The sequence below is a fragment of the Anopheles stephensi genome, chromosome 2, assembly GCF_013141755.1.
Source record: "Anopheles stephensi strain Indian chromosome 2, UCI_ANSTEP_V1.0, whole genome shotgun sequence".
NCBI classification, from domain to species: Eukaryota; Metazoa; Arthropoda; class Insecta; order Diptera; family Culicidae; genus Anopheles; species Anopheles stephensi.
In genome coordinates, this window is record NC_050202.1 from 69949982 (window position 1) to 70190434 (window position 240453).

General features: G+C 44.1%; 16 protein-coding genes and 2 long non-coding RNA genes across 53 annotated transcripts; 13 read left to right on the top strand and 5 right to left on the bottom strand.

Annotated features, from left to right (window-relative positions):
• The first annotated feature begins 11777 nt into the window (after positions 1-11777).
• Positions 11778-19921, top strand: LOC118504569. Of its 4 annotated transcripts, none has more exons than XM_036039186.1 (4): positions 11778-11932; positions 15229-15629; positions 18098-18381; positions 18464-19921. In XM_036039186.1, exons 2-4 carry the CDS (start codon positions 15380-15382, stop codon positions 19295-19297), a joined length of 1368 nt encoding a protein of 455 aa, XP_035895079.1. In that variant the 5' UTR covers positions 11778-11932; positions 15229-15379; the 3' UTR covers positions 19298-19921. The 4 variants fall into 4 exon arrangements, with proteins under 4 accessions (XP_035895079.1, XP_035895078.1, XP_035895080.1 ...); XM_036039185.1 differs by having other exon boundaries at positions 11778-11881; XM_036039187.1 differs by lacking the exon at positions 11778-11932 and adding an exon at positions 14261-14480.
• Positions 19922-20158: 237 nt separating this feature from the next.
• On the bottom strand, positions 20159-22937 carry LOC118504568 (ATP-binding cassette sub-family E member 1-like). Its single transcript, XM_036039183.1, has 4 exons — positions 22801-22937; positions 20956-22502; positions 20650-20884; positions 20159-20586 (listed from the first exon to the last, which is right to left on the bottom strand). Exons 2-4 carry the CDS (start codon positions 22497-22499, stop codon positions 20536-20538), a joined length of 1830 nt encoding a protein of 609 aa, XP_035895076.1. The 5' UTR covers positions 22500-22502; positions 22801-22937; the 3' UTR covers positions 20159-20535.
• Positions 22938-23142: 205 nt separating this feature from the next.
• LOC118504567 (signal recognition particle subunit SRP68-like) lies at positions 23143-25427 on the top strand. The gene is made up of 2 exons (XM_036039182.1): positions 23143-23383; positions 23481-25427. The coding sequence occupies exons 1-2, from the start codon at positions 23275-23277 to the stop codon at positions 25217-25219; spliced, it is 1848 nt and encodes a 615-aa protein (XP_035895075.1). The 5' UTR covers positions 23143-23274; the 3' UTR covers positions 25220-25427.
• Positions 25428-25559: 132 nt separating this feature from the next.
• Positions 25560-32773, top strand: LOC118504566. The gene is made up of 6 exons (XM_036039181.1): positions 25560-26956; positions 28205-29611; positions 29704-30374; positions 30435-30603; positions 30670-30867; positions 30948-32773. Exons 1-6 carry the CDS (start codon positions 26605-26607, stop codon positions 31565-31567), a joined length of 3417 nt encoding a protein of 1138 aa, XP_035895074.1. The 5' UTR covers positions 25560-26604; the 3' UTR covers positions 31568-32773.
• Positions 32774-32837: 64 nt separating this feature from the next.
• On the bottom strand, positions 32838-38406 carry LOC118504571 (developmentally-regulated GTP-binding protein 2-like). The gene is made up of 3 exons (XM_036039188.1): positions 34229-38406; positions 33289-34154; positions 32838-33194 (listed from the first exon to the last, which is right to left on the bottom strand). Exons 1-3 carry the CDS (start codon positions 34290-34292, stop codon positions 33033-33035), a joined length of 1092 nt encoding a protein of 363 aa, XP_035895081.1. The 5' UTR covers positions 34293-38406; the 3' UTR covers positions 32838-33032.
• A 3207-nt stretch (positions 38407-41613) lies between these two features.
• LOC118504572 (low-density lipoprotein receptor) lies at positions 41614-201020 on the bottom strand. 25 transcript variants are annotated; one of them, XR_004905317.1, is made up of 19 exons: positions 199489-199807; positions 198519-199249; positions 164125-164262; positions 104853-104972; positions 99725-99847; positions 73016-73242; positions 72642-72915; positions 72290-72512; positions 71888-72220; positions 71606-71824; positions 71368-71512; positions 71062-71271; positions 70712-70910; positions 69461-69541; positions 64354-64773; positions 52341-52462; positions 51836-51985; positions 46183-46834; positions 41614-44780 (listed from the first exon to the last, which is right to left on the bottom strand). XR_004905317.1 is itself a non-coding variant. In XM_036039215.1 (19 exons), the coding sequence occupies exons 2-19, from the start codon at positions 198847-198849 to the stop codon at positions 44736-44738; spliced, it is 3480 nt and encodes a 1159-aa protein (XP_035895108.1). In that variant the 5' UTR covers positions 198850-199249; positions 199489-199807; the 3' UTR covers positions 42716-44735. The 25 variants fall into 25 exon arrangements, 24 of the variants coding, with proteins under 24 accessions (XP_035895108.1, XP_035895086.1, XP_035895087.1 ...); XM_036039215.1 differs by lacking the exon at positions 46183-46834 and adding an exon at positions 104376-104495 and having other exon boundaries at positions 42716-44780; XM_036039193.1 differs by lacking the exons at positions 46183-46834; positions 199489-199807 and adding an exon at positions 200933-201020 and having other exon boundaries at positions 42716-44780.
• LOC118504582 lies at positions 135709-146834 on the top strand. 2 transcript variants are annotated; one of them, XM_036039230.1, is made up of 3 exons: positions 135709-136002; positions 146076-146198; positions 146296-146834. In XM_036039230.1, exons 1-3 carry the CDS (start codon positions 135978-135980, stop codon positions 146631-146633), a joined length of 486 nt encoding a protein of 161 aa, XP_035895123.1. In that variant the 5' UTR covers positions 135709-135977; the 3' UTR covers positions 146634-146834. The 2 variants fall into 2 exon arrangements, with proteins under 2 accessions (XP_035895123.1, XP_035895124.1); XM_036039231.1 differs by having other exon boundaries at positions 146085-146198.
• LOC118504578 (general odorant-binding protein 45-like) lies at positions 152020-153044 on the top strand. Its single transcript, XM_036039225.1, has one exon. The coding sequence runs from the start codon at positions 152151-152153 to the stop codon at positions 152988-152990; it is 840 nt and encodes a 279-aa protein (XP_035895118.1). The 5' UTR covers positions 152020-152150; the 3' UTR covers positions 152991-153044.
• LOC118504577 (general odorant-binding protein 45-like) lies at positions 153139-158767 on the top strand. The gene has a single exon (XM_036039224.1). The coding sequence runs from the start codon at positions 153298-153300 to the stop codon at positions 154297-154299; it is 1002 nt and encodes a 333-aa protein (XP_035895117.1). The 5' UTR covers positions 153139-153297; the 3' UTR covers positions 154300-158767.
• Positions 164889-165623, top strand: LOC118504580. Its single transcript, XM_036039227.1, has 2 exons — positions 164889-165013; positions 165087-165623. The coding sequence occupies exons 1-2, from the start codon at positions 164933-164935 to the stop codon at positions 165588-165590; spliced, it is 585 nt and encodes a 194-aa protein (XP_035895120.1). The 5' UTR covers positions 164889-164932; the 3' UTR covers positions 165591-165623.
• Positions 165843-167519, top strand: LOC118504579. The gene is made up of 2 exons (XM_036039226.1): positions 165843-166140; positions 166206-167519. The coding sequence occupies exons 1-2, from the start codon at positions 166063-166065 to the stop codon at positions 166719-166721; spliced, it is 594 nt and encodes a 197-aa protein (XP_035895119.1). The 5' UTR covers positions 165843-166062; the 3' UTR covers positions 166722-167519.
• On the top strand, positions 167417-168210 carry LOC118504581. Its single transcript, XM_036039228.1, has 2 exons — positions 167417-167480; positions 167552-168210. The coding sequence occupies exons 1-2, from the start codon at positions 167418-167420 to the stop codon at positions 168020-168022; spliced, it is 534 nt and encodes a 177-aa protein (XP_035895121.1). The 5' UTR covers position 167417; the 3' UTR covers positions 168023-168210.
• On the top strand, positions 200348-201495 carry LOC118504583. Its single transcript, XR_004905319.1, has 3 exons — positions 200348-200479; positions 200574-200659; positions 200742-201495. It is a non-coding gene; the product is annotated as an uncharacterized LOC118504583 (long non-coding RNA).
• Positions 201496-201972: 477 nt separating this feature from the next.
• Positions 201973-207295, bottom strand: LOC118504576 (isocitrate dehydrogenase [NAD] subunit gamma, mitochondrial). 7 transcript variants are annotated; one of them, XR_004905318.1, is made up of 6 exons: positions 207110-207286; positions 206048-206881; positions 205787-205973; positions 205643-205718; positions 204182-204309; positions 201973-203749 (listed from the first exon to the last, which is right to left on the bottom strand). XR_004905318.1 is itself a non-coding variant. In XM_036039219.1 (6 exons), the coding sequence occupies exons 1-5, from the start codon at positions 207164-207166 to the stop codon at positions 205097-205099; spliced, it is 1182 nt and encodes a 393-aa protein (XP_035895112.1). In that variant the 5' UTR covers positions 207167-207286; the 3' UTR covers positions 201973-203749; positions 205061-205096. The 7 variants fall into 7 exon arrangements, 6 of the variants coding, with proteins under 6 accessions (XP_035895112.1, XP_035895111.1, XP_035895116.1 ...); XM_036039219.1 differs by lacking the exon at positions 204182-204309 and adding an exon at positions 205061-205124; XM_036039218.1 differs by adding an exon at positions 205061-205124 and having other exon boundaries at positions 201973-204309.
• Positions 207296-207679: 384 nt separating this feature from the next.
• Positions 207680-212979, top strand: LOC118504574 (nuclear RNA export factor 1-like). The gene is made up of 7 exons (XM_036039216.1): positions 207680-207924; positions 208030-208913; positions 209003-209112; positions 210890-210926; positions 211000-211238; positions 211309-211477; positions 211563-212979. The coding sequence occupies exons 1-7, from the start codon at positions 207849-207851 to the stop codon at positions 212013-212015; spliced, it is 1968 nt and encodes a 655-aa protein (XP_035895109.1). The 5' UTR covers positions 207680-207848; the 3' UTR covers positions 212016-212979.
• A 2961-nt stretch (positions 212980-215940) lies between these two features.
• On the top strand, positions 215941-227229 carry LOC118504584 (transient receptor potential cation channel protein painless). The gene is made up of 6 exons (XM_036039232.1): positions 215941-216523; positions 216616-216801; positions 223808-225677; positions 225900-226030; positions 226117-226217; positions 226292-227229. The coding sequence occupies exons 1-6, from the start codon at positions 216479-216481 to the stop codon at positions 226719-226721; spliced, it is 2763 nt and encodes a 920-aa protein (XP_035895125.1). The 5' UTR covers positions 215941-216478; the 3' UTR covers positions 226722-227229.
• A 585-nt stretch (positions 227230-227814) lies between these two features.
• Positions 227815-239586, top strand: LOC118504585. 2 transcript variants are annotated; one of them, XM_036039234.1, is made up of 3 exons: positions 227982-228056; positions 228497-228615; positions 237055-239586. In XM_036039234.1, exon 3 carries the CDS (start codon positions 237323-237325, stop codon positions 239396-239398), a length of 2076 nt encoding a protein of 691 aa, XP_035895127.1. In that variant the 5' UTR covers positions 227982-228056; positions 228497-228615; positions 237055-237322; the 3' UTR covers positions 239399-239586. The 2 variants fall into 2 exon arrangements, with proteins under 2 accessions (XP_035895126.1, XP_035895127.1); XM_036039233.1 differs by having other exon boundaries at positions 227815-228615.
• On the bottom strand, positions 234483-237109 carry LOC118504588. Its single transcript, XR_004905320.1, has 2 exons — positions 237010-237109; positions 234483-236338 (listed from the first exon to the last, which is right to left on the bottom strand). It is a non-coding gene; the product is annotated as an uncharacterized LOC118504588 (long non-coding RNA).
• Positions 239587-240453: the final 867 nt, after the last annotated feature.

Consider the following 240453-nt stretch of genomic DNA (forward strand, 5'->3'; position numbering starts at 1 on the left):
CAGTCTTGTTGCAGTAGGTTTTTTTTTGTCTGCGCACCGTGTGTCCTTCCTTCAGGATCTCAACGGACAACAACATCACCCAGGACGGTTTTGTGGTGTCCGTCAGACCATCGGTTTATGCTTTTTTTTGTTGGCGAATTCTGCTTTCGATCCCATCAGTTTGCAAGAAAGAGCCGCGGGGACTCTCGAGCGAACTTCGAGGGAAGTAACCAAGCCGGACCAAAACTACACAACAAAAAAACAACCTCCCGACAAACACATACACACACACACGTATAATAAGAATGCAGTAATATCTCATCTCGCTAAATCTTTTGCGCATTTCGGATCGCATCTTTTCAATCGAATCCGTTTCGCGCAAAAGATCGCGATCGGCCGGGCGCAGGAAGGGCAACCAATTCCTGGGACACACAGCACCCAGCACCCAGCAGCAGCCCAGAACGAGATCTCATCAGCCGCCTCGCCAGGACGGGAGGACGCGAAAAGGGCATCGAATTGCAAGGGGGGGAGGGGGGGGCGCGGATTATCGACTGTCGAGCGTCAAGCACCAACGATGCATCCTTGGCCGTGTATGCAGATGCCGAAGACTGGCAACTTCTGATGGAGCGGGCCGGAATGGGCGGTGCATCGGTAAAGCGGCGTTGGTAATTTTTATTTTATCCATTCCCTTTATGAAAACCGTTTAGGCTCGTTCGCTATCCCCCGCTTGAATACCTCGGGACTGCCATCGTGTTGCGAGATCGGTTTTTGGCATCCTTGCGGCCCATCGAAGATCTCGCAGGCATATCTGTGCCTGTGCCGCCGCCACCACGGCAATAAGTTTGCATTTGCATTTTCTCCCGCCGTTTTTGGGGGGGGGGGGGGAGCGCAGCCGTTTTTTTTACCATGCCAGTGCCGAGCGACGAAGGCACAAATGAGCGGCAGCAGCATCGATGAACGTCATCATCATTACCATCATCATCGTCGTCAGCGCCGATGTCCCGCTTCTTTGGTGCAAGCCAGCCTCCTGGCGGCGAATCATCGTCTCCGCGGTATCACATCTCCGCGGGAATTTGTTTTTATTTTTGTTTTTTTTTCAACGTTCGCGTACCTTTACCCGCTGGGTGCCTCCGATCCTTTTTGGCCGGTGGTTGCGTGTTTGATGGCGCAGCAACCCGTTGCGTTAAGTTGCGTATAAATCGTTTCGCACACGGATCGACCGCCATTGATTGGTGCCCGGTGCGCTGCACTTTAGCCGATGCGAATTGCCCGAGACTTGGCAACCTTTCGCTATTTCTCGTTTCGCTCGCTGTCCGTTCCGATGCGTGCCTGTGTGTGTGTGTGTGGATTGTTGCTTTCCCAGCCCATCATCATCCCCGGTGCACTTCTTGAGGGCTTCAAGCGCTTCATCAGCCTTATCTCAAGGGCAGCAGCGAACGACGGGGGTTTCTTAACATTGCTCAAGTCCATCTTGTGATGGGTTTTTCTTTTTCGCTTCATTATGTCTTGCCAGTCTTTTTTTTTTTTTGCTTAAGGTGCATCTCGGCGGTAAATCGAAAATGGTGTAGAAAACAGTTTTGCGAAACAACATTCCAACAGTCTTTTTTTTGTTTGTGTAGAGCCCATTTCGTGTTGACCCATCCATCTATGCATCGATTGGTTGAACCCGAACGCACGAACGCCATCATTGGATTTTCGCACCACCACAACCACCACTTGTTAGAGTTTTCCACCCGGTCTTCCATTTTGAAAAGTGAAGTGGCAAATCATCATCAGCATCACCTAGCGCGGTTCATCTCCGCGCCGTTTCTCCTGTTTAGCGACATCATCAGCCGACGCAAGGACGCAATTCGCAATCGTCACATCGTGCCGTGCTTGCTGGAAAACTCATGGCCACAACCCCTATCGAGAACATTCCAGCGCTTCCCGCCGTGCGGGACGGGAAAAGCGAACGACGAGAGCTCGAAAGAACATTAACGAACGATGCTGGATTATAAATTTCGCCTTTGGCCATCCAACCGGGGTATCCCATATATATATCGTACTCATCCCGCTATTGAGAGTCACACCACCACCTTCCCATGTCCCGTCGCGAAAATGCCGGATTAAAAGAGTGAGCAATTAGCATTTAAAACATAAATTTCTGGATAATAAAGCCGGACGATGTGTGAACGTGGGGTGCGATTCAAGGAGGGCAGGCGCAGGTGGATGAGGGATGGAGTCGGGCAGCCAAGGGCAGCGAGTTGCCTCGTTCGGAAAGATAGTGGTGGCTCATGTGTCGACTTTTTTTTAATTTTATTTTTTTGTCCCATTCGAACGGATTTGCTGACAATTCGTGCGTTTTCGATTTGGCGCTCGCTGGCGATTGAAGTGTGGGATAATACTTTGATAGGTCTGGATGGGTGGAAAAGCTTCCAACGTTCGGGTGGTTGTTCATCCATTATGCTCTGCTGATGGATGATCATATTCGAAGTGCCAATAGTGTAACACAAATGGAATTGTAAAGGTGGTAAAAATAATAAAATACTCAATAAAACTTGTAGATTCAATGACTTTAACGGCGTTTAATACACAGGCAGAGACATATTTGACTAATAATTAAATTTAAAAATAAAGTTGTTAAAACTCAACTGCAAAAAAGCGCTTCTTTTTTAAATGTATGAACCTTTTGTAATATCTTTTATACTATTTTTACTAACTCTAGTGATTGGTATCAATAAAATATGCAGATAACGAGTTAACGCGCCTAAGTCTTAATAACACACTATACTTCCCCCTGTGCCGGTCAAGGTATTAGTCGTAGTGTATAATTTTCTATTGTGATTCACAGTGCCAACCACATTCTCGATGTATACGATGAAGACAGATAAATTATAAATGGATGATTGTAAATAATTAAAGAGCACAAGCTAACACTTAAGGACTTGTCTAATAGGAAGAGCGAAGCTAGGAATACTCGTAACACCTGATGTGTAATTTGTTAAATACTATAACAAATAATGAGAGTGCATTCCAAACGATCTTTGGGAAAAAAATGATTAAATTTTGAAATAAAGTAGTTAGTTAGTAAAATTAGTAAGTTAGTAAAATTATACTGTTTTAATGAAGAATTTACTGTTGGATTACCACCGATAAAGAGTATAATTGAACAACCCAAAGTAAGTAAAATTATAACAAGTTAACGATTGGTTTGCGATTTATATCACATACTAACGATACAACATAATGTTAATCATAGTAATTGTCATCAAAATAAAAATACAAAAATTAAATAACGTACTCACCGCACGCTGCACAATGTTGCTTGCAAGCTGCTTAACCGTCACTCGCCGCACGCACAAGCAGTTGCGTTTATTGCACACAAAACGTTGCAGGGTTGAGTTGAGACTGGATCGGACACTGAAACGCTTAAAATATTTATTTAAATAATGGGGTCTATGATGACTTAAGTTAGAAAATCTGTAAATTTTAAGTCAGCTGCAGTATCAATAACTCGTCGTAAACCGACCTTAAAGTTAAAAGTGTGAATTAAAAAAACGAAACATTTTTTTCTGAAATAGCATCCATAATAATATCTTATTAAATAAAAAATAGACCTCACTGAACGATTGCTTTCCAACGAACCAATAATTGAATATTAGTATCATCCTGATCCTGATCCTGACCTGATTACTTCTATGCCGAGCAGATATTTTAGTTCAAAAAGATCTCAGGCTTAGGTCAGACTCATGGCTCCTGATTTCTCTGGGCGTACAGCGAGATGTGTGATCAAAGACAGTACAGTTATCGGTCTTCCACACGACCGAACAAGATACTAAATACATTTTATACCAATCTGCCGATTGATAGAGGTTTCGCAGGATAACCGATACAGCTCCGGGTATAATTAAGAGTCAAGGAAGTTAGAAATAGCAGACAAAGCTTTCTCGAAAATGAAGCGCAAGAGAAGAAGTAACTTAGTCTTAAAAAACATATTATTCTTATTTCATGATGAATGTTCAACTATAACCAACACATCTTAATGACGCTCTTTAAACAGACTGTGTTAGGGAATAAAATAAGGCAACAAATGATACATATTTCTAAAGCGTCTCGCTCCCAATCGCAAACAACATTCAGTACAACCCTGCGTGAAACTGTGTGCAATTTAATAAACAACTTGCATGCGACACACGTCGTGAATGGCCGATCGATTGGTTGCGTTCAAAATGCGAACACCGTCCATAATGAGGTATAATTTATTCTCCTCTAAATTAACGACATTCCCCCCGTTTAATGAACTATTACTTGCGTTTATCACGCACCTTACATTATCTTTCAAAATCTTATCTGAACGCGAGGAAAATGTGTTAAACGGTTGGTTGTATTTTTGAGAGGGCAATTTTTCCGTACTCCAGCCCAAAGCCACGCCCTTTAGCTCGATCGTGCTTGAAATTCTCGGCCCGCGATTGGTTGCCCGCTCACTGCATGGCGATAAATGCACCTTGCACAAATGCACTCACGGGGATGCATTCAAATGTATCCAAATTGCAGTTGTGAAAATTAAGTTCTCTTCTCTGCGCTTGTCCGCTTGCCCTTCTTCCCTCTAGCATGGCGGCTGCTAGTATTATTATGCTTCGGTCGTTTCGTGGCGTTCTTTGATCGTCGCTTTCCGATCGTCGTTTGCTGTCGCCATCCTAGGTCAGGATCGACCAGGGCTTGCAGTAATCGCAATAATGATAGAGCTTGCGTGTAATCCATCCACCACAAACCTGCCTTCCTCCTGCTTCTCCCAAATTCCACCCCCCTGTAGGGGTCTTGTTTGACACAATAACAAAAATGTGCCGCAAAATAACAACAAAGCCACACACACAACTGGCTAACAATCTAATTCCGGTCTCAATTTCTAAGCAAATTAGTTTGCATCAAATCACCGGGTGAATAATCGTTCCTCCTTCACAGGCGCCCAATCTCTTTCCATCACGTCTCCCCTATCTCCCCCTTCTTCCAACAAGATTCCTTAGCCTCCTTGGGTTCGTGATTACCCTTCCGCTGGGTCTGGCTTCATTCGTACGGTGCGCAATCAATCAAACCGGGGGGCTTGCAAATGCACATCCGCACATCACGGTCTCGCATTCATGAAACGAACGACAGGGGTGGTTCACATTTCCCTTGGCAATCCCCCTTTCCCCCACTCCATTTTTTGTTTCTTCTTAATGCGAACAATTTTCCATCAGAATTACTTTAATGCATAAAATTAGCCGGCAGCCATCGCGAACGTGTTTGTTGTCGTGCGCGGTGGTTTCATTATTTGTGAGTAATTTCAATGATAAGTTCCTGATTGACATCCGACAACCACCGCAAGCATTCAACGGCCGCTCTCGCTCACTGCACTGGTAGCACACCGGAGAAGATGAAAATCGCAAAATGGCTGTACGTGTCCTGCCCTCCTCTCCGCGTATCACCTTCCGCGCACCCCCTTTATGATAGCGATGCATTTTTGCAGTTAGTTGCATGAATGGTACACGAGTCGAGCGAGCAACGTGCAAAATTATTCTTCCAACTTGCAGCAATGATTATAATCCAGTCAAGCGTAATAACATGGGTCAACAATACCGCTGACTGTGAATGTTTAAATTGTCACTTGTGTCGCTTTTTTTGATTTTCCTACAGCAATTTAATCGTCTCATATTAATAGCTTGTCCGTGCTTTTTTCTTTTATTGCGTAACGGATACTGAGATCGATCTATAGTCGGATTCCAGTTTGTTGTATGGTATCCTTACAAGAATATTTAGAAGTAATATAAACGAAGCTCTCTCGTTTCATCCTGAGCAACACCTTCATCGGTTACTGCTAGGAACAGTTGAATCTATTTTTATTGCCAAATTGCTTAAAATGAAGTAGATTCTTCAGATGCGTTAACTGGGTAAAGTTTTAACTTTATCCCGAAGTTCACAAAGTTGGGAGTATTAAAGTATTGGCTTCCGGAGAACGCATCATAGCTCTAATGAGCCTCCTTTTTTATCAATGGCTTCCTGCTTCAACAAGACCTACTCGAATTTGACGTCGCTCTACTTTTATCCTTAATTAATCGATCCGCAGCAAATGTTACAATGGCTTATTAATTTTCTGATCACATGATTTATATGTTTAACAAATGTTGTTAAAATTAAAGATTTCTGAAAGCACTACGACTAGGACTATGGACTATGGTCCGGAGAATAAATTGAATTTTGTAGGTAGGGTCTCGAGCTCTAGAATTGCAGCATTGAGGAAGAGTGTTGTATTGCAAGTTTCCAGCCGCAACCAACGAGTCCTTTCCCGCCTCCGCATCGAACACACCCGCCTGACGCACTCCTACCTCCACGAAAGATCCTGTCCTCCACTCTGCAGCTTCTGTGGTGTCGACATCACCGTCCGCCATATCCTTGCCGATTACCATAGAAACGCACCACATCAAAACACCTGCCAACCAGATACCGACTTTGCCATCATTCTTTTACCCGGCAAACAGCAACAGAACCGTCTTATACGGTTTCTACACATCGCATCATCACATAAAATTAATAGAGAAGTTAAATTTTGCACTGCAATAGTTTTTTTCACTAGCCACTTAGTAATAGTTTTTAATACGCACTTTACTACGCAAGACGTAACCTCAATAGCCATATAACTTTAACACCGGGAAGAGGCGAAAGACTCAAAGCCTCTATAAATAAATGAAAAATAGTCTTGTAAGAATATTCGCGGGGCGTCCGGTGGCCGAGGCGACAGCGGCGCCTGTCTTCACTCGCCAGGACCGGGGTTCAATCCCATTACGCAGGGCTGACAACTTTGCTACGGGTAAAATTTAGTCACAGAAAGCCAGAAATGGCAGGCCGAGACCTTTCGAGGTTGTAGTGTCAAGGAAGAAGAAACCTTGGCACTAAGTTTTAAAGTCTCAAGCTGACAAAAGGAATTGATTTTACATAAATGATTCTTATCAGAAGTTGGAAGAAGTTGGAAGGACTCTTTTGTCCTTGCCATTTCCCATTATGGATGGAAATAGTTAGACGATAAATACTTCCAAATACAGCTCTTCGCCGTGGTTATCACCGAGATTTATTGTTCTTTTTGGGTATCACCAAGATCTGCGAGTTATTGAAGTCGCATAAAGTCGTTCAATAAACAAGACATGCCAAAATCAGAAAATTATCGTTGAGATGATAAATAAATAAATAAATAAATAAATAAAATCTCTTAGATAATTCTTCACAACGGTTCAAGAGATAATTGAAGATCGAGAAGAGGTCATTTGACTAAAAGTGGAAATAAACGATAAACGTAACTTATACAATAGATGCAATATATGATGAGTAGTTTTGTTATAACTAATCCCAAATACCGCATATTGCATTTCTGATTTTCGGAGAGGAAACCCAAAACTAGCTTTTTCCAAACCTTTCCAAAAAAAATAATTAATAACTGTACCACGATTGTCTATTTTTCTTTAACCATTTAAAGTTTATAACATTTTTTCATTTCTTATCACAAGATGTTTGTTCTAAGGATGGCTCAACTTACAAAAGTATCTCAAACGCACATTAAAGCAAACTTCAACATTTAAAATTCGCTAGAACCTCTTCAGATCTTATCATATTTCGTAGAGAAATAGTTTCCCAAAAAAAAGCAACAACCCACCTGAGGATCACCATACTCCTACGACGCAGTTTTTAACCCCCGCTAACCGATCGAAAGACGCGAACAAAGGAGGAAATGGAAAGAAAAACATTTTAATTTTCACTTTGTCGGCATCGAAATCTATTGTTCCGCAACAAAAGCTACGGCGCGGCGATAAAAGCGATTGGGACCAGGAACTCTCATCGGTTCTGGCACGCAGCCCTGACAAAGGAAGATTATCGGCTTTGTCATGGGTTTTCAATCTTCCGCTACGCTTTCCACGCGGATCGGGGGGAGGGGGGTGAGGAACTAGGAGCGAGTTCCAGTTTTTCCCCCGCGTAGTTCGGTTCGGCGGTAATGTGATGCGTGAATTTACCACGGATCGCACATTTCGCCCAATGTCAAACCGCATATCGTCGGGGTCTGGATGGGTGTAACGAATTTCTGGAACGTCTCCGAAGCAAACGGGCGACTGAATTTTGATGAATGTTATAACTGGGCAGCTTTGAATTTTAATTCGAAATCCTTCTCTGTGCTCGGCACAGTGTTGTGGTAACCGGCTGCCACAGAGTTTGCGTTGTTTTAATGGCTAACCGATCGCCCAACAGGGGGAGAAAGAGGGGTAAACTTATAAGGGTAGTTGCCTGCTCTAATCGGTTGTGGTGGATCTATGATAGGAATCTACTAACTTCTTCTCGAAACCTGAAGCGTCTTTTACGTGCCTGCTTACCTTCTCTTCCCATAGGTTCTCACCGCAGCCATTGTGTTTGCTAATGAGAACTTTTGCTGTTTGTTTTCACAATTAGCTAGCTTATTAGACTAAGTTCACAGTGAAGGTCCGATTCATAGATAAAGGTATCTTATCAGCAACAGCCGATAGTTCTTTTGCTTTTAATGTGGAAACCATCCCTAATGAATACCATCAACTTTGTGATGGAAATATAGTTGGGTCTTTACATAAATAACGACTAATTAAACCCAGCTTAAATTTGCTTGCCTCTTGGAAGTTTGAGAACATTTTATGCATTGAAATATTTGCTAAAATGCTTCAATCAACAGTCCTCACAAGATTGTGGTAAGGTACCTTACATCGCAAGACATATCCAATATATTCTAAGCTCCATTTTAGTCCTTCACTTTTTACACCGGGAGGGACTAAAATTGAAATGTACTAGGACATTTCATCATGATCATTATGATGAATGCCGTGTTTTTTTTTTAACATAAGCATGTGAGCAGGTGCTTCTCAATGTGTGCAAGATTGTATTCGATAATGTTTTTTTTTTCTCTCTCTCTTCGCTGTTTTTATTGTCGTAGAGGAACTCGATTCGATTCCTCTGTTCTGTGTCTTGTAATTTGTAGTGAATTTAATGAGGTGTGTAATCGTTACGAACCTTCCTTAGCGTGTGTTGCATTTCCGAAAAGCATCCTTTCCGTGCGTCCTTAATATCCCTATCTTAACGAGCTCCTTCCGTATGGACTTTAATTTAATTATAAGACGCTTCAAAGAGGCCTAGTAATCCGGTAGAATTTGGATTGGGATTTGGACAAATAACAATGAAGCTTCGCTTAAATTGGTAACATCTTTTTTACACACTAACATCTTCAGAATTAGCAGCTAATGTTTGCGACATTTAATAAGGCTCACATATCAACGACCTCTTAGGTCATGCCTGCCATTTTCGGCTTACTAGACTTAATGATACCACGTAGTTGGATAGTCAGTCCTCACTACGGGGGATCGATCTGGATGGGATTTGAACCCCGGTCCGGCCAACGCCGTTATCGTCTCGGCCAAGTCACAGAAAGCCAGAAATGGCAGGCCGAGACCTTTCCAGGTTGTAGTGCCAGCCAAGGAAGAGGAAGAACCTCTCTTTTTAAATTATGAACAAGTGCGCGTGGTCCTATTGATTCAGCGTGTCGACAACTTTTTTTTATATGAATGCTAAATCATGGATCTGGAAAGTTTTGTAATAAACGCTTGTAATAAACTGCTTAATTAACAAAAATGTATTTTTCATGTTCATGTTCATGTTTTTCAAGTTCATGAAAGCTTCAGATACACTTAAGAAACACTGACCGGTCGCACGCTAGGGGCTGGTATTGCGTTCAAGTTTTTCATGCAACATTTAAGCACTGGATATTGTGTACGAGTTGTGTGCCCGTCATGATTCTCGGTCGCGAAGAGCAAGCAAAGGGATTATCACAGGACTACAAAGCGAAGATTATTTGATCAAAGCTTTAGGTAGAAAATGTAGCTTAAAGTTAAAAACGAAATATTATAACGTAGATACAACAATCATAAATAGTAAGTCGAATTACCTTGCATCCCGTGTGATCTACCGGTCGAGTTGTTGCGAGGTATTTAACTCTAACTGTTTCCTATATCTAGTTCTCATAGTCGTCGTCTAAGGGACAATTTCCTTGGTTGCGGTGATTTAAGCTGAGTTAGTCATCATTTTTTACCATTTTTTAACATAATTTCTTTTCAGTTTCTGACCTTCAGTTTTCTTACCGTTACAGGTCAAGGTTAGGTTCTGTTGATTCTGCTGACGTGTTCTTGTTATGCATTTGTAATATTAATTGAATTAAACATGAAATCATCATGCAATCCGCAGGTTTAGTGTTTGCAGTTTCCAACACGATAAGATCCCATCTCGATCGTACCCCTGCTGCTGCTGTTATATAAACTGCAAGGAAACTAGAAATCGCATGCGTAGATTGCTCGATGTATTGACGCCAGGCAGAACTTATAATTCCGAGGCATAAAAAGTTTGCACTAAATGTGATACATTAGATCTAACCATACCTACATTTTTGAAGAACGATCTTCTTTCTGTTATAAAACATAATAAGATCGCGATTATGGAAATCCTGCAAAATACTTTTCGAACTAAAATACTAGAAATGTTTGAAGTGTTCCAATGCCCTGTCAGGAAGGATGTTCAACAGGATCAAAAAGAAAAAGTTAAAAGGGTACAACGCGCTTGTCCAGGGATGAGTCAACGAACCAGACAGTCAGCTAGTTACAAACAACCAGGTAGAAACAATAGCTTTCGATTTACCCGTAAAATGAAGTATTGCCAGAAATTCCACTACTAACAGGTACCAGGTATTGCCAGTATTGCACCACTTTCTAACAGGTACCATGACACTAGGCACGTCAAACTGACAAACCTGTTGGGCCAGTTAGCACATGAATGGAGCACCTGACAGAGTAAGAGATCATTGTGCCATACAAACAACTACCTGATGACAAGTCATTGAACCTGATTGGTCTAGTACGTCAATCTGAAGCTCCAGAATTGTCTAGATTTTTTCCTCATTAACAAATGACCGGCCATGAACTGTCCTGGCGGGACTTCTAACACGGAGTTTAAACCCGGAAAAGGGGTTGTTATTATGGGCAATCCCAGTAGCGAGGTAGTAAGTGAGTACATCCAAAAGTCAATAGTTCACTTTTACGTACAACATTTACGTCTCGACGATCGGTAGGTCGTTGAACCGTCGGTAGGTTTTGAAAAACATATTGCAATTAAAAACGGTTGCTTTCAAACAACATTAGAGCGTGTTGTTCCGACTGAAGCAAATCAATTACATTGTAAGCTTTATTATGTAAACCTACTATTAGACACACTACCGACCGACATCGTAGAACGTCAGCGTAGAACTCACCGATGGCAAATGGAAAGGTAATGTCTCATAAACGGGCAAGGATTATTTGCCTATTCTAACACATTTTAAGGGATTAATTAGCTTCTTTTTTAAATGTCGCATTAAAAGACACTAAAAACCCCGGTTAATCTTTACATCTGTCATATGTTTCTCGACGCTTTTACTGATGAGTCATGCAACTTTTAATATTTGGATATCTCAAAATGGCTTCCACGTGGTAACACGAGGATACTAAAAAAGCAACTTTAATGATTTAGTTAAAACTTTCAATCCTTTCGCGGATTTTTTTTTTTGTTCAGATAAATATCAATCTACTGCCCACTAAAGGTAAGAAAGGTAACACACTTTTGCCAATTACTGCAACAAGTAATGTTTTGAAAATAACTACTCGAAAACACCGGATTAGCGTAAACAATTTCAAACTAGCCTGTTTGTCACGCTAGACCGTTAGAATATTTATTCCTCGGTCCTACAAGGGGGCCCTATATTTGCAGTCGCAGTAGCGCACCGCTCAGTCATTCTTGTTTGTGCGTTTGTTAGTGTCGGACGGTGTTTTGTGACCTGGCCCTATCTGGAGCCAACATCTCGGTATTCTAAACACAGCCCAGCTACTACTAAAGCCTACTACTGCCACAAACCGTAAATCTGAGTTTCCTTTGTGTGTGAAGTTCCGCTTGGTTATGTCCTGACAGTTCGGAAAGCAAATAGCAACAAGTGATAAGAAGTACCTCAGGCGAATCTTGTAGACGTTCTAATTAAAGACTGTATTGTCTTGGAGGGTTTTGTTTTTGCCCCATGTGCTGTTAAGTATACTAAGCAAAAGAATTGGCATACTCATTGTGCATACAGGACGATACAGTTCGCCATGTTGTAATACGCCGAAGGCTCAGTTGCTCAGCGAACCATTTATTACCGTCCGGGGCACATTAAACATGGGTGCCGCATATGTGGTGCGCGTGTGCGCTATTGGATTTTCAAAAATTTATTCAAAATAATTCTTCTCTCTGCTGACGACCCGCTTGCCAATAGCGAACCCCACAGCAACATTGCCAAACATTCCATTTATGCAATCGATCGTCTGTTATCGGCGCGCGGTACAAGTACCGGACCGGCCCATGGCGCGGGCGTGACATAATTGAGATTCCAATTGTGCGTGTCGCGGGCACGCAAATTATGATGTCACGTAAACTTTCTTTCCAGCCCAATCCATCCTGACACACTGATTGCATCATGTGCGCCAACACTGCACAATATGAATAATAATCCACAACATTCGCGTCCAGTTGACAGCGCGGTTCGCTTACAGTGAAAATTTGCCGGCGCAAGCTTTGCCTGCGCGTTGCATTAAAAGCTTCATGACACCAATTCCTTCAAGGTCCTTCGGTCCGACTCGTTTTGCGTTTTGGGCAAAAGTGTCGGTGAAACGTCCTCTTTCAGTGAAACGGGAATCGAATGCAGCATTGCAACAGACCGGACCCAGACCGGGTGAAGTGAGGTCGTCAGCGGCAGGTTGCGGTTCGGTGGCGGCGAATACAGGATTTATTGCAGCATGGTACTTGGTAAGCTTAATGAGCTTAACGATTCAGAAGTGCTCTAAGTGGCGGTGCTTAAGTAATGGAGTTAATATTTCAATACTTTTTCTTCGGCCGGTTGGTAGCGGTACGTTTCTGGACGGGTCTATAAATTCCACGGAATCGTCGAATTCTTCGTCGTTTTAAAAGCCCCATTCGACACCCATTGTCGGTCAAGGTTTGACTTCTGGCTTTCTACAATATTTTGATTACCACTGTCCTCCAACCGGTTAGAGCTTCGGGTTTGCGCAGGGAGACGAGGAGTAGTAGGGAGATATCAATCCCGCTATGGTTAGAATCAAATGGTAGGTGTTTTGTTAAACAAGTACAATGACCGATCGGTTTATGGAAAATACCCCGCCTTGTAAAACTGGAAAATTTGGGCGTCTGTGCTATTTATAGCAACTGATTGACATTCACATTTTTGTGGATTCTTTTTACTTTGGAAGTTGGAGCTTCTAAAACATCCAGTTGAGCTTTAGCAAGTTTTGTAAATAAACTGAAAATGGTTAACTAAAATTGAGCCTAACCAGTTCAGCAGACACTCAACCATAAGCCTATTTGTGCCATACACCACAAACCGAACGGAAAGCATCGTGCAGCATCCAAAACCTTTCGCGCCGCATGTGATCGGCTTAGGCGTGACATTCAAAGCTTCAATGTCAAGGCGAGTTACGGTCTGACATTCCAAAAGGAAGTAAAGGGGTTGTGTGCTCAAGTGCCGCTTTCTAGCGACTGTCCTTTGGTGCACACTTTCCACGCATCTCAGCTCGGTGCGTAATAAAAAGCTTTGCAGCGAGAGAGAGCAAAAAACGAGGGAGAAGCTATTGCCGCCGCACGGCTGGTACGCGGCAGAGGTCACGAAAGCAAGCCAAGACAAGACGGACGGGACAAAGCACCAGTCATCAGTGATGATCGTCAACGCCGCCGCGTGCTTTGCAAACCTAAGATGACACCTACACACACCGTTTTCTCGCACACACAAACGCGCGAGCATCTAACTTGGACGGATTGACGTGCGTGTCGTCGACACGATGAAGGTGAACCGATCGCGCCGCCCCGATCGATGATGCAGCCCGAAGAATGTGGCTTATTGAAGTCAAGTGCATTTGATGCACACACTAACGCTCGGTACCACACGGCGCTGCCTAACGGCGCCACTGCGCGACAGGCGCGCACCAACCAAACGGGTGGGAGTGCGAGAGAGAGAGAGAGAGAGGGCGAGAGAAGGCGCGCTGCTGCTGTCCAGCGTACGATGGTGGCAACGCACCGTGCGCGCACCGTTTCGTTCGATGCCCTCCGCATTTTCAAGGACGCACGTGGTTTCGGTTGTCATGATTCACGCACACACCGACACACCGCGACTCGCCCGCCATCGTACAAACAGGCCCGGTGTGTGGTTTCCAATCATTTTCGGCACTGGCCGCAGCAGCGGCGGCGATCGAGAGCCCTGGTAGTAGTGCGTGATCGTTTACTAATTGAACGCCGATCGTACGGTTTGCAAGTTGCCGATCCGTCGCAATACACACGAGCGATCGACGGATGGATCGGGATTTACGTGTGAGACGCGTGAATGTCACGCTACGCACTTGTCGCACCGACCGTTCAGGCTTTCGGTAACAAACAAAACGCGAAATTGTGTCCCTTCTGCTGTGACACGGCAAGCAAAACAAAACAAAAAGTGGGTTACTCGAACAGTACGCGCGATTCTACACGTTCGTTTGCGTTCGTTCGCGGGCTGGTGTGGTTCGCAGCACCACGATAAAGCACACACTACTAAATACGCGCTCTAAGTACACTCGGACGGCCGCGCGCCATCACTACGAACGTGCCCGTGTACGCTGCGTATAGCTGCCGGTGCACGAGTGTGCGTGCAGGCCGTTATGAACGCCAAAGCTTCTTTTGCCTTCGGCCGTCGTCGGTAGATGCAATAATAAACACTTCGTTGTCAGCCGCCGTAGCGTACTGTACTTACCGTTCGTCGTCGTCGTCGTCGTCGTCGTCGTCGTACGGTCGTACGACAGTGTGCCCGTCCTGACCTGCACCAGAGTGTTCGGGTTCACTTTCACACGCGTCGCAGCTGCAAAAGCTACAACAAGCTGCCCGAGCCGCTCGAGAGCTTGGTTTTTGGCGGTGAAATGATGTCCCACTCCGTGACGTATTGTCGTTGGTCAAGGACGTAGTTTCTCGTGGTCGTGGTTCGGTGCGCTCGCTGCAGGTACCTTTCTCGCGCGGTCTGCTTTCTGGTTGCGGCGGCATTGGTTTAAGCTTTCGGTGTCTGTGAAAAGCTGCGGAAAACCCGAAAACATAAACAGCAATATGTCCCACCCGTACGGGGACTCACCAATCTTCTCTCTCCTCCAGCCAACCAGCAGTGAGTGGTGATTGTGTGTTGTGTTTACGTGTACAAAAGAATAAAAAGCGGCAACTAGTTAAAACATCCCCCGGCTGGGAGAAACAAAAAAAAACAAAGCAATATTGTTGAAAGTTAGTGTTAGACGGTGTAAACAACGCAATGAAGCAGGAGGTAGCGGTCGGCATCGTCGGTGGGTTCGTGGATGATGATCGGGATGTTTACATGATCGAGCGAAAAGACACGATCGTTGACATTATCCGGATGCAGCAGAAGGCCGATCTGTGGCAGACGCTTTCGGTCGATCTGGTCGACTGTGGGCCGGGCAGCCGCGAAGGTGACAATTACATGTCGATCATCAAACGAGTGGTGGCCCACTGCAAAGCGAAATCATCCGACGGGCGCAATCATGGTAAGTGCTAGTGAGTGTGTATAAAGCTTAAGAAGAAGAGTCTAACGATTTTATGTAGTTTTCTAATAGAATTATTCGCTTAAAACACACGACCGCTAACAATACACCTGCATTCTATGTTCTTTTTTCATTAACATCGATGCATTTCACATCAAACACCCACATGTGGTGCTAGTGAAGCGGTGTTGGAGAACGCGTCTGCCCGCACGTACAGAGCGCCAAACACTGTTCTAAGTTGAGCAATGACCGACCTTCACCGAGCTTTTCCGTCTTACTCTATCCGCTTGGGCCCCACTGTTGGTGCTGTTTGGTGTTTGTCGGGTACGGGCACGAGTTCAAACCAGGTGCAACATAGCAAACACAGCTGAACTTTCCTCCCCGGCCGGGTGGGTGATAGCATGCACCATTAAGAATGCATCCACCCCCTGAGGCGGTAAGGTGTTGCTGTTGTTGTTGCGGAAGAAAGCTAAACCCTTTCGTTGCATTTTTCCGTTAATGGGTAGAGAAAGAGCGAAAGAGAAAAACCCCGTGGGGGGGAAAACGCGATATACTCTCGTAGATTAAAAAAAAGTTTCGAGCGTGTATGTGAAAGTTCGCGCTGCAATGATGGGGCCGATGGAGACGCCCAGTAACTTTCAAGCCAGGCAGGGAAAAAATACAAAACTCGTCCCCCGAGCATGCGGTACGGTACGAGTAGAAGAATCGTAATCGCAAAACGTGAAATGGAATGGTCCCGTGATGCATGTTTGCTGTGCAATGCTTAAAATCGATTATTCTCGTGCCAAAGAAATTTCGTTTCAATGTCAAGTTCGGGAAGGGAACGGAAGCAAGAAATAACAATGGAAACACACATGCACATACACACCCGAACACGCGAAACCGTTGCATTCAATGTCAGCGTGGAATGCAATGACCTCGAGCTGGCGCCAGTAGCTGCATTCCCAGTGGCACAGACACAGGCTATTTTACGATCCATTCGATACCGTGCTGATGATGACTCACGTTGTAGATAGGAAAACTATTTTAAACTAAACAAAAAAGAACCGGAACTCGTAAAATCAATTCATTTTACAATAATCTATTATGCGGACGCTTGGTAAAAAAAAATAGGGGAAAAATAGCACAATACTGGACCATTTCCAACTTCCCATTGACCCTTGACCTAAGCACTCGTTTTTTCCCCCTACTCAGTGCTCAGGAAAAGGAAACCCCCCTTTGCTGTAGATTATTGATCCACCTGCTCGGGTGCATCTCACCCGATGGAGATGGATGTGAGTATATGCACAGCTTCTAGAAGACTTCTATTTTGATGCATTGCTTTGAAATAGATTAGTGTTTGCATATTTAAAAAGCGGACAACCCCTTTGATTGTCGAGAGGCTTGTCCCTCCCCACCCCAGGCTCACCTCGCTCTCTCTCTCTCGCTCTCCCACCCTCTTCCACCATCACCAAGCGTCGAATTTATTTCAAGGTTTCTAAGCTAACCCACTTTGACCGAGGTGGTATCAGCGAGCAAACGGAGTAAAATAGGTTAAAGCGCAGCGACGCGAAACAATCGCGCTGACGTCGTGGTCAGGCTGGTGGTGGTGTTGGGCCTAGCCGCTATGATGCCAGATGATGACGAGCGAATACTATTGCCGTATTGATTCGTTTGATTGCTTCCTTTGTGGTGCGCAGGGGAATTGATTCCATTCAAGCTGCAGTGTGGGTAGAAATGCTTTCCAAAGCGCATCAATTGCGCGTCATTAAGTAAATGATGTGTGTTTGCACTACACAAACATTACGCTGCGTAGTATACTACGCACATTGGCCGGGCTTCTGGGTGGGCGCGCAGTTTGGAACTAGAATTCACTTCTCAAGACACAGGATTTGCCTTCGATTAACGGTCAACTCTTCCTGTATGCTAGGAGAAGATATACAGCATCAAGGGATGCACAACGGTCTCTTGAAGTGATCCTTAAGTCACCAGCTCATCAGACTTTGCAGACTTCTTCTGCTTTGGCACTACAACTTCAGGAGGTATTACTTTGCCATGCCTGTTAGAAGTCTGCCATGCAAGCTAGAGCAGCTCTAAGTGGCAATAAGCAAGCTGTATTCTCTGCAATATAGAATCAAGATCTTCAAAGAATCTTAAGATCACCTCCATGGCATCCAACGTTCATTTGATTCGATAATTCGTCACAAGTTTGGCTTTTTTGTTGTAGTTGAGAAGATTAAAATCTAGGAACTAGCTAGACATACATTGGTCAATGTTACGCCACTCATATACTGAAGAGATCCCGCAAAACTTGTGCTTGGATCATCCTTTAATATTTAAAGCAAGGTTGAGAAATAGCACGATGTATAGTTTTACCCAAGTTCTTAGCCATATTGCTAATAGTCTTATCCTTTTCTCTCTCTCTCTCTCTCTCTCTCTCTCTCTCTCTCTCTCTCTCTCTCTCTCTCCCTCTCCCTCTCTTCCCCTATTAGTATTTACGATTTCGTTGATTTTCAAACGTCAAATCACAAACCCTAACCGACGGATGCTGTTCCGGTGCGATGCCGCATTCGAGAACGAAATCACCGCCTACGCAAGCATCATTCCCGTCCTGCAGCGGATATCGCCGTACGATCTACCGTACCCGAAGTGTGTGACGGCGGGCAGCGACGATCATGGTGACCGGATCGTGCTGGAGGATCTTACCACCAGCGGGTACGCGATGGAAGACCGACGGATCGGTCTTAGCTTCGAACACTGTATGGCCGTCATGAAGGTAAGTTTCCACCAGTCCCATACGCCCATTCGCCCCGTAATGCAAGTAGGCTGATGGAGGACTTTCGTGTACTTTGTCGCAGGAACTGGCCAAACTGCACGCAGTCTCGCTGGCATTGAAACACACGCAACCGCGCGAGTTTGCCGACGTCTGTGCGAAAGTGCGCGAGATCGTGTACTGTCCGGAGGCGGCCGATTTTTACACACATTCCCTCGAGTCGTCGCTGCGCGGTGCGCTGGACAGTTTGCGGTACAGCAACAGTAGCGAGGGCGATCTGGACGAGCCGATCCGGGCGGTGGAAGGTTTGACCGGCCGGCTCTATCGCATCATGTCCGGGCTCGTGTGCAACGGCGTGGACGACGCGTGGCGTGTCATCAGCCACGGTGACACCTGGGTCAACAATCTGATGTTCAGTGCCGATCGGCAGCACGTCAAGCTGATCGATCTACAAACGATGCGCTGCACCACACCGGTGCTCGACATACTGCATCTGCTGTACACGAGTACGGAGCGCGCGATGCGCGAACAGCACGTTACCGACCTGCTGCTCCAGTACCGCCGGACACTGTTGGAAGCGCTGAAGGAACACTTTTGCTCGTACGACGATCCAGCTGCGGCAGCGTCCACGATGCGCCATTTCGCAGAAATGTTTTCGTACCAGCGGCTGCGGGCCCAGTACGATCGCTGCCTGCCGTACGGGTTGGGCATTGCGATGTGGTTGCTGCCGGCCGTTACCTTCAACCCGGACCAAATACCCGACCTGGATGCGGTTACGATCAATGATTTCAAAACGAAGAAACACGACAAACGGATCGCACAGATGGTCTCGGTCAACTACCACACGCGAATGCGCGACATTGCCCTGGAAATGTACGACCAGGGCGTGCTGCAGCGGCTCAACACGGAGATCATCTAAGGTGCAGAACCGTCGTATTATCTTAAAGGGGGCGTGAGTGTGTCGGTGAGAGTTCAACCGTTGCGCGTGTGCCAGAAAGCTGCGAATTCAAGGGCTTAGTTGAGAGATCCGCACGGGCCTCAACGGGTTAGTCAGTCCGCAACGTTCATTGTACAGTGTGTTTGTGTTATGCTTTAGTCAGCTTAGAAAGAACAACAAAAACCGTAGCGATAGTTTGTACTTGTATAGTGCGCATTTGAGGCGTGTGTGTGGTCGACAGCCGGATTACGAAAGTGCAAAACAGAAAAAAAACATATTTAACTGCGATAGGGATCGTTTGAAAAGCTGAGACTTGCTTATTGTGCGATTGCGCAATCGGAAAACAACCGGTCGTAAGGTGCGCGCGATTAGCGTACCCGAGAGACGCGAGGGTTAGGAGACGGTCTCCGTGAAATTTGCCTACGTTGCGATTGCTAAGACGGCGAACTGCAAACGCCGCTCGTGTGCCACGTGTGCCCTTCTTCAGCCTTAAACGATCGATGGAAGAAGCAGGCTGCTAAGATGTTACCAATTAAACCTGTTGATGCGATAAGCCGCTAGTGTAAGATGACCTGTTTTTGTTGGATTCAATAAACAGCTGTTACTACAGATCGCGTTTAGTTGAGCTTCCGCGTTGCCACACCGTCCCTGCCGTAGTCCCTTAAAAAGGGTCCACCCCATTCCCTGACCTTCGTCTGCTAATCTGCTGCAGCACCGTTTGTTTTGGTTGAATTATCTTCCGCGGCGGATTGAATCAGACCGAAGCAAAAGGATTACCATGTTGATACGGCAGTTTCCCATGGCAGTCCCCAAGGCAGCAAATGAACGGGTAACAAGGTGTGATAATTTCGGTCTTCTTCCTCATAATTACAATCCGTGTTTATTTGTATGAAAAGAGTCAAACGAAAAACTGTATAAGATTTAAAAAAAAACAAAAGCCACCTTTCGTCGTCACACCCGGGAGGGCGAGCGCGTTATTGCAAACGAAACAAGCCGCTCAGCAAGAGAGAGATGGACGCCCTTGTCTTAAGTTTTTGTTGCTGTTATTGTTGTTGTTTGGCGCCTAGAAAATCACTATTATCGCCGGATGCGTTGTTTTCCCCCTCACGGCACGTACATCGAACGTGCCCGGAAAGGGCAGGCAAAACAAAGAAAACTAAAAATCGGTCCTGCATCGCGCCGTGCACATACTGATCGTTGCTAAAATTGTCGTCGCCGGCTTAAGATTCCTCGTAGAAGAAGTACTGACCGGCACGCTTTTGCTCCACATCCTGAAATGTTACCATATAATCAAGTACAAGCCGTACGGCATAAGCAGCAACACACCGACTTACCTTCACCGAGTTTAGCTTGTTGATTCTTGGCCGGAAGTTGTTCGGATCGCGTCGGAATGTGATCTCCAGCAGCTCCAGGAACCGATTCATACCGTTCAGCAGTGATTGAGGCGTGTGTGCGGTCGTGTCCACCGACGGTTGACCCTCGAAAACGATCACCCGGTCCGCCAGATAAGTTGCCATAATAAAATCGTGCTCCACGACGAACCCGGTCTTTTTGGCGTGTAGAATATATCTGCAAAATAAATAAAAAAGAATCGTTTCAGTAATTCTTCCGTCGCATCTTTCTTAACAAAGCTTTCTTACCTCTTGATGACCTTGGCCGCAATAAGACGTTGCTCGGAATCCAGATAGGCAGACGGTTCGTCGATCAAATATACGTCGGCCGGTTTGCCGAGACAAAGCACCAGTGCCACACGCTGCAACTCACCACCGGACAAGTTCTGCACCTCCTGATCCATAATTTCCTCGATCTTCAGCGGCTTCATCACGTCCGCCACGAATTGCGGATGGATGTAGGCATCGCGAATCTTCTCATGCAACAGGTACCGCACGGTCGACTGGCTCTTGGGCGAGATTTTCTGCGGTTTGTAGGAAATGTTCAGCACTGGTAGCGGTTCCGACTCCTCGTCCGGTTCCAGATTACCGGCCAACATACGGATGAACGTCGTTTTGCCCGTTCCGTTCTCTCCCAGCAGCACGATAATCTCCGAATCACTGAACTGCCCATCGTTTATCGTGAGCGTGAAGGATCCGAGCTTCTTCTTCATCCTCGGATACACGTAGTGACAGGTGCGCTTGATCTCTTCCTCGGACGCCGACTCCGACACCTTGAACGTCAACGATTCCGTTCGGAAGCGCATGTTTTCCGTGTGCACGTAACCGTCGAGGAAGATGTTGATACCTTCACGAACCGAGAACGGCATCGTTACGACACCGTAACAACCGGGCACACCGTACAGGCAGCAGATAAAATCGGACAGGTAGTCCAGCACGGACAGATCGTGCTCCACCACGATGATAAACTTGTCCGGATGGATCAACGAACGGATCGTCATGGCGCAGTTCAAACGTTGCTTCACGTCCAAATACGACGACGGTTCGTCGAACATGAAAATGTCACCGTCCTGGATGCACACCATCGCGCACGCAAACCGCTGCAATTCTCCACCGGACAGGGCCTGGATTTCACGGTCCCGAATGTGGGTCAGATCGAGCAAATCACAGATTTCCATCTGATTCTTACGCTCGTCCTTTTTGTCCAGCAGTGCCCCTACCGTACCCTTGATGGCCTTCGGAATTTGGTCCACGTACTGTGGCTTAATTAGCGCACGCAGACTATCCTCCAGAATCTTGGTAAAGTAGTTCTGCAGCTCGTTACCGCGGAAGTACCCCAAAATGTCCGTCCAATCCGGTGGGTCGGAATAGCGACCAAGATTCGGCTTTAGCTTGCCGGCCAAAATTTTCAGTGCCGTCGACTTTCCGATACCGTTCTGGCCCACCAGTCCCAACACCTCACCCGGACGCGGGATCGGCAAACGATGCAGCTTGAACGAGTTCTTCGAGTAGCGATGGGTCGTGTGTTTGTCCAGGTTGCTCGGGATGTTGATGATGGTGATCGCCTCAAAAGGACACTTTTTCACACAAATACCACAACCGATGCACAGCTCCTCCGAGAGTGTGGCGATCTTCGAGTCCATCGCCACCTCGATACAGAGCTTGCCCATACGCACGACCGGGCATGATTTCTTGCACTCCTGCCGACATCGCTTCGGTTTACACTTGTCCGAGCTGACGATCGCAATACGCGTCTGTTTGTCCGTCTCTTCGGCCGCACGGTTTCGAGACATTTTCTGTAACAAAGATAAACAACCAGCACATTAGAAACGTGTCACTTGCATGCTGCACTCACAGCCCAGGTGAAAGGCAATGCGAACGCGTAAGCACAGTGCGTGTACGGCCTCCTGCCCGCTGTCGGTAACAACTTGGTATGGGAATTCCCTTTCCCCATCCGAATAACCTCAAATCCTACCAACCAATCTAGGGCACTTGTTTACCTATGGCCGGGAGACTTTGTGTGTCTTTTCAAACATTGCCTATCTGCAAATATAGTTGAAATGCATCGAGTAGATCGTGAAAAAGCTAGCTTACCTGTCGAAATTTGTGATTCCGGACAGAAACGAAAAGAAAGTTCGTGCGTGTCAGACGGGTTTGGTCTTGCGGAAAGGCAGCACACTTGACAGCTGACACCGAGCTCGAGGTGCATTTTTTTGACACACACAGTGGGTATGCTGCTGGTACAATTCCGATACCTGATGGTTTGATAAATTAGTTTTAAATAATATTACAGCAGAAAATAATGTTAAGTTATTGTGAAAAATATAGGATAATTATTATCGCTAATATGTTGTGCACTTAATTAATTTCCTTCCTTATGTCGATGAGTCGACATTCGGAGCGCCGTTGTCGACATGGCTGTCAGGAGATTTTGTCAACACGACAACAATCTGTCAAACAGGAAAGCACGGGCCGAATTGACTTCGTGTCCACACAAAAATTGTCGGTGTAATTATTGTGTGTTCAATTAAAACATTGTTTAATTCCGGGTCCAGCATCAATTAAAGCATGGTTGAATCAAAGGCAGAAAAGGCCGAGGTTGGCCGGGAAGATGCGGACGAAGGCAAGGAGGAAATGGAGCCAGTCGATGTGCCGATGAAAGTGTTTACGGTGGAAAGTAAGGCTGGGTCCGAGTGGAAACATATCATCGTGGGACGATTCCTTGGGTGTGCGTGTGCTAACGATTGTTCCCTTTCACTTTGATTTACCTGTAGTCCTCCGTCTCATCAAGGACATGCAGCTGCAGCATGGTCTTCGCCATGGAGACTTTCAGCGCTACCGTGGGTACTGTTCCCGGCGCGTTAAGCGGCTCCGGAAAACTCTCAACCTACCTCAGGGTGACCGGCGACATTACAAGAAACGCAACGTAACGCTCGCCAACCTAGAGAAACCGGACTCGGACGAACGGTTCCTGCACATCCCGCTCATGCTGGCCGAACGTACGTGGTCGTACGCGATGCAGCTACGCCAGGAGTCGAACACGGAGCCGCGCAAACGGTTCCATCTAATTGAGAAGCTGCGTAAATCGTGCGTGTACGCACTGCAGCTGCAGGATCTGTGTAGCTCGGAGCGTTGCGATGCTCGTACGAAGCTGGAAGCGGAGGCATATTCCGCCTGGATCCATGGTTCGTTGCATTTCGAGCTGGCGCTGTGGAAATCGGCTGCCGAAAACTTGAAGAAGGCTCAGGTGATTTACGAAAATCTTGCCCAAGCCATGCCCGAGGAAGAGCAAACCATTTACCGGGCCAAGGTGGAAGAGCTGAAACCCAGTCTACGTTACTGTGCGTACAATGTTGGCGAGAACGCGTCGGTGAACGATTTGCTGGAGATGCGTGGCCAGGCTGGTTTGCTGGGCAATTTGAGCCATCTGGTGGCTCAAACGAAGGCCGAAAGCATGGAAGCGTTCCAGATGACGGAATGGCGCGGTCGTAGCGTCACAGTCCGACCGGAGAAGGTTCGACTGTTTTTGCTCAGCATACAGGAGCTGAACAAGAGCATTGAGAAGGCGAAAGATTTCCCGGCCAAGATAGAAATGCTGGAGAATGTGTTGCTCGATTGCAAGGATGCCATAGCGGCCATCAAGGATGAGATAAAGCAGGACCCGAAGTTGCGCCAAACGACGACCGACGGCGGATCGGCAGGATTGATCGGAATTCAGTATCTGTTGGCGTACATGTCGTACACCAGGCTAAAGCTAACGCTGGAACGTAATCTGCTGCTCGTCGCGCAGGCCAAGTTGACGCTGGACGATCCAAACGTAGCGGAAAAGACTCAACTTGCCGGTGGAGGTAAGAAAACAAAGCCGCAGGATCTGTCGCGGCTGTACGAGATCATTCTGCAGAACGTGACCGAAATGCAGCAGCTAAGCGGGCTGGAAAATGAAGCGTCGTATCAGGCCGAAATGGAAACGCTGTCGCTTTCATTCCGTGCCTTCCGTTGCTACTACATCGCCATCACGCTGGTCGCCATGAAACGCTGGCGGGAAGCGGTGGCAATGTACGAGCGATCGAAGAAGTATGCCAACGAGGCGACCAACTCCAAAACGCCCTGTAAGGATTTCGATTTGCGCACCGAGCTGAAGCAGCTGATCGCCACGATTGAGGGATGCAAATTCTCGGCCCATGCGTACAGCGTCCTCGAGGATGACACCGCGGACGATACGGTGCTGTTTGGCAAGAGTCAAAAATCGTCCAAACCACTGTACGAACGGCTAGCCCACTACAAGGAGGACGCGTCACTGAACTCGCGCAACCCGAACGTGTTCAAGCTGATCCCGGAGATGGAACCGATACCCGCCAAACCGCTGTTCTTCGATCTGGCCCTCAACTTTGTCGATTTCCCGTCGCTAGAGGATAAGATCGAGCAAAAGGCGGCCGGCAAGGGTGCGACCGCCGGAATGTCCGGCTTTGTGAAGGGTTTGTTCGGCTGGGGCGGTGGTGGCGCTAACAAGTAAATGCAATCCTTGCAGAGGAAATGCAGCCTATCGTACCGGAAACAAAAAATCTGTGTAGAGGGATATTTTGCATCTGCTTTTGTTTTTGATTACTGTATTGTTTTTTTCGCTTTTTTAATCACTATCACCGACTTGGAACTGGGATGGAAATCGGTGACTAGCATGTCAACACTACCAATAAATAACAATCCATATGTTACAAGCCCAACCTCTCGTCAGTGGAAACCCATACGAACGGTCCGAACAGAACAGCAGTTCAAGCGGTTACGGCGGTTGAAAAAAAACCCCTCCCGTTGCCAACACCATCCACAAATACCGGCCACTCGAAGGATGATGCTATGGTAGATGCGCTTTTTACCCTCCATCGGAATGGTGGGTGTTTCGGGTGGTCACATGCGCAGTGCGCGCCTGCTCGCCGGAGAAGAGGCAGAATGTGTCATCTGCCCGGAAACAATCGTGCTCCCCCGCTTTTCCAGCGGAAAACCCGCACGAAAACGGGAACGCTTCGCTGTTTACGCGGAGAAGCGCGCGTGGCCAACCGAAAGGTGTGCGTGTATATCAATATCAACAGAGCGCTCTTTTTCACCACGATGTTTTCCCGTTTTTTTCTACTCACCCCAACCCAAAACGGCCGTGTGGAAAAACGTCGTGACGTGAAGCTTTCGTGGTGATTTTCCTCCAACGGGGAGCAATCGGTCGTGGACAGTGCACTGGCGCGGACCGATTTTTCCCGTGCGAGCTTGCTCGAGAAAAACCTTTGGAATAAAACTTGGTTGCTGCACATATTTCATTCATGTGCTACGAAGAACGCAACGCCTTAGAGTACACGGACGAAGTACAAAAGTTTGTGGCGCATTTCGTAACGGTGTGTGGATAACGCTTCGTTTGGGAAGTGAGTGAGTTTTTTGGAGTGCAAAGCTAAAGAACAAACCCATCCATACGCACATTCCGTCACATATGGTTGGCGAAAAACGGTGCCATCGGTGCGGCAACAGTGGTATCGCGATAGTTGTGTGGCTTAAGGACGGCGTTCTTCCAGCGGCCCGAGCATAACATCCTGGCATCGGGTGGCATTGTGGCAACAAAAGGTCACAACAATAGGCAACAGATTACCCCGTTCCGGGCCGGGGGGTGGCTGTATTTTCTTTTTCATTGTTTGCTCGAACTGGAGCGGAAAATTCAGTCCCGAGCGCACACAACGCTACGTCTCGCTCGCGCTCTCCCGTGTGTGTGTGTGTGTGTGTGTGTGTGTGGTGCGTCGACCGCAGTTGCAATCGTCGTTTCGGTAAAGGACATTCCCAGCACGTCGGTTCACGGTGGTGCACCGTTTGCTGAAAACCCTCGCAGCGGGACGGACCGGGGGGCGAGTGGTGCAGGCGGCCACCATGGAGCTGATACGGAAGAAGATGAAACCCTACCAACCGTCGGAACAGCTGGTGGTGCGCGACAGCGTCAGCCTCAGCATGGACGAGGACCTGAGCGATGACGTGGAGGACGAGGTGTTCATACGGGACGGGCGCACCTGTCGCACGTACGAGGACCGGGGTGCGAAACGGCCCCTGATGGCACCGCGCCGCAAGTACGGCAAAGCAACAAGTGGCAATGGGAGCGCGGGTGGCAATGGGGTTGGCGGCGTGCGGTCGTCGAGCCCCATCCTGAAGAAGTATCGCCGCCGGAAGTGCTGGAAGTGTTGCGAACCGTTCTGCTACGGGCTGGCTGCGGTGACCGTGCTTATCGGTAAGTTGGTAGCAGCCACTGGCCAGTGGCGATATGCGGCGACAACTTACGACGCAAAAGAGTATGGCGTAGGATCAAAAAAGTAAAAAAAAAAATGGAAGCGAAACTTGAAGGGATAAACCGCAGCGGTGAACCTCGCGTGCGAAAGTAAAGGTGTCCATCGTGCGTGCCTGCTCTTTGGCGCAGTCGATGTGCCACCATATTCCACACACCGGTTGTTAGTTTTAATGAGTTTATGAATTATAGACACCCGCCGAGCGCACGAGGCGGACGATGATGACCTTTCTGTGCTGGCTTGTGGTCGGTTTGCGAATTTTTTGGATGAATTGATAAAGAAATGGCAAGTATCGGGTGGTCGGTGGCTGGCGAAGCAATAATTTGGCCGTCTTGTACGTTATGCCAGACGCAGTTGAACAGTACAAGAAGGTTTCTTTTTTCATTTAGTTTACTTTACCTTAATTATTTAAGTAGCGAGTATATATGTTTCACACGTGGTTCACAGCGGCTCAAGCTTTTGCTACTGATACGTGGTAATGCTTTGCAATGCCCTACTAACGTATGCATTAAAAATGGGCTTATTAAAAATAAGCTTATCTTGGCAATGAACTGCTACTCCGATTTGACCGCAGACTGATTGGATGATGGATGGTAGACTCCTAATTAAGGACTGCCCAACATATCTAGTATGGAGGTCCACTGTAGTGGGACGTTAGGAGTGAAGATAGGAAACATCACATCCCTTTTTCTTCTGATGCTTGTACATGGTACGGGGATCCGGCCGAGACATTGAGGTGAAAAACAAATATGACGTCAATATATCTGAGTGAGGGGTGAAATGAAGAACCCTTTTCGTTATCATCAAATACTAAGTAATGGTTCATGGTTGATCAAAAACGACAAACTGTATCAGAAAGATGTTGCCGCTAGGTTGCTCAGAATTAGCCCAACCTCGACTGATGCTGCCTCCATTGCTTCACGGTTTGGGCACTTTAGTCGAAGCACTCTCAAAATAGAGAGAGAGGCTCGGTTGTAAAGTCTAAATCAATTAATGTCACAAAGAGCTGGAACTCCTTCGTCGAAAGTAGAAGGTGGTTGTGCGAAAAATTCGTCGAACGTAGTTCGTTGAATCTAATAATGCAGTTGACGATGCATAGCGGAAGTACCTGGAGGGAGCGTCATCGCTTGAAAAGTTTTTAATTTCGTATGCAAACGATGAAGTTTAACACCACCTTAACGTATTCTTCGCAGGTCTTATAGTGTTGGCTGCACTGCTGCTGACGGCTTTCCCACAGCCACTGCAAAAGATCAAGATATGGTTTCACAAGGAGTCCGCCTTTAGCAGCGCCGTCATACGGGACAAGTTCAGCAGTTTAATGTACACCGCCGATGGTACAACGTACGGAGGTCCTGACGGACGCAACGGCACGCTTGAGGTGGTCCCCTGCACCCAGATAACGGTTCAAAACGTGTGGACACGTGTGATTGCTCGCGTAAACACTGAGAGTCCTCTGCGGAAGCTGGACGTGAATGGGGACGGTGTGGATGACATCATTGTTGGGTATGGGATCGACGAGATGGTCGACGAAGGAGTGCGAGATTACATCCCCCAGTGTACGTCGCGCAAGACGGGCATCACCGATCTGTGCGGTGGTGGCCTGTTGGCGTTGAACGGAATCGATGGTGAAACACTGTGGCAACGGTGGACATCGTTTACGATCTTCTCGCTAAAGTGTAACATCGACATCAACTCGGACGGTGGGAATGACTGTGTGGCAGCCGGGCGGGGCGGACTTATATTGGCGCTGGATGGACACAACGGCCGCATACTGTGGGAGCTGAAGGATTATTCGGACTTGGAAAGCTACGCAGAAATAAACATCGATCTGTACACGATCAATGTGGTGCGGGACTTGAACGGGGACGGTATATCGGACCTTATCGCGGTACACGTGGAAGAAACGCAACGAGCGCACGGTGGACACATCAAGCTAATTTCCGGCGCTACCGGAACCATCTTACGCAGCATTCCCACCCCGTACCGGGAGGAAATGTTTGTACCGATCCAGGAGTTACCGAGGGCGGATGGTTCGGATGTGTTTCTGGTGGTCACCGGTGGGCAGAATTCGCCCGGTGGCGTTTACGTACTGAAGCAGGAGAACCTCATGAAGTACCCGGGCGAAAGTGCATTCGAGCCGATCGTACGGCTAGAGTCGTCCGGATTTATGGTACCGGCCGTACTGTCCGACCTGAACGGAGACGGTACGGAGGACATTGTGGTCAGCTCGTTCAACTCGACCGTGTACGCGTTCGATGGGGTGAATCGTACGCAGCTGTGGTCCTACACGATCGCCGACTCGGAGAGCGTTAGCTCGATCGTCCCCGGACACTTCGACCATGACAATGTGACGGACTTTATGGTGAAGTACAATACGGGGCCAGGATTTCCGATTTACTACTACTCGCAAACGATGATCATCAACGGCACGAATGGGAAACCATTTTTGGACAGTTCGATCAAAGATTCTGGTGGTCCTAACGGGTTGCTCGGAGGCATAACTATCTCCCAAACCGGCGGAGGTGATCTGTTTCTACATTGGCAAACACAGTGCCGGAATCGTACGACAGACACAACGGAGGAGTATCAGTTCATACCCGGTAAGTACGATTGGTAGGAAAAAAACCGGCTGACGAGCGAGAGAAAAACTTACTTAAACTCCTCTTGTTTTTCCTGATGCAACTGCTTGCAGAAAGCGACGTTATCCAACAATCACGTGCGGACACGTGCGCGTTGCGTTACAACCAATCGTCAGTGCTTAAGCTGTACGCCATAACGCGTCACGTGGAGCCACCGGGTGCGGTCATATTTTCGTCCGATGACTTAACAATCCGGCTAAACGAAACGGGCACATCGGAGCAAGCGCAACCGAACTATGTGGCACCGATGAAACATCCGAAGATGAAGCTAAAGGGACGCAACGATGGTCAGAGCAGTGCAACGATGCGCAAAACTTCCGTCGAGGCGGCAGCCGTAGGACAACAGGCAACGAACCAGGCCGACGTCCGTATGGATAAAAAGTTATCGCCATCGCAACAGCCCAACCCGGTCCCGGTGGGAGTTGTAGTGGATAGTCCGGGTCAGGCGGCGGTTCTCGGCAACCGGCGCAAGGATCCCTTCCGCGGGCAGCAGCAATCCGCAGCAGCGGCACAATCGATCGACACCCTTGCGGAGGAAGAAGCGAAGCGGCAGGAGAAGATGGCGCTGAACAATGTGTACAAAAAGTACATCTACAATGCGAACGACCAGGAAGCGGTCGGGGATCTTGCCGGTCCGCTAGGTGCGATGGGTGACGAGGGTAGAGGTGGTGATGAACGAAAGCCGTACATCTATCTTCCCTACGATCAAATGGAGCAGGATGGCGTGAGTAATCAGATAATTGTGGGCAACATTAACATGGCGATTAATTCCAAACACTTCCAGCGCAATCCTTACTTGACGAATCAAATCCCACAGGGTCCGGTCGGTGGTTTGGACTATGACTATGGAACGTCACCGCTTGAGGAGGACGGACGACCAATTCCCGTACCGTACAAGCGTCCGCGCTATCGCTCCAACGGACGAGACGTTCGCAGCAAGTTTGGCGTTTTCGGTAAGTGTATATCAAAATCGTGTACTTGAAGACAAACTCACCTGCTTGGTTGTTGTTGTCCTCCAGACGACATAGAACTTCACGATCGTTCACTGGAGGAGCAGGTGTTCAACGAGTCCAATCCGAACTCGCAGATCGTGAAGAAAGTGTTGCTCAACGATGAGATAATGGACGATTTGAAGAACGCCGACCTGGGCACCAAGGGTTCTAAGGAGACACTATGGGATTTGGAGATGGAAAAGGAGGCTAAGGAAGCTATGAACGGTAAGGATTGGTGATAGGTTTGATAGAAGAAGAGAGTAACCGTAAAGTTGGCCTCCGGTTTTTGTGTTACGCTTTTTTAGATGTCAACGCTATGAACTATGAGTATAATAATAAGGCCCGACGTCAGGCAGGAACTACTGTCCCGGTCAAAACGACGACAAGCGCAACTCCATCAACCACCATCCCGGCATTGCTGCAGAAGCAGCCCTTGGTACTTCCAAACGAAAACATTCTTCCCTCGATCGCTTCGACCGGTGTATTGCTGAAATCGGTCACCAGCACGGGCGGCGGTACTACCACACCGACCACTTCCACCACACCAGCCACCCTTACCCCGTCAACGATCGACTACGTATTTGTGATGAACATCCGCGAATCGGAACAGTATCCACCACTGTTTCTCGATTCCGACCTCAGCTGCATACAGGAAAAGATGCAAGCCTACCGGACGTACCGTAACGAGGATATGGTTCAGCTGGAGAAAAAGTTCTTTGCCCAGTGTTTGAAGGCACGGTTGCCCAACTTCCTCACACCACAGTACCCTCGGTTCGAGACACAAATCATCGTCACGCGGGTGGAGATCGGATGTGGCTGCAGTGCCGATTTGAACCCGGCACGTGAAGTTTGCTCCAAGCTGCACAGCTACGAGCAGCAACGGTGGACCCAGTACATGGGCAATGATGGGCACGGTCGCTACTGAAACTGTGCCGGGGAGAAAGAACAGATTTTTTAAATGACTCTCTGTGACTCTCTCTCTCTATCTTTCTCTTCTCAACAAATGGAAGGCTGTTCCTGCTGTATTCTTCTTGTTGGAAGTATTATTGTGCCATTTTTTTACTTTACCAGTTTGTAATAATCTGTTGCGCAAAATTGTGGGCTGGGACACAGTTTTTTTTTTAATGCTGTTCATTGGTGACACAACTGACAAATTCAAAACCGTCGTACAAAAAAGAGGTGAATTGAGGTATAGTGTGCTGGGCGTAGATGAACGGACGGACAGTAAGCAGGATTTGAGCACACATTGGAAAGCTTCAAACATACTATTTTATCATCCTTTCCTCGGTGTAAAGTAGTGATGGGAATAACTACTCAGTAACGCGAATTAAATCAGAGCGAATGAGTTAGAATAGTGAGTCAAATCTTAAACTCACTCTGTAAGAGTTAAATCTCGAGGAATGATTTAACGCTCCGTGCCGATTAATCACTCGCTCACTGTGTTGTAAACTCTTATCTATCGAAGCGATATTTAACTCACGAGTGAGTAAAACGAAGTGAGTGAGTTAATACGAAGTGAATGAGTTAAAAAGCATTAAGTGAGTGGTTGGACGGCACGGAGAGTTCAATCATAAATGAGTTGAAATTTCTCTGAAGTGATGATTCAAATCATCTCATTCATTGCTGACTCAGTTTGCACATCACTAGTGTAAAGTAGGCTAGGCAAAAAGGGGTTTTTGCATGGTGTTTGAACCGAACTACCAACCATCATCACCATTAACTACTACTACTTGAGTGAACCGCAGATAGGACAATCCCCTTACGCAAAGTGAAGTGTTGATAAATCAGAGAAGAAAATTATATTAATGTACATTTAGAATAGCAACAGATTGAGGGAAGCCAACGGTAAGAGGGCCACTCCGATGAAGCTACTGTTTGGTGATTAGTGGCCAGCGCATACTTATGCATACTGATATCATACAATATCGATCAAAAGTATTATCAGATTAGATAAGATCAGCCAGAAGCATCAGTATGGAAGTGGAGGTTTGAAAAACGGAATATTTACAAGAATGGTATCGAGCAAATGGAAGCTACTAAACTATGTAACGAGAAAACAAGTGATTACCGATTGCAGGGGCATGTAGAGAACTTGAAGATATGTAAATATAGTGTGGAATGGAAAAGAGAATGGACTGCTCAAAATATTGGCCAAGCAAGGACCGCTTCTAATTGTAGGTAAGTACTATTTAAAATTAATTTTACGTTATTGTTTGTGTTTATTTAAACGAGTAACCAAAAAGAAAATCGGCAAACCACGGAAAAGAATCGGTTTCAGTTCATTCTTTACGGGGGTCTGGCCTTATTTTATCTTGCAAAGAAGAAACCTCCCTATCATGGGGACAACTCTATACCAGGAGGACGCAGAAAGTGTTGCTTGTGGAAGAGGGTTACTTTTTAACGACCTGAATAACGTCCTCATCGTTCATGATGTGCGAAATACCCACCCGTTGGGGAGAATATTTCGTCGAGGTGCCCCAAACGAGCGCATACTTGAACTGGGCCGCAAGCGTACGATGAATTGCGTGACACACGTGTTCCACCGTAACACCCTGCAATTAAAAAAACCACAAATTATTAATTCATCGCTTTGGAAACCCACCTTCTGGGCCGCTTCGGTTAAAACAACCGTTGAAATGTACTTACCCTTCGTAGAATTAGACCGTCGTCAAAGTCTGGCGGTGCACCCGGCTTTTTGGTGTACACCCGGATCAGCTGTAAATGTTCCCACAGCACCTCCAGCAGATAGTCCAGATTGAGATGCATGTTACAGCTGACCACGACCGAGTACGGTTGCCGGGCAAGCCGGTCCACCTCTTCGATCGAGATCTGATCGATCTTGTTGTACACGTAGATGCACGGCAAATAGATCCGATTCCCGGACACCACGTCGATGAACTCGTCCTCGGTACAATCCTCTCGGAACAGCACTTCCGCGTTAAAGATCTTGAACGAGTGCAGTATCGTTTGCACCATCTTTTCGTTGCAGCGCGTCAGTGGGCACGTCGCGTTAAAGCTTACGCCGCCACCCTTCTTAATCTTGAAGTAGATGTTCGGCTTTCGTTTGTTCAACCGCAACCCGACTGACTCCAGCTCGTACTCAAGCAGATCGCGGTGCACGTTCGGTTTCGTAGCGTCCAGCATCATCAGCACCAGATCGGCCGTGCGCGCCACGGCAATAACCTGCCGACCACGACCCTTGCCCTGCGCAGCACCTTCAATAATACCGGGCAAATCGAGCAGCTGTATGTTGGCCCCCTTGTACTCGATCACACCCGGGATGCAGGTGAGCGTGGTGAATTCGTAGTTCGCTGCCTCGCTCTCCGTTTTGGTCAGCGTCGACAGTAGCGTAGATTTACCGACCGATGGGAACCCGATCAGGGCAATGCGAGCGTCGCCCGACTTCAGTACATCGAACCCATCACCCTTTTCGCCCTTCTTCGACGGTTCCAGCAGCTGTGACCGGTACTTGGCTAGTTTCGCCTTCAGCAAACCCAGATGGTACTCGGTTGCTGGCGTAACAGAAACAACGGAGGATAGGGGTTACGGTTTTACCCAATAGCGTACGTAAACAGGCGTTGCTTACCTTTATTTTTCTGTGTTTTCGCAATCTCCTTCTCGATGTCCGAGATTTTTTCCAAGATACCCATGGTGAGGACGACGATGCTGCCGGGACCGGACGGGTTTTCTATCGAACCACAGATGCTATCGCAAAGCAGGCAGCGTTAGGCTGTAAGTTTCTACGGCACTTATTGCAAATAGGCCTAAATTTCAGCAAGGAAATGGTTTGATAAACGGGACAAATTATTTAGGTTCCTGCGTGGTTTTGCGTGGTGAAGGCTTCTTCTTCTTCTTTTTGTCGAGGTATTACCACGGTACCACATAGGAATCCAAACTTAGGCTTTCCTTAGTTACTCCGTGGTTGAGGCTTATTACCACTACCCCTAGTGATTTATGGACCGGCTGCTGAGGCCATATGTCCTGATGTTCTATGGTTGTTACAATTGTTCTGTTCTGTTTTTCCGTCTCTCGGTTGTGGGAAGGTTCGTGTTTTGCTTTATGACGTTCTTGTGTGCGTGACTGTTCTTTGCATTTATATCACAGGATTGAGCGGTTGTGATTTCGATTTATGTTTCATGTAGCTATGTAATTCAGAACTTTATCCTATTGTCTTTTATGAATTTGATTATTTTAATCAATCCTAATGAGTCTTTTCTTTTCCATGTTTTTTTGAACGCTACTTCGTTGATGTGGGTTGTTTTTCTTCGTTCTAAGGCATATCTTTCGCAATGGAAGACCCTATGCTTGGCCGTGTCCGGCACATTACATGTACCGCATAGGCCGTTGTCCACTACCCTCATTTTGTGTAACCAGTAGTTACTGTGATCGTGTCCCGATATTAATCTGTTGATCATTTTTATGCCATGAGCTGGTAGTTTTAGTCGGTGATGCCACATTCTTTTCTCCATTCGAGTTTGATACTCCGCAAAAGTTTTGCCTTTGTGCTGGCTTATTTCTTTATACCACGTGTTAGCTTCCTCCTTTGCCTTGTTTTCGAAAATTGTTAGCGCGTCTTTGAGCGGTATTTTATTGTTTATGGTGTTGTTGCTTGTAATCCCTTCCTTAGCAAGCCTGTCCGCTACCTCGTTTCCCTCAATACCAACGTGGCTGGGGATCCACTGTATTCTGAGGTTCACTTTTATGCCATTGTTCAAGATTTCCGACACTATATCGTCCGTGTAAAATTCCTCCAAGGCTCCTTTGATAATGAGGCATGCCGCGCGACTATCAGTGAAAATAATTGGGCCATCTAATCGTTCCTTGATCACAAAGTCTAGAGCAAGTTTTATAGCGTACAGTTCTGTTGAGCATATGGACATAGGATTTTTCAGTCTATAGGATTGGTTTAGTAGTACTTGGCTGCCACTGATGATGTATATTCCTATACCGCAGTTTTCGTCTATCTTACTCCCATCTGTGTAGACTTGTATGGATGTGGGGGTGGTAATTGTGGTGTTAATCAAGTCAAGACTTAGCTGACGTGCTGTTGTGGGGTTATAGCGTTGTTTGCAGTTTTCTAAACCGGGTATTGAGGTGGATATCTTTATGGTACTACTACTTTGGATAGTATTATTGAATTGGTATGTGACTATGGATTGTAGAGTTTCATTGAAGTTTAGGTAGTTTTTTTCTATTTCTGATAGTCTGACGGTTCGACGATGATTTAGCTTGGAAAATAGGGCTTTGTTAGGTGCGGAATATGCTATTGTTTTTGCTATTTGTTTGCATACGAGATATTTGGCTCGAATGTGGAAAGGTCTTTCTGCTGCTATGGCATGGAGCGTGTTGAGCGGCGTTGATCTAGTGCATCCGGTTATTCTTCTTAAGGATTGATTTAATGTGATGTTAACCCTGCGAAGTTTGTTCTTGTTTGCATTGAGGCTAAATCCTATCCCATATTCTATAGTACCTCGTACTATGGCTCGATGTACTTGCATGGCCTTTTCTGGGTTGACGTGGTTAGAATTGTTGCAAATAGTTTTAATCGGGTTTAGTCTGTTTGTTGTTTTGGCGATTTGATTGTCAAGATGCTTGTTGAATTTTAATTTGTCGTCAATCGTTAAGCCCAGGAATTTGTGTTCTTTCGTTTGCTCTATCACTTCGCCATCTACATTTACTCTGATACTGAACTTGCTGTTAGGGAAGGTCATTACTTTTGATTTGGCACTGTTGATTTCTAGATTGAGCTGGCTGAGGCGCTCTTTTAGCCATGTGATGCTTCTTTGCAACGCTGTTTCAACTGCTTTTGGTGTTATTCCGGTTTCAATAATTGCAAAGTCATCCGCATACTGCAATAATCTGATCTTACTGTTGTTTAGTTCATGGCAGCTGCTCGTGTAGATGTTAAAGAGAGTTGGTGAAAGCACATCACCTTGTGGAAGACCGTTACTAACAATCCGTTTGATTGTTTCTTTTCCCACTGTTACTTCTAGGCTTCTGTTATTCAGAAAACTTGCAACCCATGCAATATCCTCTTCAGATATCATGTCAAGTCTGAGAATTTCAAGAAGTTCCTGGGTGAGTACGCTGTTGTAAGCGTTTTTAACATCTATAAAGACTACTCCCGTGTATTTTCTTTTTGCATTGTTGTGAAGAATTTTATGAACCAGGAGGTTTACAACAGTCATCGTGGATCTATGTCTTCGGAAGCCAAATGTGGTTTCCGGAAGGATATTAAATTGCTCCAGGTGCTGTGTTATATTTTGCAGGACTGCTGAATTGACTATTTTAACCAATGTACACAGAAGTGCTATAGGCCTATAATTTTCTACACAGTTTGTGTCTTTTCCAATTTTGCCAATTGCTACTATCTTGATTTTTTTCAGTTTTTTCGGTACCCTTCCATTTTGGTACATGTTATTCAGTTCTTTGATCAGTACCAGAACCACTTCATCATTCAGCAATTTCAGGGCTTTGTATGATATACCATCAGTACCAGGTGTTGTGTTTTTTTTATTGGCTAATATTTTTTTCCATTTCTCCAAATTCAAGATTTCGATGTCTGAAATGAATTGTGGAGCGTACTGCCATCTTGGCCTTTTCGGGCTGCTGAAGTTTAACTTTAGGAATTTTTTCGCATTTTCCGTACTTTCGGCTATTATATTAATGCCGTTATTGTTGATTGGTTTTCCATGACATTTGTTCACAAGGTCCCACAGTTCTTTGCTAGTGCTGTCCGAGTTGACCTTATCTAACCATTTTTCAAAGTTTTTCTTCTTCTCCACTTTTTTTAGGAACTTGAATTTAGCTAGGTCCTTTTTGGATTGAATCAAGTTTTCTATACTACGGTTGCGATTAAAATTTCTTCGAGCTTCGTTCTTTTTTTCCCAAGCCCTTTGGAGCTCTTTACTCCACCAGCTTTTTGGTGTGTATTCAATGGATTTGGTGTTTTGTTTCATGATTTTCTGGAGGGTATTTTTAAGGCTATCTATGGTGGTATTTTCGGTACTACTTATATCACAGATTTGTTGTTCTACTCTTACCATATTTATCACAGATCTTGTTTGTACTTTGGTAGGCTTTTTTAAGGCTATGTGAATTATTCTGTGTCCGCTGTTGCCAATGTGTTGGTTTGTGACCTTACGTTCGACATCTAGAACCATATTAGGTGTAACGATGGTTAGGTCAATGGCAGTATTTTTTTTATTTACATCAGGGTTTATAAAGGTATGTTCCTTACTATGCACCAGTACCAAATCGCTGCTATTAACTTCTTCCAGCGTGATTCTTCCCCTCATGTCACAGAAGTGGTTGCCCCACGCTGTGTGATGGGCGTTGAAATCACCCGTTATTATGGCTTTTGTGTTGTTGACCGTACGAAGTAGCAGCTTGAAATATTTGGCGAATATGTGTTTAGGTGTGGTGGGTTTCACATAGGTGCTGATTACCATTATATTCAGCCCTTTTAGTTTGATACCAGTAGATTGCATGTGTTCGTTCTTAGGGTGTACCTGTACGCTTTCTACTCGATATTTTTTATGTACAAAGATGCTACAACCACCATAGCCATCTTCTCTGTTTTGGTAAAAATGATTGTAATTATTTATTCTTGTTTTGCTTGCAGTGTGATCCACTAGCCAAGTTTCTTGCAGGCAGATCACATCAATGTTTTCGTTGCTTAAGATGTGCTTCAGCTCGTCTATGTTGTTTAGTAGTCCTTGTATGTTTGTTTGTGTTACTTTGATGTTGGTTTGTGCAGCCATTTTAATAGTAGAGTGTATCTTATACTATTTCTCTGAATCGTTTGGCTGCATACTCCTTTCTTTGTTCTTTTGTCATTGCTTTGAATGGTATATTTTCTTCATTATTTTGTGTGTTATTAATGTTATTCATAACTCCTGAGTTGGTCGAGGGGGCTATGTTTGTGGATGAGATGTTATCTTCGTCATCTGATGTGTTGATGATGATCGTTTTCGTCATGGGTGGTGTATTAATTGTTTCCTTTTCTGTGTTGTTTTTTTCTGTACTTTCTGTGCTATTTTTAGTTTTTGTATTATTATTTTCTGTTATTTTATTATTATTTTCATTATTGTTTGCTGTAATTTCTTTGTTTTCTTCGTTGTTGTGATCATTAGGTGCGGTTTGGGTGTTTTTCTTATTGGCTGTGTATGTGGCGTAGTCTACGGTGGTATACTTCCTAGGGATGACAGGAGCAATGTTCCTGCGGATGACTCTTGCTTCGCGCATTGTTACTCTCTTTTCTACCTGTATTTTCTTGATTTCACACTCATCCTTATATATGGGGCATTCTTTGTCAAGCGTGCCATGAGCATCTCCACACTCTGCGCACTTTGCTAGGTTTTCACACTTTTCGTGGAATGGTTGGCTACATTTCGCACATTTTTTCTCTCTATAGCAGACTTTTTTTGTGTGCCCAATGCGCATACAATTCATACAACGAGTGGGTTTGGGAATGTATAATTCCACTCTTTCAGTAAAGTATCCGATATCGATCTTCCTGGGCAACACTGTGCTGTTGAAGGTGAGTATTGCCGACCTTGTATTTACTATTTTACCAACAGCATTTTTCCTCTTCATAATTTCCACCTTGGTAACTTTCTGGTCCTTTAAACCATCCAGGAGTTCTTCCTCGGTTAGAAACAAACATGCATCACACCTAACAATGCCCTTTGTGAGGTTAAGCGATTCGTGCTCGTATACTTTTACGTTCAACGTGCCGCCCGGGTGATTGAGGTTAAGTTTTGACAGCTTTCTGGCGTCGCTTCTGTTCTTCATCTTCATGAGGATTTTGCCATCCCTCAGCAGCGTCGTTTGTACCGGTTTGCCATTAATGGCAGTCTCGACTGACTTTCGGAATAGAAACGGGTTAAATGTTGCTAACGTTTTCCCCTCTGTGATACTCTCTACCACCATAAATATTTCTTCGTTGTCACACATTTCTTCCAATGCTACTTTCTCCCCTCTCATCTTCCTTTTCCTCTTCCCCATCACTCTATGATCCTCCCCGAGGATCTCATAATATGACCCGGGGGAGCCTCCCCCAGGGTCCACCACCCCCATCCTTAATTACTTATCCTATCCGTATGTCCTTAGCTCGTTTGTCCAAAATCAAGGCGGTTGCTTTTAAATCAATAGCTTTTTGCTTTTTTGTGAATTTAAGGAACTGTCACTTCAGAACGTGCGGGCCACTTGTTCACTTGTCAGAGGTTCACAGTCGAATGTGCGTGGTGAAGGAACCTGCCGCAGCTCACGAAACGTCAGTCAAAACAAACGCTAGACACGGTTGGCCCATGTGCGAGTTGCGTATTAAAGTGTCATTCATCCGAGCGCCATGTTGAATTTTCGACTTGACAGTTACGGTAAAGCTTTGGGATTTTGAAATTTACAGTGCTGTACAAAGGAGCCTGTTATTTGCATAAATGTGATGACCGGTATGCAATAAATTTAAAGATTTAAAAAATATTAAGACTTAAAACGAAATAAAATGCATTCCTAAACAACCTCATTTCCTCCAAAATGTAATACAACGAAAATATCTCGTAATTAGTCATTGCATCCCAACTCAGTACAGGATATTATTGTTATGTAGTGAATTGAATACTTTTTTAATAAGAGAAAAGGCTATTCATTTGCATTTTGTACTTGAATAATTCGATCTTTAGAACACGGTTAATCTAGAAAAAGGTGAAAGAACAGCTCTTCTTAAGATTTATCATACAGCAGATCTGGCAAACGTTCTCTTGATTAATATTAGCTTCAAATTTGGTATATTTAGTTACTTGCTTACCTATCAGGCTCCGCATCCGATCTGCAGTGTTGCCTATTGACGTCATCACTTTATCTCAATTCATCCGCACCGTCTTTATCAATGTGGACAGTCTGAAAAGATTCTATGACCTGGTTCGTCCGGTGCCATTCTCATGACATGACAAAACCACCGAGCCTGGGTAATCTAAATCAGAGCAGTTTCCTCAGGCCATCAGCCAGTTTCCTCCAGTTCGATGTTTTGTGTCATCGGTTTGATCCATTTTGGTAAGCAGCTTCTACGTAGGAGAATCTCAGAACTAATGAATACCAAACCAGACAAACTACCACAAATCTTCCGGTTTGTTTGTTTGTCTTTGTTTTTTATTTTATTTATTATAGTACATAGTTTCAATCTCTTTACCACATCATTTTGAGCTTGCAGTTTCGCTTGCCAAAACTTTTCCCAAGCACAAACTTTCCACCATCCATCCCGCCTTTTGCACCTTCTTGAACGACCGTCGAACCCTTAAGCGTTAAGATGTATATATAACTAAGATTAAATCCTTTTTCCTTCTTTGTTTTTGCTATATTAATCTGTATATCTGTATGTACAAAACCGATAATTAACTTTGTTTCCTTGCTTGTTTGCTCGCTTGCTCGCTTGCTTATCTCTACCGTTGTGTCTTTCTGCCCTATGCTGTGTTGCCCGTTGATGACCGTGTGCCATGCTGCTTTGAGCAGCTGCAAGCATTCACGGCCTTTGCTTACTGATTGAGTTAAAGAAATGTGTATATGCTGAAGTATGTGAGTGACAAAAAAAAATCTCCCCTTGCTGACTCCGTATTTCGAAAAGGATTGTGTTAGTTCCATCGAAACATCGAATACACTGAATTCATCGCCCAATCGCGTTTACCACCATCAATTCAACTTTTGTCACTTGTTTGTTTGTTTTATTTAATTTTTACATCGAACAAAAGGCTCCATCCCCTCAAAAATAAAATCGAAATATTTACCAGGACACAAGGTTCTTCCATCCGTCACACGTGGACTGATGTTTGAACCCTTACGCTTAGATGGTTTGGTGGACATTTTTGAAGTGTTCTTGATTGAACTGGTTTTGTAGTGTGGTTCCGTGGTACCGCCATTATCATGCTCTTGCAAACGTATTATATTTACAGTTTTTTTTGTTTGTTTTGTATCTAGTTTTTTTTTTGTTTTTACTTTTCGTTCGTCTTTTGTTTTACTTTAATTGCCAATGTTGAGCCTTGCTTTTTGTTATCATGGTTTAATCGTTTTGTTGTTTGTTTAAACCACCTCTATTTATATCTTACGTATTACATTAAATCTGTGAAGTGGGTGTAAATTTAGTTATATTGAATTTGTATGGTTTTTGTTCGCTTCCGTTGACTTGGTTGATTTGGAGTGAATGAAGGTGGAAAAAACTTTTACTACATTTATGCATTGACCAGTACAGTAGTTTTGCAGTAGTAGTTCGCGTAGCCTTCGGTATTTTTAAATGTTCTCAAGGGTTCACGCTGTCGGTTTGCTTAATGTTTGAGCGTTTTCAGTAAAGTTAGTAACTCCCAAATTTTGGCTGCATCTTTTCGCTTCACTCCATTTTGTTCCCTTGCGCTTGAGTTTTTTTTTTTGTAGGTAGGGTGTCTAGAAAAATGGGATCTAAAATTAGCATAAATTAGTTATTAGTTAACTATAAACGATGGTTCTCGTTCATTTTTTCTGCTTCTATGTAATTAAAAATCTCTCATTTTCTATAACACTTCTTTTTCGCTCTACCTCGCATACTGGGTTTTGCTCTGCCGCCCTCCATAACGAACCTCACCGAACGGACTGCAATGTAATCACAAAAAGCCGATAATAGGAGACAGAGTGTAGTGTTACCAGGCCACCACTGTGGGGTTTGTTGGATGGATTATTGGTTTTGTGTTTTGGCTAACCGTTGCGCTAGGAATTCGAATTAAATCACCATTTGTGTAAGCTGTCGGTGTTAGCTTCTGTAAGTGTAAAAAGTATTTGGCCTTATTTAGTACCAGAGCAGAGTCTCTCTCTTGTTGTTTGGCGAACGTTCTTTGCTCTGTTGTTTGGGGCAATTTTTTGTTGCTTTACTTTATGCTATGCTTATGCTAGTGTAAGATGCACCACATTGGAACCCTCCTTCTGTGCAATCTGCTTTCCACCGCATCCAAAAATGTCACTACGTTTTCAGTTTGAGCAAATGTCTATGCAACCCGGACACACGCTTCGGTGCCGTTGGGTTAAGAATGGGAAATATCTGAGCAAAAAACCGAACGCCTAATAATCCTAATTCCTCTCCTAGCTCGCTAATTGATTTCTTACAAATTTTCCACATCCACTAGCACTTTCCTCTTTGTCTCAATATTTTCTAACGATCTGCATAGGAAGAACTTAGTTGGTAGTAGAAGTAGTAGTTGCGGAAACATTTTGTTACACTTGTTGTGTGCAAAAGCTAATAAACGTTACATATTGCTAGAATGGGATTAGGACGCAACAAAGATTGGCTGGAACAAGTACAAACTGGGGACAAACGGCCAGATTGCTACTCTTTTCTGCGTTTGCTCGCAGTTTGCTCGCAGTTTTGTTTAAATTCTATCGCAACGAGGCGCTAACAGGGGTTTGGCTCGATTTGCAAACACCACCAAAACAGGAACATCATCACCCCGATAGGAGTTTTACAATGTGATTCGGTTTAATTTTATGGAAGGAAAATTTCACTATCTACGCTGCAAATTGTGCTACATTGGTTGGTTGTGTGAAGTGTGAGGAAAAATGTGGAAAGAACGAAACAAAAGGAAAACAAAGGACTATGAATGCGGAGAAAATGATGTCATCCAAACTAAAGTATTTAAAAAGGGGGAAAAGGATTCAAATGAGTGAGAGAAAAAACAAACAAAATTAAACTACATAACGAAACTTGGGCTTGGTGTATTTACAATTAGATATTTAATTTTCCCGCCGTGAATATCGCCTGCCATTCACGGTTCGCAAAAATTGTTCCGTTTCCGATGGTTTTCGATGACACAGCATGGCCAATGTTGCATGTGCATCATGACGCACTGTTTACCCACTTTTCAGTCTACCATAGTACTAGGAGTCCCTTAAATCCTATCCATTTTTTCCGTATGTGTGTAATTTTGGGAAACATAACATTAAACAATCGTCACACGTCTTTTTTCTTCTCTAATTTGCCCTAAACCAACAGTGAAGAAGCCAAAAAACCTGCCGTTAACCGTAATTTTGTTTTGAATTACAATAAACGAAGCAGCTTAACAGTGGTTACCTAATAAACTCTGCCCTATCCGTGTATCCCACAGTAGCACAACTGGATCTGGGTTGACACTTTCCACTACTTAAAGCTACAAAACAAATTTAGGACATTAAGCAATTCGAAAAAATGATTTACATCTATCCCTTTCATTCGTATCATTTCACCGATTCGCATTTTTCCCCGATGTGTAGTATGCAATCGTTTAAAAAAGAACAGGTTTGCATAAATTTAGGCGCTGTGTTTAGGATGAGCTTTTGGATGGTTTTCAGTTCCAGCAAACAATTAGTTATCATGTACACATACACACACACACGATGGAGTATTATACAAAAACAAACAGGAAAAGTGTAACGGCTTGTTTTCCCTTTTAAATTTTCCCGCGTACAATCATACTAATAGCAGTCATTTTCCACCATCACTGAAGCGTATTGCATACATCTGTATGTATGTGGGGGGGATTCATCTGAAGACTACCTAAATGTGTTTGCAGGGAAAGTTTAAATTTTGCTGATGTTATCCCACCTGAATCCTCTGGGGATCTTCCGGAAAGAAGAAAATGAAATGAAGCTTTTTTTGCTATACTCGATGAGTATTTACCGGCGGGCTGTGGTTCATTCCCTGACCTTCTATAGTTATCTCTGTGAGTGTCTGTAGTTTGTTGTGCCTGTATCTAAGTTTAACTGTTAAGAATCTGCTCAAATTTGAATTATGATCCACTGAACTTTGTCTACTACCTATTAAATAATATATTGCACATGCACGACACTTTGACTTCGAATGACAAATGTCGCCAGCTCGTTTCCACCCAGACGGGCGTTGTTTTCCGGCTGGTGCGTTCGACTGCTTTTGCTGTAATGATTATGCTGCTGCTGCACCGGTAATATCTATTCTGCTGTAGTGACCCATCCATGTAGCGCCATTGGTTTTGATGTTGTTGTAAAATCACTTCTTGAGCGTGTTGGTTGGCTTGCTTTGCGTGTGGTACGTGGACCAACGAGTCTTTTGTTTTTTTTGGTATCTATTAGACATAATCGTTGGTGGCCGGTCGGGTGAGCGGTTCCTGTGCCTGTGGAGTGGAATGGTGGAGAAGATAAAAAGGGGAGATTAATACATTATTAAAAACAATTCCTTGCAATGAACGCTTAATAAATAATCTAAATAAATTGGAGAGCAAAAATATAATCAATAATAAATACAATTCTTAACATACATGCGGAACATTCAAAAATAAACTGTAAATAGCTAGAAGAACAACTCCTAGGAACGGAATGGAACACTTGGAAACAACAAACCGAAAGTGGTTTAACTGGTACGCCATGTGTTGCAGGACGACAGTTATAGTTTTTATACAGTTGCCTGAGCTTTTTTTTACGGCCGTTGCATGCAGTTTCGGTTTTAACCGTTTTAACCTTCAGAATGTTCGTTTGAAGGACGCGTGGCTTTTAGCAGGGTTTTACAAATTTTGTAAGCTGTCGTGACCTGCTTTTATTAAATATTTAACAGAATTTAAACAGAATACTCCCAAGAAAAATCTGACGAGATTAGCATTTAAAATTTAGGAACAAAAATTCATCCCGTCTTGGTAACTATATGATTTTGAATCACCCAGTAAATTTTGACTATACATCAAGACTCCTCGAAACAGATAACTTCAAGCAGTTACTTAAATGTCTCCAATGAAGTGATTGAAGTGGTGCAATAGTAGATACAGTTGTGGTGCCGGTCTTCACAAGGCAGGACCTATTGCAGTTAGTTCAACCGCAGAAAGCGTCTGCTGGCGTCCAGTCCATCAACTACTAATTTCTAGAGAATGCATAACGTTTTATAGAATACTTCGAAATTATTTTTCTGGGATGTCCCAAGATGTCTCCTTGGACTCCGATTTTAATTTAACTCTGACGCATTGGTCGAACTTTTATGTCGATGTAACATAATAGCTCATCAATAAAAATAGCTTCAACAAACCCATACATCAGTACAAAATTTTCCATACTAGGGTTCGGGAAATTCCTTCTATTCCATCTAATATTAATCAGAATTCGGAAAATCTTGTATCAAAATCTACCATATGGTAACCCTGGCTTGGAGCTTGAAATTACAGAGACAGAAAGAGAAAGTTAAACACACTAACTTTCGAGGACAAAACATGGAACCGAACTAGTACGCGTATCTAAACCTAAAAACTGAAGCGTTATAAATGGTCCACCGTAAATGGAACCGAGAGAGAGAGGCATAGAAAAAAAAATACATTTGCAAAAGTAACATGCAAAACATATAATAATACAAAAAAAGTAATAAATACATCAACCTAACTAAACGTACTACACACCGACACCGGTGCATGCATTTTCTGAACCGAAACATGCCGACGATAAAAAGAAAAACTAGCAAGACAATGCTATACTGCAGTTTTTCCAACGAACGACAACGAACAGAACCAGGCTTCGATTGTACCCCGGCGGCCTTACCTTCCGCGTGTGCGGGTCGTAAACGTTCAAACAACCATCTCGCATTCTCGCGCGTTGTTTTCGTTTGTACATTTTATGATTCGAAAGTTGCGTTGGTCTGTCGGTCGGTTGGGGTTTTCCTCAGTGGCCCACGGTGACGATGGCCATTTGATGATGGGTGGTGCACAGTTATGACGCTTCGTGGCGTGTGAGTGTAGAACTAATGTGCTTCATTGCGCGCGCTTTTGAGTGTGTGTGTGTGTGGACGGTGAAAAGCGTTGATGAAGGACACGTTTGCTGCGGTTTTTAGTACAAGTACGTAGTGCGCTCTTTGGAGGGTGGATGGATGGGATGTTCGAAACCACGTCCGGTGGATGCACCGCCACGCTGATGAGATGCGCTGACGATACGATTTTTGCAGAGCTTCTGAAGCTTGAAGGTGTGTTGCATTTTCCTTCACTCTCTCTCTTTTCACACGCTTTTCCGATGGCCCTTTGTATGGCTGCCGGTTGCTTATCTTTGCATTATCTCCCTACTCCGTGTGTCAGACACAGACGCACACGCACACACATAATACAAAACACCACCACCACCTCCACCCTACGACAGAACTTTAATTTTCAGCTAAGCTACTTTGGCAAACACTTCAAGTGCGGTAGTGAAATGTATTTATCTAGGGTTTTTTTGAATTTTTTGTTGTATTGTAACCCAACGGGGACACGGTTAGATAATGTTAATCGAATTCGGGTTGGAAGGTTTTTTTGGCAAAAGGATCGTTAATCGAATCAGTTTTTGGTTTTGGTTTTTGGCAAATCATTTCGGGGAAGGATATGGAAGGCAATCACGATGTAAACGACCATGAGATTACATACATTAGCGTAGTAGTGCGCGCGCGAGAGAGAGAGAGAGCAAGAGTGTGGAAGAAAGAAGTTTGGAGAAAGAGAAGAAAGAGAGCAAATGTTGTTGAATCAAAACCCGGAATATGTAGTAGTGTACAGGGAGTCCGTCACGTTTTAGCATTTTAGACCACGAAGAAAAGGGGGTTAGGGCATGCTTCAAGATGCTGACCGGCGTTCACCTTCATGTCCCTTTTTGCTTTTGATGTTAAGTAATTCCTGCTCGTTGGATGCCTTTATATCTGCGTCGGGCGAAGGAATATGAATTTCTGATTGAAATGAACAATTTTATATAAAATTCTGCTCATCTTGATTTCTTTTTGGGTGGATGAATTGGATGCTAAGATGTACCGAGATTAATATCCAGCTCTGGATGCAGTCAGGATCTCTCATGAGTTTAAACGAAATCTGCAGCACGTCCTCTAGTCTTTTGCTCTTCCCTGATGGACATAAGTGCAAGGACTTTGAAAATAACTTATTTACTATGGACGTTGTTCAAAAACCTTGCTTAATTTCTGGATTAAAATCTGATTGACAAACACTGCTTTTTGAGGTGATAATTTCAATAATTCGAATTTATCTTCATTTAAGTTCACAAACCATAAAGTCTTCAGCTAAAAGTTAAGCCTTTTGATCTGGAAATGCTATTTGCAACCTATTCATATTCATTAAAAAAAAAAACAATTTTGAAGTCATCATAACACCGGGCATTGTCATATTAAAACAAATCCTTTTCCAACCCCCGGACATTCTCGGAAAATTGTGTAAACGTATCATTTAGCGGATTCCCCGGTAAAATGTATCAACTGTAAGTTCTCGCAGCTGAGCACCGGTACCTGTTGCACATGGTAATGGTATTTGGTGCTTAAAGTAACACCTCTATTGTGCTGGTTTCAATCAGAAAGTTTAATCTGCCATTGACATTCGACCATGTCCTATTTTAAAATTGAGCTTTTTCTTGTAATCTCATGCGAACTTTGTTGTGGTGTTTAGGGGAGCGAGGCTAAGTTCCACGAATGAAAGTTATTAGCCTGCCTTAAATGCCATGCAATGTCATGCATGACTTTTGCGTTCCTCCATGCTAGTTTTTTGGAGTTATAAAGGAACGAATGGAATTCCGATGAGTTTATTATAGGATTTAGGCCCGTTTCTGAAACAGTTAGGGTCCTTTCGAAGCTCTTCATGACGGCCACCTCAGCACCACGTAAAGATCCGCTCCTGGAGCGCCAAGGTCAGAATCACACTTATCGCCCTAGAAATGTTCAAATAATTATGCTTGACCTGTAAGCAAACTATTGCACAGATTAGTCCCAAAAAGAGGGCTCAGTGTTTATACCAATATCTACCAGCAGTGTACTTTTGTTTGTAATTTGTTCCTCAACCCACGCTGCCTAATCTACAGTTAAATCTGATGCTGCACCAAAAAAAAAAGAATGGCTGAGCTTTCACATCACGCTCGACTTTTGTTGCTCAGAATCGTATCTGTTCGAAGGTCTGTTGTGTGAAGGGAATCGCCCTTTTTTCCATCTCAATTCCATGAGCATTCGCTCTCTCTCTCTCTTTTCCTCTATTTTCCAGCATCAGAAATAAGCGTAGAAAGCACTGAAAAATGGATGTCGGGACGGGTAGATAGTTTTTAATCCTTTCTTAGTGCCCAGCTCCCACCATCACAAACAGTCTGCCACCCCCCCCCCCCCCCCCCCCATCCCTCTCCGGTTTTGAGTGCATTTTGTGCGAATAAGGAAATAAAACCGTACAATGCACAAAAACACAGCCAGCCCAGCCAGATTCCCGTGGGGCTGGCCGGGCGTCTTTTGCCAGCAAAATCAGCTTAGCTCACTCACAGCTGCTCTTGCTGCCTGAATCCTGGCAAAAGGCGCATTAGAAGCCACTTTAGACGTCCGAATAGCGGGACTCACAGCAGTGCAGAAATCCTTCAGCACATAAAGAAGCACACACAAATGCATTCTGAAGTCAAGCTTTCCGTTTTCATGCTTCTAATTTTCTTCTCCCCTCCCGCATTCGGTATCCGGTCCGATTTGAGTGGAAGGGCGTGAAGAATTCTGGACGAGGCCAACATGCGAATTCGCTGCCAGCAAGTCATGCAAGTCAAGTCCCTGGTGCCTTCGCCGCTGTTTGCCATCCGGATATAAATAGAAAGTGGAAAAGCGTTTCGTGAATCGCGAGACCTGTCCACATTTGTACATGTACTGGCCGGGAGGTGCAACGGACAGATTTTTAGCCCAGACTCAACATTACCTCCGGGTGACACTATTCGGATCCGCGGAAAAACACAAAAGAAAACTGTAGAAAAAAATTTACGAGGAGATACTGAAGCTTCCAGACGAAAACACTCCAACAGAGTGTGAGGGTGAGGTTTTCTGTTTTGCAAATCACAAATCAGGCTCCAACACCTGCCGGTCGCCTTCTTTTTTCCATGTGTTTCTTCCTTCATTATTTACCTGTTTTGTTGCACACGTTTCGCTGCAACTTTTTTCACAGAAAGATGGCTCACGTTATAGTACTTTGGAGCGGACTGAATCGTGGGACGACGTAATGGGAAGTGTGTCAATTTATACTTGATGCCACCTAACGATAGCTACTGTGCTTCAAATGCAAAGTTTCCCACCTAATTGACCGAAGTGCGAAGCATAGTTCTAATCATGTTCGCAAAACAAGAAAAAAAAAAACAATCCAAACAGCAACACCCTCCGAAAACAAAACCCAAAATAAATGAAAGCGTCCAAAAAGTTGGTCCGTAGAATGCTCGGAGTGACTGTTTGCTTAAAACTTATATCTCGTCGGTTAGCTTATTTTATTATCCATCTGTGCGCCTCCACGGCTGTGAATAATTCATGTCGGTCCAGCAGGGCGAGGACAGCATCTAGGATGCGGAACACACACACACACACACGCACAGGAACGAACGGAATAAAAAAGAACTAATACCATGCTCCACAACACCACACACTGTCACAACTTAAACTCAAACACAGTGAGGGCAGAATCGGTAAGAGTTGGGGATATAAAAGTTTGGAGTCCATAGCCTGAAACGTTGTACCGCATACAACGTATACGGATGGTCTTTTTTTAACTATGTTATTGTTGTTGTTGTTGTTGTTGTTCGATGGACTTTTCCCTGTGAACCCAGGAAGCTGGAATACTGGAAGGTGGGGGTGGGCACTTTCGACACGACACTGACCCCAAACACTTATTCACCCCCAAGTGGTTCCTTACGGTGTCGCTTTTCACACAAAGCAGATTCTAGACTCTAAATCGAATGAATGAGTGTGTGTGTGTGCGGGTTGTTGGGTTGGGTACCGGTATGGCCCGACCGTATGGTTTGCGGGACACACCACACGTTAGGAAAAAGCCCGGCGAAAACCCGTGACTGCCCCTAATGTTTACTCTAGGTATGACGGTTGATCAAAAAAAACGTGGCAAATGAATATACAGCAGCGAGGCAAAAGCTTTGTGCAAACAAAAAACTTTTAGTTAGTGTTTTAGTTATGTCCTTCTGTGTACCTCCTCATCACAACGACCTAGTACCACGTGGTTCTGCACGACCGAACCAAGCACCAAGGATTTAATCAGGTTAATATCTGCTCATATTCACCCATATGCTTGGATCCAGCAGCAGTAGATGCCCTGCCATTTTTTTGTTTTGCCCATCCCAGCTACAACAACTCTTTTGGGGACGAATGAAATGAAATTTTAAAGTGGGTTTTTTGCACCCTTTTCCTGCTCACTTTACAGAAAGAGTTTATGAGCCGTATGAGCCGCACATGCGAGCTCACCCTGAAGACTCGCCGCCGACGAGACAAATGTGACCGGGCGAACCGGAGGATTTAATTAGAGCAGTTTTTTTTTGGGGCGTTTCTAGCATATTAACCGTTCCTTAGCAAACACTTCACTTATCTCTGAGCCAATGGAAAAAAGATTAACCCCCGAACCCGTGAGGACACGCAGCAGACACGTTATGATTTATGATAACGCTTTTTTCTTTGTGTGTATGTGTGGATAAAATGTTGAATGACCGATCTTGAATGATACTTTACATAAATATCTGAACCGTTACTAAGCATCTTCCGAAGAGTGTGGGGCGTCGTTAAAGGACCATGACTCGACTAACACTCATCGTCATCGTGGCGCTTGGTACGAGATCGAAACATCGAGATCGATCCAAGCCTGTTCATAAATCGTTTCTACCTTTAATACTTGTTCCTTCTAGCAAGATTACTAGAATTGTCTAGCCTTGTGCTGTCCACTTCTAACAGTCCACTGTACCTTTGCCCAATAATAAATGTCCCGGACGGCTTCCTTCTGGCCAGTCGGAACGCTTTCCATTTATCCTATTCCATTATCCACCACCACACTAATTTGCTCGATTTGTAATCCTTCTTCGTTAGGTGTTCCCATTTCCATCTTCTCCATTCTCGCTCTACATCGGCGCACACAGCACACGGACCACAGCGCCGGACTCCACCGATCCATTCCCTCGAAGTGTTTTGCTTTTACAAAAATTACGACCCACTCGCTACTCGTGACACCGGTGAGATAGTTTGCGCTAACGTTTAACCTAATGCCTTGTGCTGTGTTGTCCCTTTTTTTCTCTCGATCCCCCTCTCACCGACGATCGAGGATATCCGTTTTATTAAATCGCAGGTGATTTGCACAGACGGGGACACGGCTCACCTTTCGCCACCATTTTCCCGCCAGTAGCCGAACGGATCACCTTATCTAATGCAGACGGTGTAGTCGCGGGCTAGCGCTCTTACCTCTTCGCCAACGGTGCTCGGGTACATGCGGCTCTGCATGTTCTTCTCCAGGCTGAACTGGTCCTCGGTAGTTTTTCGGTACACCGGATTGTCGAAGTTCATCGTGGTCGAGCGTGCGTGATTGTAGTAGCGATATAAACAGAGCACAATCTAGCCAAAACAGAACGAAGAAAATGGGTAAGAAAATAAATAGTTATCCAGTAGCCTTATCTGATTATTGAAAGAAAATTTCTAAGGTTTGATTTTTGAAAGCATTGCTGCGGAGGGGCCGGTAGAAAATAATTAAATGGAATTTTAAACGAACGGTTGCAAAAGAGGGGATGCGAAACAGATAACTAAGAAAATTGAACTCATTACATTGAAATTGAAAATTTTCCATCAACGAGAAAAAGTTGAGAAAATAGTTTTACAAAAGATATAAAAAGAAAAAAAAACTCAGGAATAAAACGTCCGGTAATGGGTACTAGCCGCTTGAAGCTTTGTTAGGGAAACCAAATTCACTTACCGATCCGACGAGGAAGGCCAACGCAAACAGGATGCATATAGCGATTACGCCGACCTTACCGGAGTCATCCTCGACCACGCCCGGATGGATGAGCGTTCCGTCGGTGCCATTTCGCATCGTCGCTGGTTATAAATATCCATTTATTAGCGGGCCAGGTGGGCAGCAGTGGGAAGAAATGTCCAAGAGAAGAGAAAAGAAAATGGAAAATGTTAGAAATGTCTTGATTAAAACCGCGCGAGTGCACAGCGTTTGGGACGGAATGGTATCGGTAGGGTCGATGGTGTGATAAACCCAACGTGGACCCACAAGCGTCCTGATGGACGGTCGGTTGTTAGAACAATTACAGACAACACTACCCGCACTACCCATCATCCCCGGCAGCTGGGAACGCCCATTCGCTTTGAGGGGACGTCAGCTAGCGAGCGTCAAGCTAACCAAGGTCCGGGTTCGGTACGATATAATAATAACTACAAAAGGACCCAGGTTACGGAACGCGTATCACATGAAGGACAACAACAGGAAGCAACCAACACCAGGAAGTTAGTGAAGTCGGTGGAATCTTATACCCCGTCCACGAAAGGACCACGGGAACAGCACACAAAAAGGGCGAACGAGCGACAGGCTGGCAAAGAATGTGGGAATGCATTTGGCCACGTTTGGAGCGCGGCGAACGTGGTAATGAATTGCGTGAGGAACAGCGTAATGGTCGTGAGATGGTTGTGTGGGGTATGATTATTGGACGGTTTCGCCTGGCGAGAATTCTTAAGTGTCTTCTAAGAACACATCTGCCCCCATTCGGTGAACGGACGGACGAAGCGGAAGAAAAACCCGGTGTGTTGTTCGCCACCGTCGTTTCGCGTTCCGGGCGCACGGTTGCATTATATCCCTGTCGGCGCGACGTGCGGCAATCCAAAAGGAAACATATTAAAAAGTGGCATAAATAACGACACAGTAATGGAAACCATTAGCGCCACGGGTCAGAGTGTAAAAATACGGGGCAGACCAAAACTCGACGATAGCGGTGGCATAGAGCTCCTTTAAGACCGCAAGGGAAGTAATAGTGCCGGTGGTTAGGATAAAATGTTAATAACTAAAAGACGGAGCACCGTGCTATAGAGCAACATTGGCTACACGGTGGTTTTGTTTTAGCCGGGAGCAGGAATAGCAGTAGGAAGGAAATGCGTTGCGTTTGCCCTACCGACGTCTATATAGATCATAATTAGGTTCAATTAGTGGAGAGAAATATTTTTTAATTTTAATCCAACTTTTTCCCATCCCATTTTGTTGGAGTGAGAGAAGTGCTGATGGTGGACTGGTGGTTGTCTGGCTGGACTACCCAATGGTACACATTAATCATTGTCTTATTAATTCCGGTACGATGAGTTCTGGTTCGGTGGGACGAGAAAAGAGAGTTGTATTTCTTACACTAATTTTAATGAAACTTTTATGATACCATTTGTGGTTAATGGAGAATAGGTGGAGAATTTCAATCAGGTACAACAGTGGAGAGGCTCGAAGAAGCGACAAGACGCCATGTTGTCTGGAATTTTTGGCGCGGCGAATTGTTTAAATAATGCGAAATGGTACTGTAATTTGCTTAATTAGGTCCTGTCATCTGTTATATATGCAATGACGAAGGAGGATATAGGCAGACTGCTTGTGCCGACTCCTGTCTAGCCGTACTTTGACGTTTCACCGCGCCAGTTACAAGAAAATGTGCAACTTTCTCTGCAACACCGAAACACACCAATATAAAGATCGTCCAAACTTCTACGATGAAAGATATGCCAACTATTTAAAGCATTTGTAAACATTTTTGCCCTTAAATGCTTGCCTCCATGGTTTTCGATCGTTCTTCTCCGATTCTGTGAACGGAATGAAATATCAGCTGATAGGCTGCCATGCTGATGGCGGAGAGGAATGAAATTCAAACCAAACTGACAAAGTGATAGATGAATTGGTATTTCCTGGCGGCTTTACAACCACCACGATTCACATCAAAAGCCGTACAGGCGGTACAGGCGCACCAATGCCACCGACCGGCAACACACGCCGTATGTTATTTGAGGAATTTTAATTAAAATCGAAATGGGACCCAATCCTAATGCGCCGAGGGGAGAGTGTGCACTTCCTCGAAGTTCTTTGCCAGGCACCTCAGGGTATCCATCTCTCCGATTTTGTCGTATCTTACTTTGGTAAAAATCATTAGTGGATAAGTGTAACAGAGATCATTGTTGGTGAAGGGAATCGTTTCTCTCGCCGCACGACGATGTCACAAAGAACGAAGCACACAATGAATTATTATTGCCACACAGTAGGAAATTTGGGAATGATTTTGGCGTCCAATTTTCATGAAAAGAAACACACTCTGAAGATCTAGGTAAGGATCATTATTATGTTCTTCCACGCTGGTACAGCGATAAGCAGAAGGTCACCAGGATACACCCCGGTGACGGGCATATTTAGTGGTCCGGGCTTACTCCAAACACAGGCCAACCAACGTCAGTGGACTGTGGTAAAAATTAAAAATTGGAAAACCGGACATTCACCGCACACAGCGAGAGGTGAAGCGCTGTGAAACTTCGCCACGTTAACCGGCACGAGACATCAACCAAAAATTGGATGTCTCATTCTGCAACCATCAATAATGGCGAAATGATTCCGTTTAAGCTCGTCTTCGGCTTTTTCCATGCGCCAAACTACTGCTCGCTTGCAGGAAAAAGCAAGCGAGCTACAAAAAAGATTCAAAAATCCAAAAGCAATTCTACGCATGAAAAACTTTCACGGCATTATTTTGGAGAATTGACCTACGGCGGTGGATATTACCGTCACCACCGGCATCAACGCTTTTCCGAAGCGTTTCGATACGCCTGATCGGTTCCTTTTGGGCGAAAATATAGCCCGTGCCCGGGCAGCAAAATGTGCCAATTTCAGCCATTTAGTTGCCGTTGGTTGCGTATTTATTCGCTCACCGTTTTGGGGTGGGCAGCGGACCTCGCGGCAACCGCTGAATTCATTCACACCGACGGTTGAGGCCGGGTGTAATGTTTCTTGGGAAAAGTAAACTTGACTAACAAATTATTTCGTTCAACCGTAAGCTTGACGAAAATCGTGAGATGAGGAGAAAAAAAAACAAAGAAAAAGCACACCAAAAAAACACACACAGCAACTCGATGAGCGAATGCTAAAGCACTGCCGTGGGACTTTGCCCTGTTGTTGCCGCCATCAATCTTGCGCGTGGCTAATGTACGCCACCGCACAGTAGTAAATAGCAATATCCATAATGAGATTACAACTCTTGGCCATATTTGCGACATAATTTCCTGGTTGTCGTGGCGTAAAATAAGCTTGGCAATTAGGTGTGTACAAGGGAGCTGCTACTCGGCGCTCTGTTTATTCTCTTTCGGTGGAAAAGCTTGATGGCAAAGCTCCTTTCACGGGAAAGCGTACTTTTCACGCGGTGGCGATCCTAGATAATATCTTATTGGGTAACTCCCATTTAGAGCAAGCAAGAGGGGTACAGCAACGATGTACCAAGTAGATGTGGAAAGCTCATCTCCATCGGGCCAGAAAAGAGCTTCTCGTCGAGAGCATTGAACATGCAGCAGGGCAACAACATTATACATTCTTTTCAATGAGTATGCTTCCGGTAGCTATTGCACCAGCTTTGTAACGTTTTTTTTTTGCTCCACCCCGTCAGACGATGCAGTTGAACCAAACAGATTCACTTCCGCCGGTTGTTAAGGAAGGATGCAACAGCAAACTGAATGGAAAAATGATCCTTCGGGAATGCTTCTGAGGTTGCATTCCGTTTGGGTGGAAGTTGGAGATGGATGTAGAAAGCGCACTGTGAAACTACCGATAGAGAAGGGAATGAAATGAGATTGCTTTAAAAAATATATGTTCAACATACAGTGACGGATAAAATAATAAGACCACCGAATATTATAAAAATTAAAAATTATGCTTATGGAGCAAAATTCAACGAGTCGAGCGGTTTTTTTAAAGATAGTTAAATATCTCTAAAAACCGGAGATAGTATTAAGTAAATTAGAAAATTGAATCTAAATACCATTTTGTCAATTTTATGAAAAGATTGCAAAAAAAATCTTAAGCAATAGGGTCTCATTTAGTTTTATGATCTCCTCCCCTAATTCCGGTTATTTCCTCTTCAAAGTTCTGAAATGAAACAGAGGCTAGTTTCTTTTTCTTTTTAATTCTAGAGCTTTGAGAGGTCTTAGCTTGCTTTTTTGGGCTTCCTTAACATGATACATGATACGTAACTGAATCCTAAAAATTAACGATCGGGACGGGATTCATTACCCAATCCTGTCGTGTGAGGAATATCGACCGTATTTTGTTGGTTATTTTGTAGTTATGTAGTTGTTTTACGATAAAAATTGTTTAATCGTAAGTTTAATTTTGTTTTGTTTTTTCTTACTCAATTATTCGGTAAAATCTAAACAAAACATAAAATTAACACGGTCCAGATGTTGCTGGAGCTTTTCCTATACTTTGCAAGCGATATAGCTAATAGAAGTATTGAAAATAGTAGTTTAAAAAAAATCATAAGTATGATCTTACTGTTTTGTCCATCACTGTAGCGCACACACCGCACTCGGGCGCTTCTTGAAACATAAACAAACAAAAAGGGCTATTTTAAGGAACGTTTAACGTTTAGGGCGGCAGCGTTCCCTTCACATAAATGGTGAGAGATTTACACCATAGTTTTCCACCGAAACACTCTCAAAACAAGATGCCTTCCTAACGCCCAAAACTCGGTGGGTTTGCCTCTTAAAGATGTATCAACACGTTTTCATTGCTGTGATGGAGGAAATAAATCACGAGAGCGGAAAACTAAATAAAAAACCTCCTCAACACACACACACACACACACACAAAACACACATTCATTTCAACGATCGGAAAAAGGGCCCTTCGATTATAAAAGTTTTTCCCCGAGTGATCGGTTCTACCTTTGCCCCGGCCAGGTAGATGGATGCCTGCATTATGTATGCAAAAGGCGCACATCGTTCCTGGTCGCTCGCCCTTACAGGTTTCGCCAAATCGTTGCCGTAAAAGTTACATCAAAAAGTTATGCTTCCCTCGTACCTCGATCAAATTTCCTCCCCTCGAACGAAGCGAAAAACGAAAAAAAAACTGCGGGCTGAACGATTTTAACGATGGGCCGTAGATCAAATTCGTCGTCGGCACAATCACGGCAATCATCGCGGCAAATCGGTAGCCCGGTTGCCATTTTATTTTAACCCGACCGGGTGGTGGTGGTGGTGGTTCAACATTTTTGCCAATTGGCCTCCTTTCAAAAAGTTGCATTCAACAGAGACAAGATTACCGGCTAGAGGGAAAAGCGAAAAAAAAAAAAAAACACACAAGGCGGCGCATACTGGGGGTGGCTAGTTTTCTCGCCCCATTTTGTAGGTAGTAAAATTGCTCTCGCTTAAAAAGTCAAACTTCCGTTCAAACCGGAAAAGGTAAAAATGCTCCAACAGTAGGGTTGGAAAAGTAGTTACTAGAAGGGAGAGAGGGAGGGAAAAAGAAGGGAAGCAAACTGCTTTTTCGGTATTATTTTTACCGCCTAACAGGATGCACCACAACCATGGCACACACGTCCGCCGATAGATTGGCTCAGGAAAATTCGGACGAACTGAATTGTGTTGCTTCCGATTTCGGCACTGTTTCGGGTTGCTGCTTCTTTAACTCTCCGCTGATGCAGTTTGAAAAGATGGTAGTGGTAGCCCGAAATGCGTTAAGCAAATTTTAGGAACGAACACTTTGAGAAAGGAAACGATGCAAAAACACAACAAACCACCATTGTGCAGCAACATGCTGCTGCTGCTGCTGCTGTTGGGTCCCGGATGTGTATACCGTTGTGCAGTACTGCGTGGCATCAACAATGGGAACACATTTCCGCGAACTGCAGCAGGGTAGAAAGGTTGCGGTTACGGATTCGCATTTGCACATTTGCATTCGTTGGCCGATTTCTGCCCCAGTCCCAGGCAAACCTCGTTCGTCCAGAGCCATCCCAAAACTATGCAAGTTGCAAGTTGAGACTCCTCGCTAGTTTGAAGCGTGTTCAGCTCCAAAACGGGGCGCGAGTTTTTTTTGTTGCTTCTTCTTCTTCTTCTTGGCTATTTAATATTCAAGAAATGGTGCTCCGGTCCGCTTTAAACCCGATGGTGGTAGTGGTTTTCCGGCGATGAAGTAAACTTTCGGGTAGATTTCGCCACCCTATACCACCCGTCCGACCGACCATCATCTCATCATTGCAATCGACCGATATCGTCGCGGCTTCCGTGGCGTTTTCCCGAGGCCGGTGTGCCCGTCTTCCCGAGTTCCGGTACTCGTTAGTCACCGTCGATTTCACCCGAATACGACCGGAAATTAAAGCCAGCGGGATAGCGGCGTGGAAAATTGGGCAACCATTGCACTCCCTGGCAATGGTGGGTGGGTGGACAGCCACGCAGATTCCGCACTGTCGCGACTTTTCCACGAAGAAACCACGCCGTCGCACGCACGGTCGCTGCTCCCGTTGGGAGGCGCGAGTGTTTTTTTTTTCTTCCTTCTGTTGGTTAAATATGTTTTTAACTCGATTTTTGCCATTCTACTGTAAGGCTGTGGGACAGCAAAAGAGGTGGAAGGGGATGAAAGGGGGAATGGCACGGCGGTACGATTTGATAGCAAAGATGGAAGTTTTGTGAAGCACTGGAGTGCGTCTGCGTGCTTTGGCTTCTGACTGGCAGTGCTTGTGTTTGAGGTTTTTGCGCCAACCAGCATCTCCGTTTCCTGGTGTAACGCTTCCAGCCCGGGAATGTTGCAGATAGATTGTGTGTGTGCGAGTGTCTGTGTGTTAGTTTTTTTTAATTCTTTTTCTTCACTTTCACTCTGCGATAAAGAGGGTAGGAGCGAAGACGCAGCATTCGTTGTGAAGGATTTGCATTTTTGTGCGCTTCCCAACGGAACAAAGTCAAAACTGAACGCGGCAAACTATAAAGCGTTCGGTGAATTATGTTATTCCCAGCATTGCTTTGTTCAAAGGGGGGTAGAAATACTTTTTTTCACTACCAAAACAGGGACAAATGGGGAAAAAACTATCTCAGAGCCATCCTGACAATTGGAATATAAAACCAAACTAGCGGATTCGCGGATAAATATGGCGGGTTCTAGGTTAAAAGGAAATTTGCCATAATGCTTTCAAGGAAGACATTTAAAAGAATGGGCAAATAAATGGATGATGCATATGCATTATTCAAAAGTGGCATAGCACCGTTTGATGCATCTGTTAAGCATTTTTTAAGCTTTAAAGCAACACTAAATATGATCAAAAATATATTGCTCCAGAGATACAGGGTCCTGCAAGACTTCAGAGAACTTCATACTCTAAGTCTCCTAGATCTGTACTGCTAGAGGGGCCATTGTAGAGTCCGATTTGACGTGGAGCATGAAGCTTAAATCTGTTGCAGAAACAAAGTTTTGAATTTCACCAAAGTCGGCCTGAAGGCCAACACAGGGAAGCAAATCATCCTTCAATATCCGTACATCGGGATATTTTCACACCGGCATCAGCGTCAATGAAAACAGACGACAAAACCACCATTTGATTCCACCAGGCCAAACATCGGAATACGAGCCGGAAGCTTGGTTTGAAACTTAAACTTCACCTACTCAAAAATCCTCAAGCCTTGTCTGGTGAAATGATTCGATGTTTTTGGCTATTGGAGACAGCATCGACACTGAACAGATTTTTGAATTTCGCTGTTCTGAAAGCAAGACTTCTTTCATGATTCCTCGCATACATTTTTTTCCGAACAGACATATTGGCTTTCTTGGCAAGCTGCTTGATGGAATGTATCCGTACGCGTGATCCTTGGAAGTTTTATCATTTATCGCATATACATCCTTATGCACCTCGTAACACACAAAAGCTGCTCAAGCACATTTCACTGCAGACGATGGAAACAGTCATGAACAGGCACACTTGCTGCTACCAAACACTTGTCGACCCACGAACCTTTTTTTTTTGCAAGGCGGAAATGAGCTGACCGAAACAGTCGCGATTTCCACCTCCCATCTTAAACTAGCCCAGCATGTGTATTGTTTCCGATTGCTGCAGCGCGAACGAAGGAAGTCACCAATGCATTGTCTCACTTGGCGCGTTCTTTGTCTTCCAGGTTCCCAACGGGATCCGGTTCGGTCTGATAACGACAGAACAAAAAGTCAATCTCTTGTAAGTGCAGTGTGTGAAAATATCAAGTATAACAACAACAAAAATCGTGAGCAGAAAACATTGAACGCGAGCGAATGGAAAAAATAAGTGAGATCGGAAAACCCCCGCTCAGAAAATTCATCCGCTTTGCGGGAAGCTTGGTGTGTGTGTGTGTGTGTATTAGAATAGTTGCTAAAAGAATGTACCCCCGTCGGTGTGGTTGGGTGACGGGAAATCATTTCATCTTTGGTCACATCTTTGTGGCATCCCAGCAGTACAACCATTCACCGGGAAGGGGGAAAAAAGAACCTCCCTCAGAACAGAAGAGATTATGCTGTGGAAGAGTGCGGCAATCGGAATGCAGTTCGGTGGCACAATGCGCACTTGCCTTTTGTGTGTGTGTGTGTCTGTTTGGCGTGAATTGCAATGCAGTTCACAGTGCCAGCTGCAACAAATAGAACTGTCCTTCCGAATGATATATGAAGTGTTCCATTGGCTGGCCGATGGTGCATCCCACCACCCCCAACATTTTCACCCACAAGCACGTGAAAGCTGTCCGGTTTTGCCCAGCAGTTCCCATGCAGCAGTATCTTTTCTGCCCTGATCCGTGCAATAATTGCTCAATGTGCTTACACTGTGTCTGTACTTGTGAGTGACGGACGAAGGTGCGGTGGTGCGGTGTTTCGGACGTAAAAAGCAAAACATGTACACCGGTATCCGGTACGAGAGCGAGAAGGAGAGGAAAAAACGATGATTTGGGGCGAGTGAGGTTTTGCACCTATTTTGTAGGTAATTGGATTTTTCGGTTTGGTTATTGATCGACTGCACATATATGATGCGGGCCGAACCGACTGGAGAATGGCATCGCCTGGGAATGCAATAGCTAACATCCACTCCCGTTTCAAGGATCATGTGGTATTGCCCGATGCCGGATACGGTACTACGGTATTGTATCGGCCGGGGGTGCAGCAATCCTGGCGGTCCAGAGGATCCGATCGGGGTGCAAAGTTTTAATTAATAAATGGTTGAGGAATGATAAATATTTCAAAGCCAGCCACCAGCAATGCGGTTGCCCCGTTGGTTGCCTTCATTTGAACCAATTTAAACTTGACTTATGTGGGTGTGTGTGTGCGTGTGCATTCTTCATTGTTCGTGGGCTTTACGTTTTGTAAACGAATCTATGTATTCGCTTCCAATTACTGTACCGAATTGTTTCTCCATTCAGCCTGGCTCCATTGTAGTGTGGTTCGCGTCATCGACAGTCTAGACAATCAACACGTGTGAATTATAGCATTTTTATTAATAAAAAAGGGGTTTGTTTGTGTTATGAATCTCATTAACAGTGAATAAATCATATCAGCGCTTGATAAAAAAAAGTCAAAGTCAATATAAAAGTACCCAAAGAAGGAGAACTATCGAATAAAATTTGTTAATTTTTTTAACATGCATTAAGTTTCACTCAACGCAAAAAAGAGAGAGGCAATCCTTTACAAGAACGAAAGCTGATGAAGTAATAAATGGACAACAACTTCGAACCAAAATTGGTTGTATAAGGGGGGACGGCAAAAACCCTTGCTCTGGACGACGCTTCTGGATTATACCGATAATTTGTGGATTTATGAGATCACTTCGGTCGTTGTTCCTTTTTTTTTGTAACTTCGTTTGCTAATTGAATATTATTCATTGCGTTCCACAATGCAACCAATAAAAGTGTAAAAAAGTAGTAAGACACACGGAAACATACGCACGCAATGCTGTTCTACAGAGCATTGCACCAAACATTTTTACACCACATTCTTTTCATCACTTTCATCACTTGTATTTTTGTTTTTGCGCCTCCCGGAAACCGTTGAAAGGTATCTGGGATAAGCTTCGGGCATTGACAGCGTCGTCCAGCCTTGGTAAAGGTCCCCTTCATGTGTGCCTGCCTGTGTCTGTGAGCTGGCTTTTAATCTTTTAATTAATATTCTGTTCATACCGAGGCGCGGGTCATTCAATTGGTGGCCAAAGCCAAAACCCTATCACCAACCCGTTTTTTTTGCTGTTGGCTTAATTCCAGCCCTCCGAAATCGTGTACCTGTGTGCGCCGGTTTCCCTGGAGCAATCCCCGTTTGTTGGTCGGGAAATTCATGGTAATTTCGTTGTTCATTCAATTAAAAACGGCGGCAGGCTTTGTAGCGCGGGCCCTCGGGTGGAAAATCACGATTAATTTATTAACATGTCACACTACTTCAGCGTGCCCGTTTTCTGGTACACAGGAGGGGTTTTGTGCTTTTTTTTATTTGGTTTTGCCATTACACACTCACAAAAAAAACAACAGGCTACCACATTTCCTCACACACATGAGGAAAGAGCGAGAGAGAGGCTTTAGTTTGAGTTTTATTTTCATAAATAAAAATTCACCAGTTTTTTTTTCGCCGAACCCCTTCGTGCATCACCGGTCGGGTTGGCGTGTGCCAACATCGGTGAAGTGGTTTTTGCGCGTTGCTATAACCTATGAACCGGAAAAACTTCACTCACGGATTACGTGCTTGGCTTCGTAATCGATTGGAGTGGGGAGAGATGCCAGCAAAAAACAAAGCAAATCACCCTCGAGAGCAAACGGCTTGCTGCTGCTACTGCAGAGGGGTTGGCTGGTTGACTTTTTTTCCCGGTGAAGGACTGATAACTGATCGAAATGTGTTTCCACAACGCAATGTCGCGTTCGGTTTGTTTCGCTGATAGATACCAACCATGCAAAGGTGCATTAATTTGGTTAAAAGCCGTACAGCACTAGCAAAAATGTCACACACATTCGTTTTAAGCAAATCTTTATCCTGTGAGTGCACACTGAAGCGAACGTATTGTTTGAATACCTTTTCGGTCGTGATTGTGCCGCAGCATAACCCACGTAACGTTGGTAAGACGCATTATGATGCACTACTACCGTGGACTTCTGGTTTCGAATCGACCAAAGTGGAGAAGGGCTGTGGTAAAAAAAGGCCGCAAATAAAGCGGATTGAATCAACAAACCGTTAAACTGTTCACGCGTCACACCAACGCACGGACTAATGCGCTAACACGCCGAGTGGCTAAAAATAGATAATGCGATTTGGCTTTGTCCATGGAGGCGCCCGGTACTTCACTCGGTAACACTGGATGGATGGATGGATGGATGCCGCGATATGCCGAAATCGCGCGAACCGTGTGCCTGATCGACACGCCGAACCTTGACTGACCGGTGTAGAAGTGGCACTACACTTAGCAAGCATCATCCATCGTGCGGGAGATGTTCTGCTCTCGTTAAGCAATCGCATATAAAAACAACCAATCGATTTGAGCTCGAATGGTTTCATTTGCGTGTGTGCGTGTGCGTGCATGAGTGTCTGTCTGAGTAGGCAGAAGCGAAAACCCTGCTTTATTTTGTGTTGATATTGCTAGTTGGAATTAGCACTAGCGCTCAGATAAATTTCAAATTATGAATAAATTAATGTATTTCTGTTATTTGAATCAAAAAATCTACTACAACTTGAACCAAAATAATAAATTAATAACAAGTACACATATCAAAAGGCTTACCTTTTCTGTTTGTTTTACTCAATACTACAGACGATCGGACGTAAATGACACAAAAAGAAATCGATCAAAAGGCACACAAAACACATGACGTGAACGTGGCATAGAGAAAGTTAAAAGAAGACAAGAACAGTCCTACAACAAAACAGCAAAACCACGAATCCCGTAACTACAGAACGTAGAACGTAGATGGACAGAGAGAAAAACGCCAACACACACACACACACGAGTTACCTCGATACTTTTCACAAATCCACCTCACATACTCAATGGAGGCGAACAGCTCGTTATCGTAGAGTCCCCGGTGTTGGGCCGCGGCCGCCTCGTTCGTCCGCTCGATCGCATCGACCGGGGCCCGCGGGAAAAGATTCTCGAGCAGATTGAATCGCTTGCGCTGCTCCCAGTACGAGTACCGTACCGGGCGCACTTCCGTCTGGTTCTGCACGACCCGGTTCATGTAGGAATGGTACAGGGCGGCCCGATCCCGCACCGTACCGGTGTACGATTTCAAACTTTCCATAATTGCCACCGAGCGCGTAAGGTTGGTACAGATGACGGCAAGATGTAAGCTGTTTGCGATGCCGCTGGTGGTGGTGGAGGTTGGAGCAGGGCCCGGCGTACTAAGCCCAGGCTGCTGGGCAATAGTCGATTGCCCTTTTTTTTTTGGTGTGCAAAATCCATCCGTTCGAAGAGCAGGTATTCCCGGGTGGTGCCAATAAATCCCCGGCAGGTGAGGACGAAGGTTTGAGGGGACGGGTGGTGGTGGGGGTGGGGAGGTGCAAGACAAATTCCCAACGAGATGGCCCAAGGCAGAAGACGCGGAAGAAGCAGTTGATGACGATGATGGTGATGGTGATGATGACGAAGCAAAAGCGGTGGATGCAGTTTGGAGGGATGAAAAAGCAGGATATCAGGATATTTATGTTTGGTTCGTGACTGTTGCTTTTTTTTTTGCACCGACGATGCACTTAGTGCACACACCCAACCGGGAGGGAAATGTTTTTTTTTTTCCGGGGATGGTTTACCATGCATGGTTGTTTGGCTTTCTCAAACGGATGGCGGTGGATATCGTTGTGTGGACTTGGAGCTGCCACTTCTGCTGCTCGTTACTACGCCACACGCTGTGGCCAACGTGGGGGAGGATTTTTGCCTGTTCGTGACTTCATGTTCGTTGCATCAGCAAACTGGTGCAGTAATTGATTTGCTCCGGCTGTCTCCGTCCGCAGAGCTTCAACCGGGATGGAAGGCTAAGGGCAAAAAAGTGAAACCCCACGTCTAGTTGCGTAAGCAAATCTACCGAGGAAGTTCTACCAAACAAGCTGGGCTTTAGGACTGCTCGATTAGCTCTGATTAAACTGGGAGACAGACGTAACGGATGGACACGGATGGTGGGAGCGTAAAGGCAATTATTTATGATCTAAACTTTTCGAGGTTTAGAATCTATCGGTTTTGCCCCTTCGGTGATCAGACATAAATCACGGTGACCGGAAATGGATTCTACCGACCCTCTTCTTCTTTAACTAAAAAATCCACCTCATTCGATTAGGCTTCGGGTCAAAGCGGAACGGCACGAGGCGGATGCTGAACCAAGGGGTGCGTGAGCACCGAGGTGGCTGTGGAAGGTACCCGAACCAATCTATAAAGTTAATTTTGCGCTATAATTCACAAATTGCTTTGACACCGGAACCGAGCTTGACCACCAGAACCAATACCACCAGGCTCCCGTTGATAGCGCCACCGGTCAAGCGTAACGAACAAGGCAGAAAATAGCCTACGGGATGGGAAAATTCCCGCCGTACTGGCAAGCGCAGCCTATTGGCAGCCGATTGGTGTACTCGGGCCATTTCTCGGTAGTGGGGTGCCCGGTGTAAAGCGAATAACCCCAACCCAACGCCAGCCCTCGGGAGCGGTTCAATGAATGACACAAATTATATGCACCGTTTTCCAGCCAACATGAATCGGGCGTGGAGCCTGAGCGTTGCTGCCTGCCTGCCCGGATCGAGATTAAAGAGCACCAGTTCAGGAAGTTAATTCAACAAACACACACACACACATACACACTGCCCGGGCGCACATTTTCGTCGCGGCCATAATGGTTTACGAGGGTTTACCCGGGAAAACCGGCACAAAACCAGAGTTGTATAATTAGCCATGCAATATGTCCGATCACGTATCAATGGTGTGTAGTCGTTACGTTGGTGACATAAATTATACTTTCGCTATGCCTGTTGAGCCTGGACAAACATTCGGGCTACGGGCTCCGGTGGTGTGGGTGTGTGTTTGTGTGCCCGCTTAGATGGATGAGCTCGAATAAATCAACCATATTTTTCAATGCTTCGCTGGACACGCTAGGATGGTGTGCTGGAGGGTGGGGATGTATGTTTGGTTTGGTGTTATTTTTTTTGTTATGGAAAACACTAGTTGGAAAGATAAATTTTTGTACCACAAGCCAGTCACGGGAAGGGCAGACAGCAGCCCGAAATTAAACAAATGCATATCACCCCAGCAGCCGACTGCTAAACTGACCGCAGTGCATGTAATGGTGATTGGCGTTGATCGTTTTTTGATCGATCGCTTGCAGTTTTCAATTCTAGCGACCGATTCCAAATCACCATTTATATCTGACCATTGTCGAGCGCAAGTAATTACCCATTTGTTCGGTGTTCGGTGTCCGGTTGGAAACGTTCTCAGGTGTGCATAATTTGTTACCCACCCCTCAACAAACGGCCCACAGCCATCGAAATGCAATAAACCGAATGAAACCAATTCCACGGTTAAACGGTAAATCAAATTGTTTTAAATAAACATTCATAGCTCACCGCGACCCGATCCGTTTGACCGCATCACCCACCCATCCCATACAAAAACAACCGGAGAAAAACCCCGTTCAATGTTAAAAGCTCATTTCGGTGCGTGTAAATGAGCGCAGGCCGACTATTTTAAACTATAAATAAAACAATCCACACACGCATGAGCTGGCACCTGATAAGTGCTGTGCAAATTGAATTGTAACGTTTGTCAACGCTTGTGCACGTGTGTTTGCTGGTGTGGCGGTCACTTGATCACTTTTCCAGCAAATTTACCCCGCGCTAATATGAATATGGGCGTGCATTTGCGGTCGCTAGCCATCGGTCAAAAGTCCGGTCCGGTGTGTGTATAAACCACGTGGACAAAAAAAAAAACAAGAGCCTCTCGATCCATCACAAAAGATACGCAATCAACCTGCCGCTTGGCCGGTGCGTGCAGCAGGAGTTATCGGTCGGCCGAATTTATATATTTGTTCTAGCTAATCAACCACAATTGTGCAAACTGATCCTTGAAACCGAAAACGGGGCAACTTTTTGCTTTCCCAGCAGCCACGAAAAGCCGACACTCGGTGTAAACACACTCCACGTCGAAGTGTAAATATTTGTACGAAATTCAATTGTACCGTGCCCGAGTTGCGGGTCGACCAGTACGTTGAAAAACAATTCCATAATTTACCTTGCCCATTTTTGGCCAGCTTCGTTCTGCACGATGAACCCTTCGCCTTCGTAGAAACGAATACTACACTAAAAGGATGATTAATCATTCAGCTCGAAAGCATGAAAACCAATTCCCCGCAATGGTAGGGCAATGGGGACCCCCGTCGGATTCGCAAACCTGGGCATACTGGGCAGGATCAGACAAAACCCATCCCGTACTCTCGGCCGAAAGCCGGAGGAAGTTTTGCTGTTCCATTCTTTGCACTAAAATAACTTCAACTCACGGGCACGGCATTTCTTAGCCGCCTTAGTCTTCTCGGGTGGCAGTCATTTCGAGGGCGGTTCAAACCCAAGTCTGAAGCAATTAAGTGAAGTTGAGCATTTTTCGCATGTTCGTTTCATTCTCGGGAATTATGATTCAATTTCTGCTCTTTTCCCTTTTTTGGTTCCCGAAACAAATCTTCCACCCGCTTCCAAATTGGCTCCGCGGCAAGGTGGGGTTGTTGGGTTGGGTGACCATCATGCTGCTTCAACTTTATTTGCCTTTTGGCAAACGATGCTACGGCCGCATCTACACCCGAGCACGGACATGTACGGGCACTAGGAATCTTTGTTGGCAGTACCCCGTTCAAAAGGTATGGCGGCTCTCCGGGGTAACGGAGTGGGAACACCACGAGAAGCAGTTGGTGGTTTCGCGTGCACTGCTTGTACAGCGTAATCTGTAACAAGTCCCGGGAGGAAAATTAGCGTAGGAAAATTGCACCAAAGCCTGGACGATGTTAGAGCTCCTTCAGAGCGGAGCGAGTGGTGCGCACAGGGGTTTTGGATGCTCCACTAGGCACGTCGTGAGCGGACGGGCATTATTAATTACTATTAAGATTCTAGGTACCGTGTCTGCTCGTGTGCCGGAAGGAGCAAGTTTTATCCCCCTACCACTTCCTTCTTCTTCCGCCCCTCCCCCTTGCCCCCACGATGCACAAAAGAAGGTAACGAACGTAAAAAGACGTCAGCATCACGTGCTTCGATCAGGCTCGTAGCTGGAAACAGCTTTGAGCAGGGAAAGATCAAATGATTAGCTAGTTTCTTTTGTGGAATCAGTTCTTTTTCTGCTTCCTCTCCATCGATTATAAGTGCTCCATGAACAGGGTAATTACAGTGTTCGAATATGAATTGTGCAGCGGCGTGTACTTTCGTTTGAAGGCCTTTGCCAACAAGCAGGTGTTAATGGTGTTATTCAGCGTCATATCCTGCCCCCAAACATAAACCCCCCGATGTACCAGATTCTCTTGCTTGGTTCGATGAAGGGCGAACAAATTACAGGTAAAGTTTTCACGCTGGTTTGGTTCCAGTATGCATCCGAACATGAAGTACGTTAGGCATCCTTGCTATCTTCTACGAGAGATAGCGTTCCGATGAGTTTTTTTTCCAATTGCTATGATTTGGTATGAATATTTAAGATTGTTTTCTACCATTGTTAGTTTTTTTACTACCAAGATTGTTAGTGTGAGTTTAGCAATTTGCACTCTATTTTAACGCTCACCCTGCATCGATGGTACTTTAGACTCCGTTTGTTATATCGATCGGCATACAACATTGTATGCCGGTCGCAGCTTGCCATTGTTGCCACGCACACCAATCGAATGCATACGCGGACAGACAACAGGTGAACAAACACACTGTACTCACAGTTATTCTTTACCTCGTGGATCAAGTAACAGGTACAGAACCAAAAAGAAGATGGTGAGAAGGAGGCGAAGGAATTGGCGAATGGGAAGCGGATGCATTGGTGGATGAAGCGATGATGTACTTATAGCTATCGTAAACGTTACTCGAGTGGTACTCGCAATGTTTGTTGGCATCACTACTACTATTCATACCATTGTTATTATCGATGTTATCGGTGCCTTCACCAGCTTCAGTACCCTCGACAGTGCCCGCCGGTTCCGCTGGACTTGTTTCTATACCGGTCCCACAACACACACAAATACAACAAGCAATTTCACCCGGAATGGCATTGTTTGCATTGTTTTTCACACGGTGCAGCGACGAACAAAAAGGTTCGGCGGTAACACAATATAATGGCGTTAAATGGGCGGATTTTGTTTTGTTTAACGGCAGTGCAGCAAACGAATTCCGTTGACGGCAGCGATTCGATTTCGGGAAGAAAAATGTGATTATCACACGTACGTGCGGACGCATTCGCGCATATCAATTCAATCGGGATGTGAATTGAGAGCCCACAGCCAGCCAGCCAGCCAGTCAGCGAGTGCCCGCCCAGAAAACACGATGATGACATTCCAGATGGTGTCGGTAAATGGGAACACAAAACCCGGGAAAGAAAAAAAAGGAAAAAAAGGACAAAAAGAAAGAAGAAGAAGAAAAAATTAACAAAAATGAGCAAAATCAACAGCACAAACAAAATGAATTTATAAATAAATCAACAAACATATAGTACATACACACACGCAAAAACAAAGAGAAAACAAACAAACACACACACACACACTCGTGTACAGTACAAAAGACATAAAAACAAATTAAAAAACGCTATAAAACCACCCGGCCCGACCGAAGCAACAACACTATTGACCAAATCCATTTATTGTACGATTCCCACGCGTGTACTCAATGGTTGGGCGGAAGTGGTAAACGTCCTGGGCCAGGGACAGGCGAATGAAAAACATTTAAAATTCATTAAAAACGAACATACAAAAAAAAGAAAACAAAAAAGCGCAGTAAAAACAGCAAACAACTGAAGATGAATAAATAAAACTCGTTGCAACGAGACGACCACGCGGATAGACATCCCGACGGTAGAAGTACTGCTGCGAAGAAGGGACCGCTCGGCGAGATGCGAATTTTCAAGTGTGGGAGTGATTTTTTTTGTTTGGTTTTTTGTAATGCCAGAGTATAGTGACTTTCGTTGACCCTGCACATTAAAAGAGCAAAGCGACGAAGGATCGAAACTCGACCATCTTGCTATTGCTAAATATTTGCTGTGCGTATTACCGTATACTAGATACATTCAAGCTTTAGTGTGAGCTCTTTTTATGAGAATACCCAGTAACAATACCCGAATGTAAAAAAAAGCCACGCAAAATAAGAACTAACGCATACTGTCCACTTACCGTCTTCTACACACATTAAGCTGTCGCTCATGAGCTTCAGCCCGGTTGGGCACGCGCAGGAAATCTTCGGGCTGTTGGAGTTAATTTGGGGTGCCGGCAGGCACAGATGCGAACAGTGGCCGTTCACCGCCTGACAGTGGTTTACACCGTCCGGCTGACGGTACGGATGGTACACGTGGATCGTCATCGGGTGTTGCAACTAAACAGGGGTGGACAGCAACAAATTGAGAATGAATTAGAGATTGCGAGGTGATGCGAGGTCCGTTTTGCTTTAACGCGAGCGTAACTAAGCAGTTGCGGTAGTAAAAACGTAGCAATCGACCGCGCCGTAAAGCGGGCAATATTATTACCATGTGCATTGCTGTCACCGGTTCGATGTCTTTGCCGGTGAATTTGTTCGCCTTGAACACGGCTTCCTTGTCCCAGTCGGTCCAGTACACCCAATCCTCGAACGTGGTAATCGAAAACGGATGTCGCAAGTAGTCCGCCGAGTAAAGTATTACCGAGCGTTTGGAACCATCATAGTTACAGGACGAGATAACGTTCAGCTTCGCATCGACCTAACAAATGAGAAAAAAAAACCCCGAAAACCGTAGCGAGAGTTGTGATGTGACTACCAAACTGCGGTAAAGCAAATAGTGACAAAGGAACCTTACCCAGTACACACGCTTTCGCACCAAATCCAACGTGATGCCGTTGGGCCACTTTACTTCGTAGCTTACGATCACTTGTCGGTGTGTACCGTCCATACCGGCACGTTCGATTCTTGGGTTAGTGCCCCAATCCGTCCAGTACATCCATCTAGCGTGTGGTAATAAAGAAAAAACAAACGAAATTGATTGTGCTTTGCCCCTCTGGTGTAGCTTAATGCTGATGAGTCACGACACTACATACCCGTCAATTGGATCCAGTGCGATAGCGCGCGGAATTTCCAAATCATCCTGTATTAAAACCTTGCCCATGTTACCATCGAAGTTGGCAAGCTCGATCGATGATTGTTTTATGTCCGTGAAGTAGATGTGATTGTAGATCCAATCCACCGCCAAACCGTCCGACGTGACGAGCTGATCTTTAACAACGACCGTCTTGTCTGAACCTTCGTCAATGGGGGCCCTGAGGAATGGTGGAAGAAATTATTAGCCATTTAATATGAAAAAATATATACCTTTCACCTACTTGTAGATTCGCTTCTCCGAGACATCGCTCCAGTAGATCATTCCGGTGCGGAACACGAAATCCAGTGCGGTGGCCGATTTCGTATCGTTCACAATCGACGTCATTTCGCGGTGATCGAGCGAAATCTTGCGGATATCGTGACGTCGGGCAAAGAGCAGCGAGGCGTGCCCTTCCGTCGCCTTACACCGTGTGTGGTCGCGTGGATCGCGTAGATAATTGTCCATACATTCACACTTGAAGGTGCCAATTTCGTTGATGCAGTTTTGGGAACATGATCCCGGCTCTTCACACTCGTCGATGTCTACACAGGTTCGATTGTCGGCTAATTTGAAGCTAGAATGAAAGCGCGAAGCAATTACAAAATTGTCCGCCCGCTTGATGAACACTAAACCACCAACGTACCCCGGTTTACAATCACAGTAAAACCCAGCAGGTGTATCCACACACAGCTGCGAGCATCCACCGTTGCCCTGCAGACACTCGTTCTTGCCACACCGGTCGGCTGGTTCATCCTGGAACTCGGGACAGTCGGGTTTCTTGTCGCAAACCTTCGACAACGGTATACACATTCCTCCACCGCAATCAAACTCTGTCTTGGGATTACACTTCTCACTCGGACTTTTAACTGTAGAGGGGGAAAAAATTGAATGCAAAATGCATGCATTGTAAGGATCGGGATGTAAACATTCTTTGCAGGCGGTCCTATAGAAATGCCCCCGGGAAAGCATTGCAGAAAAATGAGGCATTTACTTACTTCCACAGTTCTGCTCGTCACTACCGTCGGAACAATCGTTTTTGCCATTGCAGTAGAAATGTCCATTGATGCAGGTTTTATCCTTTTTGCACTGGAATTGATCTGACCGGCAGGTTACATTCTGACATATCGGTGGCATTTCATCGTCACCCTTCGGACAATCCTTCTCGCCGTCGCAAATCCAACTCCGGTGGATACAGGTGATACGATCATTGCATTGATACTCCAGCGGCAGGCAGGTGGAGAAGGTCGGTGGTGGTGGGTTGGCACAGCCCTACAATTATAAACGAACACATATGCCCACATGCGAGCAGATTGAGCAAATCAGGTCACCATCATATACAGCTCTCCCACTCTATTAAAGCGACATTTACCCTTTCGTCGGAACCGTCCGGACAGTCGGGCTCGCCATCGCACCGCCATTTGCTGGTGATGCAGTAGTTTTCCGCGCAGGCAAACTGCTTCAGTGGATCGCACGTGCTGGGTTGACAATTTTTCTCGTCCGATCTATCACCACAGTCATCATCAAGATCGCAGGCCCAACGTTTCTGTATGCAACGCCCGTTCGCACAGGTGAACTCATCCGAGCGGCATGTTTCATCTGAGGACACATTGTAAAAGGGTTAATAGGGAGCTGAATATAATGCTTTAAAGCTAGATTGGACATGGGAAATGTGTGGGAAGAGTCTACAATCGTTTCGGTGTTGGTATTTCGTGTACGTGTTGTGCTGAAAGGAAAAGCAGACAAACATATCCGATAGCATGTATAATTTATATTCAGTCACGCCAAGTCAAACACTGCTGCATCCGTGGATGCTGGTCGCAAGGTAAATACAGTTAATGTACTCGTCTCGTATTCCCTCGACAGCAGCACGGTAATGTGAGCTAAACAGTTGAAAGACCTTTTCGCACACACATCCACACGCCATTATGCCTGACGGTGAGTTCCTGCCGGTTGCACAACGCCTTACCGTGCAACATGAGATCATTTCTAGTGTGGAGAAATTGCAGGCGGCGGCCATCATAACGCTATCCCAAGTCAACCGTGCCCGTGGTAGTTAAGCTCGTGACTCGGACACTAGTGACTCGCAACCTAAGAAAGCTACCCAAAGCACACGCGCATGGCAAAGCATAAATGGAAAATGATAACATTTTATTAAAGTTGGTCCGAAAGTTTGCCCTCCTCCCGTTGTGATTTCCCTCGCAAACGAGTTTATCTCTCGAATGTGTCATCTCTTCTCAGATTCTACCGAGCAATACACATCGCAAGCGCACGGTTGTTGTGAAGATTTACAAGCGTTTTTCATCCGAACGCGAGCGAACGGACAGCGTGTGTCCTGTAGGGTTGTTTATGGCGGCGCAAGCAAACGAGCAAGCAAGAAGAGAGTGCATCGGGTTGAAAGGGTGCCCCCGATAAGAAAATTTGTCCTTTCCTTATGGCTTTTGGGGGAAAAGTTGTTCGTAATGTTGGTCGTCGTTTTTTCTGCCGTGTTTCGTTCATTGTTGTTCCCTCCGGTACCGTGTCGCAAGGAAGTAGTTTTTCGTTCCTGGTGCAGAAATGCCGGGAAGTACGAAGTTTGCGTTACAAGTCGTGTAAAATATTGTGCACCGTTGCGACGGAAGTTTGTACCGTGTCCGCAGGATCGTTCACCATCACCATTACACGAACGATGCACAAGTTTTCCGCTTCTTCGCCGAAGCGATGTCAAATGATTGACACAATCGAATTGTTTGATAACTTTGTTAGGTGCAACAGTGTGCCTGGGTGCAACATTTTCACCGGGCGAGCTTTGACAGACGGTGCGGATTTTGTGTTACAATCTTGCCGAGCAAACTCTTGCATACGCTTATACTTTGGTTCCAATTTATTTGGGTTCTAATATCCTGTTGTTTTGAAAATTTCCACAAAGTACCATTACGGCAGCTTCATTTTCTACCCATTTGAATGGACAACAAATGTTTATCTGCAAACAGCACAAGGTAAGGCACGTTTCTCGCACAGCTCGAAATTCAATTAAAAAGATGAAAATCCACCAAAAGAAAAGTGATGCACGGTGGGATAACGCACCCGAGAATAAGTATCATTGAAAACGGATAAACTTAACCCTTAACGGACCTCGGCCGGTCCGTGTGTGTGTGTTTTTTCTTCGACAACTTCTCTTTCCGACTTGTGCTGCTGTAAGGTGGAAGGAGTTTTTTGTTGCTCTTTAGGACGCTAACCAAAAAGAAGGTCGTGTGAAGTGTGGAGTAGATGATAAAAACACAAAAAATCCGGTTAAAATGGGCACTCACACCGAGCGAGAGGATGGCGAGCTTGCCATCAGGGTTTTGCGTGAAGTGGTTAGCCGTTCACATGGCGATAACTTGAACGCGTTTTCAACAACGGTCGCAAAACATGTGAGCATATGCTGCGAATGAAGAATTGCCCGTACGCGTCCATACATTGTGCGGGATTTGCTCAGTTGAAAACAAAATGGAATGCAGCACAGCAAAACATCAACCAACCAAACACACACAGGGAGGAAAAAAAATCATAAATGGATTAGAACTCGCCAAGTGTTGACCACTTTTCATCTAACCCTCTTGTTGTTTGTTGATCCTTTTGAAGCTATCCCGAAACATTCTCGTCTGAATGTGCTTTGGGGGGAAAGGTTTTGTTAGATTGGACGTTGGACAGCAGGCAACCAAATCAATTTGATCCTGTATAGCCAGTATAATACAAGAAGCGTTGGTTTTGGACAAGGAAGAAACATCTTGAACTTCAAGCCATTGCCAAAAGGCGCTAGGGTAGTTGGAATTTTACAGGTTATCCTTAAATGGTATTGGTGGCCTGATGTGCGCCTGTTTTCATATTTGCGGGAGCTATAAAATGGGATACATTATATCTGCGTCCTATTTATCGCACCATTTGAGCAGTAAACCTTTCTATAAATGTTTTGCTAAGAGAGTTGCTTTTTTAGCAACGTATCCAATTAAGTTTTGTGTGTATAGTGGCATGTACAATAAATTATGTTACGTATGAGGAGGTTTTTACTCCTATTTAACACATATATACCTTACACATGTGCTTTAAGCTCGACCCATTTGTGAGCATTTATCAAATGACGCATCAATATATCAGCAACGAGCGTTGTGGAATCGGCCACCGTTGCAGTGTGGTTGGCAAACGCGAATAAACGCTGCCAGATGGTGCCCCCCCGATCGCCTGGAGCAGCATATCTTTACGATAGCTTTTTATGATCCATCTGTCGCCCGTCGGCGCCATTGTTGTTGTGCCATTGTTAAATGATGTGTACAATCGCCGCCAGCCATTCGAACGGCTTCGCGATCATGTGTGCCTCCGCATGTGCGTGTGTGTGTGATGGCAAAAGATGCAGTACAGTCGCGCCACTATGGCGGCCCAGCCATTTTTTAGAACCTGCTCTCAACCGGCGGCTTCCCATAGTTTTATGATAAATGTCTAATAAAATTCCAACTGTCTCAACCCATCCACGGCGGCACGTTGTGGCTGTGGCGGGTGGGGCATGATGCGAAAGGCGTAAGTTTGTGTACTTTGTTCCGGTTGTTCCGGAGGATGTTCTGACCTTGCGTCTACCATGGTGAAGGTGATGGTGGCGGTAGAACACATTCTGCAAAACATTCCGGGCCCCAAAACATGATGGGTATGCGCTTTTAAGCGTGCCGTGTAAGACAGCAGGCGTGCAAGGCTTCGGGCGGACCGTGTACGTTGCCCGTACATCTTACCAAGAAGTTCGTTTTATTTTGAAAGTTTGCCTTAGCCTTAGCTTTCGGCACTTGGATGGCCGTACACCGGAAGGGCGTAAGCGACCGTCACGCAGTGCAAGAAAAAGCAGCATCGGGGTAAGCAATTTATTTTTCACTCGAAAATTCCGTTTGAAGATGACAAAAAGTCCGCTGCAGAAAGTGTGACAGGGTCAGAGAACGGCGGCAGACTACTTATGACAGGCGTAGAATGCCTCCGTACGTCAGAGCGATAGCCAGGCACCAGCACAGGTAGGCAGTGTGGGCTAGGTCTCCTCACACGTCCACGAGGACAATGTCTTATAACAGGTTCGGTCTACCGTGGCGGGTGTGTTAAGAAGTGCTAAGACTTTATTCGGAATCCTTTACCGAATAGCTTCATAAGATGCTCCTGTGCTATGGACCACTGACAAGCAGCAGGCCAATCTCGACGACGATGATGATAATGCCGACACGAACGGCAAGAATGTGCAACAGAATGCTGGAAATGTCTTGGTACATCCTTACTGCTACCATTCTTCATCCGGTGTGTTTATAAAGGTCAGCCTCATGAACGTACTGACATAAATCGTGTTGGCTTTGCACTGTTGGCAAAGCTTTGGTTTTTCTTTTTGGGAGTTCACAACGCCCTTCAGCCAACAGATGAACTAGTCCAAAAATTGTTTTCCGATGCACATCCGGGCACCAGTAGCTGGCTGTGCTGATAACATCCTCTCCCCCACACCAAGCGTGACATTATTGTGTCCAGGCGCGTCCATAAGCGTCAGGAAGGCTCTATAAATTGAGATGCTTATCGTGCTCACCGTGTTCGGGGTACGGACACAACCCCCAATATAGCCGAAAGGCATAAATTTAAACGCCTCACATCGAATCGGAACAATTGGTGGGAGGCAAGAATCGGTGCCGCTTGGTGCGTAAATCGTTCGCACCAAATTCGACGTGGACAATCATCGACATGTACCCCGTCGTAGTCATCGTCACAAATATTCGTTCGCTAGCTGTCGAATTTCGATCGGTGGTTTTAGGTGGAGTTTGCGTTTTCTTTCTTTCATTTGTATTCCTGATGTGACTATCCTCCTAGGCAGGGAGGAAAAAAAACGCTCTCGAATTTTCAAAAACATGTGCCACCATATTCCAGCCATTGGCAATCGACAGCATCGGCTTTTTCTTTTGGGTTTTTGAGCGTCCGGTTAGCTTGTGTCATGTGACAGATCGGATAGATAGGTAAGACCTACCGCACTACCGCTACACGTGGAGCTTTGGTGTGTACTGTCAGACACGCTACGCGCTTCCAAAACGACACCATCGTTGTGCAACATTCCCCCCCCCCCTCCGGTTTCCTCGAGGGGGTCTCAATCCCGACTGACAGCTCCAGTAAGGGAACATATTTGAACGCTTCCACATCATCGTGGATGGCTTCGTGGAGAAGACTGATCCATTTAAGGCCATGTCTGGCGGCGGCGGTGGCGGTGGGCTCTCGTTTTCGGTGTTCTGCGCTCGGACGTTCTTTGCCGGTCTTAACTTTGATGGACGTGTGGGGTTTCGAGGCGTACGTGTGTGCGTGCGTGCGTGCTTCATTCGTCCCACACCGGTAGTGAATCCAATTGGATCCATGCTCCCACGTACCCCACAGCAACCCCAGCAAAGGATGGTGGCGGTGTGTTGCCTCCGCTACCGGATGCCTACAGCACAACACCTAGGTTGGTTATGGGCCTGAGTGGAACAATATTTTGCCTAGGTATGTGTGTGTGGATATGCATGTGCTTCCCGAAACCCCGATGCTCGGCCGGGTTCCAAAGGTACCGGTGCTTGCGGTATCGTAAAATAATAAATTGATTGTTAATGCATCGTCAAGCTTGATAGGATTTTGACGCCTGGACGCTTCGATGGATGACAGAAAATGTGTGTTCGTGGAACCGTACGCTGGAGCGAGTGCGCTCACTCACTCGAGAATCATTTAGCACCGTCCGCTGTAGGGTACATGTCGTGAACGGGGTGAACGAAAATAAATTCTACTAGCAGAATTTTCAATCCCCGCAAAAACATGTTCAAGTACCCAAGCACCTTCCGCCAGCGAGTCCGTCGTACAGTTCGGGGAAACCCAGCTGTGGTGAGTTCAGCAAGCAGCTGCTAGTATATTTGATTTATGGCCAGTTCTTCATTGATCGCTGTCACAGGCGTCAAACATGATTTATTCTTGTTGAGAGTGAGAGAGCGAGTGTATTATACTTTCACAAATTTATTCATTCTAGTCGCGATTGCTACCCCAAATATAGAAACGTTATGTGAGACTCATGCTTAAAGATTACTTTTTTCAACTAATTTCCACCTACATTGAGCAAGCTTTCTATATGAGCTTTCTGCTTATTTTTTTCTCTTTTTCCACCTAGTTTCTGTAAGTTTTCAGTGGGGATGCAGCCAATGGAGTTATAAGCCAATGAGTGGACATATAGACAGTGCAACCAAGAAGCGAACTACATCACGTAAATAGGCGGTACGCCACTTTTCAGTGGATGTTTGCATGTAACTCCCACATGTAAAGAACGTTTGGAAGTGACCTTTAATCGTCAGAAACTCTCTTTTGTTGTGCGAACTTTCATCGAATAAACAACTTATCGATCTTCGACTCATCATTGCAGTTTTATATAAAAAAAATATTTTAGCTCACTTTGAAGCATTAGGTCGAATGCAGTACCTTAAGTTCTGAGGAAAGGTACAGCTCTAAACAAATCATCAATCAGGCATCCGTTCAACAGAAAGCGGTTAAAATATTTTCTAATAAAATGTCAAAGTCGTACAGTTCTTGAAACATGTCTATAATTTCGGACGCACAGTGATAAGTGAGAGACGAGAGGCTAAACCATGTTTCAGAATATGCAGATATTTTTAGAAAATTGATGAACTTGAAGAGTACTGCGTCCTTAATTCGTCTGGAACAATTGACACGGTCTTGAAGACTCGGACAGTCCAACACATAGCGCCATAGCACGAGTCGGTTCAACATCGTCGTAAAATATATTTCGTCGATGGATAAGTTTAGATATTTCAACTTTTTATGAAATGATTTTCAACCTGGATGATTTAGATAATTGGCAACACTTATGACAATATCTACGCGAAGAATCCGGTTCTGATATGAGTTAGAACATCTATTGGCAGGAATATGAACGAGACTGCAGTTGGAAAGTATCTGAATGTTATAAATAGTCTTACTCGACCATAGCAAGTCATGTTTATTTAGATTTTATGACCATTTTAAACTAAAAATAGATTTTTTTAATAAATTAAAAAAATGCCATTTATATTTCGCTCCTTGTATACCAGAGTAAGTTCTTCAAGAAGATATGAAGTAAACATCCAATTCCTGGTAGTAGTAATCGATCGAGAGGATTACTTAAAAGGCACAACAATGACTGTAACATTGCCGTTGCAAACATAACCTCACCAGCTGGTTATTGTGAAACGATACGTGATGTCGATCGACACACACCCGACTTAAAATTGGTATGCAGCATCAAAAGCACACACCTCTTATGCGTCATTTTTCCACAGAAAGGATGACAAATTCGGATCGGTGGTGTAGTCGTGCGAAGAAGTTGTTTCTCGAAGCAATTTCAGTGTGTTGGAAAGAAAAACACAACACACTCCAACGGTTTGCCAACGCCACCAGCTTTGTAGATCAATTTCACGGTGTTCGCACTGTCATTAGTATGCAGCATCTTGGTGTGGCTATAATTCCCGGCCAGTGGAACGGTTGCGTTCACACGTCATGGAAAACAAATAATCATAAGGGGAGCTGCGGTGGGCGCTGTGCCCTGCCCACGTTCATCATCATTAGCAGACGGTAATTATGAGCATAGAAATGATACGAAACGAAGCCAACCACGGCACGGCCAGTCATCCATAAAAGTGGAGCTTTTCGTGTGTGTGTGGTGCTGAATCGTTAAAATTACCTTCACGTTTGTTTCGGTAAAGAGGCTGAAGGTCTGAATAAAACATACAGTGGGGCAACCCGCCACACATTCCTGCCCTGGTGGCATTATATTGGAAAAGTTTTACAGATATTTTAAGCGTTTCGAATTGCGCGCCTATTGCAGAAAAACATAAGAAAACAAAAAAGTTTCCCCCCCTACACGTTTCCCCTTTAGCTCTTTTTTTGGTGTTTGTTCTTTTAGTAAAGAAAATGGGATCACACAAATTTCGTATTCCACGGGTGAGCATAAAACATACCAGACACAGCTCAGAGTACATATACACACACACACACACACACACACACACACACAGACGCATACTTCTAGGAATAGGACGGTTTTATTTCAAACCCGATTTTCACTTTGCACCATTCGCTCGATCGTGAAATTGGTTTTGGTGCTTTAAATTATGGCAACATTTTTCACGAAACGAACAGTGTGGCGAACTCCCGGAGCTCTCGGTTGGCGGTTTGGCGGGCTCAAACTGCAGTCAAATATGTATTGCCAGGTGTTTCTAATCGTGGTGCGTTTAGTGCACAGAATGGTGGCCATTTTTTTTTCTCAATCGGCCATTGGTAACGAATCGTTTAAATCAGGGGCTCGCGTAATCGATTTCCAGACGTTACGGAAGCGTGCATACGCCTGGGACCAGGTGACAGATCCTTTTCTCGGACAGATATTTGGTTATTTTTCTGGGGTTTATGGCTTTCCAGAGAGAGAGAGAGGGGAAAAAGGATTCGATTTGCCATTTTTCGTTTTATTTTATGGCTATGAGGTATCTAATTCATGTCGATGGTAGGTTCAGTACAGGCAAGAGTACTGTGCAAAGACATCTTTGGATGGTCTTGGTCTTTTGCTTTGCTCGATTTTAATCACACAATGTACCCCCTCGACTTAACCCCATTTACAGCCCGTAACAATGACTTTGATAAGTAATTCCTTAAACTCATATGCCAATCCTGTGCTGCCACTGCTTCCCATCCCATCTGACACCGAAAAAAGGGGTTGCAAATGCTTGCAAATCCAGAAGTGCATCTACCGCCCCGGTTTTCGATTCACTCAATCACTTTGTTGGAATAAATTGCATTATGTTCCCATCTTTCTGCTGCCATCTGACCGTAACGGGGATGTGTATGCGGCAGCACGGAACGAATTGCTTCTGTTCTAACGGGGGAGAGGGAAAAACAAATTGCAAATGCAAATATTGAATCTGTCCGTTCCGGTGATGCAAAAGGCAATGCGCGCTATGCTCCAACATCCAAACCCAGTTTTCCCCGTCCGTTCAGGTGTGTGTGTTTGTACCTGTACCGGAGTTTTGAAAGCAGGTGTTGGTGTCGTGTTTTGCAACCCGACACAGCCTTATGCTGTTGGGAAAGCGATGAATATTTTCTTTAGCATTGTTTGTTGTCCCTTTACCATTATCTGGGCCTTGTGTGTGAGGTCCGCCCGTGCAAGCTAATCCTCGTCGACACAACGAACTCAGGCATGAATATTTTATTTATGGAAAGGTAAACACATTGTAAAAAAGCAAATTCATCGACTGCATAAACATCATCATTCATTTTTCTTCGGCTCTCTCACGCTCTTTCTCTCTCTCTCTAGCTGCTTCGTTGTGCAGTTGCGTTGATGCAGCGATCTTTTTTGAGTGTTTGTTTTTAGATGCATCGCTGTCGGAAACTTTATGCGACGGGGAGCAACGGTTCGAGGAAGAGAATGCAGACGGTGTCTTTCTGATGTAGTGGCGAGGGACGTCGTAGCATACATTTTCGTCAATAAGTTGTTTACCGATCGGGGAGCATTCTTAACGTTTGTCCTACTCGAAATGACAAACAAGCGGTATGATCTTTCGCTCGAGATGTATTATGGCAATCGTGAAGGATTCGTTAGGATACAGAAGGAATTCAATATTGTATGGTGATTTGTAGCAGTCTGTGATGCTTGACGTTGGTGAAGGAAGTGGGAAGAAATCTTTTGAAATGGAAACTTCACTATTATGGAAATTTAAAAATAAGGCAGATACAAAGTTGGTCTTTCACTTTAGGCTATCTTGACTACATTTAAATGTTGTTGAATATTTGAAGTCCAGAGTTCTGGCAGGACACAGGACTGACTATTCAACTCCAAGAAAATTAAGTCAAGGAAGTTAAAACTGGTTACAACTTCTCCGGATTCTAGGTGAAAAAAAAATTGAATAGCGTTTTCTCCTTGCTAACCCGTTAATATACGTTAAATGAAATCTTTTACTAACCTCAGTAAAAATTGCTTTTAAAATGAAGATTTAGTTATGAGAATGAAAACGTTTCATTGCTGAAACAGTTCATTAGTTTTTGATTTTTCAAAGCTTTGAATTTTCCAGTCCAGCGTACCTACTGGAGTGGATAGGATGCAATAAGAGCAATTCTTTCGAACTACATCGGATGGTTCATCCGAAAATGTGTTTTGTTTTTTTAGCAGTAAAATATGCATAGTTTCCTTCTGTGTTCAAACCACACACACACAGACAGTCTGAAGTCAAGACAGCTTCGACTTTGTGCTGATAGTTTGTTATGAAAGTTGAATACCTTTCTGGAAATTGATATTGTGCGGCATTTTGTGAGCCATATCTATCTGGCACACGCTGGGCAGATTGTGGAGCTGATGCAATCGTTTTAGAATCTACTTTGTGTGGTTGATTTTAGGATGAAAACCTTAGATCCAGGTTTGTTTTGATGCATCACGGTTGCCCTTAGCGTCGTACATCCGAATGCTCAGCTCAATCATTACGAATACGGATACGGGAAAAAAAAACATAAAACTAATTCGTTGGGAGTGCTTTCGCTTTAATTGCTAGATAATGGAACATCTACTTCTACTGTACATACATTTGCTACATCGTTTTGCATGACGACTTAGTTTAGTTTTGAGACCGTTTTTGATCATCAAATTGAGCTACAAATTATGAGTTACGGATGTTTAAAACGTGCTTGAACTATTTAAGTTATTTACGCTCCTACGGAAACTGAACTTGAATTGCTTGAATAAGTTAAACATACTACAACGATAATAATTCGTGGAAACTGTCTATTGTACCTCACTGCGGAAAATTATGCAATTGTCGACCAGTGCCACCTAACGGTAAGCGCTTTCAATGGCAAGTGTTTTCCCCGTATCGTCTACATAACCGTCACCATGATGTCTTAGTTAAATCGTTGTTATTTTTCCAGAACTACCAGACAGTACAGACATATGGTTTGATAAAATAGAGGAAAAAACCCCTCCACTTCATAAGGTTCGATGGAAAAGAGGATTAAATCGTAGCTGAATCGAACCGTAACACACACACGCCGGATAGTAGAAAAACGGAAGGCTGGTTGGGTGGTGGTTACTTGTTACTGCATCCTCGTGAGCAGTTTGTATCGGAAACCAAACACCCATTCAATTGATATCAAACAAACGTTAAATAACCGGGAAAACGTACATATGTTTCACAGCCCCTGGTTACTGGTTCAGAAACAGTAGCAGGCAGTTACCAATCGATGATGGTCACGATTTAAACCCGAGCACGTGTGTAACTTCCTTTGACACGCCGTCATACACAGTTAAAGCGCAAACTTCAAACAATCAACAACAACACTATCGACGGGCAAGTTGTTTGGCTGTGAATCATCAAATCCTTATATGGGTCGATGCTGTTTTTGTGTGTGTGTGCTGGTCCAACATACAAACGAACAACATGTTTGTGTGTTCATTTTGGAAAATAACGTCCGTACTGCACTGCACTACACCATCTCGTTCATCAGAGTTAGTTTGTAGTTTTCCGCACTGGCACCGTTTTGCTGGAGGATCACTGTTTCAGCATTGCAGTATAGGTCGAAATAGCCGGCATTCAATTTAACAGGCAGGTGGTTGGAAAACAAAACCCAAAAAAAAAAGGAACAAACTTTCCTTCCACTGCACACGGTAGCAAACACACATCCATTTTCGAATTGTATTGCTAGATTTGTTTATACCGATTGGAGCAATAACGTTCGTACTGGTCGTGTTTGTGGAATGGAAAATTCTGTACATGTAGAGAATGCAAGGATAGGTAAAAAAGCTTAACAAATAACAAGAAACAAACTAGAGGAAATATTTCAACAATTTTTATATGTAAAGTTTGATCAACCGTTTATCGCTTTATTGCTAAGAAAATATGTTCTTTTAAATTATTTTTTCCGAAAACAAAGAGAATAAACAGCAATTCGCTGAACAGACGCTCTTATCTAAAAATAAAATTAAAAGAAATGTAAAAAAGAAACACGCCACAATGTCGAAGAAATGTCAAAAATAGCTTCTGGTACTTACATCACACAAAAGGAATTCATTTGAATCATTCAAAACGTTCGCTCAATCGAACCAAATTCTCAGTATCAGCGCTTCCCAATCGATTAGTTGCTTAATTCGATGTCGATGAAAGCGGAAAATATTTAGAGTGTAAATGGGAGCATTCGCCTCGTCTCGTCAGAAACTTTTGACCATTTCAAGGTTCAACATTCTTCCAACGCTGCGTGAATGTGGATTGCACGTTTGAGTGGTGGTGCATGAACCTCACGAGTCCCTTTACGGTGCTAAATTCTTTTTATGATGCTCGAGCGTCTCTTTCGCAAGCCCACCCCCCCGGTAAAACCCATTCCTTTCATTGACCCATCTTTCTTTCGTCACTGAAAAAACCTGCACCATAACTGATACGGTGGAGGCTAGCCACTCCCTCCTACCCCTCCCACAACGCTTCCCCAGAACGATGATTTCTTCGATGATGTTTTTCTACCTTTTGCTTTCTTTCTTCGACAGAAATATCTCAATTCAATGACCAGCTTTGCTATCCTGGCCCCTTGCGGCAGTGATACATGAGTGCCGAACGGGTTCCCGGGTTTGTTGTTCGGGAAGCCCGTGATTCTACCCACACGCCCGCACTTTCAACCATGCCTTTTACTGCGGGGTGTAGTAAAAAATGGGCGAAACCCTTCATTGAGACCCATTAAACCCATTTCTATTGAGACTCCGCACGCTAGAAGGCGATGTAATCAGGGAGCGCATTTAGTTGACTGTTGGTTATTTTTCTCGCCAGCTCGTGCCCAGCGTCAGCCTCAGGTTTACACTCTGGTGCAGGAGCAAAATGAGAAAAGCCCCACCGGATGGTGGGGTCGTTGTGCTTGCGTCTAGCTTGCGTTGCCTAACAGCAGCGTCAAGGCGAGCAAAGGCGGTTGATGGACCAATTTGTGGTCAATTTAATCTTCTTTTCTACTTGGCCGCCCGTTCCCTGCTGAGAGTGGTTGTCGCTACAAGACGGGGGCTGCTGACCACTAACGAGGAAGCGGGACCGTTATTTTTCATCGTTCGTTTTTATCGCCACCGTCCAAACACACATCATACAGAACAGTTCCATCTTCCAGCTAGCGTTGTTGTTACACGAAAAAGCGGGTACCGGACAGGTACTGCGCCACGAAATTGTATTCACCTACCCCATTTAGTGCAACGACTTAAATGGTCTCGATTCATCGAGCGCATCGTGCGGTTTATCGCTCGAAACGGGATGCATCGACCGGTGTCGCCGGTTTGTGAGAATCAATACGGCAAAGAAAAGATCACTTCAAGAGCTGTTATTGCTGGTGAGAGTAGCTCAAGAATGTCATGTTTCCACACACACACACACACACAGGTCCACAACAAAACTGGTCACAAGCGGTCACATAGGCGAACAAAGCGGGGAGAGCGAAGAAACAGATACGAACGAATTGTGTAATCGTAAGTAATCGAGTTTGTCATTGAACGAATTGAATTGGATCTCTCATATACTCAATCCAACAAATAAGCGTTCGTTCATCAGCTGGGTACGTGTTTTTTTCTATTGCACAACATCGATGGAGACGCCTGGTATTTCTTGAAAAAGTTCGATGGAGACGCCTGGTATTTTTCAACAAAAAAATCAATGGAGGCGCCTGGTACTTGGTGAAACAAAGCATGATTTTTGCTATTGCTAACCTAATTTGGGACAGTACGGCTAAAGCCGTAATTTTGGATCAAAGCTAAATAGACGTTTTTTCGCTTAAGAACTGGATGCCTTAGATCGAAGAGACGAAAAAAATAATTGAATTTTCCAAAAACTTTATTAAAAATAACATTTCGAATGTATCTAGGATACACTCCATTTGACTGAATTAAAACTCATCAAAAGCTTCACTCGTATATTAACCGCGCTTCTGCTCGAATTGGCGGTATAATCCTTCAACAATCAGGAGATTTCCCACCGTTTTTGCCTACCGTCACACCAAAGATCTACAAAACTAAAGCGGAGTGCTACAAAAGCAGCTTGCTTCCCCCGTATCGAAGGATTTAATTGTTTCCAGAGGAAGAAGAAAATTAACTCCCAAGTTCTTACGGCGCTACTGCGCTAGAGGCACGGCTGCTGGGGAATGAGTTACCGAGGTGGAACGAACAATCACCAGAGAGCATGGGTTCGTCCGTTTCGCCACAAGCGCGAAGCAAAGGTAGCGCGCAAAAGCAGCGAAACTGAGTAAACCGAGTTTACGGGCATTTAGGTAAAGAAAACAGCGAGCAAGCTGATATCGAAGGGGCAGAGAGAGAGAGAGATAGAGAGCGAGAGACAGTACAACCCAGCATAAAGCGAGCGAGTGAGAGAGAAAGGTCACTTGGCTTCCAGCCACTGAAAATATGCACTTATGTGTAATTATCGTTACAAATTATTAATTCAATTTTCCACTTCATCTCAACACAAACCGCCGTACCGACCACCACGGTACGGCACGTGGAGGAAGTTCGTTTACTTTGGATGGCACCCTGGGCCTTACTTAAAGCGCAACTTATAACGCCTTCAGCGGAGCCATTGCTCACCCGAACGACGTTTGGCAAAATTATGTTTCATGTTCACTGACGCATGGCGCTTGGAATTAGATAATTAACTTTTTGCTCCCGTCCAACAACGTTGCACTGTGGGCCAATCTTTTACAGCGTGAAAATAAAATGTGAAGATTAATTTGTTGAAGAATAAAACTTTCATGCACCCCTCAGGTAATATGGCAGACACACGCTGTGTTAGCTGGTGTTAGGGTGGAAATGGTTATTTTTTCCATTCCGTTCACCAGCACTCACAAGAGGGTCATGCAGCATTTCTTCTTTTCTCTCTGCACCACACTAAAACGATAGTAAATATTTCCCTTGCGAACATCGTTTAATCGGCCCATAAGTGGAAGTAATTGAATTTTTACCCAACACACAATGTCCCAAGTGTGGGTGTTGCTTTTTTGCTGCTTCCTTCTTTCTCCATTCTTTGTAATGGGTATTTTCGTTCTGGCCAGAGAAGCGGCAGCGACTTCGATACGCCGGCCAAGACCAGCATTACCAGTTCTGTAAACCATTTTTATACTAATATGCACAAAACGGCAAATGGTTCCAGCAATCAGCATCCCGAACTTCGAACGTGCTAGTGTGTGTATGTGTCGGTAGCAGCAACTTTTTTTCCGGCTTTCACGCTCGTACGCAGCAGTTTGTGCAGGGGCGACCGTTTTTGCGATCGAGAGCAAATCGAATTCCGGATCATAATGTTCGCCATAAATACAATAAAAATTAATAGGCAATCGTTGGGGTTGCCGAACACGTGCGGACTCTGTGCACACAGTGGTCGGGAAGTTTCGGTATTGTTTCGGTGCACACACACGTCCAACGGACGTTGTTGTTTCGACTGAACCGGGAGCAGATGCTTGTCTGGGGCCTGGTTGGCCGCAGGTGAAGAAAATGACTACCGTAGTCTCAAAAGCTCACGTATGGCACTCGGTTGAATAAAGCCGCCCACAAGGTCCGCATTAACATCGAATACCCGGTGGTGACCGGTGGTATTCCCACCGGGAGACTCTCGCTCAACCCAATGACTCACTCCGTACGAGTGTCCACGACCGGAAGAGGGGGCGAAGAAGCGGTCCTTAAACATTGCCTGGCAGAGCCAACAAACCATCACTTTCTTATGCGTGTTTCTTCCAATTGATAAGAAGATAAGAGTCGCCCGAGCTCATAAAGGAACGTTGGGCGAGTGAAAAGTTTAGTGTCGGGTTTAGCTATTCGAAAGTTCTAATTTGATTTTGTTGTTGCTCCGCAAGCAGCAGTACAAGCAGCCACAACCCCGGTCCGGCGGTCGGTTAAGGTTGTGTCGTCCGGTTCGAAGATGTCTTAATCGAATCGAGCTGTGTGCAGGGTCCGCTCCACGAACGACGTGCACGTAAGAAACGTTTCCGAAAGGCCACCTTAAGCACAATAAGCCAACCCCATAAGGGGCCGAGACGACCCGTAGTCGTAGTCATTAATCGGAAAGCTCACACGAGAGCCCGTTTTGACTTTAATTGATGATTTTCCATTATGACCCGTAATCCCCGGTGCAGAACCCCCGGGATGGAATCTCCACGTTTTCGCACGCCGAACGAAAGCGTTTCACTGGCGCAAACACAGTCCTGGTGTGTCCTCTTCGTGTTGATTCAAAATATTTTTGTACCGATCCCGGTACTGTGATTTGATTATTGAAATCTTCCACCGGTTTCCACCGGGAAAGCTATTTTAGTCGAGCTCGAGTCGATCCAGCTAAATGGATCAGGATAAGGTGCGACGAGCAATTAACTAAAATGTTCGCACCGAAGTCATATGGGATGAGTGTGGGCAAAGGTCGGACAGCCATTTTCCCCCCCCGGTGGTCAGCAGCTAAACGCGAAACCACAGCAAGTGTGTCTGTGTGTGTGTGTGAGCGTCTAATGGATTAACAAGTGCCCGGCTATACATTGCCACGCGCTCGCGTTGCCCGACCAACAATGACCCGTTTGCATACGTACCGACGACCACTACAAGCGTGGGCAGGGGAACACTAGCCGTGGCTTGGAGATTGAGATTGATCCGGGGCGATTCGGGTATATGCAACATGATAACGCCATCGGTTGCGCTTCCCGGGTGGTCAACGCTGCTGCTGCTGCTGCCATCATACGCTAATGTGACACAATGGCAACGCATCGCAAATGGATATGCCGAATTTCCATTATCGTAAAATAAGGTTAATCTTGACGGATTTCAAATTTTCCATGCTGTAGCTTTTGTGGCAATGTTTTCCCCCGGCGGTGGCGGCTATCGAGAGCTATTGTATGCTGTACTGTGCGCTGTGGTAGCGGAACAAAGGCTATTTAGCGGATCGTTGGCGCCCGCGCTCGTGCATATTGAGTGTAGTACTGAAGAACGCCGCCGCTACTTATCGGCTGCTCTACCGAAGGGAGGGTTATCCCTTGAACAACCGCTCTCGAAGCAAATGGTTGCAGAAAATACATTTTCATTTGATGGAAAGCATTCAGCAAGTAGCCATTAGTTAGGCTTGTTAATCCCGATGCGATTGCGTTCCTTTCGCCAAATTGCCTGATGAACCTAGAATAACCACTTACGGCGAAGAAAACGGACCTGGCGCAGCTTCCACGAGGGCTCGCAAGATGCGACACAGAGCGATAAATCTAACCACCCTGTGTACATGGGTTGATTCGTCCGCAATAAAACCGTTTCTTTCGCGCGGTTTTCCCTACGCCTGGTGAACCTGCCAGGAAGAGGCGTTCCCACTTTTAGCCTGGCATACACACACTACTACTGCTACGCAGACTACCTCGACTCGACTCGGCCGCAATCCAAAAGTCATCATAAATTGTTTCAATTCACCGGAATTTATGGAGATTTCTTATGCCCGTAGACGCTGGCCCTGGCTCGTCTAACGCGAAGGCGGTTTTCATGAAGATTTACTTCCGGCTGCCATACTGCGGTTCACCATGGGTTACTTGAATAAGGCTCGCCCGCACGGGTATCTGAAAGCCGCGAAAGGATCTCCCAAAGATAAGCGGAGATGCCACTTGTTTGCCCGGTCCAGGGTACACAGAGATGGATATGGGGGCCAGCACCAGCTTTGATTGGTTGGTTGGTTTTTTAACGGGGAACGCAGTTGGCAGTCCCGTGTCCCGGGGATGGATCTGACCATCTTTCTCGGCAAGGTGTGGTGCAGGGAAATGAGAACCCATAAATCACTATGTTCGAACCATTTTTCATACCTGTGCACCCATACAACCGGCCCGGTACCAGCGCGGGAAGATATCGTCCCTGTTTGGAGCGATCCAGCAAGAAATGGGTCCGCTTCACACAATCGTTTCAGAAATCTGTTCCTGAAAGCTAAATTAGCATGTTTGGGTGGAAGCAAAATTTAAGGAATTTTGGTACCCGGAACACCAACCAAAGGAATGCTGGACAAGAGCGAGAGAGAGAAAGAGTGCGAGCGTATGATGCCAAGTCAATTAGACAGTGCGAAATATTCCGTCAGCGAGACGGGAAGTTAGAGCAGGTGCGCGACGCAAGAAATCACCGACCAGCGCCTTACCGGTCCGATTGAATCTTCCAAATATCGGATTTCTTTGGTGCTTCGGGAGATTGATGGCCACAGTAACGAAAGGCATCCCCCGGCCCTAGCCATCCCAACCCTCCAGGCACACCGATTCGATGAAAGTTCGTTTATGTCCCGGTTTGTGTAGTTCTAGGAGAGAGCGCGCGTGAAGTGACAAAGGGGCCGTTTTTCTTTCTCGGGGCGTGTGCTACGGTTGGCCAGTAGGCTTTACCTCGAAGTCAACACAACATCGTGCACGCCAGGCCGGGTAATGCCGAGAAAGTCTTCCGTCTTGACCTCAGGTGCCAGGCACCGGAAGCGAGAACGCAATATCGATGATTGATGATTAGGAATCAGGCGGGATGCTAGAAGGCGGGATTGTGACGGCCAGGTGGTTTATTTTTCGCGATAGAATTGCCTGGCTTTGGCGCGAAGATTTGCTCAGTTGGTGCCATTGTTGTAAGCTAAATGAAGCCTGTGAAATGTTATAAATCAGTTTGATACGCTCTATTTGTCAGTTGGTGAGTCGCGAAATGTTGCCATTGCTGGAGCAGCCTGTTAGAGACAGTTCCGGCGCGCGCATTACCACACTACGGTCGGCGGTAAAATATTAAATCATTTGTTTCATTTGCTATGGAGATAGCCAACAGTCCGACGGAGCATTTTTGTTTGGATGTAACGATAATCTTCCATAATGAGTTTTCGTTTGAGGCGTTGGTGGAGCGTATTGTCCGGACAATGTAACAACTTTTACTGCTAATGCCTGTTAATTTGAGATGTAAACGATTTATTTCAAGTGAATGTTTCAATTCTTTCACCTGACTGACTGTCATTAAAGAGATTTTAGTTTAAAAGATATTAGGTTCGTAAAGAACCTTGAAAAGAAGGCCGTTTTTTATTTTAATTTTTTTTTCTTGATTTTGCATTAATTGAAATATTGCCCTTCGGTCCTTAGTAGTTGATACCATCTTTAAGTTAAATTAATAAATTTTTTATAGAAGGATTCGTTCTTCGATCTAAACTATGGTTTGGCCGCTTTTCCCTTGAAGTTTGGTTCGATTTCATCTACTAAATTCGATATCGTTCTTTTGTGAAGTTTATCCTGGTTAGATTGCTAAGTAATACAAAAACAACGGTCTAATCCAGACCAGATAATCAGCACAACCTTTGAGCTGTGGATGTTTGGCCGTAATGAAGTTGTGGTATGACTAAAACGTCTACACGTCTTATCTTCTGTGACCAGGAGGAAGAATCTCTTTCGATTTCGCGAATTACTAACCAATAGAATTCTGAGGCGTACTTAAGGCTGACTACTTTTCTACGGGTAAAATTAAGTCACAGAAAGCCAGAAATGGTAGGCCGAGACCTTTCGAGGTTGTAGTGCCAAAGAAGAAGAAGAAGAAGAGGATTCTGAGGCTTCAGAGTTTATGGAGAATACATTAGCCTTCCTTCTGAATTTCTTCAAACGAATGTTATCGTGAGGATGTTATATCTCCAATATTATAATATTCCTATTTATGAAATAAAATAAAATAACCGGAAATAACCGAATAAAATATTCATCATGTAAACTTAAAACATCTGGAACATAAAATGAAGACCACAATAAACTTGAACCGTGGACAAACGATGTCGGAATCCCGACGTTGTTAAAACTTATAATGTTTTCACCCAAGGAAATTAGAAAACTTGCTTTGATTAGCCGTTGCACAATTTTCCTATTATCTGGCGTTTCAACTTTGATGTTGTACTGTTAAAGTTACAAGCTTACAGCCAACGTAACAGCGCCAACAACAACAACGAGAAGTTTCTGTCCGCAGTCTGCTATTCAGTTTTTGTATACCGTGGGCCGGGTCAAGTACCCAACCCAACCCAAGATCAAGTTTCTTTTGATTTTAAAGTAACCGCTGGGAAAAAGTGGTACAACAGCAGCAGCAGCAGCAAAAAACAACATTCTTCCTTTATTAGCTTGTAGCTTTCGGCTAGGTCAAGCCCACGCCCCGGTAAGACGGTGTCGTACTTCACCGTACAATTCCCACAGACAAAAACCAACAAGTTGAACCAAATTGAGCAAAAAAATAAAACCCAATTCCCCCTAAAACGGCACGCCACCTCTCGAAAGCGACTGGACAGTGTGAAACATAATTTGAATTTTCCTACCACAATCAACACCACTGGAAAGCCAGTTGCTTGTCACGCAGCAGGTCGACCTTAGACGGAATTGATATCGGAACGGTACACATCCGGCCGGGTACTTGAAGCCGACACATCTTCAAATGGGCTACCATGGGCAGCTTAAAAATGTTCAAACCATCACGGTCATCAGGCCCGCTCCAACGAGCGGCGAGTAATTCAAAAGTTAAATAGATGACGCATAGTAACGTAGCGTGTGTCCGGGGGGGTTCGCTGCATCGTCCGAACGATCGGTTCCACTTGGAAACTTTTAATTTGATGCCAAACTTTGTCCTATTTTTGGTAACTGTTGGGTTGCACAAATATCAAAACGAAAACTTTTCCTCCGGTGTCCGGTGTCCGGTAGGTTAACGAATAGGATGGACGTAATTTAGAGAGGGGGGGGGGGGGGGAGAAAAGCCGATCCTGCACACATTTGCAAATGAAAAATGGTCCACTCGTGACGCTCAATTGCCGGACGGACCTGCTTTGCCTCATGGTAGCGCCGGTGATCGATTTCGAGTGATTGGAGTTCGATTTTCCGTTCGGTCAGTGCATAAATTCGTCCCGACGGTCGTCGGTTCTGGAACGAAAGTTCTGAAGCGGCCTCCGCAATCAACTACATGAAGCCTTGGTACGAGAGCGAGAGTGAACGCTTCGGAAAATGCATTTGACAGCTGCTTGCAAATGCGTGGCTTTTTCGCTTGGCCTCTAGCTGACTTCTGGCCCCCGCATGGCGTCTGCACTCCCACTCTCTCTCTCTCTCTCCCTAAAGGACTCAATTGACCGCTCGACTCTTTGATGAAGTTAGTCCTACATTTAATTTCACTCGGCTCGTACATGCACCGTACCCATAAATTCTGTCGGTGTGATGTGTTTCGGGGCGAAAGTTTTCACGTCCCGGGTGAAGTCACCTGTCCATAGTTTGGCATGCATGGAACGATGCTTCTCACCACTCGGTGGATTCTGTAAGTTCTGCAACCCGGTACACCCCTCGGTCGAGGTCCTACTACGGCACACGTCAGTGCGGCAAGGCAGTTGGGTAATCTTGTTTGCTCATTACATTCTCGACACGAGACCACACAGTTCATCATTATTCTTACCGGGGATCATGGAAACCTGGGACCGTACTACCTGTGCCGTAGCGTAGCGTGGGGATGGAAAGAGTTGTACGAACGGACCGAACCATGGGGAGATTGCTGTGTGTTATGTGGAGTCGAGCCGGCAAATGGGTCTTACACCTTTTTTGCCAACTTTCCCACTGGTACCGGCGCACCGTCGGAGCGATTATCTGCATACGAGAGCAAACGGGAAAAGCAAACCGTAGCTCACACACACACACACACAACAAACTTTTACTGCCCTCAAATGTATAGGCAAACGTGCGGCGAAAGGTTTGTGCCGAGCTGGGAGGTGAATGTTTGTGTAGGGATAATTTTGACGGATCATGGCGCCGGGCCAAAAGATATTGAGATTCTTTTGCAAGACCAATGGGGATATCGTCCGTACGAGGTTACATACACGTGCGGCTATAGTTCACGATTCCAAACACGTCGTTCTGGACTGGTGCAAATCTTTTGAGGTAATACCCGAAAAAGTATTTGATCCGACCAATGGTAATGAGTTGCTTTTGGGGGGTTGCAAGAAAAGGCCCGGATGGGATACGGTTTACCTTCACTTTGGTTATGAGATCATCAAACGGAGGGGGAGAAAAATAATCGGAAGATTCCAAAATTGGATTGGATGGATGCGAAATAATTACATAAAACATGAACTTCAGAAGATTTCGTATAATCAGGTTTTGGAGCTCGGTTCTCTTCCTTAGTTTCAAAGTACTACAAAGTTATTGGATTCAGTTTCCCGTTTCCCAATGTTTTATAAACATTAGCAGACCAAAACTAACATACATGTTGCGCTGCCAATTACACTGACACGTGTACGCTCACCGATGCACCGATTTCAATTGTTTCGCGATTTGCAAAAGCATATTTATGTACCGACCCGGGGTTTCTTTTGCCCTAAAAACAGCCAGGTGAAAAGCACATCGCCAAAGGCCAGCGAAGGGCGTGAAATGTACAACCGGCGGTGGGAAGCAACTTGAACATGGGTTCAATTAGGTAAATGAAAAATCACTCATGAGATTCGGCTCGATTGCAAAATGGGGAGGGAAGGAAGGTTCTGCAGGACTGCTGATACCGTGCAACAGGTAGTGAGCGACAGTATGCAGCATAATGGCTGGCCCGTCTGGGAGCAGCCGTTTGAAGGTTTGAAGCCCTATACGGGGAAGCGCATTTGATGGTCGGTTCTGTTGGTTCTGTACACTACAGGAACCAATTTGCTGATTTTCCCAACAGGCAGAATTCAACGAAAGCTCTCCATTGCACTGGTATGGAAGATGGAAGTGCGGTAGTGACTTTGACCGCTACCGCTAGAATTTGGAGAAGTAGGCACGAGGGTAGATTTGAGATACGGAGACGATAAGATTGATTTGGGTTCTTGCTGGACGGTGGAATTATATCCATACTCTGGCGCAGCTTATAGCCGAAGCATTCTTTAGACAGATGTTGATTGAGATTTAAGGTTAGTATGGTTGATTGCGGTAGCTAGAATAGGTGAGCACACTTTAGGAGGATTTTATTCTCATCCTAAAACAGTTTATGGGGTTTGCGCCGGTGGCAGAGTCGATAACGGCGCTGGTCTTCACACGGCAGGACCGGAGTTCAAATCCCATCCAGACCGCCTCCCCGTGCGCAGGACTGACTATCCAGCTACGGGTAAAATCAATACACTGGAAGCCAGAAATGACTGGCCGAGCTCTTTCCAGGTTGTATACGACCATACGACATGTGGAATTGTCGATAAGTGTGGTTTATGGCTAAGTGATTTTTTAATATGCAAGTCATTTATTACGTCTAGTTTTATTTTCTTAATACCAAGTATTGGACGCGCAAAAACTCCTTCACTGCTTGACAGATATTGTGATACTTTTCCAAGAAAAATAGAACCTTCCAAAATGTAGGACACCACAATCTCAGTGCTTGAGTTGGAAGCCAAACACATTAATAACTCCGATAGAGGTGTGCATGTGCCGAAAAAAGTTCTCTTTGCGCCTTCCAGAGACTAACCAAGAAAGTGTCAAATGGCGTAGCTGAGGTTGAGGGGTTCAAACCTATTTTTTTGCTACCCACCAACTATCCACATATGGATTGAAAATCTTATGCATGTGCACATCATTTATATAAATGTGTATGTGTGTACGTCTACCCAGCAGGAAACGCTTGCCTAGGGTACAGCTGTCTCCTTGCACCACACACACACGCCATCTTGAGAAATATTTTCGGGGTGGCTTACAATCCGATCCAGCACTGCCGGGTGAACCCGTTTCAGGTGGCTGACCCGGGCGAAACCCCTGCAGGACCGCCGGCGACAGAAGCGTGTGTGATATGAATGATATATTAATACGGGACCAGCACGCCTGCAACTGGCCTGCACATGCCAACCGAACCGGTCCACCAATCGGTTCTAGGCAGCGCGCGAACGTTGTGAATTCGTCGGTGCCATCTGGTGGGTAGGTTTTCTCGAAACCACCTTCGCCCACCCAACTCTCGGCGTAGGTGTGACACTGTGGGACCGAAAATTGCACAACCCAATATTCGTGCAGCTTTCATATTCTGCATTCAACTTCATCGCTTCCATCGGTTGCCCCGGTTGCAAAACGGGGTTTCATCTTTCCGCCGGCATGTTCTGCTGCTTTCGCGTACGGAATACGAAATACTGTCTACGGTAGCGTGCCACTTGCCAGCCCAAAACCATCTCGAACGGTGAATGCGAGTCACCTGCAACCGGGTTCGTTCGGGTGGGTTCCTACGGCAGAGCTCGTAGGAGACGCCACCTTTTTTCGGAGGTGGATTCCTGGTTGCTGCGCATATATTTTTCATAACCAGCCAGATAGCCAGCCCCAGAATCTCCAGAATCACCGCTGTGCAACTTGTGCAGGTTTGGTCACCCGGTTTTCTGGGCATGCGAAAACAATTTGCGCCGTTTATAGGACTGTTATATCATCTTCACGATTCTCGCTATCTTCGGTCGTGAGAGGCCCGGAAACGGTTCCGCCACCTGAAGCCGACGTGAGCAGAGAATTGTTTTTGAACGTTTCACCTGTCAGGTGGCTTCAACAAATCAACCCAACTCACCGAACGACACCTCGCTTGGTGGGTGAAGCCGTCGGTTTCGCACTTTGGGCGGCCACGCGAACGGCCCCGGGATGCGGTACGAAGAAGATAGCATTTTTATGGGGTCATTAATATGAAAATTTTAAAATTTATGACTTTTCATTACTTTTATGGCTGGAAAGCAATTCCACGGAGACGGCGCATTCAAGGCCGACCCGTGTGCCGTTTGACGTGCGATCCACGGACGGCCGCCAGCCTTGACAGTTACGATTTTCGGGGCTCATCTTACGCTAAGCCCACCAGCTGATTCCAGCTTCATGCCACCGTGCAATGCCACTCGCCGTTTTGATGGCCAAAAGATTACGATCCTCATTTTCATGCCCGGGCGCTCACTTCATGGCCCGACAGCTCCACACGCTGCTCGCGCTGACACACGGCCGAACGATGGGCCGTCCCACTGGAACACTTTATCGCGAATGTCGTTTCGTGCGCCGGTGACTATTTTTCTTCTGACGGCAACATCCAAACCAGAGTGGGTGAGAGTGGGACAAGAAAAAAAAACCCTCCCTGCTCGACTGTGAGACAAAACGACACCCGTCCCTATCAGAATGGGAGCACGTCCTTAATCTCTCAAGAAGGCGCGACACCATGAAAGAGCCATGCCACGGCCAGCTTCCATCGGTCAGTTTCCATAAATCATGCTCCACTTCCGGGATGGGGAGGTGGGCAAGTTAATTAGCATGACAAAGGATTTATGCCTCCTCAAAACGAATTGGATGTGCAATGGGGAAGGGAGACAGCACGTTGTACATGACGATAAAAAAAACGAAGTAAAATTAAACTCAATCAACTCGTTGGACAGGCAAAAAAAAGGACACGCGGAATGGTTTAACGTGTTGCCTCCCAGATCATAAGGATTACGGTTCACAAATTGAATCAGACCTTTTTGTTGGTAGTTAGTTCGATGTTGAAAATTATTTAAACCGCCGTTTGATTTCTTCATTATGATGTCTCAGACAGACTGATGCTCATCAGTAAATAAGTCTAAGTCTTTAGTTCAACTAGGTCAATAAGTTCTCTCTACACATCATGAAGCTCAGACCAAACAAAGATTCTGTTTAGCTTTCAAAGTCCCGCCTATTGCCTTTTTTGGGCAGTTTTCTCATGCGTGCTCAAAGCACCCAGACGATGATGTTTGTCCATTGTTAACACTTTCACCATGATTATCGAAGCCGCATTACATCCATACTGGAGTCCCTGCTGAAAGTAATTCGGTCAGCATCTCTACAGCAATTTGGTCGAGCAAATAAAAAAAAAAAAACACCCCAGTAGGCGTTGTTCCGACCTGATTAATTTGCCATCCCAAATCCACCGTCACTCGCAACGGCATCGTCAGGAAAATTATACCTTCACCCGAGCGACAATTCTGGTAATGAGCTTGGCTAACGAGCCTCGCAAAACTGAGACCAATGGCGGATTTCGGTCGCTCGCCAGCCAGGGCGACCTCTAGCCGCAGATATATCAAACCCAGAACCGAGAGAATACCCGCACGAGTTCTACTTCATCAACGGAACGATCTCAATCAGTTGCAATCAAAACCGGTCCTCCCCATCCTTGCGATCACGGTGAGATCCACGGACAGCCAGAACACGAATCAAGGATGCAGGTGTTGTTTTCGATGTCGTTTCGACTAATACGCGCACCGTTTCGCCGAAGGTTCGCACCGATACGCAGAAGCCTTTGCTGTAAGTGGCGGCAATTGGTAAATGAGATGTTTAGTTTCCAATCACGTACACGGTTTTGGGCCTGCTGCTGTTACCGCGCTCGGTTGTCCTTTTCGTTTGCGTTGGCGTTCTATTAATCTTGGTTTGGGCGATCGGTGACCTCACCGGAAACTTCACTTCACTAGTACGGATGACCAGAACAGCCAGGTTGGTCAGAGGAACAAAGTAATGGTTGAAAGAGTTCATTGGCATACGAAGGTAACTGGCGGTACCGTGGTGAGCCGGCAACTTATGCTGTTCAATTAAATTATCTTGCTCATCAGGATAAATACGGATTCTCTTGCCGTTTCCCTGTTATCTACCTACTTCTTTTTGTTCTCCCAATGATTGACGACCAGCTTTCATTACACGAAAAGGGCACAACAATTTCAAAAGCAATTGAAAAGACCACATGCACCACCGTGGTGATGCCGGATAAAACTTTACGCTGTTACGCTGTTTGCGTGATTGAGGTTGAGCATCGGGGATAAAATTAACTCACTTTTAATTGATTAATACGAGCTACGAAATGTGTACGGAAAACTGGCCCCTGTCGGTGAAGTTAATGCGATGGACCATAATGTTACTGGAGGATGTGTATACCGAAAAGTTCGCGACTGAGGTTGCCACTGCTGCGCTACTAAATAAATTCATTTGACGGGCACAACACAGACACAGAAATACCACAAATTTCGCTCCGGTCACACCGAGAGCGACTTGTTAGTTGATTGTATGCGTATGGTGGTATATGGTATAAATACACAACTGGATTGGAAGGGTGCAAAAAAAAAAACAGGGGCGATGGGGGAGGGTTGATACTCACTGCAGGACATCTCATCGGATCCGTCGGCACAGTCGCGGTTCTGGTCACACATCCAGCCCAGCGGGATGCAGTTGCCGGTTCCACTGCGACATGTAAATTCCTCTGATGAGCACACTTTGCTCTCTGTGGCGGTCCGGTTGCGGTTGCACCAGTGACACGTCCATCGGGTCATTCGTTTGCGTACGGTGCGTGGCAGTACAGTCAATCCAAGTCAGATTCGTCAGTCAAGACCGGTCGGTTGTTGAACGGACGCGCACGTGATGTTGTTTTGGGGTTTGGCATGGGAAGGAAACGGTCGGTGGCGATGAAAAATGAAACACCCCATTAGTATTTTATTTCATGATACCCCATTAATGTAATTAAACGCACGCATTACGTGCTTAAAAATGAGCAGATGAGACAGGGTAAAGCTAGGCATACGATATACAATGGGAGTATTACACAGGGATACAAAATGGACGCAGGGTGTTAATTTTTGTTAAGCATGCACAATGGATGTGATACAATTTTAGAACAAATGTAAGTTACATGACAAAAGAGTTAATTATTAGACGTAGGATTACTTATGAACTAACAGATAATTAATCAGTGAACTAAAAAAGGAAACCATTTACAACACAAAACCTATACACAAAAACGTCTAAGGACTGGAACTAAAATTTATTAACTTTGGAAAACTAGAAAGCAAAGCACATAAAAAGCTTAATACAACTACAACTGACATTCGCTAAAACAAAAGAACAAAAACGATCAAAAGTACAAGTAAAAACAAAATTGCACTAACGATTATCCTAGTGCATAGTTTAACACATACCTTCTCACATCTTTCAGTTTATATTTGAGACTTTCGCACAAGACGATTACATATTTAATTATTGGTAACCTGAACAGATTTGTATCTTAACTTCAGGATAAACTTACGAATACTACGGAAAGTTTAGAGTGTTTACCCATTAATTGATTTTTAATGAGTTACATTTTATCAAACATTTAGTATACAATTTTATTTCTAAACCTATATCAGTTGAGGACCTATTTCTCTATTAAAAATGTATTCCATCGGCAAAAAGGGGTGTCAAATTGTCTATGTATGATTTTAAAATGATGAGAATAAAAATGGAATGGTTTTTATCAAGAATGTATCAAATTAAAAAAACAAAAAGACATCCTTCTCTACATCTTGCCATGTGCAACTTCAAACGAACCTCTGGTGTGTGTGCCGTTACCCAGGTAATGTAAACCTCATCTGAATGGAATTCCGATGCAAAGCCTTAACCACAGACGGTTGAATAATTGAGGTGATTGAATAAATGATACGGTGCCGATCCTTGTGTACAGCCGCAATATGCATTTGTTGTCGGTGCTTTTGTTTAGGACTAGCTAGAATAGGATAGGGTGGATAGAAAAAGGTAAATACATTGCCAGTTCAAAGCAAAGGTTGTGGATAAGCATCTTTCCTACGACAAGGATTAGTTTTGAAAATATCTTAACTGGTTGACCAGGCAAAGGATTTCTTTCTGCACAAGCTAAGGTAATTAAATACTGCAAACTGGATATCGAATCTTCTTCGTAATGTCGTCCAGTTTGTAGAACTAAATTTCCAGCTACAGGTTACCTAAGGCAAGAAAGCCAGTAATGGTAGAACCTCTAGAGTCACCTTGAAGCCGTAGAGCAAAAGAAAAAAAACTGAAGAAGAACCTCAAAGCTTCCTTCATTGTAGTTCGATTTTGGTTAACTTTTCTAACTACATATTTTTGAACAGTAAGCAATGATTTACACCACTGAAATTTTGTATCAGTGAATCAAGTCTTACAAGAAGGTGTTTGCCATACATACAACATCTTGCATCTCAAAAATGAACCTTCTTCTCCAACAGCAGGATGATTTTCATTGTACGCGTTCAACCATGATTGTATCTAATTTTATTAAATACAACCAAACCGCTTAACATGTATTTTATAGTTAATCCTTACAGCGCGTTTCTAACGCATCGCTGCGAAGCTGAACAGAGCTCCTGAACAAGCTGTTTCGTTATTAAACAAAACCAAAACCAAAACAAAAAAAATCGGCCAACCCCACTTAGCTCTTTCTCGGTCAGTCGCCTTCGGCGCGATTGTTGCTCGAAACTTTAATTACAAACCATAAAAATGTCGACCCATCAACAAATACCATCCCCGTAAAGTACAGCGAACCAGGATGAAACCGAACGCGAGCCCGGAGCCATTGTTGGGGCAGGACGACAAAAAATAAGACTAGCGCGACCCTTTATTACTGACCGTCTGTTGCCACCCTGGTTGGGATGGGTTGGTGGAGAAGGCACGGGTTGCAAGGGTAGCCAGGGGCTGTGTACGACTTCTTACAGGCTGGCTTCGGCCGCTCCAAACACCACCCTGGCCCCCCAAAAACCATTGTTCACCGGATGAATTAACCCAACAGAACTTTTTAAATGTTCTTTCACGGCGGTCGGTCGCGTTCCTCGACCGGCTATTACGAACAAAGCGACGCAATCCGAACGGTGGAAAACCCGGAAGGAATTCTATCATCCCAAATCCTTCAGCGGGACACTTCGCGCAGCTCTGTGCGTGTGTGTGTGACAACAGCTTGCCGACTGGCAACCACTATGTCATTGATTGTGTGAGGTGTGTGTGTGCGTAGGATTTTTAGCGATACGCAAAACCTTTGTTCCATTCCAGCGGAAAACGGATCGTCATTTAGATGACCCTGTTTTACAACTAGCTTCGAGGGGTTTTAACACCACCAGTACCGGACACGGCAGGTCAGCAGCCCTGGTGGACGGACCCTGGGGTATGTACGGGTTCGGTGCTTCCTACCATTATCGCATCATGTCTCTCGCTCCAGTATTAGCGCCTTTAAAGCAAGATGGAGAGTAAACAGGGCAAGACTGGACACTGTTTTGTAGCTGTTGGCAGTTTTTACGACTTTACAATATGGCTCTCTTTACCCACCGGGCACCAGGCAAGTTACCAACCATGGTCCACAAGACGATGCGGTACTTGGCAGGCAGGAGTGCAAGATTAAAGGGATTCTTTTGCATTTGCCGTTTTGGTGGACGGCAAAATGTTTCATTTAGTGGACGTACCATGCAGTTAATGCCCCGGTTGGCATCCTCACCAGACGATTTGACCGTATGCCAACAAATCACGTCCTAACCGTTACAGAGGTTTGAAAGGTTAGAAATGAATGCAGGGCCCATGTTGTATGTGTGTGTGTGTAAATATTATAAGGATAATAAGGAAGCACACAGTCATTAAAAGTTATTTTCCTTTCCCTGTCCGCCTACGGCAGGAAATGATGCAGCAAGGAACGTAGCCATTGCTATGTAGAGTACCGGATCTTGGCTGCTGGATGTCCGTACACATACCTCACCATGGTCAGGAATTGTGGGTCATGGTAGCCATCAGACAAAAAATAAAACCAAACTTTTACCATTTTGGCATGAGAAAGTATTACACATCACGGAAAAAGCTTCTCCTCCAGTGAAGGATCTTGTCTGTGTGCGGGTGTAAGCCTGGTTACGAGAATGTCCCACAGTACATCCGGTGTTAATTCCGTTACGGAAATGGTAGAAAGGTGTGAACATTCCAGCCGGATTATCTCGGCAGGTCCGAAACCGCTCAAGACGACCACCTAGATTGAGTAAACACACACACACACCCGAACGGGGGATTGTAGTAAAGTGTTCCATACCTCCGAAATCCGTCCGGAATCCCAAACCGACCAAATTAGGGCACGCAGTAGTAGGAGGGACCGGTGTGGTGAAGTTGAAAGGATAGTTGAAGGGGCAACGGAAAAGGTCATCCGGTAAATTGGTGATCCTTACACCGTTCCGTCGTGCTTCAGACCCAAGTTCGACAGGAGAAGTGACGAGAACATTGCCGCTTAAGAAGGGGGTTTTCCTTACGAGGAAGCGAGAAAGTTGCGATTTTTGCAAATAGCTGGGTGGTAATTTTCAACCAGCTTTGGTAGCACCCGAACGGGAGGGGGGAGTGTAGGTTGTTATCGGGTTCCGAAGCGGTTCCGGATATCGCAGGTAGCCATGCGTGCGTCGTACGCCACACGAAACGGCTGTACGGAAAAGCACGAAGCAAAGGTACAAGATTTATTTCCTGAAAGATACGGGAACGCTCCTGCGGAGCTTTTCGAGCAAATCTCCTTCGTTCCGCATGAGAGTTGTTTTCTCCGATGTTGTCGAAATTTTGAGGACGGTCCGATCGTGATTTAAGCTAAGAGCTAAGGTGGATGAGTTTATGTACTCGGACACGGTTCGATGGGAGATGGCTGAGGGCCGCGTCTCGACATTGCGAAGGGACATTGGAGTTGGGGTCGACGGAGGATATTGATCTCCATCAATTTGTTGCCCCCAAAATGCGTGTGCGTGTATCTTCGATTATGTGGGATAAGAAGTTAAGGAAAATGGGGATCTTTTTGTGTGTGAGTGCACTGTAGGCCGAAAACCCTTGGGACATGTAGGCTTAGCATTGCGTAGGCAATAGAGGCACATCGTTCGGGGTAGTGGCTTCGGTGGAGCCCACGAATTCCTGCCGATTGATTGACGAGATGATACAGACCAACATCGAAACGATTTGTAGATTTTTCCTAGAACTCGAACCGGCTTTCATGCTTAACTTACCACAATTTTGCTCGTCTGAACCGTCGGGACAGTCCTGTTCCCGATCGCACAGCCAAGATTTGGGAATGCAGCGATCGGCGCTCTTACACAGTACCTCATTGGTTGGGCAGGTTTTGACCACTGCATTGAACGTTGGACGCGAGGTGCAAAACGGTGCAAACACATAAACACAAAACCATGCCATAAAGGTGACGAATTAACGTATAAAGGTAACGAAAGAGATAGAAATAGCATTACAAGCGATCCACAACCGAAGCTACTAAAACAAGCAAAAACTATCTACGCTCGCGTCAGGCGTGTTACATACAGGGCATAGTAAACATGCGCTAAGTGTGGAAGCAGAAATTATAAGAAGGGACGAAGATTTCATAGACGAACCGTCACCACAAACTGATGCGGAGGCAGTAAATATAGAAGAGCGAAACACAAAAAAAAACATGGTGGAAGACATGGCGACACTGATGGATTTCTACTTACGGCATTTTTCGACGTCTTCGTCCGAACCGTCGGCACAGTCACGCTCGCCATCGCACTGCCAGCGCTTCAGGATACACCTACCATTCTTGCAGCGGAATTTGTCACCAGGACAAGCGGTCTCTGGGGGCGGTAGAGAAAAAAAAGAAAGGTGAGCAAATTGCGACGAGAGTATTAGGAAATGCTTTTCGGTACAGGCAAGAATGTTGCCAGCAAAACTTCCGGTGAAACTCGGGGCGAAGATTTAAAGCGAGTCGCGGAGACGTGAATGTAGGTCACCAGATTTAACATCAAATCGGATGAGAGGGTTTTTTTTTGCAAATCCGCCAGTAAAAATAATCTTTAAAAAGTGTTTGTTGTCAGATTTTTAGTTACTTTTTTTAAATAATAACTATCGAGAAATTATACACTAGGTAAGCTCGATCCTTGATTCTAAAAACTAATAACTAATCACCGAACGAGATTCGTTCATATCTCAACAGCTACATTGTTTCGCAAAGTACCGAAACAAACGAATTCAATCGAAAGCCGTGTGCGTACATCAAAAGCCTCCACTGCAAACGACACAGTTGGAGGGCACACGCTGATAAGTGGTACAGGAGACGCAAAATTAATTAGGAACAAATGCAGCGGTACCAGGGGGCCCAGACATCAAACGAACCTCTTACAGCCCGTTGGTATTGATTCGCACAGCGTTCCACAAATTGATACTGACGCCACAGAAAATCCTTTGATAGTGGAAACCACATCACGGGGGCAGATTAAAGGGGTTACCCCTGCTTAAAACCGCAAGCAGCGGAACAGCGTGCAGCAGCACGAGCAAGGTTCACACGCCATCCGGCGTCAGGCATGGCTCAGCACGGCAGCAATAATGGTGGCAAATTGTCACTTTCAGCTGACAAATTGGCGCGAGTTATTAACGGGCTTACAGCGGCAAGTACGCGACAGCGCACATTTCGCACGACGCCCGTAAAAACGGACACATCAGTGTCGCGAGTGCGCTAAATGACGCCAAAGCGAACGAAGCCGTTTGATATTGCACTGGTCTGGCATGAAGATTGGAGTTGGTTTTTCATGATAAAAACAATGAAACATTTCATTCGTTTCACTTGTTTAAGGAACGTAAGCAATACGTGTAACAAAAGGATGAAATTTGTCTTCCACTCACTTATGGCCACAAAAGGAATGGTTTGTTTAATGAGTGTTTTATTACGACCTTAATTAAAATTGACGTGTTTCACACACGCACCGAAAAAAACCCCCCACTAGTTAAGCTTTTAACAACCTTCAAATTTACTAGCGTGCAATAAAAGCAACCCGAAAGAGAGAACAAAAAATTCTACCGAAAACCCATCCCAAGTTCGGAAAGGATATTTTTTGGTAAGATTCCTAGAAAACGGGTTTTTGTTTGGCTCAGCATCCCACCCATCACGCGGAAAGGACGCGGCTTGCCGCTAACATGTGGTTAAATAGTGTGTCTGTGTGTGTTCGTCATCCGAAATGATGCGGAACATGGCGGACGCGAGCAATTTTTGTCCTTTCGGTATCGTGTTTCTTGTCGTGTTTTGTGGTGCCATGATACCTTCGATGATATTCGCGCCGTGCCCTGTTGTGGCTGTCCGGCCTGCCTGTCTCGTGCCCGAACAAAGCTTTTGACGGCAGCCCGACAACCCGACTAACACCGTATTTAATTAAAAACTGTGATGTTTCGCACAGCCACAACTTACACGATGATGCCCGTACGTCATGTTTTACCAAACGCGAACACTGTGTTGCAGAGCTGCATCTGCTTTTTTTTTCATTTGCATCCCTTTCAACGCTAGGAGGAGAGAGCGTGGTGGTGGTGGTGGCTGGTTTGATTAAAATTTATCATAAAATTAGGTATTGCGTTCCGGGCGCGATATTTGACTGCACGAAACTTTCGTGGTCCGCAGTTTTCGGTAGCCAATTTAATTTAACGGCTACGGGGTAAGACATTTTCGCAAGCATAGCATTTTTAGCGCTACCATGAAATTATAATGTTTTTTTCGGTGGTGATTGCAATTTTCCACCACAAAGTATAGTAGTGTGATAACTATCAAGGTCATAGAACGATGTAGTATATGCAGATAGTCTCTGGGTTTAATGTAATGTAATGCCAGCTGATAATTATTAAATTAGGTAGATGAAATTAAAGCACCTTCGTCTAAAATTTTACAGACAAGCACTTCCTGAAAATCGATTGTGGAACTGCTTCGAGTTTTGCAAGATCTATTTACGTGGAAATCACAAGTCACACAAGTCTAATACTCGAGACAGATTCCGGTTATCGTACAGTGTTTCTAGGACCTCTGCATTGCCTTCAAGGGGTCAGAAGAATTAACTGAAATAGAGAAATTCGTCAAAGATAAAATGGACATTGATGTTCAAAATTCGCCGAACATTTCTGAGATGAAGTCGTCGATGTGACAATTGCTTAAGATGAGGTGTTGACCGCATGAGGTGAATTTTTTAATGTTTTTAATATTGTATCGAAGACTTATATAAAATAATTACATTGGAGATAAAAGCAACAAATCGCTGAGGCTCAGAAGCAATAAAATCGATAGGGACAATTATTCTTAAGATAGCGATGACCAAGATGACTGCCAAGAGGCCATCCTTTTATTTGAAAATGTAGATGCTTCCGATTTTTTCCATTTTTTTGGAACGCTTAGTCCATCTGTTCATTAATCGAACTCCTCCAGAATTTGAACTCAATACTTTGAATTTACAAGATGTATTGTAGAAAATATAGAAGTCTCTGAAATTCCTTCCTCATATCACTCCATGCTAGATGTTCTAACAAATATTGTTACCAGTGTCTCTTGTAAGACTTCATTTCCAGCACCATTGTCATTGTGATTAGCTTTCAGATTGAGGCCAGCACACCAGCAACACTATCACACCCATAAACGTGGCTCCTGGACCAACGTGTTCCTAAGACCACCTCACAGATAAACTGAGCCCCACCGTATCATGCCCGGGAGGTTATCTTTTCGTTGTCACAGGTCGCTGAAGCCGAATGCTGAGCCGAAGCGTACCGGAGCAAGACACAAAAGTTAGCCAATCATACTTGCCATTCCGGTTGCGGTCACATCATGTGTTCGTAATAATCAAGCATTCGTTCACTGCTGCCCGTTATCTTGCCATTTTTACTACCAGGTACCAGATCAGCTACCATTTGAGCTATCGATTGAGGGTAACAACTAACAGAGCATACGAAACCGAACCAACAACAAAAAAAAACCTCCCAAGATGCCGATTGCCGATGGCAAAATAAGACGCGCCGAGATAACAAAGAAAAAACATGCTGCTTCTGTTTGGGCTATGATTGATTGCATTTCCGGTGGCTTCCGGCGGTCGGCTTTGACGGCTTGCTCCAGGAAGCCAATGAATGGAAGCCATGTTTCCGCACGCACGTTTCTGCAGCGCCGGTATAAGATGGCGTCTGCTGCTACGTGCCCGGGTACGGGAAAGTGGCCACGTAGGCACGTCAGTTTGCCACATAAATCTGCTACAAATTGGGTTTTTTTTTCGGGCAGGGCAAGCATCGTTACGGAGGAAGACGGTTTCGTGATTTCCTAATCATAAACGGATAGCGTACCAATGCCAATCAATGATGCACCGGGACGGGTGCATCTCGTACGCCCGATTGGTCTCTGATTTGTTTGGCAACGCTGTCAGTTTTGTGAGCGGAATAAAAACAAACTTTGATTTCAGGCCGCCTGATCTGGCGTACGGCGGGCCGAAGATAACGCACAGGTCAGCTACATTACGGAGCCATAATACCGAATCATGCATTGGAAGCATTGTTTGACCTAAGAGGGCACACAATGGCTTGTGTATCTATTTTTAGCAAGGTGAATCGTTCACAGTACAGTTGCTAACGATGGATTATGAAATTTTGATGCACAACTTTGTGGACTTTATCTGCTCTTTGCTAGGGGAACAACCTAACATCATGAGCAGTGTGGGCAAAACTGATATGCTTCTTGTTATATTTGTAACTTTGGGGAATTAAGATTGAAAATGCATTATCTTATTCTGGCACATCGGTAGCTAATGTCGACGAAGAAGAAATAAAGCGTAATTACATTTTATAAATTGTAAGTTACAAAATTAGAGCTTCCCGGTTCGAGAACTCGTGTTCCAGAACATCAACTTCCATCCACATCCTTCCATGTGTGAAATTGTAATACCTTCATTTCTTATTACGAAGACTAATTTTCATTAAACCTCACACCGCCCAGCCTCTCGTCTCCCCTCCCCGACACCTAACCTCAAACCATGCGTCCATTTACCATAAAGCTTATCATGTGCTTGAACCACACCCTTGTTAACCCACAATCTGTCTTCAATGAACTTACAGCCGCACCGTGGTTACCACACGCCGAGCACCGAGACACCGCCATAAAGTATATGGTTCACGAGAATTCCGACGAGGAGAAAAAGCAAAAACAGGCACGTCACGGGGGAAAAGCAACGCGTTTGCGCTGGTCGTCACCGTACTGGTTGCATTATTAAATACTTATTTTCAAGATGTCAGCGGGATTAAAACTTCACCGTAAATTCTCCGCACCGTGCGAACCTTTTTCGCTCTCCATCGCACCAGCGTCCAGCTTCGCCGGGGACGGCACTGTATTCATTACGCAAAACAAGTAAACCCGCCCGGTACGACATGTTGACGGGGTTTTGTGGAAGAAATGTTAAAGCTTCCTAGAAATACTGGCGTAAATTAAGAGGTATCTTTCAGGGCGATGGTACGTTAGGCGGCGATGGAGGCGCCTAATGATTTTTAAGCCCAGCCCTGTCGGTCGGTGCCGATGCGGAAGAGGTGTGTGTGTGTGTTTAAAATGACATTCTCGAGTCGCACGTCACGCATACACTAAGAATGGGGCCGCTTTTGCTTCACTCTTATACCTGTTTAAAAGCTTTGTCACTAGAGGCTGATTGTGTTTAAAGTCTTTCCTGGGGGGAGGTTCAGTTCAGTTCACAGTTCCGACAAGCTACAATTCTAGGCAAATGACTTCAGAACAGTGAGAAAAGGATAGCAACAACAACACACACAAAAAAATCCGAAAGTTTAAATTAACCCTTCAAACATCCAGTTTTCCGGCAACTACATGGGGCTTTTGCGCTCACGTGCCAGACCGTACTTCAGAGCGCGCGATTCGGTTACAATAAAACCGAAACACACCTTCGCCGATGGGTGGTGCACGCTGTAAATTTGCTAACCAGGTTCACAGTCAATTATTTGACTGGTTTCGCACCAGTCCAGACCGGTGAATGTCTGCCCGTGTGCGACAAATTTGTGCTAACAATTTCGTTTCGGTCGAAAACTGAATAACCCTGTTAGGGACCGTTGATGGTTACCTCAGCGTGGTGGGCTGCGTCCTTGAATTACTTACACCGCCCCACGAGAACCTTCGGAATGTTCCCAGAAGAAGAGCTTGCGTTCGGTGTGTTTTTGTTGGTAGATTTTGGCCATTGTTGCTTTTACCACGAACGAGCCCCGAAGTCTCCCATGAGGCGATGCAGCTACCCCCCCCCCTGCCCAACTCATCGTAAGTTTGGTAGGTAGAATGGCACAATAATAAAATCATTAGATTCCATGCTCCATTCCAGTCACGTAACGTTTCTACCGACAACCGGGGAACGACACTGTGGAGGAACCATTTTACAGCGCGAACGCTTTCAACGATAGCGTTTTGAAGTCTTTCCCTAACATTACGCACACTGTGTCGCATAACCGTCTGAAAGGTGTAGGAATATGTGTGTGTGTGTGTGTGTGCGTGTCATAAACGAAGCAAATGAAAAAAGAAAGAAAATCACTTATGACCTACGGCGACCGAAGTCAGGGGGAATCTTACGAAACTAGTTCACTATTCCTATGGGAAGGAAAATTCTTTTATTGGTTTCATTTTGACGCTTTTCCAAATGCTACTCCACTCGACCTGCGTTTTTTCTTTTTTTTTTTTTTTGGTCAACCCTGACAGTGGGCAGCTTAGCCGTAAGCAATGTAGGCGAGAATTTCTTTCGCTCTCTTCCTCTCGTTTCTTCCCCACACTTCGACCGTCATCCTCAAAAAGCGAAGTTAACTGACAACCGTTTTCGGCCCTTGGAGGGAATCAATTTTGTGCCACTTCTCAGATTTGATTCTTCTCCCTTTCTAATCCTTGCCAATCTTTGGGCACCACCGGACAACAATAACAGGGCAACGGACGGGAAAGGCAGAGAATTTCTCTGCCTTAAGTGTCGTTGAAAAGTTTTCATCACAAATGCCAAAGAAATGGAGGTTTGGCTGCAATTTTACACAACATCAGCCTCTCGTCGTCCTCTAAGCCACGGACAGAACAACGTGCCACTATGGGAGCTGAGGTTCTTCGCAGAACCTTTGTGCCTCGCTGGTGGTGTTTCAATTTTCTCCGTCACAATACAAACACACTTACACCCAGTGGGAAACACACATCCACAACATGAGCAAACAGAAACTAAAGTGTGCCTGTGTGCGCCGAGTGGCAAAAAAAACTTATTTCGTTGTGGAGCAAATTTAAACACTCAATAATCGAATCAAAAACCGTACTACAACAAGGTCTTCCAAAAACACGGTAATAATACGATTGTGTTTACACAGTTACATATCACGAATGGCTTTCTTGCAGCTTTCTTAAGAGCTTTTCACTATAGGTTATGTGGGCGATTGACATTGTGAGTTGAATTAGGGCTTTAACAATCAAAGTCAATAAGATTAGGGAGCGATAAAGTGGTTTACGGAGTCGTAGATGATTTCTTGCCCGTTCTCTGTCAGGATAAATATTTTCTCCTCACTCGACGGTTGATGAGCCACCCACCACCGCCGGAGTTCAATACCACCAGATGACTAATGAAGGTGTTAGCAGTTGCAAACGAGCTGCAAGAAAAATTAACAGTGCACGAGCAATAATTGCATCACGCCCGGTGCAATCGTGCAGCAATGCGCTGAGACATGACTATACGGCGGAAATGTCGTGCGATCGCTCAACCTGTACCGGATGTCCCATATTGCAAAGCATCGGCAAGTTTTGCGACCAGAAGGAGTGGAGTGGCTAGAGATGTCCTCTCCGCTGTTGTGCATAATGATTGACCAATGTGTCGTACTTCCGGTGCCGAACTCCGGAGCTTGGGTACAGTTTTGTCACACGGTTTGTTTGCGTGACTCAGCCTTGCCTTACCTGTGCACGGGTTTTGCACACTGGCGGATGTGTGAAGTTTTCCAACCGAGAGAAGAAGAAAAAAAAGCACACACACACATACCAAGCACAATAAAATCAACGTACACTTGTGGACAACAACAACGTTGCACATTCGTTTCCGAGGCTCCGGTAGTACCGCCTGTGGACTGGCGTAGAACACGTAGAACACAGCGTACCGTCGTATCGCTCGTTTTAATTTGCATTCACAAATGTACAACTCGTTCGTTTGACCCGCATAGCATCGGTGGATAGGTGATTTTATGATTATTTGTTTATCGTTAATTGCATTCGGCACGGCCTGGATCCGGCGGCGAAACGGGGGGCGGAGTGTACGCATCGGAACCGTTTCTTTCGAGCGCAATTGGCAGGTTTTCCTCTTTTTTTTTTTGAGGGGGTAGAAAGAACAAACACCGACAACAACGGCCGAATCGACTGTCAGAAAATACAAATTCAAACAGAAAGCAGAAACTGAAGCACGCTACGTCACACAGACTAATTCAATGGGCAATTTTGAAAAGTGAATTATTTCAACCAGCCAGTCGATGCATCCTTACCGGGGGAGGGGGAGGGGTGGTGGAAAAAGGGCGGGTGGGGGGTAAACGAGAAGGCGGTGGAGGAAAATACGATACCCGAACGGATGACACGACAAAGTACAAGCATCGTGTTGCGGATTCGCTCGTGCGGATGACAGATAGTCGCCGTCCGCAAGAAGTCTGCACCGTACCATCGTCGGATAGGAAATTGTAGAATGCCGAAGTTCGCTGCGAGGACGGTACGAGATGGTGTACCGCCGGCTTATGGGTTGTTTACGAAACATTTCACTCGCAACGTGAGCCCTGGAGCTTGGCGCAACGCTGAACGCAAGCGGAGATGGCTAAATCATTTGTGAATGATTTATCTTTCGTATAAATATAAATTAATTCATTTCGATTCAAAATCATAGAGAGCGTCCCGTGTGCGTTACTCTACGGGCCAAGTTTACCGATAACATATGGAAATGAGTGTCAGCTTTGTTAGACGGGAAAATGGGCGGTGCGATACTGAAGCTGTAGAAATCATAATCGAATATTTGTAATTAATTTTGTGGAATACTATTGCGAGATAGATTCTCAGTGTTAAAGCCTAGCTCACTGTTAAAGTAAGAGTTTGCAAATGGAGAATTGGGACTTCAGAAAACACGCCAAAGGTTATCAGAAAAAGGTTAGAATTGCCAGGCTCCGATGGGATGGTCATGTCATGAGAATGGCACCGGGCGACCCAGACTGTGTAGGTCGTCCACATGGACAGCACGTCATTGGAGCATTTGACGTGATAGGCCCGAATTGAGATACAGTTGTTATGGCGGTCAGATACTACAAGTCCTCATCGTCATCTTACCTATAACTTCTTCTAACCTATTCATCGCTTCTAACCTATAACTTATTTGCCTCATTGGTTTGTCCTGCTCTGTCCTTTATAGAACCCATTTGATCCTAGCTCTGTTGCGCCACCTCTCGGACATTAACCCAAGGATGTGATCTTCCGGAGGCTTGGCTTCGACGCATCCACTGAAGTGATTTTGACGGCTTCTAACTAAGTAAGTGAGTAAAGGTAAGTAATTAGAAATGAAGACTTTACGAATTGAACCGTTCATCGTGAAAGGTAAGCCATAAATTCATCCTATAATACAAATTAGACTGTATTACTTCCCAACTACTGAAACACCTGTAACGAAGCCTGACAAGTTTAATATGTTTAACACTTTCGACACGACCCTTTGCTTCGCGGCATGCGCTGTCACAATAATGGTGCATTGGTTGGTATTTTAACATTTTTTATTCACATAAATTTACATACTTTTCCGGTCGACTTGCGGTACTCACGCAAGATGCGCGCAAATGGCGTTTCTTGACGTGTGCTTCTTCACAACGCTCGAACGAACGCGTTGAGACAATGTTTTAATTAAAACTCATTTACATACTGGCCCGTCTTCGCGGGCTGAAGGTTCCCCGGACGGAGAGCCAGGAAGATGAGGGACCCCCCCCCCCCCCCGGTTTTCTTCCAGCCAGAGAAAGGAAGCAACCCAGAAGCCAGCAACTGGTGGTTAAGTTCTCCAGCGCCCCAGACGTCAGATGCAGATCGGTTGCCAGAGAAAACAATTCAACGTGCCAACACAACGGTGTCCCAGTCCACTTTTTTTCGTTGTACGAACGTGTATGGTGGACGTGTTAAAATGGAGCAAAAAAAAAACCCGCAAAAGAACAACGAAACTAGTTGCCCTTGTAAGTTTTGCCAAGCCAAGTTTGGGGTGGTGATCCCATTTCCTAGCTAAGGGGTACAATGGAAGCCCGAGGAAGGAAGAAAATCGCTGCATAATGGCGCAACATACTACTCCCGCTCTGCACACGGTTCAACGAGCAATTAGCTAGTTGGTAAATGATAGTCCATTATCGTTTCGTGCCCTCGGTCAATCGGTGCAACGGGAGGGCCCTCTCACTCGAACCGGTATGGAGCGGTTTCGATAGTCGATCGATCCCGATCAACCAATATATGAGGTGATGCCGAACGGGGGGATAATGTGATGATGGTGCCAAGACATCAGCAGCAAAAACTAGAAAAGCAATGGCTAAGAAGAGTCGCCAGGAGAGGGTCTATAAATGGGCCTACTTTATGGAGAGAACTCATGCTGGATGGGGTCCACTTGGAAAAGAACGGCACCGTAAATGGACCGCTGATGGAACGGATATCTTGCGGTCAAGCTTGTTCTTTCCCGCCCTTGTGACAGGGGCCACAAAGGGTGAAAAGTCATTGATGCCTGTTAATAGGATCAATTTCGGACACGGATACATCGGTTCGAAGTTCGAAGTGTGGGATAAATGAGAGAAAATGGTGCCGCGTCGAGTGCGTTGACTACCATGTCGCCAAAGCTGATAATGATAATGAGGAAACACACACATACGCACACACGCACGCACGCACACATATGTGGGCACACTCGTGCAGTCACCGTTGAAAGAACGAACACGAGAGCACGTATCGTGCGCGTTCTTGCGAGGTTTTATCGTTTCATCTATCGAAGCTCAACTCACTTCCAATACACGTGAGCTGAGCGAAGAAAATGGATACTAACAAGAAGTAAAATATTCCCGTTTCCTTTTAAATGAAACCGAAACATTGCGTGACGGTATGGGAAAGGCGAAACCCTATGGTCGGAAACGCTCTATCCCGTCTGCTACCACAAATACTACTAGAGCGTGGATGGTTTTTGATGGTGGGGATCAGTTACACCTTGCGCAACCCGGCAAACGACCGAATGAAGTTTCATTTTTCCACTCAACGGGTACGTTGCGCTCCCTGGCCCACAAGAAGGAAGTGTTGCGTACGCAAGATGAAGACACCATGTAAAAGTGTCACTTATGAATTAATTTACTACAAACGGTGTTCCGCAACACTGGCGGGCGACGGTGAAGCCGTGACGTGGAGTGGATATCATCTTAAAGCGGCAAAATTACGGTAGCTTATAATGCGAGTCTGTGCGTGTGTCTGCAAGTAATGTAAACAGATCACTGCCAAAGCTAACGGCTTCACGGTCGGGTAAGACGATAGAACATAAGCCGAAATTTCTAAAAGATGATGACCTTCGGTAGTGGAAGGATATGTGATGTGGAAGTGGAAGTGATGTGTTAGTGGAAGGATACGCAATGAGGATGGTACATTTAAAAAGGCACACACACACACACCCACACACGGAGCTAAAGCAGATGAGCTACCAGGCAGCTCCATCGTTCAGCTTTTTGACGTACAACATCGGCATCGTTCGGCTGAGTATGTGTGCGCTGGTGATTAGAAAATGTTTTGAAGCATCAGGAGACACACCGGAAACGGTTCGATGTAATCGACAATACACAATCTGCCAGCGGTAATGCATATTTAAACACCCATTGTTTGCACGGCTGGTGGCGATGGTGGTGTTGTCACCAGCAAAATGAGCGTAGCGCCAAATTGGACGATTAAAAATATCAAACATGATTGCGTTTGCCATCTAATCGCGCGCGTACGGGACTGATTTGCTACGCCGTACGCTACCGTACGCTGTGCTGCAAACAACTTTTATCGAGTTGTTTGTTTAGGTTCAGCGAGTTTGTTTTTTTTCCTTCTTCTGTTGGTTGGAAGAGTTTTGAAAAGTTCCCCGAAAAATTGCACACATCATTCAAACTGGATGGATTAATTTTAAAGTTAAGCACCCGACTGATCCTCGATCCGAAATTACGGACCAACCAACTAACAAGTCAAAATAATCATACCGCTTTACCGGATTCCCGTGTATGCTCTATCTCCGTTAAATGGAAACAATAATTCCATCCAGCTCAGCGTGCGTAAACATGGACAGCATTATTGTGCAAAAGATTGGGACGATTTGCTAGACGCTAGACTCGAGCCCGAACTCCCATTTCATTGCGTTCATTGTCTTCGCAGGCGGGCGGCGGCACCACAAGTTTCCTATCACTAGATCCCACTAGATAAAGTTTATAAACCAAAACAAACACCAGTTAAGACGGGCGAAAGAGGGTTGGCGTTTAAAAAAAGGACAAAAAAAAAGCAAGAAGTAAATACAAATAATAGAAAAACATAAACTCCAAACAACGCTAAGCCCAAAGCGGTGCCTCAAAAATCTGCTTGGAAGCTGCTGCTCCCGGGTACCCCGAAATAGATTGTGTCGTGCCGTGGCGTTACTACATCAAAGAGATTTGTGGGAGATTATTTGGTATTTTCTTTCGCATACGCAGTGTAGTGCAGCGAGCCGGGGGAGTTTGTGCTTCGTCGAAAGTATTTGACTAGTATTTTGTGCTGATAAGGTTTTTCGGGGCATGCGAAGTTGGGTTTGCTGTTGTTGTTCAAGAAATTGCCAAGGATTTTGAAGAACTTTGAATTTGCTTTTGCTTTTGCTTCTCTCTACCGAACATTACCTACACATATGGTTTGTTTACTAGTGAGCCAGGAGGGATAATCCAAGCGATTTCAAGGAATTCAAACATAGGTTAGACATTTAAATTGCTCTAGTTTTACCGACGGTCGGTCCGGTGGCCGAGGCGACAGCGGCGCCGGTCTTCACACGGCAGGGCCGGGGTTCCAATCCCATCCAGACCGCCTCCCCGTACGAAAGGCTGACTACTTTTCTACGGGTAAAATTAAGTCACAGAAAGCCAGAAATGGCAGGCCGAGACCTCTCGAGGTTGTAGTGCCACAGAAGAAGAAGAAGAAGTTTTACCGACAACAAATTACTTCCCCAACCTTTACCGAACCGACGATCCTTTACCGGACGAAGTTCCGCCAGCCACACAACAATGGGATTGATTTGCTCACCTGCAATGAAAGAGAAACATAAACATTCGGTTAGAAACTTTGTCTTCTGGTTAAGGAGTGCGCTACAGCTGTCGGACAGCAGCTAGGACACGCACGTCACAGATAATTGTTTTGTCACTTCACCAAATCGATGTTGCGCGCCGGTTTAAATGAAAACACATCTGCTTCGGTCGTATTTGGCCGTGCAAAGTTGTTGCGGGTGTGTGTTTTCGGTCTGTTTTGGGAAAAACGAAATTTTCAACCAGAAAGCACCGTCCCCGTCAAGGAATGCATTCAACAACGTGATCGATAAATCACTCGGAAGCAATACGCCGTTCGACGTACCCACATACGTTTGTTGGGTTAGGTTGATCACGCTCACACACACACACACATGTGCGGCCGGCATGTTTTTGCTAGTTTAGCGGAAAACCCAGTGAAACCAACCGCCGTCAAACGCTTGGTGAAACCACCGCCACCACCAACTCCGAATGTGTACCGAAATACCGAGAGAAGGTAAACGGGATTGGTCTGGCTGGAAGGATTGCTTGTTTTCCTTTCGTTCTTGCCTTCCGGGTTTCGGATCAAATATTTATCAAATTCACCACCGCCTTCACACACTGGGCCAAAAAAAGAAGAAACGGCAAGCACCGAACTGGCCCCCTAGATCCTGGAGGTTTCGAGCGGGCTTGAGTGAAAATTCTCCAGTTAAAGAATGAGAAGAATGTCGTCCAACTTTCGACGACCGGCGACGAGGTACGATTGGCAGGCGTAGATGCGTAGCCTAACGGAACCGAACCGAGGGGTGGTTTGCAAACAATCACTCTTCCTCCTTAACTAGTGTACTGTGCTGTGGCAGCGCACACTCACTCGCTAACCCCTCGGATATCCGCGCTCTGCCGTAGGGGAAGTTTTTGAACAAGACGTACGACGGAGCGATGCTATTTGGTGAAATGCATTCCACCCTCAGCGGAAAGACTGTCGTATTCAGCATTCGATGCCGGTGCGTCGAACCAGTCCGGCTGGGAACCGACTGGAAGCATCGGATCGCTTAAGTGATCAAAACCCATCTACAGTGACGATGCAAAGTGTATCTCGTCATTCTATCCTGCTGAAAGTTTTCTCGCCTCCGGTCCGCCGATCTGCTTCGCGTCGGCGTGCGGGTGTCGTCGGCCTTTAAATGTATCTAGTTTCTTCGTGCGACAGCTTGGATTTTTACACGTTTTTTTGCTTTAGCATTACACTCACTCACCTACCACCACACGTAGCAGTGGAAATTGATGTGCCCATTTCCTTGGAGAGCACTTTTTCAGGCACACCACCGGAAGTTGAATGGTGGCGCTTTCGGTAGGGTGTTTAGTGTATATCTTCGCATTATACTCGCTATTCTCGGTTTTGGTAGAGATGTTGGTCGATTTAAATGTTGGTAAGCATTTTAAAGTATGAAAATATTGTAGTCGAAGACAAATTTAAAATTGAATGTTACAAAAATGAAGGATTATCCCTAACAAAAATTTGTTTGATCGATGTCCCTGACTTCAGCCGCTGAGAAAGTCACAGGGCAAGTCTTCAAATGGCAGGACATCAAGTCTCGTCTGGACCGTCTACTCGATGTCGATCCAGCTATTGATATAATCAACTTCAAGAAAGACAAAAATGGCAGGCAGAGATCTCTCTAGGATGCGAAGCCAAAGAAGAAGACGAAGCCGTCCTGGAACTCTTAAAAATGGTTTCTAAAAGCTTCAATATAATTTCTTAAAATTCAACTCTCGTGATTGAATGCCAAATGATGGCTTCCATCTCGACGAGATATTCAAAGAAATAATAATAAAAAAGCGATTCCTCTTTTAGTAGCTGGATTTATTTCGTAAAATCGTAGCATCATGAATTCAAGCGAAAGCGACAATAAACCAACTTTTATCTACGAAAAAACTCCATCCCACCTCGGCACACTATTTCTCAAGCACTAAACTAGCGAAGCGTAATAGGCAAGCAAAACCCAACGGCAAGCAAACACACACCCAAACCCACGGAAAAAACCGTTCGGGAGCAGCATTCCGAAGTTCACCAATCACTGCTGCCAAGCTGCCAAACGAGCGGACGTAACGTTCGATCACCGGGGTTTGAGAAATCCGGGGGCGCCCCCTTGCAGACACTTCCAGGGAGATGTCTCCGCTTTTCAGAAGCTGAGCAGTTTCTTACGATTTCAATTAGACGCCAAACGGGTAGGATGGTGGGCAAAAGGGGTCGAGCGAACCGTACGGGGAGTGAGATTGATGGTGGGAGTGAGTTTTCCCTTTTCCAGCCGGAATACGAAACACCCAATGTGTGCGCCCTTTAGCTGTTCCGATGAAGCCAAATTGATGGAATCGATCGGTTCCGAAGCTGACACGATACGCTCCAGTGACAGTTTGGTGGATTGTTACCATTGCCGAAACTTCCCGACCCCGGGGTTTTTGGTTGGAAAAAGTTTGCCCGAAACGCGACTTTACGATAGTTAGATAAGTTGGTGTGCATTATCCTAAATGATACGTAAAAGAGAATCACCGAATATCGCTCTCCCTGGCATGCGCCAGGACATTCGGAGTGAAATAGGAATGAAGTTGTGTATATGAATATACATGTATGCGCATTTATTTTACATTAGTACACGCATCGTTAGGCTGTGCTAAGTTGCCTTGCGCAACTTCCTACTTTAATAGCCGTCGTCACTTTTCGGTACGATCCGATTATGCATCGCTTCCGCAGACTCGTAATCTCGTTGCTGCGCATCTTTTGCCAACTGTGATGCTGTGAGTATCACAGAACCTCCCCAAGACACACACACATGCACGCAAGTAAATGGCCACTGTCATAGGTATCGATGGCTTTCGTTCGATGTAATCTACGATTCATTATCTGATAACTGTCATTAGGATTACGACCAAAATCCAAATTTGACCCCAGTGACCCACCAATTCACTGCCCGCTTCGCTTTCAAAGGGACATTAGAATAGCCGTCCAATTTACCTCTGGCAAGGCAGCATGGCACCACAAAGCGAACTGTACTTGGCAAATATTCCGGCCATTGTGGGCACTCTGTCTGAATTCGGCCATCATAACTATCTCCTTATCGATGCTCCACCAACATCACGGTGTCCTGCACAAGGACATCGATTTGCAGTAATCCACTAATAATAGTTTCCCCTGCCTATTATCCGTTTCCGCCCCCCCTCCGGAATACGGTACTCTTCCATTTTGAGAAAGTTACTCACTCGTACGATGCACTACTCATTTCCCCTGGTCGTCGGTTACGGAGACTGCCAACTAGCGCAAAACTTTCAATCCGTTGCTACAGGCAAAGCACAAACCGGGCAGCCTTTCCCGCAGCATCTTATACGGTTCAGGTGTACCCGAAAGGTGCGGTGCAGAGGAAGACGGTCCCGGACCGGCATCGGATGCGAACCGTTGGTTCCTCTTTTCATGCAGAAAATTAACAATTTCTACACTGCAGGACACAAGCGCACCGGGTAAAATGAGGTTGACTCTAAGCGAAGCACCTCCGGACGAAGCCTTGGAAGAACCGGTGACAATCCCAAATAATCTTGCCCACAATAACCCTTTCCCTGTTACTCGTTCCCGTCCGTTAAGCGGCAGCTGGCGGTTCATCCGGATGTTGACACAGCGCAAGAAAACCGGATCAGAGGCTAACACCGTTCATTCTATCGCTGCCGTTGCAGATCGGATGATGACAGGCAGGCGAAGGTGAGTTCCACTTGTTTCACGGCACGCACTCACTCGGCACTTCGCTAGTGACCAGCTTCAGGTGCTTCATTTTCTAGACCACCGTCCTGCAGCGAAGCGTAATGATGAAGATGATGGTTGACTGATTGACTAGGGTGACCGGTGACCACCGTCGCTAGAAGGCGCTCGGTCTTGCTGCTGCGGTAGTTCATTTGTCTTATCAGGCTATCAGGTCTGGCTCTCTAGTGAAGGAGAGCATGAAAAGTTATCACATTTCACACCCAGGATATGAGAATGCTGGTTGATAACCATCGTGGAACGGCGATGCATTTCAGCGGTCAGATAAGTCCGGCGCATTATCATCACATTCCGCTTTGCTGTGCATCGCCCGCCGTTGGTATTTATCTGCTTACCTGTAATGTCATTCTTAATGGGAATTTAATTAATCAAGATGGAAAAGCGGATAAAGTTGTTTCCAGAAGAATGATAATGATTCCATCGATAAAGTGCAACGCATCTTGGGAGAGGAATTGTAGTGCATTCTTACGCGGCCAGATAATACTTGCCCTTGCACAGTTTCGTTTTCGCCACTTACTACCCAAGGGAGACAGTTTAATTTCAGCCGAACGTGACACTGGTTAATGAGATCTGTATTTGTTATACAAAAATAAAACAGCAATCCTGCCCAACACACACACACCATCGTCTAAAATGATTGTTCCCTTGGGGCGCAGTTTTATTGACCGATTTTATAACCCTCGGAATGGTGTGCTTATGGAGTAAAAATAAGGTTGGCGCGTTATCAATTGGATCGGTGAACGTAAATGTTCGGTGAGGGTTTGGTTAATGAGCCCTGACACAGACGGTTCACGCGGTACGGGTGTCATCAATGTTTTGAGTGTCTCGTTGTGGTCGTTTTGTGCCATCGATTCTAAAGAACTTTTCAAACCAAATCAATAAACACTCGCAAACACTCAAACCGCGCTTTCCATAAAAAAAGTCGAAGGACCATAAACATCAAGTTCTACGTTTGGTTACTCTTGAGAAAGTAGTAAAATCCGGAAAATGAAAATGTAATGGAAGACATTCCACGCATTGGGACACGGATGATACGAAGATGGAACGCGGTTTTCGTTCGTGTTCGATTGAAGGATCTGGTGACGATAAAATTGGTGTTGTTGTGACATCGATTCTTGTGCTGCTTGGTAATCTCTGTGATCCTTGATAGTTCCTGTGTTTCTTGGTAAAGCTCTCGTTTTCGATAGGAGTTTAGTTGAACATGTTTAACATTACATCCACAAGCGAGTAGTGACAGGTTCGTGAATTTGCGTCGTACTCATGCGACATCGTGCCCATAATTACATACAATGTATTGGTTACATTGGTTTACTCCTCGCAGTGGGATAGTTACCTGTGGGCAACATAATGATAAACTTGCTCCCCCGCGCAAGCACTTGCGTTATTAAAACAATGTGCCTCCATCAACGAACAAGCGCAACCGAACCTGCGCTAATCTATGTAATCAATGGCACAGCCTGGACCAGTCCTGCTTGACGGGTTCAGCGATTGCGCAAAGGCAGCAACCATTACGCGCCCTATTCGCTCAATACCGATCGGCTCTGATGCTGTCGCGACCACTTTCTTACGCTTTAGAGCGCAGTCCACGACAATGGACGCATCGCTGCACCACAGCATACCGTGTAACAATGGGGAACCGGTAGTGCCTGGTTGCGCTACTGACCTTCAGCACACCTGAACGGGTAACTGATACGACATTCATCATGCTAGCCGAAGAATCGATGAGTCCTGCTACCGGCCACCAGGAATGTTCCATTTCGGGAGCACGACAGGTTCATCTCTCCAGCATATGCGAACCACAGATGGTTCGAGCAGCTTTTCGATCCTTGGTACAGCAAACTTAATGCGAAGCGGTCGAAGCGAATGCTGGGAACTGGGTGGTCTCGGTCATGGAACATCACTAAGGTCATCGCGCGGCAGTTGATGAACTCTTTCCCGCGTTGGATTCTGTACTTCGCGGAAGTCAAACCAGTAATACCTCGCGCAACCAGAAGCGCTAAACGGGTCAAGATGAAGGTTCTCGAGTGAAGCGTGACTTCGGTAGTTGCTGCTGGCGATTTTTGCGATGTATCTTACAAGTTGTACAGTACCGCTCAAGCTCATCGAACTGGTTCGAAACAAAGGCAACAGCTTCATGCAATCGCAGGTGCTCACTCAATCGCACCTCGCACGCAATGTGGTGTTGAATGGTGCGTTTTTGGGGCTAGGTTTTAAATGTCACACCACACCGCCGACGATAAAGTTTTAGTTGCTGCTGCTACACCTCGTCCACGTCCCACACTTTCACTAGCCGAGATAGTGTGGCGGTGATAAAATCAACACACCACTGGCGTGGCGGCGGAGCACACGAAAATACCGTGCTTCGTAATGGAAGCCCGGTCCCGAGAGCAAAGCATCCATTTTATGGCCCCGGCTGCCATGGAGTCGGTCGTCCTCGGTTTTGCCAGTTTCGCCGGGCAACATACATACATGACTCACTCTTGCCGTTGGCCAAAAAACCGGGAGAGATAACCGCAGCAAAGCGGTACATGAAACTGAAAACCCCGGAATCTACGCGTTCGTTCCCACGGGGATCACTAACTTTCGGCGTGAAAGTCCAAGTTCGACTTGAGCACATACACCACGGGCAAGGTAAGGTGTGCGCGCGCGTGTGTGTGTGTACAGATTTTGGCGTGTATGACTGTGTTTGGTTAGCATCCAAAAACCCGGGGACGAGAACGCACCACCACCACCACCACCACTACCGGTGTAGACATCGGAGGGTATTAACTGCTCTCCACTATCAGCACAATGAACGCCGGGCGACCATAAAGCCCGAACCATAATACCCGCAGTCATCTAATAATTTATAGCAACTCATCTCTCCTCCCTGGAGGGGAGGCCTGCGAAACGTAGAAGCGCTGGGATGCGCTTCACGCGCTTAGCACGATTACTTTAGGCAATGCTGCTCGGTTAGTGCATGCTGCTTACCGGTGTCGCCGTCCCAGAACGCTGCATCCTTTTCCGTGTTCTTCTTATCCGCCAGCGCCCGGAAACGAACGGTCAAAAATCTTCCCGTTCCTACACGCGGGGATTGTGTTTCGCCACAATGGAAACGACATCGTCAGTGTACGGTCTGCCCTGGCAAGGGGCAGCTATATTGGCCAAGCCCGAGCCCGGTAGGACCGAACGTCCGCCGATCGTTATTCATTTGCGACGATTCCCGGGTTATCAAAGACATGGGGCCTCGAAAATAGACCGAGTCTACAAACGGTAACAATAGGTCCCATGTCCACAGGACGATGACGGCGATGATGAGCAAAAATTGGAGTCCGGCTGACCGGTTCAACATCGTCATCCCGATTCATCTCAGGCCCGGACCATTTAGCGTAATGTTGGGGTACTGATGAACTGTGCACAACACCAGCACAGCCCAGTATCTGTAGGGTATTGCGAGTTTGAGGAGGTGCGCGGTTGGGAATCGGTGCGAGGCAGCATGTTTATTTGTCGAGACTGAGTTTGGGACATTGTTCGCCTCAGCATCCATCTATTATGTTCTTGTTTGAGCTGTTGTTTGGTTAGGTGCAGTTTTTTGTTGGTCGTCTACTTTGTGTCCCTGCTGCCCATTCCTCCAAACAACGCTAGTAACGCAACAGAAAATATTACAAACCACATTACAGTTAAATTCTGGCAGTTGCAGTTCTCCTTCACTTCCGTTCAACTGCAGCAGCATGCAAGGCTACGGCTTTTTTGTGTTCTGCCAAAACGTCCAACTTGCCGCAAACACTGGAGCAAAGCTTGGAGATGCTCCAATTCAATGGGCTTCTAGCGGAGATCCCGTGCATACCATGCTCCGGGAAATGGTCCGGACCATTCCTCGTCGTTCCGGGGCACACTGGAATGACCGTTTGCCAATTGTGTTTGCGCGGCTTGTTTAACCCCTGGCCACACACACACACACTGTTTGGTCCGCACTGTGTTGGGAGCAATGTTTATTGAGTGCGGAACTTTCACTGACTTTGATTTATTTCCGGACGCCAGCTTCCCGCAAACGCAGCTGTTGCTGTCCGGTAAGCGGTGAGATCTCGTTGGTCAATTTCTTCCCCTGCTTACTTGCTTCCCGAGCGTACGCCACAGCGCGCGGGAAAGCCCACAATGAAAGGTGGGTATGTGCCTTTGAAGAAAGAATGTTAAAAAAAGGCAAACCTTCCAGAGCTTTTGATAAACGAAGCCTTGCGAGTGCCGGTGGAGATTTTTTTCCCCGTACCATGCATCACCGAAGTTCGGGGATGAAAGCCGTTCCAAGAAATATGATATTCTCGAGCACAGTTTCGGTACCTTGCAGCGACAGGCTCTCCGAGAAGCACGTGCCTGATGTGATGTGCGCTCGGTGTACGGTTGACGGCCATCGGCGGAAATCTAATTTGGCATTTGCTTTTTCGCACTGGACGTGTCCGTTGCGTCCGTGTCTAGTTTGACCATCCGATATTTTCTCACATCATACGATCAACCGTTAACGCTCACATCACTGTCCATATTTAGGACTTTTTCGCCTGGCGCGTTACACCTTGTTTTTTTCTTCATTCAATTGTTTACTGCCCATCATCTTAACTTTTGTTTTTATTGGCAGTTTTTTTTTTCGCCCTAAATTCCCATGTTGCGCTTTTTCCGGGAATGATTCATTTTACGCATCGTATAGAATGGTTATGGTGTCGGTAAACAATTGAATGAGGAAACTCCATTCGAAAACATTGTTTGAGTGAAAAGCCCCCTTATTTGCTAACCACCACGGTTTGATGAAATCTTGACTCGAGCTTAGAAATTTAACAAATAAAATGCGCAAATTTCATACTAGGTGTCATTTATCTTGAAACATGCAGCATAACTTCCATCTCCACTCAACCTTGCACAGATATATTTCCCGAATGTTTCATGGCCCGTGTTTTTTTGGTCCAATAATGGAGGACCACCATTTGCTATTGTTTTCCTACCGCATGGAAAAACGAGACATCCCACAAACAGGGTTTGTTTGTTTTTCCGGGGGTTGTGGGGGGGGGGAACACTGTTGTTTTTTGCACCCATTTCCCAGAAAAGCATTTTCTAGCCTTTCCCTACATTTTCCCTCTCTATGCCTAGCGGATGTTTTCTGAATCCTTGCTCCGAGCCCGATGCAATTCGTAGCCTCATTCGTTGCCTTTAGTCGTGAATCTAATGGAGCGAGTTGGTAAGAGAGTTTTATACAGGGGGTGGGGGGGGGTGCGGAAAAAAGAGCTCGGAATGGATACTTTCGGACTCGTGAAATATGCTTTCCCGCATAATGGGTATCCAAAAAATGATAATGCAATTTATGGCCATGATTGTCAGGATTAAGACCGGCACGTTTGCTTATGGTCGTATCTGGCTGGGCGAAGAAATAACCAATCTTGAAGAATTACTAATTTAATCAATCTCACGCAAAACTGACAACAATAATCTTACAGACTGTGGAGAATCCAGGAATATGAGACATGGTTTTGAAGATTTGCAAACTGAAGAATCCTGGGAATCTGGGCCTTGGATAACTAAACTAAAACATAATTCAAAGAGGTCCAGCTTCTACTTATTGTGAGACTCAACAACCTCCAGAGATCTTGGCCTGCTAATTCCATTTCGCCTATAACTGGATAGTCCGCCTGAGCACGAGTTGTTGGTACGGATAAGATTTGATACTAGCACCGCAATCGCCTCGGTCGTAGCTAGGATCGAGAAACTTGCAGTAAAACTAATCTTAAAGATATATCGGGCTAATCAACGAAAAGATAATACCTAACCTGAGCGAAACAAAAGGCTTGTTATCTCCAACTAGAAAAAGATACAACCGAAACCATATACCATGTTATCAACCCTGAAACAATTATTTATGCTACGTATTTTTTCCAACACGTCGCCTTCATTTTTCCATCAAAAGATAGCATTTGCTGCTGCGTGTGACATATGAAGCGTCAAGATGGGACCTGTGGTTTGAGCCCAAGGTGTGCCTTCAGTCCTCCTCTTCAGACGCAGCAAAATGTTGATATAAACACAGTAACGCTGCACCGGAGACGGACGTCCAAAGGCATTAAATTGTTGACTCTTGTACGCATGGCACTACCCCACACTCCCATCCCGTACATTGTATCCATTGTGACTCCTTCTGCAAGAAGACGTTTTTCAATGGCCGAAGCTACGCTTACAATCCTTCTCCAATAGCAGGACAACCAGTTTTGTCTGTGTGAGCCACAGGGCATTACTGGCAGGACAATGGACGCGATAGAAAAGATGCATCAGTTTGCAGACTGCAGATTCAACACCGATGTAGCAACACGAGTGCACTGATAGTACTGCTTTAAGCACTGATTTATGCATTCAGCCAATGGCTTTGTGCAAATTAAAAGCTTAATCCTCACAGTATGTGTGTGTGTGAGTGTACGCCACGGTGAAACCGTAGCAGTCCACTCGAAGCCAATCTCTCTCGCTCCTGTCGGTCGTGACCCGATCCTGTTGCGGATTAATGGTGCCATTGCCGGGCTGGCGATAGTTTGTTTTATGACACACATCTTTCTATACTGGCTCTCTTATCGGGTTGCATAGAAAGTGACCATGATGTAAGGCTGCATTGTCTATGCTACATTCAGTGTGAATCAGTTGTACGCTGTTTTCTTGGAGATGCTTGCATCGGTGATCGATATTGGTAGCATGTCTTGATGCAGACGTGTGGTTAGAATGGCAACAATTATGTCGAATCTATAAACATATTTACGACCCGTGTTCTCCTTTTAACGATTATTGACTAAATATTTGAACGATGCAACCAATCCGCAAGCTCTTCGCATGGGGTTACGCTTACGGAAGGCAATATTTGTGAAAAAAGCTGCACTGAAAAAGGGACGACTTCTACATGTCCTTCTTGGCAAAATGTTATATTATTAACATTTTCCGGAACAAATGCCAAAAAGCCATATAAAATGAAAAATTCTAGTTCCATACAAAGAGTAAAACGACGTGTATATAATTCAAATTGCAAACGTATTGTACCGTAGTAACGCCAAACTGGGTGGAAAATAATTTCAAACGACAAATCGGGTATATGGGTCCCGATTTATGGATTCGTAAAAAAAGACAATAAAAGAAACCCTTATTGTTCGCAGATAACAATACCAATAAAACACACACACACACACACACCGGAATTGTTCCACTGCGTTGCCATGTTGATTGAATGGAATTAATAAAATATTTTCATTGTATGGAAATTGATTTCTTCCGAACCGATCGATCTAACACACAGTTTGCGTTAGCTCCGTGGGCCGTTTAGCTACCGAAAGGTTAATAAATAAAGCATTTTAATTCCGGAAACAGGAAGCCCAAGCTAAACCCCCTATTTCTGTGGTACTTATTACTGAAAAAGTTTCCTGAAACTGTAATCCATTTAAAGCGCTTTTCATCGTCATCGTCCTAGATTGCAAGTCACGCCCAACCAATAAACGACGGCACAGTGACCTTCATAGTTTTCCACCCATCAAGCACCTCCGTGGACCTCGGTGGTGTAGCTTGCGTGCCGCAGTAAGGAGGGAACTGCGCGCAACTGAATTCTTCCACAATCAAATCACTCTTCGGTTCGGGAAGCAATTGATGGATCAACAGCGCAAAAAGTAAGGGAGGAACAAATGAATCCATTACCACTAAATGGTTGTCATTGACTGAATGATGCAAAGAAGAAAAAAAAAGCGACAAGAAGGATTCGAATTCACCGGCCATCTTTTTTTCGTTCCACTATCAGACAAGGTCGAGAAAGAGAAGCTGAGAAGATGCCGGAATGGGAGAACTTTGTCAGTCCGACACTTTGCAGCACCGTCAACGGCATTCATAACGTTTGCGGCACTCCGTCTATGTCAACCAGTTCATTACTTCGACTGAATCGTAGTTTCCAAATTAAGTTCCGTATTGATTGCTTCAAGGTGTTGAGCACTTCAAGTCTTGCGCTGGGCTTTATCTCCAACTGACAATAGATTTTCGAAAGGATATTAATATGCTTGGTAAGAATAATCTCAAACGTATAGAAATGCGAAGTTCAATGAAGGAGCCCAACCCTGTCAACCGACTCAACTGGTGGTAAGAATTACATCAGTTTCTGCCCAAGTGTTGGAAGGAGTTATACAGGCTCATTACACCATTCACTATTCCTTGTGTCGCGTCTCCTTGCCCACTCATTGCCCCCGCTTACGTCCACCCGATTACGTGCATGCGAATGTGTGCCTACCGTAGTGCAAAACCCCGTCTTTCAATATTCGGCCCATCATAGCCCGAGCCACGCGGTGCAACCCCGTCGTTACACACGGCCGGCTTTCATCCGGCGCACTATAAAATGCAATTAAGTTCAATGAATTTACACTAACGACTGGTGTACGGCAGGAGACGCCAATTGTGTCCACAGCAGAAATAAGGGTGCCCCCATGCACAAGGGACAGCTGCGGCACGACGTCAGCTCAACCATTGTTCCGACTGCAGCCAGATCGCCCATTCGCAACGCATTTCCTTTCGTCGTTTCTTTGGAAACGTTTTTAATCGAATGTGATTAAGTGCTGCAAGGTGAGCGACAACTGTCATTCTTCAGTATTCTTGTAAAGCTAGCAAGTGCCGGGTGTAGAGAGCTGCAAAGGTGCGAAGTGCGTCGTTTAGCTGATGCAATCCGACGGCCGATCTGTACAATGCCGATTGTCAGTGCCTTTGAACGGAAACACTGTTGAAGTACAAATTCGTTTATCGCTATACACACGTACGTTCGTGCAGTGGATTGTAGGTGTTGGGATGACTCAAACATCATTCAAGTGGATAGACGTGTTCCAGCAAATATGCACCCTGGGCACATCGGTACTTTGGCACTCTGGCTGTTTCTAATATTTTCTTCCGATGTCTCTCGGAGCCGAGTGTCGTTCCCACTGGTCAGAAATTCGAGTGACGATATTCGTCAACCAAAGGTCGTTCAGATAACGATGGACTAGCGTAAACAAATTGATCTCTGGAGATCTGTGTTGCTACTGTCCATCGGAACACAGCGAGACTGCACCGATTGTTCAACAGCAACTGTTTAACTGTTGACGGCATGATGCGATTTATTAGCCTAGCTTTCGGTGCGCTTCCGAATCGAAAACGGACATCACTGCCCTCAGTCAACTTCAGAGCTGGTTGTTTATTTTAGCCATCGTTGCCAAACGTACACATTCCATTGCTCGACATTTATTGCCCAATACAGCTGGAAACTCGGCCACTGCACAGTAGAACGGATTTTCTGTAACAACTTTTTCATTCACCCACCATTGCAGGTGCATGCTGGCGATTCAGGCGAACTCCCTCATTAACCCTAACGTAAGCGCTAAACTTTACTCGTTACCTTCTGCAATCAAATTAGACAGCTGTGCGAAATGAGAAAACTTTTTATTTTGCCGATACACAATTAACGGTGACTACGGTGCTAGAAGAACGGCTTCACTTAAAACTCTAATTCAAATGAGACGGGATTTACACGACGGTATGCTATTTATTTGTAAATTTTATTTGCTGCTTCTGGCCAGCAAACGCATTAGCAAAATATTTAATCGGCTTAGAGTTTTTGAATGTTATTGGTTTGGCAAATCCAAAAGTTCGTTTAAGAAATAGATAAGTACATGGATTGGTTTGGGGCATTACGCGCTGGGCGGCCACCGTTGCCAAACGGTAATACGGAGTTCTTGCTGTTCTCGGATTCGCCAGCATAGATTATCCTGCTTGTAATAAATGCTGCCGCGCGCAAGATTCTTGCTTGATTTGTTTGTTCTTCTCCGTACACAAGCTTCCAGTAGCAAAACCGCGATCTGATATCGACAAAGGAACGCACCCTTATTACATCTAGGTACCATCAGCGCCCTCTGACGTTTAGGTAAGATCTTGCCAGACGGAAGGAAATTTACACCAGCGGAGCTTGCGGAGAGGGCACCTTATTACGGGCGAGTTTATGGAAAAATCAGCAGCAAAAAAGAAAAGAAAATCAACATCCCACAAGCTTCCCAAAGTTGACCAAGTTTTGTAACAAAATTGCTCTAAGTTTCCTCCTGCTCGGACTGGACCACGACCCGATCGCCACGCTAGACACGCGGCAAACATGGATTCGTCCCGCTTCTTCCATTTACTAGGTACGTGTGTACTCGTGTACTGACGGTGGTCGTTTATTTTGAGTTGGCTGAGAAAAGCCAAATCATGCATTATGTTTAATATTGAAGTTTTTCGCTTACCACAAACCAAAGCCCCCGTTTCCGTTCGCCCTAGATCCGCTCCTTTATGTGGCTTGCCCGAGGGCTAACGCGCGACGTGCAGGAATGGGAAGAATGCTATCGACGAGGCATTAAAGCGAAGTGTGATTATGGTTGGAGCGCACTGGAAGGGCATACCAAGAACTCCGCGTCCACATCGGACCAAGATGGCTCGACCCTTGATGAAGATTGCGCCATCGAGATATGCATTTCGCACTGGGGTTGGGAGATGCCTTCTATGCAAGAATCAACTTTCGTGAGCACACGGGTAACGTCGTGCAAAGGCACACCGAAACGATGACTAATCACTTTTGATGAAGTGATTTGTTGGTAAATGTCATCGAGTTGAGGAGCACCCCAAATGGCCTCCATCTTTCGCCGACCGGCCAAAGGCGAAAGTCAACCGGAACACATGCTCCGCAGGGATATTCCGGAAACAACTTTTCAATCACCCCTAGCGTGGGTCAACCGGTCTCGATGGAAGATTGATCACAGCCGAACGCTAAACTTCTTTGCCAACAAATCAACCTCCCCGAACAGGCCGCCCGATCCAATCCGGCCGCGACATCGACACGAAACATCCGTCCCCAGTGAGTAGCGTGCCTATCGCATTCCTTCGTGCCCTACCGATACAGCGCCAGGATACATATCGAGGGGGCAGGGGGGGATAGAATCCTCCAAGAAGAGCGGAGCAACAAAAAGCAAAACTTGTCCGAATCTGCCCATGCGACGCCGGCATGGCGTGTTTGTTTTAATAAAAAAGTTTTTCGATTTTGACGAATTAATTCATTGCCGAAGTTTGACGGCTCGTTGGCCGGTAACACGGACGATCCGGGCTGATCCGGGAGTGGAAATATTGGAGTGATTTTTTTGCCTGAGCCGCATGCTGCCGCTTGTTGTGTTGAAATTTGGCGTTAGTGTATATGCCGTGTAAACCAAAAAAAAAAAACCCGAACACGGACTATTAGGCGACAACGATCCATGCAAGGATGTGGCTCCTTGTTGTCATGTGAGATACCAACGACCAACACCAGAGAGCGAAGGATAAACATACGACGAAGAAAAAAAAAAATGGTGCCATCCACAACACAAAACCGAACCGAGCGCGAAATGGATGGTTTAGTTGAGCGTGTGTGTGTGTGTGTTCACGTGCGCCATTTATTTTTTGTATCCCATTTGCTTTCCCAAAGCACACTGTTGGGCAGCTCCGATAAAGAGATTGAGGAGCTACTAGAGAGCAAGCGAAAAACGGGGGGATGGAAAGCATAAAGCAACAACAACAACGCCGTCCTCCGAGGCAGCCGAAATTTCACCCCACTAAACCAGTACGGACTGTAGGCGCTGGGCCTGGACCGGAGAGACAAAGGACTAGGAATAGCTGGACCGGATCGGTATGGAGCAAACCCTAGGCTGGTATGGCGGGCAAAGTTTTGCCTTTTGCTTGCTTGCTTGTTTGTTTGCCTTCTTCGGTATTAATTCGTAACGTTTTGTTTGTAGTTTACCGACGCAGGACCAGTGGACAGACGCAGATAAGAAACTTTGCACCAGTCGACGGCTCTTTCTAGACTTGGCTCGATTTTGAAATATTTTTGCCGGCTTTTGGTTTAGTTTTAGAAGTTAGAACTTTTTATAAACAAAACAGAGTCTTATCAGAACCGTGCTTAGACGCAGTTAGAAACAACACATTGAGAGACATATTTATATTCCCCCTAAAGAAGGATCAAACTGGGGAGCATCTAAGATACGCATTGCATCGGTGATGCCAAATCGAACATTTACCTTCACTCGATGACGCCGGCTTTCCGAAAATTCTTAAAGATGGCACTGCAGACGTGGTCGATAAAATGCTCTTTACGGTGGTGCTGGTCGTAGTTGTAGTGGGCGCAACAGGGATGGCCGACTGGACGTAGTTCACAAGGATAACACTGATCAGTCCAAGTACGATGGCTACGCGTAACTTCATCATGGCTACCAGATTCGTGGCCACCTTTGCTGGAAAAATCAAATCGCTTCTCGCTGACTGGGAGAACGAATCCACTGGCTAGCTGCACACTTCTGGCAAGAATTATCTGCACCGCTCGGTGTTCACCTCAACGACCTTGTTTTGGTTACGCGTGCCAGTTACACTTCACGCTGCGGTGTCTAAATGTTTCCTATCCTCAATCGCACCACGGACGCTTCCCTTAATCTTGCACTTGCGTTGGACCGGTGATGATGTAAAGTAAGTGCTATCAATTCATGTTTTACTTTTCTCACATGGGCTTATCGGTTGGCAAGCCGCTGCAGAAACTACCGTCGTATTCACCGATGGTCACACTCACTCATGGAAATACATAGACTTTTCTTTTCATGCCACAAGCCACGTGCCCGTGCAACGGAAGAGACAGGCTGTAGTGAAACTGCTTGGCGCGAATGTCACGTTGTTACGGGCTAACAACTTTCACAAAATTAATCAATCTTTCGCAATGGCGCGGCTTGCTGGTAGGCTTCACCGAATGATGCAATTACATCTCATAGCACCTTTGCTAGGTAATGCACACTCACACCGCACTCACGGCAAAACCTGACGTCGGGAACAGCTTTTCTATTTATTAGAAGATTAAAAAATTAACATCCATTAAGTGTGTGAAGGAAGATGGCTCTCCTAATCCATTCGGCGAAGCATTCAGTGGAATGACAAAGAAAGTCATCAAAACAACAAATCCAGCAGCTGTTGAGGACCAATCGGAGCGGCACACCGTTAAATAATGCACTCAACCGGACACATGCACGTTAATCGCCCGAGTCTTCTGATGCTTTCCTAATCCTGATTAACAGCCAAATCTATTTCTCAAAATCAAAACAGTACACTCACTCACACACACTAAACACCGCATGCACCTGATTTTTTTTTTGTTTGCTTCAGGCGCAACGACACAGTGCACAAGCACGACTAAGAATCTCACAGTGCGTAGCTACCGATCAGACTTTTCGTCATTGCGCCACGAGATGCACTAACAAACTGAACCTGTCCTCGACAAACTGGCAGACGCCGTCCATACCATTGCCTAGGGTTGGCCTGTCGAAGGGCTGGGCGACTTTCAGGGACGTCGCTTATCATCGATTTTTTCCCCTTTATCCCAGCCGACACGAGCAGGCTCTCTGGGCTCTCTCCGGACTGTGCCAACGCAACCTATGCTGGATGCTGTGGCAACAACATCCTGCTCGCTCTGCTCTCGAGCTTGCAGACTGCGGGAGAGCATCGCATGTTCTCTAGGCTTATCGATGTGGGCTCGCAGGGCATCCGTCCTACGTACTTCGATGAGTGAGAGAGAACTTGGCGTGTTATCACTGCTTCCAAGCATCGCACCGCCTAGGAGCGGTTTAGGGCGAATGAGTGCCTTCCAGCTTCCAGTGGCAGAGGCCTCAGGAGAGTCGAAGCGATGTGAGATGAAGTGTGAACTACTGAGCGTTTCACGTTGAGCGCCTAGGCTAGATAGATAAGAAATGGTCTAGTTTATGTGGAGAAATGTGACGAGAGGTTACTTTCGCTCGAGTCTTCCATCCCACAGCTTCATGCCGTTGTTGTCCCAAGATAAGCGACACGTGTACATAAACACAATGCTTTTATGCAATATCGGTTAGGATAGTTTCACTGATATGCGAACGCCCGGATGAACTATGAATCTGTGTTCCCCAGGAAATTCCAAAGTAATTTATTTAAAATATAATTTAATCGCAACAAGGGCTATATTTTTATCAAAAAGAAAAACATATCCGTTAGAGAGATGTTAGGGAAAACCTGGCGCTCACAACCAGCACTAAATGAAATAGAAAGCATTGCACCAGAAACAGGCAACAACAAGCAAAGCACATGTCTAACAAGCTGTTGAATCTGATTATTTATTCATAAACGCATCACCGAGACACCCATTTCACGTTCGCCCGATAAATGCGACCACCTTCCGCGAAAAGTGTGTCCCTCGCCAAACGAGTCTTCAGAGCCCAATCCCGAATTGGAAACCTGACGACCCGGTTTTCCCTGGTGCCACCACATTCACCGCTGCGATGTTTTGTTTCTACCAGACAAAAAGTTTCGAATTAGCCGTACCGCCGTGTGGTGTATTGAAGCAATCAGGTAATGGGTAATTTTTACACTCAGCAAGCTTTTCACGCGCCAAGGTAAACAGTAGCCCAGCTGGTATGGTGCACGGTGCCAACCGTACTGTGTTTTCCCCCAGGTGAAACAACACAACGACGGTACAACACAAAAGTCACTCACGTTCCAGTGAGCGAATTTCGCACCACTTTGCGATGCTATAAAAGAGTGCTCCATAATAGGGAGACGTGGCGTGTAATGGAGGAGATTCGCGTTTTCTGTGCTCCCGTTGCGATAGCAACCTCACAAGAAGAACAAACAAAAAAACAAGGTGCCCCCCAAAAATTATCCTGCTTCTGTTGGGTATTTTGGAAAATTCGTGTCAACTCAGATGGAATTGGGAGAGGACAGTGCAGGTGAGTGCTCCAGACTCCGGCGAAGCGCGTTTTCCCCGCGTGCACACAGACTCGGCGTAGTGTAATTTTCTTTGCACTCTTTAGTCCGCTCTCCATACAGCGAAATGCTTCTCTTTTATTCCAGCTAATGGCCCTTGAATTAGGAAGATTCTTTATCACTGAACAGCGTTTTGACATGTTGCTTCAGTTTTTTGTTTATATTATTGTGTTGTGTTCTTTTTTGTGTTGGTGCTAGATTTTTTTTTTCAATTATCGATACATCTCTCTTCTTCTTTCTTGGCACTACAACCTCGAGAGGTCTCTGCCTTCCAGGCTTTCTGTGACTTAATTTTACCCTTAGCAAAGAAGTCAGCCCTGCTTACGGGGAGGCGGTCTGGATGGGATTTGACCCCCGGTCCTGCCATGTGAAGACTGGCGCCATTATCGTCTCGGCCACAGGACCGCCCCTAAATTATCGATACATTAATCGGGATAAATATTCAAAAAGGCAACGATCGGTGAGATGCTTAAGCTCAATGTAAAATGAAGATTGTGAATAGTAATCATGAAAAATGATGTCCCATTCGACAATTAGATGACATTCATTGGATCGCAATCGCGCGTTCAGAAAAGGTAATCAAGTTGTTCTAAGTACCCTTGAATAAGTTTTCCATTTTTTACCTATCGGCGCGAGTACAGTGCAAGAACAGGCAAGCAATGATGAAAGACAAACATAATACATTGAAAACTCAACGGTGGAAAAGTTCTGCCGGGTGAAAAGAAAGAAGCAACAAGGCGGTGATGGTGGAAATCGGATCAGGTCCTTGAAACACGCTGACATGTTAGGGCATCATTAGTACGAAAACTTTGTTTCCCGCTGGATGCGTTTGCCAGCTCACAGACGCACAGGACGCGGCAGATGATGAACACACTCGAGGAGGACGCGTGCGTAAGGAGTGTGCGTGTGATTCCAACTTCCTTTTTTTGTGTGTGTGTGTGCTCCTTTCGCTTCTCGATGTTGCTAATAAAACCGTAAAACAACTTCGGACTTTTCCCCGAGCATATTACGCCCATTTGAACCAACATCACCTCAAAACCGGGGACACACTTTCCACACTTTCTGCGAATGTTTGCCTTCCGACTTCGAACTACCGAAGGATATTCTTCATCCTTATCGTCCTGCCGTAGAGGCACGTGCTGAAGAGGGTACCGGGAGGTACGATTCATCTTTGGTCCCGGTTTTTTGTGTTTTCTTTGGAAAAGACCAAAACCATCCTAACAGAAGCCGTAGCTTCACACACAAAAAAAAAACACGATATTCGAGGACCCGAAGTTTGTACAGGCCGGCAGGCAACAGACGCGAGGATTATCTTTTACGGAACAAGAAATTCAATCAATGTCAACGATGCTTCCACAACGTGTTGTATGCCCCTGCCACTGTTGCCCACTTGCTTTGGCCGTGTTGTCTTCTCGGATGAATGTATTGGAACAATTTTTGCTTGCCTTCCTTTTTCCCTGCAGGTTACGCTATACTTTAACACTTCAGAACCGCTGTTTCGAGGAGTCAACGCAGAATGAACTTAACCACCACCTTACATGTGCTTCAGCACGCTCCTTCAGCAGCGTGTTGCTAAGCTTCGTAGGTGTCCTTTTTTGTGTCTTCGCGTGCTTCAAATGTCAAATATCATCAGGACACCTGTGAGTTCCCTGTGGTGGTGAAGCAAAATGGAAATGTATTACCAAAAAGAAGGCACCGATAATGTATGTTTCCCATATTGGAGGTATGCGTGTTTGCTAAACCGTACCTGAGTAGATAATGCTCTATGACAGGGAACGAGAATTAGATTTTTACTAAGTGCTTCTAATTTTTATTCGCAAGATGCATAAAAGGTGCCAAAGGAGCTTAAATAGAATCAAAATTCAGATCTAAGTTAGTAGAACTATTTGGACATTCAACTACTTGTTGGATGTTCTCATAAACTATAATGATAGGTTTTAGACAAACAAATTCTTTAATACTAAGACATTTTCCCTTCAGACCTCACTTCCAGAAGCAATTCATATCAGCTCTAGAAAAAAAAAAAACACACAAATCGTAAAAATATCAGCCCACTGTTCATTATGGCAAACCATCCCCCGGTGGTTGGTGATAAAGCATAAAATATTCACAACATGACGACACACCCGGTACATGTCCGTGCTCGCCTTAAAAATCGGCACGAGCTCATGTCCAACGAACCGTGCCCAATATGGCCATCCCGCGGCGGCTGGAATGTTTTCGATGGTCGCACCGTTTTCCATGCCTTCTTTTTCTCATTCTCCGAATCCATCAGCCATCAGGTGTGGATGTCACCTGTGCTGCGAGGAAACGGTTTTCCAACCAATGTGCTCGGGAAGGACTGCGTGACAATCTGCCCAGCAGAGAAGAGAGTAGAGTATTTTTTCCCGACGCGTATTCCATTCACTGCTCGTCTTAGAGTCTCGCTGCTTGTTGCTTATTAAATTTTCTATTCACTGGTAATTTATTCCAACATATGCTAATCATAGTCGCAGGAAATGGATCTCACCAGAGCAGAGTGTAGCCACCAACTCCCCCGTCATACTTATCCTAACAAAAGTGTTTTGTTGAAACTGTCAGCTTCTGCTAACCTAATAGATGTCCTGGGAAAGTATGGTTCCCCATTCACAAACCGGTCCCCAACGGTGTGGAGTGAACAAGAAATCATGCAAAAGATGAGTTTCACACAGCGCGAGATTGAGGACATTCTTCCCGAAAAAGTTACTACATTTCTTTTCCTCTCCTCTTCCTGCACGCTACTTTGACGTCATCCCCACCGGTACTCCGGTCCGGTTTTCAGCTTTTCAGCCAAAATGTTGAGCAAACGTGTAGGCTTCGTTCGTACAGTGAAAATACTTTTGGGACAATATCGAGATGCACGGTTCAAATCAGATTCTTTGTGAAGTTTGTTTTTTTTTTCGTCTCATTCTCTTCAACTGCAAGCTATTGGTAACCAACGAGCCTGCTCATTAACATAGAGTGGGTTTCAGAATCTGACGTTCAAATTTGTTCAGTGCGTGTGTTTCTGTGATCAGCATTATATCCGCCAGGCTTGTGGTTTTTTTGTGATGAGCCAAGTCAGCGCACCAAAGAACCCTTTCGCTCGCGTGATAGAATCTGATAACTCACGTGAGTCTCAAAATTTGACATTTCAATCCGCACGTTCGGTTAGCGTGCTATTAAGCCTTCCGTGGAAAAACGCCCGCAGTGCTGGAGCTTGTATGGGCTTCGGGCTCTTCGTGTAAACCTTTGTGTACGATCAGCGTTTTCAAATTCCTAGAACGCGGCTCATATTAGCTGCGATGCTGCTGGAATATCAAGACACACACTCTCTCTCTCTCTCTCTCTCTCTCTCTCTCTCTCTCTCTCTGTTGTGAAAGACAAGCACCGTATGTATACGCCATCATACAGGACTGATTAAAGTGCTGCAAAATGGCAGCACAGAGGCCCATTCCAAGATTGAGTTTTATACTACGGCTCAAATTTGAGTTGAGGTTCGTATAGTGGTGATGAGAAGGTATCAAAATACTTGTTAATAATTCCAAAGAATTTTACCATACATGTACAGTGACGGACAATAGATTAAGGCCTCTTTTATATTCCGTTTTCAGACCACTGCTTTAGATACTTCTATTAGCTATAATGAAACCAACATCTCTTTGATGTTCATTTTGATTTTGTTTGAAAATACACAAAGGATTGAGTAAGAAAATGAAGTTACCGAACACAATTGATGCGTTTAAGCTGAACACTGCGTGTAAAACGGCCACAGTACTCACCACGGCACAACAAAGTCATTCTGCTCCATGTCAACACGCACGGCCAGATGTTGCGTAGCCCGTAAAAAAAACTACCACATTACCCCCTCAGCTTAGATGCTCGATCGCACTCGCCCGTATTCACCATCAGATTTTCATCCATGCCGATCCAATCCGATTCTCGTCTCACCAACAGATCCAGGACGGGTTGAATATCTGGATTGTGTCAAAGGATGTAGCATTTTTCCGAAAAAAAATCAGCGATTTACCCCAAAAGTTAATTTATTTGTCTACCTAATATACATGGGCCATATTTTCATAAGAATTACAAACAGATACCAAGAACCGATTTATTGAATGATCCAACGATAAAATCGTTTTGAATATTTTTGCATAATTTTTAACAAAAATTTTATTCATAAATTTTTATTTCCGAACAGGCAAAATTAAATTCTGCATAACACAAAGCATTTATCGCAACAATAATGGAAATTTTAATCATACACATCGTAAATCTCGTTCGCGACTGTAATGAATCATGAAATTATACACTCTTGCGTACCGCACCGACGACTCATTCCACCCGCTGGAACATGACCTACCGTGTAATGATTGTTTTGCGCATCGTTTCTGTTGCTTGTTGTTTGCTGTTCTAGCGCAAAACAACATGTGCGTCTTTAAAATCATTCCGATTAGCGCTGGTGTCGGCAAACACCAAATACGGATGCTTCAATGTTTGTAAATATCAATTTCTCAACTAATCACGCATCACGCAAGCGTACTTTCCGTCTACTGTGACTGGGACTTTTCCTATCGCGTACAGTTGCGAATGGTCGTAAAACCTATATAATTTGAATGTTGTGGTTTTTTTTTTTGGTTTCGCTTTTACCCTAATCTAACCAGCTGCACTGACACTCATTCTGCTTCGTAATAGGCCACGCGGTGCTTCATTAAAATCACGTTTGAAGATAGTGCCAACCAACCAACATGCGAACACATTCCTGTTTAGCCGGCCGGGTCCTTGGCACTGGGCGATCCTTCGCTGATCGGATTCTTGGCTATCCTGCCCAGCGGTTGGGCCGCGTGCTCACTCGCAATAGAAAACTTTTCGCGAAACTCAATATCAATTACGCACCGACCGCACCGAGCCAAGACTGTGCCTTTTACCGCCGACCGCAACGCTACCATAGCCGGGGGCACTTTTTGTGGCGAACCCAGCCATTCTCTGCCGCCACACAAACCATTTTCCACTCCAGGATTCGCCCAGTGGTGGTGGTAGTATGGAGGGAAAAGTTTGCCTCGTGCCTGCCATCGCTCGTTTTGACGGTTGTCGTCGATCCTTGCGGGAAACCACCGATGGCTAAAACTGAACATTCGAGTGGTAGAAATTGATGGTGGTGGTGGCGGTGGTTTGATGATTTCGCGAAAGCGTCATTTAGGGAATTTGAATTGATGAAGCTTTCCAGCTGCATCAAGGAAAGTCACCGAACGGGAGTACCGGAAGAGGACGTCATGAAGAATGTCGTGCGGTTTTTGCCCCAAAGCGATTTGCTCGCTACACACACACACATATTGGAGCTTGGCTTTTGCAAGGCTATGATTATAATTCCTCCATCCCACATGGCTGCTTATGATTCTGCCAAATCAAAATTATAATTACAAGAATGTAGTATCATGATTCATTATGGGATTCAAGGACGAAAATTGGTACCAACTGTTAGGTAGCATCATGTCTTCTCGCAATATATGAGGACTCTTAGATCCCGATGTATATTTCACGATTAGGTACATTTTCACCTTACATTATGTTCAATTTGACACATCAACAAATCTTTTAATTAGCGCTTAATATTACAGTAAACAGCTCTCCAAACTACGCACTCCGTATTATCCAGATAACTCAGATATCACAAGCCGTATCCATCGCTCAACGTTCTAACATTACCAAACCCAATGTCCCCAAGACCCATCAACACTATCATGCACTGCATAATCTTTGTTGTCATCGACGCCCTCCGGAAAGCGCACCGATGACGAAGAGGTTGCTTAATTGTGAAGCCATTTGAAAGACTAACCACCAAAACACCGACTCACTCTCGAATGGTCGGTTTCCTATTATGACACATAATTATATGGCCCCCTGCCGCAGCTAGTTGTGACGGAAAGGGACGGGACAATTTTCCCACGGGAAACCAAGCGTCTGTGGCTTGCGCCACAAGTCTCGATGGACCGTTTTCATTTCATCAACAGCAGCATCATTCTCCGGGCTGGCCATCAACATTCGGCTGGTGACCCGAAGCCTTTCCAGCGTCATCGTTATGGTTTGGCAAACGATGGTTCCGGTATGGATCCGGCCACACTTTTGCACATCCCGGACGTACCGGTCCGGTGCAGTCCACCGAGCAACAGAGTACTCACCCTTCGCGACATTTAGTTTGTGCTTTTCATGCATTATCTATGCACCTCGAACACCGGACTAACAAGCATAAGTCGGTTAGACTCCGGTATGGGGTCTCTCGCCTGCTCTTCCCCATCCATCCATCCGTCGGACTTGGTTGCGGATGACCGCCAGCCATACGAAGATTTCTCCTTGGAGAAACACCGCACCGCCTCTCCTAGTTGTGCGCTATTTTAGGAAGATTGTGCTTCTGATGATGAGTCATTAGAAATTTAGATAGCGAAAGGATTGAATTGATGGACGAGGAGATGCACATCGGAATATGTTGTTCCGGCAGTGGCTAATTCCAATTAGCCGACGACATGTGACACACGACGTCACAGCGTTTGCATAAATCATCATATTATCCCATCGGATGCAGTGTATGAAACTAATCACATATCGGCTGCAAACCATACACGGCGTCGGCGTGGGTTCACTCAAAGTCGCATCATTCCTGCCTATTCACAGCCTCCGTCCGATGAGCCTCATTTTCATCCTCCCGCAAGGCACGCCAGTCAGGGAAAGCACCAGGGCACCTAAGCGACAAGGAGTGCTGCTAATTAATTTGCTGCACCATGGCCAACGTATTAGCCGACCTCCACCCGAAAAATCGCACCCCGATCGTGCAGATCATAATTATTTCAAAACCAAGGGCCAAAACGCGGTCAAACCATGCACCGACCGGGGCCAGTTTGATGCTTCCCTGCCGTGGCTTAAAGCGACCCACATATCGATCGCGTTTTGCGTGTTCCAAGCGCAAAATAAAACCAATCACCGGACAATCAGATCATCTTAGACGACAACTCCACACAACCGGCAACCGTCTTCACCGCGTGCTGCTGACGTGAAAAGTTCAGCTTGACCGAGAAGCCACCGGAAATTTCATTGCGATTTGTGCGCTCTGCGCTTTCCCCCACTAACCTAGAAAGATAACCAATTGCAATATGCGCACTTTGCTTCGGCCGTCCTAAAAAGGGCACGGATCGAGAATTGCGCAACAGCACGAACGGGCTACTGGTGCCGGTGGTAACACATTATGCGGAAGTTAACTGGAGTGTGTGGGGCCGACGACTAGACGACGCGAGATTGATTACCAGGGCCCGTGGCAGAAAGAAGCTAATCATAAGAGTGTCGGTTTAAATGGTCAGCGAAACGGTCGTTGCAGCGCGAACTTTCCATTACTATCTTGAGCCGCCTGCTGCTGATAAGTGATTAGCTTAAGCAGTCCGCTGTACTTGTCGGGCGGTTCGCTTGCCGCTGTGCATCAGCTGTGCTATTATTGAAAAAGAAAACGAAAACCAGTTGTTTTCCTCGCAAAAGAAATTATTTTTTGCCCAGAATTACGTGTCAGCAGGTTTAGCTTGAAAAGTATGTTCGCTTCTTAAGGGGGAATTTTTATATTTAAGAGAGATTGTTACAATCTTTGATACAATGTACGGGAAACCTGCGGTAGCTCAACGATGCATCAATACATGACGTGTGGGAACGTACTGTGCCACCAAAACTATTCTCCATTGAAGCTATGTTGAATTAGACTGAAATGTACTTTGGACGAGGTGGAAAATATAACTACAAAAAAAAACTACTCCATGGAGAAGCCTCCTAGAATTTTACGTCTAAGAAATTTCTACTTCTTCGTTAGCACTACACTTCGAGAGGTCTCGGTCTGCCATTTCTGGCTTTCTGTGACTTGATTTTACCCGCAGTAAAGCAGTCAGTCTAACCTTCGGGGAGGCAGTCTGGATGGGACTTGAACCTCGGTCCTGCCATGTGAAGACCGGCGGCGTTATCGCCTCTGCCACCGGACCGCCCACAACAACAACAAAAAAAAAACAACTCCATGGTAATAGCCAGTAGCCTCCTAGAATTTTATGCCCAAGAAACTCTCAACAAAAATATTGTCTTTTGGTCCGGAGCGGCCTCACGATAATAACTTGACATCTCAGCCATGACTATCTGCGACATGACTGTTTAAAAATATATCTACACGTTTTCCAGCACTTGTTTAGCTCAAACCATTGAGTCATCAATGTGCCTCCGTTATCTTCCTCTTTCTTGGCCTAACGACCTCGTAGGTCATGCCTGCCATTTCTGGCTTACTAGACTTATTGTTACCGTATAGTTGGATAGTCAGTCCTCACTATGGAGGAAAGGCCCAGATGAGACTTGAACACCGGTGCTGCCGTGTGAAGACCGGCGCCGCTGTCGCATCTACTACCGGGCGTGCCTCCATTATCGGTTTACCCAAACAAATTGTCTTGGTCGCTGCGGAGATGCGTGTGGAGTCTTTGTCAACGCTACTACCAACAATAAGATAAAGTTCACAAGCGCCATCGAATGCTCACTTTGAGTCACACGTCACAAGGATCGCTGAGACATGGCAGGAAGAGATGCTCCAATCCCTAGATTCAAGTTTTACAAGGATAGTACCACCAAAGGATTAAAAAAAAATAGGGTGGCCGATATATCTACACTATTAGAATGACTCTTCTTTCTATGCAATCGATTTTCAAGAATTTGATCACTGTTTAAAACATTTTCACTCAGGGATAATTTTAGTTGCTCTATCAGGTTTGTGGTAATCAGGTAATCAGGTTTGTGTCTGAAAATTTGTACTTGTATGGGTAATTTCATAAAATCAACAAATATTACTTCTCCATCCCGTCTAAAGCAAGTGTTCCAATAGGCAAAAATATCATTACCCGTACGTTAATGATAAACGTGCCACGAAACATCAACCGGAATGCAAAAAAAAAGGTACAAATGTCATCGCGATCGTTTACGCCTTATCTGTCGACCGTTTTTTAGGCTTCTGGTTTCTTTGCGGTACACCGCGGAAACGTATCCAAAAAAAAGGAACACTTCACATACACATATATACACAAAATACATCATTTCGCTTTTGTATATGCCCCGACACTCGAATCGCACGAATCAAATGGCCACACATTTGAATAAAAGAAAATCCATTTTCCTTTTCACCGCACTCGTTGTCCTTGTATGTGTGTGTATGTGTGTGGTTTTTTTCCTTATATCCCTAACCAACAAGAAGGTTTTGCTCCGCCAAAATTCTATCCTTTCAACCCGGACAGGAACCGCCGCCCTTTCAATGTTTACGGCTTAAACTGGGAGCCTATAACATTGGCAACTGATTCTCCAAACACTAAACCCACTCTGCCCACACACACACATGAGATATTTTTCTATGCTGCCCCAAAAAAAAAAGCGGATGCAGAAGGAGCATGGTTAAACGCAAATGAATTTTAATGATGTTCGATTCGATTTCGCCTTTTTCCCCGAATGCCGGCTCGTTTCGACAACGAGCACGCTAAACAGTCGTCGAATGCGAAATCGAAATGCGGAAAGAACGAGCTCCGTCGCGTCCCGTTTTCCTTCCTCCTGTGCCTTTTTGCCACCTCTCCTTGGTTTTGACGCGAATCGATTTACTCGCCAAGAAAGATGGCACACGGATCTGCATATGCGACCCAAAGTGTTCCAACAAGCTTTTGTTAGCTTTTACCACGACAAAGACATCGTCGAAGACGACAGCTACATCTTCGCTTCGTTTTTTTTGTGTTGCTGCTCTCGTGTAGAAACGAAGCATTCTTAGTATGTATCATTTACAATCGGAAACTCACACGGATTCTAGAAATCAACCACCAAGCGACTCCACCGATAAAGACACTATTGACCTTTGTCATGGAACAAAATCGCATGGAAAGCATATCCGTTACTTTAAGAAGCCACTGAACTTTGACACACTACAATTAAAAAATAACTTATTTATTCACACAAAGAAAAATCATAACAGTAAAACGAATAATTCAAACTTTGGCAGTGCTATCAGGATGGTTGGCAATGAAAATATTCATCGCTTTCGCGAAATGTCACGAGCTTCAACGCTTTTCGACACGAAATGATCCCACGATAAGGACGAACGGCAAAAGCCCGAGGAAAAAAGGTAAGCAAACTTTCACTTCACTTTGTTCCCACCGGGAAAAAAAATAACGAAGAAAGCAAAATAGAAAAGTATAGTCAAAAAGCCATTTTACTTTCAGCAACGATCGAGAAGAAAATGCTTTCGTCGCCTACGATGGCCCTTTTACAAGTGGCCTCCTTTAACGTGCCATTCGAAGCTCGAATTCAAAGCTTGTTTTACACCAGCGAACCGGTGGAGGTGGAAAGCGGTATAACTTTACGACTCCCAGCGAAGATTTTCGTGGTCTCGAATGCTAGGCCGTTCCGCACCGAATGGCTGCGAGAGAAGTCAAAAAGTACGATTTGCGATTCTTCCAGCGAACGGATTTTACTGCTGATGCTGTTTCGCTGGCATCCACCATTGGTAACGACGCGGCGGACGGTGCAGGGAATCGCTCCGTCATGGGAGGGATTGTGAAAAGAAATGATGAATTTAAATTTCCTTGAATCTTACTGTGAGGTCGAGGTAAAAATTGGAGAAAGGATTAAGTCCACTGTAGTGCTGCTTTACTCAAAGGGCGTTATACATTCCGCAGTTGTTTGAAAGCTTTGAAGCAAGCGAAACAAAGCTTAAAATTAAGTTTTACAGCATCCGATATGACTAAAACCTAATAGAAATTTTTTTTTTAATCTGGTAAAACTAATCACAAAAAACAAAAATAAATTCTGAAAAAAACATTTATGGGTTTTTTCAGTTAGAAATATGCACAACTTTGTTAAAACGCCTTGAGGCACCCTGTGTTTTCGTAGACGCAGGCTGTCCCTGAAGTTATGCTATTTACCATACATGGAGAAATCTTGCGAATCATTCCAATACATGAAACAAACATTTTGCAATAAAAATGGCGATTTTAGGTAAACGATTACAGTTCTGTTTCAACAATAATCTGGTAAGTGAATTAAATCATTCATAGAAAAATGGTTATCAAATTTTATATCATTTTATATCTCTCATGTACGCTTTTACATATTTTTTGTAAAATGAAATAGAGTAGAAAAAACACAGAACCATCAAAACTTGTGCTATTTATTTTATCATTTACGTGCTTCTTTTTCATAAAGATAACATTAGGGTTACAGTGCCATGTATACTCTAGTTCATTGAATCGACTTCCGTGCACATTGCATACTTCTTGGCGGTGTTGAATAACAGCGTAATGCAAGCATTTTAAACCTTCCTTTAGAATCGATATTAGATGCTTCGTTCACAATTTTAAAAGCCGCTAGTTATGTACATTTAAACTATCTTTAATGCATATTTTTCAATCACAGATTCTTAATGCGTTAATTTGTTGGTTTATAGTATTATCTATAGTATCTCCTTGACAATTTCTAATGATAAGATACGCCTTTTCACAAGCGTTCAACGTTCTGCCTCGCAGTACATTTCGTATACAGTTCCTAAGGCCACGCTTGTAGGTGTCCTCATCGATGCAGAGACTATCCTTCACACGTTCGTACTGTTTATCCACATCAAATCCGTTGATGTCGTCGTAGATTCCAAGCCGCATCCCAAGGCACCGAAACACACAGCACGTAAGTTGATCGTCGGGAAAAATATCCTCTTTGTAAAGTGCTATTAAATCCTCGGGAATTTCCAGATCACGGGCACAGCTGAACAGGACAAAGTATCGGCTGTCTAGCGTAACTTTGGAAAAGTCCAATGTTTGACAGTTACTATCGTTCGGCCCCACACCAATGCCAATGAGAAGCAATGGTAACAGCACAAAATTATGTTTTACAGAAACCATGTTGTTGTTTACAGGGCAAAAGAATCACTGCAATTGTTTGGTGAGGACACTATATGTTTTATGGTAAAAACAGCCCATTCCAGTCTGTACCGGTGTGATAAGTCACGGTGCTGTTTCATTCTTTGTGTGTTTGTGTTTTTATTGGGCGTTCAAACAACAAATGAATAGACCTATGGCACTATGCACTAACAATGCGCACTAGCCACCAAAGCAGCTACTTATGTTTGTGCAATTGTTTGCAAAGTTTTATCGAAAACGTGTTCCATATTAGGAATTGACAGCCTAAGTCCTTAAGTCGAAAACAAAGGCTATATTTGTAGCAATGGGTAAACCACATTAATAGTGCGTTGATTTATGTGCAGAATCCAGAAAACAGATTAGTTGCTATATAGGAAATTAATTTATCTAATTGTACAGTGTCCAAAGTGCACGTGGTGCAATACAGGCAACATCAAGCAGGTTTTAGAAGAGGTCTAAAAAAAACAGAGAAGTGGGTCGTAACGATCATATTTAGTAAAAAAAAAAGCGTTGCTTTATCAAAATCAATTTTATTTGCAATCATATGTAAAATAAACTCTAATTGCCAAGAAATTATTGAAAAAAAAATTGTATAATTGTGGAATATTTAAGTTCTACCATGGCCAGTGTTTACAAATATTTCGGCATGCTTCTTTTTTCCCCTGTCAGCTCCTTCCCGAATGACACCATTGCAGTAACACATCAGGCAGTATAAAAGGTATGAGTCAAACAAAAACTGACGACCGAAACGTTGGTCATTATTCAATCACATCTGTATGCATCGAGAAGTCAAAGTCTGCTTTATACTACATGGTTTCCTGTTCCGGGCCTTACATTAGTTGCAGCTTTTGTCACGAACATCCCCAAACTAGATGGCCCTATCATCTGACAAAAACTGGCAGTGCATGTGTGTTTGCACCAAGCTAGAGAGCGATGCCAATCTGATAGAGTTGCTTCCTGTGATACTGCGCGAAGAAACTGCAACCAAGCAGGAGGCAGATAGTTTATACTACGCTTTTGTACAAACCGAATCGAAAACCATCTTTTTCATGCTTCCGTGTCTTCTAAATAGCGCACTGATCTCGCATCCTCGTATTTCGTACTTTCCGGCCGAGCGTTACTGCGGGTGTTACGAGTGCCCCCTAACGATGGATGCTTTATCACTAAGCGATGGACGATTTTTCAAACGAGTATTTTCCAATAACCGTCAGTGCCAGACGGTTGCCCTTGAGTGCAAAGAGGAATGCTCGTTTCTTGCGCGTCCCGAACCTTTTTACGAAATTGGTCGTCTATCGGTGTACGATCATTCCCTGGTAGCCCTTTTCTTCCACACACACACTCGCAGTACTCGTACTACACACCATGGTACGACTGATGGTAAATAGTGCAATGTCACCATGGCAGCTACCCTAACGAGCTGGCTCTAGTTGGTTGCATGTTTCCCTTCGACCTCTTGGAGCCGAATCCTAACAAATGTGTTTGGGACGATAGCTTGTTAAGTGGCCATGTGTCGGGCTGGACCTAGGAACGGGGATGGATGAGCATTCATCAACTACGTTGCATTCCCGAATTCCATTTGGTGAAAAAAAGGATCATTTTTAATACGTCAACACACTGAGCTGCACATATTTGGATGATGTTTTCTTCCTGTGAAAAGCGGATCACTAGGATTTTGTAAACATGCCGTACGGTACAGAGTTTGATGATGATAGTCTATACAAGAAGCGTAGTAATTTAATTTCAAAGTTTAATGAAAGTTGTATATTTTACACATTTTTCAGCCATGCTAAATTGAGGGATCTAATGGTAACTTAACGGGACGATCGTTTAGCAATTTCTGTTCTTTGGCACTACAACCTCAAGAGGTCTTGGCCGGCCATTTGTGGATATGATAAGTCCTCGCTAAGAAAGACCGGCGCCGATATTTCCACGGTCACCGGACGATCCCAATTAACAACCGATACTTTACCTTTAAAGTTCAATATAATGTGAACCCTAATTAAGACTATATTTCAGTATAGGTTTAACGACAGCATTGCACCAGCATGTAAAAAAGGGACGATAACAAGGGACATCGTGACAAATTAAAATAAATAAAACTCTAAATAATAAATAACAATCTATAATTGTATAGGCTACATGACCTAATTGGGCCTTATGTGATATAACATAAGAAGAAGTATTCAACAATCGATTGGAATACATAATTAGAGCAGCATTATGGCACAACAAACTCTTAATGAGCTACCACCACATTAGCACAGCAGACAAAGAATTTCCACTCAGGAATTGCAACAATTTGTGCAACTGAAGCAAAACACTTACTCATAACCCAAAGTTCTTATACCTTCCTGGAGAATGCACATAATGCAAACCTACTTTAGAAAACACAGAATAAGTCTCCTACCGAATGCAAGTTCTAACCAAAGAGCTGTGCACCATGCACGGAACAACAGATTTCGCTACTAGCCCAACTTTTCCCGCGGAAAATTCTTTCGTGAAGAATTGTTCATCCAACCATGCACCGAAAATTGGTTCACCACCCATTGCTATAGGAGAACGAGGGCTGGTCTGGTGGAAGTGATACAACTGTTGGGAAAGTTGCGCAGCGACCGACTGCGTCTGGAAACTTGCTTAGACAACAGGTGCACCATCATTATTTTAGCGTTATAGTGATATCATACACACTGATTTTAAAGCAACACTATTAAACAACTATTCAGCAATATTGCTGTCTTTTTTTCTATTCGTAAGCAACAGTCTAGCCGTTTTGCTGATGTTCTCTTGAAATGCAGCAAATTCCCTACTCTGTTCAAAAACAGTTGTCATTAACCCAACAACTGAGCTTATCAATACAGCACATGGCGTTTTTTAAGGGTACATTCCATTTTTGTTTTCAACAACCCCTTCACGCCATTCTCTAGTCAAATTTCAACTTGGAGACAGAAACAAAAAGAACAACACAACTCAAACGAAGGTTTCGGTACACATTATCAAACTCGTGTGCGGCTTCCTGAACAGATTTCACGGTGCTTCCCGATAAGACGATCGCCACAGTACCACGTCTACTGGTATGAATGATACCGGCCAGTGCACAGTGCAACCTGAAATATGCAAAACATCAAATTTTACACTATAAATATCCTGCTGCCTCGTAACGAATCTAGCACCACACAAGCGGCAACCATTGGCAGTGAAACAACGCCAACCAAGCACAGGCTCATCAATCAATTAGGTGGCGCAAGCATGAAATCTTTTGGAATTGGAAGTTTGGTAGTTTTGTTGGTGGTAGTGGCCGCCAGCGAAGCTTCCAAAGCTGATTCGCACATCTTCGGCCCACAACCGATGCAATATCCGGTGCCCGCTACCTCCACCTTTATCGTGTCCGACTTTCTGCAGTTTCTGCAAACGGCCGTGACCTGCTTCAACAAGCTGCGCATCCCGGAGGAACGCTTCCCGCTGTACCTTGCCGGCGTGTTCCCGAACTGTCCGGAAACGCAATGCTTCGTCCGGTGTCTCGCCGCCAACCTGAACCTGTACTGTGACGAAACTGGTTCCGACATCGACCGGCACTACCTGCAGCTGGGACTCGGGCAGGACTACAATTGCTTCCGCCAGAAGGCTGAACAGTGCCTGGCGGCCAACACCTCGCCGTGCAACGATCCGTGTGAGGCCGCGTACAAGCAGGAGCTCTGCTTCCTCGAAGAGTTCCGCAAGTACGTCGATTCTAACATGAACTCGCTCATTGCGGCCGTCGCTGTGGAAAAAACCGAAAACAATCTCGTCTACTACAACATGAACGCTCGTAACTAGTAGCCCGCGCTTCTTCGTCCTACGCCCAGCAACACACAAACCGGGCCGGGTGTGTGAAGTGAATGAAAATAAAGTAAAATTCATTAACGTAAAACAAACCTTCAACGGGTGTAAATATTATTTCTGGACGTTTATTGTAGCTTCCGCTCCGGATGACATCCGTCTGGGGTTTGAGGGGCACAACTTTCTTTTTTTGTCTACAAGACTTTCGTTTGTTGTTCACGCTAAAGACACAGAACAACAGCAACTCGGAGTTGTCGATGACCATCAAACGGAATTGTGCCATTTATTATAAAAACTCTCCCATTGACACTGACAGCTTGCAGTTCAACTGTAGTGTCTAGCCAGTACATATGATGCAGAGCAGCGTGCAAATAATCACCGCGGGAGTCCTGCTGCTCACGGGACTAACTTCAATATCGGCATCTTTCGCAGCTCGTGATCCGCCTCCTCAACAGCTGCGAGAAGCACAGGCAGCTTGCGTGAAATATTTAGGCATCTGCGAGAATCGTCTGGTGCAGTACAACAACAGCATCTACCCGTTGGATCATGACACCATGTGTATGGTGCGCTGTGCCGGCATCATTGTTGGATTTTGGGACGATAACCAAGGATTCAAATTGGAAGGCCTACAAAAACTCTTCCCAGAGCTGGCTACAGATGAGCGAGTCCAGCAACAAATCCTGAGCTGCGCAGTGCAGCGCATTGCTGCCTGCCCACCGACAGATACCTGTGCGAAGGCGTACAATGGGTTCCGATGCTTTCTTGAATCGCAGAAAACTGGCTTTGTAGTGAAAGAAAACCTTCCGGAGCAGCCCCCATCCGTCTTCAACGTGCAGGAATTCATACGATCCTTATCGATTTGTGGGAAAATCTTGCGCATTCCTAAGAACCTGCAAGATCTCTACCATCAGGGTGTCTTTCCCAATGACGAGAAAACGCGCAGCCTCATTCGATGCGTTGGCATCCGCAACGAGCTGTACGATGATGTGCTGGGACCTAACATTCCGCAACTGCACAAGCTGTTCGGTGCCGGTCAATTGGAGACCGAGTTTCGCCGGAAAGCTGAAATTTGTATAAACGCCAACCAACCGCTGCTGGATCCGAAAGACAAAAACGCCCAAGCCTACGGCAAGCTGTATCGTTGCTTTAGTAAGCCTTTCAGTGCATTAATCCGGGCCAATGCCATGTAGCTGACTGTCGTTTGTGCGTAAACAATAAACAGGGCCCTTTTACCGGACGAAACCACGCTATCACTCGTTTTGGTTGCTTTATTTTTGTGAAGCCCTGTACGGTACTTCCTGCGGGTGCACCATGCCCACCTAAATGCTGCTCACACGCCACTGTCTGCACCGAAAAACGTGTCCTAGTCGCTATCTTTCAACCCGGGGCGTGTCTTATCGGGTGGCTGGCAGGTTTCGCATTTTATATAACATCCGTCTTTAAAACCGATCCTAGAAGGTTGTATGCGCTCCAGTACAGTACCGTCCACCACCAACCATGGAACGTGACCGTCGCACAAATGTAGTAGCTGCAGCAGCACTGCTGGTAGTGCTTTCGCTCGCCCTAACGCTACACGTTGCCGAGGCCAACATCTTCGGCGGTAAGCGCTTCCTGAAGGCGCAACAGGACTGTGTACACTTTCTCGGCATCAATCCACTCCGCATGGGCCAGTACAAAAAGTTCGTGTATCCGGGCGATCGGGAAACGATGTGCATGATCCGCTGCATCGGCATTACACTGGACTTCTGGGACGATATCCTAGGGTTCAACGTTAGTCTGGTGGAGGATCAGTTCAGCCCGCTGGTTAATGCCACCTTCAAAAAGCAGCTTGCCGACAACATTGCGCTTAAGCTGGAGCTGCTTGATCCGCTGGATAGTTGCTCGAGAGCGTTCTACGCTTTCCGTACGTTCCGTGCCATGCTGCGTCAGCAGCTGAACGGCACGGTTACACCGGTGCCAGACGTCAACTTTGTGCCGCTACAACCAGTGCAAATCTTAAACATCATCGTAGACTGTGCGCGTGAAGTGAAACTGCCTGACGCCTTCCTGACCAGCCTATCCAAGGGCATCATCGTTGACTGTCCGGAGATGCGTTGTCTGATACGCTGTGCCGCCATGCGCAGTAAACTGTATACCGATCAGGACGGAGCTTTGCTGGCCAATTTGCACCGCCAGTTTGAGCCTCCGGGAGAGGATCTGGCCAGTTTCGAGTTACGACAGAATATGTGCTTACAGCGGAACCAGCAACCAGCTACCGCGGACAACTGTACCCGTGCATTCCGGCAGTTCTTTGCCTGCCTGCGTCCAGATTTCGAGCAATATTTCATCCGAAACAAAGAGAGTGTCTTGCAGCATCCCATATTTAAGAGTGAACAGCTCTCGGAATGCCAAGCCTCGCTGTTAGCACAACAAACATCACAACAAACGCAAACAAATGCTGGAATGGATCCGTTAGGAGGAATGAGCGGAAATTTGGGGTTACTATTAAGCTCGTACTAATCTTAAGCTTGTGTTGTCGTACTTTATTCCATTAAGTTTTGTAAATATAAAAAATACTTTGTCTTGAACCATCCCAAGCGTCCATTTTGTTCATTTGTCAAGGCTTTTCGAGCATGACGATAGCTACTTCATGTTTTATTCCAGAACGAGATGGGTCCCTGCAGCTTCAGATGGGAATGCTAGGTATCAAGGGCAATGCAAATGGATTAACACTACGAAGACAAAACACGACAATTATCAACGTGTTTACACGGCCCGAAGCCCCCACACAACTGTCACAAATGTGTTATTTCTGCATATGATTTTAACCAAATAGACGAACTATCACACTATCAAACACACACACAAATACACGAGAGATAGGGAGAGGAAAACAAGGGCAACCGTCAAAGGAGCACATAAAATTTACATTTAATGCAAACAAAACTCTGAAATGTGGCTCCCTCTGTGTGGCTGCTATGTGCATTCGCCTCCGTTAGCGGTTTAAATCCGGAATTTTCGCCTCTTTCCCGGGCGCGCTCAGGCACCAGCACTTTGAATACATAATCGGAAACTCAGGAAGCTGCTCCACTAACCGACGGAAGCGGATAATGCACTTGTGCCCGGTGGTGCCAAGTGGTTGGTGTGAGCCAATGGTAAAAAGACTATGTAAGATATGCAAAGGCAGACACAGACACAAACGGGTGCGCCCGAGCTGCCCGCCAGGAAAACCTGCCCAAACGAGCTTTACAGGAGCGTACAATTGTGAGGTGGTTTTGCGAGAACAATGCTCGCAATGGTCCCACCAGCCGGAGTACCAGCGTGCCAGGGTAAGAAAATAAGCTCCAAACGAAAAGAAAGAGGGAAAAAAAGTGCTTACATTTACATTTCATTACACCGAGTGCTGCAAACCGATCGGTAGTGGTGTGTGTGTGCTGGAACGGTGAGCTCACTAACGAAAACTTTGCTACCTTTACCTTTGCAGCAACCAAAAAAAAAAGTGTATATATAAAACACGAGAATGCCCTTGAGCATGCTGGAGCATCTTCACAATAGGTATGAATCCGAATCGCTGCAAGGCTTGCGACATGAAGTATGTCACAATGTGCAAAAGTTTTCATTGCTGATAGAGGTTGATGTTACTGTGCCAATTTGTGCATGAACCGCCGTTTGTGCTCTATCCGACAGGTCAACGATCGCTAATAGGAAATATTGTACTCGTTTATTATGTCAATAGTTAACTGAAGCACTCATGGAGCTCAACAGCTTAGATTGAGCAATGGTGGTATGGATGAGCTAATGCATTTTTATATGACAGCTGTAAGCTGATGAAGTTAAGTTAAATTTTTTATTCCAGTCAACTACATCGTAGACTCAACAACCTCGAAATCAATCAATCAGTCAAGTCCTGAGTCCTGGATTCGATACTCGATCCTCAATTTAATCCTTCCTCTGATACAATCTCGAAAGGTCCCGGTCTGCCATTTCTAGCTTCCTGTAACTTTATTCTACCCTCAATTTATTATAACTAGTAACGGTACATGAAATGATATCTAATTTAGCCTTCAACAATGTTGACAATCATTATGTTTATACTTTAAATCCAGTATAGAAACAACAAAGAATATTTCAAATCGTAACTTCACTCATTTGCATAGGTAGTAGTATTGCAAGCAGCTCTGAATGTCTTTCTTACTTTCACATAATTTTTTCTAGTTTTATTTAAACTTGTACTTGCACAAGAATGTACTGGATTAGCTTAAACAACTTACAAGAAACACGGGTACCGATGGCAAAAACCAGGGTTGCAGCTGGTTTGCCATTTTCGCTTTTTATGTACATCGTAAATTGTGTTTTTATGGCACATACGGTCATACGTGACCTTTGCAATGCTCAAGCCATGGTAAAAAGCTGATTTGTGTGGAACAATGAAGAAACTTGAAACAAAAGCAATAGATTGTTTTGATTGTAGTAACATACCAGAAGATAAATGAATGTTATAAAATAATAAAAATGAAAATAGTTAATAGATATAGTTTCAAATTCATCTTCAAAGTGCACAGAAAAAATGAGATTCTTAAAGACGCCTGGAAGCATACCGTGTCCGTATAGCTTACCGAGCAGTTAGTCACTTTCTCCACTTTCTCACACCTCAGGACGAAACTTGTACTCAATTCAAAACGGCTCGTTAACCGAACAAAATGAAATTCGATTCATATTTCCCTACCCCGGTACGGCATAGGCTCTGGGGAATAGAATGGAACTCCTACTGCCCCAGACATCGCACATTTCCATCTGGTCAAATGCAACGTCCCGGACATGTTTCCGATGCCCAAGTCAGTCGCCCATATTTCGTTCGATTCGGTTTTCAATACGATAATATTTACTCGACCATATGTTGGAACTGCCGCACCGCATACACATGCCGACGGCATCAAACGCAACGGTCAACTCCGCACACACGGTGTAGACAAAGAGAGCATTGGCAAGCGTATAGCTGAAGGTCTTCGGACCAGCGTGCAGAGATGCAAAAGCACAGCAAACGAATGCTGGAAATTTGCTGCCAGAAGGATTCAAGCAATCTGGCTCGTCGGCGATATCTGAGCCCGGTAGCGAATAGGCCAAGTGATTGAGTGGGCTTTTTATCTGCACTAGACAGCACACGGGCCTGTCGGGCCGACCGAAGCCAAGAGCCCTTGTATTTATGCAAATTCCAAATAGGCACTAGCCAATTTTCGTTTTGCTACTGCTTTTCTGCCAATAATTCACCACATTTCCATCAGAATTCGAGTCGTGCATCCGGCAAACCTACGCTCCTCATAGGAAACGGGAAGGGAAGGACAACGGACAAGCTTTTCTGATTGAGAAATGGAAGCAAATATGTTATCTGCGCCCCTTTTGCCGGCGACAATGCACAGATGGGAGAATTTTGGAGATTGCATTCTTTCCGTGCAATGATAGTTGACCATTCGTTGGATTCGGGTTTTTAACTGAATGATTTAATGTATATTTTTATAAGCATCTTTTTCTATCAAGTTTGCTAAATTCAGTTTCAATAAAAGAATACCTGTATAACATCTATAAAAACAGGCAAAGCAAATCGAGAAACCAATAAAGTTATCAGCAGATTGAGTGTTTTTTTTTCAAGTAAAACTTTCTGCAAAAAAGCCATACAAACGTAGAAACTTTTTTTTTCACGAGGGACAAAAGAAAAAGTTATGAATCGTACTGCAAGGATGTTGAAGTTCGATAAGGGAAATAAAAAAAAAGACTAACCAATCAATACGATCCGTAAAATTAAAAGCCAACCTGAGTTAACCAAGGATAAAAACTATTGTTTTTTTATGCTTCGAATTTTATTTTTTCAATTCCAACCAAATAAAACAAAAACCGAATCGTTAAAAAGGTATACATATAGATAACAACGCAAACGCCTTTTTTCATTTCATTCAAAATTTTCATTCGACGCGAGACAATGAAGTCATGCGATATGAAACTTTGTTTCTAGACTTTTCTCATTGGAACAATTGGAGGATAATTGAATTAGCATTAAACGATGATTGGGTGACCACATCGACACATATAAAATTATTCAATAATTCGATTAGTTTTTCATGTCGGTTTATGGTGCAAGTAGCATTCGTGCCAGGTAAAAGCATTTGCATACGGGTATGTGTGTGTGTTTTCCTTTATTATTTTGACAAGAGCTTTCATTTGCATCCCAACATGTTTGAGAGACATGACTTAATTTAATTAACACAAACGTCAAACTTTACTGAATTATATATCTTGACGCCATCTGCATTTCGATTTTCACTGCAGCATTTTTCCCAATATATTTGGCAAACGTACACACAGAACTATAATAAGAGAAAAACCTATGCCATCCCCGTTAACAAAACATTATCCAATTTCCTAAAACCGATTGGCAACTCTTCCCCAACATCCATTTGATATCGGTTCAATTCGCGAGGGAAACACAACCCATGCCCGAAAATTCAAACCTCGCCCAGGTGCTCTTCATACTGGCCAATGTTTGACGATCCCGGTTGCAACATAAATCACACACCTTCTTTCACCCCTTTTACGCTTGTTCGATTCGTTCAGTGGCGTTCCTTCTGCCGGGCTCATGACGAAGGTACGCAGCAGTATCATTCGCGAGCACATAAATAATCATCACCAGTGTGTAATCGGTTCGGTCAACCCACTCTAGTTTGTGCTCACAAATTCCGTACCGTCCAAAAAACCGTCCAAATGTCACAATTATTTTGATTTCAGATTTTATCGCTCCGGTAATCAAACAACGCCCATCGGACCTGCTCACTCACCTCAGCTCAGCACCATCCACCGAGTCCGGTTCCGAGCTGGCTAGAGAACCGATGCTGGTCGCGTCGGTCACACCGTAAAGCTGTAATTGAGAACTTTTGCCTAATTACAGCGATACTCGAGAGCGGCGGTGCGATATCCTGCCGTGTTTGCGCTAACAAGTAGTACACATTGATCAGCGTTGAAAGCAATTGGGTGCTTTGATAACTAGGTTCGAATAAAGATTAAAAGCGATTTGCCCACCGGCACATCTGGGAACCGTTTTCTGCTAACCGATAGGTGTGCAGCAAACAGCAGATGATGATGAGTTTTAGCGAATGTTTTCACCGATCCCATTGGACGATAGAAACTCTGGGCTACTTTCGTCTGTTGGAGATGTTTCAGATAGGTTGTGCCATAGAATGGAAAATGGATTGATACATTTTCCCGATTGCATTCTGATTAATGCAAAAGCAAAGCAAATAGCTCTGCACTATTTTCCAGAAACACGTTGGATCGATACGACTGAACCGTGAGAGCAGCCTGCCTTTGCCTTTAGAATAAGTTTCTCCGTTCCTCAGAACTATTCCTGTACTCCATCTAAATACTTTCAAACTACCTCACCTGCGTTGGAGCCGGGCTTGAGCTTTAATGTGCAAAGTGTCGTTCCTACGTCCTTTTGATTTGATTTATGACGTACTTTCAGCTGTGTTTGCTATAAATATTTACGACCATAAAGGGTACCGCTTTGAAAGATTTAACATCACCTCGGACATGTATCACCTGTGTGCATCCCGCTGTGAGCTTCAGCTGTGTCTGGTACGCTTCTTGAGGTTGGACTCTGAACTATACATTACGTAACATAAAATATAAAAAACGGCTCGAAAAGGATAAGATCTGACGGGTTCAACCGGCGCCATTTTCGCGATCTGTGGTAAGTGCTGATTATGGTTCTCTAACAGACAAACTGTCAAACAAACCTTGTCTAATCACATCAGTGGGTGGATCGGTATTATAACTTTGAGTTAAAGAAGTGTAACTTTTGCCAAGCTTTTGTTTTCCCGTCTAATCCTTTCAGCAGATTCTTCTTATTCTTTTTTCTGGCCTTTACAGTTGGTACAATGTCGATCCAAATGTGGTTTTAAGTGAAGACTCAACTCATACTGAAAACAACTAGCAGCGCTAATGGACAAGATTTATTTGTGTGAGAGACAAATTTTACATAATTCATACGTTTTAGATTAAATGCGAACATTTACATAAAAATTGGTTGCTAGTTCATAGACTTACTATATGACCATCATTACCATAAACGACCAGAATTATTCTTAAATGCTTTAAAGTCATTAAAAAAATCTTTAAACACTTTAAATTTAACTTTGGGTTGGCGGAAGAAATTATGTCATAATCGAATTTGCATTCGTTAGAGTTAAAGCTTATGTTAAGTTTCAAGCTCTCTGCGTTGTCGAACGGATAGCAAATTTGACAAAACGGCTTTCTCGATCGAGAAAGCTTCCGTCAATCACTAGAGCACGGCCATAAGGGCTATATATGCAGGCTTTGCACTACGAATAACTCATAGATACATTAAATATACGACGCCTATGATGAGCACTTTTAATTCCAAAATAATTTCGCTTGCAGTTTTAATAAGCACCATTGCAGCACTCTTGTTCAATTTCAACGCAGAAAGTTCTTCTCAACCAAATCTACCACTGAGCAACATTCACCTGTTAGCGTGTTTCCGACACCGTCAGGATGATTTCATAAAAACCGGCTACTCCCCAAAAATGGTACGCTGACTGGCCTATTTTCGCTAAGTGTATAACATGATGGTGTCAGATGTTTGAACAGGCACTGCTAGCTGCTGACGGTATATGAAAAAGATGGCTGCGTGTAACCGAAAAGCAACGACCAAAAAAAAATCACACACACACACACAAACATGATATATAGGTATATTTTCCAACGGTTGCGCAAAATTTATGATACCATTCTTTTTTCGATTTCTAGCGTTACATTTCGCAACCCATGCTGAGACATGCGCGCGTAATCTTTATAAGCTTCCGGTTATGGTGGTACTAAATGTTTTTTCGTAATTTTTTTTTTGTTTGGTTTCTGTTCTGTTCGTCTATACGAAATGTTTACAAACCGCACGGTGAATATCATCAGGATGAACGTGAGTTTTGGTAAGTAATAAAAACAACCCCGAAATCATACTTTCGAAATGTGAAAGAAAAGCAAAAGCCGTACAACAGGCCAACACGAGCGTTTTGTTTTTTTTCTCTCTCTCTCACACAGCGTTGTTGCTAAAAGCCTTTGTGGTAACGGCACGGTCTCGAAAGGTAACGCATGTAGGGCTCGTGAAGAGGTGTTGAGTGAAATACGGCCCGCTTCCTAACAAAGCTGCCTCAGCATGTGGAAAGACACTTGCCAAATCCTTCATGGTTTGCTTGCTTCTTTCGCTTTCCGGACGCCACGCGAGAAACGGGCAAACTGCTCAATAAAATGTAATCGCCAGTGCAAACTTTTTCAGCCACATTGCGGCGGAAAAACCCCCAAATCCCATAACTACCGATTACGGACTGTTGCCGATGACAGGGAAACAAGTCCGCGGAGAGTTCTTTGCGTCAGCTGTGCATACAAACCCGCATTCCATCTCGCAATCGAGAGCCGTCATCCAGAATTTGAAAGCAATGCTCGAAAGGAAACTGTTGGTACGATGCTGGGCGAGGGAGCGAGAAGAAGCAGGACCATCGCCAAAATAAATAAGCGCCATGTTTATCCTGCTCGTTATCTCCGTGCGGTGTAGTATCGACGAAGCAAAACCACACGCATATTCGCCCGTCCGTCCAACGGCTGAAGACACCGTTCGTTCGTGCTGCTGGGGTGGACAAAAATCTGTTCCCCGATTCAACCGGGGAATTTTCTAAACCCCCTCGAGAGATTTTTCTCCCGGTTTGCGAATCGGGTAAAAAGGCAGAGAAACGCGAGGATGAAAGCACATAAACATGCGCCTAAAATTATACTAAAAATGATTACACTCATCATTCACAAAAACGAAACGGTATCGCGCACACACACACAGCATCAACCGCCGATCTTCGTTGGGTTTAGTTCATTTTCCTTCCGGTGGAAAAAAAAACTGTTCCACCTATTCGCCTAGGCACACACATTGCAGTCTGCTGTTTGTCTATTCAAGATCATCATTTGTGCGAACATTTTTTCCATCCTCTCCCCGTGTGCGCACAGTCGATTGACCGATAACTGTTTTTCTTAACGAATCGTTCTTCGATTTTGGGACGGCTTTTTTCCCCCTATACTTCTTTTGGTTGGTGTACCATTTTCTTTTTTGCGGTGGCATCACCATTCGTCGATTGTGGCAAGACAAGGGGAGATGGGCCGAAGAACAAATTGACGCAATTAGGCCACCACTTATTCGTTATCTGCACGCCTACTGGTAGTGTGGCACGGGTGTTGGTGAATATATTACACTTTTTTTTTGCTAAACACTACCCGCTGCCTTCGGGGGATTACTTGAGATTGAGGATGCTATCCAATATCGATTTGGGCCTGCTAAACCCATTAATTTGGTGCGTTGTGTGCGGGAAAACGAGGGTTTGACAGTACGGAGAGAGACCACTAAGTCAAGGTGTAAATACTATGATTAATTATAAACAGAGGCTTAAAATTGTTCGGTTCGTGTTATTGGAATATTATCTCTGCGTGGATGTGTGGCGAAAGATTGAAACGATGTAATAAGGGGTAGGATGAAATGGATATAAGGTTTAGTGTGTGAAGTGGTAAGGATGGTTCTTTGTTACTGTTAGGAGTTCTTTGCTTGAAATGTTAACTTGGAGCCTTGCGAATACCTCAAACAGTAGAAATAGTACCAAAGTTACAAAAACTAGTATTTTATGGATTTCTTTTTATTTCTTTTAAAATGCGTTGCATTTTCTCAAAGTAAATACTACAACAATATCTGACAGATAATAGTATCGAAGAAAGGAATATGAAATACGTCGTCGGGTTTCAGCTATGGTTTAGCTATTCACACCTGAAGAATATTAAATGGTGGATATGTTGATTGAAGATAAGTAACTGACTATGCTCTGGCGGCAGTGAAGCCAGCAAGATGCTAGTTGCAGTATAATGACATTACAAACCATAGAGTTTGGTTTCGGTTAAAATTGTGCGAATACGGATATAAACCATCTTGAAAACCTCAAAACTAGTTGTAAAAGATTGGTAACTGTTGGTAAAACACGAACATTTATAACTTGTTGAATAACCCTTCAGTAACCACAAAAAAGGAAACCATTTACTCCAGCTGAATCAGCACAAAATTTGGTAGAAGATTACTTCCTCAATTCCGAGAAGAGAGAGAGAGAGCATTCAATCGATAATGCAAAAGCCCTCAAATGTAAATAAAGCTACGCCATACGGTCAGCCCGTTCGTATCGAACAAAAAAAAAGGTGTATCGGTTTTCCTAGAAATCGTCTACTACCTAAGAGAAGTTAAAAGTAAAGCTCTGCATATTTTTGCTTGGTCTTACAAGTTACGATCCTCACTCGTTTTTAAAGTAAAACGCCATGATTGATTTTTTTTTCTGAAGATGATCGGCCCTTTAAAGCCTAGTTATTTGGATCTGGACGGGCATACAAGTGCTTGAAATTATCTTAGCGAAATTCGTCCTCTCAGCTTGCTCCGAAGTTCATCAAAGTCCATCAAATATTCCTAATTTTCCTAATTCCTTCACACAGTTGTTGAACTTCTGAGCAATCTGCCAATGTCAGTGTGCTTAAGACAAACTTTCGTCGGAATGTTCCGGCTCGGTTCAATAATTAACAGTAACGTTCCATTTTGCGAAATCAAAATAACCCAAAGTGTTGCCGGTGGGGAAGAACCGGCTCGAGTATGGACAAAGAAAATCGGGCGTCGGGTTAATAGCAAACTTTCGACAAGTTTGGCTATCTTCTTCAAGCAGAGAGCATACACCAATCATGCCCTTGGTCCGTTTTGAAAGTGACGTCATAGTTTACATTTTAAGTCTAGCGATTGAAAAAAAAACACACTATCTACTAGAAAGTTCAACGTCTAGGTCAAGAATGCATAGAGCTGTGGAGAGAAATTTGTTATTATTATTAGGAGCAGAAAATGGTAAATGGTTTGTGGCTTTACAACAGAGCCCAGCTAACTTTTCAATCAATAATGAATTTCGTGTAGACACCCCAAATCCTTCGATCGCTCCGGCAGAACATAGCTTAGCACACATACTTCCAGGCATGGTTTCTTGAACTTTGATAGAGGAATTTTCGATTTCAAAGTTCGCTATTCAAGTCGGTCCTGGTTTCGGTTGATAAACTTACTCGAATAGCTTAAAGCTTTCCAAGGTTTCTTGGAATTGGAAGCATTGGAATTCACATACCAATACCACTCTGCAATACGGATACTCTTCAATTAAATGTGTAATATTATGACATTTGAAAGAAAATAATCCCACAGATCTGTAATAAGGTTAGAGAACGCTTTCAACTTACCTGTTACTTTACACACAAGTAAATCCTCATCGCTACCATCGTTACAATCGTCTTCTCCATCGCACACGAAGCTTATGTGAATGCACTGTCCGTTGCCGCAGCGGAATTGACGTTCAGCGCACTGAAGTGTCATGTTAACTAAAAAAGAAAGAAGAGAGGCTGTATTTAAGATAGGTTTTGAAATAAAATCATAACTAGGTAACTCCTTGCATAGGATTTCTCTTAAATAAAAGGAGTAATATTTAAATCCTTACACCGTGCAAACTAAAAGGCTTTTAAATTATATAGAATGTTATATATCCAGTGCCCTTATTAAATGTTTGCAAAAGTCGATCAAAAGACAAACAGATTAGGTTTTCATCCTCAAACATCCTGAAGGTTCCCGTCGAATACGGGTCAAGCTGGTATGTATCAAACGGTTTATGTATCAAATATTTGTCATCAGTTCATGGAACTGCCTTTTCCCGCAAATTGTTACCCAACAGACCTTTTGCTTTGCGGAAAATAGACAATCAAGATTTTTTTGCGATAAAAAAGAACCAAACCAGCATGATACAGTGCTCGAAAGGAAAAAGAAACAGATGAATAGCCCTCATTAAAGTCTTGCTGTGTCTGACACCGTTCATCGGGACAACTTGTTGAAATTTATCTGCCTGAATATTATTCACTTGGAGCTGATAGGCTGATTCACAATCATAATTATATGGTGGAATTGTTAGTTATAATTGTAAGTGGTGCAAAGCTAACCCAAGTTTAAGCTTCTTTCATAGTTTGATCAAATTTTAAAGTATACAGTACTCCGCCCGTTATGGAACGGTTATGGTGTTACACGTGTTATCTTCTCCTTATTCTATCCTCATTTCCTGTCTTGTCAGTACTCATGAAAAAGGTATGTTTCTCGCTTCACCTAACTTTAACTCGTTGTAATACAGATTTTTTTTTTCTCGCTATACTCTCGTCAGGATTTACAAATCAAGCACTTCGAATGTTACGACCTTCCGTATTCGCAAACGAATTTGGAAAAATGCGTTATTCAAACACCTCGAACCGGTCCCCAACTGTTGACACTTGTGATGAGGACGCTAAATGTGATACAGCGGGTGTTTATCGATGTTGTGGTCTACTCACAGTATCAGCACACCCGGACGTACCTTTTCGGCACATCCTTTGATTACTGTGAATTTATAGCCGCATCCGACTCTTACACTAATCCCGTTGCCAAGCTGGTGTACGCCGTAGCTCTGCAAAAGTTTCCCCAAGCGCTACTAGAGTGTCCGGCCAGTGGAGTGGTCAACATTACCGATGTGAAAATTGATGAAAATTTAGTACCACCAATTATGCCGGCCGGAAGATATTACACCCATTTTCGAATGTACAACAAACGGAACCAAACGCTTCTTGCGTGGAAGGCCAAATCGATCGTCTCACAAGTGCGAACCAATCAAACGATGAGCTTTTATGGATGATTGTGGATAAGAATATAAGTGTATGAAAATTTCCATATGTGTTTTATTAATTCATTAATTGATTGCTCAATCGAACCTTTTAATGTTGTCTCACTAGTCGTCAAAAGACCTTATGATTCAAATTATGCGAATTGAATTCATTTAACGAAAAATTTCTTCCATGAATGTCAGATTCTTTTATGCTATATGACGAGCAGATGATAAAGAACATTTTAAATCCAACCTTTAACAAACCAATTAAAGTCTAGTTAAACAACTATTATACTTAAAATACTCTTATCAGTTTGAATATCATTGACGCAATAATCATGGCATTTACATCCACTTTTGCCATTCGAGCAATCGTCATTAGATTTTCATCTAGCTTTTAATGCATTAGTTAAGCCTCGCTGACCCGGTCAGTAACTGTAGATAATAATGTATCTCGCTAACGTTCCGCGCAGTTCATTTCAGGCTCTCAACATAAGCGACAATGCTACGTTACATTCCTCTGTGTTTGATTATTGTAGGCATGATTGCGTCCGAACATATCTTCCAGAGAAATGCCAAGGCAAGATTTTGCAGGAACTCCAACCGTGAATTCAACAACAATTCATTTATCTATCGTTTCTACAGCCCTTTTTTGTGCGCAGGTTCGAATGTGACAGTGAAACTAATGTGTACATGAAAGTGTTGCGGTGCAATTTGGAGAGTCCGCGTCATTCGCCCCAGTTAATCAACATCGTCGTCAATATTGAACAACCACTGCCCAAGATATATGTCAGCACTAACCTGTACGTAAAACAGCGTCAAAGTATGATGTTCGTGTACGGTACCACCTTCGAGTATTGCGAGTTTCTAATGCGCAACGAATCCCGGCAAACGAATCCCGTTGCGGTGCTCATCTACAACTATGCAAAGCACAACTTTCCTCAAATATTGCGGCCCTGTCCATTGGCGGGAATCTTTAACGTGACTGGTCTGCATGTTGATAGAAACCTGATACCACCGTTCGTCACACCCGGCGGATACTTTGCCGAGCAACGATTCTTTAGCAAACGGAACGAAACAGTGCTCCGGTATGAGTCGGAGTTTGCCGTGTCTGCACCTTCAATCTTTAACAAAACCATGACATTGTTTGCCTTTAAGTAAGTAATGCTACAGAAGGGAAGGCAATTACATGTAGCTACGGAACAGGATGATTGAAATAAAGCAAGCAGAACGAAATGAGAATTCATTTGAAGGAACTCCGGTCCGGTGACAGAGGCTATAACAGCGCCGATCTTCACACGGCAGGATCGAGGTTCAAATCCCATCAAGAACACCTCCTCGTACACAGAATTGACTATTCAGCCAGAAATAGCTGGTCAAAATCTTCCGAGGTTGTAGAGCAAAGTAAGAAGAAGAAGAAGATTGCCCAAGAAGAAATATATTTGACAGTAGACAGCGTTTTTATCATTCAAGAGCTTTCCCAAAACCCAATGAATGTTTTCCAGTTTTCATATCTTTTTACGAGTTGAACAGCAAATATTTACAACTTGTAACATTATCCATCGAAATTTCCATTTCCAACTCAACTTTACAAATGTCAGATACTTATTACTTAGTGATAACTGCTTGGCGGTCATGGTCGGCTGCATATGACATTTTCCGCAGACGACGCAACGCCATGATACCATCTGCACCTCATCTCATTCTATAATAACTTAATTGTATGTTCTAATTATGCTAAATCTACAACATCAGTAAAACTGTTTAATGAGGAACTTGTAACAGGCAGAATTTTACAACCAGTTTTATGAGGCACAACAAAAATAGAAACTAACAGTCAGAAAAGAGTCATCGGCGATGAAACGTCTTCGAATCCTGATTCTAGTGCTGGCCATAACAAACACAGCGTTTTCTACAAGGGTACCGATAGATTTTACAGCCAACCCCAAAAAAAAAAAACATACTAAAGGAGCATTATTTTTGCGCTCAAGATTATTTTGAAACGATTTCAGTGCATAGGCTACCCGTACGAGATCAGTAAACTGCGCTACTGTCAGTTGGAAACGCTACGCAACGGAACACAGGTGACCGGAGTTGTTGTAGAAATTTTACACAATTTGCAAAAGGTCTTCGTTACCGGTGGCCTTTACATACAGTACTTCCGGACACGCGCTCAACTGCTAACCACCACGATGGAGTACTGTCAGGAAAACCGGGACCCACTGTCGGTTGGAAATGCGGCAACAAAATTTACCCTAGATTATGCGCAGCAGCATTTTCCGCAGCTAATTACCGAGTGTCCTATCGAACGCGGTAAGTTGTTCAACGTTACCGGTGTGCGTGTTGAAGATGCGCTTATACCAGCATTTGTGATACCGGGATCGTACTACGTGGAGTTGCGCATCTACAACAAACGAAATCAAACCGTATTTAGTGGTTCGTTAGATGCAGAGATAAAATGAATAAAAAGAAAGGGAAATCTGTCAAAGGTGCATTGTAAAACTGCTGACATAGGAAAACAATGAGAAAACTATAAAATAATATAAAAATAAACAATAAACAATATAATCAGTACCAAGAAAGAATTAGCAATAAAAAGGCAACTGTACAACGAATCAAGCAAGAGCTCAATGCTCACGATACAAAACCAAAACAAATACTTTAAATTTGTATAAGTTTGTACCTAAAAAAAGCGTAAGTATTATGTTAGGACTTAAAGACCATTTTTTACATAAAATAAACTATGGTCGAAATCATTGTTGGCCTTAAAATATTAAAGTCATTATCATTATTGTAGTTATGCTTGGTTAGGAAGCATCGTTATTATCTCATTATTTCTTTAAGATACCATCTGTTAGATGGGTCTACACGATTGCCGCGTGATCGTACTTTGAAATATTATATATACTACTGCTCATATTAATCTTCCTACCAAACTAACGGAGGCTTATGAAGCATTCTGGGTCTTCGAAATTTCACAAATTTTACTTTATTATTTCTCTTTTAAACAAAAAAGTATAAAAGATGATGACGGCTGTCAAGGAACGTTTATTCTTCACTATTGTATACCTCGTCGTGGATGCACGCTGTGAGCAACGTAATGCTAATCGTGTAAGAAAATGATAAATTTTAACCTAAAGTACACATACATAAGAATTTGACTAAATTCTAGTTTAAAATCCCATCTTTTTAGCCTCTCCTTATAAAGCGTTTCGACTGCACGGACGAACATTCTAAGGCGAGTCTGCTGATACAAAGCCGTCTCCTTACCTGTCAAAACGAACCACAGGTGGTCGACGTGTTGCTGGATGTACTGGAGCCAACGTCGAAGCTTGTCGTTAGCTTCAATCTCTACACTCAATACTTTCAGACGAAAAACTTGCTGTACGGCACGAGCTTTGAATATTGCGAGCTGCTGAAAAATGCCAACACACACATTAACCCGGTCACTAGAATTGCTCTCGAGATGGCGAAAGAAAATTTCCCGCAAGTGCTCAAGTCGTGTCCCTTACACGGCCTGTTCAATGTGACCGGTCTAGCTGTGAGTGGCAAATTGGTACCACCCTATGCACCCCAGGGTTCGTACTATTTTAACCTTCGTGCGTCAAACAAACGAAATCAAACGATCATTGCTTGTACGACAGAGTTTCACATTCTACAAAAACCTTTGTTCACTCGCACCTTATCGATGCTTGGATGAGCCGATTGTTAGAGGTAGTGTAAAATTTTCATTATCACTTGTCTTTTGAATTATATTCCATCTGGTTCACGAACAAAGATATCCCATAATGAATTGATTACTTTATTTACTCAACACTAGCGTCCCGAAAGCCGAAAGCCACGTTCTCCGAGACAACAAGGCACAACGCTCAAAAATCCTTCAGATTCGACAGGAAGAAAAAAAAAAGCGATCACATCAGCAAACTTTACCAAAGTAAATTACATACCTTCCTCACATATCGCACCACATCGACCGGCATAAACTCAGGCGAATTAGTGTAACCACAAGCACATTTTCCCTGCTCAAATTGCCACCATAGTAGTGCCAGTAGTTCGATAAACAGAGAAAGGCCCCCGGGGGGGGGCGGGGGAGGGGAAGGTTGGGTTCGAAAAGTCGATAATAGTAAAGATGCACAATAAGGGACCGAGCAAAATAACCACATTGGGGTCGGGCCACATCCTTAAGTCACTCGCCGTACCAGGGCGAAAGCTCGTGTGTGCGGACTGCGCCGATTACTTGTGCTGCGTTCGGGAATCTGCTAGCCGAAAAGCCACACGATTTCCGTCGGCCGGTACACCATCATTAAAATCAAATTAAGTAAGCACACACTCGGGGTGCTCGGATCCAATGAACTTACCAACTTGTCTGCTTTTAGCTCAACTTTTCCCCTAAAATGCTACCCACCAGACGCAACCGGGTCTGAGACAATAGCGCCACTGTGCATTGGCTGAGATGGTCGGCGCTGGACGTCTTGCGGAATCATTGCGTAAGATGTTTGAGCCGTACACTTAGCAGTATAATGGCGTCAGTTTTTCCGTTACCAGCTTTTTCCCTGACGGATGATATAACTTTGTCCTGTGAGTGGTTGGCGTGGAATATCATTATTCCGGTCACGTCACAGTCATCCGGGAGGATAGTTCGGTTTCATCGATCCCACCCAGCACCGAAGGCAATGTGATAAAGAAGAAAAAAAAAACGACAAACTTCAGCAACTACGCGCGAACCAGCAGACACACACACACACAAAAACCACGCGAAAAATTATACGGTATTAGCAAAATGCAGTGGCAATTTTCCACTTAACTTCCTTCAACAACATTTCCACGTATTTCTAGTACAGTGTCTCTTATTACGTTCCGTCTTCTTTTGACATTGAGATGGAGCAAGTTTTGACGAGGATTTGCACTGCAGCTGGCCTGAATAAAGAACTGTAACTTGACACTCCTTTTCCATCGGACGGTGCGAGCTTGCTTTTGCACAAATTTCAATCCTATCTGATATTCTTACATTACACCGAAGGAGTGCAGTAGGATATGCAGTGCAGCTTTATAATTGAATGAGGAGAGTTTAGATTATACCCTAAGAACCTATTCCGCATCCATCTACCTGGCGGGAAACTTTTCGTGACTATAATTGATTTATTTTTTATACTGTACTTGAATGTCTTAAAGCTGATAATTGCTCCTATAACAAACCGGCCTTGATAATATATGTCAAATACAATATGAATGACATTTTCTCCTTCTTTTATTTCTAACGACCTCTTGTGCCGTGCTTGTCATTTCTGGCTTTCTGGACTTATTGATACCACACATAGTTGGAAAGTCAGTCCTCACTATGAGGGAGCAGTCCAGGTGAGAGTTGATCCCCAGTTCTGCCGTGGGAAGACCGGCGCCACTGTCGCATGAATAACGTACAAGAAGTAAAAAAGATATTATTGAAGAAGATTAAGCATGGACAATATGTTACTATTAGCAAGAAAGTGATAAAATAATGCTTTTGAAAATATACTACACACAGCACTGATCTAGGATCTTAGTATATCAGCATCCGACAGACTGCCGTTACCGTGGACGCCCACTTGACACATCCTAAAAAGACAAAAATATTCAACACGCGGCTGTTTTGCTCGTGTGTATTTAAGCGGCCTGCTCGCGACCAGCCCCACCACGTTTCACCGAGTCATTACGCCAGCTACAAAGTCAAACATTCTCCATTAACACGGCACTAAGAGGGCGCTTTGTGACACACGCTATTACTTCTCCCAAAACGATACTACCGCTCCGTTGTGCCGTTGCGTTGCTTTCGGTAGACAAAGCGAGATCCTTCGCCAGCTTCATTGAGGGTGCAAAAGATTACACAAAACGTATCAAATGTTCTTAACTCATTCAGAACAAGCCGACAAAACATACGAAGCTCAGTTGCCGTACCGAACCCCAGCCGAACTATCGTAGTTACGTACGCAGATATCTCGGTATGTATACTTCTGGAAGGTGCGCACCGTTCAAGAATCCGCACCCAGGGCAGAGCAATCGGTTCGGGAGAACAAATACAAACACAAACAAACTTCAACGCGTAACCCATCCAAACTGGTAGACAAACAAGAACGTTGTGTTATGGTGGAAACGGGCGAGTCCTGCTACAATCGTGCATATTCCATCTCATCCTGTTTGCCCGACCTACTACAGGCCATACCTTATCGACAATGTTGTTTTTGCTAGCTACGCCCAACGGACGAGGATGGAGCAGTGGAATGGTAGGGTGGTCTACACGTGTATGTGACCCCCCAGGATGCCAATACACCCCCAGTATCCTAGCTGCTGCTGGGAACTAAGGTCATGTGCCCTTTCAATTATTTCCATTATTTCAATGATTGCTCGTCCCGACCCCGAACCTCCGAACCCCAAGGACTGCTTAAGCATCACCACCTTTTCGAGCATACGAAACCGACGAGCTATTTCGTACGGGGAGATCCCACTCGACCACGCACTGCTGCAGTGCTCACGGGAAAGATGAGAGAAGTATCCTGTGTCTCAGGTGTCTCCGTGCCACGTTCCGTGCCCTGCTGCAAACGGCAAACCAAAACTCGTCCACTCGGCGAACTGTTGTCGGTCTACACTCATACCTTTCGCTCGGTACATAATGCCTCTCGATGTTTGTTCAACGAGCTATTCCATAATTAATGATGGAGCAAATTTGTTTGTCGAAGACGCGTAACAATAACACCGGGCTCCATCCTTTTCTGACCTTAGCTACCCCTTTTTGAAGCGGCCTTCTGCAGTGCACTCCGTTTCTTTCAAGCACTCGTTAAAATGAAAACATGCGGAAAACCGTCGGAAAACTGCTGGCAATATTTCGCCCCGCTTCCCACCCATCGCCCCATCCCTCCGGCCGGCCTATTATTCACGGACGCTCTCGGCATGGAGAGTTTTTCCCAGGCGCTGCTATTAGTGCGGCACAGTATTCATGTGTTTGTTGATTGAAGAAAGCATTGCGCTCACTTGATACAAAGAAATGCTCAGCGGAAAAGAATCATCTCACCGGTACGGTGGAGCAATAACATGCTTAAGGCAGCACACCAAAGCCACTCTGAGCAAAGGGAATTCCTCCACACTACACGACACTACTCTGCTAGTACGGTTGATGGGTGTAAGCGTGTGTTTGAAGAATGACAGCGGATGGAAAAGTACACTCATTTATCATGCTGTAACCCATGCCAAGTGGCAATCAAACATCGCCGCCGCCAATTTCGAACTAAGCCAGCTACCAAAAGGGTATTTTCAAGTTAAAGGAATATTTTCTATTCTGATGATTTTGAGCAGAAAAGATTATTCCTTGATACCGTTTTACAGCCGATCAGTTCAGGTGAATCGAATTTGGAATGTATTCATTTCACACGTGCATAGTTCCATTTAGAGCATCTTGACTTAAGCCTGTTCTTGAATTGAGTTCAGCATAGTTGCCTAATTACGGTACTCAACTGGCGCTCAGAACATCGCATGTCTGCTTACCATAATTTAGTAATGATCAGAGATTAAATCGAAATCCGATTTCATTAAGAAGGTATTCTATGGTATTTATCATTTTGGTAGGAAGAACAGAAACCTCATAGGACATGTATGATTCCCTGATATTCAAGTACCTTCAAGTGGCACAAGATCTATAATTAAAATATAGTCAAAATTCTTAGTTTACGAAACAAACGACGGAGGGTTTTGTGCTGGATGAGGACGCTACAAGATTGCTCAAACTGTTCACAGTAATTTTCAGTGCCTCTTTACAATCCATAATGAATAGTTCCAAAATGTTTTATGGCAATGAAATAGTATAAACTAGATAATGTTTGTTATTTTGTCTTTTTTGATGAATGATTCGTTATTTTCACATGTTTCAATTGCACAACCTACACTTCCATTATAGAGTAGGCCGCAATTAATGGTAGCAAATATAGAATGAAGGAATCATTTATAGAGAGGCAAATGTTGCCAGAAAACCAAAGCATCATTATGTTGAGAAATAACACTATTTTACACCCACGTCATTTGTAAATGCAAATGTAATTTTAAACGCTTTTGATTTTGAAGTTATTTACCTATGTGGACAAGCACCCGCGAGAAACTCCAGTAGAGTATGGAGTGTAGGTTGTTATGTTATTTATTTGTTATTGAATCCTGTTTGCGATGAGAGGGGATGATTTAATGGATCACTTCAACGTATAACACTTGCAACACTGCAACGAGCCTAAACTTGATTCCAAAGTTGGTTTGAATTGCAATTAAACGAATCTTAAATATTCGTTACTACTAGTAACATCATTTAAATTGATTACAACGTTAAAACTAAACTATTTTTCTTCTTTGGTAATTAAATGTTAAATATTTTAGCCCAAAAAATGTCCAATTTCATACCATTGTGCAATCTATGAAACATGCGTTGCAGTTTGCATACTATACGGCGTATTCCAAGCAGTGGAACAGACAATCAAAAATTGTCTAAGGAATGATTTTGCGGCAATTTTTAAGAAGCATTGCATTATTTTGATTTTACATTTAAAAAATACAACAAAAAGAATGCTCCTTTACTCGCTTCAACATTTCCGTCGAACACAATTTGTTAAAATTGGTTGACAGGCATTAGCCTGCTTTTGCTTTTTAATTAATTTTATTTCTTTGTTTTGTTCCAAAATCAGTTCGCACAGAGCACACATAATCTACGGCTCCATCAAACACGGTACGGCTGGCAGTACGAAACCGTGCGATTAAAAGAATGAGGCACAGCATAAACACCAAAATCCAACAACATCTGACTTAAACGATTTTGTGTGAAAACGCCTCTGCACATCAAACTTTTTTTTATCATCACCATTCTAAACAAATACAAACTTATTGCTAGAGCTATGCAAACAGCACGAGACTAGCCGTTGTTCAGCTTCTTGTCGAAATCATTCTTGCTGCACGGCATAGCACAATTCCTTGAAAACGCAACACATAAACCGACGAGCTACCGAGGAACATTTTGACACCAGCCCACGGTTAATTTGCTTCCTTAGCCACAACAACAAATTCGTTTCTTGCTTGCTTAAGCATACAAACACTGGGGTTCTCACGCTGCACGGAGACGCTGTGATAAATGAGAATGAATCGTGTACGAATAAATTTCATTCCCTCTGGCTTTTTCGCGGGCAAGATTTTCTACCGAGACAGTCACTTTTACTGCTCACGGATTTACGAGAGAAGTGAAAGTCTAAGTTAGTTTAATCAATCAGTTCCAGCAACTGCTCGCGACTGCGGTAGGTAAAACCGAGAAGGACTAAGTAGTTTGTAATAAGATTATTCAAACTTAATAAGGGTATGCATAGCTGTTGCCGCGCCTCGTTGAAGCTGTTGTTCAAGCAGGGAATAGAGTATTTCGGTGACTTTTAAATAACTGACACTTTGGCCGACGGATAAAAAGTATGTTTCTATTTATCCGATGAAGTGTTCACTAGCATTTAAACTTTTAAGTCCGGTGTGTAGCAGGAATGGTTAATCGGATTTTGAAATGCTAGCTGATGTAAGTTTTAACTTATTGTAAAGTTACTTAAATATAACGCCTAGACCAGGAGCATAGTGTTACTTCAATCACGGAACACCATTCAAAGACATTGAACATTTCGTTGTATTTTGCTCTTTTCCATCTCAGCTCTAGCACAGCTCTAGCGCTGAACCACAAAACTAACGACAGTAGAAAGTAAGGACATCTTTGAGGGGGAGCACAGCATGGGAATCGCATAAATTTTCATGATACTTTATCTCTATCAAGGTGCGTTGTAGTCGTGGCTCGAAGATAGAAATCCTGCGGAAAGCAAACGGGATGCTAAGCAACCGGCCTTCCGTTTTCTTAGCTTACATTTTCGCCTTCAGCGCGCCTGCCCGTCCAATGATGTCACTTAACAGATTACGTTTTTATCTCACCACGTTTTCCAACCACAGCAGCGCAGAAGCGGACAAAAAATCATGATAAAACTTCCATTTTGCGAGCGAAGCAATGCTCATCTGAAGCTCATCAGCAACGGGAAGGTGACCAACGTGGTTCGCGGTAGTATTTTCGTCAAGGATCAAGGATCAAGGATGGAAATAATGAGAAACACCACCAACTCAAAATGAAGCAATAACCAACGATGACCTTTCGATCTTTATTTTGCGCCGTTAAACTTAAACTTCACAATGAAAGCGAATAAAACCTCGGTCAGGTAATGCAAATTACATCAAATTGAACCGTTGTCGCTGGTCTGCAAGCAAAGCACAATTATACCTAAAAAAAAATACAAGTAGCGTTATTTCTTGTCCACAACATACTCTGATAAACTCACTGAAAATCAAGCAAACGGATCGATCGATGAGAGTCGCGTCGTCCTGCAGAGCTTACACAAATATAAGTGCCACCCACAGCAAAGCCGCAATGGAAGCAAAAGCACGAAGGAAAACGACGAAAAATGCTGATAAACGGGCCCAGCAAAATGGGCAATTTCTCGCCATTTTCGTCATTAGTGTCGATAGCCTTGCCAAACCAACGCAATACTACGTACGCATTAGTTAACAACGACATGGTGCGTGAAAAATTGGCTGCGAAAGCAACACCAGTGAATGTCAGTCAAAGTTTCTCCGTCTGTCAACGGAGACCGTGCCACAATTGCTTCGGCACGTGATGTCCCTTCCCATTAGCTAGCCTTCCGAATAATGCTCTTAAATAGTGCATTACCAAGGAAGCGAAACCTTATCAATTTGGCTATCATTAAAATGTCATCTTTCAAATGGTAACGAAACAAAACTAAAAAGCATACCGATTCTAGCCACGCATAATATTTGAAAGAATTAATCATCTTTACGCATACCACTGTCGTACAAGAATTTGAGAATTATTTGTGCCGCATCAAAAGCCTCATTCTCGTTCAATGTTGGGGGGACGCCTAAGCCATGCAAATTAAAATCTCAGCATCACAGATCATATTTATGAGTATCATTTATAAACGTGAATGCGGCGCGACCGTTGCCACCAAACTCACACAATACAATATTTTCGTCATGCGTTCATTTCATGCCCGTGTTAAGGCATTAATCAGTGGGTAAAAGGCATTATCATGTATCCTGGTGACATTTGTCAGTTCCCATTCTACTGACTAGGCAGAAGAACTACGTCTTGAAGCATCCATTATTACATAACGTAGGGGGTACGAATTGCTGTGCCAAACGAGTATGTGTGATGACGCCATTACCATTAACTTAGGTTTTTCATCTATTTTATATGTAGTTATATTTGGGTGTTTATATTTAATTAAATGAATTTTATTCTTTTTTTCTTTATTATTTACTTTTCTCTTAAAAACAATACGTAGAGATTTTTTGTATCTTTATTATTTTGCACAGTTTATTTCCTAATTCGCGTATACGCCAAAATGTAGGCAATTTGCATTTCATGCATTACATTAACATTTATTTTTCCATACTGTTTTAAATACTTGTTGTCTTAGACACTTGTTGCACGAACTGAAAAAAAAATTACGAAAAGGCTTGTGACTATAGATCCTTAAACCTATCATCCACAAATATTTGCTACAAAAAAGATCCATAAGCACTACTTCAACAATCATTTGCCCATTTTCGCCCCGAACGAATGGCTTATAATTCGACACCAATCTCGGACGATTTTTCAATCTGTACAAAACAGGCAGCTCGTTTGGATCAACATCATTCAATTAAGCGAAAAATCATTCATCACGTCAAAATATCGCTGGTTCGCACCAACGATCGATCAACCTACACCAGCTTGCCCCTGGAAACGGCACATTCCTACAGTTTTGCAACGTCATCGCGTTTAGGACCAGAACGCTGCCCGAGATATCGAGCGTAAATAAATCAGTGCGAAAAAGGATTCAATTTTGTGTTGGTCTTTATGCGTTTTTTTCCGTTATCGAAGCCATAGCCACTCAATGCAAAGTTGTTTGCAAAAAAGTGAGCAGCTTTTAATTTGTTTTCAATATCAAATTCTAATAGAAATATTGATATGAAGTACATGGTTGAAATTCTTGATTGAACCAAAATTTTATTCTTCGCTTTGTACAACTTTTAAAGGTTTCTTTCGTGTTTTTTTTTACTGCCTGCGATGACGTACATGAAAATGCAATGAAAAATGCCCAACCTCCGACACCTTTGATTCGTTGAAGACGAGAACAGAGATTGTACGTGCAGATATGATTGTGACATCAAACAACGGAAAGTCTTTGAAGTGTGTTTTTTTTTCTCTTTTGTTTTTGGCGAACCGTGCGTGCATCAAAAGTGAAAACTCAATAATTCAACATTCGTCCGAACATACTATTGTTCCACACGTGTGAATTAATAATACACACGTGCAGAACAGAGCCAGCCAGGTGTAGGTAACATTATTTAAAACAGACATTCGGTAATGTTCATACGTTTGATGAAGGTAAATTTGACAGGAAAGCAGAACAAAAAAAATGTTTTCCCATCTGTTACAACGGCAATACCACGCCGAAAAGGTGAGTCCAAATGCATTCCAAAAATCAATCTACAATATGATTTCTGTTCAGTGTGGTTCGCAAGGGTGAATGTTACCCTTTTTTTTTCTTCACAAGAATGCATTAATATTTTCATTCCTTATCAGCCAATGGAGAAAAAGCCCGAAATCGAAAAAAAAAACACATAGGGATGCAGTACAGGATTCTCAATTTTCATCGTGATTGATGCAAAACAAAGGAGAAAATGTTTGCTTTTCAGAATGCTAATCTGAGTATTTTTTATTTAAATAGTACCCTTGTCTATGCAGAACCAAATGCCGGCGATTGGTAATGAATTCTTTACAGAAATGACGTACCAAAAAAAAAAGTATCGCAAAAAAAGAAGGCATCGTTCCTAGCGTATTCACGCTATTCGGATTTCCACCGATAACATAACCGCAAAGTCGTCGGACACCATTAGTGCTTAGTTTTTAATTTTTCATGAACCGAATTGCTGGTCGTTGTGCCGCGTGCTGCAGTACCTTACCTTCCGCCAGCCGGAAATTACTTTTCATCAATCGAAGTTTCCGGTTCAACAATCAGTCCCGCGAACCTGATCGGACTAAAAATTCAGCGAGTTTGCTGTGGTGAAATTGCGATTCGCCGAGCATTATTGCCGTTGCTTTCGCTATCTCCGGTGCACGATGCCACCAATTCTAGTTCTTTGTTTTAGCAGCAGCAGCAGCATAAACATTTCAACTACACTCTGTTTTTTTCCTGCTGCTGTTGCACCTCCACACTCAACAGCAGACTGTTGTATTTTTAATGAAAGCGTACTGCGTACCACGAAGAACCGAATCAAGAAACATCATTTAAATTCAATATCGCTGAAGCCCCGGCTCGTGACAGAAAATCTCTTACCGGAAAGGCAGTAAATTATTTATCTTTCCGCGATCGTGATGATGGGCGAGGGTTATTTGAGCGCCATGAATTGACAAAGCGAGTTTCGCCTACCGGAAACCCGGTATACAACCCGGTACCGGAAGTTTTGCTTTCATCTCGATTTATCTTCTGGCTTCTGGCGAGTAGCATTGCACACAACAAAAAAAACCCCAACCAGGGAGGCTGGCGGGCACGACACACTGCCGGCAACCGGAAGTCCGATACCATGGTTTCGGAATTTCCGTTATCGTTGTTTTTCGTTGCCAATCCGTGGCACCGCCCGATCAGCAATAATTCTGCGTAAACTCACCCTACCACCGTCCGCATCCGCCTGCTTTACAAGCCGTATTTTGATACTCGACCAATTCCGATGCCCTTCTGTGCCCTTTTTCTGTGTGTTTTAGTTTCGTTTGAGGGTTTTTTTGTTGTTGTTCTGGTTCAAAGTAACCAGAAATCCGATACCGAAGTTCTTCACATCATTCGGCTTTGATGCTGCTGTTTCGCGTTACAAATTGAGTTAATTTTATGATCGTCATCGAATCAGCCGAATTAAGATTGATTGAACTGGACCCCGTAGGCAAATTTGGCCCACAGCTGCTTCTCCGTAAACGAACCCAATCATCAGCTTGCCCAGAAATGCTCCACTACCGGTGACAAGCTCGCTTTCCCATTGAAATCGCTCACGAATGTCTGGAGATCTCTTTTATGTTCGTCTAAAGCATGGCGCACACACCACTGCATTAACTACAACCGATCCGTTTCTGTGTTTCGCCCTGGTTTTTGTACTTGCACGGCGGTGTGTTGATCTGATTCAACCGCCATGCTGCTCGCACAAATGGAAAGCAAATCCTTCTTCAAAAGTTTACCGTGTACGGCGGAAACCTGGATGGGGAGGGTGGGGAAACAGAGAAAAACTCATAATCTCAGCCCACGACTTCTATTAAGCTTTTCCGGCGAAAGTCCCCTTTCGATTGAAATCTTTTGCTGGTACGCGCTCTCCTTCTTCATTGTGTTTTCAGTTTTAATTGGCTTAAGTGAGGCCAACGAATTTTGGAAACCATCTCGCCAGAATTCGAAATGAGATCCTTTTTGCACCCTCGGCCGAAAATAAACTTTTTCACATACCGCCCACCAGCCACCCTTTCTCCCCCATCATCCCCCACACGTACAGGAAGTTGAAAAGGCTCTAAAATAGTAAGTTTTTTTTTTTTGGCGAATGTTTGTTTGTCCTTATCGCTGCTATGAGACATATCCTCCATTCTTCACCATCCTAGTTTGAGATGTTGTTATCAATTGATTACCCAAGCCAGTCAAATTCGTTCCACGGGGACCCACTCCAGTGCCAGCTTTGTTATCTTCCTTTTCACTGTCCCACTGTTTTTTGCTTACCGAGAAGAAATCCCAGATAGCAATGAAAATCCCATTATTATAACAGAACTAAAATAGAAAGTTCGCACACTCATTCTGTGTGGTACTTTTGTCTCTCTCACTCGTTTCAGAACTTTTTAACCATTCCGACAAAAAAAACGCCAGGAAACCAAAAGAAAGGTGGCAAAAATACCGATCATGGTGTTAAAAGTGGCAACAGTATTCAAAAGAAGGGGGGGAGTCTTTTAATCTGATTAGAAGATTGAGTCGTCCAATCATTTTCACTGCCTATCACGAAACGCTGCCCGGAATGGTTACTCGAAACGGAAACCCTAAAGGACGGTGTACACGAGGATAAGAACAAATATTGAACAAGTTTGAAAGCAGACACAAACACACACACACACACAAAACGGCTGATTTTTCCTTCAAAATCCTTACCGTTGGCTTACCGACCAATGCTGGGGTGAGCGGGCGTGGGTCAGAGGAAAACTGTACTTGATTGATTTTCATTTCCGCTGCCGGGGTTTGAAGGATAAACAAAGAATCAAAGCGCTGAGCAGTTTCGGTGGGGCGGCTAGCAAATCAGCAGCAAAAAAAAAACGAAAGCAAACGCTACGAAGAAAGAACCAACACCGGTCGCGATCGAACGCTCGGCAAGAACGGCAGAGCAAAAGATTTAACGCCGGTGACTGACATGCCAGACAAACAGCGGTGGAGAGCTTCTAAGGTGTGGGAAATCCTCCGGTCGTTTCACCGTGGTTTTGGCTTGATCAATATTGACCATTGCGTCCCGCAAAAGCGCTGAGAGCCTTTTCAGGGGGGGGGGGAAACCTTTGCCGTTTCTCTGCAATCACGATGATAATTTATTTTCATTGAAATTTTATTACATTATCAAAAGCATAATTCTAAGCCTCGCGACGATAATCGGCTGCATCGACGCATTTTCGGAACTATACGGCGAATACGTTAAGCAACAGGTTTTAGCTAAAGACCGATGTAGCAAGAAAATAATAAAATAAATGCTTTGCATAACATGCATACAAAATTTACATTTAGAAACAGTTAATCTGATTACTTGGTTAAGAAATAACATGAATGATTTTTTTACATACAATTTCCACTTTATTATTTTTTGCATTTTTTTATTTATTAAAAATTATCTGGATCTTCTAACCTACAAAGTAAAAAAGCATATCTTTCAATGCTCAAACAAAATCACGTCAAAAGTTAACCAAAAACAGAAAATATAACCCTTCTGCCCGGAAAACTGTACCCTAATTTGCAGAGCTCGCTTAGGGTCTGGCCAACGATCCGGCCCTCTATAGCCGGGCTCCTTCTTTGCTGATGCCGAACTGAATCTCTGAGGCTGAGAAATGCCCAATAAGCGGGGAGCATGGTTTATTTTTTTACGCTACATCCGTTTACACACAGTTTTCCACACGCCATTATGCGTGGTAAACAAATTTTTCAAAACATAATCACGGTACTGGTGGAAGCAAATATTTACCATTATGCTCGCAAGACCACGACGACCGCAAAACGCTAGCGGGAGAAAGCTCGGGTCATGCGGAAGAAGTGCGCGGTTGGTTCGTGAGGTTTGCTCTAGACCGAAACCTGAACAACCGCTGACTCCTAGGACCAAAAACCCAACGTACCCAAACAAAGCAGGCAGCCAAGCAGTTGAAAGGAGATTTCTATTACGATTTCTTACTTGGTTTTGGTTTTTCTATCAGCAGCAGCAGCATGGTAAATATATAGTCCTTACAGGGTTTTCCACAGCCAATCAATCGTCGTTAAGCGCCGGTTTCGCTAAATTTCACATTGCCATCGCAAATGCTGTAAGCTGGCATCCTGAATTTCTAAATGGCGTAGTTAAGATTGAACCAGTCAGATCGGTGTACGATAGTTTGATTTAAAAAAGAACCGTTTTTATGTACATAATGTTTAACTTTTTCGATATGTTTTGAAGTTCCGAAAAAAAATAGAGAGAATCGAGAGAGAAATGAGAGAGAATCAAGGGAGAAGTGAGAAAAAACGTCGAACTGAACAGATCGTATCAGAGCCCAGCGGACAGGAGATGGTGGAGCGGATAGAAATAAATCGGAGCGGATAAAAATGAATCGGAGCGGATAGAAATTAATCGCAGCGGTTAAAATGAATAGGAGTGGTAGAATAGAATCGGAGCGGATAGAATCCAATCACTGGAGCAGATAGAATTGAATAATACTAATTTTTTGTTCAATTATCCAAATTTTCAATTGACAAAACAGATCGACAAAGTTTAACATTTTGTACATGGCAAGGGTCCTTTTTTAAATTAAACTAACGTATAGGTGTACCATGCCATTTAGAGATTCAGTATTCAGGATGGTGACGATGTGAAATTTAGTGAACACTTTCAGGCGCTTTGCGATGACTGATTGGCTGTGAAAACCCTGTAACGCTAACTTAGGACGGTTTTACCTTCGTTACAATTTTGGACAACAAACAAACTTGTTCATATTTTTTCGCTTCAACAGCAGTAATCAATATTTAATCGTAGTATAGGCATATGCTTACGAGTGTGCAAGAACCGGTGAAAGTGAAAGGTATAAATACAGTAACCTTACTTGTTGCTTTACGTCACTCATTTTTGAAGCATGAAAGCATCCTCTTGTTATAATATTGCATGACATTATTGCTCATACTTTATTGCACTACATTCTCAAAAGGTCTTAGTCTGCCATATTTGGCTTTGCTTTACTTGATTTTATCCTTAGCTGCATTGTAAGTCCTGCGTATGAAGACGACTACATCATGGCTTCAAGAGATGAATGTAACTTACATCTGTATAATACGCAGTAGCTCCTACCTTATAAACTTTTACGATAAACTATGATTAAATAAGCATAGTTGGCACGAAAATGACTATTGAGCTGTTTGAAACGAACGAAAGGACATGTGGATTGATCCACCTAATGATGATAATGCCATTAACGGGGACATACCAATCGAAACCTTAACCATTACACACATTATGCCACAACCGTCTGCACGAGCTCATAACTTAATTTAACGAAACGAACATGCGCACACTGTCGGAATATGCTAAAATGGTTGACCCTTCTACATAAGCCGGTGCACAGTTAGCACTGCCGGACCATCAATCAACTACATCCTACAAGTGGAAAAGGAAGTCTACTGTTCGAAATAATAACACGCACGCACACACACATACCCATTTTAATTTCACACACTACGGTGAGCTTTCCACAGTGCAGAAGCATCTATTCCCGACGGCGCTGTTTCACACGATCAGACTCATACTAAGTACCATAGTGTTGTTATAACTGAATTTTGTGGCACTTAGTCACAGCACCGGAAAATGCTATCGATTCCGAAGGAGTAAACAAGCTGACACAGGATGCGAACCATGCTCATGCAGGCAGACAGGCCAACCGAACCGGTGAACCACAGCGGTAAAAGACAGCGTTTGCGTTAGGGAGTAGCATATGTGCGTTCATTCATTCAAAAATATTTTGCTGCTCCATGCTTGCTACAATATCGTTGCGAATTTTGATGCGGAACAACTGCTCAGAAGTATGGAACGTGTAAGAGAAGTTTCATCAGCTAACTTTGTATTACAACGAGACACAAAATTGAGCACCATCCAATGGTGTACTGAGTTATGCATCATGTACCTAAATTAAAAGGTGACATTGTGCTACATGCAGGTGGGAGAGATGGTAGCGGCCCTGATCTTTCACACGGAAAGACCATTTATCGAATCACATCCGGACCGTTGCCTCGTAGCAAGGACCGGCTACGTGGTTAAGAACATGAAATTAAACTATAATGATGAATATAATAATCATTCACGAGTTTTCTGATTATCTTCCTATCACGTTCTACAATAACAATATCAAAAAACCTTGTCCAAGAAGAACGTGTTACTAAGCGATACAATCTATCATGTCCTTATGACCTACCTTCCCAGCAGAAAACGATCGACCAACGGTTCCAAAATATGAAGAAACAAAGCTCATACCGATCAACGGACGCATTTTCAATCGAAATGTTTCCTAACCAAAAAAAATAAATAAATCTGATTCATAGTAGGTGCCATCCGCACATTTTTCGACAGTTACCACCAACGCAAAATGTCCATCAGCCGTCAAATGGAAGACGGTAAAGAGCATGCCGGAACAAGTGACACACGCCACTCAATTTGTCACCTCGTTTCGGGCAACCGCTATCTAACGTAACCTACACACCTACGACAAAGATATTCACCGTATTCGAGCAGACGATAATATACACAGTCCAAAGAAAAATAATCACGTGTACAAAAACAATGTATCAGAAGAAAAAAAAGCGTATTAACTTCCCTTATGTATCATCAGTGCCGCTACTGTGACGATAGGTGAAATGTTGACAGAACAGAACAAATCGTTACAGAGAATCACAGCCTACTGCAACGCCTAGACAACGATTCGGGTAGGAAAGATTCTTCGCCGCGGGGACAACGCATGCCTTGCACAATAAACGAATCAGATGATGAATTGTGTAATTTACCAGGCATTGATTAATTTGTTGCGTTGTCAAGTTTAACACCAGCAATTCGGGTTCATAACCCCATTAATGGGTTGTCAATTAACCCACGTCAAAAATCAATTAATATCCCAAAATAAAAGCAAAACGGTCCTGCAAAGTTGATACGCTTTTGCATACAATTTTACCGACCGGCCTACGAAAACGATTCTTCAACATGCAGACCTTACCCCAAAAGACCCTTATTCTACGATGAAATTGCGTTAATAAACTTTGCTTATCTTTCCTCGTTGGACATTAATTCATTAATCATTCCTTGCAAAATGGAAAAGGAACACGAAATTAGTTTCCTTTAAAGAAAACTTTGAAAACTGACCTTTAAAAATAATGCCTGGATATTTAAACTCAGCAGACGTTAGAGAGTAAAATAAATTCCTTATTATTTAGAATTGAAATATTATTGCTCTCTGGTTAAGAGAAGACTGAAGTGTACTGCCTCAAGGTGTCTATAAAAATAACTTATCAGCCAACCAAATTCACACACTGCGTTATATTTACTGTACTGTGTATTGACCTACAATGCAAGCGTTTCAAATGAATGTTAAATAAAAATTTTGCTAACAAAACAATACCTCAATGCCCAGATTCTTTTATGAAATGAAAATTAAATAGCTCGCTATATTTCTCGCTTCAAAATGTTCGCTCCAATCAAGTGTATCATGCATGCTGCGTGCCATAACGAAGCGTAACGACCACCAACCAGCAAAAGAAACACCAGCGAAAGTCCAACAAAATTTTAGACCACACAATTGTACGCAGCTTTGCTCTCTTTGTGTATATACTTCCTACATTTGTTTTTTGTTTTTGCTCACAGAAAACAAGTATTTATGCGGTTCCGAAACCGCGCTCTGTATGTTTTAGACAAACAAGACACGAACAGTTGAACATGAAAAACTTCCCGGGAAACTGTGGACCACACAATGGAATCAAATATAAACATAATGCGAGGAATAGGAACATAAACCCAGCAAAAAAAGTCTCCATCTAGCTCCCTATATATTCCGACGATGCATTGTGGTTCGCCAGAACGTTAAATTTCTTGTATTATTAAAGTACAACAAAGCTTAATCAACATATATTTCATTTATGTACGTACACAATGGCGTGTATTGTTTGTCTTTAGGGTATGTTGCTGGTACCGGTTTAAGTTGGTTTTATTGGTTCTCATATTTTATGTTAAATTCAATCACTTGGCATACTCTACTTTCCAGATAGTTAAGTCTTGAACAGAATACCGAAATTTTTGTTCCCAATGTCGCTCCTTACACGCACAGAACAACAATACCAATACGCGTTTTACCTATTCTTTGCCCGTGTTGCGCGATATTACTACGTTACTAACTGCTTCACATCAACACTACGTTTGCTCTAGAGACCACTTATAGCTGTTTTCGAAAGCCGACCAACAGACGCCTTATGAATTTGCCCACCGAGGGCAAAAAAACAGCGGGTTTCGTTGTGATTCTGCCAGCGTTGTAGCGCTGGCGAAAGAAAAATCAGCACCATTTTCATCCGTTTCCGTTGATTAATCCTCAAGAGGATTCGCGTCGCGATCGCGATTGTCCGCATGGTTCAATGTCCATTCAACTCTACTGAGCATCATGCCGAGCCAGAGAGAGAGAGAGAGAGAGAGAGAGAGAGCGCGCGTGTGTTCAGCATCGAACAAACAAAAAGGGAAAAAGCTCACAGCGAATGTCACTGCTTCATTACGGCGGTCTTGATGGATGGTTGTATGGAGTCGTAAGGATTCAGTTGATTAGAATCAGAAATGCTACGTCTGTGCCGATTGACAATGCGAAACATAGTGTGCCACGGCTTCAGCACAGCGCGATCTGCAAAGGCGTTCGTAAAGCTCGGTGTATTAGTACAACAGGAATACGCCTAAATGTAGGCAATTCTCAAAACTAGAGAAATAATGAAGCAATGCCCAACAAACACTATGCGTTCTTCACAATCTGCCATGAAGCATCGTCGATTTGAGTTCTGCACCACCCTGTCAACGCTACCGTTTTAGTCTTCGTCATTCCAAGGAAAAGATTTGTTGTTTTCTTTTCATTCCTATCGTTGGTGCACGTGCCCGGACCTCATCTCAGCACATAATTTGGGCAGCGCGCACGTGTTGTTAAATTCGTTTGGCTTTAGTTGTACTGAGAGGGCAAAAGGGGCCATGCCAGGGTTGTACACAAAACCAGCAAAGTTGATTAAAGTTAGAACTCTTAGAAACACTCTTCCTTTTCAACGCAAGCATGAGATGTATTGCTCCAATTAGCAGTAACAGCTTAACGGCTCAACACTCTCTTGAATTATCGATAGTTATTTGGTTTTTTCTTTTCGAGTGAAAAGAAATTCGATTACCTGCTCACTACTTAATAGAAGCGTAAAAATAAATAATAAAATGACAAATTTTAAATCATTTCACATGTTCCACTTATAGGAATAAAAGCAAAACGATGCAAATGTTTAGTACAAAAATATTGCCTATCTGCTAGGCGCAAAAGTGTCTTCAATGTAGCATAACTCAACGATTATTGCACTGTATTGACTCGTTTTAAAAGATTTAATTTACCGCAGAAACGCTCGTAAACTATTTATTTGTTTGAGCACTTCTAACACAATTACACCACGAAAAATAAACAATCGTCAGCAACCGGCAATATACAAAAACCCTAACGCTACGCAAAACCCTAACGTGCGTAAATTTGGCCCAACCCAACACACAATCATAATTCCACTAGTGGAAGTACATCTGGCGATTATTTCCCAGGTGAGAAATAAAGTTCCAATCTTCAGCTATCCCATCAAAAATTCGATCTTGCTTCTGAAACGTTACCGTTCTTGAGCGTCGTGAAAAAACAGCAGCAACTGATGATGGTGAAATACCCATCCAAGCAAAAAACACAACCCATATTTTAAGTTATGCAAAATTCAACAACACCTATAAGAAAATAACCGAAAAGGTCTTTCATTTTTGTTTTGCTGTGTGTTAAGCGAAAAGAAAACGTAATATGATAAAGAAAATTTCGTTTTCTGTCCAACTTGGTACTGATTGTTTAAAAAGTTCAACGAACAGAGTTTTTCAACAAACATAGAAGTGGGAGAACGCCAATTCTTACACATACCTAGTTTGTTGGAATTTAAATTCTAAATCCTTTTTCTCTTTTCTTCACATGTTTAAATCAAAATGAATCAGCCAATCACATTCCAATGGGACGGCACAGACGAAAGCAATAGAACCCCATGCATCAACAGGTGAAGACTCTTGAAAGCATTTTGCACTTTCTATCTGTACACGAGGCAATGGATGACTTTCTTAAATCTAACGCTGAAGTATTATTTCAATACACATGCTATCGTAAATCCAACAAAGTTTACTCTAGACCAATAATGATCTGGACAGATTAAACACAGGTCAATTGTCTTTATTTCTCTGCGCTCTGCGCTGCGTCCGTCGTGATATACCCATTCGATCCAATTGAGCAACTAATACCAATTCAAAGTATACGTTCTTCAGAGTAAGATAAGCAATACCGCACAAGAGTGTGCTTCAGACCTCTTCTGTTTGTCTTAAAGCATCTTCAATCGCAAATATGCAGTAGTAAGGAATGAATATACTATAATGTTTTATTGGTGATAATCCATGAAGAAGGTTAAGTTTAGCAAAGAAGTCAACGGGACATGCAATAAAACTTAATAAAGCAACTTAACAATTTGAACAATGTAACCACAAAACCATCACAACAGTGACTGTTCTGTAAATTGATATAAAATAGCAAGCTTTTCCTATTCTTTCGTTACTAAGCACCGATTACAAATTGCACAACATTTGGCGAAGAGAAAGTTTTCCGTGCTTCAAGAACTTTTTTTTTTGAGCGCACAGTTCCCAACTCTTTCCACGTATATCGGACAATCAGCAGTAAACATCTCGAACTTAATTAAACTGAAGAACCACGAACGTTCCTAAAATGAAGTTAACAGCCACGTGAAACTCCAGTGTTGTGGAGGACGACCCTGTCGATGGTTGTGACGTTCATTCCGTAACACTTCCGTAATTAAAGTCAAACGATCAATTGAACCGATACAACAAAAAAAAAGCTAATGACTAACAAGCAATTGAGTTGGCGAAAAAACAGAACGACCATCGGGGAACGAAAAAAAAAAGCAGAACGCAATCACTGCTGCGCACTCTTTGCACCTTACAGTCAAAAGAGCTTCTTACAGGGTTTTTTTTGCACGCAAGCCGGACTTTGTCCTTCAATTTGTTAAACATTGAAATCTGAATATAATTTTACGCACGCTCTTTCTCAGCTCCAATTCGTGATCACGGATGACTCTATTCATTTGAAAATGTTTCCCATTAACTTATAGAATAAATATAAACTATTGTAATTAATTTTAGCAAAATAAAGTTAACTAAAAAGTTTGTCTTTAACATCAATCTCTGCTTGGTCTAACGACCTCTTAAGGTCATGCCTGTCATTTCTGGCTTACTAGACTTAATGATACCACGTAGTTGGATAGTCAGTCCTCACTACGGACGGAAAGGTCCGGATGAGATTTGAACGTCAGTCCTGTCATTTAAAGATCGGCGCCGTTGTCACCTCTACCACTGGGCCGCCCTTTATCATGGGAATCAATAAAGATGGATGCGGCTCTAGGATTTTCTGCAAACCTGCAATTGATTAGTCAGTAAATTAAAATTTATTACAACTGTTGCTAATGTTGTACCGTCTTTTATTGATCCTACACTTACCAGGAGAACGTCTTACATAGATAGAAATGCTCCGTGCTCCCTCACACTGCTAGAAAAGATCCCAGAATTATACGATTGTCTGTACAGCGCCAGCATCTTACGTTATAACAATGCCCCACAACAGTACGCATTTTATGAAGTACCTTTTTATGGTATCCTTAAAATGATCCCAATATCCACAATACGTTACACAACCCTCCGGTAATCCTTGATTTTGGGTCGCCTAAACGCACCGAGACATAAGCTGCTCATACGAATAAAACCTTCTGGACGATTGCAACAAATCCACGCGCGTAACAAACTTTCGCTCTAATGCCGATCATCGATACTTCCTTTTGCTGATCCCACTTTTATTACGTATGTAGGCCGTACCGGGTAAAAGTAACGCACCAACATGAAGGAATTCACTTTATCAAGACATTCCAAACACTCAACGGGAATGGTTATTAGCAGCTTTTGCCAAATATACCGTGGTTCATGTTTGTTTTCATGACTCTCAGGACCTTTCGACTAACTACGCCGCAATTGTTTAGTTTACTATCGCTATGCCCTATTGAAGCATAGATGCAGCATGGTGTAATGTATCACGTGCTCAATTCTCAATTCAAATCATGCGTCATTTGCCGATCAGTACAGAACGGCAGTTTGTTTATCAGCCTGACACAATAATCTCCTCTCAAAGGCAACGAAGCATGTGCACATTTAATTGATCGGCTTAATTAGTACCGAACGAGCCACATTAACATCAAAGGATAACACACCCATGATGACTTTTTGCTAAGAAACAATGTTGTTTTTTACTCCTCAAACATAACGATTAAGGATCCTAATTGCGTCTTACATTAGAACACTAGTTACCCATCGCAAGGATTACACGCTTCAATGCATTAAGCTTTTTAACTCCCAATTACCCGCACCGTACCTCGAGCGTTCCAGAAGTTTGTCGCCATCACTAATGTGTAGCAAATAAAAAAAAAGAAACAACACTTCCATATACAAGTAGTTACAGCTGACCTGGTCATTCCAATGTTTCCTGGAATTTTCGCAACATAACTGACAAACACGTTCGGCACGCACATACGCTCCAATATGGTTGTTATTGGCTCTGATTGACATTTTAATTAAATTGGCCCGATTGACAACCCAGGCAGGCACCTACTCATCATTCACACGCTCACACACTTTGCGTTTTGCGTACGTCAGGAATGCTTCAACACCTTCGTTCGTTGACCAATGCTCAAACATAGCGACTTGATGCATTGAAAAGGAAGCTTCAGGAACAATGGGCAAATTGAAGCAATGTGTGAATTTATTCAGCCCATGAGCTTTCAAACATCAGTTATGCGAGTTACACAATGCCCAACGTATTAAATGCAAGGGGAGCGATAGCATTTGTATAGCGATTCCATTGTATGATGTAGTTTGTCAGTCGCAAACAAAACAGATGAACAGATGAACGATGAACAATAGTGATTAAATTCAATTAAGATTTACTTTATCGTTATCATCTATCACACCTCAAATTAGTTTCCTATCAATCGTTAAGGAAGACAAGTCAAGCCGACAGACAATGCCCAACCCAATTGCAGGAATTCTAAGGAAATACTTATCGAAACAAAATAAACACAACGATGGTAGGCAAACTTTACTTAAAACATAAACAAGACTTGTTATTATTTCTCCCAAGTGAAAACTAACATAAACATCATTAAAGCATCAACTAGACGCTTACGCAGCAAATTCTATCGAAGAAGCGAAAAGTATATAAAAAATGCACATAAACAATCGAATCGCTTTTCAGGATGGAACTTTTCCACTCGCTGTATGAAGTGTGGTACGAAACCTCGCGAAACCCACAATGTCTACGAGTTGTTTCTGGTAACTTGAAGCTACTATGGGCAATCTTTGTCGACTATGCAAAAACACCTAGAATTGGAAACCGGACAGGAAAAACACGCTAACGGTAGACACATTTGTCGAGTCAGACGAAGAAAACGAACAAGACATTGTTTACAATCAGAGACACTTTCACACATCCACAAAATCCACAAACGTGCAAAAGACGTCACCAGACTCATTAAACACTTTAAACGATCTGACTTCTAAACCTAAGAAAAAAGGCCAAATAATTCCATTTGAAGAAATCATATTAAACTTCTCGTTTATAAATTCCTCGAATGAAACATTCTAGACATGGATGATGATCAATACGGTTCAACTCACATCAAACACAGTCGCTTTACTGTCTTGCTATTGCTACCCTGCGAGACACTCTTTGATGAAGATGAGATGGAAAATCATCGTGTACGGGTTTGGTACCATGTCTGAGTTATGATCAAAACGTCTTGAGCAATCTTAATCAAACGCACACACGCAGTACTAATGGAATCGTCAAACATCGAAATTAAATGGTCTCTGTTTTACTTCACAAGAACACAGTTCACCTACGAAAACGAAGAGTACGGTCTTCACTCGCACCAACGGTATATGATAACATTACATCAAAAAGTACCGATGAACAGATGAAACCAAAACGCCAAACGGAATCGTGGCGAAGAACATCCCCAAAACGACTTTACCGTGAAATGAAAATGTTTTTCCATCGTTGAGCTTCTTTTCTTGGTCCTGTACACATCAATTCTTTGGTGATATTGAAGATGGTAATCAACTTCGAGCGCTTCATCGGCAGCTCTCCAAGAATTTTCATTGAACCACAAAATTAATAAAAATATTACAGGCAGTAAAAGAGAGATATGAAGGTAAGGCGTGGTTCGGTGGCCGAGGCGATAACGGCGCCGGTCTTCACACGGCAGGACCGGGGTTCAAATCCCATCCAAACCGCCTCTCCGTACGTAAGGCTGACTACTTTTCTACGTACATGTTTAAAAAACATGTTTTTAAAGGTAAAGAAATAAAAAAGATTTCGATAGGTAAGCAATTCTTATCAGACTGCTATCTGGCAGTTGCATATCCGAACTAACAGATACTTCTTCACCGCGGATGTTAGACCCTTGTCAAGGATTTTTCACACTGTTAACCGTTCCCCGTATATCGCACGGGCGCTGCCGTAAGCAAATGTTTTCGTGCTAATCTGTCTCGATTAAGCCACGATTAAACGGTTTTAACCGGGTCCGCTTTTGATGATGCGCGGTTTGCGCTCGGTGAATCAGCAGGCTACAGAACTGATGTAGCGACGCAACTGTCACGCGGTGTCCTTCGCTCTGGAGCTTAAACACCCAGTTCTATCGTCCGCTGCTAAAAGTTGCATCAGTTTCCGAAGCATATAATCCTTCCGGTAGGCCTTAGGTTTGACCTCGATGAATTGGATTAACCGCCAAAGATCCACGGGACGGGATGGATTAGGTGTCGTGCAACCCGCGCACTTTCTTAGCACCACGCTCAATATCGTGGTTTCTTCGCTGTCTCCAGCTGAAGTCTTCGGCGGGTGGGATTCGGGATTAAAACCGTTGGAATGATTGACAGCTACCACGGCATAAACCGCAAGAGCGTGGTCAAGGCAGCAGACAGCAGCTCGATTGAAGCAAGCAGCGAAGGCGATAAAATGCTGACGACTACCGATTCTAAATTGATGTGTTTTTTTTCTGCCTCCCCAGTTGCGTACTGCGCAATTAATTGTCAATCGTCAAAGGGATGGACTGACCCTCATCAATTTCCAAACACTAGTTCTAATAGTTCATGTCAACATCATTCAAAGATATAAAACGAGTGATTTGATGTAAATTTTTATTATTTACTTTAGTATAAAAGTAAGATGAGATTAAATTTTTAATAAAAACAAAGAAGATAAATATAAATAAATATAAAGAAAAATTGTGGTAGTATATCATTATTACAGCAATTTTCATTCCAATGCCCATGCTATGCTTCTCGCTGTTGGCAAACATTCTTCCCATATCTCTTATCTTTCCCTCCTGCATCCATTGGTTAAGGCGTAAGCATTCCTACCGCCAACGATAATATCGAGAACCGGGTGGACAAGCAATTTGTGACCATTTTGCACATCACCTCCCCGATCCAGCCCGATAACAATACGGCGAGCATATTTTTTGCACACATCATCTTTTCGTGTCTGCCGCCACCATCACACCATAATCATCATCATCGTCGTCATCAATTAGTCGTAGCAGAAAGTTGACCTATTCCCACAGAAACTATTTCCCAAGCAGAGTGAGGAAATATGTCTTTGGCAAGAAAAGGAAATGGAGGGTGGACGACATACGAAAATAATAGCGGTCGCGCTGGAACGTGTAGAATAATACACATTTGTTGACGAAGCGTTATTCGTCAGCAGCATAGCCTCGGCATCACACATGCTTTATGATAAAATTCTTTGCTATAAAATTTGCTGTCGCGACCCATTAAACCACACTATACTGTGGATAGGAAATATGTTGTAATGTGACCTAGCTAGCACGACCACCTCCATACACACCCACGATCCGGACGAGTTCCTTGCCACCGCAAGGGTTACTCCCACCACCAAACCAACTGTGAACATTTGCCCATCTTATTTTACATCCGTCTCGGTACTTCACATTGGATTGTGTCCTGTTCCTGTTGTATTTGTGCTAAGAACACCACAAAACCCGTACGAGCTTCATCCAGCGTAACAGACCACCAAATTAAATCATGCTGCCGCTTGGTGCCCCATCTGCTAGCTGTACATTCTAGACGGAGGCTGCACTCTCCTATTACCCTTGGACGGAAAACTATACGCGAAGGGGGCGAAGAGAAAGTAATGAGACAACTAAAAATAACTTTCGAAACTTAACACAACAAATGTTGGTTCGATCGGGTAGTCGTCTCTCGTCCGGTTATCGGAAAACCGACACCCCCCGCCACAGCTATTGAACTCACCAAAAGCGGGTGATACTTTTCCCCCTGTTTTTCTTCCCATCTGTCTGTCTGAATTGCCGATTGTTTCCGCACACTTTGAACATTTCAATTGGCCTTGAAACTAGTACGGACGGTCGATTGCTTTTCGCGTATCGCTACAGTAGCCGAGCAGGGGTAATTCGGCTCATGCTCTGCACAACAGAGAGAGAGAGAGAGCGAGCCTGTTACTTTTGTTCAGCAAAACCCGTAACGTGTTTTTCAAAACTTTATTTGAATGATGTACGGAAAACCAGGAAAAGCAACAAAAGGATATGTGCGACACAACATATTCCAAGAATACTTAATTTTTTTTAATTACTCAATTAATGTCGCTGTACCGCACTTCAGGGAAACAGCACTTGTCGAGGTACCAATAAGCGCTTTACATGTACCTTTCACTCAACATTCAGGCAAACTATAGAAAACCCAAAATTAATTAAATAAAACAACGGTCGAAAAAACTTTCCGGGTTCCCGCTGATAGTGCGATCGAAGTAATTGGGTCAGCTCTTAGCGCTTACAGTACATCTCTCGCTGGAGGAAAACATTCAGAAAGAAAAATACATAAAATCAATCTAATGTGGAGAAAACCATACCATAACCATTACTAAGCGAAAGCCAAATCAGGATACATAACTGAAATTTAATTAATGCCGCAATGCATCAAGATTGCGCCAACGCTGCACTATCTCATACCAACAGCAAAAAAATAAAAACAAAATTCGCAGGAAATTTAATTCATTTCGCAAGCTGAATTCTCCGCCACGATTGAAATATATAAATCAAACTCTTTTTAATTTATTCCATCTCTTGCATAGTACAGCCGCACTACATGCCAGTGACGATGGGCGCTGCCAGATTATGCGATCAATAATGGATGCGAATGAATAAGAAATATGAAACCGAATCATACTTTAAAATGAGTGATAGCTCTCGAAATGCATCAATCATAAGCCGGTACACATTTTCCTTTACACGAGGCAGGGCCACGGCCGGCAAGGCATTAATTAGAGGCCAGGAATTTGATCAAACACAAATCAAAATTAAAAATTTGCTTCCATCCGGGTTGGGTTCCAAGACGAAACGAACATATTTTGGAGAATCTTGTCCAATTGTGAGAAGAGTCGAGGTTAAGGGATACATTTCCAGACGAATCTTACTTTAAATTTACCTGTAGATAGTTATGACAGTAAGCAACACTACGGATTAGTGTCTCGGTTATAACAAAGTTGCCTTAAACACATAGGTTTTTGTTTACTCAATTATCTTATACCCATACGAACGAATCATCCAAACACATAAACATTCATGGGAGCTACAATTTGAACCCGATGCCCTCAGTAGAAAATATTGCAGTTCACAGCTGGTGGTGGTATTAAGTTGAAATCAACTCCAAATTCAGATGTTATTAATGAGCCAACACTGCACCGAATAATACGTCCAGACGCGAACGATGCTCAACATAAAGGTTAACAGAAGGCAATATTCCACTCGCACTTTGCGCAGCGCACATAAACATGCATGCGGCGGGGTTCTAAACATGTGTTAACCGGTGCGTTCCCGGCATGATGGTCTCCCGCGTTCTTTCATGCTTGGAAAAGCAGGCCGAGTTATAAAACTCCGCTGCGATGCGTGCAACGCCCGGCTGAAGCTCGGAAATTATCGACAGTAAAAACGCAACTCGAAACTCTTGATGCATCCGTAAGCAAAACATTAATCAGCCATATGCTCGAGATGGACTTGTGCGGAACGTACATTCGAGGCTGAAAAATTCCAGACAGAACATGGCCAAACCACTTGCTTCGTGGATATTGGAAGGCATCGAATGTGATACTGGCAAGTGCAACGGAGAAAATGGGCGAGCAAGAGCAGCATTTATGGGTTGGTAGTGAAACAGAACGATCCTTTGATGTCGAGCTCGTTATGATTAATGATCGACTAATGAACTGAACTTTATCGAGAGTAAATGGAAGTTCAAATATATTAGTGTTTTTTTTTTTGTCGTAATCGAAAATATTGGCGTCAAATTTATGTATAGTTTTGTTATAAAAATTTGGCCTTAAAACCTCTTTTTGTACAGGGCTCGAACAAGTCTGTGGTACTGTGAAACTATTCAAAAGCATAAAGAGAGCGCACATTATCCAGCTTTAACGCGATCGATATTGCATCCTGCATCCTTGAACTCGGCAACCCGTCACGCACCGAAAGACGATAAAGAGAAAAGTGTAAGATTGTGGTGGGAAGCCAAGAAGATTGCTTTGGCTGAAATTCTGCAGCATGCAGCACAAAATTCGTTCTACTCGGTGAGCAGAACTAGCACATGTAGCCATTTCCGACCATTACATTTCTTAGTAAAGAAAATGAGAACGGTATAAGCAATTCGCTAGTTGAATACATGGTTATAGGTGGGTTTTTCTTATTATGCCAACAATTTATGTAACATTTGCACTCCACTCGCTGTATGCACCTCCACGGCTTATCACATCATCTTCGTGGCCAAAAGTTGGGGCAAGAAAAATAAAGAACCCTTAACGATATTTCTGCATCATGCATGTAGGGGAGGGCGTGTGCTCGTACTGCAGGAAAGAAAGTTTTGTTGTTGTTAATATGTGGCCACCGTGTATATTACACTGGCTCTCTTTGCATTAAGAATAAACGTATCGTGGTTGAGGAACGAGTTAGAAATACCATAATGCAACAACAACCGTGAACTGTGTGTGGGGTACTGCTACCGTTGGAGGGAAAAACTTTCTGTACCTAATTCAAACTCATTAAAACCCTGCTGAGCAAAGGATGAATTTAATATTTCTGCTAATTATGTGCATCAGTGTGGCTGATTCAAGCGTCCGTCTTAAGTAAATATTTCTTTATTAAGCTTAATTTTTAAATATTTATCTTTTTTTTTGCTGTGAGGTTATATGGGTTCAAATCCCATCCAGACCGTCTCCCCGTACGCAGGGCTGACTACATTGTTTCGGGTAAAATCGAGTCACAGAAAGCCAGAAATGGCAGACCGAGGCCTCTCGAGATTGAAGTGCCACGGAAGAAGAAGAGGTTATATGTGACCTCCGACCTTCGAATTGGTGTCCGATAAGTGGTCCCGGCGCCGATCTCCACACGGGGCCATACCTGGGATCGAATCCCGTTCGAACCGCCTCTCCGTACTGACTATCTAGCTATGAGTAAAATCAAGTAAAATAATTCCAGAAATGGCAGGCCGAAATCTCTCGAGCTGTCAATGAAGAAAAAGAAGAAGTTCAACTCAAAAGGGAGCGTCTACGAAGGCCAAAATGGGGGAGCGCCTACGTTCTTTTAAACGGCGCGGCCGAGAATCGAATCCCGTACGGACTATTCCACCAACACAAGAGCTGGTTCTTGATGAGTTTGTGCTAATTCTCCATTTGATGCGGATGGCAAATGATTAGAACCATTTGGTCGAGATATGTTGGCCGAGGCGCAAATTTTCAAACGGCAGGACTGGATTTCGAAACCCATTCGGGCTATTCTCCCGTTACTAGGACTAGGAGTATACAACTACGAGTTAAATCAAATAATGTAAGCCAGAAATAGCAGGCTAAGATAAACTTCTTGAGCTTTTAGTGCCAGCAAATAAGAACAAGATATCCAAAGTAGAACTGTAGTATATTTTTTACGATAAAATAAACTGAGGTTGGTATGTTTCATGTAGATTTCATATTAACAAAAATAGCATGGAGGACGTTATACAAGATAAACTGAGAAGTTACTCAATAACCACGGCAATAATAGTCATTACAACGATTCTGGTTTTCATAATTAATTATAACAGATTCATTAGAACTCCGGTCTACAGATACTTTCCCTTATATTCACAAGCTAAAATATACAAAAAAGTATTCCCATAAAAGTATGAGAATATTGTTATCCAAATACTCACATTCGCTGGGTAATCCGGTGGTAGTTTTGCCCGTACGTGGCACTGTACCATTGTTGATAGATACATCGGTAGCGTGCGATTCCGTTGGTTTAGCCTTAGTCGGCGGTACTATCCTCGAGCCTGTCAGGTTTTTGCCGTCCACCGTAACCGCCGATGCCTGCTCCGGGATCATGTTGTTCATCAGCACATGTTCTTTCGCTTCGTACATTGCCAGCTTTTCCAGCTTGTCGGTGTTGGCCCCGGCTACGGCGACAATCACCGCTGGCGCAAGGACGAGCAATGTCAGGAGCCATGTTCTGTAAACCTTTCCGATCTTCTGATTTTGCCCCATTTTGCTGGTCGTAAGTACCCCGACCGAGTGGTGCAAAGAAATTAGCTGTTTTAACGCTCTTTTAACTCACGATATTTCTATATAGACCCACGTTGGATGATGACTTTTTTTCTTTAGCTTCTTCTTCTTCTTACCGGTAACTCTTTTACAGTAGTGGATTGGGAACTAGAATTGGCACCAATAGCACGCACACACTTAGATTTCTTTCACGAAGCACATGTTCCATTTGCAATACAAATTACACGAACCAACCAAAATGGATACATAATTTCTTCGCCTCCCCCCCTTTCAAGCGGCTGACGACGATTCGCGACAACACATACACATCGGTTTACGAGGACGACGTATTCACAAATTAGACGTAACACAACCACCACGCACTAAAGCCGACTTTCACCTGCTAAAATGAAAAACAGAGAAACATTTTTTAACTTTACTTCATCTACGCGAAACGGACAGGAAAACAACGCACAACGAATTTTTACGGCTCAACCTCCGCTCTGTGTTGGGCGAGAGAATTGGAACAACGTGGCATCTTTTTCTTAAAGATTTTTTTCCGCTTTGCAAGACGGACTGCTACGATTTCTGATTTTTATCCTTCGCTGGATGCTTGGATCCACTCGTGCTGCGGCTACTCACAGGACGTTCACGTAAACACTTTCACGAGCACAATTCACAAGCCACTGGTGGTACGCGATACAGTACCGGGACCTTCTACCCGAACACACGACACGTTTTCACCCAACAGCGGAAGCACAGTCCATCCATCCCCAGGGATCCTGCGGCAGCTGTCCTCTGCTAACCAACACCACCGACATACACCGTAGTATGAGCAAGTTGCCCCCGTGCCGCTTATCACTTAGCCGTGATACCACCGATGGGAGTAAATGAGTGAACCACGCACACATACACGCACACACCTTCTCAATACGCGAAAAGGACATGCAGCTTCCGTGCGCTATAATGGAGGGGATGAACATGGCAGATGAACGATGAACACGCTTTCACTCTGTGAGAGATGCGTCGTTGCTTCCGCGCATTCAATTGCTTTTGCCAAACGTTGGTATATGTGAGCATATGAGTGGGTCGTTCGTTGAATGCCACCAGTTTCAGAGCGAATGATAAAATAACTACATTTATCGCTTTACGATAAATAAATCACATACACATACATTTTTTTCTTTTTTTTAAAATACAACACGAAACAATAATTAAACCACCGAAACTTACAGCAACATAACAAAAATTCTCATTCTGTTCGCATATCCAACCGGTTCCTGCATTGATACCACAGTGCACATTCGCACAAGCATTTTTATTGCTTTCTCACTCTCTCTCACACATTCCAAACAGTTGGTGGGGCTGAAATTGCAACAGCAACAAAAAAGTACACTCGCCGTACGCACTTTGGGAACATACTCCCGGGCACACATACGGAACTACAGTGAGAAAGTGCAGTACAAAAACAAAAGCCAAACGTGTGCGTGTGTTTTTTTATCCCTTTTGCTCTTTCGAACCACAGCGAGTGCGTACTTCACACACAGCCCTGAGTTTCTTATTCCATTTTTGACAGCTAACCACCAGGTAGCCTGAGGAGCACATTTGGGACCGTAATTTCACCTGCCGAAAGGTAACAGATAATTGTAAATTTACGGCCTCGCACCGAAACCGATGTTAAAGAATTTTATTTCTATGTTGTTACTCTGTAACAAAACACCGGCTAGAAACATTGGTTCGATTTCTTAATCATCTCCCAAAATCAACACGCTCCCGCACGCACTTAAACGCACACACACACCCACACGTACAGGTACGCACACACGTCTTGAACATCATACGATATGGATACACTTTTCCGCTAATATGCTCACGGTGGTCACGATCATTGCCAGAGATTCATCCCGAATGCGGAAGGATACAGCGAGGTGTTGGTGTGCAAATTATTATCACCTCCTAATGAACGCCACAAACACGGCAAAACAAGCTGATTTTATCACATGCACGAAAGGTGCGCATCGGCGCTTAGAAGGCCATCGAATTTGCCCGGCTAGTGTGGATCATATTGTTACGCAAACGAACATACGATTCGCGGACCGCAGTGGGGCGAGTTACACACACCCGCGACGAGTGACTGTACTAGAAAAACTGACGAAAAGAGAAAAAAGACCACAGGCATCAACCACAACAAGCAGCCCACTATGGGAAAGCGGTGGTCATAGGATTGTAGCCGTGCTGTGAAATTTTACACAATTATTTTCTTTTTATTTTAGATATCAAACTACGACTTTTTTTTTAGATCCGATGTTAAGTGGCTTTTAAAAATATCTGTTTTATTTTTTTTTAATCATTCTAAATCTTCTTCATGTTTGATCATGTCCATTATTTGAAGGTGTACTAAAAGGTATGGATGGGATCCGATACCCAGCCCTGCGAAAGATCGAAGCCTTTAACAATCATCATTTTTGTAGTTGAATTTTTATCTTGCGCTTGTTGAATCATAATCTTAAAGGAAAATCCCTAAAATTAAGTGTTTTACTAACCATGCACAGCCGCTTCTATTGATTCTATTGTTAACAGTTTAAACTGAACCTGGACTTTCCTACCCAAACGTATCCTAATAATGTGTGGGAATATATACTGCCGCTTTATTTTTATTTCATTACATATCTTTAATGCGCTGCTTCAGTAAAACCCCACTATTGTACCATAAGAAAATATTCATAACAAATTTATATTTTTATTACCTGTTTTAAGAAATAAATAGAGAAAATGTAAAAATCCACTGCATTTCAAACGTTTGGTTTTTGCTGTGAATCATATAGGGACAGCCTTAAAATATCGTACGATGTGCGTCTATTTGCATTGCCTTAAGTACACCTTGAGCATTGCGCAGCAGTTACGCCATTCCGCATCACCTCGTGGAAGGAAGCGTCACACGTTGCCCACACCTATGAAGCACAAGCGCCACGTGTAGGAATCGATGACGAACGTGGGTAGATGTGTACTAGGCGTAGGTCGTACGAACGAACAAATTTACTTTTGAAATGAAAACTCTTTAAAAGGTAAGGGTTAGGATTTTCTCAAGTTCTTTCCAGCCTAAACACAATTAAATTGCCGATCTGCTAAATGGTGTTTCATTCAACGTTGATCATATATTTTTAATGTCTTACTCACATATCTATTTGGTTTCGCTCCCTTGTCCGTGCCATTAGTTTCCGTTTCACTTTAAACAAATTTAAGAGCATTGAATTTGTTTCGCCTCCTTAGCAAACTTGGTCTTTCTTTCCTTCGTAATACTCTGTTAAACTGAACTTTTTTTAACGTTCTCTTGGCCCTTTTTTGGCCATGGAAAGCGCGATGATCAATTGTTTGTTTCGCAAAGTTAAATTAAATCGTAACCAAAATTCAAACAGAAGAATACCAACCGTCCCATTACAATAAATATGGCAACATATTGTTTCCACGTGCCGCAGAGAGTCCTCCCGAGCCCGATGAATTAAGGGTGGCGCACAGGATGATCACGAGTGCCGTAGTACTCGCTGTATCCTTCAAGTACATTATTGGAGATGGAGTGAAGACTGCCCGCTTGCTTTTAATCTGTACAATCGTAGACGTTGGTAGAGTGTTGGTGTTGGTGGGCAGATAAAATCATAATTGGTTTCATTACGTTAAATGTAAAAACAGAAAAGAAAAGAAAGTGTCAAACAAAAGATTGAACAAAAGGTTGGGCAGGTGTTGGTTTTTCTACCGTGAAAAGTGAGCTACTTCTCTGTGTTTGACGGGTGTGGCCAGGAATTGTTTCTTCTTCCAATATATTCCAATTTTGTATCAAATCATACAAGCTCACTTTTCGGTTGTAATATGAATTTTCCACACGTATAATTGCGTCACAAGAAGAAAAAAAACTCAAACACTGCAGATTGTCATAGATAGTCTGCAAACAGTCATGTTTTAGTACGCAACAAGAGGATCCCAGCCCCACACAACTACAAATCGTACGGGGACACAACGAAAGGTGATTGATTGTTACCCACACACCCCCTTCGAACAGCCAATGATCGTCAATCGCAGGAAGAATAATATTTCTTTCCAAAAAGCACTTTCAAACCGATTCTACTTTTTGTAAAGCTGCAAACATCTCCAAAATTGAGGAGCTAATATTTGGGAAGTGCAATTAGTTATTTTTTGTGTTTGCGATTTTACGGGCATTGTCATGGGCACGGGGCAAAACACGGGGATGAAAACCTTAAACTCACACAAAGGAAGGGATAAACAAAAAGGTAAATAAAAGTTACAGTTAACATTGGAAACCAGTGTACCGAACGATCTTGGAAAATTTGGAAAAATTCACACAACACTGTAGATGGTGTACAATTACGACCGCTGAACCCCTGCATGGACAATAATGGTGAAGGTGGACAAGATTTGGAAACAGTTGTTAAATTTTTAATCAATTTTGTTATCATGTAATTTTTCATTCATTTTCGCTGTGTTTGTCACTGGTAATGTTAACCTATATTTTTTGCCAACAGTTCCAAAAAACGCTCTGCTTCCTAACCTATACGTCCAATGGTTGCTCGCAATGCTTTTTCCCTCAATGGTCCTATGTTTTGAAGTTTGCTGATTTTGTGTCTATTTCCCGTCGTAGCGAAAGGAAAGAAATCCCATCCACCAAGAGAGAAATTGCTTCACAAATACCAATTTTGCCGATTAGCCGTTTGCCAAGTGTCAGAGATGTTATTAGACCGCAAAAGGAAATGTATTCCGGAAATCCCGTTGGTAGACACCGTTAGGAGGAAGAGTAACATGGATGAAGGGAGCATATGAATAAGGGTAGGTTAGGGGGAGTTTTTTTTTCGGTTCTAGCCTAACTTCTCACATATACGCATACGCCGGGAACCTGTTAGAGAAGAACAAACGATCAAGGAAAATGTTGGTAAGGGTGATAAAAACGGAAAAACCAAAATTATTTTAACGCGTACGACATGCGACAGCACTTTCTGGGTGCAACGGTGCTTCGCAGCATTAGCAGCAGTGAGAGAGAGACAGAGGAAAAAAAAGAAGCAAATAAAAAGCTGTTTGATAAGAACAATTATTAAGTAGCGTTGCTTCGATAGTGCAAGTGCAAGTACATCGTACGATGAAAAAATGCGTGGAAAGAAATTAGAAGGTGTGCACAACACGATTACCATTACTGCTCACTGGTCTGAGCTTCATTTTTCGACCATATCACCTTTGGGGAAAGCTTCCTAATTTCATCTACATTAGCATTTAACCTCTCGCACATTTAGAATATTGCGTTCGCTTTTAACATCAACTTGCGTGCTATTACGTTATCTTGTGCGGTAGCTTCCCAGCGATGCATCATGCCATGCCATACCGATCAGAAGCACGTCCCGGCACCATCGATCGTTCGTCGGTTGGTCGTGCAGACGCGTTCAATTTTCCTTAATAACGCTCCTGAGAGGATCATTATCGGAAACAGTGCAGAAAGGGAAATGGGAAGGTGTTTGGAAAGGTAAGAAAGTTAAGATTAGTGCCAATTTAGTTCATCTAACCAGTGGTAGTGGTGCATTCTACTCATCCGTATCGACCGATCGCTAATTGATCATCACTATCGAAAGCAAAACTTTATCACAATAATCTGTTGTTCTACGGGTACATATGAACTTTGGGGGTTTCTTTTTTTTTGCTAGATGATTGCTTTACACGACTGCTTGAAAAAAGGAAAACACTTGAACTGGTAGAAAAACAATATTTATACACACAAGCCTGAAAATGTATTATCGAACCTAATATGAAAAACAAACAAGCATTTATTAACACAATTTACACATCAATACTATTGAAAAGTGCTGAAATTCTGTTTGTGATGTCATATAAACAATTTATGAGGAAAACATGTAGAAAACAAAGATCTAATTTTACTAATTACACAACAAAAACTTTAACAGTCAAGTTTAAAACAATCTGTCTACGATATAGCTTTCGAAGGGGAAATTGATTAGCAAAGAAGAAGGATTTTAAACGCGTTTTTTTTTTGTCTATACTTTTATTCCACAGCAGAGTAAGAAATGAGCAGAAAACTCCCGTTTTTGGCCAGCGGAAAAAAGTGGAAAAATATTGTTAAGGAAAGGAAATAGCACCGCACGTAGTGAAACACCAATTGTTGTGAGCGTGCTATTGTTATTGAATTGAGATCGATGCGTACCATTTGGATTCCTCGGGGGAAGTGTAGTGTTAGCGATTAAATAGTGGACAATAATCCATGTTGCCTACATAGCAGGTTGATAAGCGGTCGAAACAGTGTTGCAGGTGATGGAAGAAAAAGAATGGAAACATACATTCACAACATGTTAGCAGAGAAACGTCCAACAAACGTCGTTAAGAATTCGTGTAACACACAACCCCCCTCCAAAAAAAATGCAACTAAACAGAAATAAAACACAAAATGGAATTGCACATGAAAGCTGGAGCTAGATGGAGCCTGAAACTGATCTGTTATGAGATATCTAGCATCTAAACTTATGGTGGATATTATGCGTACTGATGGATACTGGCGGGTTGGTTGGTATGAGCACGACTAAACAACGAATCCTACATTCTATACACAAAACGGAAGTCACACATTGAACGGGCGAGCGATGAACGTTTAACATAAAACTAAGACACACAAACACACATTGACGGCTAACATAATCGGGCAAATAATATCGTAACGGGCACACGAGTAGGGAAGGTAACGCGAAGACAAACAGCATACACACGGGGATTACTATACTTGACCACTTACCAGTACGTTCTCTTCTCGGCCAGATGCTTCAGAACGTTCTGGACGATATCGGTGCTCGTGTTGCTACCGCCAAGATCTAAAAAATAAATAAAAAATATTGCAATGGGTTAGCAGCCCATGCTGCAGCACAATTTCTATGTTTACCAGGCGTGTGAATTCCATCAATGTCGATCGTTTTGTGCAGGGCATCGGAGATGCAATCCGCATGGTAGCGATGTCCCAGATGGTACAACATATCCACCGCCGCATTAAGCATCGCCACCGGATTGGCTACATTCTTTCCAGCGATGGCCGTACCGGTGTTTCGGGTGCCCGGTTCAAACACGGCATACTAAAAACAAACATTACATTGCATTAGCCACGAGCATGTGTGTATGGTACGATTACGCCGGCAACGTTACGCACATGATCGCCATAGTTGCGCCCGGAAAAGAGGCCGGCACCACCGACCAAACCGCACAGCACGTTCGACGTAATACTGCCGTACAGATTGGTCGTGTTCATCACGTCAAACTGATGTGGGTTCGACACCAGCTGCATGCAGCAATTATCGATGATCATGTCATTGTGCTGAATGTCCGGATACTCTTTGGCAATGTCACGTGCCACCTTCAGGAACAGCCCGTCCGCCAACTTCATGATGTTGGCCTTGTGGATGGTGGTCACCTTCTTGCGGTTGTTGTTCTTCGCAAACTCGAACGCAAACCGTGCGACACGGGCCGCATTCTCGACCGTGACCACCTTCATGCTCTCCACCACACCCCGCACACTCTCGTGCTCCAGCATGGCATATTCACCCTCCGTGTTCTGACGGACGATCACCACATCGACGTTCTGGTGGTGGGCCGGGATCGCATTGAACGATTTGCAGTGCAGCACGTTCACGTACAGGTCCAGCTCGTTACGCAGCGCAACGTTGCGGGACAGAATGCCGGTTGCTTCCGATTTCGTCTCAATGTTACCCTTGATAGCAACACCGTTACGCTTAATGGACGTGATGGCGTACTCAAGATCATCGTTTCCCTCGCTGGCTGGATCGATGTCGACGATTTCGAAGTCCACCGGCACACCGGCAAACCGGAACACCTCCCTCACGTAGCCCATCAGCTCGGGACCGATTCCACCGCCCGGTAGCATCGTCACCGTGTGGCGGCCACCATACTGTGCTTTTGGGATTTGTTCCACCTTCCGTTGGACGGGAATCTTGTGCTGGAGCTCGAACGCCGAAACGGTACAGTTCTGCCGGGGACCAACGTGAAATGGGAAGAAGGTAGCAACGGGACTGCATTAGACACAAGCACAGTACAACCCACTTAAACCCACCCACGAACGATATCCAAATTATGTAACGATTCCTGTTCTGTTATGTCCGCTGAACGACCGTCAACACAAACATGGTGCATTTCGTATCAGCCGAATATTTGGATTCCGCGTGATATGGGCGATGCATTCTTTTTCCTGGCTTACCCGTTTGATTAGCGGCGTAACAACATCCTGGCTCAAACGAAACAATCGGAGCGCCATCGTGCTGATGCGGGGTACACTTTTCTTAGCTGATTTTCACGAAACAGTGTTACGATGGAAAGCTGCCTGCACGATGTTTTTCACGCCAGCGAAGGTGCGATACCAACGAAAATAAGAGCAGTGACAGCCACATGACAACTTGCACAGTGGAACGCCGCCATGAAAATAATGGAAAATTTAATTGAATCCTATATAATAACTTGGGAATAGATAAAACCCAAAACACGTGTAACACGAAATACATAAGTTTTGTTTATGAGTAATTCACTCGTTAGCATACAATTCTGAAGAAAGTATTTTCATTTCCAAAGACCTCCATTTTGGATGAAAGAAAATATAAGTGCGTTAAACTTATCACGAACTTTATAAAATTCATTATCAAGCAACATGACGATTTAAATTTTACCAACATCAATTAAATACTGTAGAATTTCCATTAAATTCAAATTGAGCAGAAAAAAACCCATTTATTTGACATTTCCGATCTCAAACGTCAAATTTTCGCCTGACAGCGTGTTTGACATCCGAAATGTGTTCACCTTTCCGCGCTGGAACTCACTGCGCCATAAAGAAAAAAATTGTGGCATGTGTCAATTCGTAATCAAAGTGTAGCGAGGAGCTGTAGCGTGATCGGAAATTCGTGAAATTGTGGTGTTGTTCTCGTTTCTAATTGATAATAAATATGCCTAAAAACTTTCGCAACGGCAATACCCGCGGCCGGGGTGGTCGCAACAACGGTGGAGATCGATTTTACGACGGTAATTAACAGCGAACCAATCTGCTGGTGCCGCCATTTTGACTCGCGTCGCCACAATGTGTGTGGCATGATGAAATGCAGGCAATAATGGGTTTGTTTATTTTAGCGTCGGAAGTGATCAATCGTGGACATGACGATCGAACGGAACGTGGTGGCGATTGGAATGATAGAAATAGGAACGACCGTAACATGACCAACGTGCAGCGGCGTGTTAGCTTCAAACCTTTCAACGGGGGCCGAGGCAAGGGCCGCATTACTGAGAACCAGATGCGAGCCCACTTTAACGACGACGACGAAGCCATGGGTGGCGATACCTTCGACAGTGGCAGCGCCCCCGGACGGCTGAACAATCGTTTCATCAATCGCCAAAGACGCAGCGGATCACCGATCCCACGCGGGGTGTCGAATGGGGGAAACTTGTCGAAAAAGCTGTTCAAACCCACGAACTCGAACTGGTTCGAGGTGAAAATACCGTACGGCCACAAGTACGAGAAGGATTTTATCCTTCGATCCATACAGCAAAAGCTCAGTCCGATGGTGTTCATTCCACTGTACTACAAAACGGGCGAATTTGCCGCAACGTTCTACGTAGAGGGGTTCCAGGTGGCCACAGCCATCCAGCAGGCCAGCCGTACCATTGAGTGTCCCGATGGTCGCCGGTTAACGCTGAATGTGCGCAATAACCAGCCGCCCACGCAGATGAATGAACAGCTGAAAAGTCGCATGAAGCAGGCAATGGTGAAACGGTACAATCCGCACACGAAGGCCTTAGACTTGGCAAAGTTCCACGCCGATCCTGACCTGAGCGACATATTCTGTGCGCTAGCCCGGCCGCAAATTATGCTGGCGGCCATAGACATTATCGCGGAACACATTCCCGAACTGCAGGCACTGAACCTGAACGAAAACAGGTTGTACATGCTGGACCATATGAAGTCGATGGCTAACAAGCTGCCGCATCTGAAAATTCTTCATTTGGCTAAAAATCGGGTAAGCATTCACGCATGATGCGGATCGGTACCGTTGGCCTTTCGGTGCTTAAAGGTTTGTGTTCCACGCTCGCTCGCTTTTCCCCGCAGATACCGTACCTCACCACACTGGACAGTTTGAAGAATCTGAAGCTGGTGGAGCTGAATCTGGAGGATAATCCGCTACGAAAACAGTTCGACGACAATACGTCCTACATCAGGTATATCAGCACGTGCGGGGTCACGTGAATAAGTGATGTTGTCTTATATTTGACAGAAATCGTGCGTCTGGATCTGAATTGCAAGTGTTCCTCCCTCCGTTCAACACATGCATCGTTTGGTGTTGTGTGTTGGTGTTACCCGTTCAAGACAAGTACCTGGACGGGATGATGCACCCATGTTCGTCTGGCGGGCGCAGACAGCAGAGCGACGAGCAGGAGACACACTGGTTTGGGCACAGAACGCAATTCTGTAGTGAATGTGTGGCGCATATCCGCCGAGCGCAGAGACAAAACATTAAGCTCGCCTTGTGCAAATGTGATCACTGAGGATTGGAATTTAAAGACACTCTAGCTAAGGGTTTTCTGTGCTTCCACACGTTTGAAAGAGTTTTAAAATAATCCTTAATTGGCGATTGGAAACCATTTAAAAAATTTGCAAACACGTTTAGTTATGTTGTGCGTTAAAGTTTGCTTTTCAATCAATTTCACCACTTTAAAGCATACCTTTTTACGCCAACTGTTTAACGGTTAAAATCAAATGTATGTGTTACCCGTTCGGTAGATTGCTAATGTCGGAGGTAATGGTCATATTGAAATCAATGCTTAAAAGCATTGTCCATTGTAGGATGTTGATTTCGATGGGATTGGGAGCAGTCGCGGTGGCGGTATCGTTTGTTTATATGATGTATCATTCGTCATGAGTCTTGTACACAATAGCGGAAAGTTAGATGGAAAGTGTATTTAAAACATTACATACTTAAGAGTGGGTTAAGCCACGGTACGACAGAAGTGTGGAGATTGATGCGATACGCTCTTGCCAACCATTATCAACACTTTATCATGCAAACGATTTGTCAGAATATGTAAGAGTTCCAATGCTTCACACAGAACCACAACAACGTCGACGGCGAGAATTTACGTCAAAAACGAAGCTCAACCAGCTAATGGGTCATCCTAGCGAAACAAGGATAAGCAAACACCATTCAACCGGATGGTAGCAAATCAGTCCTAGAGGATTCGTGTGGCGAATAGCCTTATCTTATCCTGGACTAGTGGATTATTATGATCCCACACTGTAAGCTGCTGGTGGCCGTAGCCATCGGACACAATTACACCCCAACCGAAACAATGACCCATGCCTGTATCAGCAACCGAAACGAATATCGGATATCAGTATCGAGAGATTCTCGATCAATTTCAACACTCTCTATCCACCAAACATATGCGCTTGCAGTGTATGTTGTGTAACTGCCGTCAGATCATAGCGTGGGGTGTAAAAAGGACACGGAATGTCTCTGGCGTATAGGAGATACGCAAATCATAACGGTTTCTGTATTACTCATAAATTGGAACCTGAATATTTTGGCAAATTGCAAATTAATCGAAATTATCCTGATAAAAATTCAAAAAGTGCAGAGCTCGCTTCCATCTCTCTCACGGTGCTAGATTCGCGATACGAATTTAAAAGATCTATTGGGGTTTTTTTTCGAAGGCTTTCCAACTAGCTATAAACCGTACCGTTCTAGTACAATGTCTCGCGATGATCGGGTTCGATCGGTTTAAAGGTCTTAAAAGACTGTCTTACTGCTTCCATCCTGTTGTGTCGCTCGTACAAAGACAATTTAGCTACAGCTTGTCCATCCCCCAAAATGCGGCACAAGAACCGCAATCAACCCAATACCGCACCGACATGGCAATGCATCGAACGCTAGTTTTGTGTGCTGTTGTTAACGTTCATTATAATGCATAACATTAACTTTGTACCGTTTATTTATAGTGAAGTGCGCAAACGATTCCCTAAAGTTATAAAACTGGTAAGTGTTGATGCTACCGACGGGGTCTGTACGGACCGTTTAAATAATTGATTTTTCTTTTTCTCTTTCTTAGGATAACATTGATTTACCGCCACCGATCAGCTTCGACATACCGGAAGACGACATGAAGCTTCCGGATGCCAAGGCATCGTTCCTATGCGATGCAGGTGGATCCGATATTGTCCGCCAGTTTCTGGAACAATATTTTGCCATCTACGATTCCGACAACAGACAACCGCTGCTCGAAGCTTACCACGAGCATGCAATGTTTTCGCACACCGTCAATACGTTCAATCAAAGCAATCAACAAAAGTAAGTCCTCAACTTAGGAAATTTGTTGTAATTTCTCACCTGATGTTTTTTATGGTATCCTTGCTCTTAGGATGAGTGTGTATTTGAGCGGAACGCGTAACATCAAGCACAAAACGGATCTGGATTCTCGTTGTCGGTTCCTCAAGCAAGGACGATTGCCGGTAGTTACACACCTATCGTCGCTACCACCAACCAAACACGATCTAATGTCATTCGCGGTCGATCTTACCCTGTTTACGGTAAGTAGCTAGATCAACGATTAACTCCTGTTCCAATCTAACGGTGTGCGTTTTTTTTTCCTTGCTTCTTTCTTTTTTGGTGTAGCCCCACATGCTGCAGCTGACCGTGAACGGCGTGTTTAAGGAGCGCAAAAGCAATGCAAACGCCGAGCCGATGCGAGCATTTCAACGCACGTTTGTCATAGTACCGGCGAACGGTGGCTTCTGCATACGGAACGAGATGCTGCACATTACCGTCGCTACACGCCTGCAAGAGGATAAGTGCTTCAAACCGGTCAACAGTGCGGTCATGACGCAACCGATAACACCGGCACCGCCATCAGCCATCAGCAGCACGATCACCTCACCCTCGATGGTGCCGGATGATAATACCAAGCTGCAAATGATACAGGCGCTGTCCGCCCAGACCAACATGACCACCGAATGGAGCAAGCTGTGCCTGCAGGAGAACAACTGGGACTATCAGCGAGCTGAGTTTGCTTTCGCGGAGTTGCACAAGCAGAACCGAATACCGCCCGGAGCGTTCATCACGAATTGAGCCAGGCAAGCGGCGCGGCATTAAGTTTACATTTAAATTAGTTTCTTCTTCTTCTTTTTTGTTCATAACAACTAACAAACCATGTTTATCGCGCATAGAAAACTAGTGAAGCTTTCAGGTAAGCTTACCATTTTTTTTTTTTTTTGGTTTTGCCTTTATTCATTTCACGAAATGAACACCCTTGAACAAACGCAAAATGGCCCGTTTAGCAAATGTTTGTTTAACACACTAACTGCAGAAAGAGATGCATTGTCTGTAGATGCAGACACAAATACACAATGCTATATGGAACAGTTTATAGTTTGCGCTTGTGATATATTACCTTTTTTTTAGCGAAATAATAGTTTAGTTAAGTTAAAAAAAACGGTTCCATAATTATTTTTAACGTTTTAGGCCATATCGCTTTGGTCTGTAAAATACGCTGTAAATTTACAAAGCAAAACATGGAAATGCAAAAAGGAAGAGAGTTTCTAAACATGCAAAACGCATCTGTATGAGAACATTTTCTAGCAAATAAAAAAAGAAACGGCAATGGTACTACTTATTAGCAAATCACGGTTAGGGATAGAAACAAGCAATGAACTGCAAACCATACTATTTTTAAATTGTTTTCACACAAGAAGTAAAATGTACGAATCTGGTAATTCAACACAAAACATCAGCTATGTGTCACATTTATATAATACATTACTGTACATAAGAAAGCTGACGATTGTTGGTAGGTTTTTACGTTCTTTACCATAAACAGTCAGGCAGTTCAACAACCCACTGATACATAGATTAGTAGTTTTGTACATGCATTTGTACGCCATCAGAACTACTAAGTGCATGATGGAAAATGATGAAGAGTTGGTTGTGAATTTAGGTACACTTTGACTTGCTTGGTAAAACAGTGTAATGCGTATTTTAGCTCAACGGAATAATTTTAGGGCTCCAATAAACATGAGAAGTGAGCGAAACTTAGTTTGTTTATTTGTTGTGACTAATTACTTTTGCTTGAAAACGAAATTTTTGTTTCTGTAATTTTGTAATATCATAAGGTCTCAATGGAACATGAAAGAATGATGAAAATAAAAAAAATGGTAGCTGTAATTTTTCTAGTAGTAACAAAAAAAATATGTCTTTTGTCTGTTCTTCAATCTAGTGCATTGTGGAAAGAAAGTATTTGTGGAAGCGACGGATAGAATTTAGAGTAAGAGGAGAGGGTACATTATTGTACAATAAATCCTTAATCGCTGATGTATTACAAGGGATTAAATTTTGATTCCATTTTAAGTTACTCCAAATAAATTTTCGTGTGATCCTAAAACAGTTTTCAAACGTATATGAACTGTGATCGGTACAAAATAATGAAAATGCGTCATTTGTGTTTTTCGGTGGTACAGCTAGTGCTCAATAGATGGCGCCACAGAAAATAGCAACACATGAGTTTAAAATAAAAACGGTTGTTTCCTTTAAGAACGAAAAACCGAAAAAAGGAAAACAAATTGATATTTTAAAGGACTACATAATCCTTCGTACTCTTCATAATGTTTCATTGTTGGCTCGAAACTTTGGTGGTTCGATATACTGATCCAACATTGTGAAGAGCACTATCGGTCCGTTTACGGGAATCATTGTTACTCCAAAATTTTATGAAACGGTATTATCGTGTCGATCACATGTGCAATAAAAGGTTTCCGAAAAGAACAATATGAGAGCCATTTCTGGACCACGGGCAGGATGAGGTGGACTATTGACAGGTAGAACTAGAACCAGAAGCTGAACTAGACTCTTGCTAGGATGAGGTGGAAGATGATCAAATAGAACTGGCCTGTCAAATTTCAAATGATTGGGCATTGGTAACGCTTGGCAAATATTTAAGATAATGACTGGTAAAAAAGTACAGTTTTTGTAATTACAAATTATTAAGCGATATCAAATGAAAGATAACACTAAAATTGTAACAGAGCGCGTTTTTAATATTGAAATGAATATGTGTTGCACTTCGAACATGGTTCAATGCACAACAACAAATATGTCAGCAGTTGTTTCGGGTTCTGTTGTTATGATTTCTGGGCTCCGCACTAACCCAGACCCAGACCTAAAGCTGTAAGAAACATCACATTGGTTGACGCAAACCGTTAATACACGGTAGTAGGGATGTTACTGATAAGCACTCGCAAATCAAAGCGAGAGCAGGAGTGTATTCGTCCTCGATGCAGGAAAAGGGCGTACCCTCAAGCGATTTCAATGCTATTGTGAGTTTCTACACCGCTTGCAGCTAAGGAGAATCAACCAATATTCGCATCGAAAATGGAGTGCCGTACGAATCGTAAACTTTATAAAATAGTGCAACGTGTATTGCAAATTTTACACCTACGTCGAACATAACTATTTGCAGCAGTTTATTATAAGTAAACCATATTATAAAACGCATAACGATCCAAACACGTGCGAACTAAACGTTGTAAAGAATTTAAAAACATTCATCCTCAACACATCAAGCTATTTCACCTTGTTAAACGTATTGCATACTGTTAGGCGTTCAAAAGATGCCATTGAATTATCGTTAGATTTTGCACCAAAACTCTTCCGTTTGAAAATCAAGAGTACCACCAAAGGATGACAACAAATCCAACAGGTTTGCATACGATTCAAAACACAAAAACAAATATTACAAAAATTAGAGTGCATACTTGCTTTTTATTCATAAAGGACGGCCTGGCCGTATTGATGACAAATCCTTTTAAAGCAATTGGAAAACAATAACTGAATTATTTAGCTTCGGATAAGACTAATGGGGCTGACTCGTCGATTAAGCTAGGTCTGTGTACATTGATCGCAGTGGGATCGCCATACGGCATGAGTGAGAAATGATGACGTAAACAGCGAGACGCACACACCGTTTATCCAGTGAAAGATCCCATCCGGTTAAACCCGAAAGCGGGATACCCGTATCGCGCATTGGAATGGAAGGCCTTTGAAAGGGGGAGACAAAAAAATGAAGGAACAAATTAAGACGGGGAAACAAAATGTGAACCGCGGTTCGTGGGCTGAAGATCGTATTGTTGGGATAGTTTTACAGGGTTTCTCAGGCCAGTTCAGAATTGTAACACTACATGTCAACAGCATAAAACGCTAATTCGGCATTGTAGATGCAGTTCCACAAGGCCCTTCTCAACAACTTTAACCGTTAACTATACGTTTTGATATGATTTTCTTTTTAAATCTTCAATAAACTTTTAAAGATAAGTCTGTTAGATGTGTATGTCGTGACATTTTATTGCAGTTCCATTTCATACAGCATTCTTCTTCTTCCTTGTTCCTATAAATCCAAAAAATCTACCATTTCTGACTTTCTTTGACTTGATTTTACCCGTAGCCGGATATGCAGTACAGCCTACGGGGATGGGGGTCTGGAAGGGATTCCATCTCCAGTCCCGCGCCTTCATCCTCCCGGACCACCAAAACTCATAGAATCAATTTATATGATACGGTAAGTATAGTGCAAAACCAAGTAGTATAAACAGCATATAAAAATTGTGTTTATAAAATAGCTCCGTTAGCTATTCAGACTTTGGACGTAGGATTAGCGTTTTAAGCTGTTGACAAGCAGAGTTACAATGTTGAACCGGCCTGAGCAACCCTGTACCTTGCGCGCCGTGTCCCTATAAGTCGCGCCGTACTCATGACGCAGCATCCACGGATGTGGCAAAACTTGACAAACTACTTTTTTCCTCGTTCAATGGAAACTGAGATATCTGAGGCCCACTCTTTTATTCCAAGCTCGGTCTCTAATCGATGCATTTACTCGCTATGTTGGCCACCAACGAAATACATGGTGTACAATCGCACACGCACACATGGGCGCTAGTATCGTTCGCTGGTCACATTTCCTGCCCACATGGTGGTACGATTGGCATGGTTCAGATGGGTTCGTTGTATACATTCGTTTATTCGCTTGACGACCGTTCAGTTAGACAGACTGTGCTTTCCATACTGGCTGGAGTAGTGAAACTCCCTTGAATGGCTTGCATTGATTCATAGCTGCAGTAGCACCAAAACAACATTCTAAACGTTTGTCAGTGCGATATACGCGTTAATGCTTAAGCTGTGAAATCATTCGAAGTTGCAGAAATTGAGTGAAACTAGACGAGAAAACCCTTAAAACAATAATCAAAGTGCCGTGATCGTGTCCAAGTGGTGGTGTTGGTTGCTTATGGAAGACTCATAAAATTGAGTGGACCGTGTCCACATATGGAACGTCGCGTCGCGAACGGTTCCTTTCCTGTCGCGTCGCTACCACCAGTTTCGTCACCGCTTCGTCGGTCGCCCTAGCTAGTCCATTATTACTCCAAACTACTGTGTGTCCGAAACCGTCCAACAACGGAAGTCGTTCCGGTGCTGAGCCCAGCCGCTGGTGTCATTTTTTCCAAATTTGAGATATTTGCCCTGTGGTATTCTTCCACCCATCGTCCGAAATGAGTTCTCTAAAGTTCCAGCATTTGAGCCTTAACAGCCCGCAGGTAAAGCACGCTATTCAGCAATTTTATCGCTGCCTTGCAATCGATTAGATGCGCCTTACATTACATTTTTTTAATCATTTCCTTCTTTTTAGCTTGCGCTCGCTGCAAGTTTTAATGCGAACGATCTGTCCGAGTTCAATCGGGCGCTGAATAATGGGGCGAACGTGAATCTGCGCGATCGTGACACAACATACTCGGCGTTCGAATTAGCATGCAAAACTCCCGGCAAAAAGCAATTCATCAGAGCCTGCCTGAATCGTGGAGCAGCCGTGTCAGAGGTGCGTATGATGGCCGTGAGGTCATTTTATGATTTGTACATATTCGAAGTGCGATACATTTTGTTAGTTCACTTTAAACCCTGCCTGTTTGCCGTTTGCACTTGTTGTTGTTTTTTGGGATGGGGTGTGGTAGTATGACGACCAGTGGCGATTGAGTTTGAAGCAGTGGTTTAAGTAAACAATACTATCTACGCGATGGCGGCGTTTTGGAACAGCTGCAAACATTTGTTCATTTGCCACCTAAAAAAACCCTAAAGGGTGTTTGCTCTGGCCTGGAGATCGTGCTAAATAATTTGTAATTAAGCTGAACATTGAAAACGTGACTAGCAGCTAACAATTTTCCCTGCGGTGTGTGGATAGAAGATTCGAATAGAAGCGATATACAAGCACATTGATCATTGGCTAAAAGTGGATCCAGAATAAGAGATAGCGTGGCTAAATGCAAACAAAATGTCTTACGGCTACGATAAGCGTTTCAAGATGTATGTGAAGATGTTGAAGAGCCACAGACATGGATTTGAACGATTACTGAATCACAGCGTTCATAAAATGGATACTTCTTTGCCTGACGTGAGGTGGTTTAAGTTTGTTTAATCGTAGCTTTGTTTACATGTGAAAATAATTTTTAAATAATGGCTATAAAAAGGTAACAATTTTACATAAGAATGTGGCAGCCCGAGTTTAACACTTGATGCGAACGGACGTGTCCATTTACAGCGCGCAAAGCAAAACGCATTCAGATCATAGTGATAACCCATACTGATAAGTGACAAAGTGCTAGCAAATATGGCTAAGCAAGGCAAAAAGAAGAAAAAGGCAGTAGTTAGTGAGGATGACTTTATCGAAGTTGGCTCTCGAAATAGTGGACGTTCGAAATCGGTCAAAACACCAACTCACGCACCGACATCATCCAAACGGTGCTAAAATAAAGATGCTGCATCTAGCCCAGCGGGCCAGCGTTTAAGCTCCCTCGATCAGGGAAATGGACTTCTAGGGTAACTATCCGGATAGTGGTCGCCAAGTCTATATAGGATAGAGGTTGACGCATCCCATACAAACTGATAGAATGCTGTGGGAACGTTTTGGAAGTGTAGGTAGGAAATGTTTATTGTTTTTTTAGCTGGTGCTGCTATTGGTACCGGATCCTTGAACATCTCCAGCTGCTATTGTGTGAAATTTTGATGATCCTTGTACTCTTGCTAACACTTTGTTAGATAAAATTTATTGTTTTGTGCCGTGAAAACACCAGCGTATCCTTATTGTGCGATGCAGCTGCTTCTGTTGTTTGTAAACAGTTTTCGATCTAAGCGTCAAAACTTAGATCTTTGAGACTTTGAGTGGTCTCAACTGGCCAACAGGTTGGTGAGGCCAACAGGCCAATCAAGAGCAATGCATACCTCACGCATACACCGATCGTGGTGAATGCTCCATACCACCAACTGGAGCCGAGCTGTCCGGAATACCGGGCAATTTTTATAAAATAAGTAGTCTTTATATGAATATTCTGTCCAGCCAGGTCGAAACACGAGAACGCGTGCTATGAAACCGTTTAAGGCGGTATTACGTGGACTTACGGATCTTCTTGAGGAAGAAGTAATGTCCGCCCTTAAAGACCAAGCCTTAGAGCCTCTGTTGGTTCATAAAATAACGAAGCACAACGAAGAGACCATCGCAGCAAATGTGCCTGTACCTTGTAGACTTCATCAAGGGCACCATTAACATGGCTGCTCTGAACTGCATCCGCACTGTCGACTGCATCCGTGTCTCTTGGGAGACCCATCGAGGTGGACAAGGCCACATTATCCAATGCCGTCGCTGCCAGGCCTTTGGTCATGGAACGAGAAACTGAAACTCGAGAACTCCATGAAACAACGATGCGCTCGCAACAGCACGACTCTGAAACGTTCTCAATCGATCCAGCAGATTGCGCCTGAAAGCCTCTATCAGCGGTCAAAATCGCAACCGGCATTTCACGTCATGAAAAATTTGCCGTTATTGCGGAACTAGCCATTCGCTATGGCTGCTAAGCTCCGTTTTGTCACATGGAACGCCCGCTCGATATGCGCGAAGAAAATTCCACTCGAAGAATTTCTTCTACGGCAAAACATTGACCTTGCACTAGTTAAAAAATGTTTGATTCGGATGAACGTAGACGCGACTGGTTTCTGGTCAAATTAAGAGTGAGAGAGGGTTTATTTCAACAATTTATACATGTATGTGGATTGGGTGGATTGGAATAGGATATTGGATTGGAATGGAAAGCGGAGGTGGTGCTGACTCAGCGTCTCGGTTGCAAAGCCATTCGATGCATACGGTGCTGGTGCAGGTTCGGTGCGATGGGTAAGCTGACGACGCTGTTGACGGTCCGGTGCGAAGCATCAGCTGACGGTGCAGGAATTACTTGGTCACTAGGTGTTGCCATTTCTGGCTTTCTGTGACTTGGTTTTCACCCATAGCATAGCTGATCCCATGGGATTGAGCCCCGGACCGGCCGTGTGAAGACCGGCGCCGTTATCGCCTCGGCCACCGGACCGCTCCTTACTGTAGAGTTTAACTATTAGCGGTACCCACAGTACCCTAGATCTTTTCCTCTCCAACGTCGAGATCACATCGGATCATTTCCCGGTCGTAATAGAGTTAAACTGCCCCATCTCTCGAGGACCAGTCCGTCGTCGAAAAGAGTACCATAATGTCAACTGGCATCGTTTTGGCCGACTGGTGGACAACAACACTCTCTCCACAGAGATCGAAACCGTTTCTGACATCGACAAAGCGAACGCCGAACTTGAGCTAGCCATTAAATTTGCAGAAACAGCCTGCGTCAAAGAGTGCACAGTTAGAGGTGTGTCCTTGAACATTGATCGATACACTATATCGCTCATTAACGAAACGAAACCGTCTGAGAAGACTTTCTCACCGTACTGAGGAGGAGAATGATAAGAGAGTTGCTGCAGCATTGTCCAGACTGATAGCAGAACGGATTAAGGTGATTAGGAATGAAAATTTCAGTCATCTTATCGAGAGGTTAGACGATAGGTCTCCTCCTTTCTGGAAACTGGCCAAGGTTCTAAAGAAGAAACCGAAACCAGTCGCTCTCTTAGATACTGATAGGGGAACACTGATCACTCCCATAATGAAAAGTAACGCGTTTGCTAGGCAGTTCGCTAGTGCGCACTTGCAGGGTACTTGATATTGTCTGCAGATATGAAACGGCAGTAGCTGCCACTTTAACTCACATTGAAACCGCTGTTCCTACACTAACCCTTCCAAGAGAAAGTATCCTCCACTGACGGACGAATTGCGATAGGACGAAGGAAAAACTTTAGAGCTGCTGGTTTTGATGGGATTTTCAACATCCTCAACAAACATCTGCAGGTGAAGGCTCCCCTCAGCCGGATCACGAATATCTTCAACAGATGTCTTAAAATTGGCCACTTCCAGATCCCACGCTTCCGGAAAGTTATCGGCCAATTAGTTTGCTCTCTTCGCTGGGAAAGCTTTTTGAGAGGATAATTCTCGATCGGCTACAGCGATGGGTTTCTGAGCTTGAACTTATGCGACCGGAGCAGTTTGGTTTTCGCGCAGGGCACTTTACTGTCCATCAGCTTCTCAGGTTCAAGCATTGTGATGAGCAAAACAAATTGGATTCCACTTCAACAGCCGTCACTTTATTAGATGTGGAAAAGGCTTTTGATAATGTATGGCATGGTGGGTTGCTACGCAAGCTGTTATCTGTTTTAATCTCAAAATCTACATTTTGAAGATTTTCATTGTCATTGTCCTCTGCATTGTCAGACTCAACCAATATTCCAGCAGGCGTCTCTCAAGGAAGTCTGTTAGCACCAATCCTTTACACCCTATTCGTAGCGGACATTCCTAGTCTCCCTTGCGAAAAGCCAATTATTTCTGTTCGCAGATGATACAGCCGTGGCGGTAAGAGGTAGAAGACTTGTTGAGCTCAAAAGTAGGATGCAGCTTAGCCTGGACGTTCTGCTTCGCTATGCAATAGACTGGAAGATGAAAATCAACCTGAGTAAAACAAAGGCGATAATATTTCCGCACCGATGTAAAAGATTTCTTATCCCTCCCCTGAGCCACAGAACTGACAGTAGACGGAACACCGATTTGGTGGTTTTCGTCGGTAAGATATCTTGGAGCTTTGGCTGGCAGAAAGCGCAATTCGAAAGTGCAAGACGTTTTGACGAAGAAAACCATGAGTGACAACGAGGCAGAGAACTTTCACGCGGCCATAACCGCATCGGAGTTTGTGAGAAGGGAGAAGGAAAGGATGAGTTCACGAGAAGGAAGTACGTCCTTGTGGTGACAAAATGTTTTAGGCTGAATTGGGGAAAAACGAACCGAGAATTGGGTACGTTAAAGTTGGGGAAAAAACGCCATGCAGTGTCACAAAAATTAGAGGTGATACTAGCCATATGAGGCGAGGAAGGATTTACTATAAATGTAGAAAAAAGCCAATTCTTTAAAGAAAAAGAAGAGAATCATAAAACGAAAGCGTTGGAAGAGTCTTCCGTACCGAAAGCGGTACAAGCGATTCAACAGTTCATGGGGCTTAGTTGGAAGTTTTTGGAGATTTTTTGAAAAATTTCAGCATAATTGCGGTTAATACTACTAAATAAAGATGCGAATAAACGTAGGATAAATGGTACCCTTTAAGCTATTACAGTCGTAAGACTAACACGACAGAAGCGAATTGTCACAGTTAGGAGTTAAAAATGTAGGACGTTTTGGACATTATTTGATTGGAAGAAATTTTGTATTTAGAACTGTTTGCGCTGCAGTGAGGGATGCGAGTAAGAAAATATAAATGAATTCGCGTGTTGCTCGATATTTCTTGCGACTCCAGCGAGGGGCACCAGTGGAGGTTCCTTTAAAAGACTTAGAAGTATCGATAGTGGATCGATTATTGGTGTTGGACATAGGAAAACGACGATTGTCTTGTGAGCTTTTTTCTTGTAGACTCCCTAAACAGTGAACCAGCGTGCGATGAGGATCGTCAGGTGCGTCAAAGTTACGTGACAGAGAATCATCGATTTTTCCGGTTAATAGAAGGACTTAAGTGTTGGGTTATCCCGAAATTTTAAATTTAATTTATTTATAGAGGCGTTCGGTCTGCATCCCGACATGGGTAAGAGAACAGGATGGATTTTTGCATCCAATTCTCAAAGCACCGATACCATTCAGAATGATTCTTTTAGATCATGTGGCACCATTTCCTGAATCGGTTAAAGGAAATGGAAATGTGATCCATAAGGCAACGAGAACGACCAACACGCGGCCAGTAATAGAAATGTCAGAAGAAGTATGAAGTTTGTTTGGATTACCAGCAGAGCAATCACGGATAGGGGAACAGCATACACCTGTTCGTTGCGTTTGCGTTTCGCATAAACGTTTTGCGAAGATTATGGGATAGAGCATCTCTTAGCGGCAGTCGGAACGCCAAGGGCAAATGATCAGCTGAAAAGAAGTAATCGAACAATTTTAACAGCATTTCGAACGATGGTGGATGAAGAAGGCAGACGGCGAAAGGAGAGAGAAAAAAATGTTACATACTTCACAAGGATGTAGTAATTATGCTAATTAATTGTAAGGAAGCTCTAAATCAAGCTGTTATCGAAAGAATGGCACGACTATAGATCAGTTTTTAAACATAGATTTTAAAAACCAATTGAGATGAAACTAAAACATAACTACAAGCAATGGAAAAAAGGTTAATGGTATTTAAAACAAAACATGATTAAAAATATTTCATGAATTGCATGATTTTTTTATACTCTCCACTGTCATTATTCTTAATAATTAATAATAAAAATTGTTTAACACATAAATAACTCGACAGAGTTATTTACACAATGGAGGAACACTGTTTTTTAGCATTTGCTCGTTAAAAATCAATATTCTTGCTGCTTCGACACGTTACGCATGAATGATAAGGCTTTTCAAAGAACAAAACTTAAATTCAGAAAGCAATATTGTCACCTTCAAACGATGTCTTGGGGAAAGGTTTAATCGATAACTATGATGGTGGAAAACAGAAAAAAAACATAAAGCACCATACAGACCTCCCATACTAAATCTTATTGATAAAGCAGTAATTTAATGATTAATAGACGATACGAAAATATTCAGAGCGTGTCAAGAATTAGATTGTTGGTATTCGCCAAGCGTGCTAGGGAAGTACGCTGCGGATCTGCTCACAGAAAGAACAGATTGTTTGGGATAGTTGGGGATATTGTGAGTTTAACAGAATAGTATGAAGCTTTAGAATATTCAAAATCCGCTTATAGGTTCACGAATAATAACTCTCCAGTATGACTTTAGAGCTAACGCTTGATGAGGTAAATTAAAAGCTTTTTGACAAAAACAATTGTAGCTTCAATAGGGGAAATGGCTTAATCATTCAACTATTTGTTGTGCCAAACGAAGAAAAGCAAAACTTGTAGTTAAGGTAAGCGGCGACAGTCTTTCACACTTTGGGACGGGGTAACGAATCCCACCTGTACCTGAACCATCTCCCGGTAATGAAGACGAGTTATTTACGTCTGCTTGGCCAGTATTTGTTTTGTCGATGATCTCTACTTTTACAAAAGACGTCCTGCACAGATGGATGGATTTATTATTAATACGCTACAAGTTTTGTTCGAATGTTACGGATATTTTGATAAATATTTAAACAGTTAATTATTTATTCGAATCCGAGTTGCAGCCCTTGGATCAATTCATAGTCTGATTCGGTAGCAGGTAATGCTGAGCTGTTTCAATATGTAACGTCTGTTTTCAACATGTAACGTCTGCCTGTGTCAACAGTTCGTGACGCACGGTTAATCGAGTGCCGGTAGCTTTGTTCGCTGGGTATTTACCCTTTGTCGGGTAGAGGGATCGTATTTACAAAACAACAGCTGAAAGACTTCGTTTCCATAGATACAATTGCAAACACGCTTCGTAACGTTGTGGGTGTGTGTTTCATTCATTTTTTCATTCATTACAGCGAAACCCTCAGACCAACGAGTACCCCATTCATCTGGCTGCCCTGTCCTTCGATACAGACAATCTTTCGGAGTTGCTTGAACTGCCGCGCATCGCTGTCGACCAGAAGTACGAAGATCGAACGGCATTGTTTTTACTGTTTGAGCAGATCAATGGTGATAACTGGAGGGAAGTGTTTGAGTGCATTAAGCTGCTATTAAAATACCACGCCAACATTAACGCGACGAACGAAGATAGTGTCTCGCCTATAGCGCTACTCGTCACTGGTAACGACGGTTGGCGGAAGGAAATATTGGAATACTGTCTGCAAAACTACAGCGTGAACGTAGACTTCCGCCGGAAACAAGCACGTAAAGCGATCGAGCAACACTTTCCCGGCACAATAATCCCAAAAATCGACATGGAAAATGTGACGCTGGAAATACTGCGGAACAAGTTAGTAGCTGGAACGGAAGATGAGTTTCTCACGGCTTATGAGAAATACAGTCGTCAAAATGAAGGTCACGTGCTACGGGATGAAGATTTTACCGATCTGCTGTCGAACGCGGTGTACCAAGCGAAGCAGATGATTGCGCTGAAGCTCCTGGAGGGCCGTATCGTGGGTGGAAAATTTACCGGAAAGCCTGCGCTACTCTCCGGACTGTTGGCCATGTGCTGTAATCGAGGAAACGTGCCGCTGCTTGAAATGTTGCTAAAAATCATACCAGATACTGAGGTGTGGTTGATAAACGAGGATCCGCTGCTTTCGTTGCTGGTGAAACAAATTGACGTGTACAAGGACAAGAACAAGTGTCCCTTCTTCAAGAGTATGGGCATTTTGCTAAAAGATCCCCGCATAGAGGTGGACAAAATCGACGTGAAACATTACACTGCAATGCACTACGCGGTGAAGTACAAGATCGATCATGCTCAGGAGCTGCTACTTGCCAAGGGTGCTTACGTCGGGGGTGAGAACATGTTCGGAGAGTCACCGATCAGCGATATGGATTCCTTGCTGTTGGAGAAGCATCTGGACTCGTGCGTTACGAGCAACGATCGGAAGCCCGGTGACGAGGACTACGAAGTGAGAATAGATTTCTCCAACTTCATACCACCGGCACACAAACCAAACTATGCCAAACCGGCACAGGTACCGTTCGTTGGGCTACCGTACGAGGACGAGATGCAACCGATCGTGCGGATGGCACAATCGTCCAGCGCCAAGCGACTGCTCCGGCATCCTGTGATATCAAGCATTTTGTTGCTGAAGTGGCTGAAGCTAATTTGCTTTTTTTACATCAATCTGGTCATCTGTACGATATTCTTCGTCTCGTTTACGATGTACGTTGTGTTCTGCTATGGACGGGAGGACGCACCGTTCAAGCTGTTTTTCTACTTCGTGTCGCTGGCCGGATGGATATATCTGATCGTACGCGAGTTGATCCAGTTTTTGCTGAACATGCGCGTGTACGTCCGATCGCTGGAAAATGGCATGGAGGTGCTGCTCATCCTTGCGTCTGGTGCGGTGTTGATGCGAGAGTTTGGCGACGAAACACGGCGTGTCGCCTCGGCCTGCGTTATTCTACTGTCAGCGTTGGAGTTTACGTTGCTGATCGGTACGCTGCCTGTACTGTCCATCGCCACGCACATGGTTATGCTGAAAACGGTGTCGAAGAATTTCCTCAAATGCTTGGTACTGTATTCAATCATACTGCTTGCATTTGCGTTCAGCTTTTACACACTGTTCCGGGTGAGCGGAAGCGCTAAATCGGTGGAGACGAGCACCGGGGAAACCGTTACCGAGCAAGGTGGAGCGGACGCTGATGACGATCAGTTCAATCAGTTCCAAGAGGTTCCGCTTGCATTGATGAAAATAGCAGTAATGTTGACTGGTGAGTAACCGGTGAATGCATGAGAATGGGAAAACCCCTATTAGATTTGTTTTTATTTTTTTGCATGAGATATATCTTTACGAGGAAGGTGTTCATGAGAACGCATATGTTAAATCGATATTGTTACGGCGAGTAACGTGACGTAGCAGCTGCGCATACGAAACTTTTATAAATAGCCCCCTATTGTTCGCTAGCCTCTAAAGTGTTTTATTACATTTTCAGGTGAATTCGAAGCGGCGAACATTAAATTCCAACAGTCGAGCTTGAGCTATGTTATTTTTGCACTGTTTTTATTCTTCGTCTCGATCGTACTGTTCAACCTGATGAATGGTCTTGCTGTTAGCGATACAACGGTAGGTGTGATGGCGGGCTTGTGACTGCTGGGTGTATGGAAAAAAAGTAACGAATGTTGCAATGCAATCGTTTGTTTCATCTACAGGCAATCAAAGCTGAATCAGAAATCATCGGTATTACGCAGAAGGTGTTTCTCATCAACAAGTACGAAAATGCGCTGAAGACATCAAAACCAATCCGATGCGTGTAAGTGTGTCTTCACTGATGTGCAGATGTTTTTCGACATTAACACGTTTACTTTCGTTTCGCTGACAACCTAGAACCGAACGACTGGCATGGATATTCCCCTCGAACAGTTTGCAGCTATTCTCGAACGCCGATCCGCTCAAGTACATTGTCGTGAAGCCAAACCAATCGAATACGATCATGATACCATCGCTAGTGTCACGGTACACACACGACGTGGAGAAGGGTAATCTCGAGCTGGGCAATAAGTTGGAAAACGACCGATTGCTGGAGCACAATCAGAAGTACAGCACCGAATGTTGCATTATGCCGTGCCTGAGCAATATGGACGGTAAAATAGTGAAGTATGCGCTGGAGATTCTTCACTCACGGCAACAGAACGTAGGCTCGATCGATTACCGGTTGTCGCGTATGGAGCAAAATATTGAACAAATGTTTCAAAGACAAACAGATCTCGGCAACCAAATACAATCACTAATTACCATGTTACAGGCAAAGTCTTAGGTTTTGCGCATTCCTACGGTTACGGGTTGTAAGTTGATGTTTAAATTATACATGCGTACAGTGACTCATCGTACGCATCGCACGCATTAACATTAAACTGCATTAATGTTTTGGCTTTTTAATTAATTTATTTTAATCGCACTTAACTCAAACGCGAACTTTAAGCTCACATACATCAACGATGGCGACGACATTTATTAATGATGAATTTTTTTTTCACAAATTCATGTTTTCATATCTCACGATTGTTAATGTAAGTCGGATCGAAGCATTCACCACCACTGTGTGCCTTTTGTGGTAAAATAAGAACCCAGTTTTTGAACGTTGTATACCCAGGTTTGTTTTAATCTTTGCAAACTTTTATTGTTGTAACATGCATGTACGCAAGTGAATACAGCAATAGCAAGTATTGACTTTTAAGGGCATTTCAAAAAATCGTTCTGATGTGTTAACCAACCGTACGTTTGTAACTGTTGCTAAACGTGAAATAAATTGTTAATGGTTTAAATATATTTTTTGGAAAAGGTAGCAATATCACAACAGGCAATACGACCGAGCCGTCCATGCTTTAATTGTAAGGCTAGATTTATCGCTTCATTTTTGTGATCAAAAATGAGAAAGCTGTTGAGAAATATACTATACTTTGCTAATTAGTTTTGAAATTAAAAGATTAAATTTTATAATGGAAATTATAAATAATTAATATTTATAATGGTAATTATAAAAAAAAATAATTAAAAGGAGGACAAAGCCCTAGTTCATTAGGAAATCAAATTAACAACATCTGCTTGAAAGGGTTTAGTTAGAACATTACCAAAGGTCAACCTTCTTTTTCACTCTTTCTTATGAATTACACAGTTTTATTGGATTTTTTTCTTATTGAACCAGCTACGCTCTACACTTCTTTGATGTTAGATATATTTTATTGTAAATATGAAGAATTTATTATACATACATTGAATTCCATTACACAAATTTATTTTATTAAAATTGTTTACAAAAACTTGATGATCGTTGTTTTGTCCCGACCATCCCACGGTGCGCGATCGCGTGTGTGAATCGAATCACGAGAGATTATGCGCCGGAGAGCTGATCGACGCGGGGCGCGCGAGCGCGAATCAATCCGCGTTAGTGAGTGGTTGTTACAAGAAAAAAAAGAAAAGAAAATAAAGAAGAAAAAAAAGCACCCAGCACAGTCACTCAGAGAGCGATTGCGGTTTTGCAGCACTGGTACGATCCCTTCTGGTTTCTTTCATACTCGAATCATCGGATTCGATGCACGTGCTTCAGCAAGGCGGGCCGGGTCGTGCGATTCCAGTGTGGGAATTATGCGCGGTTAGTACTTAAGTGCGAACCATTGCCGCTACCATCTTTCTGCTGCGATTTGACAACAGTAACGGTGCTTGGTTGTGAAATGGCTCCCAGCTAGAAAAGTGATCTGAAGTGATGTGCCTTTCTTCTTCGTGAGTGTTGTGACTAGTTGATGGGGAGGCATTAAGTGTCCGTTCAAAATCCGAAAGTTTCTAAAATTTCCCGCGAGGGTTGATGAATCGTGTGTGTGATATGCAGGGGAAAAATTGGTTTGAAAAATAGAAAAAGAGCAGTGAATATATGTGTCGGTTTCAGTGCAGTACGCAATAAATGGAAGCAACGCAACCGTGTCTGTGAATTCAATCAACCATAGTGACGAGTGAGTGAATGTAGTTTTTGCAAGTGTTTCAAGCGGTGGTCCGGGTGCTAGAACGTAACGTGAATATCGTATTATATTTTGTTAGTGCAGGTGGTTTTGTGTGAACGAAAGGGCCGCGGGGTCACCAGTGTGTGCATCAGCGGAGTTTTGCTGAGTTAGTGCAAACAAAATACAGCTGGATATAGTTCTTCATTCCTCAAGAAGGTAGGTTTCTAGTTTGTTGGAGTGCTATTTTTTGATTGGCTTCGGATGTATTGACCGAGATGCCACATCAAGGTTTCAAATCACCTGTCTGGTGTTACTGTTAAGATGAGTGTGCTCAGATTCAGAGGAGTTATGAGAAAAGCATATAGTCTGATTCTGCAGCAGAATGTTTTCAAATGATCTCGAATTCCATTCCTGCCTCTTGAATGCATCAAACTCTAGTGACTAGCAGTGCTAACAAGCATACGAAGCCACCACCGAAGAAATGGTGAAAAACACTACCAAAATCAATGCTGACAGCGCCATTACGCCATTGCACCAGCCGCTTATCAATGATGCTCTTTGAAAGTGCATTGTTGTTTCCCGAGCCTGTTTTTTGTTGTTGTTGCGCTTCATTCTGTTTCGCTTTTCTTGCAACCTTTATTGACCTTTACCTCGGATCGGTTGCGAGTACGATGCATGATGATGATCATGCTGGCCACCGGAGATGCCAGCAGCCTTCCCTTGCGCGCCTGTGCATGTTGGTCTCTTTTTTTTTTTGGTGCTCAACCCAAAGCCCTGCACCCAGGCGCAGCTGAAGAAAATGTGGCGTGTATGGTGTACGCGGTGGTGATGTCTGTTCGCCTCCACCCGAAAGGCTGCCCGAATGCGTTAATCATATTCGAGACAGGGGGACTCCGTAAAAGGACATACGCACGACCAGCGACACACGCGAACGCGTCGAGCGAGATACCTGCTGATCAATGTCACCGGTTTTGGAACCACCTCAGCAATGGCGAACCACCCTGTGTCGCACCGTCTGTGGACACCCATCGCCGCGCACACACAGCATCACGGAGCGCTGGCTGTATCCGATTTCAGCGTGTGTTGTTCGGTTTTGGTGCCGGGGGATGTTTGCGGTGCCGTTCGTGAACCGTTTTCGCCAAGTGTCAGGCTTCTCTAGTGGCACACTCTTGATGGTGCGGTTGGTGGGAGCGGGCAGGCAGGCAGGTGAAGACTTTAATTACTTCCACTTCGCTCGCCAATTGGCCGTGCCGATTTTTCCCCCCTTCCTTCATTCCCACCCCGCCTCATTTCCTGCCTTCGCCATTCCGACGAAGCCGACCGCGACACGTTCGACGATCGATTGGATCGGATTTATTGTGGGAATCGGTGCGGCGAGACCCGTGGCGGCGGCGCTAACAGGAAACGAAGAAGGTGAGAAGATTGAATGTGGAAGACGCGTGGCATAAGTGGGGCCTGGGAGCAAGGGGACACGATCCTCCGAAGAATCCTTGAACACACAGCATCCACACGCTCCACATTCGCAGTCGGTGGTGTGTAGTGGTGTAGCCGGTCTTGGTTCTACCGCTTCCTTTCCGCGTGCTGCCAGCAAAAGGTTGCAGCGATCGTCAATCATCAACACCGAGCTCGCTAATGGGGACGTTACTTTGCATCAAGTAGTTTTAGTGAAGTTTCGTGTAGCAAAATGTCGATCGAGACGTTTCATCAATCGGTTGGCTCGTTATATGCCACCTTGTCTTGTGTGTTTGTGCTACAAAGAGCAATGAACAACAACAACAAAAAATACGGTCATTTTCTTTGCAATCAACCCATCAGCATCTCATTTGTACCGGACGCCAGATACCTGTGCCACCAACAACATCTGTGGGTGCATCTTCCCTGCCTCCCGAATGATGCTCCCGAGCCGCTAATTTGCGAACCGCTTAACACCACCTGCCGTCGTCGATCGTTTTCGCAGGGATTTTCTTCGGTGTGTGTGCTTTTTTTCCCTCGCACTACGTTTTTGCTCATTACTGTCAGGCTTACGCACGTGACGCTGGACGTAGACGTTTCGGTACTGTACCAGCCGCTAGCAGTGTTGATTGTATCGCCATATCGTCCGGATCGCGGCTTTAGAACGGTTCGTCAGACTTGGGGGGACGGTTGGGCGTGCGATGCTCCATCCATACCTCCCCACGGTGCACTTGCCGCCTGGCAGCCGTTACGAGCAGGTGGTGGTGTCGCATAATAAATCGCCAATTGATATGTTAATGCGGTACGCCGATCGCCGAGCCACAATGGGTGTCACAATGCCACACGCCGTGTCGTGACGTATGCAGCCGTTTTGTTGCAAGGAAATACGAAGGTTTTGCATGTACACTGACATCAATGAGAAAACTCCCCATCCTTCCATTCCTTCCCTCTCCAACTCCTTCCCTTGCTAAAATACAAAACGAAACATTTGTGTACAACGACTGAAATGACTGTTCATAATGTTAGGTCAGATATGTTTTGGGCTAGCCTTCTGGAAATTTTGCGACGCATAATCTGAAGTTACAAAAAAATAATACTGAAAAAGATAGATATTACAAACCAATCTGCTTCTTTTCTTTCTACTATTCAATCTTGAATTATATATCACCTCCAAAACTTCACAATTGAGTAGGCACCTTTGAACCAAAACTTTTGCAAAACATCTTTCTTTCGAAAAAAAAAAGACTAAACAATGTTGATCAACTTTGGACAGAGTTAATGTCTCAAAGGCGTTGTGGTAGTGTGATTATAAATTGCTAGCTGTAAATATGCATAAGGTGTAGAAGCTTCCACCGGCTGTAGTACAGCATGATAGGAGTGTGGTACACTTACTCATATCTCGATTTTCAAATCTTAAGCTACAGGCTTTTTGGAGTCCTGGTTATCGTTTGGTGGAGACGAGGCCCTGGCGGTAGAGGCAACAAAGGCACCTTTCGTCTCCCGACGGAATCGAATATCGATTCCCATCTGGACTGTCTCCTCGTACACAGGACTGACTATCGAGCTACAGGTTAAAAAAGACAAGGAAACCAGTAATGGAAGGACAATATCTTTGGAGATTGTAGTTCAGGAGCACGACCTTCTTTGATTTTTTTGTTTTCTATTATACTAGGGAATGTTGAAGTACAGATTTACGAAAGTAAATTCGGCAAGTGTGTCTATGCATCCTCATCTGGTTCATGAAATTCCTTAAACGATGGCAAGGTTGAAACTGCTGCTGATTTAAACCTTAAATAAAATGGAGTTATAAAGTATCTTACTGTAATTGATGAATTTTGTTTTAATTACGAAATCATTCTACAAAGATTTTATTACTCTAATGGAGACAAGTTAATCTGAATAGTGAATTGGAGACCTTGAAAACAGTATTAAACATACTGCAAAAAGTTGCCAGTTTTTTTGGAAGTATAGATCATGATGAGATTCCGAAGGCATACTACAGCTACAAATTTGCAGAGCCTTAGATTATAATTTGAGGATCGGGGTACAAATCCCATCCAAGCCCTTACGTACGGGTGACTACTTTTCTGTGGGTAAAATTAACTCACAGATAGCCAGAAATTGTAGGTCGAGGCCTCTCGAAGTTGTAGTGCCAAGGAAGAAGATGAAGTAAATTATAATTTAATATTTTCAAATTTTTACCAAATAGAATATATTATCTTATTACCGTTGTTCTGAAGAATTGCATGTTAAGGCAGGGATAGGTTTCATAATTTGTTAGAAGAGACGCTAGCTGATTTTTATACATCATTTGCAGTTATTTTAGATATCTTATTGGACCAGGGTGATCATCAACATCTCTTCATTTGCGAAGGTTCTTCCTAACCTAATGTGATGATATGCGACTAAGTGGAACTGACACTTCAAGATTCCATGCCCGGCACGTTGGGTGAACTATGCCACCGGTCAGTGGACTGTGACCAGCTGAAAGTCCAACACACTGACGAGCTGCTGCCCCAACCTAACACCATCCACTAAACCCCGATCCGCTTAACGAATAAATTACAATTAGGCGTAAAGATCGCGCACAATAGATAAATTGCGGGTGGGTTCTTTGCCTCGTTGCTTCGAACCACTTTATAACAAAGTTAACGATCCCGATTGCCGGTCGTCTGTTAAGCGACGCGGTCTGTCCAGCCCCGCGATCATCATGCATGTGCGTGGCTACCGAGCAAAGTAAAGCACTCTCGCACCGCTACACATGTTTATCGTTCTCGTGCATTTTGGCACCGAGTCTGGCAACGGGGCCGACAATAATACTTGGCGAAGGCTGGTGCATGGGCGCAGTTGGTGCGATTGCGTGTGGCACATTCGTTAACTTCCTGTTGCTGCCACTTCGCTGTCAACGGGCGAGTTACCGAAGCTGGTTAGCGGTAAGTAAAAGCTTGCCCAGTTGCTTCCGAAAATGGAACCGAAAAGAGAATAAAATGACCGGTTTTATTTGTCCCGCACATTGTTATGCTTTGCTTCTTTCATGTTGGCGAATGCTGGACGGGAAAGAATCGGCCCTGTATATGCAAATGGTGGGTTTTGTGGGGAACAGCAAATCGATTATCATACATTCATGTTCGCAATGTCGCGATCGGTGCATGATGCCGATGGTACGTGCGACATCGTAAGCGGAACACGATGCACAACAGTCGGCATTGACCTATTTAGGCATTCGGGGAAGAGCATTGTGCATGGTACAAGACGAGTTGCGTGGTTTCTTGAAAGGATTCGTCGTCATGTCGGTGGCTTTCATCTGCTTACTGCAGAGAGCATAAATCTGAAATGGGAATTCTGGGCTCTTCCAGGATTTAATGTATGTAGCATTCTTTGCAACATTTGCTTTGTTCCAAGCAAAAGTACAAGCGGCAAATTGAATTGTATACATTCAATTTTAACATTCCTCATTGTTATGTTTTTTTCCAAAATCCAAAAATAATCCCCTAGAAGCGAGGAACTCTCTGAATTGATGTTGTATATGGGACAGTGTTTACGGTGATCTCCAGTGCATCTCGTTTCACCCCTGGACTCTGGCCGCACCCATCACAAAAGGCGTTGCACTGTCGTAACGACAACGTAATTCTCACCCCCCCCCCCCCCACCCCCACAAAGTTGTGAGGGTCGTCTAAAAATTGAGCAAACAAACGATTCCTCCACCAGCCCTCCGTTTGTCGCGATACAATCCCATAACGAAATACGACAGATTACAATCAACAACCTATCCAATGGGTGAAATAATAAAAAAAAGCACAGCAACCTATAAGATGTTCCATTTGGCACTGTGGTTGGGCCGTGTGCTTTTTGGTTGGTCAATAAAATTGAATTTTAAAGGCCAGTATACTTTGCGCCGTTTTGCGTACGCCCGAGCGCTCAGGTGAATGGGGCGCAGCTGGGCGACGTCCTGGGCAGCTGGGCACCTAGCTGGAATCGTTACGCGTCCGTACATAGAGGAGTGCTCCGGGGCCGTCCGTGGATCGTTTATTTTCAATTTCATTGCGCTCCCCGCTACGTTACCGCTTTTGGGTGGTGGTCTGTCCCATTGATTCGATCGCTCAACCCAATCGATCGTTCGGTCGTAAATATTGTGACAAACGGGAAAGGAGCGATCGGGCGGGCCGAGGGGAACGGATCACAACAAAAACAGAATAAACATCGTTTCGCAAAAACGGGGCGAAGGTTCGCTTAAGACGCAACCCGTAACATCTGTATTTCTTCCAAATGTGTGTGGATAATTGAATCTTAAATCATATAAACAATGGGGAATTTACGACCGAACGGTTTGGTCGTGATCGATTTGTGCGCGAACATGTGGGATTGTACCTATCGGAGGGAAACGATGGGATTAGTTTTTTTTTATAGGTGAAGCATATTGGGCAAGGTATTTTTGATTATTTTATTTTGTCAGTTTCAATGTATGCCTTTGAAATGAATGTATGGATACGACTCAACAAAAAAGTTCTCTTGATACAGTGCGTAACATAAGTTTTAGAACCTTTCACTGTGGGTGCTGCTTGATTATTCTAGACATTTTTGAGCTTCCATTTTTTGTTGCATATTTTGAACTGAATAAATAGTCACAATGCTGAGATTTTGGAAAATATCTTAAATTTTTCATAATTTAATAAAACACATTTTTGACAGTTTGAAATGTTGCAGAAAACCATTGAAGGGTCTAGATTTAGGACGATTCGGTGTCGAGCTAGTAGCACCATCGATCTTCGGTAGATTACCGGATATCAAATCCCGTCACGATGGACTACACGTACGCAAGAAAAACTATCCAGCTATTGGTACAATTCAGTCAGTAACGGCAGGCCAGGACCTCTCGAGGTTGTAGTGCTAAAGAATGGGAAGAATCTAACTTCCCCTTAATGGAAAAAAAAATCTGAGAAAAATGTTGTAACAGGTTTTGAATGATGTTGTGATAAGTTTTGAAAACATAGAGAATGGATTTATGGATGTTGTGTACTTAATTCAAATAATTGATATGTAGTATATTAGCGGATCATTACCACAGTGTAACTTAACCCGTTGGGATGTGAGTCATTATATGTAGTTTAACCCTCAGTACACATACTAAACATAAGAATCTAAACAATTGCGGGAAAAAATCGTTTAAATTCGATAGAAATGAAATTCGATAAGAAATAAGAAAACATTATTACCTTTTGTGAGAATGTTCTGCCTCTAGTCTTAACCATCTGCTAGGCCATGATATAGATTACTAGAGTAGACTGACTAGACTTACTGTGTATAGCACTGTATGCTACTGGCAAAGTCCAGGAAGTCTGGATGGGATTCGATGCCCTTCTGTTAAAATAGATTAAAAGTATATAATTATGTTACGCACTGTACATACGCCAGACAATCATTTGAAAAACGTTCATTATTTTAATTTCAAATATTGAGAAGCTAAGATTGATGTTATTTTGTAAAGAAGTTAAATTGCAATGAAATATTTTCCAAAATTATTATTCAAAAATATCGGAAAAGAAAAAAATCTATTTTTCTGATTCTAATTTCAATCCATTCAAGCGAGCTGTTGCGCGCTCAACAATTACTAAATTGTAAATGCTATACAATTATAACTTATATTGTAATTAAACCACCTCTTTGCCTTTATTTACAACAATGTTTATCATCGGATACGGTGCTTCGTATGGCACACACTAATAAACGGTATACATTGCAGTTGGTTTGTTTGTAGCCACGCGCATACGTACCAAAGGTGTTTCGTACCACCTTTCTCTCCTCGTCGTTGATTAGTCATGTTAGATGACTGTGTGCTTTTTTTTTCTTCTCCACTTTGCTGTTGCCCACGTTTGTACCGTCAGTGCAAAACATTGACCTACATCGGTGTGCACATGATCATCGTCTGTGCTGTTTGCCAGAACCGCTCGCGCAGAGGTGCGTCCAACGACGACGAAGCCGTCGTGAGTGTGGTTACGTTGTGTTATGCTGGTTGTACTGTCGGCCAAGTATAACAACCGTCACCACATGGTTTTGGGGATGACGGGGTGAACCATATGTATGCGTCGATCTGTCTCTTCGCGTGTGGAGCTCGAAAGAGCACTGGCAAAATGAGCGGAACTCAATCTCTGAGTGCATCCAGCGAGTGTCTCGGGCAGACTCCGCGTGAGTGTTGAAGAAAAAAGGGGGCACACCATTTTTGCTCCCCTTTACAAAACAGCTGTATCGGAAGTGGTACGAAAGTGGCAAGGGTATGAAACGGATGGAGGTGAAGATAGAGGATTTGTTTTGTGCGAGAGCTTTATGCTGCCTTTAAGCTCACCGTTTGAAGCCGATGGTGCTGCCGATGGGAAGCATTTCTTCCGAGGGCCGTTAACCCGACTGCTTGTAACCGTTAGATCCGATTCAGTAGAGTGAGAAGAAAATGTTGTTGTTTTTCACTCAACAAGCAGTTGTTAGACAGTTTTGGCTGAAGAAATTTTTGCTTTTTTTATTCAACAAGAGCGGCTTGGCCGTATTGGTGTAGAAGAAAATAATTAGGTAAACACTCTGTTTGTATCATACAAACAAACCATTTTGTTGAGCAAGTATTTTAAAGTAGAATTTCAAGCTTATTCCTCATAACAATTAGAAAAATATGGTACAATTAAATAATTTAAATATTGCATAGAAACATCAGGTTGGAAAGAGTTCACATTACGAACAATGACTACTTTCATCCGTTTTAACGTTAAGACTTTCATACTAAGTAAATTGAAAGCCTCTAGACATACGATCAGGCCGTTCTTATGCAGTAAAAAAAGAGATTTTTTTTAAGTTGTATAAATTAACTAAACGTAGCCGTAAGATCCTAACAAAAATGCCCCAAATTGTGATAACAAAAGTTTAAATCTTCTCTTCAATCTGATTTCGATTTCACTTTTGTTTATCCAACCCATGATTGTAACAACGAATTGAAGTCATGATATAATGCTTATTGAAGGTTTAGATCTCTATGGTATCTTACGGCTCTTGAATGAGATTGTATAAATGTTCTCGTTTTAGTTCAACGAATAATTCAGGATGAATCTAAACGTGCACAGTAATGATATCGCACTTAAATGCTAAACTATTTAAATCCTATTCTAAATTATGACTTACCGACAGCTCTAACCCTTATCCCTGTTTAATGTTCTCTTTCAACAGATCTCCAACACGCCATCAACGACACAACAGCGTCATTGCTCGATTGCTTGGTGTTGAGTAATTGATCGAGAATGAGCTCGTGCAGGGCGATGCGTAAACTTAACGGTCGATTGAATGCTTCAAAAACGAAGTGACTAAAGTTCATCGGAAAGGGCTTACCGCGAAGGTGACAAGTGGTCGCGATGATACGACAAGGATGAGTCCCGCGTTCGTCATCAGCGAGATAAGCGCTTGGAAGCCGCACACCCTCAAGCCCTAAGTGCTGGCAATGGCCAACAGGTGCCCGCCAACATCACCATCGTCAACTTCCGCACCAGCGACCGAACCGTCGGCCCAGTCAACATTGTCCTCGCCCGCAATCGCACCATCACCGTCATCGTTATCCAGCGCGGGAGTGGCAGCGCTCGGGGAAATCTCAAGGCCTCGCCCGGTAGCGGTTACAAGCCGTACCGTGGGCGGTACGGTGGTTGGCGGCCTAATTGGAAAGTTTGAATGCACCAGGTCCGATTCTCCTGCTGCTGACGTCAAAGTGACAGCAAACACTTGTCGAGCGAGCGATAGCGCGCTTATCACCAACAGGGGCTGTCCCATCACACGCGGATCGAGCCCGCCGTCGGGCGAAACCGGAGCGGTCGTTGGGTTCCGGGAGACTGTGACCGGTAACCGTAACGAATGTACTGATAAGACCACCACCATGGGCGTCGGTGGAACGGGCGGTCGGCTAGGGAATCGGTCCGGTGAGCTGGTGAATTCAGATGGCATGGATGCCTGTGTACATAGAACCCGCGAGCGTCAACGAAAAACGGTCGTCTACAGTCGTCTTTGCTTGGACGATGCATTGCTCAGGGATATGGAACTGCTGGATTTGGATGCCCGAAAGACAAGCGACTTAGCGATTGTGGGTGGGCGGTCCGATCAGCGGGACGAACCCGCATGGTCGTCGGGACAGACGGAAGTGATCCGTTTTCCGTGCGTAGAGCGACTGATCGAACTGTACGCAAACATCATCCGCCAGAAGGAGGCTGAAGTGCAAAGATTTATGAGCAGTATTGTAAGGAACGGTGATAAAAGTCGATTAGATAAGGGCGCGTTACCGTCGGCGAAGGAACGCCGGCGACGGGCTACGGAGGAAGATGGGCCGCACGGGAGCAAATTACAGCAAGGTGACATACGCAAGGAACCCTCGCTACCTGCGTCAGTATCGCTGGAAGCGTTGTCACGTACGAAGACGGCACTGGCTCGAGACCTGGTGGGTGACTGCATGCGCACCAGTACGGCACAGTCCATCGAAGAAGCGGTACGCGTTAGCCGCACGAAAGAAAGCTCCAGCCCGGCCCAGTCGGATGAAGGTTGGCGCAGTAGCACACAGCCCAGCCCGTACGGTTCTAGTGACGAAGAGGAACGCCCGCTGCAGGTGGAGGAAGAACCACCCCCGGACGCGATGAAGAACCGGGACAAGGTAACGCGTTCGTCCAGCTCGGATTCCGCCCTCGGTCTGGACGATGATCTCAGCCAGCAGGAACAGCAACAGATGATCGCTACCGTCGGTAAGGTGCGAAGGCTTACGCTCGGTGTGTCGGACATTCCGCTACGTTCGGCGTTACTACCAGTTCCGGAACCGTCCACGCTACCCAGCCTGACGGCAGCACCTACCGACCACTGTCCAACGGTGGTTCGCAGCAAGATGATTCTGGAAGCTCAGCTTATTGAATTACCGCTCGCAGATGGTAATGGGACGTCCGATCAGTCCGGGCAAAACCAGCAGCTCGGTTGTCCACCGAGCACGTCCGTTTCACGGCGCGAATCTGCCCAAAGCTACATCAGTGATATAGGCGAAGGTGTTCGCTACGTGCGAACACCGTCAGTGGTCGTATCGGACTACTCGGACGATACGATGTGCGGCATCACGCTGGAGGAAATTGAGTACTTCCGGCGGCACCGGTTACGCCGCGGTTCGGCCGACTGTGAGTCGGACATAAGTGCGGCCTCGTCGTGCAGCAATCTAAACTACTGCGGGTCGTCGATTAGTGCGCTGGACGGGTGCGAGTACCAGTGTGGACTGCGGACACCCGAACGGAAGGTGTCCGACTGTTCGACCTGTTCCACGGTTAGCTGTGATGAGGACGAAGGCTACTCGGTGGTACGATCCAAACTTGCCAGCCTCGTCCTACCGTCGGATCCGGTACCGGAGGAGACGGAAATTTCCGCAAAGTCAGACCCGCCGGTTATCAGCGCACCGCACAGCAATGGTGCAACGACGGAGGGTGACACTCCTAATGAGCCGGGTGACGTTCGAGTGTGCAGCAAAAAGAAGGTTAGTCATGAAGTCAAAAATTCTGAATAGAATCCGGTCCGGTGAAGCGTTACTGTAGCATTACGTCGTTAAGTTATCGATATCGTTATATATATATTCTGAAACTCGTCTAATGGGTAGCAATGATAGATAGATAGATAAGTATATATATATTTTGTATGCAGCAGCTTTAACTGATAAATAAACTCAAACCCTAAAAGTTGTAAATGGCAAGGTAAGCTGTCGTCTCGTTGGATTCATTTGTTATTGGCAGAAGGAAATCTGCAAGACACAAAACGAAAGTAACGAAAGACACTGGTTAACAATTGTGGGTCGCATCGTGCTTCTTAAGCGTCGAATGCTCTTCTCGACCAGCGTTTGAAATACGGGAAATGGTGGGGGGATTTTTTATTGTTTCATGTTTCCGAAGCTACCTAATCAGTAAATCGACCGTCATTGACGTCATGTCCGAGTGTAAACAGTGCTGACCGTAACAAGATCGGTGTGGGTTGGATCGATCAGTAAGATCTGCCGAGGGTTGGAATATTTGTGTCAATTAAACGCGTCGTTTGGGAAGCGCGTCGCCGACTTTATGAGCTATTATAATAGATGCAGAGAATGGGGAGTAGCCAGAGCTTCACGCGTACAGCAGCGCACATTGTTTGGAAACTATTCAAGTGATGTTGATCCGTTTGTTATAGCTACAGTAGGTTTGAAGCGTAACCGCATGTGCTGATTTTAAAAGCGTTCTATATAAGATGGAACAGGCATGTAAGTATTTCAGTTGAAGTTCTGATATAAGCTCGGACAGTGATTAAACATCTTTTGTCGCCTGTACGGCAGTAATCATTGCCGTGTTTGACCAACCGTCGTTTACACAATGTTGTACAGAGACTTGCCACTTGAGCTGTTCCCAATGCAAAGTGCCTTCCAGAATGCCTTAACAGCTTACCTACACCTAGGCCGTTCGAAGCGTTCGTGAAAGAAATCATGTTGTGTATGTCAAAATATTTGGACATGTGGTCCCGAGTTGCTTACCAAACAAACAGACACAAGTGAACGGAAACGTCCTAGAAGTCTATCAATTAATGTTATGTTTTCTTTTG

Coding starts and splice junctions, on each gene's coding strand:
- LOC118504582 (XM_036039230.1), top strand. CDS start 135,978: ATGGAATTGGGAGAGGACAGTGCAG. Junction 136,003..146,075: donor ATTGGGAGAGGACAGTGCAG/GTGAGTGCTCCA, acceptor AAACTTTGGCAG/TGCTATCAGGATGGTTGGCA. Junction 146,199..146,295: donor CAAAAGCCCGAGGAAAAAAG/GTAAGCAAACTT, acceptor TTTTACTTTCAG/CAACGATCGAGAAGAAAATG.
- LOC118504567 (XM_036039182.1), top strand. CDS start 23,275: ATGGTTGAATCAAAGGCAGAAAAGGCCGAGGTTGGCCGGGAAGATGCG. Junction 23,384..23,480: donor GAAAGTGTTTACGGTGGAAA/GTAAGGCTGGGT, acceptor ATTTACCTGTAG/TCCTCCGTCTCATCAAGGAC.
- LOC118504574 (XM_036039216.1), top strand. CDS start 207,849: ATGCCTAAAAACTTTCGCAACGGCAATACCCGCGGCCGGGGTGGTCGC. Junction 209,113..210,889: donor GACAATACGTCCTACATCAG/GTATATCAGCAC, acceptor GTTTATTTATAG/TGAAGTGCGCAAACGATTCC. Junction 211,478..211,562: donor TCGATCTTACCCTGTTTACG/GTAAGTAGCTAG, acceptor TTTTTGGTGTAG/CCCCACATGCTGCAGCTGAC.
- LOC118504578 (XM_036039225.1), top strand. CDS start 152,151: ATGATGCAGAGCAGCGTGCAAATAATCACCGCGGGAGTCCTGCTGCTC.
- LOC118504571 (XM_036039188.1), bottom strand. CDS start 34,292: ATGGGTATCTTGGAAAAAATCTCGGACATCGAGAAGGAGATTGCGAAA. Junction 34,155..34,228: donor GAAAACACAGAAAAATAAAG/GTAAGCAACGCC, acceptor CTGTTACGCCAG/CAACCGAGTACCATCTGGGT. Junction 33,195..33,288: donor ACGGTCTAATTCTACGAAGG/GTAAGTACATTT, acceptor TTTTAATTGCAG/GGTGTTACGGTGGAACACGT.
- LOC118504568 (XM_036039183.1), bottom strand. CDS start 22,499: ATGTCTCGAAACCGTGCGGCCGAAGAGACGGACAAACAGACGCGTATT. Junction 20,885..20,955: donor GCGGCCAAGGTCATCAAGAG/GTAAGAAAGCTT, acceptor TTTATTTTGCAG/ATATATTCTACACGCCAAAA. Junction 20,587..20,649: donor ACAAGCTAAACTCGGTGAAG/GTAAGTCGGTGT, acceptor GTAACATTTCAG/GATGTGGAGCAAAAGCGTGC.
- LOC118504579 (XM_036039226.1), top strand. CDS start 166,063: ATGCTACGTTACATTCCTCTGTGTTTGATTATTGTAGGCATGATTGCG. Junction 166,141..166,205: donor TCTTCCAGAGAAATGCCAAG/GCAAGATTTTGC, acceptor TCGTTTCTACAG/CCCTTTTTTGTGCGCAGGTT.
- LOC118504580 (XM_036039227.1), top strand. CDS start 164,933: ATGGAACGGTTATGGTGTTACACGTGTTATCTTCTCCTTATTCTATCC. Junction 165,014..165,086: donor TGTCAGTACTCATGAAAAAG/GTATGTTTCTCG, acceptor TACTCTCGTCAG/GATTTACAAATCAAGCACTT.
- LOC118504572 (XM_036039215.1), bottom strand. CDS start 198,849: ATGGGGCAAAATCAGAAGATCGGAAAGGTTTACAGAACATGGCTCCTG. Junction 73,243..99,724: donor ATCCGATGAGATGTCCTGCA/GTGAGTATCAAC, acceptor ATGTGTCCTCAG/ATGAAACATGCCGCTCGGAT. Junction 64,774..69,460: donor TAACATCGATAATAACAATG/GTATGAATAGTA, acceptor CAAAAAAAAAAG/GGCAATCGACTATTGCCCAG.
- LOC118504585 (XM_036039233.1), top strand. CDS start 237,323: ATGGCCAACAGGTGCCCGCCAACATCACCATCGTCAACTTCCGCACCA.
- LOC118504581 (XM_036039228.1), top strand. CDS start 167,418: ATGAAACGTCTTCGAATCCTGATTCTAGTGCTGGCCATAACAAACACA. Junction 167,481..167,551: donor ACACAGCGTTTTCTACAAGG/GTACCGATAGAT, acceptor TTTGCGCTCAAG/ATTATTTTGAAACGATTTCA.
- LOC118504576 (XM_036039219.1), bottom strand. CDS start 207,166: ATGGCGCTCCGATTGTTTCGTTTGAGCCAGGATGTTGTTACGCCGCTA. Junction 205,974..206,047: donor GGCGCAACTATGGCGATCAT/GTGCGTAACGTT, acceptor GTTTGTTTTTAG/TATGCCGTGTTTGAACCGGG. Junction 205,125..205,642: donor GCCGAGAAGAGAACGTACTG/GTAAGTGGTCAA, acceptor CCTGCTATGTAG/GCAACATGGATTATTGTCCA.
- LOC118504569 (XM_036039186.1), top strand. CDS start 15,380: ATGAAGCAGGAGGTAGCGGTCGGCATCGTCGGTGGGTTCGTGGATGAT. Junction 15,630..18,097: donor ATCCGACGGGCGCAATCATG/GTAAGTGCTAGT, acceptor TTCCCCTATTAG/TATTTACGATTTCGTTGATT. Junction 18,382..18,463: donor ACTGTATGGCCGTCATGAAG/GTAAGTTTCCAC, acceptor ACTTTGTCGCAG/GAACTGGCCAAACTGCACGC.
- LOC118504577 (XM_036039224.1), top strand. CDS start 153,298: ATGGAACGTGACCGTCGCACAAATGTAGTAGCTGCAGCAGCACTGCTG.
- LOC118504584 (XM_036039232.1), top strand. CDS start 216,479: ATGAGTTCTCTAAAGTTCCAGCATTTGAGCCTTAACAGCCCGCAG. Junction 216,524..216,615: donor TGAGCCTTAACAGCCCGCAG/GTAAAGCACGCT, acceptor CCTTCTTTTTAG/CTTGCGCTCGCTGCAAGTTT. Junction 226,031..226,116: donor TTGCTGTTAGCGATACAACG/GTAGGTGTGATG, acceptor TTTCATCTACAG/GCAATCAAAGCTGAATCAGA.
- LOC118504566 (XM_036039181.1), top strand. CDS start 26,605: ATGGAGCTGATACGGAAGAAGATGAAACCCTACCAACCGTCGGAACAG. Junction 29,612..29,703: donor GGAGTATCAGTTCATACCCG/GTAAGTACGATT, acceptor AACTGCTTGCAG/AAAGCGACGTTATCCAACAA. Junction 30,868..30,947: donor GGCTAAGGAAGCTATGAACG/GTAAGGATTGGT, acceptor ACGCTTTTTTAG/ATGTCAACGCTATGAACTAT.